This window comes from Opisthocomus hoazin, chromosome 9, assembly GCF_030867145.1.
Source record: "Opisthocomus hoazin isolate bOpiHoa1 chromosome 9, bOpiHoa1.hap1, whole genome shotgun sequence".
NCBI lineage: Eukaryota > Metazoa > Chordata > Aves > Opisthocomiformes > Opisthocomidae > Opisthocomus > Opisthocomus hoazin.
In genome coordinates, this window is record NC_134422.1 from 23,998,480 (window position 1) to 24,256,461 (window position 257,982).

Consider the following 257,982-nt stretch of genomic DNA (forward strand, 5'->3'; position numbering starts at 1 on the left):
GATTCATGGCCTCGCCGAGTTTATTGTAGACGGGAAAGGAGCGGGGGGGGGGGGGGGGGAGAGGGGGGAGGTTGCCGGCTTTGCGGCAAGTTGCGGTGGGGAGGGGGCGGTGGGGCGCAGCGCTCGCCCTCCGGGGAGCCCAGGGTCCGATCGACACCCCCCAACCTCCCCCATCCCCAAAGAAACTCAGCGTGGGCACCATGGAAACAATAATTTATTTAAATAATCTCTGCTTATTGTAAAAGAAACATTAAAGAGTGTTTAAGTTTTCCATAATAAATAACCGAAAATACCCCTTTTCATTTTCTTTTTTTCTTCCCCTTAGACGACTCCAGACAGCACAGGGCGCAGGGGCAGGACCAGCGGCTGGGTAGCTGGCGGCGGGGACGCGGGGGGGGCGGAGGGGAGGGCTCGCCGCTGACCGGCGCCCGCCCCGTCGCGGCACGAAACCGCCCGGACGCACCGCGCGGGCGGCGGCACCCCCCCCGGGCAGGGCAGAGCCGCGCCAGCCCCGCCGCCTGCGACCGGCCCCCCCTCGCCGGGGGGTTTCGTTCACGGCTGAAAAGGGTAACTTAAACACGGGAGGTTCTCGTTTTAAATCTACATATAAAAATTATTAATTTTTTTTGTAACATTTTATTTTTCAATCCCCAGCATCAACGTGAGGTTATCCGCAAAGGCACCTATCAACTTTAAAAAAATAAAAAATAAAGTTAGCCAGAGTTCTGCACCGGCGGTGTGATGGCACAACCGGGACGGCGGCCGACAGACGGGGCGGGGGGGGGGGGGGGCAGGCGGCCGCCCGTCCCGCACCGCGGCTGCTCCGGCGGACCCGCGGGGCCGGGCGCACACGGGGCCCGCCGCCGCGACGGGGCGGGACGCGACGGGATGGGGCCAGGCTTCACCAAAAGATCGGTGCCGCAGCCCGGTGCCCCGCGGGCTCCAGTCTCTGCGGCGCCTAGAAGATCCCGCCGCCGCCGCCGTGCTGGTGCGGGGGCTGCGCGGGATGCGGGAGCGGGGCGGCGGCCGGGAGGTGCGCGGGGCCGCCGGGCGGGTACCACGGGTAGCTGCCGAGGAAGGCGGCGGCGGGGCTGGGGCTGGCGGTGCCGCCGGACGTGCGCGGGTGCGGGACGAAGTCCCAGGCGGGGGGCGAGGCGGGGGGCGGCGGCGGCGAGGCGCTGCGGCGGGGCGGGGGCGGCTCCGCCGGGATCTCGCCGCTCTTCCACATCTTCTTGAACTTGGAGCGGCGGTTCTGAAACCAGATCTTCACCTGGGGGGGGAGGGGGGAGAAGGGGTGTCAGGCGGCCGCAGCAGCCCGCGCTGCTCCGAGCCGTCCCGGCGCTGCCTCGGCGCCGCGGGCCGGGCCCTCTCCTCCGCCCGCGGCCGGCGAGCCCTACCTGCGTCTGGGTGAGGCCGAGGGAGGCCGCCAGCTCCGCCCGCTCGGGCAGGGCGAGGTACTGAGTCTTCTGGAAGCGCCGCTGCAGAGCCGCCAGCTGGAAGCTGGAGTAGATGGTCCGGGGCTTCCGCACCTTCTTCGGCTTCCCGTTCACGATCCTGATCTCCGGCTCGCAGTCTTCCTTCTCTGCTGCGGCAGAAACGGCGGCCCCGGTGAGGAGAGGGGTCCCCGCCGCCCCGGGCCCTGCCCGCGGCGCGCCAGCACCGCCCGCCCCGTCGGGGACGAGCGCCCTCCCAGCCCACCCCCCGCTCCCCAGCCCCGACCGCCTCCTCGCCGGGCCCGGAGGGGCCGCCCGGCTCCCGCCTCCCCCGAGCTCGGACGTACCGGACTCGTTGTTGGCCGGGGAGGCCCTGTTGCCGTAGGGCCCGTAGGAGCCGTAGGCGCCCGCGTAGCCCAGGTCGTAGCCGGCCTTGGCGGAGTAGGGGGAGGCGCCGCCGCCGGCGTAGGGGTAGGAGCCCGCCGGGCCGTAGGGCGGCCCGCCCGCCGCCCCGTGCGGCTGGTTGGTGTAGTAGCTGCTGTCGGTGGCCGTCGAGACGGGCAGCGTCGGGGACTCCTGCGGCTTGTGCAGGCCGCCGTGCGGGTGGTAGCTGCCGGCCGAGATCTGGCTGGCGTGCATGTCCGGCACCAGGCTCTCCAGCACCCCGGTCATCCCGCGCCCCCGCCCGCCGGGGCACGGGCCGCCGCCGCCCCGCGGCCGTCCCCACCGGGGAGAGGGGCGGTCAAGGCCGCGCCGCCATGCTCGCTGCACTCCGCGCCCGCGGGGCCGGGCCGGGCCGGGGCGGGCAGCCGCGCTCCCGCCGCCGCCAGCGGGACGGGCTCTGCGCCGCCGCGCGCCGCCGGGACGGCATTTAACACCGGTCACGTGGCGCGGCGGACGTCACCTAGCAACAGCCAATGGGGCGCCCGGCCGCGCCGTATCCCCGCGGGCTCGCGGGGCCCTGGTCGGGAGCGGCGCCGGCGCGGGCACGAGCGGCCGCGGGGTCGCGCCCTGCGCGGCGTCACGGACCCGGACCGGCACCTTCCCCACCCCTTTCGTTACGGCTCATGCCGCCGCCCCGCCGCTCCGTCGCCGCGGTCTGACGGGGCGGCCCGACTTCTGCCGCGCTGTGCCGGGGGTGCGTTCCCGCCCGGGTTTTCCGCGGCAGTGGCTGGCGGCACCCACGGGACGACCCCCGCGCGGCAGCCGGTGACGGCGCGTGGCTGCGGCCCCGGCACGGGGCACCTCGCCCCGTCCCGTCCCGTCCGGCTGGCGGCTGCACCGGGGGCGGGGCCGGCCCGTCGGGGGCGGGCGCGGCGGCGCTGGGCCCGGCCCCGGCCGCCCTCTGCTGGGGCAGCGCCGCGGGAACCGGCGCGGCGGCCGCGGTGGCGTCTCGGCGGTGCAGGGACACGGCGGCGGAACCGATTTTTCTCTTCACGTTTTATTTTCCTCGCCCGGCGGGGCCGCTTGTCGGGAGCCGCGCTCCTCTCCGCCGGGGTGGGTCGAGGTGCCGGCGGTCCCCGCGCCGCCTCGTCGGAGCGGCCGCGTCCCTGCGCGGGGGAGTGGGGGAATCCCACGCGTGCCCGGCGCGGGCCCCCGCGGAGAGGGCAGGGAGGGGGCGGCGCTGGTGCGGGGCGGCCGCAAATGGGACAAGAAAGGGGAAAAAAAGAGACGCCGGCCGCCGGGGCTTTATTCACGAGGGCGAGCGGCGCACGTGCCCCCTAAGGCCTGTCCTCGCGCTCGCCCCCGCCCGGCGCGGGGTTGGGGGAGGCTGTTCCCTCACGGCGTAGGGGCCGGTGCCGGTGCCGGGCGGCTCCGCCGGGCCTCCCGCTCCCCCCCCCACCCCTGCGGGGCGGCCTCGCCCCCGCCGCGGCCCCGCCGCGGTGGCTTTGAAGCGGAGCGCGGCTGGAGCCTGCCCGTCTGTGCCCGGCGGGGGAAGGTGAGCGGGGCCGGGGCGGGCCCCGGGCCGGCGGCAGGTGGAGGCGGGGTGCGCCGTCGGGCCGGCGCTAAGCCCGGGGTAGGGCCCCCGAAAGGAGCGGCGTGCCGAGAACCCGGGGCGGCGGCGCCGGTCCCTGGCGCCCGGCCCTGCCGGGGCGAGCAGAGCCCGCGGGGTCCCGGGGGCGGGCGGGCGCGGCGGCCGTACCCGGCGGAGAAGCGCCGCCAGTGCCTCGTGCGGAGGAAGGCGGGTTTGTGAAACCCGCGGGCTGAGGGGGCCGCTGTCCCGCGCTACCCCCGCGCACGGCTGTTGCTGTCCGCGCCTCCGTGGGGGGGCAGCAGCCCGGAGCAGCCGCTGGCTGGCACCGGAGAGCAGGGGAGAGGCAGGCAGCGCTGGCGATTGACAGCGGAGGTCAGGGCAGCCAGCTACTCTCCGCTATAGTCACGTTTTCAAGCGTGTCAGATAGTTAAGAAAACCCTACAAAACTGCAGCGGAGAAAGGACTTACCTCATTCTGAGGACTTAAGGAAATTTGTCTTGCTGTGTGGCAAAACCTTTTTATTTTTAATTAAAATAAATATTTTGGTGCTGTATAGCCCCGTGCCTGTACATGGTGATTTGCACAGAAAGTGGAGGGCATGGTTTTGTTTACTTCAGCTTATATATGTACAGTCTTTCTGATGGGAGTTGTTAGTCAGATGGTAGCTGCTCCAGAGTCTGGGGGCTCTGTTCCGGCTGGTTGTTTCGCCTGTGTGGAGGCACAGGCTCCACTGGAATGACCACTGCAGAGTTACTTACGTGTGTATTCACATGGCCGATCTTGTAGGTCTAGTTTTGTTATTCCTCATTTACTTGAACTTTGCTTGTGAGTAAGGCGGTTGTTTTAAACACCACTTTCTATAAATAACGGCATGACTCTCCGGGCCATGAAGGTGAACGGGTTATGATGCAGGGAGGGAAGACGCCGGGCAGCAGGAAGGAGGGAGGAAGGGTTGTGCTAGGTAAGAGACAACTGTCCTACCACGAGTGTTTTAAAACACACTCCTCTGAACCAGTCTTGGTGTTAGCAAGGAGTTTAAAAAAATAAACTCCGTAAACATTAGGCTGGCCTGTGTTTATGTGTTTTTGTGTTCTCGTGTTAAGTTAGTAATTTTAATTCTACCTTTTTTGTCTCTGCTTTGGGAATTGTGAATGTTGGCCGGATTACTAGGAAGGCCTAATTAGGAAGGACCCAGGGAGACTGGGGCATGAGGTGAAAGAGAAGCAGCGTTTTGTGTACCTGCTATCACTGCTCGGCAGTCTTGCTTGGTTTTGGTGTAACAGATCATCTGTTATTATTTATGTTCTGTGAGAAGGAATGTTTGGATGATGCAAAATATGCACCTTATGGAGGTTAGTCATTCAACTGCACATGGGAGACAGATGCTTGCCTGCTCATTGCAGAGCAGTTCAGTGTTCAAAAGTTTTGGTCGTGAGGTTTATGTAAATATATAGCACTTATTGCCAGAGGCTGCAAAACAATTGAGCCGGCTTTGTTGTTGTTGGCTATTTTGTTTTGGAAGCATCCTCATGCTGCTAGGACTGTGGACATATTTTGTTTATCAAGTATACTAAACATACTGTATACAAACACAAGAAAGGATCATCAGTCTTCAAAATCATCATCTCTCCAGCTGATCAGTTTGTATTAATTATTTGGGTATTTTTTAACAAGCCAGTTGTATATGACTCATAGAAAAGGCTACAGTAATTCCTGCCTGGTATGTTTTATTTTTTATTAACAATTATTTCTATGATTCTGTTCCTACAACAGACTTCATCTGAGAAAAATGTGAAAGCACTTAAAGGCTGCCGTCCTCAGTCTTTCTATGTGGTATAGATTTAACCTAGGGATCAACAGAGCAAGTTGTTCCATGATGTTATATCTCAAGTGTGACTCCAAGAGAACCACACTCAGCATTAAGAAAAGAGATTAATTTTTAATCTGCTGTAGTTGTTAATACTGTTTTATCCATTATGATCCACATCTTCTGAACCATTTCACTTATTTCAGTGGGAGTGTGGTGAATCTTGGGAAATGGGCCTGTTATTTCTGATAATGTTGCAAAAAAGTAATTGGACGGTAGTCTCTGCTGTAGTGGCACTTTAACAAGTACAGGTTTCTTTTCATGGCTGTGGGAAATGCCTTCCAGTGGATTTATGGTGATACAATGCACGGTACAGTCCTGAGCGTTTGTCTTCATAACAGAAGGGTCATTTAAATCATCTGCCACGTGAAGCCATGAGGAGGGTTTATGCTTGCATTGTACGTATGAGGTCTGATATTACACTCTGGAGTGATGGCAACAGTTAAGTCTTCCTTTCCCGGGGGATTAACCATACCAGCTTTTAGGAAATCGTGTAAGTCTTTTCAACACCCATCCGGAAGCTTGCTACCTACTGTGCTTAGTTTTAGAATCCAGCGTTATCGTTTTCCTCTCTAAAAACTGTTTATTGTCTCATCCATCTGTGCATCAGATTACTGCATTACAAAAATCACAAAACTCTTCTGAGAAGAATATGCCCCATTCCATGGCTCCCCAAGGTTTTCTTTCTTAGCCCCTTGCTGTAAACAGCTTATACAAGCGTGATAGGAGACACAGGCTCTGTAACATCCTTTCAGAGTTGTTTATTAAGCTGTCTTGGCCTCAGATTATCTTTCTCAGTGAAGATTCACTGGCAGCTCAGCACCTTTCTTCAGTAGAAACCTTTGCAGACAGGAGCACAATCTGTGAGTTTTAATAGTGGATTACTCGGGTGTTACTTCGCCCAGGTGTTTCGCATTTGTTGCCTTGCGCTAGATTGAGGAAGTGCACAGCCTGCTGCATTGGACTGAGTGTCTAGTATCATCAGCACGTTCTTGGGTCTAACTATTGCTGCAGATGCAGGGGGAAAGCAAGGTCTGCATGCGGAATGTGAAGGCAGCAGAGCAGCAATTCTTCATGCGTGGCACGTGGGTTTTGGGAATAAAGCAGAGCAGGCCCAAGCAGTCCCTCTTGCCTCCTTTATGGCTGTGAAATCACAGCCAGTGCCACAGTATGGCCCTTCAGGCTGTTCTGACCTCCTTTTGTGTTTCCAGATTATTTTTTCTTTACCATCTGTGTTGTAAGTAACATCACTAGCAAAAGCTGTGTGCTTTTTTCTGTAGAAGGGAATTGGTAGAACAGCTAGAAAGTAATCTTTTTAATAGTGTTACACATCAATGTTAACCAGCCACAGGCTGGGCAGCCATGGCTGCAGGTACATGTACACTCTGGAGCAGGTGGTTCTGAGCCCGCTTTGTAGTGGATTGGAGCAAGCTCAGGTTCAGCGCAAAGGTAAGTCTTTGAAAGTGTTTTGTGTGTCAATATTTAGATGGAAAAAATCTTTACTGAGAGCATGCATGAAAAATACTTTGAAGATGAATCATTAGATAATTTCTAATATTGCTGTAGATGACAAGTGTGAGAGAAGCTGAGAGGCGTATTTTGTGGGAGCAGATTCAGGCTGAGTTGATCATTTGTGTCGTTATGAACTCTTGTTTTGCATAGGTAGGGGAGAGCAGGTTCTTTATTTTTTGGCTTGATTGTAACATCTTTACAACCTTACCTGTGCAATCTAAGCACAGTTTAAGCAAACTGTTCAACACGGAGAATAACCTAGACTGCTTTGGTTTTAGTTTAAGTGTGATTATTTTAATGGTTCAATTTAGTGGACAACGGTATTTAGAGCTGAGAAATGCTGTATCACTTCAGTGTGCTTGGATGAGTTTAAATTTGTAGTGCCAGCAGCGTGGAGTGCAGTTTCTTCTGCAGTGTGTTGCTTGAGCTGACACCTCTGCTGACTGGCAAATAACAAGGTCTGTTCCTGCTGGAAGGTGTCAGTGTCTTGCTTGGAAGGATGGGATGTTTGCTTTGCTTTAAAGTAGATATACTCAAGAACAGACCTCCTAAGTGGATTATACAGCTGCAACACACTTGGGGCAAGTCCTAGGTGGCTGCATTTCCTTCTGGAATGTCACACTAAAGGGACTTGAATGGTGGGCCATGCAAACTGCAGAGCCTGTTCACGGGGACACTTGGGCATACGCTCATGCTCTGGGATTTGGCACTGGCTATCCCCAGCCTTTGTAGGCAGCTTAAGTAGCCTTAAGGTGAACTGCTTGGAGATGTAAATTTAAAAGAGAATCTTCTTCTTTCCTGTAGTGAGAAAATACAAAGCACAAAAAATAATTCTCCATGAAGTTCATTTGCTTTTTGTGTTTAAAAGTGGTGAAGTCAGTATGATTAGAAGTTGAGATGATCTTGACTTGCGAAGCCACAGCTGTCCCATGAACTGGGGGACCTTTTCCTTGAGCTGTATAGCTGAAACCAGTCATAGAAGTATGAAAATCGAGGGAGTGTTGGGCAGTGAGTTGTCTGTGAGAAGCACTCAACATCATAGTCTGCACCACATCTATCCTGAAATTGCTCCTTCCTTGAAGAGAAGGGGATGAAAAGAACTGTGTGCAGATTCACAAGAGTTACTGGCCTTTCGTTTTCTTGTGGTTGCTTAGCTTACAATATTGGCAGGTGCTTTACACATATATTTCACTTGATAGTATGTTTCCTGTTGGCAGAATGACTAGATCTGAGAGTTACGTGCCTTTTATGTATGAGCACTGCTATAAATCTAAATGAATGAAATTAGGATGTTGCTTTTGACTTGTATGCATGGCTGTCAGGGGTTAGTGTTGCCACCTAGACCCGCTCAGGCTCCCTAAATGTTATCTTTTTTTTTCTTTTTTGACTTGGAAACTATACAACCCAGAAGAAGAGAGGTAACAGAAGACACTGAAAACTAAGGTAGAGCACAGCAACTGCTAAGAAGGGATTAGAGAAAATGGTAGGTGGGAAGTTAGCTAAGCAAATTCTATTGTCTTCAGGCCCTGTTACGTTATTAAGTGACTTTGCATGTAGTTTGCAAAATTGGTTGAACAAATGGATTAAAAATAATAATGGGAATAGTCAAGTGTAAAGAATGTAAGTGGCCACAGGATGTCCCCACTGTTCCATGCTGATGCATCCTGATAGGCCATTTATCCTGCGGTACAAAGCTTGACACTTTTCTTAAGCGGGATGCTTTATATGTTGGAGGTTTAGCATTCTTCTTCATATTCCCAATGTTTATTAATTGACAGGGCAACCAATTAACATCTGGTCTGATGGAGGGAGAAGGGAAAAAGGGGATGCTTTGCTTGCCTTGCTTGCTTTAGGTCTGAGTTCTCTTTTAACTTGCAACAATTGGGAATGGACAAGACTTGATTTTTTTTGAAGTAAGAGTGATTCATTCCACGTGAATGCAGTTTGATCGCTCAAATTAGAATGAGGATTTATTCAGAAAGGTAATTTACTGGCCACTTTTCAAAGCCTGCTACAGTTGGTTTGCACGTTGACTGAGAAAGTGGAGGGGCGTACTTATCTAAGGGCTTGTCTGAACAAGGCTAGTGGCATATAAGCTGAGGTGTGAAAGTAAAAGTAATGTTTTTGGGCTGTTAGGGTAACCTGCTGTGGAAGTGGTTTAATTTAAACAGAACGGAAGCATCCTGCAAAATAAGTGTGTCCAAGCAGGAAGCTGGTGCAGAGAATCTCTGCGATGATAAAATGTACACCCTGGCTTCTGCATAATTTATGTGTCCCAGAACTCTGTACGTACCATATGTGATGCACCAGGTTGTGGCTGATGCTGCAAGGAGGTATTGAGGGAAAAGTGTAGCGCAAAAGGAGCTCTACGTTAGGGCTGGGACTTGATGTCAGAACAGACTCCTGAGTCCAAGACCATACTGTTACATGTAGGCTGTGGCGGCGATGTTTTTCTTAGGAATTCTTTATAGCTAAAGGGACTATATCCAGTTGCTTCAGATTTTCAGCACCTCTGAAAATCACAGCCTGTGTTTTGAAATCAGACAGTGTTTCAGATGAGGATCAGTAACATTTTAGGTAGCCTATTGTGCCTGGAAATCTATGCAGTGAGGCTTTGTATGCTGAGTGCAGACAGACGTATGTCCACATTCATACTTTTTTTAACACGGGTGTGGTCATTCAGCCTTCTGGGAAAGCCTGAAGAGGAAATTCTTCTTCCCCAAGCAACTTGTTGCTTTTGATTGTCCCTTCTGCAGTGCAAGAGCTGTGAATTAATTTTTGTATCAGTGGCACGCTTGCCTTTTCTTACTGAATAGAAGGCTGCAGTACTGGCAACATTCTACAGTCTGGTTTATCTGGATAGCTTCCTGGCTTGGATTGTCTATCCTATTTTAAATAACTCTGTAGACCAGACTTGGCTAAATAACTACAGTATTTATGCTGCAAACAACAGATGACTGGCATTTCACCTAGAGATGTTTCCTTTGGAGCTGGTGAATGTGAGCTTACTTTCTTAAGAAGAACTACTCTAGAAGTAAGCTTGGAGTACAGCACTAAGTTAACATAAAAACTAAGTCTGTTCTTGTCCATGAGGACATACTACCCAAATCTATATGATTATATGTGGTTTGATTATTGAAAGGGCTCGGTGGGAGAAATTATTTCTCTTTTCCAGTAAGCTATGCCTTCTGGGTATTTTATGTAGAAATGTAAGTTAGCTTTTTTGTGTCTATGGTTTTCATGACCAATGTGAAAGGATTGTTATAAAGGAGGCATATGCTATCGTCCGTTTTAGTGTACGCAAGATTACCACCGGACCAGATTCATAGTACTGCTACCACTGCCTGCTTAGTCAGTTGGCTCATTGACATCAGAGGTGGTTCTGAAAGACAAAACTGGGATGGAGTTGTTAGTGAGGCTAGCACTGGTCAAAACAATGGTACTCTTATGTATCCAGAGACTGCAAATCTTGACTAATCTTTCAGCTCTTATGTTGACTGATGTGAAGTGATCCAATGATGAAAGCTGATCACCAAGTAGATAAAACTTTTTACAGTGCTTCTGGAACTGAAAGGCTGGAGCAGCAGTACAGTGTGTGCAAGATACCTGTGAGCTGGGAGGGTGATGCATGGGCAGCCCGGCTGTTGAACTCGGAGTGCTCAGGTTGTGTAAGGAGCCTGCAATGCTGCTAATCGAGAATCCTGTTGTATGGATCTTAGTGCTGTAACAGTAACTGCATTGCTAAGTGCACTGCAGTGAAGGAAAAGGTCACCTTACAGGCAGGGAATTTTTGTGCTCGAACTGAAGAACTGTGAGCAGTTGTTCTTGAACAGTATGAAGCAGCATATATTGGAGGATTAATTGCCATTCAGACATAAACTGTACAGTACGTTGGTTGCATGCTTGCTTCATAGTACTTTTTATGTCACCTTGGCTACTGCCTTCCTTTTTTCTTCCTGCATACTCATAGCCTTCTGGAATGGGGAAAAATTAGTGCAGTTTTTCAGTGAGAGAGCCAGCTGCCCAGAGATTAGGATTTCTTCCCCTTTCTTCATTCCCTAGCGGGAACGAAGCAGGAGATGGCATTCCCATCCTGGGTGGGTCCAGGTCACTTGCTACATCTCATTCTGTATATCTGGCCCTGTAAATGGTTAGGAGAAGCCAGCAATAAGAAGTGTGATTTCAGGCCCTCTACCTGCAATATGGCATTGCTGGCGTGGCTTTTGCGGCTCTGTGTGTGTGTCTGTGTGGCACAGGAATGCAGTGGTGCTGTGGTTGGAGTATAGGCGCTCTCAGCTTGCTGTGAAAACAGGGATTTGGATGTTGCTGTCTCTGACCAGCTTGCTTTGGGCAAAGATAAACAGAGTGGGGAACATTGCCTGTCCAGTTTATTAGCCTCTACGTTAGCTGGTCCAGTCTTGACAAAACCAAGCAGCAGAGACAGATAGAAAGGTGTCTTCGTAGCCATATTGCCAGGAAAAAAGCTTCCTTCCAGGAGGTGGCCCATTTCCACCAGATTTGTGCCAGCACAGCTGTATTGGCAGGGAGACTCCAGCCCCCTGGCAGAGAAGGAAATTCGTGTTTCACCTTTCCTTCATCTGTTGATGAAGCCAGACCTTTCCTGGCAAACTCTGGAAAGGTAAAATAGGTATGAGAGGAAACAATGCTCTAACTGGTAACTAGCTGTGGCTGCCAGTTGGCATACCTGTAAATGTTAAATTCTGTTGTTGTATCAATGGTTGGGGACCTCAGAAGGGGACAAGAAAGCATCGTCGAGTGTGAATTAGCTGGCTCTGAAGTGGGAACGGGAAGGAGAGAGCACTGTCATCACTCAGGTGAGGTGGGGAAACAGTGTGTTTTGCAGTCTAGAGATTTGCTTTTATTTACATAAAACATCAAGCATGAACACTATTAAGTTGAACCAGAGCTTGGTTTACTGTTACTGAACTTCATTTTTGTTATGTGCAAAGAAGGCACTAAATATTTTTGAATTCAAAAGGGTCCTCACTGTTCTGGGGAGGATTGGATAGGGGTAATTTAGCAGTGTGTAAGAGTATCTGTCTTTAAGACAAAAATGTATTTTTGTTGATTCCTGATTTGCATGACCTAGTTAACTGGTTAAGTTACTTAGAGATCTGCAGAGACTTAATAATAATCTTGCATTGTAATTAGCAGTTCTTCAAAGAAATATGAAGCTTCAACAAATGTATTACTGTTTATGATTTGCTCAGTGAATCACAGAATCACAGAATGGTAGGGGTTGGAAGGGACCTCTGTGGGTCATCTAGTCCAACCCCCCTGCTGAAGCAGGGTCACCTACAGCAGGCTGCACAGGACCTTGTCCAGGCGGGTCTTGAATATCTCCAGAGAAGGAGACTCCACAACCTCCCTGGGCAGCCTGTGCCAGTGCTCCGTCACCCTCAGAGGGAAGAAGTTCTTCCTCATGTTCAGACGGAACTTCCTCTGCTTCAGTTTGTGCCCATTGCCCCTTGTCCTGTTGCTGGGCACCACTGAAAAGAGCTTGGCCCCATCCTCCTGACACCCACCCTTGAGATATTTATAAGCATATATTAGGTCCCCTCGCAGCCTTCTCTTCTTCAGGCTGAACAAGCCCAGCTCCCTCAGCCTCTCCTCGTAGGAGAGATGCTCCAGTCCCTTCACCATCCTTGTAGCCCTCTGCTGGACTCTCTCCATTAGCTCCTCATCTTTCTTGAACTGGGGAGCCCAGAACTGGACAGAGGACTCCAGATGAGGCCTCACTAGGGCAGTGTAGAGGGGAAGCAGAACCTCCCTCGACCTGCTGGCCACACTCTTCTTGATGCATGCCAGGATTCCATTTGCTTTCTTGGCAGCCAGGGCACACTGCTGGCTCATGGTTAACCTGTCGTCCACCCCAAGCCTGTACTGGTGCATGGGGTTGTTCCTCCCCAGGTGCAGGACCCTGCACTTGCCCTTGTTGAACCTCATCAGGTTCCTCTCTGCCCAACTTTCCAGCCTGTCCAGGTCACGCTGAATGGCAGCACAGCCTTCCGGTGTGTCTACCACACCTCCCAGTTTGGTGTCATCAGCAAACTTGCTGAGGGTACATTCTAACTGATAGCAAAGGTAAGTAAATAAGCTGCTGTGCCAGTTTCTGTCCTGTTTGTCTGATGTGTTGCCCAGCAGTTACTTAAGCGTATTATAGGGAGGTAAATAAATTTGGTCTTGCTTTTTTCAGGTGATGTGTCTGACAACTAGCTGTTTTCTTGTTGCCTCTCATGCATTTTCTTTTTTGACAGCAGTTCACCTGACAGAGTTGATGTGCTGTCTTTAACACAAGTCTAGTGTCTGTTGTTAAGCCAGGAAGTCAGTGATGCATCATCTCTTGAAATTTTGTTAATCTTAAATTCTCATTGCTGTATCCATTCTTTCTCATACTGTGTGTGGGGTTTTTTTTATTTTTGTTTTGTTTTTTTTTACTGTAACAGTGGGCCACATTCTTAGGGGAGCTGTTAAAAAAGCAGTTAAAGATAGCATGACATTTTAAAAATGAAGGTACATCATATCTGTTGCTTAATTGAACAATGATATATATCTGGTGATGGTATTTGAAGGTGAAAAGTACAGCTTTATATTTATGAAAGCTGGCAGAAATATCTTTTGCGATAATAGTGGCTATATTCTTGCATCCTTACCCCCTCCCATTATGCCCTTTTGAAAATATATGACTGACATAGGAATCAGTGTAAACCACAACAGTCTTAATGAAAAATATGCAAAATAGTTTTAACAGTTTTGCCAAGCAGCTTTAAACTGTGCTTAAGGGGTAACAGCAGGAAATCTCAGGCGATCCTCTACAGAACTTGTAGAGAGAATAGCAACCCTCTTGCAGACTTAATGCAGTTGCTTCAGGAGGTTGCCAAGGTAGTGTTTGGACTTAATCTGCACACAGCATTCATGATGAGAAACATCCCTGGCTAATACCCTGTTCCCTATTTGCATCAGGTATTTGCACTCATTTTGCAAGGGGAAGAGCAACGCCTGAGCTTTCTTCTGCATGAAACTGAAACTTCAAAACCATGTTGTTACCAAGTGTGTCTGGTGTGTTTGTATTTTCTGGCACTGGAGCGTGGCAGTATCTCTGGCACAAACATCACTAATGTGACAAGCTGATTAATTGATAAGTGCTTTCTAAATGTGTCCACTTGGCTGCACTGTAGATTTAGAAATGTTACCTTAAAAATCTTCCTCTCCTGGCTTGTTTCCTAAATTAGTACCTCACCTGAGCTTGAAAAACTTTTAATTTCTTGAGATGTTTCCAAAATTCCAGCCTCAGGTCTTCTGTGAGAACAAGACCTTGGAAAATCATCCTGAATATAGCATAAAGGTCTACAGCTTACATCCTCTGCCAGATTTCTGTATCTGCTCTGATAGAACATGTTGAATACAGAAATTGTGAAGTTAAATGGTTTTGTTGGTCTGCATGTGTGCCATGTTCAGCATAGTTTTTGGGCAAAAGCATTTTTTTGGTGCTAAACCAGCTTTGGAGTTAGAGTAGGGGATATGTGAGCCTGAGTACAGCCATGGGGACTGGCATCACATCCCGCCGGTCCTCACCTCCCTGGGGTGATGCTTCTGGCCCTGTATGTGTGCGTTGGCTGAGCAGGAGCCACGGGAAAGCCTCGCACCGAGCCAAAACAGCTGCAGAGGAGTGCTGTGTGCCACACTCCCTGCTCTCCAGTGGGCCCAGCTGCTCCAGTGTCTACTCTGGCAGGGCACTGGGCCTACAGGGACAAGTGGGGCAAAGCCAGTGGGACTTGTGCACTATGGGGGAACATTAAGGATGGATGAAAGGAAGCAAAAAAACCTACTTGCTTTGTGATGGTTGTGCAGGCTTTCCCTAGTCTCCATCCTTTTCCTCTCCCTTGGTGGTTTTCTGCAAAATCTGCTCTGTTGTGTGAGATGTGGCTGATCTCCAGTAGCTTCTTCTGAGGTACAGGAAGATTAAAACAAGAGCAGTGCACTGTCATGGATCTTTAGTATGATCTCTGAATGTATGTATTCCTTAAGAAGGGTTCCCCTGTTTAGGAAACATTTTTTTTTCCCTTGGTATTTGGGTGAGTTATGTAGTAGCGTTCCAGGCAATGACCTGGACCCCACCTGATTTGGAGGTTGTTTTGATTTGATAGGTGCCAACAGTTCTACTTCTCTCGTATCTCTAGCATTGAATATTGTAAATTGGGAATTACATTTCAGTAGAATCCCTTCTTAGGATGGCAGAGCATAGCTATCAATTTATGGATTACTTCATTCAAACATTATCTGTTATTATTACATATTGCTCCATCAAACACAGTATTAGCTTTAAAGATCATGCATAGAGGAACAGTATTTAGTAATGCCTAGCATTAACGAACAGCATTACTTGGCAGCCTGGCCACCCAGCTTATAATAAAGGCTTTGGCTTTCCCATCAGTGAGATCTTTGTATTGCTGCCAGCATGCTTTCCACAACACTGCTTCATGGTTGTGTAAAACTTCTGAGAGGAGAAGACTTACAGAAATAACAGGCTACACCATTGTGCAGCAAAATTATATGCTGCTTATCATAGATGGAGTGCTAAGTACTGACTGAGTCATCAAAGAGATTGAGATTGATGTGTGTGTGAGTGAATGGCTGCGTGTTTAACTTCTTCCTTGTGTTCCTTGGTGTAATATTGTCTTAGCTGTTGAGCTTGAGTACTTTCACTAATACTTGCTCTGTTTAGCTACTGCCAATTTTTACTAAGCACCAGTCACAACAAGGAGCAGAAACTTTCTAAACTTGTTCTTTCTGAGCTATCTGGGATACATCTGCCGAATTCCTTAAAAGAAGTTTCATCCTTCTTACCTGATTCTTGCAGCTGTCTAGTACGCATAGATTACCTGGATTTATACCTCCAAAATGAGCTTGATTGTGATTTGAGAGTGATGGTTTAAAAAAATATTTTAATTAGAAAATCCTTCTGTAAAATTAAATGGCTTCTTCTCTGTTATGTAGATGTACAGCACTTTTCCCCTTTTTCTTGTGCATATCAATGATGTTTACTTCAAATACGTCTTAGTTATTGCTGTGGAATCAAAGACCTTACAGCATGTGTCTGTACATCTAGGCAAAACAGTGTCTTGACTTAAAGCCAACAATAAAATAATGAATGACTTCAGCTATAAAAACTTAGAACAGTAATTTCTCCAAAATGCTTTCCTCTGTCTGGAAAATCAGGAGTCGGTTTTACAAAGTAATCTGGAACATTCAGGAAACTTACAGGTGAGGCCATTCAAACACTGTAGTGCTACCCTGAGAACAGCCAGAGTCTATGACAACTTTATCTTCCACCCCACAGTTCTTATTATCAGAAAGCACTAACACCTTTTATATTAGACAGAGAACATTAACATCTTAATATTTCAGAGAAAGCTATGCAGCAGGAAATAATAGCTTGCTATTTCCTGTACAGCTTAAAAATAGGTAGTGGTAGCATGTATATTTAGTTATGTGCTGTACAAGCAGTTCAGTTTAACTGTACAAGAGACTTTTTTGGGCATTTGTTTCTTTGTTGAGCCGCTACGACTTCATTGGGATTTTTTTGTTGCTGATTGTCAGTGTTCAAAGTGACAAGCAGTACTCAGTAGGCAATAAGCTTGCTTCGAAGGCTGACTGAGGTGCTGGTAGTTGTGTGTCGGGCAACCACGGCTGTTGTTGCCTGAAATACCGTAGTTTCACATTGTTTTTCAGAAGGCTCCTGGAAGCCTCAGATGAGGTCACTATATGACTATAAAAAAGCAATGAGTGAGAAGCAATAAAGTTCTAGGATCCTAATTTTTGCACTTGAAGGAAATAAGGGAATCTGTAGATCTGCTACAAAAATGTGGAATGAGAGCTGAGAAGAAACAAAGATGCAGCAGTAATCCGAAAACAGCAGCAAGTGTACTAAGAGCTGTCCTCCGGGGTTAGGGGGTTTTCTGACTTTTAGACCTCTGTTTATTAGATCATTAGTGCCTGGCTTCAACCTTTGATCTTGCTGCAATCCTGGAAGCTCTCTTCATTTTTTTCCAACACAAGGCCAAAGCTGTGTGATTACAATGAGGCCATTGTACGAAACATCCCACATATGCATGCAGCATAGAAGACTCAGAGAAGTGGCTTATGTTGCAAGAATGCAACAATCCACATTGTGCAATGTATGTTCATATCAAAACAGCCTTTATTAAGTGAATAAGGCCTGATTGTTTTTCTTTAAACAGAGCTTTTTTTTTTTGCAGGAGGGAAAATGCACCTCAAGATAAGGTAAAGGATGGATAATCTCAGCTCCCCGTGACACATTAGGCAGAGAGGAGGGGGCTGTTTGTCAAACCAGAACTGTTGAAGAGCAAAGCTCTTGGGAGACAATGAGGAGCAGCAACATGAGACTACAAAAACTTGGGGCCAGCAACGCTGAACTGTGTTACAAGTGTAATGAAACTTGGATACCTTTGCTGTAACTCCGAATAATGTTATGCCTGGAAAAACATGAAAGTGTATAAATTCTGCACTAGAGATTAATTAGAAACTTGACTAACTTGAAATTACGGGTATGTCAGGGAGAACTGTGTCCTCTGGGTCAGGATGGGAGATGCTGAATGTATGTATTCCTTAAGAAGGGTTCCCCTGTTTAGGAAACATTTGTTTTTCCCTTGGTATTTGGGTGAGTTACGTAGTAGTGTCTTTAGTGGTTTCTTGTGATTGCCATGCATGACTACCTTGCCTGTTGAGTTTTATGGGCCAGATTCTTGGCCATTTGGGGGTATAGCTGCCCATTCAGGAGCATCACTGTAGATTTGGGAGTACCATGTACAGATTAGAAACACCATGACTTCCCCAGTGTTTTTGGGGTTGTTCTGGTTGGTGGAGTAGGGCCAGCCTGGGAGCTCTAATCTCTTTCCCTAGTCTGTGAAAGAAAAGAAATTGGAAATACCTGTATCGCCTGATTACCCAAGGCTGCTCTCTTCCGTATTTGCTGATGTGTCACCCCCTTCCTACTTCTAAGGAAATGCCTGGTTTTTCTTAGCTTTGCTTTCATTGTACTCCACCACCACTGACAATCTGGATTATGGGACTAGTAAAATAATGGTTCCTAGGAGCACAGCTTTTGAACTATTTACAGCAGTTTCTTTCTTGTTTAATACAGCAGCAGTTACTTACTTTTGGTTAGCAGTTAGCTCTGCTAGTGCTCACCAACTCTGACTGAAGCACAGACATCTTGCTGGTGTTGCAGCACCTCTTTGTCTTCCTCCTCATCTGTATCTACTTTAGATATATCTAGTTTATATCTAGTTTAGTGCTGCTCAGAAAGCCTGCCCAGGAGTGGTGGGTGAAGCACTGAGTCATGGAAACAGGAGCTGCGTGCACTGTGCTGGCATGGTGTTAGAGCACGTTGGGGCTGACTCCAGGACAGACTCATTCGAGCTCACTCTTGCCTCTCAGGCTTAACCACTGGCAGGCTCTGTCTTGTCCCACATACCAGTGCCCAGACTTGCATGGGGTTACAGAGGCGAGTCCCAGGATGTCTGTGCTGTAAACAAAGATGTAACTGTGGAGCCAAATATTGAAATCTTTTGAAGGTCTTGGAGGCTGGAAGGGCTGTGTCGTGAAATACGTTTCAGCCAGTTCAGTTCAGTGACCTTGCATCTCCTTTTTTTTTTTCCCATTTTTTAAGGATAAAAGCCAAAGGGAACCATTAGATCATCTGTCTTGGTCACTATCTGACACTTAGCCTAGCTAACAACTTACTTAGCAAACAAAACTGGCAAAATATGTAATAAGCTGTAATTAGAAGGAATCGTAGGACAAGTGGAGGCATTAATAACAATAGGGAAGCTAGAGAGTCACATTGTAATCGGGGGGTGGTATCTAAAACGCTACCATTTAAAGGAATAACAAAAAAAGAGAAGAATTTTCTTGTTTTCGTTGAGATCATTGCCAGTGATTTATCTGTTTGGAAATTATGTGCTTTTCCATTATTAAAAAAGGAGCATGACAGAATGGCTAGGCTTCCTGTTAAGATTTGGTATCTTCGTACACAGTCAGTAGGCAGAGAGTATTTATCAGGAAATGACTGAAAATCTTTCTGGAATATTGCAGTTACCCTGTCTAGAGCTAACTGTCTCTGACAGTCCTGGTAGCGGTAGACCTCTAATAGAGTCCAGTAATTGGTGATTTATTTTGATTAGTGGCATTCTTCCTTTTGAGTTCTGAGAGCTGGATAAGTAACTTACTGCTGTCAGTCAGAGCATTTAATTTTACATCCCATATCTTGCTGTGTTCAGTCTGAAGAGTGAAAACTATTCGTTTCATGTTGTTATTTAAGCACTATCACTTAAGCAGCACATCACCGTGCCTGACAACATGGCATTAAAAAGTTAAGGTTCTTTAACAAAGTAAGGAACCCGCAGCCCCGTGAATTTGGCTTGTCTCGCTGCAGCATTGCTGTGCAGCTATGCATGCTTATCCTTGGCTACACTAGGTCTGGTCTGTGTGGGTTTGTGGAAATGAATAGCCAGCCCAGAGGGATCAAACTTCTTGTGGAAATTGGCCGCTGTGTTGCACTGACTGCCAGTTTTGTTCAGGAATAGAGGAAGCCTACGGAGCTGGGTACGGTAGGGATCTGGTCTGTTTACTGGCTGGGAATGGTTTTGCATGTGCACGTTGTTAAAAGCTGGTCGTGGTATGCAGAGTCCTCATTAGAGCTCAGTGTGTAAAAACTGCAGTTAGCATGCCTTGCCTGTGCCATTCAGAACGGGTAAAGTGAGGTGGGACACTGGAAACCAAGAGTGGGCGGAATGTTCCCTCTGCAGGAAGAAGCATGCCCGTTGCTCTTAAACCCCAGTAACGCGTGTTTTGGAGCCCAGCTAGTCTGCTGTGTGGGTGGGGAGATGGAGTGATGGAGACACTGGAGGTGGTGTTTCTCTTCCTTTATAATTTTCCACTGCTTAGTGGTGCAAAGGCACTTCCCCATATCCCGAAGCTGGCTGGGATCCCGCAGATGTTGCAGCGCTGTGTTTGTGCTACAAAGGGCAAACCTGCCCAAGCAACCGTAAAGTCATCCTGATCGTTTGAATCAGTAAAGAACCAGTACTGAGGCATTCCTGGGTGGGGTGGGGTGAGGGCACCCTGAGGCAGGGAAAGGCAGGTGGACCTGGGACATGTCCTGGGTGCTCAGCCTGGGCTGTGTGTAGTGACCGATAACCCTCCCACCATCACTGCTGCTCACCCTCGCATGGATGGCAGGCAGCGTCAGTTAGCCCATCTGCTCCTCTGGCCTGGTGTGGCACATTGCTGCCTCATGTCATGCTTCTTGTATCCCTGAGCGCAAGACCCAGGGACAGTGGAGGTCTCTCTCAGGTTGGCTGCAGTCTCATTTTCACCCCTGAACTCTTCCTGGGACCCATGGCTGGGCCTCTGTTGATACCTGAGGCTGCACTACTGGCTCCAGGGCATATTGAGAAAGCTTTAATAAATCTGTAAACGAAGTCAAATTATATGAGGACGTTAGATAATCCAGCTATTTTCTGTTCCTCTCCTGGTCAGGTTTGTCCTTGCACACTAGCACCTCAGGTCTGTGGTCACATTAGCCTGGCAGAGGCTGGCACTGTGGCTGAGAGAGGTGGTCCTGCCACCCCGGTCACTCTCCCCACTGCTGTACTGACCCCTTCGTGTGCTGGCGTAACTGTACTGCCTTGGTGCCCTGAAGTAGTACATTTTCGTGTGCGGTTGGCACATAATGCCTTTTGTAAACTTAAAGGTGTGTCCAAGAAGCAAAGTGAGGCAATTGTGTGTCCTGAGGCGTAGGACTTAGGTTTGAGAAATGTGTTGCAAAATTTTTGAGGGGGAGGCAGGGAAATAGGGAGAATTGGGCTTTCCCCCCCTGCTTTTTCCTGTGACTTGGGAACACAGGTTTGAGCTGTAAGGGTTGTTTTGAAGATTTCAACACTAGGCTCTTTAAATCCCACTCTTTATGCACTTTGTGTCTCTGGAGTGACAGAACTGAGGACGGGTTTTTCTTTCAGTAAGGCAAGTGCAAACTCTTTCCAGACAGGGAAGACATTTTAATACTCAGAAGCATTTTTTAATAACAGAAATGCTGCATCTCTTGCATCTCTGGTATTTGTACCCTTCCCTGGGTTACTTCCAGGGGCATGCAGGAGAGGAGTATTTAACAGCAAGGAGACTGGCATGGACTCAGGAAAGTCTGGAAACAAAACCAGCTATGTAAAAATTTTAATGATCTCTTTCTTTTCCCTGTTTTTTGTTCTCTGTACAAGATGATGGCAGACAGTGGCTTGCTGCGCTTGTGTTTCAGCTGCATGTAATATATTCCAGAGTAGCAGAAGACACAAAAGCCATTATACTGAAGGTGTAAATTAGCTTGTACTCAGGACTGTTGCCAGATCAGAGGACAGTGTGTAAAGCATACCAAATGATAGAGCTGGTTATGCAGCAATGGTAATCAGTCCTGAGAGAGGCTGCCACCTTTTGCTTCAGCAATATAAGAGTTGTCAGGGAGAGAAAGTCCCTCATCTTGGAGCTATTCATGAAGAGGAGAGAAAGGGCATTACATTAGCATTTAGTGTTTCTAGCTGCCAAAGTGTCTCACTTGGGCTGCATGTGACTGCAAGGCCGGGTACGCCCAGCAGCATGTTTCTGGAGCCCAAGGAGGCTGGGGAGGAGCTGTGAAGCACCCACCCAGGTGCACTCCCAGGCTGTGGCAGCGTGTGAAGGCAGGAGGTGGCTGCCAGGTTGTAACTTCTGCTGGATGGTTGAAGCATCTGACCCATCTGTGGAAAGCTGCCTGGGCTGCATATGGAGCTAAAACGAGTGACAGAGTTCTGGTTTGAATTTCAGCTTCCAGCTCTGTACCAAGATTAAAGGAAAGACAAGAAGTACAGGTTGGGAAAGCTTAAATGCAGGGAGGAAAATTGCACTTCAGCTGAGCAATGTCTTCATGTTATCCCAGACAGAAAAACCTGCAAGCTATTGGCACAGAAATGAACCACCTCCAGTCATATACGATCAGCAGCCAGATGAACAAGGCTAAATTGCCTTGTCTAGAGTATGAGTGTTTTTATCCACACTCTGACATTGTACTGGATTAGAAAGTGAGAAACAGAAGCAGCAGAATGGTGTGAAGCACAGCAGTGGGAGCTGCAGCTAAAACAAGGCTCACATAACTACTGTGTTGTCCATGAGCAACTGGCAGGTATTCCCAGGAAGGCTTTATTCTGTGTGTTCTGAAGACAGAAATACCAAGTGTCCGCACTGAGAAAAGTCTGCTTCCCTTTGTAATAATTTAACTTTTAAAAATTGCATTATCCTGACATCAAGGAACCAGTTCGGGACTGTGGCTGCATTGTGCTTGGTGCTGGGCAGACGCAAGGTGCGGATCATCAGTAAATAGCTATTGATGAATACAGGTACTTTAACAGATTTGTAAAGCTGCATTGCCCATTTTGATTTTTTTTTTCCTTTTGCAATAGTTTAGCAGAGGTTTAATATTAAATAGCCAGTTATGTTTATTCTGTTTTCAAAAGCGGCTTGGTGGATCTTGTTTTGGTGCAGGCTGGTCTCATTTAGAATCTGTGTCGATGGATGTGTGTAGCAGTGAGATGCCCTTAAGACGCTGGAGTGTATATTAGCAGATTATTATCCTTAGACTTGTTATGTGGATTTTTAGGTATGCTTTAATCTCTTGCTTGTCTCTTCCCTGGAAGATTGATTTTTAAGTAGCAAAGCTGATTAAAGCTTTTTAAGTTTGGGGTCGTGTTCTTTTTTAAAAAAAGAAAAGGACTGTATGCACTTTTATCTCTTATCCAGTGTTCACCTAAGCTGTAAGTAACTGTTTGCTCTCATAGTTTAAAATAAAGCCTTTGTGATAGTTACTTGTTCCACAATGTTCAGCCGTGACTCTGGTGCTAATTTATTCAGTTAATGATTAAAAGAACAGTATTGCTGACCAGTGACAAAGCAGAGTTTGAGACCGAAACAAAACTGCTGCACAGGCTTAAGGTGGAAACTGATGTAGGAATAATAGCGATAGACCACCAGCTGGGTAAGAGCTGTCTTTTATGTCTGTTTACTTTTGGATGTAGAGGGAGAGAGTGGTTTGGAAACAGGAAGAAAAGTACTTCCTAAATCTCTACACAGTGTGAACTCAGTCCAGCCTTTTTACTGTGATATCTAACAGAATCCATTTAATGTAATGCACTTATTTACCTGCACTTGCTTAAAAATTAAAGTGTTTCTAACACAGGCACATTGTTCTGACCTTCAATATTAACATTAATTGCATTTCCCGGTATCTACACTCTGAATCGCAACTGAAAGACCTTTGATTTATAATGATGTTAAGCATATGCTTCTGTTTTCTGGTTTTTTTTTTCTGTTAATAACTAAAAAGTTATTATAACTAAAAACATCTATCATAGGTACATTTAGTAGTGATAGCATGGGATTCATCCTACTGAACAACAGTGAATACTGCAAGAAACCTCCATCGTAGAAGAAGCATGATTTTGTGGCTAAGGCCATAGTGGGACCTGGTTAGAAGAACTGCGATTGTCCATTTTGCAGCTGAGTTAGGTAAGTATTTAGGGTGGTCTGAAAATAGCCACTTCCTCTTCCTTTGCCTTAAGTCTCCAAAAGCTATATGCGGTGGATCTTATGCTTGACCATTTGTCTATTCAGACTGAGAGTGCTCCAGTCTGGTATTAGCTGGAGTATCATCATGTTCTCCAGCACAATTGAGAGGGATCAGAAACCATTTTGGTACGGACACTAAGGTTGTTCAGAAGCAGCCTATGCAGTACAACAGATGGACTTTTGCAGCCACTTAATCTGATTTAATCTAAGATGGTGACCAGAGGAGAGCACTGGGGACCAGCCTGGGGAATCATAAAACATTCTCTTTTCCTGGGCAGCTCAGCTTTTGTTCCTCGCCTTCCATGTTTAATGCATTTTCCATTATTCAGCAAGCTCAGCATTGAGTGCCAGATTGATGTCTATAGGTAGCCCAGTATTCTATATCCCTTCCCCTGTGTCTGATATCCAGAAGTGTGACTCTGCTTTACAGCAGTTAAAAGTACCTCTTCCTTCACATGCCATCTTTGGATCCTTTTGCCCCGGTTCATTTTGTGTTGCATGTTTATAATGTTTGGCCTGGTGTTACTTGTGAACTTGCTGCATGCTGCTCTGTCTAGAGGCCCCAGCTGATGCAGTGTGCCCAGGCCACCGGCAGCCAGCTCCATCTCATCGCCTGGGTTAGAGTCTGGGTTCGTCATTCCCAACTGACCCATGTCCCAGGCAGTCCATGCAGTTTCTCACAAGTGTTTTGTGGTTGAAGAGTGCAGGTGCTGTGCTTAGCTGTTGATGGGGAAGAAGGCCAGGGGATGTCATGCCTTCTTTTATGACCTGGGTGGAGGAGTTACTGGAGAAGTGCCAAATGCAAATTGAATGCAAGCAATGAATATAGCCCTGTTTCTTGGTACAGCTATTAGTAAGGAAATACTGGCTATCTCAGTCAACAATTAATGTCTGTTTTCTTCATGCTAAGGGCACAGAAGACTTTCAAAATTGCTCTTAAATGATACTTGACATATACGCTGTGTGGATACGGGATAATGAGATTTAGAAAACTTTTAAGTAGCCTCTAAAAATAGAGACATGGATAGCTGCAAGTTTCTATGGATGGTGAAAAGAAAATGTGCTGAAAGGGAGGCTGAACACTAGTATGGGAATGGTCATGGGATGAAAAGGCTTACATGGGTGCTTTCTCCAGCAATTACCAGTGGCAGATTGGGAGAGGCATGTAAAAACCAAGTAAGGGAACTACAGATTGCCCTCCTGTGTTCTCCAGTCTGAAGCAATCAGCAGCTGAAAGAGATCCCAGGGTTAGATGTTCCACATGAACTGGTAAGTTTTACTAGCCACTGGTTGAAACCATTTATACTGTCGACACAGGATACTATGGAAGCTTAAAAGCTTAGAAGTTTAAATATTTTTTATGTGAAAAAAGCCTTTTTGTTTGTTTAAATTCTGCCACCTGATGAGAATTAGTAGTAGTGAGTGAAACCATTTGTGAGAGACCAAATAGTCATTTCCTACACAGCTTATACAGATTGCCATCAAGTCCCTTGGTCATCTTTGGAAGAAGAGTTAAATTTTACTTGTGGTACTACAGGCAGTGATGGCAAGGAGTGAGGAAAAACAGCCCTCAGTTCTGTATGCCGTCAAAAAATTATCTTTCTGTGCACAACATAGAAATGGTAAGTAACTGTTGGAGCATACCAACAATTTGACTTCACTCCAGAAGGTCCTCTGTATGCAAGAGATGTAGGGTCAAGGGACAGCTGACACAAGGTAGTCATAAAGCAGCTGTTTATTGGTGCGCATAAGCATTATTAGGGATAACACTGTATCCTGCGTGTAGGATATATCCTACGTTAGTGATGCCTTGTATTTTCTCAGCCATAAGAATGCCAGCTGTTATGGTCTGTGTTTCACAGTCGTAGACTGATGGGACAATCAGTAGTTTGATCCATTAGGGTGAAGAACCCTAAAGGACTGACAATGCCTGCATCCTAACCATTACAGCTCCTTCATCAATAAACTCATGGAAACAGAATATTCCTTCAGGTATCCACTCTTACAAGGACAGGGATGTTTTTATGTATTTTGTACTACATTGACAAAAATGTTTCAGATACAGACACATCTGCTTTCACTCCTGAAAAAATTGAATGTCTGACTTAGCTGTGATACCATGAGCTCCTAATTACAATTCCAGAAGAACAATCTTATTTAATAAGAGATTTTAAAAAAATATCGCTTGAGGTTAAGTAAAATTTGCACTTGGACTTCTTTTGTGGTACAGGGAAGGAAGGGGTGGTCATATTCTGAGAGCAAGTCTTAAAGCACAGGTTGTCTCATTGCCCTGTATTTTGATTCAGAAAGGAAGGCCAGGATTCTGAAGGAATGGAAGCAGTTATTGGGGAGATATAGGGAAAAGTCTTAATAATTGCCTCAGTGTTTTCCCGTTGTTCATAAATGACATGACCCTGTCTGCACTTAATGAAATATGCCCTTGCAGCCTTACCAGAAGAAAAGCTGGAGGTGAAGTCCTGTGTATGTTTGCCTTCTGGAAGCTGTTTCATATGAAGCAGAACAATTTGCCTCCCTCAGTTATACCATTTATTTGAAGAAAGTGGTGTGTTACTTGCTGAGCAACTTGTTACTCTCAGTAAGATACCTCAGCCCTGCTGTGGCATCTGGGGGCTGGTGCCCCCTCTGCAGGCTGGGATGCAGAACACTTGACTTGCTACAACCTGTACCTTGCACCTTAACAATTTAGATGAAGAAGCCCATGCTTAATTTGTGAGGTTCTTAGTTAGCAACTGCCAGTTGCCTCTTCCCCTCTGGGAAGGGGAAAGTCTTTTGGCCAGCTCTGCAGAGGAGAGAGACAACTGCTTCTGTCTCCTGGCATGGTAAGTGCAAGCAGGAATGGCTTAAAGAAGGAGCAGGCACACTGTAAGGAAATCTGATGCCCTTGCCATAACATAATCTGGCATCAGTATGTAGCTTTGAAAATAGTTCAACAGGGAGGAGAACAATGCTATCACAAAGTAGTTGTTGCAGCATTTCTGCCAAACAGCTTTTCAGCAGCAGAATTAGTTTAAGGAATCCTTTCCTTTCCTTAAACTGCTTTTTTTTTCTGATTTATACTTCAGCCACAATCAAACTTCTCTGTGATTTTATTTAGCTTCTGAGTCAGACTTCTTCTTTCCCTTTTTAAACAACGTTCTCCATCTGAGAATAGCAGTCCTACTGTACCCACCAGTTCCCCTCTTCTGCATGAACTCCTGCTGCCCTGCATTGCGTAGTGCTGCTGCCCTGCAGCGAGGGGTCCAGGTGCAGCTATAGCCTGTGAGGCAATAGCCTGCTGCCACACCTGTCTAAACACAGCTGATTCCTACCTGCTGTGATAACACCTCCAGGTCCTGGAGCACCTTGGGGTAGTTACTGAGAAGGCTGATGGGGGTATCCACCCAAAGCTGACTTTTTTGTTTGAGAGGGGAAAGCAGTCTGGGAGGGTTATGAGGTCTTTTGCTGGTCTGGGTTGCTGCTCTGCAGCACTGTGGGTAAGAGCTGTGCTTTTTCTTTATGTTTCTAGCTGTGGTGCATTCAGGAAGTCTACAAGCGCAGTCTCTGCACTTTGGCTTTGGTCTCTGTGTCAGGACTTCATCTCATCCCGTAGTTGGGCATGCAGGCTGGGAGAGCAGTGCGAGATGAGAAGCTGCTATGCTGGGTGAATGCGGTAGAAATTTATGATAGCTTGAGTGTACCCTAGAATTAAATGAGAGCTTGTTTTTTCCTAAAGATAATACTGTTTTGTTTGTTGCATTTGTGTCATCTGAACCTGGAGAATTGGCAGTAGTTCCTTCAGACCCTTGCTCTTCCTTGCTGGTTAGTCTAACCAAAATAATGTTTTATGAGACAACTATATGACAGTATGGACCTTAGGATAGGATGTAATATGTGAAAATGCTGAGTCCCTTCTATGTATATGAGCATTATAACATTTGGGAGTACTTGATATAAAGTTTTGAGTTTTGTACTTTAATGGTACGGTATATTGATAGGGGATTAATATCTATTTCTTTTGCCTTCATGTAGCCAGGAAGTGGTGCTGTCATATTTGAATGAATCCTGCAGAAATAGAAAATGTTCTAATATGCCTCTTGGAGACTTATGAAAAGCGTACATAGCACTGCATGTCTGGGATTGTGGTCTCATTTGAGCAAAGGCTGGGGTCACTGAGCCAGCCCAGTTAGGTTTATTGGCTAACCATCCAGCTTGCAGAGAAGCTGCTTTTGTTTTTAATGAGAACTATCACATTGTTAGCACTGTTTTGATGCAGAGGAGTCGGAATTGCTGAGCTGGTTTGAAATTTTCTCTTGGTTCTCTTTTTTTTATTGTTAGCTTTTCTTTTTTTTTAATAAAACTGTGATAGGGACTGCATGCTGAAAGTGCTTACTTTAGTCATGGCATAAGAACGCTTTTCCTGTGCTGTGTGTGCATTTTGAATATGATCCAGAGTCCATGAGTGATTCATGATGCCGTTGTAACAGGCACCTGACTCATGTATGTCATGATGAATCAGCTTCGCAGGCTTGGCGGATGCTGGTCTGTGAAAGAAATGTTCTTTGGGCATGGTACACCGTGCAAGCACACGTTCGTAGTCTCTTTCTTTCTGCGTTCATCCTATCAATTATTAAGACTGTAAATCCACTTCTAAATTGTCTTACTGTTAATGTAATTAACATTTCAGAAAACCAGTATTTTGCCTTGGTTCAATTTATTGTATGAATAGAAGTGGTTGGACTGCTTTTACAGAGCCTCAGGACGTCTTATTCTTTCCCTTGTGACACATTACTACTAGCTGCCTCAGTGGTAGCTTTGTCCTTGCATCAGAATGGCTCTGCAAAGGACAAGTTTGCTACCGACAAGTGTTGCAATATAAATAAGACTTTCTAAAGCTTCACCTTCAGCTTGAATACAGTAGGATGAAGTGGAAACAAAACAGGAGAGTTTAGCTTGGGAAAAGCTACCCATATTTTGGAGGGTTTCTTAAGATTAAGCTGACTTGACTCTTAAAATATTTTAATTAACACTTCATTAACCTCAGAGTATTTGGAAGATTGATTTCTCCTCTTTCCCCATTGGTGCAAGGAGAATTTGTGTCTGTTTGCCTTGAGCTATATGCTAGGCATATCCATAATGTCGTTATTGTAAGAATGAAATACATGACAAAGGCTACTTATGAAAAATGGCTGCGGGCAGATGACCTTTTGTGAAATGTGGATTAGACACGATTTTCTGTTTGCAGATGCACTTCTTGAAACTGATAGCGATCATCATAGGATGTGATTTCTGAACAATGAAATATCTTAACATAAAAATAAAATTGCATGATTTTTTTGAAAGTAAACTCATTCATACCTGCCTTTCTGGTGAAGAACAAGTAAATTCTTTAGCTCAGAAGAATTTTGTAGGTGCTTTCTTCATAACAACAAATGTGGTACAGGCATATGTTAACTAATGTTTGTTATGTCACATGCTTTGATTTTGGGTGTCTTTTTGGTTATGAAGCATGAGAACTGCAGTACTAGTCTTCAAAGTGTGTAAAATACAGGAGTGCTACATGCAGTGTATATGCTTAAGTGTTAATAATAGAACTGATTGTATTGCTTGAAATTAAGTTTGTCTGACACTTCTGTGTAAAAGACCGCTTTTCAGATGCTTATAACTTTGTCAAATTTTAATTTTTTTGACTGATATTTTCTGTATTTGAACTGTGCCTGAGGATGAAAATTTATGTGCATAAATTTTAGGAAAATTGTTTTTCTGAACATGGCTTGTGTTGGTTCCATAGAATGGAATTTAGATTTTTTTTTTTTATAAGAGTTAGGAAATCGCATCTGAAGAAATCATGCTACAAGAATGCATATTAAATGCAGAGTGAAGCATATTTAGGAAATACCAGAATTAAATTTTCCTGTGTAACTTGGTTTCAGTAGTTTAGATGGAGTGAGTGACAGAGGCATCAGCTACATACTTACTGTAGAGAATAAAAATAAATACTGAATGCTCAAATACTAAATGAAGGAATGTTATGGACGAAACAATGCTCCAATAATGTAATTAGAAGCTTATAGCCTAATGAGTATGCAAAGAGTATCACCAGAGGTTGCACATACAACTTTTCTTTTAGTGTGTCTGCAGTTTATTCAACGTTTTTTCAGTGAGTCATTTCATTAGACATAATAAACCTAAATGAACATAGATGATTATGTTCTGGTTCAGCTTCTGGGGTTCTGTAGAAATATGAGTAAGGAACAGCTTTCGTTATCACTTTGTACTATGCTATACAATTAGTCCATCCTGGTATAGAATACTGAAACAAGTGCTTGGATATAGTGAAATGTTTTCTATTTCTCTCTTTGTTGCAATGCATACTGAAGCTTTCTAATGTTGTTATATTAATATGTAATTACCAGTAAGGTGTCCTATACTGCATTTCATGTTATACTTCCATAGTGAAAGTAGCTTTTGTATAGTCCATTGTTGTTATACTTGCAACAAAAGAAGAAAGTGATTGACTTGTAGTTAAAAGACTGCGTTTACATTGAAGTATATTCAATGGAATATTCTGTTGACTTATAAATGGGAAAGAATGAGTGGTTTATATACATTTATCAAGTGTATAATAACTTCGAATTCTTGAACATCATAGTATGTTTTCCATACCATGAACATGGTATAAAGAACTGTCTTATACCTGCTGAAGATCTGAATGTGGATATTGTGTTTATAGCTAGGTACTGTTACTACAGCAGTAGTTCAGAAAATACTATGTCTTTGCAACTGCTCGTCATCAGCCACCAGTTTGGAGGCACTTAGTGGTCGAGGAGGCTGCTGCTGCGGATCTGACCACAGCAGACTGGCTGGGGTGTGTGCCTGAGCCTCTGAGCACTGGGAGCAGGAGCGGTACCTGTCTCACCACTGCTGCCTTTTTTTCCTTTCCCAGCCCTGCATTTTTTTACAGGAGAACTGAAATGTGAGAATGTCCAGACTTTTGGTGAACTTGCAAGTTCTAAATCCATGTGAATTTTTAGATATTTGTTTATAAAGTTGTTTAATTGTGAATAAAGAAAAAGTATTGCTAGCAATCATCTGTAGTTGCGCCTGCTGACATGGAAGAAACTCCCCATAAGCAGGGTCAGACTCCCATCAAGAAAATATGATTCAGCAAAAGGCAGCATGAAATAAGCAGGATCAGCTTCTGTGACTGCCAGAAGGAGAAGTTCCTTAAACAGACTTTCAGGTTCATGTGTCTGTGAGTGGACTAAGAGGTGGAGTTAGATTCCCAGTTCTCAATACCTAAAATGTCTCTCTAAGCATGTCACTTCTGTTGATGTGAGAGCATAACTGAGGAGAATATTGGAGGGGGCTGGAATAAGTGTTTTAAGCCACTTTTATGGTTTCCCTCCAGTAACCTCCAGATACAGTGAAATGCAGCAGGGACATCCGCATGAGGTGATTCACCTTGCTTGTAGGGAACTTACTGCTCTACTTGGAACAGCAGCGGTAGGAGTGTTGTACATCTTGTTAATACCCTCCACAGGGCGTGTGATTCTCTCTTCAAACCTTGCAGCTAAATTGAGAACACTTCCAGTGTTGACAGGTGGTGGAGACAGCACAGCACTAATGGCCTTGCAAACATCCAGGACATCTGTGCTACCCCTAAACTTCAACCATATCTGGACAGATGGCTAACAGATCTCTGACAGCATGGGCTGTTGGTTGTCACAGGGTTGCTGAGCTGTTATCAGTCCTCTTCTGATCACTGCTAGTGTAAATGAGGTAAACCCCTTGTAGAGCCTCATGAAAATGTCTTTTCTTATTTGAAAGTTTTGGGCACAGTGCATGTCGCTGTGTCCGTTTGCAGCGTGGTTGCACAAGGACAGCTTGTTTCTGTATCCTCTCTCAGTTGCTCTGAACACAAGCTATATCTCTGTCTTCAGACTAGCATTTGAGGCTCGTCAACCTCACATGGTGGTTGCTTCTGCAGAAGCAAGGAAAAGAAATATTGGCTTCATAAAAAGCAGCAGTGTTTGGTTCTGGTAATTAGGGAGGGTAGGATTGATTTCCCTAACACGTAGCAGTTCATACCATGCAGCTGTTGCATATTGCCAGGAGATGGATTTTGCAGGCCTGGACCATTTCTTCCTACGATTGCAAGACCAAGTGGACAAGTTGTCATGAAACATCCTGTGAGTGTGCTTAGGAGGTAGTGCAGTGCCTTGTGGGGCTACGAAATGGGATATGGCTGCAGTGAGCTGTAGAGCTTAATGCTGATGCCCATAGTGCAGCCCAGCAAGATGAAATGATACTGTACTGGCAAGGGGAAATGCAGGTTCTTATCTTGCGGCTCGTGTGCAGTACTGATGGTGTTAGAAATGCTTTAGGAATTAGAAGTGCTTTTTGTGTGTTTAGGAGATCTTAAAAATAAGACAGAAAGCTTTTCTCTTTCTCCCCAGCCGCTGTGAACTTGCACATTATCTGCAGTGGAGTCTGAAATCCCGCATCCTACTGTATTGTGTTTCCCTATAGACAACCAACTTCCTTCTCTGTCTTGATAAGAGTTAAATAACCTCATGTATTCAAAAGGCACTGTTCACAACTGGCTTCTAATTTCAAAGACAAGATCTTATTTCCTATGAAGGCTATCATGCTACATCAGCTGAAACTATTATTGGAGGACACAGCAGTAATCTGCTTCTACTGAAGATGAAATGTTCCAGCGTGAAATTTTATTTTATATTCCAAAGATGTCAGCCGCATAGCAGGCATTGTAACTTGCAGGAGGAGTTTGAGTGTGACAGCTGATAAATTTTTGAGTCACATACATCCTTTAAAGTTGATAAAATTCTCATTCTAATGACTTACTGCAATAATAGCTTTTTTTTCCCCCGCTGGATGTTGCGTAGACATCACAGCTGCTGTGATAGTCATCACACACTGAGTAATAAATGTGGCGCAGCAAAAGCAGGCCTGGCGCAGATGGTGGCACAGAAAGCTGGAACTCCTCCCATGCAAGTGATGACCGCACCTGGCCCTCCCTGCCTTTCCCGTAAGGATATCTATAGGTTATCAAGGCTTAAGTCATTTCAATTTATGAGTTTATGACACAGATTTGTTGGCTCATGTTTTTTTCAGGGTCTGCCTGGTGTGTATGGTAACATTTTTGCCTCATGAGTGTCAAATATATATAGAATGGTTATGTACTGGGTTTAGGGTTGTGACAAGCTTTCTTAATATGGCTTCATGATTTTGCCTAAAAGAAACCATGCAATTTTATCATAGAAAACAAACAACCTACAGCTGGAAGGATGAAACAGCTGCACTCTATTTCTGCATAGGTCACAGAGGGAGGGTTGTACAAAGCTTCTTGTGTAAACCAGTAAAATTACTTTGATGAATTTAAGTTGTATTCTAAAGAATTGTCTTGGTAATCCACTCCACGTCAGCCTGGCTCTGTGTTGCATGAATGATAATGCTGGACCAGAAGGGAGTGTGGCTGAGTGGTGCGATGATAGCTTTTGGCTGGAAATTGTTGGGGCAGAAGATCTGCTGATGCAGCCGTGGGCAGTGTATTTCACTTTCAGTTTCATCAGTTCCAAATGGAAATGCTGTACCTCCTGGGCTTTTTTTTTTCCTTTTTCCTCTTTGCCTTCAAAACAACAGTTACCAGGACTGCTTCACTACTTTGTTTTACATTTCACAAGCCTACAGCAGAGTTGCTCTGACTTCACCCTGCAACAGCAGAGTGGCAAATCCGGCCTGATGGGTTAGTGGATGATGTCTGAGTGTGGGGCTTTATCCTTATGACTTTCTGAAAACTGAAATGGTGTTATTTTTTCAGGGTTGGGTAGCCAATTTTAGCTTACAGCACATTGACCTGACATGTCAAATGACTTGCAAAATGTGATTATTTCATCTGGCTTGGCTTATTCAGGACTCTAAGTGGCTGATTTGGTAGGTTTTTTTCTCTGGCCTCAGCTTTTTGTGGGTATGGAGAACACTGCTGGAACAGGTCTTGGTAACTCTGTTTCAGGGCAACTTTTCCTATTCATGGCAATTTCTAACTGCTTGGCAAAGGTAACAGGGCTGGACCTGAGTTAGAAAGGATCAGTAGTGAGTTTACTGGTGTGCTGCAAGCCGGCATGTGAGTACAAACCTAGGGAAGCAGTAACAGCTGTCACAGCCTGTCTAGACCAACAGTGACTGTAAGTCGGAGGCAAAGAGTCAAATGTCGATGGCACTGCCTTTCTCTACATCTCCCCTCTTCTTCTGTGGTAGCTTTTCCTCCTCAGACTGTTTTCAGACCAGGGTGGTTTCCTAAGCTTGACGGGCTTTGTGTATTTAGCAGCACGAGGCAGGCTCCCTTTCAGGTATGTGTTTGCTCCTCCACGACACCCCAGGTCTATTTAAATGTCTCCAGGGCGTGGCTTGGCTCAGATTACCACAGCTGTGTGAGGAAATGCTGTGCCTGTTTGTTCTGAACTGGCTTCTGATGGCTTCATTTACCGGACCCTATCTCCAATATCAGAAGAAACCATGAACAGCATTCTCCACCCTCTCCTTCCTCCTTTCAATTTTTTTGCCACGTGCACTTGAAGTCATCACTTTCCTGGGCTGAAGGATCATAACCTGCCCAGCTGACTCATACCTCTGTTCTTATGAATTGTCTCCTCTGAATCTTTCACATGCTGAGATAAGGAGACTAGTCTGAACTATGTTCAGGGTCTGGAAAAAGCATGGATTTATTCAGCAGCATAATGCCTTTTTCATTTGCTCACTGTTCTGTTATTAATAACTCAACGAGGTGTTGGCAGTGAGCAAGCACTGAGCTTGTTTTTCATGAAACTTATCATAACTCCGGGCCATGCTTTAGAGAAGTAATGGCTAGGAGTACTCTCTTCCTCCTCTGAGGTGAGATAATTTGGTCTTTTATACAGTGGGCATACTAGAGTCATACCTATTCTGAAGACAGTTTGCACCAAGTAATGTAAAAACAATCATCTGGACGTTCTGCAGTCTTTTTAAAGTGGCTTGCTCGTAATATTCTTATAAACAATACCATGCAGATCTGCCATTGCTAAGACATCTTGAATATATGTTTATACAGATTTGTTTATAAAACTGCACTTTCAGTTTTATTGCAGTTGTCCAGGTTGTTAGAGACAGTCTAGCAGTTGCATTCAGTTAAGCTATACATTTGAATAACAAAAGAAGTTACTTTTATATATGTCAGCAGATACGATATTTTGCTTATCAGCTCTAGACAATCACCCTTATTCATATGATCCTGGAAATCTATGCTTGACTGAATTTGCTGGAAGTGTCAGAAACCTAGTTTTATATTATGGAGACAGCTACTGTCTAGTAGGCATGAACCTGGGGTTGTGTTTTGTGTAGGCTTACATGATGGGCTTAAACTCTAGGCTGTTTATTTCCATTTATATGTAAACTGCACCTTGATTTGATGGGGGCTAGAAAGAAGCTTCCAGTACTGGCAGACTGTGCTTAGACTGTCATATGTCATGCTGAGGAAGATTCAGTACTTGACATGCTGACAAGTGTTCCCTGAAGCACTTGGCAACTGGGCACGAAGTTGTTCCTGCATTACTGCTGTTCAGTGCAGGTAATGCTGTAGCCATCCGAGTGGTCAGCCTGGCAGGATAACACACATGTAATTACATACAGAATTTGTGGTTGAGCAATGATTAACAGGTATTTCTCTCTCCGTCTAGCTAAAATACATACGTACAAACCTCATGAATCTTATATATATGAATTCCTCTATCTAAAACACTTAAATGTGAAGTTTATTATTATGCCTCTAGCAACTGTAGATTTTTTGTGTGCTTCCACTGTTTGGTTGCTATTTACCTGTTAAGCCTGGTTGAACCAGAAAGAGTTCTTCTAAACAGGGGAAGGAGGGTTTCAAAACAGGGAAAAATAGCAGGGCAAGATTTAGTAAGGATGGGTAGTATTTGTGAGAGTGTAACGAAAACAAAAAGTACACAGGTGGAAAAAAAGTGAAAGTTAGCTAGAGGTATGTAGTGAACCCTGATGACATCTATGCAGCCAAATTTGCAGTGCCAAAGAAACGCAGATATTTGTACTGCGTGTCTATCCAATTCTTTCTCTTTTTCTTCCTTTTAGTCCACTGTAACTCTTGAACCTATTGGCTGCAAAATTTAACAGAGAACGAGATGTCTCAAATGTATTTGAGTACCTACAAATTTAATTAAAATCAGCAGCTGGGTGAAAGAAAACAGCCTGATTAGTGCTCCCCACTGAGAAAAAGCAGCTATGTCTTGGCTCCCAGTCACCTCTGCCAGGCATCAGCCAGCTGGTCGATGAGCACGTGCATGCTGCACCGGCCGGTCAGCCGGCACGCATGTAGCTGTGAAAACATCGTGGCCCATATGTCACTTCTCTGGCTGAACAGAGTTCCAGAGGGATAAATGGGTTAAGAAATCTAGGACATGTCTATAGGAAACCAGGAATCACATTTCCAGTGGCTCATGGAACAACGTGTTGGTTTAGCAGTAACAAAGATGCGGCATTTTATCTCTTGTCAACTAATGTGCACTTAGAAAGCTTCTAGATGTGTAATCTTGAGAACCTCATGGTCAAATCTCATATGATGGGAGAGGCTCTGAAAGGTACCGCTGGAGCTTCTGCTCTGGTTTGAAGGAGGAGGAGCGGTTACTGTGTTGTAGTTGCAATTACATCACCCAATTTATGCATGAGGTGTGTGCATTTCACTTTCCATAAAGGAAAATAATATTTATCTAGACATGAAGTGATATGAAATATTTCTAAATTTTCTCCATCTCTTTGTGGAGATGCTTCCAAAGGAAAGTTGGAGAAATGGAGAAAAATCCAGTAAATACTGCCATTAGCGCTGCTTTTTTTTGTTGGAGAGTGGATTTTCTTCAAATGTTTTTAGTGGATTCTTTTATTAAGATCTCATTTTTTTAACTCTTAATATATGCTAATTAATTTTTACTTGAATGAAGATGTAAAAAATTTGGCCAGAATATTTTTGAGGAAATGCACTTTCCATTTTAGTTATGCTGATGTAACTTTTCCACGTAGCCACTCTTTGTGGCATCAAGGTACTTTCTTACTCTTTATTCAGTTTACCCAGCTAAACTTGTCTCAATAGAACACTATATTGGTGATGGTAAGATGATTTTAATGAGGAGAATGGGGGGCAGAACCCCCTAATAAACCTATAAATTCTTTGAAGACCTGGGTGGGAACCAGAATCTGTGAGGACTTCCAAAGCGATGGCCTCTCTGTCACTGCCACTCTGCTTCAGGGGTGCATGACTGCTCTAGTACAACATGCATGTTCACGCTGTGGTGTTCCCATGTTTGTGCTGAAATGCCAGTTTCTAAAATTGGCATCATGCATGTTCCAGTCCCTGGTGCATGGGTGGAATCTGGGAATCTGTCCTGTGCTGGGCAGAATTTTTCTGGAGAGAGGAAGTGAACCTGGTGGTCACTGCGGAGGGTGTGGGGACTCCAGCCCCCTGCTATGGGGACAGTTCTTGTTGTCTGCTCTCGCTTGGGGCTTCCTTATGGTCACACAGCTGATGGTGATCCTTATTGCCGTGGTCATACAGGTGGTGATGCAATCTGGGAAATGATGCCATTAATGTGAGCTTTTCTCAGCAGTGTTAGGAGATTATTACCAAGCACTTGGGAATATCTATGTAAATACAAGGGAAATTGTTTCTTGACATGTATCTTTAAAACTACTGTGATTCTGAACAAGAGATTACTCTGGCTTTCAGATTTATTCATGATAGTTCCATTGAAATATACATAAGTTTAAGTATTACATGAAATAGAAATGCAGTTGATTTTATGATAATTTGTTTTATGCTGGAAATTGGAATATATGTGTGAACAGGACTAAACATACTGATGATTAACATACTTAACCTGGGTGAGAGGTGGTTTACTCTCGTGTATGTGCCATGTAATGATGTATTTCAAACTACAAAGAACTGCAAAATTAAAAAGATCAGTTTCTGCAGAACATTGGCACTAGCAGGATGTACTGGTTAATGATGGGGCTCGAATATTTTTACAGTAGAAAGACTATCTTTGATACAGCCATATTTGTAGAAGTGCTATAGGTATCTTTTGCAGTCGAGATTGGAGAGTGAAAAATGCCATGTGATAGAAAACAAAAGTCTGAATTTACAAGTGTGGCAGTTGCCTACGTTTGCCCACCATTTTATTGGAAAAAACAGCATGTAGCAAAATGAAGAACTGTTTGTTTAGCAGAATCTTCACATCGTAATTTTCTGTTGTGGTTTTATCCGGCACCACACAGCAGCTACTTGGAGGAAAATAAACTCTGTTCCAGTTGAAAGTGGGACATTTTCAAATTCGTTTAGCAAAGAGATGAAATGAATAAATTGATGGATTGTAGTAGAGTAAAAGTGAACAGAAAATGCCCTCCTATTATTTGGTGATGAACTAGTCTCTATGCGCATCCACCATGAGTGAGTGTCCGGTCTTTCCTTAAGACAAATGAGCAAAAGACAAACCGTATATATAGTGTGTGGTCATCTCTGCACTTCAGGAAGTTTTGGAGATTCACTTGGTAGTACTGTTTTCTGTCTTAATGATAAAGAAAAGTGCTGAGGCATTGAAGATGGGTTTTGGGGGGTGGGGGCTAAGAAGAAACCATAATCTCAAGTTCAAGACAATGTAGCGCTTTTTTCAACAACAGAAGATATGACTTCATGTTGATAATCATGCTCACATTTGGCTAACAGCATTGTACAGTGAAATACCCGTTAGTCTCATTCAGTTACATCTTCTGTATTTGCTTTTTAAATATTTTTGAAGTTTTACACTGTCATTTTTGATCACCACCATAAATCTCATTAACAAATTTCTCATTCACTAAGCCATGAGCCCCGAAACCAGGGTTATGTGATATTGTGCCACTGAATAGGTTTTAAAATCCTTGAAACGTAAGGTTATAGCAATGAGTAGAGGTAAAAGAATATGAATAAAGGTATTCTGGATGGAAGCTGATCTAGGCTGACAGACGTCTTGCTATGTAATTATCCTAATTGGAAACAGTAACAGAAAAACAGCTAGGCAAAGGGCATTACTAGAGAGGGATGTGGAAATGATTGTTTTATGTTAGGCCAGCAGCTGCAAGTTTAACTGAAAGCAACAGAAAATCTGTGTGAGACTGGCAAATGTCTTTGATGTTTGTGATGAGATTTTGAAAGAAGGGCTGGGCTCTGAAATGGTGTTTCTGTTGCTCTGACTCCTGTCTTGACTTACAAGTTTGTCTTTTGTAAAGTGCTGTATTTCTTTGTGCATAGTGGGGAATAGAGTATTAAAATCTCTAACAGTCAATCACAGCCTGGCAAAATTAACTACAAACTATTTAAAATCTGCTTTATCTTTGAAGAATTATGTTGTTAAATAGTAAAGAACAAACACTTTCAGTCAGAAGTTTGAAGCTGGTACTCAAGTCACTGTCAGGTGAAACTATTGGGAAAACTGTGGGCCTCACTAAGGTTTCCTATGAGAAACAGATGGAAGAAATGCATTAGCATCCTCCAGCGCTTCACTGATGTAAAACTAGTAGGGAAGAACAAAGCAGGTACAAACTTTCTAGGCTTCCCTGTGTGGGAAGGCAGAGATCTGTAAACTGATGCTCTGGGAGCTGATGCCTGGGTTACTCTTCGGCAACTTCTTTATGTAAGCTGTTTGATTTGCCTCTGGCACAAATCTGCAAATCAGTTTTTCCTGAAATGCTGTTAGTATATTTAACAACACTGATGACAAGATGGAGGGACATTAGACAGGTGAATACTGTGTATTTGAAAGTGCTTTTCTGAACCTCAGAGAGATTTAGCTTAACACAAGACCAACAGGGGAAGAGCTAGCTACACAGAAAGAGAGATAAATGACAGGAAACTAAAACCAACCAAACCCACGCAGCCACCCCAAACAAAAAAAAACCCCTCACTCTAACCCAGACAACGCCTCTATGAAGGGAAGAAAAAAAATGTGAAGTATGTCTTAAACCTGTGTTTCCTCTGTTTTAAAGGTATTTTACAGATTACATTTTAGACACAGATTTTTTTTCTTTTAACTTTTCTTGACCTGGAAGAAATAAATCTTAGTTGATTATTGCAGTTTGAAGAGGCATATTGTAAACTGGATTGACAATATTTTATCTTCGAAGAGAATGTAATTTTAGGTGAACCTAAGGAATGACAGTCAACCATTTAATTGGTATTGTGCGCAAGGCAGAATGTACACACTAAAGGTTACCTTGAGGTCTGCAGCTATAATTACCATTGGCCAAAACAGACTTTTCATTTAATCAGCCACCTGAGAAATGATGTTGTGAGGTTAAAGGACTACCATTTTTCAAGAAAGATGTCAATAAGGAATGAAGACTGCTTATGGTTTTAGCAGTCTGTCTTGTCTCTGCCGTGCTTGAAATCTGATAGAATTGAACCCTTTAAGTATGAAAAAGAACTGTATTCAATACTCATTCCTACTAAAAACCCCCCAAACCAAAACAAAAACCAACAAAGAGTTTTAAAGGTGGGAAGAGAAGACATTTGAGTATCTTTGAAATACCTTTAAGGCTTGATCACATCCTAGTGAGGTTTTTCTAAAATGTAAATTTCTGAAGAACTGAAGTGGAAAAAAATGCCAGAAGTGCAGGAGTATCCCTTGATGCAGAATTGGATATAGTGGCAGCTGAGATAATTTGAGGTGCTGAATTCACAGCTGTATAAATTTAGGAAGAGACAGGTCATGGCAACTTTTATGTTAATAAACATAACAAAGGCCTCTTAGTGTAAAATGTGCTTCCCTTTCATGGGAGTTCACATTTGGTTACAATGAGAAAATTCTGAGAAGCTGTTTACTAGATACTTTCTAGTGTTGAGTTGAAGGGTTGATTGATAACTTGAGGGTAGGATGCATAGGCTTGAGAAAATACATACTGTGACAAATGTCCTGTGCAGCCTAAGCATAGAAATACAGTTAAAATCATGTACCCAAAGACAGTTACTTCTACCTTTTGAATACAGGGCATTAGGAGGAAAAATGTTGGAGATACTTCCGCCTTTATGTAACTGTGTCTGTAGGCCTTGTGCAAATGGGATCTCTGACAACTTTTGTTGAACTGAAAAGCTTTTAAGTGGCTCCTAGATAATTTTGTGGCATGGCTCAGTTCACATAAAATAGACAAATCTAAATATCATCTAAATTAAGACTGCATCTTCTCTCTGTGGGTTTTTTTTGTTTGTCTTCATGTCTTAGGATAATGAGCGTGATAGTCATCTGAAAGTGGAAAACACAGCAAAGAGGAGGGACATTCACGCTGCTTGCTGAAAACGCTTCCTGCTCCTTCCAGGGAAGCTGCATCACCTGGGTGCTTGAGCAGCAGAGTCGTTTCCGGGCCCTGGTGTCTTCTCACAGTGTTTGGATGCACATCCCCCAGCAGGCAGGGGTCGTGCCGTTCCCCCATGTGAGCAGCACAGGGCCACTGCTGCAAGACTGCGCCCCTCTTCTTTTGCCGCTGGTCAGGAAACCTGCATCTGCCCTGTTGTTGTTGCTGTCACCCTTCCTTTCGTGTCACCTCCTTCCATCTGCAAACGTTGCATGTGGTTTTGTCCACTTTCCATAGCAGGATAATCTGACAGCTAGATATTGTGGGGTAGACATCGGCTCTGCTGTGACTTGTTCATGCAGCCATTAGCACAGTGAGGCCTTAGATTAGTGTAACAACTGCTGTCGTGGTGAAGACCGGATGCTTCGCCCTGGGTCTCCAGAATTAAAAGCACAGCCTCTGGGTGGATCTCGAGAGTTAAGTGCAGTAGCTGTCAGGCTCGCATCCTTGTCATACGGAGGGGCAGTGCAGCTGAGTGAGGGGCTGCATTACTGCAGCGCACACAACAATAGCACTGGCACCTAAGGGGCTACTAAAGGGGTCCGACGAAGGAAATCACAAGTACTACAGGTTTATTTATCTGCAGCATGGGAGAAGTGTGGTTCCTTGCACTTTCACCTCTGGCATTTATATATAGCTCATGCCCAAGCTGTCTCTATCTAATTTGGTTAGCATCTTGGTGATTCTCAAGTTCCTTTCCTTTACCCATCTGATTTTCAAATCAACTGCAAGATTCAGGATGTGATAGGGAAGGATCTTAAATGTTCACAATGAGCTCAGCTTTCCAAATTTCAGCAAGCTAGAAATACGCATTTAAGACAAAACATGGAAGTCCTACAAATCATCAGTGAATGCCCGTGTTCTCTTTTTCAGGAAGTACGCTTTGGCTTACACATCCCTCTCGGTACAGAGTTCCCCAGCAGCCTTGCTGGACAGTTTGAAAGTGATTACCTTGGTAACGCCACTTCCCATGGCTGAAAAAGCTTGAGGCAGCTTGTCTTAGTATTGCCTTTGTGCTCAGTGCTCTTAGGAGTTACAGGGTAAGTCCCTAATTATCCTGCTTCACAACAACTTTCCTTCTCTCCTGCTGGAACGCTTGAAAGGGTGAACAAAGTAGAATAAAGCAAGGATTTACAACTCTGAAACTTGTTCAAAATCAAGTCCTGATGACAACCTAAAACACATTACAAAAGAAAAATGTTTTGACTATCAGTTTCCTGCTGCTACATCCTCCTGTTTAGTGTACACGCACACTCCTTTAAGTCTCAGATGGGAACATGAGTATGATGCCAATGAAGAGTAGAATGCTAGAACTACTAGACCCAAAAAGGGTGTGGCTAAGTGGGAGCAAGACAAAGTGGTCATCTGGTTTTGTTGTCAGAGTTCTTCTCATGGTCTGGTTTTCAGGTGTTGAGCATCCAAAACTGTACAGAGGTCAAAGAAACTGTACCTACTTGATGTTTATGAAAACTGGGCATTAGTTGCTCTGCTGCATCCTATTCCAAATAGTGCTGTCCTGCCTGTGTCATGGCAAGGAATGTCTTGCAGTGAGTCTGACAAATGTCCATTTGTCCCAGGACTGTAAAGCTGCAGGAAAGTTGCAAAGGTGAGGGGATACAGAGTTTGCGATATTTAGCTCAGAGACAGCAGTGGGATGCAATAGGCTGCTGTCTTGCACTATTTCGAGGGTTGACATCGGACACTTTCTTAACTTAGATTTGAGACTGTGGTAATTGCTTTGCAGTTGAATTCAAGGACTTGCCATATTAATAAAGACAAACAAACCCCACATTGCAGTAGCTCTTGCAACTGAGGAAAGTGCTTCTGTGTGTTGTAGACCTTGATGTCCCCTCGCATTTAAATGATTGTAGCAGAACACAGATTTACATTTCGGGATCTACTGGAGACACTCCTTGTGGAGAGAAAGCAGGAACCTTTTGTTAGCATGGGATTGTACTGTTTACATAGGTAAAGTCTAGTATTATGACAAAAAAATCTGTTAGTATTTGCTAGAAAAAGTCCTGATTGTCTTTACATTAGTAGGAAGGCATATGTCTCTGTTAGGGAAGCAAAGTGACTATTAAACACTTCTTTTGTTGTTGATGGAAATTCCATGTTCAATTGTGATGTGTCAAGTATGAATGTAAAAGATCTGCAATTCCACAATGGCTGTCTGCTGTATATCCCGATGACAGTGAAGCCAAATTAATCTGCTGCATGTCGGTCAATATTTGCAATTGTTTAGAGAGTTTCTGTGATGGACGTTTATATAAATAGTGGTTCATTGTCTCTTAAGTGGATGTCACCTCCTGAGAGACATAATCTCCCAGGGGGAAAAAACAATCATGGCAAACCTATCATCAGTCCATAGACTGAGGGGCATTCATTTTCTTTTTGTTTCACTGTGAATACCTAGTCTGTGCGCCCAACGCTGATTTTTTTTTTTCACTTTCTGTAATGTATGATTGCACTTGTCTAGTTTATGCTGTTTCTCAGCAGAATTTGTGATGGTCACATTTCACACATCCAATCCTTCTTACAAAGCAGAAGGACGTGTATATGGATTTTTTTTTTTGCACAATTGTTATTAGAAATTAACAAATCTGTTTTTTTCCCTGTGAAATGCAAAGTCAAATGTTAAAATCAAGACTGTACAGTTAAAATGGTAAGATACTAAACACTTCTGTGAAATTCAAGAACTTACATGGACTAATTCACAATTGTAGTTCACAATGCAGATATGGTATGAAAGGGCCACCAGTATGTTCAGCTTGTCCTTTGCAGCTTCCCCATCTTCCGGGGTGTTCTGCCAAACCCTTCTATAGTGCTGACAAGAGTCATCTGTGCTCTCTCTTCCATAACAGAAGCATCTGTAAATCACCAGGCTGTTCAGTATTGAAACCTGCTTACACAGCACAGCAATAGGTGATACATTTTTGTACGTGAGCATTTATTTAGGAAAGGACCATGTTTGGTTAACAGTGTCTCACTGTGCACTTCAGCAAATTTATCTTTACTCTGCTTCGCTAGATTAGATAGGTTTAACCCTATGCTTGTCGACTACTGTGCTTCACATAAAACAAGTAGTGGCTTCACATTCCCTTAATGTTCCTTTGAAAACTTATCCAAATAAATGCCTTTGCTTCTCAATACCTTTGAGACAAAAAAGTTTTGCTTCTGGCTCTTCTAGTCTTCCATTTTTAAAATTAGTTGTGTTAGGAAACCTCTCAAAGGAGCTTCCATCTACACAAGTGGATTTTATTTATAGAAGAGTGGAGGTGGTTCTCCTGCAGGAAGGACGTATTTCTTCTGTCACAAACAAAGAAATAAGCAAATTAAAACAAGGAAAAGGTCTATTTTGGCTGTGCTGTGCTTACTAACTAAAGAAGAATTTAAAGGCAAAAGATGGGCAAGGGAAGGGAGATCAGAGTTTGATTTGCTGTTTGGCTTCAGTTTGTTTTTCTGGCTCATTGTTAGGAAATCCTCTTCCTATGCCCCTGGTGTCACAAAAGAGCAAGGGGAGAAATCTTGGGGTCACACATGTTTGTGGAAATGGTATTAACTTCAGCCAGTGAAGTGTGGGTTACTTACAATGCTCAAGAGAGGGACTGACCTCTGTTAGCCCAAAAAAACCACAAAGAGGGAAGAACTGTTATGGCAGTGGGTTGCTTGAAAAGCGTCCTGAAACCATCCATTTTCTTTTGTGTTGTGAGTGGTTCAAACTTTAGGAGAATGAATTGTGTCCCAACAGGCTTGCCCGTCAGTCTGTGACACCAGTAGCATCCCGCCCTAAGGCAGCTTGTCCTCAGCCTCCTGTACTTGCCATGCTGGGCTGCAGGCCCTCCTTGCCAGCTTCCAGGCACAATGTGGGGGCAAGGCTCTGGAGAAGCAGGACTGGGTGGTTACCTGTCTCTGCCTGACTCGCCGTGTAACACGTTACAGATTTGTGGGTTGCTGCTTTCACTCTGGCTTATCCTTCCTGCTCAATCTCCAGAACTTCCAGATGCCCGAGTATTTCACAGATAGGCTGTGTGAGGGAAAAATACCTTGTTTGAACTCTCCCGTTGGTAGGAAATTTAGTTCAAAGGTGGGCGTTTTCTGTGCCAGAGGCACGATTTCTGTGTTTCTGTGCCTTGTGATGCTTGGGTTTCTTTTGCAATGATTTTACTTACAAATTTAGTAACTGAAGAGTTCTTTAAAAAAAAAAAAAATTAGGTTTCTTTGTGTATACGTGTCTGTGAGATTAATTTTATTTAAGGCTAGTCAGGAAACAATTGTTAAATTTAAAACAAAGCAAACAAGCTTGTGGCTTGATTATACACAGAAGCCTCTGGAGCACTGTAGAAAGTGGCAGAATAAATAGACAAAAATGAGACTGGATTGATAAATAATTATAGCAGTATTTGAAAGAAGGGCAGTTTACAAATGAGTACTGTGTTGTGCATATTAAAATGCTTTATAAACTACAATAGTAACTTTTTTTCTCCTGCTATTACTGTTTTGTTGAACTCACTATTTACAGTGAGAAATTCACATTGCAACATGTTGATGCATGCCTTGTCCTAGGATGTACTGTCTATTGGTTTGTGACCCTCGATGATGCAGAGAGGTGTCTAGTAAGTGGCTTTTATCAATCAAGTAATTCAAAGGTAATACTCTTACACTTCACTGGAGCTTTTTTGTTTATTTGTTCCATTTGCCCTCCGCCTCTAATATTAAAGGAGATGCCAATGACAAATAATTTTGGGCAGTACCGTGTCTCTGGTATTGCTTGGATGACGATAATATTTCTCTGCAGTGCAGCCTCAGGGATTGTCATATCCCCTACCGAGTGTCTTGCAAGGAATGCATTGGATAATGACAAACTGCAGTGCACTGTGCTCGGAGAGCTAATGAGGTGCTTTGTTCTTCAGCATCAGTACATATTTAATCTATACCTTTCACATACAGAAATGGAGTTTTAACTGACATTATGTGCATCTAAAAGAAAGTGAATTTCTGATACTGGTGTAGGTACTAATATCCTAACTGTAATGATTTCATTATGTCCTCCAAACTCAGCATCAGGCGGTCCTTGGGGGAAATGGGCATTTTGAATGTAAGGTAGGAAATTACCAAAGGGAATTGAGGATGCCCTTCTGAAAGGGTGTCATAAAGACGTTCTGACTTGTTAGAAGGAACTAGGGTGTGATACATGCTCAGGCGTGGCTTTATAAGCCTTTCCTTGACACTAAACACCTCTATTGAATGCTAAGGCTGCATTTCTACAAGGTGAATGTAACCATATGATAATGTGCAGGAAATATAATTTCAATGTTGTCTTTTTTTTTTCTTTTTCTATATATTAAAAAAAAATCTCATTGTACTACTTAAAAGGCTGGTATTTTTCAGACCACAACTCTGGGTGAGAATGAATGGGGAAAATATGCATTTTGACTCTTTAAGAAAATGTGTCTCCTGATAGTATCCAAGTGGCAGATCAGTTATTGGAAAAGTTGAGCGTTGCTATCTGTGTAAAAGGATGCTGTCCTGAGCGCTATAAAATACACCAATTTACTGTAGTTGCCTATTCCGTTGTATAGACTCTTACTGTATGTTCATCACTGCTGTGTCTGATCATCCTGCAGTAGTAAATGAAGTGATGCAACTAATATCTGCTGTGTGCTCTTTCACTGTTCTTTTGCAGGGAGAGAACTGTATGTAGCGAAATATTCTATTTGGGGTTTTTTTGGCTGTATGTATATACAGGCTTGCACATGTTGCTATGCTCTTGTGCTGAGAGGTCAAGATTTAAGAAATAGTGTGGTTTGTGATATTTTGCAACCCAGCTTTTGCCAGAAGAGTAAAACTGTCTGCAGAGTGCTTGAGCTCTGGAGTGATGCCGGGTAGTAGGTAGTGGCCCCGTCGGAAGTTATTTTGACAATGATCTACAACCTCAAAGAAAAATGTCAGCGATGTAAAACTTACTTTCTTTTCATGTCTGAGTCAAACTGCAGCTCTGCTTCCCTCCAGATTGATAAAAATGTCATGGATTTATTTATTTGGGTTAGTGTATGTCCCCATCACCCCGTCCCTTCTCTGTGTGAGTCGCATGGTGGAAATGAAGGGTGCTGCCAGAAGTACAGATACTCTGAAAGAACAGTTGCTGTTTGTGTCTGCTACAACCGCAGGAAAAATTTTAGTGTTTCTTCTTACCCCCTGCACTGTCTATCTCCTCCTGCTCTGCTGTTGCACTGCCACAGACAGCGCGCTCTTACCAGAAAGTAACTTAAATGCAGTGTTAATAACATGAGTAGTACCAGTGCTTAGATGTGAGTGGGAGATGGTATAAAGGGTGGAGGCTAGGGGACATTCTGCCTTCTGGTAAATCTCTGCGCTGAAACTGAGCTGCAGAAGTTGTTACTTGCTTGGAAAATAGCTTCTGTGTCTGCCTGCCTGCCTGTGTTATCAAGATCTTCTGTTGGAAATCAATGCTAATGCTTTTGGAGCAGTATTTCAAGGTGATCTAGAATCCACGTGTAGTCTATGATTTTGCTTCAGCTACGTTGCAGACACATTAGTGGAGATTAAATACAAGAAGATAAAAGGCAAGTTGATGCAGTAATTTTTGCACAACAGTAGACCTGAAAGTGATCAAAGGCAAGCGCATGGCTGGGGCACTTTGCTGGAGTACTCCTGACACATAGCTCTCTTCACTTGAGCTGCTCTTAGCAGTTTTCCAGGCTCTTTGGAGCAGGAGTTGGAAGCACGCCCAAGAAGGGTGTTTTGCCATTATACATGAAGTTTTATTTACTGCTTGACAGCTGAGAACCAAAGAGTAGAGCCCGTTCTTTGATACGTGGCTGACTTATTACACACCTCTTTAAAGTCCTCTCATCATCAGGACTTAGGCTTCAGCCAGCCCTGAGGTCTGAGATACTGACTGCCTCTTTGGTATGTGACAGATCTTTTGAAGCTTTTGAAGCTACTAACGCTGGAAGGACCATCAGACTTCCAAGTTGTTTGTAGGGTGTATAACGGCCTGTTAGAGGAAATAAGAAAGTTAGGGAGTAACAGTAAAATGTCCATGACCTACGACTTGCTCCTTGCTGAACAAATGGTGTTACACTGCAGCACCTCAGTTTTCCTTCCTGCGAAGGAGGAGGTCTTACCCTCATACTTTGAGGCTGACAGCTGAAGGGGACTGTGGAAGTGTTTGGTTAATTACTATTCATCATGGTGTTACTGTTATGGCTACCACTGCTGTGATCTGATGTAGGCTCATTTATATAATTAAACAATTCTCTTGTTAACAAATTTGAGTTGCAGCTTAAATGTGGTGATATATTGAGACAATGTGGAAACTTTCTTGTGACATGCTGTGGCAGAAACCCATTGCTGTCCTGGATTTTAGTGAGGATTACTTAGCAAAGTGATGAGCTCTAATTTTGAATAGCTGATCTGTTTGGTTTTTGAGGAGCACTGTCCTATGAAAGTCTGAATGTACATACGCTTACATGTTTTTGTAACAGCTAAAATGAGTCTGGCTTAATGATGTGTTCCTATAGTCAAGACCAGACCAGCAGGTATAGAACAGACATTGGTAAAAACATTTGAAGGATGAAGTGCCAAATGTTACAACTCAAGAGAGAAGCTCAGGAGAGACCTTGGGGCTAAGAAGGAACTCACTGTTTACTCAGACATTTCCTTACAGAAACTGTGGAAGTCTGTAGCTTTTGCCAGAAGGGAAGGATTGATCGGCAAAGGTGAAATGGCACTGATGAAAGCTGAACTACTGCTTGATTTATGACAGCCACCCGCAGTACACTGAGCACCAAGGGCTGCTGAAGTGTCACGCTGCTGGTTTTAGCCATGGAAAAGGGTGCACGGTCTGGTTTTGAGCCAGACATCTATATTTTCTAAATATGACCCACTCTGTCCAGGGAGAGAGTTTGCTCCAGGAGAAATCTTGTATTATTTTGACTAAAGCCTCTAATGCCCAAAGGGAGAAAAATGACCCATCTTCTCATGCAAGATGTATATTTCATAGTAGATTGGGTGTTTTCCTTAATATTTGGGTTTTTTTATTGCGCTCTCTAGCTATTTTGTATGGTGTTTGGAGATGTTTATTAATCATGGGTGCATGGTCATTTTGCATTGGTTTGGTGAGGTATCCAGCATGTTAGTGCCTGTGAGCTGGCTGCCTCCTGTGCCAGCCAGCCACAGGATCACACCAGTCTGGCATAGAAATGAATAGCTTTACCTTCCCCCATCTTACAAATGTGCTGAGTGGGTCAGTCTGACTTCTTTCTTTCCTTGGCTTTCTTCCTTCCAGCTTTCATCTGCTGTGCCTTTGAAATACACAATAGATGGTATAATACCAGTTTTACAGAACGAAGAGAGAAGTGAAATGACTTATCCACATTCAGGAAATAAGTAAGGCAAAAGACAGAAAATAAACTCCTTAATTCCCAGAGCCTGTCTGGTAGAGCCAGCACAATCCCCATTCTGACAGCTTCTCTCTCTGCTTCTTACCATTTCTTTCCCATACACATTCGAAGAAAGTTTCAGGACTGCGTGCTTCGTAACCAAAGTGGTTTGAGATTCCTAGGTCCTTTCAGCTATAACTGCCTCGTTTTCTCTGTTTAACTACAATTTAAATACCAGCCAAACTGTGTCAGAATTGTTACTTGCCAAGACCACTTCTGACTACCCTTGGCTACTTTCTTGCTTGAGAGCAAAGTCTAGTAATGCATTTTCCTTTCTCAGTAGATTTCATTCCTGCTCTTAACCTGTTCACCTCCTCAATAGCAGTATCTGGGAAGCCATGCTTTCAGTTTAATATTAAACACACTTCAATGACTACTTCCACAGCGTTGGAAGATAATGAAAGAACTTTGGTTGCATAGGTTGCCAAAAGTGTATTTAGCAAATATGCAAATATCCCTTGGCAAACGAAACTCAGTGTGAACAGAAGTGATGGGGGAGAAGGAGGAACAAACCCTGAGCTGAACTGTCCCTGGGACTGTAGATGGCTTCCGGACCGTGGACTGATCACTGTTGTTGTGGTGATGCCGTGAAAACCCGGAGTTGAAGACTCAATAGTTGGTTTGAAGTGTTGTTTGAAGATGGCAAATAGTACTATTTTTTTGTCAATACTGTCCAGAAAATGAACTATATAAGTTCTATCAGAGTAGGTGTGGACTAGATTCGCCAGATTCAGAACTTCAGTCTGTATACACACTTGTTCCACAGTTGCATGTGTTTTGAATATGGAGTGCCTGACACATCCCTGTCTCAAATGAAATGCTACAACATAAGAACTGGGACATGCAGCAGTTAAGAAGACTTAACAGGCTGGAATGCAGCTATCATAACCTCAGAGCGTGTCACTGAGAGCAGAAAATAGGTATCTAAATGTATAAAGTGCCTGATCAACCCTGGGTCTGTGCTCATGCACAAGTGGGTCTCTAAATGTTGCAGTGCGGCATTTTCCAGCCACTCTTTTTGGCGATTTCTGGTTGTCTGAACTTGTTCATGAATTTTTACACTTGGATGTCGGCTATACAATGGGGTAATACACTGATTTTATTTATTTATTAATTTTTGGCTCAGTTAAATATTCTCTTCTGCTTCAGAGTGTACCAACATGAATGTACTTTTTTAATGTATAAAAATGGCTTCACAGTTGAATGTTTTCCTACCATGCCAGTCTATTACTGCACTTGTTGTCTTAGTGTTCTTGTTCTGAGGGCAGGAAAGAAAGATCCGAATGAGGTCTCCATTTTACGCTCAGTTAGTTACCCAAAACCACTTTGCTATGTCTAACAGTTTCATGTTTTTCACTAACAAGATCCCTCAATCATAATTTGATCTTTAGAGATGATTTTGAAGAAATGCTTTACAAGCAACTTTTGCATGTTATTTAAGAGACTTCTGCATCAATCTTAACTGTTGACATTCATAATCTGGGAAAGAAAATTGTGCAACTGAAGAGCTCTTTTACACTTCCACGGTATAAATGTGACATCCCTCATTCTTTCAGTGTTTGTGGTATGGGTTTGTTTTTTTAATCCTTTCTGAAGTTTAGCAGAAAGCAATATAAGCAAGGTTTCTAGGTAGTGTAGTTAAATTCAGTGTTTTTCTGCAGTGATTGAGTGCTCTATCATGTCTGACTGTATCACTCACTGATTTCCTTTCATTCCCAGATGTGAATTCTTATCATACCCTTTGCCTCTTCCACCCACTGCAATTAGCTCAGCTAAAGTAAAGTTTCTAGAATCAACCATATTCCGTTTCATGATTGTTCTAAAGAAAAATCAGAGTCTCTTTCATCACATGTTTGGGGCACCTCAAATAAATAGCAGGTCAAATTACTAATCTATTAGCTCTTTGTCTGCCATGGTATGCGCAGTTAGTCATGAAATATTCATGTAATTCAGAAAAAAGGTTGGGGGGGGGGCGGGAAGGAAGGCAGCTCCTGAAATGAAACCACAGTATCATAAGGTCAATCAGCTTGCTGCTGTTAGATTCAAGTGCAGGTCAGCTCTTTCATCCTGGAAACTTTGCCCAATAATTATTTACTTTCAGCTGTCAAGCTTATTAAATGATTACCTAAGTCAATAGTGTGCATTTTCTTTATGCACTGGAAGATTTTTGTAAATTACTTTTTTCCCTAAAGGACGACAATTTTACAGTACACGGTTCTCTATATGTAAGCTTTTCACTGAAGTCCTAATCCGGCTTCAAATTAAATCGATTGGCAGCTCCTGTTGACTTCAGTCAGAACAGCATAGCACCTGTCTGTCTTCAGCATGTGAAGAAAGTCCATTCAGCAGTAGAAAGCACATTCAGTGGCACATAGTTATAAGATTACTGGGTTTAAAGGAACAGGAAGTTGCATATGTGCATAAATACAAAACTAGATGTACTTTAGTTGGGGTTCCTACCCCATCTCCTCATCCAGCACTGGAGAATGAACAAATGCATGATAGAAGAGGAGATAATCTAAATTTTAAATATAAAGAAAAATAAGAACCTGTGTTTAAACCTATGCTAATATTGTGTTCATTATTATAGTATCAGGATATCTTCTTCTGTGTACTAGTGACATATGCATTTTTTCTGTTCTTGTGCTTCCTCATCAGTGTGAAATATGCGTAAGGGAAGGCTTCCATTTCAGCGGATGATTTTTCCTTTTTAAATGTGTGTATGTATTAGGGGAGGTGGGAAGAATACAACTTGTAATCTGGAGCAAAAGGTCACAAGGTTGGCTTCAAGGTTGGTTGAAGGAAATTTAATTTCACAGATTCAGGCTGATGCTTGTAGGTGCTTGCGTCTTTTTCCATTATGTCAGGTGAACAAAGCATTGCCTGTCATCTTTATTTCGGCACCTCATTTATTTTGATTAATCGGGTTCAGAGTTTTGGAAATTTTGCAGATTAACACCCGATACCCTGATTTTATATTTATTGGCCAGTATGTTGTGCTCTGAGGATGCACACTGCAGTATGTTGTAGCACTTGCAGGTGTCTGAACACATGTGGGTTTTTGGCACAGTCCAAGACAGGAATGACTTTCTAATTCAGGCTGGAGAGTCAGACTAATCAGAAACATTGGCTGAGTGTACATAAAATTGTGGAGTCATAGGGATATTGGCTGGAAAGGACATGTAGTCCAGCATCCCTCTAGAGACAGAATGATTTCCACTGGGCCAACTCTAGTTTTGTCTAGCTGTGTCCTGAAAACCTCAAAGCATGGCCATTTAACCTCTTCCAGGTTCTCCAAGGTGACCTCCTGCTGGAGATTTTTCTACACCCCCACCCCCAATATCCAGTGTGACTCTCACAAGCCCCAGTTTCCAGTTGCAATTTGTTGTCCCATGTTACACTACTTCTTACTAAGGAAAGAGTTTAGCTCCATCATGTTCATAACTGCCCTTGAAATAGCTGTAGGCTGCTCTTATAACCTCCTATTGCCTCTGGCTAAACTGAGACTAAACATGTTAGAAAGAACAAAATATTTCGTAGGCAAATTTTACTGTAGTAGAAAATATATCCTGTGGCACATGCCACATACACACATCACCAGTGGCTGGTGAAGCTGATGAATCACGGTAGAAAAGAAGCGTGATCCATAAAACATTAAACTTCCACTGGCTGCCAGCCAGTGTTTTTCTTGAGCATTTCAGTGCTCCACCCTGTAGCAGGATACCCTGCCCAGCCGCAGAGTCAGGAAGTGATACATGGGGTTGTTTTTTGAGTAAGAGCCCTCACCGGCATAAAAAGAAAATGTGTCTAAATCCAACTGCCTTTGTGCATCCTGCAGCGGAACTGACACATCACATAACCTGTTCCTTTTTAGTAATGGGATGTGCAATCCTTTGGCTTAACACGCTACCGTTAGAGATGGAGGAGTAATGGGGAAAGGGAGCTGGTCTGGCTACAGTGTGTTATTTCTAAGGAATCGTGTAGAGTTAAACACCTTCACATTACCCGTTTCCAGGTAGCACCTGCAGTGTTGTTGCTGCAATATTTATGGCAAAGTATAAGGTAGTTCAACTTCATACTTTCAAAGTATAACGTTTCCAAGACACTGGCTAAAAAAGATTTGCCGCATAACTTACATCAAATCACCAGACCAATGGGAATCTATTGGCCTACCATAAATCCTGAAGAGGTAAATACGATGAAGATTTAGATATTGAAGTGTTACATTTATCTCAAATTACTGCATTGTATTAAAATGCTAAAGCAAACCTATTTACAATGTGATGCTCTTAGGAAACTGTTGCTGATTGAAGAAACGTTTTCTGGGATACGGCTTTTTTTTGTGGGAGAGGAATTGTCCGTTTCTTGTGCCATCCCATGGACTATGCCTTGCAGTAAAGCATTCATGATTTTGTAATACAGAAGTTGGGATTTTTAATGGGAAATACCCTTTTTATTGCCAGCATGGGGAAAAAATACTTGGTACACTTTGAAAAAATGATTTCCTATGTAGTTATACAATCAGGAATTCCTTCAAGAATGGACAGGTTTAGGAGGTTGTGAAAGAGCCTGTTTCGTATCTGTGTCAATTCAAACTGAGGTGCCATTGACTTTGAAAGTGCTGAGCATGCTGTTTCTCTGCACAGTCTTCTGCCGTGACCGTGAAATAAAAATCGGGTGCTGTGCAGCTCACTGAGGTCAAAATGCCAAATGCTGTTCTCAGTTGCACGTGCCACTGGGTAATGGCTGCCTCAGTCGCTGCTGCTGGGGAGGTCGTGGGGACCTGCACGACAGTCCCTGGGGGAGCCTGCGATGCTCACCGCATTGCGGTGTGGGATGCTCCCTCTCTGGGGGCTGCTGCTGGCGCACTGAGCCCCAGGCCCTGGCATACTCTGCCACGCAGGGCTGGGTAGATCCCTGTAGTAAAAGACTGCAGATCAAAAAAATAATTACGCGGTTATGTCACACAGTGAGCTGTAAAACAAGGCCTGTTTTGGATATTGTCTGACAAGCATATCCCACAAAGCCAGAATGAGATGCAGCCGCCTCTCCTGTGCTAGCTTTTATTCCACCTGTACAGGAGGGCATCTCCACTTCTATTCCGGGTTCTGTTTAGATCATTCGGAGATATGCTGCTGTGGGATGCAGACTCTTAACTCCTGTCGGAGGCACTGGGAGAATTGCTGGTGCACCTGCATAGAAAATTTCTGCCCTATTATCATAAAGAAATAGAAACCCACCATGCTTTGTCAGGGATTTCTGTGTTAATTATCACATTTCTCAGTTGGATATGGTCCATGGTGACATATCTATAAGGAAATATTAGGCTTACAGATGGAGAGGAGCACAGCTGATTAATGATTGTCATGATTCTTCTCATTTGCGGTGAGAATCTGGAAAGGGCGCTAACTTGCACACTGGTAGAAAATTTATTTAATACTCCTATACTTCCCTGCTTGTCTTAGATGTTTTTTTTTAATCTGTGTGTCTGATTTTTTAAGGGATGAGAATAGTAAAATATTAAACTTAGCAATATAAACATCTATATTCAGTGTCTGATGTTATTACAGAATATTTAGAAATTGGTCTTTGGTCTGTTCTGTATTGTTCCAAAGGTCAGGTCTAAAATCAAAGCTCTGCGCTGGATATGAGATATGCGCTCCTTTCCCAGCTTTTCCACTGATGTACAGGTTTCTGATATTGCTGAGATCTTCTTAAAGCAAGAATTATACTGATTTTCTTGGCAAAGTGTTTTGACGATAATAAATGTAAAAAGTTGTTAAGCACTGGGTTTTTATTTTCAGAGAAATATTACATTCAAATTATTTTTATTTGTTACTGATTTAACATTTTATTTGTAAATTTTGCAACTTTTCTGATGGAATAATTTTCATTGACAGTTTTCAAAATGTATTTCATTTTAGTCATGAGAACTTTTTTTTGGTTTTGTGGTTTTTTCTTTTTTTTTTTTTTTAATGTGCTCCTGGTGGATTCTAGTCAGTACATGTTTTCTTGTACTTATGTTTTTATTTGAGGAATAACAATAGAGACAGCAGGTGTGGTGATTGATTCTGGTGATTGATTGACTAGTTAAGTGCTGATGTCTGTAAAAGGAGTTAAGGCCATTTTTATAAAATTGAAAATGAAAGAAAATTATAAGGGGGTAGATTTTTGTTTAGTGATTGAGGCAGCTTTTGCTGTGTATTGTTAGGAAATGAATTTCCTGCACAGTAGCAATTAGATTTCTTGAATTATATTATCATTCTATTCAGTTTAATATTATAGTTGTCACTTACATAATGAGCCTTCTGTATGCAGCTCTGATACGCCGAGCCTTACAATTTCACACTGGGAACATTAAAGAAATAAATATCTACATCTGGATTTCCCTGCATGTCCAATAGTCTGCACAGTAAGTTTTCAGATCCAAATGATGGAACCGGCACGATCTCTAAATGGTAAAAGATGTCTTTTCTGCTGACTACCAGTGAGCAGCACCAGCTCTCAGGAGGCACGTTTTCATTTTTGCTGTTTTGTTTCTATTTAGAAATTCCCATGTCCACACCAACTCATATTGGGAAATATCAGTAATTTTATGGTTTTCTTTGCTCAGATATGTCTGTGCATTAGTGTATAATTTTTTTACTCAGATTGTACACAAAATATAAATCGACATGAAAATATATATATAAATCTAGCATGAAAACATATAGTCAGAATAGGAAAAAAGGGCCACGAGACATAGTATTACAAGGTAAATGATAGGGGACGTTTAGCAAGTATCTAGTTAGCATTGTGCTATGTGTGCCTTCTCTTAAAAACAGGTTTAATTACCTTTCATTTAGGGAAGGCCTCAGATTTGTTGCAGTCAGTTTTGTAGCCTCTCAGCCATGTCATGCCAGTGAAGGGAAATAGGTCAGCTCCCAAGGAGCTAAAGGAAGAGGAACTGGTGTGGGCAGGTTGCCCAAAGGTTTCTGCTCAAAGCCGGATGGAGCTGCATGCTGTGACACAGACAAGTTTCCAGGATGGCTGGGATCAGGGAACTGAAACTGCAGTAGCAGGAATGGAAATGTTTTGGAAAGCGCTTTTCTAGAACAGAGCATGTCTAGTGCCAATGAAGAACGCCAGACCCACTTGGAAAACTATGAAGAATGAGTTTGATTAATTTTGCCTGTAGATAGGACCAACCCAAGTCCAGTACCATTCATAAATTGAAGATGAGTATACAAACTAACAGTAAAATGATCCCCAGTTCCATTCTCCAGACAAAAAAAAAAAAACACCCCATGAATGTTAAAGAAAACTTGTGGTCTTTTTGCAGTGTAGTAATTTGGCAGAAGGCCATTAAAGAAGTGAAAATCAAGGTAAGGATGTAGCCCATGCAAGTTAAGTTACAACACCTTCAGCAAGGTATGTGTATCCCCAGTCATATCGCCAGTCAGATTTAAAACAGGTTCATCTGGGGAGAGGTGTGTTTATACTTATTTGTAAATTAAGCCATCCTTTAATGTGGCATGTTACTATTTCTGTCCACTTCAATGGAACACCAGCATATTGTAGGATGTGCGCGCTTAGGATTTACACTGTTTCTGTGCTGCTTCTCTTGACATAAGCAAACCAGTCTCCTTGTTTATTTGTTTTTTGCCAATATGCCATGCTTGCTCAAGGCAGTCAGCAGTATCGGAGCCTCTGAACGCTGGGCTTCTGACAATAGCTCACCTCCCAGCCAGCTCTGATGCAGGCAGGACTCTGGTGTGTTTCCTGTTATGGCAGTGCCTGGCTATTTCCTTTTTGTGCTTATTAGGTCTCGCATGCTTAATGAAATTATGCTCATTAGAGACTCCAAAATGCACACCAGTCTCTATCTGGTATTGTTTCAGATGATCTATGGAGTTTCTCTTGGGTTTGTACCCAAATCAAATTGTGCCAATTTCCACATGTCTGCAGTCGTGCAGGGCCCTGCTGCCTCGTGGGGAGAGAGCGCCTAAAAGACTGGTATGTCCCCGCTCCGCGCTGGGGTTCTGTGGGGAAAACAGGGGCAAGGAGACCTGGTGGATGAGGACACTTGCTGCCTGGCAAATGCCCGGGGGGGTCTGTCTTCCCTGTTCGTGCGGTGGGAGTTTGGAGGAGCACCTAAACCTCAGGAGGGAAGCCATGGATGTGAGCTGAATGGGCTGTACACAGCCGCCGGCTTGTGCCCTGGCAGGCAAGGCTGGTCTCTTGGGGGGAGACACGTTTCCCCCCACCTGTGTCGGGTCGGGTGGTGCATTGCAGACACCCGTTTCGGGCACCCACTTGCCCTCCTGAAGCTTAGCCTGGTTGATTGCCTCCTCATGCACCAGCCAGGCAGCTGGTGCTCGGAGGTGATGGTGACTGATGGGTTCAGCTGCAGCACAAGGGCTTTCAGGAAAATCAGGCACTTCGTCTGAGGCTTGGCTTGGACATTAAAAGTAACGGTGTTTGTGCTTGAGGAAATAGGCTTGTTAGCTTCAAAGGCAGTTACTTAGGCACATTATCTGCAAAATGTTTTCTGTGTTTGTATGAAGAGCACGTGACAGATTGGAAAGAGGGAAGTTGCGATGTTTTTAATAGAGAGAAGGCTAGTGTATAAATAAAAGGAGTAATTGTAAACTCTATGGCTTCCCTGCCAAATCAAATTGGACTTTTTTTCAGCTGTTGTCTAAGAATTATTGGTAGATGTTCTATGCCTGATAGAAGGATGCTGTCCTCACAGACATGAGGACTAGTGACCACAAATCAAAACAAGAGCAAAATGTCTGTCCGTAAGTGTGGTGCAGAACTGATTTTCAAATCAAAGGACCATTTTGTTAAACCAGCTAGTCTGGACTTCAAGTTCCACAGTAACTCCTTGTTTAGCAGCAAATGCTTTTTATGGTAAAATCATTCCTTCATTCATGACTCCTAGCCTTCTATGAATAAACCCTTTCCATTTTACCTACTTGCCTTTCAGCAAAATCACTTCGTTTTAGGCTTTTTAAATAAACGTGGGTTAGTATGAGTGTTTAATTAAATAGTAAGGACCTCTGTTGCTCAGCTGTTACAGAAAGATCAAGCTCCATTTGGCTGCAAAAACTTTTCAGACCTTGCTTAGCAAAACATACCTTATTTTTATAAAGGCTTCTGGTATTTCTGGACACAACATTCTCTGCTAACTCTAACTGCCAGTTTCTTTCAGTGGTGTTTTTATTGTCTTTAAAGACTTGCTATGCTGCTTTCTTGCCTTGATTTATGTCAGTAATGAAAAGTAATGGTTTGAAACAAGGTATAATCAATCAGTTTTTCATGCATCCCATGACTAGCCGTTGTCTATCTTAACTTACCCCCATCATGTATTTCTGAAGGAGTAAGTCTCTCGAAGAGACTCTTTTTGAACAGGTGTTGCCTTATCAATTTTATCCTCATTAACAATTAATCCCTTTTCACAGTTCTTTCTACAGATAACAATAGAGTACGTGTTTCTCTGCCTCACAGTTTTGTGTATGTATGTCCAAGGAAGGAAAAAGGACATGCTTCAATTTTTAAATATGCTGTATGTTCTGCTTTAGCTCATTGTAAACAAGGAGTAATCTCTTAAATTCTACTTCTTGAGTGCGAGGAGCAATGAAAACAAGAAGATTAAAATCACTTTTCTGTAGGATGGTCCTTAGTGATAGATCTTTGCAAGCAGAAGCATATTTATGTTGGTAGCAAGACTGGAGTCTTTTCCTCCTTTGATGTTCATAAAAAAATTAAGAACGTGATGATGAGTCAGTGTTGCATAAATGAAATTATATGGTGGTAAGTAATATTAAGCAAATTGTACTTCAGTGTTTTTTCTACATGCTTGTGAAAATTAAACTCTAGCTCAGGTACTTCTTAATTATTTTAGATTTATATCATTCTTATCTGGAAAATATAGAAGTCCTGCAAGACTTGAGCATTTGTTTAGTTGCCTACACATGAAACATTGCCAACTCTTCGCATTTGGAGTACGTGACTCAACCTTTCAAATCACAAGGTTGGCTTGAAAACCTGCACATTTTAAGAGGTGTTTTTTGGTCACAGCAGTCATAAAGCACCTCCCGAGAGATGTATACCAGATCAGTGCATTGCTGGGTCTGTTGTACGCTCCTAGACTACCCAAGGCTGCTCTTGCTTGTTTGCCTGTGCTTAAGGAGCGGACTTTCAAAGGAGCTTTCTGAATCCTGCTCCACTTCACCACTCTTCATGGGAGTGAATCTTCATGGTCTGACTGTGTGTTACAAGATAGCCCAACACCTTCTGCCTTGGCTCTGAGCCTCCTTGTGTCCTTCCTCTCTCAGAAGTCTTGCCTTACCCTGCAGCCCTCTGGGGACACGTGTAGGCTAAAGCACTTACATGGAGCTTGAAACATTTGCAAAATCTGTTTTCTCCAGTTATTTCAAGAAACAATGATAGACAGAAGAACTCTCATGCAATTCTCTGTTTCAGTATCCTCAGCACTCTTGAGCTTGCTCAGGGCTAAGGTCAGAGTCTGCTCCTATGACCTGGATTTGTTGGTTTTTTTCCGTGGGTGCAATCTGAGTCATGAAGCAAGCCTGTGGACCTTACCTGCTTTCTTGTTTAAGCTTTCTTTAAATTAGCTGGTGAGACTAGTAGACTAAACTTCATGTGATAGCCATCTGTCCAGCATGCCTATAAAATGGCTGAGATACTTCATCAGGACACTGCTTAACTATCACTTACCTGGAATTCACACCAGATAACTTGACTGGCCCTGGATGTCAGTAGATTTGCTAACAGATGATCTGTTTCAACTGACTGGCAAATCTTGGAGTACACTTGTATAAACAGCTTCAGTTGGGCTCAGACCATGCCTTATGTATCATGCCTTTATACACATCCACTACTCCTGCATAGCTGTGAGTTAGATGTTGCATGCAGGTAAGGAAGTGAATTGAAACAGCTGCTAAAGGTACTGTAATCCGAGTTCACTTTTCTGGCTTCTTACTAGAAGTGCACAGAAGCATTTGCTTGGTAAAATGACAGTGGAGAATTAGTTTGAGAAGCTGATGGGCTGCCAGCTGACCCAGGGAGGCTGGACCACACACATTCAGTGTGCACCATTTAGCGTATTAGCAGGCACGTGGTGAATCGTTGGGCAGGGACAGCAAAATCGCCCAGTGGTGAAGCTGCATCCCAATGCTGGGTGGCACGAACTGAAGGAAGTTCCTTTATTAACGCTAGAAGTTACATATTATTGGCTACAAAAGCACACTTAAAAATGAGGTTAAAAATAAACCCATAGAAAATAAAAAGTATTAAGAACAATTTTAATGGTCTTCTTAAAGACTTTGCTTTCTTCTATGTAATTCTCCTTTCTTTCTTGGAACTTGCTGAAGTCCACGGTTTTGTTCTTGAGGGTTTTTTTTTGTGTGTGTTTTGTTTTGTTTTTCTTTGAATAGGTGAAAACTGCCTTCAGAGTCTTTTCTTGTTTATTGAAGTATTTTATCTTTAGAATATTTACAAACTTATGATCAGCAAATTGCAAGGGTTTTCAATCAAGGACAAAGAACTCCCAGAGGCCAGCCTTTTCTGATAAAGAACTTTATCTGTACTTTATCTTTCTCTTTTCCTGCTTAGATGACTCACTGCTGAGCTGAGTCATCTTCCAGTGGCTGATTAACAAGCTTCATCTTGCATAGGACGCTGCCCCTAAATCTCTTCACCAGCCACTTGTTTTCTCAGCAGGGCCAGGACTTGCTTTGGATACAAACTTTCCCTTTCTTTCTCTAAAATTGCATTTTGCATGTGTTTTGTCACTTGAAATCTCATTCAGAGTTAGGAATGTATTTTAAAGTTTACATGAACATCAAAAAGATGACATTATTGGAAACCAAGCCAAATGGGAAGACAGCAACATATTTTCTCACCATTCCCATCTACTCCCTCCAGTTGCAGGAATAAAAGCATGGGTGGGGAGAGGCAAACAAAACCCAGAAATAATTGTCCTGGATCTGGTCCTCTAGGGAAGTGTATCTGCTTTGTCATAAGCTTTATTGAAAATGTAGGGTCATTAATTGATATTGTAGGGAAAAAGTCAGATTTCACCCTTTGGTGGACTGGGAAAATATAATGTTTCTGTTAAGGCTGACTTCCTTGCCCTGCTCCACTAATGCGGTTAGTAAACTTTCAGTACCATGCTGGGAAATAATATTCAACTAAGCATGTGCCAAATAACTTGTAAGATGGTGACATTCAGCATAACCTTGAGATAAATAGCAGGATGTGCAGCACTTTGCTCACAGCAAAGCCTGTTTCACCAACTGCAGAACAAGTTGCTCCTATGTTTTCAGTAGAAACAATTGGTAAGTAGCCTTATTTTTAAATATTTTACAATTTAAAAATCAAAGAACAGTTGAGAGAGTGATGAGCAGTGACCTAAATCTTTGAACTGAAATCTGAACTTAAGTTCTTGTGAAACTTCGACACGCACACCCACCCACTCACCTCTTCCCTCCCGCCCCCCCCCCAAAGGGCTGGCAGGGGCAGATGGAAAGCAGCACAACCTTGAGGAAATTTTAAGTTTGGAGGACTGTTTTTGCTGTTGTTGCTGTTTGTTTTTATTTGAGCACTCGGACAATTGGAAACTATCCCAAAGCTCAGATGTGGATCCAAACCTTCCCATACTTTTAGAATAGTAAGACTGGACTGTCGGTGGTGCCCTTAAGCTGAATATGTTACCTGCTTCACCTTTCTTCTACAAGCCACCTTGCAAAGTGTTTCTTTCACTGGCCTCAGTGCTATAGGGATAGTAGGTGTTGTAGTAAAAAGGTTGTTAGCTTTAAAACAAACTCAGCAAAATGTTGTGAAAGAAAACATAAATACACAGCAGCAGTACTGCCAAAGTATTGATGTATTTAGTGTGCCCAGATTGGGCTTCTCAGTCAGTCTGTCTGGTGTGTGTTTACCAGTTATGAATTTCATTTGTATTCTGCAACAAACACCTTCATTTTGGTAGACTGCTAATGATCCAAGGCTGGCTCTTAACCTAGGGACAACCCACTGATAGCTGTGAGAAAGGAAAACCCATAGGAGAAGCTTGTTAACATACAAAGAAATGAGAGTTTACTCTGAAAGCTGCATAGCTGAAATCTTCTAATGCAGGAGAGCAGTAGATTTTATTTTCATCAAAATGTATACATCTGGCAAAAATACATGCTCTTGGGCATGGCTTTTCTTCTAGCTGGGCAGTATTTCAGGATTGTGACATTGTGAGCATGAAGTGTACACTGCTAGAGTGGTATAAAGCAGCTTTTTATATACTAAGGATCAGGTGTATAATTATTTTTTTATTTACTGGACACAGACGATACTACTAGTTCTAAAAAATGAAGGTGCTGATTCCTTGAGATCAACGTTAAAAATCTTGCTTGACTTTCAGGAGGATTAAGATGTTGCCTCTTGTTTGAGAATGTCCCCAAGGAAAGACCAGTGCTTGACTATGTCTCTCTCCCTCTTTTGATTTTACGATCTGGCATGCATGTCATGGAAGATCTGGCACAAACCTCCTCTTGTTTCTCGCAGCGATGCATCTTCCTTGCAACAAAGCTCTGGGCTTGGTTTGATGTTGCTGTGAATTCTTGCTAATGGTATGTGCCAACATACACAGCAGGGGAGAAAACCAATATTGTAACATGACAGGATTTTCTGTGGGTTCAATACCACAGAGTCCTGTAGGGTCAGACAGCTTCGAATAATATACAACACCCTTAATCTGAAACAGTTCAACAGAAATGTGTGCTTTCTGTTCCTCTGCTCTCCCCAAAATGTGTCCATCTTTTGCTGCTTTAGACAGATTTTGACAGTTTTGTACTCCACTTAAAAACAGCTGTGTTTGGCCTGTTGCTGTTTGCGCTTCAGGTATTTCAGGACATTGCCTTTACTTACAAGTTCTTCACTTAGCCTTCTTATTCAAATAACTTTTCTTGTAGAGCTCTTTGTTTCTAACTTCCAGGTGCATGTATATGTGACAATGGCAAGTTGAATGTGATTTACCGATACCTTAATTTGCTTTGAAATATGGTGAAACAGTGTGTTGACAGTCTTTGCTATTTATACATCCAATGAGATCACAGTTCTATGTACAACTTGTGTCATGACGTTGTATCTAACAATTCCTCTGTAGTTTCAGAGGGCAGAAACCTTGTTCTTCTCTATAACAGTTGGATGGGTTGAGACTTTCTTCTACTTGCAGTATAACATCCCACTGAAAGACTGTTGAGCCCAAGTCCTTTTGTAAAACAGAAGTTGACTTTCTATTTTAGGGAAACAGTCACACAGAGGTTTTTCAGTTGCTGAAAGTAAAGGATGGTTTAATTTTTCATCAAGACAGTTGTTTGTCTAAGAGAAAACATATAGAGCACATCTTTATTTTTTTCTCAACTAGGGCTGTGCAGAATTAAAACCAGATACTGGAAAATCATGGAGAAAGATCTTGCCCTGATAAATGTTCACAAAGAGCAGTTACTAAGCTATGCTGGTTCCTGGGATGCAAGCACCTTTGCATGTGGCCTCATCCCTGGGAACTACATGGGTCAGTGAACACTTCTCAGATGTCTTTTGCTGGTATCTCGGACAACCTCACAGTGGAAAACCCTGTAGTCAGTTAACAGTTCTTCTGAGCCCAGGACGCCGCATGATTTCATGCTCTTGACTTGCTCCGGAATCAGGTTGTACACAAAACATTCAACTAGACATTGATGTGCTGTGAGTAACACCCCGTGGTGCTGGATGTCACAGCAGCTCAGGGGCTTGACGGGGCTCCTGGCACCTGAGCCTCTCATCTGGCTGCTCCTGAACACTTAATGTTGTTTGTGGATCTGCTCTTGAAGTGCCACAACAAAAGCCTCTTGGAGAGAATGGGAAACATTGCAATATGATCAAGCTAAGCCACAAAACCCAAATGCACAAATATGTGTTATTAACGAAATAGATTCTAATGTCTCTAAAGTACCAAACCCTCTTGGGCAACCATTCCTTTTTTTTTTAGTGCATGGATTTTGTGATGTGATAAATTGTGACGGCTCTTGCAGAGCCATTATAGCCTAGTACAAAAACAAATGCTTTTATTACAAAGACTCATGGCACCAAAAGACTTGTGATGGCTTTCTATTAAATGTGGTTGTGGCACATTTAGCTTAAAAATATGACATTTCCTTTGAAACTGCTCTAGTGCATATATACAAGCCACTGTCCTAAATGTGATTATGCAGTCGAGGTATTTTTTCCCATTAGTAGTGCAGTCTGCATTCTGTGAAAATAATAGTTGGTACTTAGAGCCAGTCTTTTCGAAGTATCTTTCAATTTTGAAACTTTTGAGGTGTTCTAAGACGCTTTAGCGTGCATTATACCTGTTTTACAGTTAAGAGAGCTGAGGTACAAACTGAATTATTTGTCTGAGGTCACAGAATGTGTCAGTGATAAATCTAGGAAAAGAGTAACGGTGTTAACACCTGTTGTTTCATAGCTCACTCAACGCACATTCTCCTGGGCTGCTGTGTCTAGAGGTTAAAGTGCAGAAAGCACTTGTTCAGTTTGGAGATGCAGGACTACAGAAACAACATTTAAAACTAATATGTATTTTCACTATTCTGACTTGATTCTGTACTGATGTCAAGCCAAATTGCTTGGTTGTTTTTTGGGGGGGGGAAGTCTCGAGTAAAATGTTGTTGAGGTCAGTCAAAAGAGACACGATAAAGGCTGTTTGGAAATGGGAAAACAGAAAAGTTGAAACAACTAATCCTTTTGTGTAGCATTGCAAATAGAGCCCTCATGAGCTGGGAAGGGATTGTGGGAGTGGGGGAAGGGAGGAGAGCAGCGTTTCACAAAGCAGCTAGCACAGCAGTGTTTCCGCAGAAGATGATTTTGGAGAGCAGCAGCTTGATCAAGTGCTGTTTCACTAGCACCAGAAAAGAAAACACTGCAAACAGGGTGTTCCCATCTGCGTTGCCCTTGCTCCGTTTGCAAATCGCTGCTGTTGTCTGTGCTACATGCCAGCTGCTTTCAGTGCAGCACTTGGCAGTGGCTATGTTCATTACAAAGAATCCATCTCCTACAATAATCAAAACAGTTTGGCACCTCCCCCCACCTTTTTTTTTTAAGAGAGCTTTTACTTACTTTTGAATGTAGGTCACTGGTTTTGGCAAACTTGGACACGGTTTTTATAACTTAAAAAATCTGTGCGGCTTGTTCACCAGGCTGCACCGCGTTCACGTGAGTGCATGGAGGAGTCAGAGGGTCCAGCAGACCGGAGCAGGGGCAGGACAGAGTCTGGTGGTGTGGCAAGCCCGAGGGAAGCGTGGATGGCGTTCCAGCTGGCCTGCTGCTGCTGAAGGCGCCTTACGGCAGCTGAAACGCTGTTCTCTGCTTTTCCAATTGTGTCGAGAAACTGAGACGTTTCTGTTAGTTTTACGTACCTGACAGTGTGTGTGTTCAGCACAGAGTGCTGCTGTGTTAGGGCTACGTTCAGATACGCAGGTTTGCAGCAGTAAATCTCCGTGTGCACGTCTAGTCCTTGCTGCTGACTTTATGCCTGAGATAAGCGCTGTGCATGAGAATGGGAGCTGTCACTCTCTGAATTTCCTGGTCTTTGTGTAATTAAATTGTTTGCCATGATATTGCATTAGATGTGGCAGGCAGGCATGGCCTGGAATGCATAAGGATCTCTGGTCAGGTCACTGCATACTGTAGAGTGCGGGTCTCCAGGCTACCTGTGCCATCAGGATGTAGATTTTTCTGGAGGTACGGTAGAGGACGGGATTAGTAGGTTGGGATCATGCCACCAAACTGGTGCTGAAAAGGCCACTTGTTGTTTTTCCTCCATCCCAAAAGTGTTATGCTTTTCTAATTTAAATCTTTTCTAATTTAATTACTTGTCTAGATTATTTTCCATTTTTTACATCAGACTTTCGCAGAACACCATGTGTTTTTTTTTCCTGTTAGAAGGGTGGTTTCATGCTCACACTGCAACAACAGGATAGAAGTAGGGATGGGTAGGCATGGGCTGTCTATACACATTACACTATACAGCTTTTCAGGAGCCCTGCTGTCTCCCTGGGGGCTGTTTAGCAGTAGCTGTGTCAGCTGCCATCTTAGGCGTACTTGTGAGCCCAGGGCTGTTTCAGCAGACATTGCATAATTCTTGTAAAGCTCTAGAAGTCATGTTTTTGGAATATTAACCGGCAAATAGCTTTTTGCCTGTAACCATGACTACTAACCAATAGCTTTGTGATACAAATTCAGAAAATATCTCCTTCCAAAAGACTTCTTGAAAGCTCATGTAGAAAATTGCATGTTGCAGAAGAGTTTTATTGTGCATTCCAAGATTATCAAACACATTGGCCTCCAGGAGGAAATTTCTGTTCTTCACTTCAACTGCTTGTTTAGCTGCAGTCCCTGTTCTTTTAGGGTCTGACATGAAAGGTGAGTTTCTGCTTTACAGAACATACGTAATGCACGAGGGCACAGCCACAGTAGGGATAGCCTTTGGCTATTAAAAAACCAAAATACACTTAGAACGTTTGTTTGGTTTTGCTTGTATGCTAATAGACAATAGCTTTCTGAGTGCATGTAACCTGAAGGGGCTTTCCTACATAGTGCTGCTACTGTTTTGATTTGGAAGGAATAGAAATGTCAACATGCCTTCTAATTGCTCTGTTTTTTTATATATAATTAGCTTACGAAGCAGTAAAAGACAGTCAAGGTCATTAGCAGCAGCTCCATTCTTTGTCTTGACATGTTAGCTACCCACTTTTCCTTCAAACTTCTAAAAAATGCAGTTCATTTTTAAAGTTTAGTGACTACAGAACACATTCAAATTTGTGTTTTTCTTCCTGGTTTTTGCACTGTGCTGCTTCTGAGTGCAGAGAGGCTCAGGTGGCAACTACTTCTGTGTGAGATATTAGTCTCTAAGACTCGTGATACTGTTCCTTGTGCATAAAGAGGAAAATACAGTGTAGGTTTTTAAAAGAGCTCAGAGGAATGGGAGCAACTGGCTCCATCCAACTCTTAGTCTCATTGAATGAGATGAATGAGTAGGTAATGGCAATATATGAGAAACACCTGGAAATGAACACCTGTGTGATTTGACCCTCTGTTATGTCAAACAGAATTTGTCAAACAAGGGCGAGATTAGTTCATAATTTATATGAAAGTAAGTGCCACTGGGCCCAGTCTTAGCTACATGGCAACTTGATCACAGGAGTAAGCAGGGTCTTTTTTCTACCTGATTTCCCTCCCTGATCGCTGCAACTGCACCCTTCTTTTGGGGGAAAGGATTTTTTTTCCAAGCAGTTTTTCTGTGTATACTTTTCGTTGTTTCTCCTTTCACAAGCAAAAAGTACCCGAAAGATCAGAGAAAAAGTACTGGTTAGGGCTTGTCAAATACCTCTTCCATTGTGTCAGATGTTTTATGAACTGAAATACCTACGTAACTGAATTAATTTTCATTATAAACACAGCAGTTGTGTTTATCTGGGAGATACTGTGGTTAAAAATGACTCATATATACCTTACAGAACTATTCCACAATAAACATTTATTTTGCTTATAAATCCTAAACACAACGTTTTTCAGCTCCACTTCAGTGTCTGGCTAGAATTTCAGACAGATTGTCTATTTTGAAATCAAAACAAACCATTTGAGGCCTCTACATTTTTAGAATACTTTTCTTGATAACAACCACCTTGTAATGGAGTCTCTGGACTGTTTGGCATCATCTGTTCTGTGTAAGGTAGAAATGAACACCTCAAAGTTGATTTATTTCTTTTCTTTTTTTCAAACCAAATAATAGTTGAAACATTTACCTCTTTGATCTATATGACAAACATTTTCTGAAAAATGGCATATTTATGTAATTAAAGTGAGGAGTTCCTTGGCATTGTATATTAGGGGACAAAAGGATGTATTGTATGCCTTTTATATTTAAGGTATTCTGCATAGTGCTGTCTGTATGCTGTAAATGAAAGAACGCCTGCTTGTTTCTTTTGTAGAATTTAAGTGCACATACACTACACAATTCCTCAGAAAAATATATTCTAAAAAGTCAGTGTAAATTGGAAGCTTGGGGTGTGGTATTTTTTTTTTAATTATTTAAATTGAGGCATAACAGTATTATAATTGTCACAAGTAAGGTCTGAACCTAGCTATCTTGCTTCATTGCTCATCACTGACAGAGCAGTCCAGAGTGCCTATAGCTGTGTATTTTGGATGCCTTTTTTTTAGCGTCTAAGGTTTTTATTCTATATTGGGTTTTATTCTGTTACGAAAGAATATATTGCCTTGCATTGAAAACTATGGAGACTGTTGTTAATTTCCTGCTCTTATCTACGCAGAACACTGATTTTATAAGTAATGGTCATTTTGTACATGTAGGAAACACAAGCAGACTCTTGGTAACTATCTTCTTACTTTTTTTTTCCCACGACGAATATAGTGCAGATTTACAGCACTGTTTTACTGACTGATAAAAACAAATGTTTTCCTAGGAATTGTATCTTTTCCTGTCCTTGCGGCTGCTGTCTTTGTTCTTTAATTTCTCTTGACAAATTACAGTAACACTTCAACTTCATTAGACTAATGATAGAATCTGCAAAGCTCCAGAGTTAGAACGACATGCGACTGTGCTGAACTTCTGCAGTACCTTTCACCTAGAACAAGCTCAAGGCTAGGATTTCTGCAAGAGCTTTAACATGATGCTTAAGAAGGCTTTTGCAAAAACCATGATGGGGAATCTCCCTAGGAATTGCAATGTGAGTAAGGAAGAGGCAGGCTGGAAATAATACAAGTAGGTGTCCGTACATATGCTTACTTAGCTAATGGTTAAACAAAGAAAATTGATAACGAGTGATTTAGAAAACATATAGATGTAATTTGCTGTTGATATTTAAGGCATAAATGCAGAAATAGTGCCACTGTGATAGAAACTTGAAGGTCCTTTGACCACATTTCCTTTAGTCTTTGGAAGTTGCCTCCGTGTCTCGCAAAAGCTGAGAGGAGCACTGCTGTTGTGAAGGGGCTGCTGATGAAGCTGAAGGACAGCAGCGTTGTGTGGCGAGGGGAGAGGACTGTACTCTTGGCGTGGGCAGTGTCTGGGTGATCTTTGCCTTAAACACTAAAAGGGCAGCCCTTCCTTCTACAGATCTAGTCAAGATGTTGGTGAATCTCTTGCAAGGAAAAGAGTAGGAGAGACGGACTGTTCACCTCTTCCTGACACGTGTGCAGCAATTGGTGTCAGCTCCAAGTCCATAATGTGGACTCTTGCTATTACAGTTGGGTTTTCCCTGTGAATTATGAAGGGAGACGTAACTGAGATTTTTCCCTCTGTCATATATCTTTTTTTATTAGAACAGTTTTCATGTTTTAACTTTTTTCATCAAAAAATAAATACTTTACTGGAGCATCTGGATATAACTGCTTTTCAGACTCCACAGACACCCTCTAATTTTATTCCAGCAGTAACAAGAGGAAGTATTCTCTTTTTCTTCTTCACAGATTTGCAGAATGTAGATACCAGGCAGATAGATGATAATGAGTTTCAGTAGTCTGACTCCATTGCTGATAGTTTGGTACAATTAAGTCGGGCCTAATCTTAAAATAGGTCTAAATCATGAATAAATATAGCATTAGGGTTGCAACGAGTAATTCCTACTTTTCAAAAACAGTAATTGAATGCACAAATATTAAAGGCAAACCACATTGGGGGCCCGGTACATCAAATTTCTAATCTACTTAACGGGATAATTTTATATGGCTAGATTCAATTAAAAAGATAAATACGTTCAGTTTTCTCAGTGGAGAACCTGTGCATACTTTGTATTTAATCTAACTCATAGAATGTATTTTTAAGCATTCGGTGATCTGAATTTTTTTTAACCCTCCCAAAAATGAATTTATTGCATTAATAAGGGCTCTGGAAGGTCTGGCAAGCTTTGCTGAGGCAGTTTGACACTTCTCTCTCTAGGTGTCTGCTCTCCTCTTTCTTTGCATTCTCTGGCAGGGCAGAAGGGCAATGTGTACTTCTGCCTCCCTCCTCGCGTCCCCAGGCTGCCGCGCCGGCTGAAGCTGCCGGGGAGGGCTGGGCAGGAGGGCTTAGCCATGTCCTGAAGAGCAGCTGTGCCAAAGCCCGCCGGAGCTCCTCTGCTCATGTCCAGAAGCTTGCAGGGAATATTTCCCCATAATGACCTGTCTCTAAGAAATGGCACTTTGGTTAGATCCGAGTAAAGGAGATGGTAAATGATCCCCAAAATCTCTCATACAGAATTAGGCTGAAGGTTATTTGCCTGATCTAGGTTGATGCTCTGCCCTAAACTGGAAACTTGTTCGCAAAGTTTCCACATGATTGCCCATTCAGCTATAATGTATGAGTAGGGTGAGACCATGCTATTAGGTCATCCAGGACTGCAGATACTCAGGCACTGAAGAACTATTTAACATGATGGTATCACTAGACTGTAGCTTTGCCTGGACTGCTTATTAGAATTGGATCAAGTGGTACTGTATTGCTAAAGCCAGAAGCTAGAGCAAAATTTCATCAGAAGGTTGTAACTTGTGCAAGAAACTAACTTGTATACTCTGGTCGATTACCTTATTTTCAATCAGCATAGAAAAAACTGACCAGAAATCTTTGCTGTAAATCTCAGCTTAAATTTTGTGCATGGTTTATAAAAGTCATTGTGCCCAACAATCCTTGTTTTCCACTTAATCAACTACCACTTCCATGGCCCAGTTGCATTTCAGCAAACATCCCTTCAGTGTAACGTGAAACACCCAGTGAATTTGCACAATGTGTGCTTGAAGGAAGCCCTGATCTTTTTACATCTGAGGACAATGGTTCAAGTGTTTAAAATTATCTGAATGTTCTGCATATCAATTCAGCATTGTTGTAATGCCTGGGTCTTTCTAAATGTGAAATTAGTAGATTTAGGACCCAGAGCTCCCCTGGAGTGTCCCCATAGATAAATTGTAGGTCACAATAACATGAGACAACCTAATTACCATAGCTATTGAAGGGAGTGAATGCACAGTAGGCACTGGGTTATGAGTGCTCAGTTCCAAGGAATCCATTCCCTAAATGCTTTGCTGCTGGGTCCTTCGAAGGCATGTAGGGGTTTTTATCTGTTTAGCTGCAAATTTGTTCTACAGCCATTGTGACAATATTGCTACTTAGAAGTAACTGCAAAGCTGTGAAAGGTTTGTCAGCAAATAAAAAATGTGTATGTGCAAATACCTGATTCTTTTTTTCCTTTTCATGCTGAAACTGGGGGGGGGGGGAAGCTAGCTGCTGATTCTCGTTTGGATTGTCATGCATATGATTCCTGTGTCCCTTTTACATTTGTTTTTCCATATGACATTGCAGATGTGGGGATGGTCCCAGTCTGAAGCCCAGAAAAACTTGAGGAGCTTGGATTTTAACTCTGTAGCTGAAGATTTTATTTTTTTTAAGTAATGGTGGTAGCCACAATGCTGTCTCCATCCATATGAAAACTGAGATACTGCTGCAAGCTGGGGTAAAAGCACCTTTCTGCCTTCAGAAAAAGCACCCACGTTCAGTTAGAGCACTGGAGTTAATATGGTTGCTCGCTAGAAGTGTTGCTGTGTTGTGTGTTTATGGTCTATATTATTCATTTCTAAAACTGGATGAAGCAACCATCTTACTTTCCGATGGTAACTGATGTTGCAGTGCTCATTTTTCACCTTAAAAGAAGGTTTAAAAATTCAGACTAAACTCGTGGACAGGTTCTGCATGGCAGCACCCAGGTCAGCCGGTCCACCTCCTTTTGCCAATACGGTCCAGGCTTTACTCTTGTCATAACATGAGCTTGCGTGTGAGCACTTACATCTCAGTTTCAGAAGGATCTGAAACTTGATCCCAGCTTGTGTCATCTGGGAAGGGTTTAAGTGGAAGGAAAATAAAGCAGGTTTTGTGTGGCACTGTATTGTGTGTGTATTACTAGAAAATCACTTCTCATGGAGATAAGGCCCTGAAGAGTGGAAGTGGAAGCACATCTCCATCCACACTTGCCCCCCTATAGCTCCTGGGAGTGAGCTGAGCGGGGCTGATGGTAAATTCTTTATGAAAAATTTGGTACCTTGAAAGCTTTCATCTTAAATTGGTGCCGGTTGCAGAAGTAACTGACATAAGAGGCTGGAAACACTAGTTTTGTTTTGTCATCTGCCACTTTGCCCCTTTCAAGTACTATGCTGAAATACTTACACAGGGGTTGGTATAAGCACTTGCATTTTTGTGGGTCGCAAAATAGCAGCAGCCCTGAACCACAGAATTTGCTTCCAAATATCAACAGTTCAGGGTTGTACCTGGGTTCCTTTCTGCAGCAGGGCAAGGGCAGCCTACCTACAGTGACCAAGTGGAAACTGTTTCCCCTTTGTATTTAGCGCACAGTTTAGGAGCAGAAGTTACACCCAGAAGTGAGGTGAATTGGGAGTGTCACACTTCAGCTAGCTCTCCAAATACTTTTTATGGCAAAGCCTAGAGAATTTTAAAAGGATGGCTTGTACCAACTCTAAAGGAGTTTGCCTAGGAAATATACCTGTGGATTGTTTGGTTTGTTTTTTGATTTTTTTTTTTTTAAATAAGATTTTGCATTTAGAAAACTACATCCTAGTAAATTAAAGAATCTACTCTTCAAGCAGTAAAAAGATACTTTTCAATGCTGTGTGGTGTTTTTTGTTTTTTTTTTTTTTTTTTTTTTTCAAATAATGATTTGATTTATTAGTAGTATGTGAACTTCTGGCATTAATCTTCCTTGTGGTGAGGACACAGTCTTCAGATTTGTGATTTTGGTGCAGTAAGAATTTTATTTTAGCAATACAGTCCACAAGTATAGTGTAGTAACACTGTAGAGATGGTGTCTTCAATATATAGACGTGCTTAAATGTGTAAACAGATACAAAGCACATTTTACAAAGTGCCTGAGTGTTTGGACATCTAACTTTGATTTTATGTTTAGCTTGTTTTCAAATATAATGAAGTTCTTCCCATTTCAGTCACAAAGAACACTTCCAAATAGCGTATCTACCTCTTTAGACACATAAGGATCCTTCAAAATACCATTTTTTCAAAAGACCCATCTTCACAAGGAAGCAAAGCTGTTGCTGTTGGTATATTTAACTATGAGTGTCCTTGAGCAGATTTTTTTAAATGTAGCTTCACAGGTTGTGGCAAGAGTACTAGAAATAATTTTTTTCCATTGCAAAAAGTTTCCCGCACCAACTACACTTAATGTTTCACATCTGTGTGATAAAAATGCCAATCCCTCAAACTAGGTCTTAAAAAATCAGAAATACATATTTCAGGACTTCAAGGGGAATGTAACTATTTCTGAGGATGCTGAGCTATAGTAACTGCATCTGGTCCGTAAGGCTGGGAGGGTATCAGTGGCAGGGAATGGAGTAGGAATATTTTCATCTTGAAGTCACCACTTCAGGTCCTGCCTGGGGCAGGCAGCGGTGCCCCCGCATCAGCAGGCGAGGGCCTGAGCTGGGTGGCTTCAGAACGAGATGGGCCACCCCCTGCTCAGCCCCAGCCCCTGGGACAAAGCTGTCATTATTTAATGGGGATTTAATGGCGCATTACGAAACGAAACTCGCGGAGGCCTGCGTGGCTCTAGTCTTTGCTTTCACTGCGTGTTAACCACGGGGTGAGTAATTGAATGCTCACCCGTGTGTCTGTGCTGCCACAAGCTCATTATCAGCATTAGCGTGCTGAAGTCACCCGAGCCTCCATAATGGTGCTGCATGTGGCCACCGCAAGAAGTGCTGCTGTCTTTGTCCTTGTCCCAAGATGCTAGCCAGCAGTTCCCAGTAGCTGTTGGAAAATCTCAATTTATAGAACTATTACAATTTCTTACTGTACTAGTAAAGCTGTGCGCTAGAATCCAAGCTCTGCCAAGAAATTTGCATGCTTGCATGGCCAAGTGGCTGCCTGCTGGTCAGATGCTGTGCTGTGTTATTTTATTTCAGTATGAGGAATGGGTGCAGCTGGAAAAGCATTGCATACAGTGAGACTGTAGAGAAGGAGCAGAGGAATAAAAAGCTGAGTACTTCAGGTGAGATCTCGGGTCCATGGAAAAGTGGTGCCTGGAGACTTTATGGTGTATTGTGATATCAGTGGGCACCGGGTTACTCCACTTTCTTCAGGGTTTTCCTTGAAGCTCTGAGGGCTGCATCTGCTTTGCCACATTGTACTGGCAAAGGTGTGTAAATGGGGGAACATGCCTAGTATCAACAGTGAAAACCAGTAGCAAGGACAAAATAAGGATGTGGTAAGGTAGGGCTACCATGGGGAGAGGCAGCCTCCCCCTCTTCTGTGAGGACGGGATGTGCAGAAGGTGCCACGGGGAATTAAGAAACACTTTTACTGACGCTTTCCATCACATTATTAATCTCTACGAAATCCAGTCATATCTGCTAACACACCACTCTTGGAGATCAGTGATTGCTGAGAAGAGATCAACTGACCTGTTCTCTGAGCAGTTTCTCAAACATCCCTGTTGCGTGATTCCTGCAACACAAGTTTCCTGCCAGTGGCATTTGCGTCCTCGTGGCCCCAGCCACTCCTGAAAGAGGCTGTTCAGCTCTCCCAGAAGGACCCGTGAGCAAATCCTGCGAAATGCAGCACGGGCAGGGGGGAGCGACTTCACGGTTGGAACATGAATTGGAAATTCAAGACGTGTCCCCTTCTGCTGTCTGGGTGAGCACAGGCTGCTCAAAGTGGATTGATCAGCGTCAAAGGTGAACAAGAGGACAGAGAAGTCAGACTAACTTTTTACATCTGTATTCGGAGTGGAGGGGGAAACGAATGTTAGCAACTATTTCAGGCAGGTTTTTTTGGGTAAATGACAAAGCATTTTGGTATGCAGGAAACAACTGCTTCCCCTCTAGAATTTTTGGGCACTTGAAAGGAAACAAGGCAACTCCAAACCTCTAAAGAGTGAAAGAATTACAAAGACTGAATGTTCTCCCTGTAAAGCTTTTAAAGAGTTTCTCTTGTATTGCATGGAATGATGATTCTTCTACATCCCAGTAATACCATTGTATCTGGTTTGCAAGAGTTTATCTCCGTGTGGCAGTGGACTGCACTGAGTTTTGTAAAATTCATATCTGCTGTCAAGACATTATATGTGGAATATTCCATGTAATTCAGTCCCCAAAATATCTAATAAGGTAGCAAAATAATAAAGAATATTTATTGCAGAGTTTTGTGAGGAGACTTGAAATTCTGGTTGTGCCGCAGAAAACAAGGAAACGTCATTGGTTTTCAGAATGCTGTTTTTCTGTTTTACAAACAATAGTCTTTTCCCCTAAATCGTTATTATGTTGAGGAGTTTGGTTATTTGTCTGTTGGTTTACAAGGACCCGTGCCTTAGCTGCATGTTTAGTGCGTTTCTCAAGTGGTGTTTGTGGTTAAGGGCGGGTTTCCACAGCCAGACTGCTGTGTCCATGCAAACCCTTCCTGACCTCAGAGGTGGTCTGTGCAGACTCGGGGAGGAGGTCTGTTGTTTTGTGCTTTGTAAATCAACAGGTCAGGGGTTTCTGTAATGCAGCGAGGGGGGTCGGCAGGTGGCAGATCTGAAGGTGTATTTATTGAGTAGGACCGGAGGACAGAGAGAGATGCAAAAACCTAAGGGGTGTGTTAGTGGGTAAGGTATTGCTGTGCAAATGCAATTCCCTTCACATGTTACACGATGGGTTGAACAGCAACAAAATACACTTTGTTAAATCCTCAGGCTGCCTCATCCCACGTTTTGCTTGCCAAGCTTGCTAAGTCAGCAGGAATTGTACACCTGGGTGGGGGAGCTCCTGCACTGGAGTCGAGGGTCGGACGGATGGCCAGAAACAGACCCTTTCAGAGGCTGAATCTGGGCTTTTAAAGAAGTGGAAGCAGAGGCGTTTGGTTTCACTCCTGTATTTATTAATAGCTGGCTGGTGGTGTGGGGTGCAGCTCGCCAGTGCAGCCCAGGGCGGCAAGGATTGCCGGCATGCCTTTCCCACCTGTCGGTGCAGCAGCTGGGGGGTCCCGGCCGGGGCGCCCAATTCCTGTGGGTTGCCCCACCCCAGGTCTCCAGCTGGCATAGCTGGGGGGGTCAGGGAGGAGGCATTCCTCTCTTCAGAAGAGACTGCTGTCACCTCTTAGCCACCAGCAGGGCCCCCAGCAATGGGGAGGGGGAATGGAGAAACAGCAGCTTGTAATTTTTCGGGCATCAAGGCTGCTCAGTCTTGTCTGCACTACTCTGCTTTTCTCTTATCCCCTACTCCCCGCTTGGTTTTGCAGACCATGAAGTTGGCCTTTGATTCAGTTCCTGTTCCCCTGCCCTCCTCCTGCCTCCCAGTACTCGGGTACGCAGCAAACAGCCACGGTGCTGGCAGCCCCGGAGGTGCCTCCCTCATGTCGTGTGCTGGGATTAGAGCAGAGCACCAGGCGTTTTGGCTTTTTGCATGCATTGCTCTCGTTTGCGATAAAAGGCGTGCACTGGGCACCCTGACCCAAAGGCACAGGATGGGGAAGGCTGGCAGCGTGCTGTTGGTACGTGCTGATGGTGCTGGGGTGAGCGCTGAGAGAAATTTGGTGGTGCTTGAGGAGCACAGTTATCCTGGGGATTTCTGTACCTGCAGCAATACGGAGCTGGTCCCTGCTCTTCTCCTGGATCCAGTGCACTCGGGGATGAGAGGTGTCGAGTAGCTGCAGGAGGGTCTCCAGCCTGTCTGCCATCCCAGAGAGGCACAGATAAGGAGGAAACCTTCAGTCACACTAGTGAAAGAAGTGAAAAAAACCCAGGAATGACAAGAGTGAAAGAGGGGAAAAGCAAGAGCTGGGGGTCCCCTTTGGCAAGGGGTGTTTGTGTGGGAGGGCAAAGAGCAGCTGCGGGGAAGAGGTTCCTCATACAAGATGGGACATGGATTGGTCGAGGCTGTGAATAGGAGGGGTGAAAACACCTGAAAAACTCGTAGTCTTCTCAGTTTGCTATGGAAAAAGGACAGTGTGTAACCTCCCACTGCCTGCAGTTAGGGGGTGATGACTGTAAATGGATGCTAAGAAGCGCAGAGAAGGAGGAGTGACTGTGTGTAATCTTCCCTCTTGCTTCTCCACTGAGTGCCAACGGGTGCCAGAACTTTGTTTTTCCACCCATCCTTCTTAATTTATTTCACAGGTTTTCTTAGCCAAGCCTGGAGAGTGCTCCTTTTTCAAGCATGCTTATGCAGCTGCTGATGACACCAAACTGGGAGGAGTGGTAGATGCACCAGCAGGCTGTGCTGCCATTCAGCGTGACCTGGACAGGCTGGAAAGTTGGGCAGAGAGGAACCTGATGAGGTTCAACAAAGCCAAATGCAGGGTCCTGCACATGGGGAGAAACAACCCCAGGCATCAGTACAGGCTTGGGGCGCACATGCTGGAGAGCAGCTGTGCGGAGAGGGACCTGGGCGTCCTGGTGGACGACAGGTTAACCATGAGCCAGCAGTGTGCCCTGGCTGCCAAGAAGGCCAATGGCATTCTGGGATGCATCAAGAGGAGTGTGGCCGGCAGGTCGAGGGAGGTTCTCCTTCCCCTTTACACTGCCCTAGTGAGGCCTCATCTGGAGTACTCTGTCCAGTTCTGGGCTCCCCAGTTCAAGAAAGATGAGGAGCTACTGGAGAGAGTCCAGCGGAGGGCTACAAGGATGGTGAGGGGACTGGAACATCTCTGCTATGAGGAGAGGCTGAGGGAGCTGGGCTTGTTCAGCCTGAAGAAGAGAAGGCTGCGAGGGGACCTTACAAATGCTTACAAATATCTGAAGGGTGGGTGTCAGGAGGATGGTGCCAAGCTCTTTTCAGTGGTGCCCAGTGACAGGACAAGGGGCAATGAGCACAAACTGAAGCACAGGAAGTTCCATCTGAATATGAGGAAGATTTTCTTCCCTCTGAGGGTGACGGAGCACTGGAACAGGCTGCCCAGGGAGGTTGTGGAGTCTCCTTCTCTGGAGATATTCAACACCTGCCTGGACAAGGTCCTCTACAACCTACTGTAGATGACCCTGCTTCGGCAGGAGGGTTGGGCTAGATGACCCACAGAGGTCCCTTCCAACCCCTACCATTCTGTGATTCTGTGACTGAGGTGTTCTATGCTTATTCATGGACTGGTGGGCAGCTGGTGTGTTTTCTTTAACTTATATCTGTGATTTTCAGTGTTTTAAATATGAAGTCTGAGAATAAACAGAATGGAAATTAGCTCCAGTGCATTCAAATTAGCTTCTGGAGGGGAAAAAAAAAACATGTATAATTTAAGCCAAATTTTGACCCAGCAAGTATCTTAAAACTTGCTGAGAAATACCTTTGCTGTGACCAGGGAATCTGGGCCTGCCACTCTGATATTTCTGAGATTAAAATGCAGAATAAAATTAAAATAAATATTTCAGACTTTCTCCATATGTCCGAAGGACAACTTTAAAAAGCCTTTTCATGCTGCTACTTGAGCTGTTCAATAACAAAGTCTCTGTGTACTGTCTTAGGAATGGCATAGTCCTACTTCTTTGCCAGAGATGATCTTTGTCAGACGCTTCCAGCCAAATTTTTTGTGCACTCCATAGCACTGTGCAAGCCAGATAAGAAATCATCCCATTCAATCTCAGGAATTTCAGGAAATAAGTGACAAAGGAAAAAAAAATCTGAAATGTTCTGTTGAAAACCATGAAAAGGGTTTTGGGTCTGGGATGGTGGATATCTCCTGGTATGTATTGCTGAGATCTGAGGGCTGTGACAAACTCCAATAAATAATTTTAGTTTACTTTTCCTTACTTTTCTAGCACAGAACAGATATGTTCTCAAACAATACTGTAGCATAGCAACTTCTCATTCAAACTGAAAATTATAGGGCAAGTAGCTTGAAAATTGTACAATAATGGATTTCTTTTCAAAGTAAACTGTAGAGCTCTCCTTTTCAAATTGTGCTTTGGTGAGATTTCCTTCAGGTTTTCTCTACTCTACATTTCATTTACTTAGTTTCTTTTAAAATTAGATCTTGTGATGGATGTGGCATTTCAGTGTACTGCATGTTCTTCACATATTTTCATTCAAAACCTGCCACTATTCCTATGAAACAGATGGGGTGAGCTCATAATAGTACTGAAACAAATCTTTCTTTCTATTAATTCTTCTCATGGATTGCATGATCTGGCTTAGAAATGAGATGCATCATGACCGTTTGTTTCTGCTCTGCGTATGAAATTCAAAGCTTACAAAAGTGCCTAAAAGCTAACCTCAGAGTGCAGAAATATTGTAGAACTAGAGCTATATGTATCACCCTGAAATTGGGTCTTTGGTTTCGTCCTTTTGTGTAGACTTGTTCAAAGTTAAACAGAAGATGAAAGCAATATTAGGCTACATGTAAAGATGATAAAACTTGCCAAGCACTTGCAACTACCACCTGAAAAGCTGAGTTAACAGAATAGTAAGGAGGAAAGGAGGACAAGATGCAAAAGAAAACGTATCCTCCCAGCAGGAACAGGACTGTGGATGCAAAACTGTCTATGCATTTTAATATGGCCCTAAGCAAAGCTCTAGTATGTCAAATACAATAGAAAGAAGAGACTACTGCTGCTTGCTAGAAAGCAAAGTGGGGTTTGTTCCTCTTTTGAGTAGGTTGTGTTTCTGTAGTTCATGATAGGACACGTTATTTGAGGGAAGGAAAAAATCTTTGTCAGGCTGGATGAAGACTGGAGCAGAAGGAGGATGGCTTCTACGGTGCACAAGTGTTACCAAGCAGGTGACCCAGAAGCTTCTGCCTGCTGTATCTCCTAGTTGAAATGCCCCAGGGTTTAACGCACATCATGATACATTTGCGCCAGAGGAGCTAGGCCAGGCACTGGGTACAACTTCTGTAGTTCACTTCTAGTCTCTATCTCATCACCGCTGCTGAGAGGGAGGGTATTATACAGTATTTGGGCTAGTGAGAGTGCTGCACGGGCATGCTCACTGCTCTTGATCTAACCTAGCTATCCCAGCACAATCCTGCAGGAAACACAGATTTGTGTAGGTAAATGTCTGCTGCAGGTTGCCATTGAAATGTAGGTGTATCAGACTGAAGTTGATCCGTTATGACTAAAATTTTATCAGAGCTCAACACTAGACCAATATTTGTTGTTATTGTTGCTAAATAGTGGTGGTCATATGTAGATCTGAGCCCTACAGGCTAAAATCAGTTTGAATGAACATTTTGGTTATTTCAGTACATTTGTATTTCTAAGAAATTGTTAGGGTTTGTTAAGCAATGGTGTAACAGGTTGACCTTTCATGGTGGATTCGAGGGTGAATTCCAGGGGAAAAACCATTCCTTCATTGGAAAGCTAACTCAAGGAAATGGAAAGCTTCAGTCTAAGGGTCAGTTTTTGACTTCCTAACATATGAGGGAAAACTTAATTTAGAACATTTTGTTTCGAAAATAACTTGTAAAATACTCCTGGGAGACTTGCATTTGGACAGTTGTAGCCTAAAAGGCAAAAATAGAAATTAACACAAACTTAAGAAATTGCAGGAGTGCCTCATGTGCAGGCTGATCACAGGCAATGGCTTTCACGATAAGGCTTTAGCGCATGTTCAAAGAAGACAACGTATCACTTCAAAAATAGCCTCAAAGGAATAGTTTACTACAACTAAATGCTTCTGAAGTTGAAACAAAGGACCTAATTTCTTCTTTCTGTTGCTTATGTAAAAGCTGAAAACATATTTAGCCCAAATTCAAAGCAGTCAAAATAGTGTGCCACTTTATACTTTGTGATTCGGTTTTATGACACTTGAAAACTTTGTTCTAATTTCTGCCTTGCAGAATTATAAAAAGGCTTTATTTGTTATATTTCTCATTGTAGCTGCAGGTGAAATAATGCCCCTTAGACTAAGAGCAAAGATGAGATATAATTTTTGAAAAGGTTCTTATTTTACAGTGGCATTTGGAGTATCCACAGTATTTCTGTGTGTTCAGGATAGAAAAGTAAGGAAGGAACAAACCAAGGTCACTTACTTTTTACAGAAAAAGTTTTTAGTATAATGCATGACTTCCTAGCTTTGCCTTCCAAGTCCAAGGCAGATACTTTTAAAAGCTCTTCAGATGCATTGATGTGACTTTCAAATGAAGTTGTGGAACCAAAGGACAGTCATTCAGACACTATTCTAGAGAGCTCAGCTGACAAATAAAAGTGCAAAAATGTTGTACTGTAAATTCAAAGTCAGTCAGACAACAGAATTCAGTAGGGTCAAATTAGAGAGGCAGAAGGATGAACTGGGTCTTGATCAAGTTGTTGTTCCATAATGGGTAAGTATAGGCAGCTGTTCTAATCGTGAAATAACGTGCCATCACTAACAGGTTAACATTTGAGGGGGTTTCATTGTAATGCCTATTTGGCATGACAGTCATTATGATATAATTTTACACTACATTTTCAGAGGCATAAGTATCTGCAGGTGCAGCTGAGCAGTGGAGAACCAGGGCCTTTTCATCCTTAGGTGATAAGAATCTATGGTTCCTGCACTCTTCTGCTCTGAGAAGGAGCCTGCATCGTTCAAATGTCAAAGGGCCAGTGCTCTGCTCTCTTCAGAGGAGGTCATTCTGAGCCTCGCTTTTGTCTAAAGAGTAACAACGGATATTAAGAAAATAAAGATAAATATATATATGTGAGGTGGGCAAAAGAAAGATAGTGGCATAAACCAGAGTCCCAACTGAAGCCCTAATTTCTGTTTTCCTGCTCATCGCCCTGGCCGCAGGCTGCGTCCCACAGTTGCAGAGTGGCAGTTACACAACAGGAGCCACAGAAGGTGACAACAGAGTGCAGTGTTGTTGCGGCTGGGGTGTCCATGTGTGGTGACACTCAGTGCCCACTTCGCATGGTCTTGCACCACATGGTTGTGTTTTGAGAAGGAGCAGGAGGAGGGAAGGGAGATGCAGCCGTATGTTTTCTGTGTGAATGCGTGTACCACTCAAAAGACACGATGGGCACTGGGCAGGAGGTGAGATTGCGTCCGTATCATTCAGCACGTCAAACTATTTCTCTGAAAAGGGCGCTCTGGAATATGTTGTCCAGAATCAGTTGTCAGGCATCCACAGCCCTTGTTTGAGAGCTCTGCAGATCTCATTTTGAACATGTTTGTTTTAAATAAGAAAGTGAGTAAATTCCTATATTTAGCAGCTGACTGGGCCCTCTGTTTTCCATGTATTTATTCATATGCCTAATTATATTCCAATGATTACTTCCTTTACAAATATTGGAAGTACTCATGTAATAAAGTTAGCATATGTGCATCTTCAGGAGTAGGGCTTAAATATCACTAAATTGTTCATTTATCTTCCCAGCTGTTCCCGTGTTGTTCAAGCTAAATAATATGAATGAGCAGAAAAAAAAAATAGCCAAGAAATTAAGTTTTATAACAAGAATCACACCAGTTACTGTTTTATAGAAGAGGAAAAGGAAAGGGGGAGGGGGAAGGAGGAGGAGGGAAACTTAGCTGCTGATCCAAAAACCTATCCCCATAGTGCTGTCACTGCCAGTGTTTCATTCTTTCCACATGTGCCTTTTCTGACTTGGACAAACGCAAATCTTGAAACAGGTTTTAGAAAAACATGGTGGTTGTATTTTCCCTTTAAAGAAAAGGAGATTGTATTATTCTGGAAGTTCTAGAACTGCATTTTTTCAAGAAAATAAATTATTTGCAGCCACTAGTGCACAAAAATGTTTTTGAAGTACTTTCTATTGACTCTGTCCTAGCTTATCTTTCTTGCTATTCCTTAGAAACATGTAAGTGTTCTCTCTGTTTAGATCTCAAAAACCCGTTCAGCTTTTATTTCCCCTGGTAGTTTGTGGAGAAATCTTTCAGGTTTTGTATAGTTAAAAACTACATTTCTGAGCTACACATTTTTAAATGAAGTGTTTATTTAATACCTTTTGAACAATGAGCTTCCATTCTGCATAATGTATTTTTGAGTGTTAGAAAGTTTAAAAAGGTCAAATATGCAGTGTGTGGAAAAGCAGTAAGTTGCAAGTAAGCAGAAATGTGCTGCTTAAAGTACAGATTCATTCTGTTGGATGCAGTTTCTGAATGTTATGGATTAGAACGAAATCCTGTGTTGGATATTATGGATGAGAATGAGAAGTGTGTTGGCTAGATAACAACACAGTGGAACTTCCATCCTTTTTGGTGCAAGGGAAATGCCTGCCTAGTCTGAGAAAAAGCATAGAGCCCTACCTGTTTATGTAGAGATTAACAACCTGTGCCGAGAACCCCCTTCTGTTGTGGTGACAGAGGTTGATCCATTGGAAGGCTATTGCGCAGCCAGGAGTCTGCAGTCATTGACACTGTTCGTAAGTACGATAATACGGAACCGCCAAGAATTTTGTAGCTATGAATGTGCATGCATATAAATAATGCCTGCGGTTATGTCTCTCTAACGAAGGCATGTGGAGACAAGGCACGCAAATATTTAGGTGTTGGCTTACTGTAATCATGCAGCTTCTGTAAGACAAGAGAGACATGTCTTTTCATAAAATATTTTAGAAGTGCTTTTCGTCTGAGGTGCTGTGCGAATAAGGAGTGCACAGGGGCAGCCCAAGTTCTCATAATGAAATAGGAGATGAGAAGACAGTAGCGCTGAGCTATGAAAAACTATGGAGAATTCAGAAAAATGGTGTTATTTGAAAAATGACTCCTTTTTACTGATGTCATTGCTGGAAGATGAGCAGGCGCCCAAATAAATTAAAGGGATGCTGATGGATTCCTGCTTTCTAAGAGGATTTTGATGCTGCCTGTTGAATTGCAACAATGAGGCAGTTGCTACCAGCAGCCTGCTTCAAAAGAGCAGGTGTGTTTGGCATTATATGTACGAGGGAGACTTACAGCCTGGCTGGTAATTTGGAGGGTGAGGGGAGGAGGAGATGTTTGTAACCTTCTGAAGGGCAGACATGACTTCTGGGTTCATGATGCTTCTTCAGTTCCTGAGGTCATGACTTGATAAGACGGAGGATAAGGAACAGATAGCAGCCTGCCGTCTTTAGGCTCCAGTTTGGCAACTGCACATGTTCCAACAGCACATAAGTGCATAATTATGAGCATGGAAGTAAAGATTCTGTGTGTTTGTGTTCATCCTGTTTGCTTAGTGCATCACCGGGTGATTCTGTATTTTCTTAATTGTGAGTTTTGTATGGATTTACTGTCCTTGAGATTTGAAGGAGTACATGTATGAAATTGCTGAACCTCCCCCAAAATGGAGTTTTAACGGTAATTTATCATCATGGTACCAGAGGAATAAACGGGACCACATATGAGAGCAGTTTGAAATAGGGTGCTTGGGAGAATTACAGAAGCTAAGCTGATTTCTAAGCAAGGAACATGATAGGAATTCTAATGACAACAGTATTAGCGGATACATGGAAAATACGGAGTTTGCAAAGGGACATCACGCCTCTTGGAATTTTTTCAAGCAGATAGTGAGCCTGTAGATAAAATGAGTCAGTTGTCACAGCCTCCTTGGATTTTCAAGTTGCTTTGAGCCCTTGACAACTTAAAACTGGTATGCAATAAAGAGAAGATCCTTTTGTAGATTACGAGCTGGCTGAAGAAAAGGAAGAAAATGGGAGGCATACATATTTTTCACAGAGAGAGATCCCAGAGGGATGTATGCTGTTTGCCATGCTTAAAGACATAAGAAGGGATGTGAGTATTAGGGAGATAGTGTTTGCTGCCTCTATAAAATGAGTTGTGGGTCTAACTAAAGCTGGCTCTAAAGAAAAGTTTTGCTATATAAATGACTGAGAAATAAATAACAAGACTAAGGTCCGTACTGTAGAAAGCAACATGCTTGAAATAAAAAATGGACTCTGAATTAATTTGTTCAGGATCTTGGTTTTCTGTGGAAAGTTCGCTGTCATCTCAGTGTTTGGTAGCAGTTAAAAGGGAATTAGAAAATTAGGAATTACAAATGGCATACCATACGAAACAGAGCATGTAACAATGCTGCTGCTGTAAGTCCATGTCTTTGCTGCATCTTGAATGTTGTGTGGTGTTCTGACAATTCTGTCCCAAGAGGCATACAGTGAAGTGATACAACTACAAAGAATGCGTGTTTAGCAATGTATAATGATTCCTATTTGAGATATGAATTGGACAAGGAGTCTTCTGTAGGAAAACAGCTGATTGAAGTGGGGTATGACAGAAGTTTGTAAAATCATGAGTAAGATGACCAAGGAATGTTCGTTTGTTTACAATCATAGAATACAGTGGGCACACAGTGAAGTTATTGGACAGGGGAGTTTGGAGCAGAAAGTCCCTTTTCACACTGTGCACAATTTAATTGCATATCTTGTTTCCACAGTTGCTGTAGAGGCCAATAATATAATTATAAATATAATTGAGATTATATAAATTAGAAACTGTCAATAAATACAGTGGTCTGAATGAACCCATGGAGAAACAAAGTCCATAATCTGCAGGGTACCAGCAGGAAGGAGCAAGACAAGGAGCACTCTTATTACACACCCTTTCAGGTGACTACTACTGACAACTGTTAGGCAGGATATTGGGCTAGCTGAACTTTTTTCTGAGTCAATATGTCTGTTTTTTCATATAATTAAAATTATAATGTTAAAATTGCTGGGGAAGGAGGGGAGTTGCAGTTGGTGAAGCTCTGCCAGAGTCATATTGAGACTTTTCCTCAGTATTGTTCTATTAAGAAAAGTGAGTATTTGCCTCATCCCTTCGATAAATCACAGCTCTAACGTTGACCGTCACAGACTGCAAGATTTGGAGAAGACCAAGAGCCCACCTGTGAGTCCCTAAAACTTTGTGATGCCTCCTGCCATTTCACCTCTGGAGCTGTGTTGCCAGTGAAGCTATTTGCTGTTAATGAGACCTTCCAAGCTGTGGCTACCTCTTGAATACCTCCATGCTGGGAAAAATCCTCACAGAGGGTGATTTGTGGTAAAGGTAATGCGGTCTCTCTCTTTTTGGGGTTAATCAAGAAACCTTCTGTTAGTTTCTTCACAGGCCATGCCCTCTCTTTCTCAACGGATCTTGATCTTTGGGATAAAAATAAAGAACGGTGCAACAGAGATTGCTAACATCTTCCCTCTCTTGTGAATTGGTTGTGGAGGGTGTGTGTGGGCATATGTTCTATTCTTGATTTACTAATCACAGAAAAAATCACACTGCAGCTTTGTTGAAACTTGTCTTGCAAAATACTAAAAGCTGCTGTTGACTTACTAATAGTAATGAAAAAAGAAACAAAGATCTGGCTAGGTATAAACCTCATGTTAACCAGAGTAAAACATTCCTGGTACTTAGAACTGACAGTCTTGTGTTTTGTGATGCCAGAATAATACAGAGATTTAATCCTTTTTTTTTTTTTAAATTTTATTTTTTCCCTGACTCAGGGTGCCTTTAAAGTAAAAATTTACAGATGTTATGGGCTTTACAGTGTGGCTCTATGCAAGGCCAAGGTGAACATATTCTGCAGGAATAAAGATTATTCAGATGTTCCAGAAAGGATGAGGACATGCTGGATAAAGAAAAATGTCAGGAAATGCTGCAAGAGCTGTGGCAGCCTTGTCAGAGCCGCTGTTTCTATGCAGAGCGCAGTCCCATACCATCTGGAGCACACCAGTGACCTGCAGCTGACAGTGCGTTTCCACGCCCCTTAGGAAAGGGCACCTTTGGCCAGCAGAGCAAGGAAAAGCTGCTGAGGCGTTTGCAGAGGGCAGGTCTGTGGCAGGGTGGAGATACTTGACATCCCTTCATGACCTAGCTTGAGGTCCTGGAATGCAGGCTCACCGTGGCATCTGTAGAGAGAGATAGCTAGATAGATAGATAGATATTGCCATGGTTGGACTGTTTTTAGGTACCCAAGTTATTTCAATACATTGCGTGATGTTATCCACAAAAGATGAAAGAACTTGGGTACTTTACAAATCAAGTGTGTGTTAAAATAACTTTCCCAGTGGACTGTGGCATGCCGCTTTCTTTTCTCCTTTGCACCTCAAAGAGCAACAGACTACACGTAGAGAGGGAGCCGGACACTGTAGCTGAAAGCAGCAGATCGCTTTATGATTATGTACACGCAGTAAGAATTTCAAAACAGCAGAATGAATACACTGAAACTATGTAGCATTTCCTATCATAAACTTTAGCAAAAAGCTGCTGTTCAAATTGAAGTAAATCACAAATATGTCTTCTGTTTCCATGAAAGCAAAATTGGAATAAGGCTATGCACCCAGCAATACTAAGCATGTACAAAAAATGTATCGAAGAAGTAGAACTGCTGCTAAGCAATGTGGCAATTTGATACTAAGACTACATAATGCTATAGGACTATTATTTCAAATGTACTTCAATTTTTTTATCTACAGTAGAGTGTTTCTATGTTCCTACTTCACCACAATGTTTTGGCTTCTAGATAGGGTCAGTCTGTTACCTACACATCTAGGGAGGCCTTGTTAACTGACTTAAATATTAATTCCTGTGTTTCATCCGTACTTGTGCTTCTGCATGCAGGCTAATGGTTAATGGTTACCTATATCTGCAAATTGACTGCCTCCTGTAACAGCTTCTTTTCCTGACACCAAACAGATTGTTGAGTGATGCAAACTTTCCCCATAAGATTGATACCCTGTTTCTTCCCTCTCAAAGCAGCTGTCATTTTGGCATCCTGAGGCTGAACTAAAGCTGGCCGGCAATCTCAGGAACACAGGATCCGCCAGGCTTGCAGTCACTGCTGACAGGCACGGGCTTGTGCCATGACCTGATCCCACTGCGCGGTGATTGCCCTGCCATGTGCAGTTGGTCAGCAAGTGCTTGTAACATCTGTTGATTATTGTTGTTTATTGTCTGTAGAACACTCATCTGCTCAGATTTCTTTTCTAGCTGCTGCACACCTGGCAGATCTGGTAGTTGTATTTCCACAAATACAGACAGATCAGTTCCTTCTCCCAACAATGGTTGTCGGCTCCAGGGGTGACAGTAAAGGGCTTTAAAACTGGCATGTTGAAGGTTGGAGTGGAACAGAGAGAACTCCAGGAGTCTTTAAATATTGTGTGAAAATGAAGTGATGAAGTGGAACAGAAGGAATTTTTTGACACTGAACACTTTCATTCTCTGATAAGTACAGCTGCAACCCACAATGTACTGCAAAAATTCCCAGAGAAGGAGAGTCAGAGAGCGTCATGAAGGGTATTACAGTGCTTACCTACAACGGAGCATGCTTTTTACTAACACAGTGTGTTACTCAAAGGGTGGGGACTGTCACCCAAATGTGCATGTGTTCTGGTATCCCAGCTCAGCAGCTGATAGCTGTGCAGCAGCGAACTTGGGGAATTTTCAGATTTAGAGAGGGCTTTTATGGCAAGGCAGAGGAGAAGGGAGAATCCAGAAGCCAGATCTGGCTGTGGGTTCTGCTGCAGCTTTCTGCTGTGATACTGGGGCATTCTCTTGCCCTAAGTAGACCATCAGTCTTTTCCACTGTGAAATGAAGATTATAGTACTGCTGTACCTCGCAGGGGAGAATGAAAATGATTTGAGATTGTCCTTTATGTTCTGCACGGAAAGCACATCATTACTGTAGAATAACTGCACTTTATCTGATTAATGTTACGAACAGATCCACAGTAAAATGGGTCAGTGTACCTTTATTTGCACTCAAGAAGCAAATAATCATGCCTTGATCTAACTGCCAGTTAGGCTGCCGAAGTGGACCTTGATCCTTGGAGGTGCTGATTGACTTTAGAAGAAGTTGAGCAGTAGGAACTGATGCATGCATTTCACTCCAGTTTACTTGCACGTATGCTGGAAAACATACTATTTGTCTGGTATGTACTAAAAACACCCACCCACAAGTAAAGCAAGCAGTGTATTTGTGCCATGCAAGAAATGATAGGAAAGGTGCAGCCCTAGTGAAAACTGAGACACCCTATCCCTGACTGTATGGTCTTACCTTCTTCAGTTGTTTGTGTTCCCAGATGTATGGAATAAGCTCGGGTAGGTTTGGGGTGCTCTCCTTGAGACTGCTGGTGTGAGAGAGAGAAATAAACAAGGCAGAGAACTCCCAGCACGCCCACATGAGGACTGTTAATTGCAGTTGAAGAAAATAGAGGTAGTTGTTATAATGTGTATTTTAGAATAGTTCCCCTTATCACATAAAATAAGAGCGGGCTTGTTTAAGTGTGCATACCATGTGAAAGTTCAAAACTTGATTTTTAGAACTCTCAGAAAGAAAATTTCTCCTGGCAGAATTAATCTGAAGAGAATAACCAAGCAATTGATGCTCTAAAAATAAACATTAGAGTAGTTACAGTGTATAGAACTGTGGAAATATGTTTGTGCTATAAATCTTTTACTAATTTGTGATGTTGCTGGAATGATTGTTTAAAACTCAGTGCCTTAAATCTTGATGCCTACAAGGCACAATTCATTTTGCCTTTTCCTAGGAAGAAGGGCATTTGAAATTTAGATGTATAGAAAGATGGGGGGAAAATAGTGAGAAAACTGAATACACAATGAATACCAAATTCACAACTGCATTTGAAACCTCTCTCCAATACAATATTAAAATTTGCACTTTCATAACTAGTGAATGACCTTTCCTTCCTGGCTCCAGATTTTAGTTGTTTGCAACAAACGAACAAAAGAACAAATCACTTGAAGTCAGTGAAGCCAACACAGCAGCTTCCATAAAACCTTTTGCCAAACTGATTAGATTTGCAATTCACTCACTAAGCCTGCCTGGTCATGGCACCATCATGCAATGAATCTTTTCATTGAATAAAACTGGAATTGCAGAGGAACTCATTTTTTTGGTATGAACACTTCTGCCGTGCTTGTTTAAACATGAAATTGTTCCTGAATAACTCATGTGTGAGCAGTCTTACTCGGGAATAAAAAAAAAAAATCTGCTTCCTGTTAAAATTAACGTAGTTGTTTAATAATTAAACAGAGGCAGTTAGCTGGAAAACATGCATATATAGATAGTTCTCAGTCTTTTTGCTTTGATGGATGTAAATGGTTAGCGGTTGGATAAAGAAGTGGTAGTTTTAAAAAATCCTTGGGTAACAGATTTTCTTAATGTGTTGAGTTTAATTTCTTAATTTGTTGGACTAAATGAGAAGGTGAAAGTATCTGATAGTTTTTGCATGTAAAATAGCAATGCAGGTAGATTGGCATGAAGGTAGAAGAATCCTTTGTTTCTGTGTAATAAATTCTGAAGCTCCAGAAGCTAAAGGCTGCGTTGTTCAGCAGGGAGCTTATGAGAACTCTGCAGTGTGGCCTTAGCGTCCACGTAACTGCTATTCAGATCCAGGCAAAGCAGGGAGAGAGAGCAACCTGATTTTCATTCAGACAGCACCTCAAATGCCGAGTGGACTGGGCCATCACAGACTTTATTTAGTATTTTTTTTTAACAGTCTTTGCATAATTAACATTTTCATCATTGTTAGTGAGCACGTTAACAAGTGAGACTATATCAAAAGATTTCATTTGTTCATTATGGATTGATTTAAGAGACTAAGATTAATTAAAACTAGATATTGTTCAGAAAATAAGGTTTTAAGTGGTGATCCAAATGAAGTAAAAAAGATGACTTGTGCTCGATTCTAGCTTGTCCAGTTTGTTCTTCAGAAATCAGGATGTTAATCTGAAGCAAAAAGTGAATAAACTTGTTAGATTTATTTATATTAAAAAACCCAAAAGATAAATTAGTTCTATTAGCAAAGAAAAAAGTAAAGAAAGTAGAGGGAGCAGCTTTCTGAGGCTGCTAGCTTTAGACCTTATCTGCTGGCTTTGTCTGCAGTGGTCTGAAAGGCATGGTTAAACATGTCTTGAACACAGGTCCTGTTGAATCAGTGGCAGACATGATTTGGTTGGCACATGTGAAGGAGGTGGCTTTAGTACCAAAACTGTCAAATTGTTATAGACAGTGACTATCAAAACACTTAAATAAAAAAGTAGTCAGATTTCTGATCGGGATCCCAAACCTGTGAGATATACCAGCTTGGGTTTTTGGTGTGTGTGGGGGTTTCTTGATTTTTATTTTTTATTTTTTTCTTGTCTTTTTTAGTTTGCATGGTTCTTGTCAATTGCTGGAAACCTCTCTGCAAACTGACCAGGCTTTACCTCCTGCATGGAAGCTGAACAGCAAGCTGGTTGCCCTCACAGCTGGGTCTGATCCAGGACCTGATGGGGGGAGCAGGTGTAACAAGTATGGTAATGACCAAGCAGCTGCTTCCACTAGTTTGCTACAAGGGGCAGCTATGCTGTGCTGTTCTAATAAGCTAGATAGTGACCTAGAGGCCAGATTCCTCAAGTGACTGTAATTCCTGGTCTTGTGGTCAGCAGACTCTGTCCCAGGGCTAGGTCCTGTGTGTCTAGCACCCAGTGCAGCTCTTGGAGGTAGGTGCTACCAAGGTTGTGTGGAGGTGTGCTTTGGGTGATGGCCAAAGACTCTTTAGTCGGAATCTGGGAGCTAGGAGAACAGAAGTGTTTTGTCCTGAACAATGATTATTTATGACTCTTGATGGAGTTAAATGTGTCTCATGAAGGATCATCTTGCTTCCAGAGTTGCTGGTGAGAGTTTCCAGGGAGATCCTATGAATATCTTGCTTGTACACCTTCTCTCTTCCTCCCTGGCTCCCTGCCAGCACCTACCCAAGAAATGCCTTGCTTGCTTTTTTAATCTCCTCTGCTAGCCTAAGAGCAACAGTTGGCTGCTTTGGCCCAAACTGGCTGGAAGATGTGCATGTAGACAGACACTGAGGGACAGTTGGCTCAAATTGCCCAACAGTTTGCATCTGGATGTCTCTCTGCCCTGGCAAGCAATGGTACAAGACAAGCAAGGTTTCACATGCAGGACAGTGTTTTAGATGAAGGAGCATGTATGGTATACGCAAGTCCAGGACACAGCCCTACAAGTTTCACTCATGGTGATGTAGAGAATTGGGGATATGTGTCTTGCTGAGAGCGCCACAAAATGGGGCTGCAAAGGAGTCTGTGATGTGTGTGAGGATGTGTAAGCTTAGGTTGCCTTTACTGGGAAGGGAATCTTACATAGCAGGGTTTGTGGCCAGTGAATTAGAATACAAACGTGTTCAAAATGACTGCAGTTTTATGCCTTAGTTATCAGTAATTCTGAAAGAACATCGTTAATTCCTTCCACAGCAATCCAAACTATGGGTGTTTAGTTCCCGTTTGTCACCAGCATTTCTCTGATCTCTGCCTAGCGATGCTCATAAAGTGCCTCCAAGTATGTTTACAAACATATTTACTCTCCAAACACTCCAGGCTGGTCATTCTGAAACTACTTAAGGAATGTATCTGACAACTTGGGTGCAGTGTTAGCCAAAATTCTGATTCTGGACTGAAATATTTCTTTCAACTCATTTTTATTTGTGTAATATTTTGCATATTGTATAGAAACATTAAGCTAAAGCCTTAACACTAAATGTTAAAAGCTCAAACTTAAAGACTATAAACCAGGAATATCACTTCAAATTCGAAACAGTTTCTCTACACCAGTAAAATATTTTTTACTTTGCAAGCCAGTAAAGAATGGCAGAATGATATCTATAGTTGTTTTAGGCATCAAAGAGAAAAAGAAAAGTTAGAAAAACATGGCAACATCTTCATCTGGAACTGTAGTTAATCTGATTGATTTAAATACAGAAACAAGTAAAAAAGCTGCATCTTAGGAATCTTTCCGAGAAGACAGTAAAGAGAGGTTGAGACATTCTTCATTTAGTTACAAATGATATAAATATGGTGAGTGTCAGTTCTGTATAATTCAGAATACCAAGTGTGTAAAACTAACACTCTGGTTTCTTGACTGTTCAGAGCAAAACATTTTGCTTGCGTGGTATTGAGCAGTTTGTCTTCCTTACCACTGTAAGCACCTTTACCTCCTGTGCTGCTGTTCGCTAGCCGTACCGTCATTGGTAACAGAGAACCAAGAGCAGCCATGGAGGATATACTAGCAAAAATAGTCTGATAGCCTGGCTGCATAAAAATTCAACTGTTTATTGTAGCTGTTGAGATACATCTGCTCAATAAATGTAAATAATTTGGAGAACATGCAGTTCTAAAAATAGTATGTGTGTTGCGTTCAGGAGGAACCATCCAGAAGGTTGATCCAGGCTACGAACACTTAAAACTAGTTTGTGTTTCTGAACTGAAACAACTGTATAGCTTTAGAACTTGCACAGTGAAACAGACCTTTTTGGCCTGTATATATATATTTTTTTTTCATCTGGAATGATGTCAGTTATAAAATCAAGCCCCTTTTTTTTTTTAATGAAATGGGAAGGGGATGTTTACGTATTTTGGCTTTTCAGGACTATTTGATGTGCTGCATTGGAGCTGCACAGTTGAGTACCCACAAGTTGTATATTTCTTTGCATAGTATGTTTTGTTCATGTAAATGATATAAGTTCAGAAATGTAAAGCATTGTGCCTTGCCTTCCTTCTAGGGAAAGCTTAAAATGTCTTGCCAAGTTCTAGCTTTTCCATCCCACCTCTTCTGTTTTCCAGAAATTTTTTTTTTTCCTTTGTAATTAACCACACAGTTGTATGGAGGAGGAAAGTATTGCTGGCACTAAGGCCTGCTCAATATGTAGACACAGCAGGCGAATACCTCATAGCCCTTTGGCCGAGTATCAGCACACCATTAATAAGCAGACAGCTTGAAAACGCGACAACAGGAGAGTGTTTGTTACAAAAAAGAGAGACGGCTTTGATCTGGCCATTGCCTTTCTTGGAATCGCCCCGGCATTATGCATAGCGGAGTGCTCACGTTTAATTGGTCATCATACCGAATCTTGGTCCTCCTTTATACAGGGATGGTACAGAAGAGGAATTCCTGAAGTACGTGTTGGTTATAGATAACCCACAGCGTGTTTGTTTTGGAGGAACAGCAAAGGAAGGAAACTGACATTTTTTTTTTTTTTAAACTTTTTTTTTCCTCTCCACATCTAGAGCAAATGAAAATAGTACAAAATGATGAGACGCCATCCAAGGTAACTCTAAGCTGTTTCTGTGCAGTTCTGCTCCACGTTGTGTATGGTCTGTTTTTGTTGTTCCTACTGTGGTCACTCGAGACAGGTTTTAATATAAGTACGTCTTGGAATGCTTGTTACTGCATCTGGAGATGAGAACACTCTCCCCTCAGCAGCCGCTGTGGGTAACACCAAACGCGTACGACGTGCCCAGGCAGTGCTGGAGGGAGGGAGGGAGAGGGAGAAGTCAGCTGAACCGAACATGCCGGTATCGTTCAGATGGCTCTGGATGAACGCGTTTCCGTGACTGCTCACACGAATTACTGAGTACAAGCGTTACTTAAAAAGTAACTGCAGTTACTATAAGAGCATTACAAACATGCAAGCTGAAACGGTCCCGAAGGGCAAACTGCTAAGACTTTGGTACAGACCTCATGGCTATTTTAAAAGACTTGTTTTCAAATCTTTACTAATTACTGTGAAATACGTGGATTGTAGTAAGCCTGCTTTCTTGTAACTAGTCCAGGACCCTTCCCTCTTCCGGCCCGTTACTGAAACGGTCGGGCGGTGTTTATGCCAGTGCAGTTTTTTGCCGCGACAGTGCCTGTGAAGTGATTGAACACTGGATCAAGACATGGCATGAGCCGGGCATGAAGAGCAAGCAGGGAAGGACTCTACTAGCAATAAATATCTGGGAGACTAATTTGACAAAATGTTTTTGTTTCCACGTTAGATGCACATTTCTGGTGCGTTTTCTCCCCCGTTTTGGTCTTGAGCCAAAGACTTGTCTATACATGGAGTTATCCTAGAATAATTATTCTGGATTAACTCAATGGGAGCCGAGTATGGTTCCAGAACAAGTTATTTGGAGTATCAGCATCCATGGGTGCTCTGCCTCCATTGCTCTTTGTTACGTTTTCTGGAATCTCTTGCGGGAGAAGAGAAGCTTCTCTCTTTGTATCTTGGATAGAGGTAGAAAAGAGCAGCAGAGTTTGGTCATGCTGCATGGCACTCGTGAAGTTCTAAAACCTGGTATCCTCCTCCCTAAACCAGAACCAAGGCTCTGTTACAGACGGAGCCCTCCCGCGCTCCCGGGGGGGTGAAGCTTGCAAACGCCGTTGGGGAGCTACGGGTGAGAGCAGGAGGTAAAATGATCCGGGCTCCAAACCCACTTATTGTTCCCGGACAATAACCAGGCTGGGGGAAGAAACTCTCCCCTCTGTTCAGAGATGGGAGACGCTGGGGGAACGAGGTTTAGGCCGGGCTTGGGTGCAGTCCGGAGCCTCTCCCCTCACCTGAAGACTCTGCCGCACCGAGCCACGCACGCACCCACCCATGTGTTCCTCCCCCTCCCCCCGGCCGGGCTGAGCGGGAGCGGTTGTTACCGTGCCCCGGGTGGGGGTGCTGCCTCTGCCCTTCTCCCCCCGGTGCCGTCCCTGCAGCAGAGCCGGGCGCGGGGGCGGGGTCCCCCTGCGGGCCCGGGGAGGCGGCCGGGTGCTCCCCCCCCCCTCCCCCGGGGGAAGGAAGGGGGCCGGCCCGCTCTGTGCCGCGGCGGGGGCGCGGGGCGGCTCGCGGGGAGCCGGCGCGCGAGGGCCGGGCCGCCCGCGGCGGGGGGCGGGGCGGGGCGGGCTCGGGCAGGGCGCGCGGGGCAGAGCGGGCGCCCTCGGCGCGGGGAGCGGCGGCGGCGCTGGGCAGCGCGTTCGCGGGCCGGCAGGCGCAGATGGCGGCCGCGCTGCTCCTCTGCCTGCCGCTCCTCCGCCTGCCGCTCCTGCCGGGGCTGGCGGGCGCCTTCAACCTGGACGCGGACAACGTGATCGGCCGGCGCGGGGAGCCGGGCAGCCTCTTCGGCTTCTCCCTGGCCATGCACCGGCAGCTGCAGCCGCAGGAGAAACGGCTGTAAGTGCTCCCGCGCCCCCCCGGCCCCGTCCCGGGCCGCCCGCGGGGACTCTGCTCCCGTACCTGGAGGCCGCCCGCGCGCTGGCGGTGGGGAGCGGGGCAGAGCGGGGCCGGGCGGGGCGGAGGCCGGGGGTGGGGGGGCACCTGCCGCGGCCCGCGGGGTGTTGCGGCGCCGCAGGCCGCCCGGAGGCAGCGTGCGGCGGGGACGTGTCGAGGGGCGCGGTGCCGCCCCGCTCTGCCCGGGGGCCTGCGGGGAGCCGAGCCGGGGCGAGAAAGGGGGAGGCGAGCGACGGCCCCCGAGGGGAAGCTTCGCGCCTCAGCCGCGGCGGCGGCGCCCGGGCGGAGCGGGGCGGCGGGAGCCCGGAGCCCGGGGCGGTGCCGATCTGCGCCGCGGGGCCGGCCCCGGCGCTGGTGTTCGCTCTCCCGGTGCGTGCCCGGCTCCGGGGAGCGCAGGGGCCGCCGTTCAGACGGAGCCTGCCCGGGAGCGCGGGTGGGAGGAGGTGCGGGGGGGACGGGAGGAGTAAACCCGTGTGGGTGACAGCTCGGGACTGCTGCCGGCAGTTCGGACAGCCGGGCGGGGCTCCCCTGGGCGCCCGCAGGATCCTCGCCTCTTCGTGAGCGGATCCCAGCAGTGACCCCCCTCCCCGTCCAGCGGTGCTGGATGGAGCGTGTCTTCTGTAACGTATTGGCGTTAAATGAACGTCCCTCACCCAGATATTGAGGTTTAATTCAAGGGAAGACAAGGCCGTAATCCGTGTAGAGTTAATGAGAGAAGGAGGCTGGAAAGAAACCGTATCCTTCATCAAGTTAACTGGTAAACTTACTTAAAAATCCTCTGGGCCCATTTTGCTCACACTCGTGTTCTGTGTGATTTCATGACAGTTGCGGTGTGTAAAGGAATATAAATCACAAATACCCACATTCCGCCTTCCATCTAGCAGACAAAATGACCCATGGTATCCTGAAGAACGAATCAAATCTGTGAGATCCTTTTCAGAGGCCTGTGCCTTAATTCTTGACAGGATTACTCTTGCATTGGTCTCGTTTTTGTTCTACTAAGAAAGCAGTGCCCGAAGCTTGTTAGTTTCCCGTTGTGGTGTCAGTACTGGTGGGATGAGTGTGTCGGAATGTGCAGAGACAAAACTGATTGCTGAGGAGTCGGCAGAAACACAAGAGTGGTCGCAGTGTTCAAGCTAGTCTGTAATACTCAGCTGAAATGCTCCAGGAATTATTGGCGTGGAAGTTTTGTATTGTATGTGTAGCGAGTGCTTCCTCAGGCAGTCCAAATGTGGGGACGGAGCAGAGCCGGATGCTGTCTGCCTCGACAGGGCTTGCTGAATCCAGCTTTCATGAGAAGCAAGGCTCTCTGATAGAGACGAAACCACGTTTTTATGGTGATGTGCACTTCTGAATATGAGGCGTCTTGGCTGTTTTTAAAATGTATTGATGACTTTTAGCATAAAGAATTTTGAGTGCTACCCTGGGTAGCTGCCGGGTAGTACTCTTGGAATGAAACCTTTCACATCACACAGGCACGTTCTAGTCACATAGAGCACCATTTTTGTCTGGCTGCAAGAGGACAAGACGTTAAATGTGCTGAACTAACTGTCTTTCATAGGGACAGAGGTGTGTTTCACTTGCTTTGTGTAAGTTCTGTCTCATGAAACAGGTTGGAGTTTTGGTGAGGAGGCTTGAAATTAGGCTACATGTTTGTATCAGATGAAAATGAGCAATATGGAACTAATACCGAATGATTTGTGTGGCTTGTGCCATGGAAACCATGTGCAGTTTCTGAATAGCTTGACTCTTTGTAGGTGGAACAAATGGCGTCTGCTGTCGGGATACTTGGTGGAGGTGGGAAGTTGTGGGAATGGAGGTCATACTGGGGTCTCCTACTGAGAAACAAGTAGGCCTAATGCCTGTATGCTGCCCGTTATCTGTAACAGCAGGAATTTTAGCAGTTTGTTCTCAGGGGTGCAATACCTCTGCACTCCCAACTGCATTTTGGTCTGTGTCTTATCTCTACTGCAAAAGTGGTTTTATGTGCAGCTATCTCTTAGTCAGATAGAAGTATTTATTTTACCCCTGCTTCTCCAATGGATGCTAACTTCAAAGCTCAGTTACAGTTTGAGTGTGAACACTGTTAAGTAGTTGCCAAAAATACACAAACCCCATTTCATCATTGAAACTTAATTAAGAGCGATGCTTGGGTTCTCATCTGGCAGGGACCCCCATTCCAAAAAAACCTGCCAACCTGAGCACCCCCTTGCCCCTCCAGTTTTACAGTCAGAAGTGGGTTGTAGAAGACGTGCAAGATCAGTCTTGGAAAAACAAGTGAATGTGAGAGGGTGGACTACATGAATTCTGTTCAAGGGCTGTTTTAGTCTGTGGCTTGGAGCAAGTCTTGGTAAAACAAACTAAATGCTGTGTAATTTTTCTCTTGCCTCACTTAAGTGGTTCTCAAGTGAAACGATTCCCTCTTCCTCACACCGGATAATTCAGTGTTAAGCATTATGAAAATCCTCTTTAAGGATGAGGGTGGAGAATGTCTAGGAAGTGTGACAAATAAAGGTACAGCTGAAATAGCCTTTAATTAAACGCGGTATTTGCTTTTGACCACTTTCTTTCTTAGTCATGGGATACTGGATTACGTATTAGCTTTGAATGGCAATCTTTTAATTTATTGGTGTTAGCTACTAATGCCCTGTTTGCTAATGAGGAATTACTTAACTGTAAGCGGTATGGGTAGATGACTGTTGAAGAACGGCTTTGGCTTCAGTTGTCTATGGTACTGGGTATAAGGCTATGGACTGGTAACAGTATTTAGATTTTCTTTGTGAATATCTTTGGGCGAGAAAAGTTGGAAGGTTTGTCAGCTGGAGAGGAGAAAAGCTTTATTAATTCACAGTGACTGAAAATGGACTGCTAATGGCATGTGGGTGTGAAAGACGGCCAAACACAATTTTAATGTGCATCAGGGGAGCATTACCACTGGAGGTACTAAGGGCAGCCTGCCGGGATTGCTGCGTACAGTTCTGGTTCATTTTCAAACACGGTCAGTCAGGTAGCAGGGAAGGCTAATGGAGCTCTAAGGGAGCTGGGCTTGTTGCCCTGTAGAAGATTGTTGTGTTTTTAATCGGTCAGTGTGAGAGAGTGGCACAACAGCAGTGCATTTCGTCGGCAAAACGGAAGAAGGTTTGTAACTTGGAGGGGCCTGAGCCTCGGGGACAGCGTACCTGTAGGAGTAATGTGGTTAAAGTTTAAGTAGTCCTGTGATGGAGAACGTGAGTGTATCTCGCATCTGTAACTGGGGACTATGCTTGCTGTATGTGTTAGGTACTATATATTATAAATATGTTGTTGTTACAATAATAAATGTTGTTACTAGTTACTCGCTATATATATAGTGAGTGTAGTCATGGGTAATTTTATATATATAGAATGTATATAAATGATATATATGTGTACATACTCCAGGTAAGATGTCCAGCAGGTCCACTCCAGTCCTTTTTGGTTGTAATTCACAATGATTTAAGCAAATATCTTGAATTATAACACAAGCCCCAAGAATATCTAAATTTGTGTATAACTTTACTTGCAAGTAATGCTGATATTATTTTCAGCAGAAGTATGGAGCTGAATTAATGCAGGCTTCTTGCTATTGTTTAAGGCAAAAAAGGATGAGATTGTAGTAATCGGCATTTCAAGATCTTCTTACCAGCTGAAAAGCTGTGTGGTTGAAAGCTGTGGATAAACACTTTATGTCAAGACTGCACTGACTGTTAGCAGCCATAAAGTCCTAAAAATTGCAGTGTCTTACTGAAATTTTTACTTGTGACAGGTTTTGCTGATACTGCATATCTCTACTGTGAGCTGTTGTATCAATACATAATAAAGTTGCCTTAGGTCAGCAGGGCTGCTGACGTTGCTGAACTGCTGCAGTGCATCCTCAGTGGCATTTAGCCAGTCCTCCTGTGTTGACTGAGGGCTGTGCTCACAGACACTTTGCTCCAGCAACAAAAGAGCTGGATTATGCTGGTCTGCACTGGAAGATGACAGTTGCTGCTTGCAGAGGTGGCGTAGTGTAATTCAAGCTTCAAGTGGACTGAATTAATAACAGTGTGTATTTACATTTTCAGGATTTAAATAATAATGCTGGTCTTTAGTGCTTCTGCCAGTTAAAAAAAGGATTTATTACTAATTTTCCTTTTTTTTTTAAGACTGTGCCCTTACTGTCTCATTGCATTTAGTGTTTTTTTTTTTCTCGAGCGTGTATGTGTTTTCGTCTATGCAGACGGTTCTTCAATAACCCGCTTAGCATGCTTGATTACTTTCTTAATTTGTTACAGTAGAGAAGTTTGTGTTTGAGATAAATGTCCGGTGGCAAAGGTCGGGATGAAATGAAGTTTGGAAGGAGGAGGGAGGAGCACTTTAAGAGTTTCCCTGTAGTGGTAGGGGGAAGATTTTTAAAAAGAAGATCTATCATACTAATGTCATGGATGAAGAAAGTGAGAAGATGAATTTACATTGTATAAGGGGGAAGAACGTGGAGTTGCTATAGATGGGTTCAAACTGCAGAAGGCAAGATTTTTCCCAGTGCTAAGTTTGAGTTGTGCTGTGGGTTGCCTGTGGCAGAGACACGGCTGCCAGGTTTACAGGTCAGGTACATCAAAAGATTGGAAACTGTCATATAATTATCACTGTCTGACTCCCATTCTTGCAGGCGACAAAGAAGAGGTTGATGTCTCTATTTTGGGGTTTTTTTTGTTGTTTTCCTCAAAGGAACAGTTAAGAATTGTGCTCTTAGTCCTGCAGAACTCTGCTAAGGCAAGAAGGATGAAACGGAGTGCTGAGCTGATGCGCACTAGGAAGTTGCGCTGGTGTAACCACTTCTGCCAGTGCAGAATAAGAGCAGAACCTGCCAGGCACGAGTGGAGTCGCAGGTCACACAGCAAAAACGTGCTTCTACCAGGACAGTTGAGTCCAGGGGACTCTAAAAAGGCTGTGTCAGAAAAGATACGCTGCGGTACAGGCCTTTGCCATTAGCTGTGTGAAGTCACAGGTTCAGCTTCACAGCAGCCTTTACTGGTGTGACAGACATTCGTAGTGTAAAGCGAGCCTTCCCGCAGGGCAAGTGGCAGACCTCTCATCCCAGTCTGCTGTCCCCTTGAGAAACTTGTTTTTCAAGAGGTCATATACTTTTAAGCTAACAGGTTTTTTTCTATGCTTACCTGTAAGTGCATAAGAATCTTAAGTAACCCTGTGGTAGATGTGTTATTTTTCTTATGCTGGTGTTATTAAGCATTAACAAAATTAATTGCTGTGCTGGTGGGAGCCTTCCATGAGTAAGGACTGTAGCAAATGCCTTTTGTCGGCAGCGATGATAAATGGCCTTATGTGCAGACTCTAGCTATGAGAAACAGCCTAGGCTATCAGCTTCAATTACAGCTCATAAAATTGTTATGCTCTTTCTGGAAGATGCGTGTACCTGATACAACTCCTTGCTTTCGTAGCTTTTTGTTTTTACTTACGCTGAGCCTGATCGATGAATCAGTTTCTAATGTAAGAGCTATTGTGTCTTTGGTGGGGTTGCTAAAGCAAAACATTTACAGGGTAGAGGTGATGACAGGTTTAAAAGCATTTTGGCTTACGCTTTCTTATTTTTAAATGTCTCGATAGATGTGAGTGGAAATTTGTGGAGGCGCAAATTCCTCTCTCTTCAAGCTGTGTGTCTGGGCAGAGAAGGGTGTTCTGTAAGCTGTTGCTCTGTGTAAAACACAGACCTGCCAAGCCATTCCAAGAGCATTAAAATGTAAGTGATGGCTCAATTAACCAAAATGGCTTGAAGTTCCTCTGGTCCGAGTCTGTTGTACTCATCCCTTTTGAAAAGGATGGAATTTATACTGGGTAGTTCTTATTAAATAATATTAGGATATAAATCAACCCTGAAGAACACAGCATATGTTAGCCCAGCGAGCTCTGTTGTGGCCAAAGTATTAAACACGTCTCAGATCAAAAACTGAATCCTGCATCCTCTAAAACTAGCAAGGTTAAAATAGTGTGACTGGAACAAAATAACACAATGCAGGCAAGGACAGACCTTGATCTCAGGAAGGAGGAGAAAGGCTTTCTCTTTACTAAAGTGTATGAAAACTAATGAACTGCCAAACATACGAGTTAAGGACAAAGGAAAAGCATTCTTCTTGACAAGTTTTTGTGTTGTTGAGCTGGGGCTGTGGCTCCTGACAACTCTGCTAAATGATGCCCGAAGGCTGGGCAGCAAGTGTGGGGGGAGGGCTCGCAGCTGGAAAGACCAGCAGCTGTGCTCCTGCTGCTCAAACTGAGCTGATGTAGACACATGCAGGTGGGCAAAGTAGACAGGCGTCTCTGACGTAAAGCCTTCAGTGAAACTGTCCGTGAGGTATTCCACTGTGAAAAGGAGCTGTAGTCATTAACGGTGTTTGATTTAAATGTTGTGATGGAGAAGTCATCCCGTACCCTCTCAGTCCCACACAGAGTTCTGTTCAAGAACTGTATTTGTAAGTTGGATGGGCTGGAATGTGTTTGAAGAGCACAACCACTTGTCTTCCAAAACCTGAGGTGGGAGTGTGCTGGAGAAGCACTTTTCCCTTCGTGCGGTGAGAGGTGGGGTGCGGAGGTGCTGCCTGCGTGCTCTGCCCGCTGCTCAGCCACACTGGCCGGAGCTGGGCGAAGAGCCGAGGCTCTCTGTGGCGCTGGCATCCTGGAAGCTTCAGCTGCTCTTTCAAAGTGCGGCCCCATCGGCTACAGAAGGGTAGGAGGCGAAGGGGACAGAGAAATTGTTGGTGGAGATGCGGGGGTGTGGAGTGAGCCATGCAAGTGTCTGACGTACGCAGCACGCACAGCACGAGGCCCGCTTTCCGTCTGCTGCTCTGTAGCAAGGCGGCGGGGTTTGGGATGGGTGTACCAGGGGTCCTTCTGCAACAGGGACATTAAAGGGAGTGCTGTATTGTTACATTATCTGTAAGCTGGAATCTTTAAATTTAGCGTCTTTATTTGAGGACATACTTTTCCTTTGGTTTCTGTTTTCACTTTCCAAATATTCTGAGGTCTTGAGAGCTTCCAGACAGGTGTGCACAGCGAGATGAGGTGTACTGGTAGTGTTGGGCCCCGAGGCGCAGCTGTGTCAGAGTTATTAGCGGAAGATATGCTACAATTTCTGTGTAAATTTCACTCTTGTGCTGGCTACCTTGATGGTGAATAAGACTCTTTTAAGCTAGCATATACTTAGAATAAACCATAAGGCAACCCTGCCATCAGGTATGGATCCATCTTCATCCAGATGTGTTCTGTGTACTGCATTGTCTGCTGTTAAAAATACCATTCACCTGTGTAGAGAGTCCTAATTCATCCCTTTTTTATTACGATCTGGTGGAAAAATGTCTTGCGTTGTGGCAGGAAATAATAAATAGTCTGTGTTGTATCTACTTGAGAAGTACTAGCTAGCCCCATCAGTCTGCATCTAGACTATCTGATGGATCCAATCTGTAACTGTGCAAGACAAATGTAAACCTTTGTAGTATGATTGTCAAATGAAGTGTGCTTATTTAATTAAACAATTTTTATTAATGTTTCTGAGAAGTCTCTTTACTGTTGACTGCCCCTTAATAAATATTCTGCAGTTGTGTAGGCTCTTTCATCCAAAAATCTCAACGTAATTTATAGTGATGTTATTTCTTTAACCATAAATTAGGAATGATGAGGAGCACAAACTCAGCATTATGGTGCTTCCTAAGATGAGTGCAATTTTCTGTGTAGTATATGTTACTAATGCTGCTAATGTGAAGTTGTAAATAACAAAGAAGAACTTACGTGGAAGCAAGACAGGTAGGTTGGCTTCTTATAAACATTTTTTCTTAAAGGGTAGTAAGCAGAGAAGAATGGTTTACTGATCTAATTTGTTGCTGTCTGGATTCTCCACAAAATAGAACATTTCCCAAATTAGTATATTGGGTTGCCTGGCACATTACAGCAGTAAATTGTTCGCCAGTCAGCATGGGCCAGTCTTTTCTCCTCTATTAAACTGTACCCAAACCCCTTTCCACACATGCCAGAGCAACTGTCAGGTTTGTAAGGAGCGCAGTCTGGTAACTTTTCATAGCAGATAGCTCATTCATTTTGGAAGAACTGCTGCTTAAAATCAGCTTTTGTTTAAATGTTTCGGAACCAGCCTGGGGCTGGATGAATCATTCTAGCCATCACTGTAAAAATGCCACATTTTGGGGATGTATTCTGTGGAAAGAACAAGACTGAGATTAGGCTATTGACCAAATGGCTATTTAAAAACAAGTAAGCAAAAATCCATATTATTGAATGAGTAGATGGTGGTCTGTACTGTGAAACGTCAGCTGGAAAATTAACACCTCAAAGCAGTATTTAGCAAGGGTAGGTACAGTAAGAGGCACAGGAATATTTGAAGAAAGAAGTATACAGAATGGTCTGGAAAACATTGAATAATTCATTTGTTAGCATTGGGTATTGTTGATTGAGGTGTATATATATAAGCAAGTTGCTGCTTTGAAAGTAATGGCAGAAGAATTTAGCATAGAAAAGCAAATGTGAACGTGGGAAAAAAGCCTCACTTCCATTTTAAAAGAAATTATTCAGTGTATTAAAAGTAAATGAACTGAACCATAGGTTAATAAAGCTGCTTTTATACCTTTAGCATAAAATGTGTTATATTCTTGGTAAAATGCACTTCCCTTGGGTTTAAGGTATCATGAGTATCACATTTTCTAAGACACTTTTGAGAATTCCTTAACTATTGCTTTGAAGAGAGAATTGCTGTTATGTTGCTTTAGTTTAAAGAACAGGCCGGGTGAGTTCTGCTTTGAAGTGCTAAGATTAGATTGTCTATCGAAATGACAGTAAAGGGCAAAATGTACTGGTTCTTGCATTGTGATTTTTGGGGCGTTTGCTGGTGTGGACTGGCCCGTTTTGGCTCTGTTGGAGTGTTGGCTGTTTTTCTTGTTTCCTCTTACAGAACTGCGTCTAAAAAGATGTAATTTCCTAATACTGATTTCCTATAAGCAGTTGTACTAACGTGTGTGAGGAGGCTTTGACTGTGTTTGGGAGGGAGAAAGTCTGCAGGGTCAAGAACAGAAGCAAGAGGGGCCCATGGGATGCTCGCTCTCTAGGTGCCATCTACAGCATAAGCAGGTACTTGGGTCCCTCCGGGGTGACACATATGGGTCCTGCGCTGGGTTTCCCTGTCAGCTGGCGAGCTGCTAGGCTACTCTTCAGCTGTATTCTCTGCATTTGTTCTCTACTTTCAAGGACTTTGGGATCTTTTAAGGAACAAGGAACAGCAGACAGGAGTGCTCGGGATTGTTGGTGAGTGTGCTGACAGACAGAGTCCGTAGGAATGGCAGGCTTTCCTACGGAGACCGAGTCGTGTTTCCTTCTTAGTGAAGATGATGGACAGCGTTTCAAACGGAGCTAAACGTGCTCAGCTTCTGCCTGTTTCAGCTGGCATTGTTACCCTCCTCAAAAGCAGGTCTATAAAATATGTCTTTTGTTTTTTAAAGCAAAAGAAGATTGCAGATATGCTGGGAGCGACTCAGCCCTGTAGTGCCTGAGGTTGTTTGCTCAGCAGCACATGCGCGGGTCAAAGGTCTGAGGGAGATCCATGTTTATCCTGGAAGTGCTCGAAAGCGGTAACCAGCTGTTGCTGATAGCAAGCACATCATCGTTGCGTGTTCACGTTACCCATGGAAAGGAATTACAAAGGTTGGGTAGCCTCGCACTTGTCAGTGTTGCTGCTGAAGCTGTATAGTGGGTAGATCTGCTGGCTCTTAGGCCTTAGCCGTGTCGAGCAGAGTGTCTGAGGAGAGACCACGGCTTATACTTAATTAATCACATTTGTTTAATGTGAAACAAACCCTAAGTGAAAATCACATGATTTTCATGACCAAAGGTGCTCAGATAAATTAGCTGTATTCTTTCTTGCATAGTCAACTCTTGTAGCTGCTCCTACAAATGTGGCATAATTATGGAAGTCCTGTAAACTTTTAAATCCACTCAACTTATTTTTCTGCTAGAGAAATGGTTGACAATTATGTAGCATGGCCCCAGAATGTTGCTGAAGAGGTAGGTTTCTTCCCTCTTCTCATCCAAGCTGTTATTCCTGCATATATATAGTGGGAGAATACTTTTGTTGTTGTCAGGTCCAGTCCCAGTAACAACTGCAATACTGTTTGAACAACTTTCAGCCTAATGGAACACAGGGTGTTAAAATACTGGGAAACAAATAATTAATTCCAGGTTCTGCTCAAGTGAGAATGTGAGGAGTGGAGAAAGATGGGGGGAAAAAAGTACATGCGAGGGGAGGCATGTAAAAATTAAGCATGTGTGCATGTGGAGGGGGAGCAGTATATAGCGGAAGAGAGTACAGTGGGTTTCTTGGCATAGTCTCAAATATAAGTTATTCTGCAAACAGGTTTTGCAAGCTGGTTGAAATTCTCAGAGTTTGTACATTCCTACTGATGGTAAAATATTATTACTTCTTCCAGAAGGGTGTATATGGAGAAGTTTCTTGTGAGTGCATGATTTGTTTCTGTAGATCTGTTTCATCAGTGTTTCAGTATCTGCATGGAACATAAAGTCTTCTTAAGTGTCCCGACGGCATGGGCATTTGCACGATTTGGTTCGCCTGTGAACCTCCTGCTCCACTCCTTGTTGGAGTGACCTTCTTCCAAAGGATGTGAATGCCTGTGCTTCCAGTTGATTTGAAGGAGTGAGGGGGCTGTGTGCCAGTACATGCACCCGGTGACACATCTGCTTTTGTGACTAAGTTCATGGCCTGAAGAAAAGCCTCACTCAAACTGTGGATCCTGTTACGCATTTAACCCAGGGCTGTGATGGTTTTAAGACTGATGGCATAATTTGAAATCTGTACTTTAGCGTGCAAGTGACTGTTGGCTGTCAGAGTGTCTGCTGACTGCTTGTGCACTCGTTCTCTGAAATGTTTATTCGGGATTATTTACTGGTAAGGTCTGTGTGTTTTCTATGCACGCAGAGCTCTTCGGGCTGCTCCCTGCTGCATGGTGCCTGTCCCCGGTGCTGCGGGTTTACTCGGAATGCCAGTGCTGGTCTGGCCTGGGTGCGCTTCCCACTGCGGCTGGGGCTGGTACGTTTCAGCTGAAGGTGCCGAAGCACTTGTTTTCAGACAGTGAATCTGCCAAAGTCACATACTGCCGTTTCTGTGGTTCTGTACCTAGTGCAAGAGGTTTTTACCTGTCTTGTTTTTACCCCTACAGTTCCAAGGGGGAAAGAAGGAGCAGGAGTCGTCTTAGAAATTGGATGTAAGGGTGAAGGAACCATGGCTTGGGTTAGCTTGGGGGGCAGTCACTCTTCAGGTACTGCGGGGCAGTGGGATTAGTTGCTGTGGCGTGTTATGTTGCCCATTGATTCCAGAGTGAAATATCCGTCCCTCTTACTGCACTTCTTTCTTGCCTTTTAGTGGTTTAATTAGGGTCATAAATGAAATCGATGTACTTCATTCAGTGAGGGAAACAGAGGAATGACATTTCAACCCAAATATTTGTTCTGCACTGTATTCAAATTCCTGCGTGTTTGTTTTTTTTTTTAAATGGCTGTTGGCACATTGAATAGTGTGTGCCTGTTACGGCTGTTACCTTTCTAAGGAGTAGTGCCTTTAAGTACTGACTGGGAGCACCGTGCTTTCAGATTGCTTTTTGGAAGAAAAAGTATGAGCAACTGTTCGCATATTTTGATTACTTCCAAGTTTGTTTTCTAAAACATGTACCTAGTAGATAGTGTGATACTCCTTTCATTTGTCATGGACTTCAAATGGAGATGGCACGTGTAGCGGGAGTACAAAGACAAGCCCTGCAAATATGAGGAGGTTTAAATCTGAATTCTGTGGTTTTCTATGGCATGAATGGCCAGCAGCCCAGGTGCAGGAGACAGTCAGGGCTGATTTCTGTCCTGCACTTGCATACTGGAGCCTGTAGAGTGAGCATGTCCAGAGAACACGGATCACAGCACTAACTCACAGGGTCGTTGTTCTTTCTTTTAAATCTGGTGAGGTCTGTAGCTTGTAAGGGAGAAATTAAAACTGTGAGTATTATACAGGTTGCATTTGCTATTTGACAGTCTGAAAAACATGAGGCCTCGTTGAAGCCAGAGTGGTGTGGAAAACTGTATTTTGAAACATGATTTTGGAGCAGACTGTACCATGTCCAAAGAGAAATGCTTTATACCAATGAAAATGAGATCTGCAAAACCTGTTTCAAATCCTACAGGCTGGACTCTGGACTGTAAGGGGAAAGGGTTTATTTTTCCGTGTGACTTTCAGAAAGTCAATAATAAGTGGCCTTTCCAGAACAACAGGTATCTTTGTAGTTCCAGTTTTGCTTTGTAGTAGCTTGCCCTAGTCCTGTGCTGCTTTTGGCTGCTTTTCCCAGCCTCTATCATAATCCGCTTCCTAAAAAAGGCTGAACAAATAAAATGAAAATGGCAATCCTTCAAATGCCAGGCCTCCAGGCAACAGAGATTAATGGTGTACTTGGCTATGGTTTTGCACTGGTAGTTGGAAAATGTAACTGTGGAATGGCAGATTAGAAGAGTCATCAGTCACTTAAAATAGCTGTTAATAACAGGCTGGCAGTGATGGGTCTGTCTGTAAAAAGCGTCACAAACAAGTTCTCTGCTGACATAGTTACTGGCTGTATTTTCCTGGGAGAGGGTTTTTTTTGGAGAAACCCCGTCTTGTGGTTCTGTTCCAGTTCCCAGGAGCAGCCTGAGTGTGTGGAGGGACGATCTCTCTGTGCTAATTAGTCTGTGGTGCTCCTGTCCTGTGACTTGTTGCAAGAAGCCAAATCCAGGCACAAAGCAGAGCCGGTACCACCAGCATTAAAAACCAGCATCTGTCCCATTGATGGGCTTCAGTTATGTTGAAATGTTGTGAGGGTTAAGATGTTTCCATCCTCCCCTTCCCTGGAGTTTGAAAACTGTGGAGACCAAACCAGTGCAGAGGACTGAAAATTCATCTCCAGTGGAGTGCTTTCTGGGTGTCCAAACTGAGATCAGGTGTCTTTGCCTGGAGGTTTTAAACATCTGATAGGCAGCTATTGACTGTGACTGGTGATTTGATAGTAAAATTTAATTTGAATATGAATTAGTGGCAGTTACTGTAATTTCTTCATTTTGTTCAATCCAGTGAAACTCTGCAAGCAAGTACTGGGAGCATGAGAGGAGAAGGATGCAGGAGTCTATCTGTCTAGCCAGGGATGGAAGAAGTTTCACAGCCTTTAGATTCATCACTTTCCAAATTTACCTCCCTTGTGTGTATGAAGTCTTTCTGAAAACAGAATGAAGTGCAAAGCCTGCAGCAGCAGCATTGTTATCTGAGAACAGCAACCTTAAATTGGACATTTGTGCTCAATGACTGTTTCAAAATTGGCAATTACTTACATCACTGACTATTTTATTCTGCCTATATGTGGAAATGGCTAATGGCTCGTTACCCAGGAGACACTTTTGAGTGATTTCTACTCCAGTCTGTTAAAGCTCAGAGCTGGCACTAGTGATGTGTTGCTGTAACTTTTAAAGAAAGGATGGCAGAGACGTGGTGCCTTGTTTGGGGTAGAAGACACCGTGGAAGACGAAAGAATTTAAGGAACAGAGAAAGCTTTAGGAGATAGCAGAGTATCTGAGCTAAGTGCAGACTGTGGTGTTTTTTGTATTTGTTTAAATCAACGTGTAATTTACTCAATGGAAACCTCTTTCTTTGACAAGCAGGATTTGCTTTGAAGAAATGCTGAAGATACTTTCCCTCCTTTGACTTGATTTCGAGTAATTGTTTATTCCAAAACAGAACTGTGATGATTCACTGATAATTTTTCTTCACTGAAGTATGTTGTGAAAATCCTATGTTGTCCTTAGATAGTTCCAGACTATAAGTGAGAAAAATAATTTCACTGTGGAGTGAGGGAATACTTCCAGGAGCTTGGAGATTTTCTGGATTTCTCTTAGTATGGTTTTCTCATCTTAACTGCAGCTTTCCTTTTGGAAGTGACCAGGGTAGTTTCATGAGCAGTATTGGAGGGAGTTCAGAGAGATGTGAGCAGAAACTGCTCTCACTTCTCACTGTTGTTCTCTTTAGCTGGGAAGGAGCCGCAGCCACCTACTAAACTTCTCAAGAATTGCCAGCTGTCCTGGTTTTGGCTGGGATAGAGTTAATTTTCCTGCCAGTAGCTGCTGTGTTTTGGATTTAGTACAAGAAGAATGTTGATAACACTGATGTTTTCAATTGTTGCTAAGAAATCAAGGACTTTTCCCACTTTCTCATACTCAGCTAAGAGCAGGTGTGCAGGAGCTGGGAGGGAGCACAGCCAGACAGATAGCCCAGCTGGCCAGTGGAAATATTCCATACCGTGGATGTCGTGCTCTGTTTGTGAATGGGGTTGGCCGAAGAGCAGAAATCTTTCTTTCTTTCTTGTTTCTGTGAGTTTGAATCCCCCCTTGTCTGGGAGTTTGAGCTTTTCTGGAAGTTTGGTCTTTTTCTGGGAAGTCTTGTGAAATTCTCAAAATTCGCAAATTTGGGATTTTGTGATTGCTGCTCAGGGTCTGGCTGTGAATTGGTCATCAGGTGGTGAGAAAACAGTACTGTATATAGTTTGTTTTGCATATTTGGTATCATCAGTGTTACCTACTTTGCTGCCTTATTACACTGTCTTTATCTCAGCCCAGGAGTTTCCCCTTGTGTCCATTTCTCCTCCCCATCCCTCTGGGGGGAAGGGAGGGGTGAGCGAGCGGCTGGCTGGTACTGAGTTGCTGGCTGCCGGGTTAAACCACGGCACCAATGAAAATAGGGCGGGTGTTTAAATCTGCACCCCACTGGTTAATAATGCTTTAATTAATCTGTTAAAATGGAAAGCTATTTCTGGTGTATTTTGCTTTGGATTTTACTAACTTTTTTGGGAGACTTTTGGTTAAATTAAGTTACAGCCTTTGTTCTTGGCGTTCACCCGACTGTTCTTGCTGAGTACTGGCGACAGCAGTCGACAGGCTGCAGCCCGGTGTCTGCCTGACTGCAGGCAGTGAGTTCCCACCTCCTTTCGCTTCTCTGAGATGCCTGGGTTGATAAAGGGTGCTTTTGTCCACAGGTGCAGTTCAGCCCTAGGTCAAGTCAGTAAGGCACCTTGAGGCCTTTTCCGAGGCTTGAGCAGAGCTCAACCGAACTGATGGGATGGAGTTTGCGTCCCTGAGTGGTTTGGGTGGAGTACGCTGTTGTGGCGAGGCGGGGCGGCTGTGGCTGGGCCCTCGGGTTCTGCGGTGCTGCGCGGGGCACACGGAGCTGCTCAGGTCCCTCTCCTGCATTGGGCTCGCAGCTGCGCCTCGCCCGCGCAGGTACAGCTCGGGTCACCGGTGGCTGCGCCATGCGGGCACCATCCGCCAGAGCCAAAATTGCCGCTCGGGGAGGTCAGTTAGTTATAAACTGGCATTACGTGCCGATCCCGGAGCTCTAATCCTGTAGGATTATCTCAAGTTTGGCCATGAATCCAGGGTTGTAAGGGAGTAAATCTGTCCCTGGAAGCCAGCAGATGCTCATAATTGGCAGCGAGACTTCAGTCATTATCACATATCTCCAAGAAGTAATTAAGAGAAAGCAATAATTAATCTAATTCTAACCAATAGAGCAACAGGACTGATTTATTTGGTATGGAATTAGAATTTTAGTTTGAAATTGGAAGGCACATGTATTAATTATGGGGTATAACTGGAGCTGAAGAGCATTGTAGCTTTGTGCCAAGGTATGAGAGAATTCTGATCTTTTTTTCCAACATTGTCACTTGATAGACACTTCTTTTAATTTATAGAAATGTAACGTAATGAACTATTAATAGAACTTCATTTAACACCTGTGCAGTCTGATTGGCTCAGGGAAAACCTAATCCCTTTATAATACATATTTCAGCAAGATGAATGGGGAAAATCAGGATTCAAGTAGTATGAAGCATCTGATTCTGTAATTTACATGAGGAGTAGTAATTTTTTTTTTTGTCTGACTTTTAGCTCATACGGTAAGCATTGGATGCTAAGTAATCATAACTAAAAATCATAAAAAGCTAAGGCCTCTACAGGAACTGATGTTTATGTTCAGTATACTGTGAGGCTGAGCTTCTGTTCTCTGCATCGTAATACGGCAAACTGTCTGCGTGTTGGAGTCTCTGGGGTTTCCATCTTGGACTCTGCAGTCCTGACGATTGGGGCGTTATTTTGGTATCTAAATACGGATTCTGGAGCCTGACTTTGGGCATTCAGACCTGAGTTGAAAGCAGTGACCACAGCCCTCGTAACACCTTCAGGGAGAAGTGAATAAAACAAATCATACTGTGATTACGGGTGGAGAGAAATGAAGAACTTAAATTTTGTCAGTCTTCATTTCAGAGGAAGTTCTTTGGTTTTAATCTCAGTGTTTCATCTGCTAATCTAAGGAGGTGGCGGCAGCTGGGAGGGCACCTCCTCTTACCTCTTTCCTTTTGCAGACAGAGGTCTTGCTTGCCACTGAGAAAGCTAAAATGAAACGTGCATAGCTGCAGAAAAACCTAACCCATTTTCAGCATAATGAGCTCAAACTTGATTAAAATTCTTGTAATAAAATGCTGCTGAGGAAGTAGCCATACAGTAATGACTGGAATGTGTCCTCGGTCTGGAGGACTCTGCTGAGCACGTAGCGCAGCGCAGTGTACAGGCCAGTTCATCTGGACGGCGGCAGTCCTGCGGAAATTCAGTGGTGCTTCCTTAGTTTTGTGCGCACTTTTATTTTTAAGTGAACTAATTTGGCTTCTATAATAGAATTCTGATTTTTCAAATGTACCTTTTCAACAGTAGGTAAGGAGAATAGCGGCTCTGCAGATTGCAAGTTGCAGCGCGCTTGACAAGGGATTTTTATGTTTTGCTTGATTTATTCAGCTGAAGATTTGGTGCACGTGACTTTTACTTACATTCCTAATAATGTTGCTAATCCTCACAATGTTTATAACCTCATTATCTTTAGTAACCTGTCTTGGCGAACCTGGAAGCATAGGTTTAATCTTCTCTGCTGTGGTCTTTGGGGCAGATAAGTAGTGAAGCAGTGCAAAGGAGTTACGCCACTTTTTAATGCATCTGGCTGCTACTTGAAACTACATTTCAGTATTTGCCATAGCATCTACCTGAACTGATCTCATCCTTTGCAAGGGCCTGTTCATAGCTTGTGCTGCTGTTGAACTGTGTGGGGAATAAGGACTTGCAGTGATGTACCTAGCAGGATTCAAGATTTTTGTGATTGTTGAGCCTTGAAGATGAGTGACAGGATTCCTGACAAAAGTTCTTTGCAGTCTGGAGGGTTTTAAGTAAGTCTGCTTTGAAATACTTTGCTTACAGTGGAAAATAACTTAAGCGAGATGAGGGGAAAACAACTTGTGCAAGATTTGGACAGAGCGCGTGGGCACTGGGAAGAAGTGAAGGTCGCCTGTTTCCTTTGAGATCATGTTGGATTGATGCACTTTTTTTTTTTTTTTTTTTTTAAAAAAAAGAAGGCTGAATGATTGTGTTCTTCATCTGTTGATCTCGGCAGGTATCTCTTTGAGATGCCATTGAATGTTTGGGGCATCTTATGTCAGGTGGCACATCCTGTCACTGTATCTTCTGTTGGCTACGCCGTTTATGCCTTGGTGCCTCCGTAGGTCTTCCCTCTGGCTGAACTGCTGTCCAGATGGCGGTCACACCGGTCGTATGTTGTACACGGTGCCGTCGAGCTAGCGAGAGGATACAGTCTGGCTATCCCGTAGAAAAGAACAGGGTCATAATTATCTTGATCTAGCATGGCTGCTGTCAGTAGTGTGCAGATGGATGAACTAAACCAAATGAAATATTTCAATTCCAGGAGCTTTTAGTTGTGTTCACGGTGTTGAAACAAAAGGTTTCTGATCAAATTTCTGTAAGTGAAATTCAATACATCATATTTACCCCCCAAGCTTTGAATGAAAAAGTAAAAATAATAAAGATTTATATTTGTTAGGAAATCAGTGACTCTACTTTCCTAAATTTATGGTTGTTAATGTTTAAAAAAAAACCCAAACCAAAACAACAACTCATCTGTCTTTCCCTGGGGGATAACAGAACTGAAGAGAAAATGTATCTATTCCCACATTAGGAATAGCTCAGAAACAGATGCTTTGCAAAATAATTACTGTAAGAGATTAGAGTTAAATGCACTGTTGCCAAAATTAGAAAACGAACTTATTAATGGCCTTTCTAAAAGCATGGTTGTTTAGATTACAAACTGTTGTGATGACTGCTGTGTTTCTGAAAAAATGCTTGAAAAAGATGCCAGGTGTATGTAGGGAGAAAAGAAGGAAACACTTCAAACCAAAACCCACCCACACTCTGAGCCCTGGTTTTATATACCTGTCTGTCAAAAGCAAATATTTTACCTGAAGGCTTCACCATTCAGGGGGTTACCTTCGTGAGGGCAAAGTGAGGATTGCGGGAGAATTTCGTTCTGTGGAAGTGATGAAAACTTGTCTGTTTCACAATATAGATGTAATGTTCTGTTTTTTTAAAAAAGGGTGTTTTCTCATAATACATCGGTTTCATTTTGTGTCCCATTTCTTTAGTGACACTGCATAAACATTTTCTTAATGTAAATTCAGCTGACCAGTGGCACAGGACTGGCGTCAGTCTAGAAGACGACCTGAAAGCACTTGTATTCACTGTTTCGGGGGGTTGTGGTAATTTTTAGTAATGATACTTTTCCTACCCTTACCAAAAATTTCTAGTAAGGCAAAAAATACCCGACGTGACTCCCTGACAGAAGGATGGCTTTTGCAAAACTGCCAGACACCTACTTTTTCAAAATTTCTGTCAACCACTCTCAGTGAACGTTGCAACAATAAGAGCAGTAATAACAATACGTTTACTGGTTTGCAGGTCCAATAATTGCAGAACTATTACGGCTTACAGCCCCCTCTGCCTTTTGTTTTTGTTTAAAGGAACAGTGCTATGATGCGGCTTTTCATCCACCTTCAAATGTTTGCACGGCAAATCTCTAGCAACCCGGTGAAAATGCTGATTCTGTTGCCTTCCTCTTTTCAAATATTCCCTCTACAAATCCCTTGAAACTGTTCTTCTTTCCGTGCAGATTGCTGGTTGGAGCTCCTCGGGAAAAGGCCTTTCCATCCCAACAAGCCAACCGAACAGGAGGGTTGTACAGCTGTGACATCGCCTCTCCCAGTACACGCTGCACACGGGTCATATTTGATCAGGAGAGTAAGTTCCTCAGCACTTTTGGTCTGATTTTTCCTGTTTGACAGTTGCTTCTATGAATTTATACATAACTTTTTTTGTATCAGAGTAAGTTGTAGCTTAGTTGCTAAGATAGCATAAGATGCTTAAATCTTGGTGGATTTGGATGTTCTTACTCTCTCGTAAATTTATGTGACATGAAGTAATACACTTGAAGTGTTTAATAAAATGGGTGTTGTCAGTGATAAAATGTACAGACACTGCCATCTGCAGACTGTCTCCTGTACTGTATGAAGGGCCTGTTCTGAGAGGGACTTCAAAAAAAATAAAAAAAGAGTAGGTAAATGTTAATATTTGAAGCTGTATTGTGATACTCTGCAGCTGACCCGAAGATGGAGAGTAAAGAAGACCAATGGATGGGTGTAACTGTGCAAAGTCAGGGGCCAGGAGGAAATGTGGTGGTAAGTCTAAAGGACTAACTGATAAAAACATTTTGGGTCTATAGTAAATGTTCTGAATGGTCTGCGTTTCTGCGCAGCTTTCTGAGAGGTAACTTTCCTCTATTTACTCTTTTGTTTTCTTGTAAGGACAGGCTTAAATGTCTCCCTAGCAAAGAAAGACACTTGAGATTGTAAAAGCTTTAAATTATTTTTCTGACTGTGAGTTAGCTTTTCTTTATAACCTTTGTAACAACAATCTAGAATGGACAGTTTATTTTCAGAAGCTTTCAGGAGTTACCAGAGAATGCTACATTTTTAGCTCTTTCTCAGTTAAATCAATCTCTCATGGTGCTGCAGGGTACCTGCTATATCGTAAAATGTGTGTGCAGTGAAGCTTCCCCATCTAATTATATTCCTGCAGGTTAATGTCACTGCTTCCAGAACTGGAGGCGGGCAACTTCAGGGTGTGAATCTGCAGTTGTTTAAGGATATCAAGACAGTAATAACTTGCTTCAGTCTGCCTTGGAACCCAAAGGGGGGAAGAGCAGGTGGAAAGAGTCCTGCTCCTTGCATAATTAATCATTAGCTAATGCTGTCTTGTCTTTTCTGAGAAGGAACTTTTCTCTGCAAGTGCGAAGTGGGAAACGCACTGACTAGATGAGGTGTGGGCAGCCTGAAGGCCGCTGTGCAGTAGGGCAGTACTGCCGTGCCCTAGGTGTGGAGCAGCTGGGTGTTTGCTTCATGCTTGAGCCTGGATAGGAACTATAGAAAAGATAACGTTGGCTGAGAAACCCGGCTTGCTTATGCTCTGCTACTGCATCTGCTTCCGCAGAAACCACTGCTGGCAAGGGGCTTTGGTTGTTCCACCTTTTTACAGCAGTTTGTTGGTTACACTGCTTAACCTAGTGGCTATTCATCCTTTGTGTTAAAGATTTGATTGGAATTCTGTTCCCACGTGAACAGTCTAAAAGGTTAAGGAACAGGTTGTGCTCAGTGCTGCTGCTCTGTGCCAGTGATGGTTATCCCGCAAGCGGAACATCCAACGTGAGAAGTTGGATATCCCTCCCCTCCAGTGGAAGAACTTTCAGCCTCCGCTCTGTGGCACTTTTCTGGAAGGAGCGAGTTCTGTATAGTCCCAGGTAGATGGTAGTTGAATTGGTTTGTTGTGTCCTACATAAGTGCGTAAGTCATTTAACTCGTGACAGCTGTGGGGAAACATAGCCACTTCTTTTTTATGTGAGACAGGGTGGTTCTCTCCTCAGTTCTTGAAAGAGAGGGATTAGGTATCAGGAAAGGCTTTAGGGCTGAAACCCCTACATCCCACAGAGAAGAGGGATTTCACCGTGTGGCCTTCCTTGACCACGAAGCTGGTTGCTCTGACTTGTATCCATAGACGCCCAGCTTTTCTCACGTGTTGCCCATAGGGAACAGTGGACTCTCTCTGCGTTGCAACACGGATGTGTCTACAAGGTGACTTACAGCATTGCTAGCATGAAGTATTGCTGAAGGAGACCAGCCTTCGTGGATGACTTGAAAGCATCACTTCTCATTTCTTCTGTCTTGCAGACATGTGCACATCGCTATGAGAAAAGGCAGTATGTAAACACAGTGCAGGAAACCCGGGACATCATTGGAAGGTGCTATGTGCTGAGCCAGGATCTCACTATTAAGGACGATATGGATAATGGAGTATGGAGTTTCTGTGATGGTCGTTTAAGAGGCCATGAGAAGTTTGGTTCCTGTCAGCAAGGTGTTGCTGCTACTTTCACTAGAGACTATCATTACATTGTGTTTGGTGCCCCAGGCACTTACAATTGGAAAGGTACGACCTGGCTTCCTTCCTGCCTGCCCTTCCCACTTGCTCTGAGATGGCTCACAAGGGTTGCATCCCAAGTTCTAATGGTTTTTTTTTTATTTTTGAGAGGGGTGGGGATAATAGGGATCTAACTGTTTCACCCTGTTTTCACAAAATATTATGCTTCTGTATCAGAAGGATTTACTGAAGTTCCTTTACATATCTTTGAGGGAGTACTTATGAATGGATAATGGAACTTTGCACATAGGTATAGCAAATTTTTCCCTTATTAGTCTCAGTCTTATGGTGGGATTGAGTGCTTGCTTTGAGACTGCCATACTGGAACAAATGACTAAATTATTTTAAAGTTACTTGACCACCCTTTTTTCCTGCAGTTGAGCAAATGTTAGATAGCTGCACTGAGATCTTTGTTTGTCCTGCAGTATTCTCCACTTTATGAAGTCTATGGAAAGCAGTACTTCCCAAATTAAATACTGGAGGATTGCAAGAGGATAACTGAACAGAGCAATATGACATGTATTCATATGTAAATCCATGGATATCCATGTAAAATTCCACGGATAATCTAAGAGCCAAGTACTCTGTATCACCTGGGAGATATTCCAAACCTTAAGGGAAAAACTCCATAGATTTTCTCTGTTAGTTTATATTGAGAAGCATCTAAGTGGCCAGCTACGTCTCTTTTTCTTACAGTGATTTTTCCCATCATGCTTCATTACACCAGCAGCTGTAAATAGTTTCCTCTTTAGAACATCTGATCCTTGAGCCATTACACTTTTTCCCCTCGTACACCTGTGCCTGCCATATGAACCGCGTGAAATCTTGGAGTTAAGCTCTGGTGCAAGGTGTACTTTAGTGAAAACTTAATCTTCCACATATCTGTCAACAAAATCTGACCAAGCTGAAACAGCATATTGAGTTCAGACACTGTTTTACTTTAATTGCAGGGAAGTGCTATGACAGTGTATCAGTCATAGAGTACTCTCTTCTATCATGGAAAAATGTGTTTTTGCTTGCCAAAATGTTAAATGTGCCTGTTGATACAAGGGAAGCACGCATTTTATTGAACAATATGTTTTTTTCCCCTTAAATAACACTTGCTAAATATATGACCGGTGTTTGCCATAGCTGAACAGTTTTTGGTATTCCTGCGTACTTACCTCCCTTTTAAGAGAGGCTTTATGAGGTTAAGAGCTGTGCGATGAGGGTGGTTCCTGGCCAAGTTGGTCCCATGTTTTTGTTGAGAAATTTTGTAGTATCCCATGTTTTCCAGATGATTGCGTGGCCTCTCTGTAGAGCAGCGTGAGATTCAGGCACACAGATGGAACGTAGAAAATTCATTGCCTTTTGAAAACACTTTCACCCACTGCACTGTTCTGTGTTTGTCCCATTTAAACAGCAGTCGCTATCTCATTTATCAAAATATTAGTTGGAAACCATTAGCCTGTTATTTTTCTCCCTCACCATTCATTGCTTTTATTTTATCATTTCATTTCCTCAGGAGTGGTTCGTGCAGAGCAAAAGAATCAGACATTTTATGATCTGGGTATATTTGATGATGGGCCTTACGAAGTCGGTGATGAGAGCCGCCAAGATAAGAATCTAGTTCCTGTTCCAGCTAACAGTTACTTAGGTAGGATTACGTACATATGGTAAATCTCTTTAGGCTTCTTAAACATTTGTGATCCCAGCCTGCCTGGTGCAGAGATATCAGATCGGAGCAGAAGAGCCTTCATTTGTGGACCCTGTAACATGTCAGCGATTCGGGATAGTTCACATCTCCCTCCACAGTTATGGGCCAGTTCACAGTGTAAGATGGTAGGGACCTGCTGGGGGACCTGCAAGAGCTGCTCATGTAATGAGAGATTTAAGAGCTGTGGTGGGGACCTATGGATGCTCCAGGAGTGATGACAGTCACTCTCAGGGTGAGTATGCTGTACGGATCCGTAGTCCTTAGTCACAGGGTCTTTGCCGTGTGGTATCAGAGGGTTTGTCAAAATCTGAGTTTCTGCATGTAACTTGTTAAGACTGCATTCTCTCTTCCTGGTAGGTGAGCGCAATTTTTTTTATTCTTCAAGTTTTTAAAACTCCAGTAGCCTTTTTACAGGCCTTTAAAACACTACAATATGAGTAGTGTTTGTATTTTGTGTGTGTGTGTGTTGCAGGAGGTGAGTCTCTTGCCCTTTGTGCAAGTACAAAAGCAGAAATGAGTCCTTAGGCCAGTGGATGTTACTGGACAGCAGTGAGATGTGTTGGTGCAGAGAAAAGGCTTCGCTGCGCTTTTGGAAAGGCCTCAAGCCTGAATCATAAAGAACCTTTCTGTTCTAGCACAGATTTCTGTGGTGTACTGATCCACTGCTTCTGGCATATGCAACAAATACAATTTTGGTAACTTGAAACTGGAATTTCTGTGTGAGTGGTGGAAAGCTGAACAGATGGGAAGGGCATTGCTAATATAAAAAGTAAAAGCAAGTCAAGAAAAGAGCCAGCTTGGAGCTACATACCTGTTAGGAGAAATAGAACAACGTAAACTGCTGTTAAATATGAGCAGTAATGACTGAGTATGTAAAAAAAAAAGGGGGGGGAATCATAAGAGCTTATGTTCGAAAGACAAGCTGATAGCCTCTTCTGGTGAAATAAGAATTGGTGAGGAGTGCTGTGGAAGTGCCTTTTGCTGTGAACAGACTAATACGGACTTTTTGGTGTTTCGTAACAAATGCATTTATCTTGTAAATGTAAACACTGCCTTGTTTGATTTGTCACAGTCAAACCCACTTCCAGGCAAGCCTGCTGTTCCCTCTGTTCAGATGGCAAATAAACATGGTTGGAGCCGCTTTCCTTAACTACTGTTTTTTTCTCTTCAATCTTTCACTCCTGTTCACAGGTCTTCTGTTTCTGACAGCTGTATCTGATACTCATCCAGATCAGTTTGTGTACAAAACATTGCCTCCCGGCACACAGGTGGACAAACCGGTGGATGTAATGATGAATAGCTACTTAGGTTTGTGACCACCTGAGGTGGAGCATCTGGTCAGACACTATCTCCAGACCTTTGACATGAGCCTCTCCCCTCCATCCCCCCTCATCTCCAATACATTGCAAGTAAAAGCATGTAAAAACAGGGAGTCGGATGATGAGTAGCTTGCAAAATGACATGGCTTCAAAGAAACATTGGTTTGTCATGCATTTCTCCAAACCCTCTCATCCCTCCCCTGGGTGGGACTCCCTGAATTCTTCTGAAACTGCCTCATTCTGAATTGCTGTAATTGAGAATTTTCTTAGTGGTGGTGAAGTGTTTCAGAAGGGAGATTTCTATCTGCTGGCTGCTAGCTTTCTTCCTTGCAAGTGCGTAATTTTCTACTTTGGCCTTTACTGGATACATTAGTATATGCAGTATATTCTCTTAACTCAGTTTTTCCTGTTTTTTAAAATGTATTGATTTCCATGAAGAATACTAAGACTAAATTTGTTTGAATATGTCCTTTAGGGGTGCATTAAGTCAAAATTGCCAATTTCACCATTACTGCGTAAAGTGATTCTCAAATACTGTGTACATCATTCATGTAAAACACTGTGCCTGTGCAGTGCCTTTTGTATGTTCGCAGTAGAGCGATGTCAACTTGTACTTGGGCAGTTCTGTAACGGTTTTGCCAGCGGTGAAATGCTCGAGCTATATTCAAGTGGTAAGGTGTGGTCATTTCTAAGCTGGTGCGTTTAAGACTGATCTTGTATTTGGTGTCCGTGAAAAGTAGATCTGAATGAACAATGAAATAATTTGTTTTGTGGGAAAATACTTCAGTGTAATGTATGGAGGAGTGCAGACTTGTAAACATGCATCCACCAGTCCAAAGAGACACGGAGAATTCCCAGGGTATCATACTCGGTTTTACACAAAACTTCTATTCAATATACCACTTTAATATAGTAGGGGAATTTATTTTTCCTGTTAACAATACGAGCCATTAGTTTGCTTGTTTATATTTTCTCTCTTTCTTGGTTAAAGGTTTCTCTTTGGACTCTGGTAAAGGAATTGTCTCCCAGGATGAGATGACTTTTGTGTCTGGTGCCCCAAGAGCCAACCACAGCGGAGCAGTGGTTTTACTGAAAAAAGAGAAGAATCAGAGAGCACTTTCACTGGAACACATGTTTGAAGGAGAAGGGCTGGCTTCTTCTTTTGGCTATGATGTTGCTGTTGTGGATCTCAACAACGACGGGTATGGCCTTCGTTAACTCGTGCTGCTTGTATAATGAAGGATGGCAGTCTGGTTTAGTTCTGCTTTGGTTTTTCACATTAGAAGTACAAGGAATGCCAAGCCTCGCCTTCCATGTCTTGCTGGAGGAAATGGCGACCATCTCGGAGAACCAGTCAGAACACAGTCTACATTTCTAATGATCTAAAGAGTTTTATTTAAACAACTAGTGTAAACAAAGAAAGAAGCAGCAACTCTCATACCCAAAGCAGGCCTTAGAAGATCCTTGTACATCACAAAGGGAATATAATGTGCTTGTAGTATCAGCGGAGTTGTTGCTGCTCAAACAGTTTAACGTACTTTTCAGTCTTTGTTCAGCAGCTCTTTGGCTAGCTGACTGTGAGACCACGGTCTGACCGGTTATTTTTCACAGTTCTTCTGTAAAAGCACCAATTTTTTTTTTTCTTTAAGGTGGCAAGACATTGTTGTTGGAGCCCCGCAGTATTTTGACAGAAGTGGGGATATTGGCGGTGCTGTGTACGTCTACATTAACCGGCAAGGCAAATGGGAAGGAATAAAACCTATTCGCTTAAACGGAACCGCGGACTCCATGTTTGGTCTTGCAGTTGAAAATGTTGGGGATATTAATCAGGATGGATATCCAGGTGAGTGAAAAACGATTGCAGCAAAAAGGTGTGTGGCTTTTTTGCAAATGTCAGACTTGGAACATCTTAACCCTTACCATGATTGCAAGCTGCAGAAAGAGTACGAATGATTATAGATGTTGCAATTTACTTTCAACAGATATTGCAGTAGGGGCTCCATATGATGGTCTTGGCAAAGTATACATTTATCATGGATCCAAGAATGGAATAAATACAAAACCAGCACAGGTAATGAAATAACCTTTACTATATATAATCAGTCTTGCACAAAATTAAAGGAATGAGAGGGCTGTCCATCTTCTCCCTTTCCGTTACTATTAGTGGAGTGGTGGGTATGCAGAAGAGTCACAGGACCCTTCAAAGACTGCACTGCTGACCAGAAAGATTACAAATTCTTGATTTTAATAAATGTTTTTCTTTCTGGGGCAGTCCTTTGGCACCAATAACGTGTAGAGAAGGAAGAAGGCATGTAGGTGTGTAAGCTTTGTTTTTTTTGACAGAAATTTGGGGATTTGAAAACAATTAGTTTCTTCATTTTCTCTTTCTCTACTACTACTTTACTTCCTGTTTCAATAAAAACTGTTTATGCCTTTTTTCTTTTTTTCTTGAGGACCACCGTGTTCCATCTGCAAGGTGAGAATGGAACTTGATTACATGTCCTAGAATACTGTTCTAGGAGTGTTGCATATGCAAAACAGTCATTTCTGGTACTCACTGCTATTGCAAAGTAACTTCTTGGAAGAAAAGCAACTCATTGTGGCACTTCAGTGTCATGATTTACCCGAACACAGAGGTCCTATTTCATTGGATCTCTTATCTTTTTTTTCCCCTGGCCATGAGACAATGATGTTCACTTGCTACTTATCTCACTTTTACAGCTTGTAAATGTCTGAATTCCCTCAATCTGTTTTACTTTTTAGATTCTTGATGGTGAAAAAACCAGCACCAGTTTCTTTGGTTACTCTATTGCTGGAAACATGGACCTGGATAAAAATTCCTACCCTGATATTGCTGTTGGTTCCCTTTCAGATTCTGTATCTGTGTTCAGGTATTGTATACAGAACTGTAACTAATTACACCAGTGTTTTGGTTTTAGTTTTTTAAAAACAAACTGCTTAGAAGTGACAAAAAGCTCTTTGGCCTGGAGTGTTATTTTTCCTTCTAGAAGATGGAAATTTGGGGGGGAGGGTATCCATAAATTGGTTTGTCACTTTATACCCCCTTCTCATTGAGAAGCTGCCTTACAATCAGTACAGGGTAGGAGGGTGAACGTGGACAGTTGCTGTGGAGTGCTGGTGTGCGTAGTGTATCTGTGCCCTAGCTTTGCCCTGTGGTAATTCCTTTGATGGAACTAAGGGAGTGAATTCTTCTCCTTGAAGAAAGGAGAAGTTAACTGACACGTTTGTTGGAGATTTTTTGTGCTGCTCTTGTATAAAAGAACGAAACCAAACCAAACCCCTCTTCAATAGCTGAGGATCCAAAGGCAGTGAGAAATACGGCCTTGCTGAGGTTGCAGTGGGGTCCATAGAACAGCGGTGAGGACGCCCTGCAGACAGGATCCTTTTGGATTTCTGTAGCACGTGCCTTAATTAGGGATGAGGTCACAGTCTTTTGCAGCCCTCTGCTTTTTTTTCCAGTATAATGTACTGTTAAGTTGAATGACTGGTAATGACCAAGAGGACTGTCTCCTCATCTGAGCTGTGAATGCTGCATTAAATTCTGGTCTTTGGTGGTTGCTGTCAGGTCCCAAAGGAGAAAGAGCAGAAGCTCCAAAACTGGTTATCTCCATTTTGGGGATGAAAACAACTCTACCTTTCAGGCAGAACGACCTTTCCTACAATTTTTTGATGATCCTATCTTTAAGGTATATAGTATCTGTGTACATTACACTGAAACAGCACCCACCAAAAGCAACTGGTATTGCTTGTGGAAGAGAACAGAGTAGGTGGAAGGGAAGCTGGTTAGGTTACCAAGTGTTCTGCTTACTCGAAAGGAACTTTAATCATTTGCTGCTAAGGGCAGTACCAAAACTTTCACAAAGGTGAGAACGAAAACCTTTATGGTGACCATCAGCACAAGAGGTGGCCCAGGTAAATGAAATTTGCTAGAACAGGAGGAGGTGGCTTACTGGCTGTTTTAAACCACCCTTAGATGCTTCAGTGAGAGCGGGATCAGCTCATTCATTTGTTGATGTGAACTGTCCTTTCTTGTCCCTTCCAAAAAGGAAGAGAAAGGAGAGGTCAGGCTCAATTATGGTTACAGCCTACATGCAGAGGAGTTGGGAAATGAAAACATTGTTTCCCACAGCCACCCAGGCTCCACATTAAAGCTGTTGTGAACATTAATCTGAATGAACTGTAGTACCTACACTTGGTCACAGGGGATGAATTGCCACTGGGGTTGGAACCATCACTTTGAATTCTCTGGTTTTTATATGTGTATTATAAAATGACAACCACAACATCACATTAATGTACCCTGCTCCCCTGTCAGGCATTTAGTACAACTCTAGCTGGTTTTCGTGACATGCTTTTCTTAGCTTTAAGTAGTTTTATTTTGTTTCTAACCATTACCAAAGCCAAACTGTGTTTCTTGGGGTGTCTTTGTTGCAAGTCAGTGCAGGCATAGAGTGCGTTTGGAATTCATGTGAATTATTGCATTAATCTTAAAAGAAAATGTCCTTCTTGTTTTCCCTTTCTTTTCATTCCCCATTTTTCCCCCAAATGAAGATCTCGGCCTGTGATAAGCATTAGAAGAAGCATTACAGTACAGCCTGACAGAATTGATCTAAAGAAAAAGAACCCTGAGGACCCTAGTGAAATATGGTAATTTTTTAAAAAAACTATTATATCAGAAGCCTTGGTGTATTGAGTTTTCTGTTGTCACAATGTGTTCAGTCAGAGATGGTGTTGAAGTGAAGACACAGGACAGTCATGTGGGTTAAGCAGTGTACCTACATTTGATCGTTTTTGACTTCCTGGATTTGCTGTGACCACTGTGCTAAAGACAAGGTGTGGAATATGTTCTGGTCATAATGTCCATTTTTGAAAATGAATGTCACTTTGCCCCTTCAGACTTTTAACACATAGAATTATCTTAACTTGAACAGCTTTCTCATAAGTAGAGATATAAGAGCAAATGTCAGAAAATATTTTTTCTAGTTGCTTATTAACCATTTTTTGTTGCTTCGTAATTCAGTTTAGTAAGCAGCGAATTACTGTTCTAGCATGAAAACTACAGTCATAAGACTGATAATGTCACTCAATGGACTATTAAAACTTTCCAGTCTGTTAGACCATGCCTTATTGAAGTTAATATTAATTTCATGTCACTTTTTACAGGATGGATGTGAAAGCATGTTTTCAGTATACCGCAAACCCCAGTGATTTAAACCCAAGAATAAGTAAGTTTTGAAGATAAGTATTTTTCATCTGTTTGCCATGTGGTGTTTTTTTTTTTTTTCTTTTAGAGCATATAATGGAAGAACAGCACTCAAATTATAGTGACTCATCTTAGACTGTGACTGTCAAATTTAAAATGTGACTCAATACTAAGGTCAATCAGCTATCACACTGTCTGTATTTAGAGTCATGCTGGTGTGTTAGGAAGTTCTGTGGATGACAGACTGAACTCAAGCTTTCTGGGTAATAAAACTGCCAGTGAGCAAACTGCTGCCATACAGACCAAACACATTTTGCCTCTCTAGGTTACTGCCGCTTTAGGAAATAGTTCCAAAAGCCCTTTTTATATATCATTAGTAAGCATAATTTCTTATTGGAGACTTACCCTATGAATCAGTGTTTTGTGTTCATGAAAATGGTTTTGTGGAAATCAGTAACTGAAATAAAAAATCTTTGTATTAATAGGAGCCCAGAAGACTGCCATAAATGTAGTTAAAAATGTAAAGCATTAGTTTCTCATGCCTCCATTTTTTTCCTCTTGTTACAATGCTGCTGTTACTACACCTCAGAAAACTGTGTAGGATGTTGAGAAGAAATGAGAAGAATTTGAAGCCCAAACCTCCTCCTTCTCCTGTGTTGTCTTGAGTTTCTAAGTTACTTGTAAAATCCTTAAGATGTTCTTGAATAAGGTCCTGTTCCTTCAAGAGGTCAAGTGCTTCCTGCTCCCAGAGGCAGCTCATGGGTGCCCGTCTGCACGCTCCCCAGGCTGGGCATGCTGGGGGCTGTTCCCATCCTTGCAACGCTGAATTAGCTCGGTGAATACAGAGATGATTACAAGATGCACAGAGTTCAGATCTATCAAAACGTGCCTCAGCATAGAGCTAGAAAGCTCTAGTCACACTTCTGCTTTTACCAGTGTACCTTGCTCTCGAAATCCTGCTGGCTGCTTAGGTGCTATCTGGGACAAAACAGGAATCGGGGACAGCGGAGTCAGAGTATTTACACAGGTCTTGAGTCTCAGCCCTCCACCGGCTCCACAGCAGCAATTGCAGCTCCTCCAGCCAGCTCCGCATGCTGGTGAAGTAGTGGGGGGCTTTTGGAATGAAAGGATTTGGTTTGGAAGTTCACTTTAGATACATGCACAGGGCACCTGGTCCTCAACTGGAGAGGAAGAAAACTGACAGATGGAGAAAGCTTTGTAAATAACTGAAAACAGTTTGTGAAGCCCAGCACTGGCTGAAACAGTCTTCTCGAATAATGTTGTAAAATCTACCTGGAGAAATTAAAGTTCTTTTTAATAAGGCGAGGGTTCTTTTTTATAGTGACCTACTTTATTTCTTCATACAGAGATCAACTACACATTTGAAGCAGAAAACGAGCGGAGGCAGTTAGGCCTGCCGTCTAGGGTGCGGTTTAAAGACCACCTGTCTGATCAGTTTACTGCAAGTACAACCCTAAGGGGGCAGAACTCAAAAGAGTGTGTGACAACCAAGCTTGTGCTGCAGGTAAGGCAGAGTATTTTAATTTTATTTCATTTAGATCCATTTAAAACAAAAGCTCTTTTTTAAAACATAAAAGCTCTTTTTTAAAACATAAAGCTCTTTTTGTCAGCTTTATGGTATGTTTGTATATAACTTAAAAGTCACATGCAATATAAAGCTTCAAAACTAGAAAACAACCACAGTTACGTAGTACCTTACTGTTCCCTTCACGTGTGCTTGCTTCCTCCTGTCGCCTTTCTTACAAAGTACGAATGAAGGTTGTAGCCACTGCAGCATGCTCCTGGAGGTCAGTAGAGCTGAACTAATTTAGAATAGTAGGGAGGGAATAAATGCCAAAAATGGAGAACTGTTTCCAACAGAAGTAACTGTTACAGAATTTAACAGTGTGACTGGCTAGGAAAAGAATTCTAGCCCATGGGTTTCGGAGGGGCTGAATGGGCAGGACGGGGAAGGCTGGTATGTGCTCTCTGCCTTGGCTGCTACGCTGGCCCTTGAGGGTGGCGATGCTCCAGGAGCTGAACAAATTCTCTATCGGCTCAGGAGTAACGAGCCAGCCTCCAAAGCTGCTTTGACCACAGCAAATTAACGAGCTTGAACTTACGCTATAGGGAGAAAGTGTGTTATTTTACTGTTGTTGTGTGAGTTTCGGTTGCCTGAGTTACCATCTGTTCCTAGGAATTCTCAACGGTGAGAGACATCACCAGATTGGGAAGCCGGGGGGGGGGCACAGCAGGGCTAGGCTCCTTCTGTTCTTGCACTTTTTTAGACAATGCCGGGTTTCTATATAGTGAATAGTTCTAATGCTGCCAAATGTACCTGAAAAGGTTTTGCTTTACTGCTTGTTCTAAAGTGTATATAAAAAGTCAGTCTTTGTGTTGTTTTAATTCCCTGCACTGTACACTAACTATGACATTTAAAATATGTTAACAGGAAAAAATTAAAGATAAGCTACGCCCCATTCCGATATCAGTCAGTGTTAAAATTGCTGGCCTGGATTCTAGCTCACCGTCCACACGAAAAGAGAGAGCACTTCCGGATCTTATACCAATTCTAAATTCAAATGAATCTGAAACAAAGACCACAAAAGTAAGCTTTTGATATCCCATTTCCCCACAAATCTGCACTTTGATAAATCACTGAACTTTAAAGACTGTAGAAAGCTAAATTATGAATGAAGGAAATAACTGGGGTGGCACTGAACGTGTAACTACTGGCTTATATTTTATATTCTGTTATGAACTTGCTACAAAATGTTATGGACTAGATCTTGTGTTTCTTTTGCAAGAAAGATGAAGTTGGTACAGGTGTTAGGTTTTTTTTTCTCTCCCCAAAAAGTTTAGGAGGAAATGTACTTTTGTTTAAAAATGGGAATCCATTGTCGCCTGCTGTGAACACTTGTCTCACATCACAAAACAATGTACGGTCTCACTCTTCCACGGTTAGGATGCTGTAACAGCATTAGAGCTCTGCAGCAGTGACATAAGAGAGAGTGAGTATCTTGGGTAAAAGATCTCATTTCCTCAACACTCACTGAAGAATCAGACTTAAGGATGTTATTCCTGATTAGAAGTGTACCTCTCAAAATTATCTAACTTGGCCTTTTAGTCACATTTGAAGTTGTAAATTATCAGCATCAGCGCTGTGTCTCTCAAAAACTCTCTTGACAGGCAAGAAGCAAGAGTCAGGTTAAAATCTTGCTCTGTCCAGGAAAGTGTCTCCAAGTTCCCTGTAGATGCTGTGATGAAGTGCACATCAGAAATCTTGTTTTAAGCCAGTATCATGTGGCATGCAGTAAACGTGCTTTGGTTTTATTTAGGTGGAGTTCTTAAAAGAAGGATGTGGAGAAGACAATGAATGTCACAGCAATTTGAAGCTTCAGTACCGGTTTTGTGCTAGAGAGGGAAATGAAGACAGGTTTACTTACTTACCAATGTAAGCCTTGGTTCATGCATCGCTAAAATTCAAATTATTAACAAGTGATTAAAAGAACTTCTAGGAGGGGGTTTTGGGAGATAAAGCAGCTTTGTTCCTGTTAGTCTGGCAGGCACAGCCCGGTGTACAGACCTCTCCGGGTGAGGAAGGTGGGGGGAGTGGGGCTGAGTTTTAGAAGAAAAGAGGTGGCACAGAGTCACATGGATACAAAGTGGCCACAACTGTGCAGGTGTGGGGTAAAAGTTAGGAAAAAAAGTTTCTAACCCCTAGAAAAATTAAATTCTACGCCAGCCTTGCAGTAGTTTCTTGTGTGTGCTACTGTTAACTATTTCTGAGATGAAGTTTGACTGCGAGTATGACAACGTGAGATACTATGGCCTAGTAACCTCAGACAAGCGGTCACAGAGAAGTGAACAGAGAAATCATTTCACTGTAACACGCACCTAACACCCTGCTGCATCCCTCCTCCCTTGAGGGCCAGTGACAGTAGAAAGGAGGTGTAAAACAAGCAGAAGGAGGTATGTTTACTTGCTGTCAACAGTCAACTTCAGCAGCGAGTGCCACGAGCTGACTTGGCAGCCAAAACCACGTGTGCTTCACAAGGTGCAAGTGCTGGTTCAGAAATACTGTGAACTCTTGGCTCCCTGAGGGGTGTATAAGTCTGTTACATCCTGCTAACTGCTGGCCGCTTTCAGAGACAAGTACTGCTCTGGGGAAGAAACCTATGACCATTCAAGTGTTTATGGTCTTACAGGAATTCTTTTCTAATGCAGGGAATTCTATTTGGGTAAACCATAGTTAGAAGAAATGTGTTCGTACACATTTGTTTTCCTAATGCTCAAAGCCCTGTATATTCTGTTTCTGTAGTGAAAATGGCCTGCCAGTGCTTCTTCTGAAAGATCAGAAAGATATTGCCCTGGAAATAACAGTGACAAACAATCCATCTGATGCAAAAAAGCCACAAAAAGACGGTGAAGATGCATATGAAGCTAAACTAATTGCAACTTTTCCAGACAGTCTGACATATTCTGCATTCAGGGAGATGAGGGGTTATCCTGTAAGTATTTTTAAGAAAAAAGATACTCACATTTTAAAATATTTTCAGCATATATTTACTTTTAAATGTATTCTGTTTAATCAGGAAAAACAGCTAACATGTGGTGCTAACCAGAATGGTTCTCAAGCAGAGTGTGAACTTGGAAATCCTTTCAAAAGAAATTCCAACGTAAGTTGCACCTATTTTACTCAAATTATAAAATCTGATTCCTGACTGCAGTCATCCAGTTTCTGTGTGTCATAACTGGAAACTTGATTTGGATCTGTCTTTTTAACTCTAGAACTTGATGGTGTATTTCTGCAATACTGCATATGTTAATATGTTTTATAAAACCTTTACATATTTTATGGATGTTCTTTCTTGTCTAGGTAACCTTTTATCTGATCTTAAGTACCACTAAAGTTAATGTTGATACAACAGACTTGGACATCAATCTGAAGTTGGAAACGTAAGATTTTTTTGTGTGTGTGAGCACTATGTTTTTATATGCAGTTGTAAACATTTTGAATTAATTTGTTTGATTCACAAAAGCAATTTAATAGTAATGTGAAAACCACTAAATTTGTAAAATAAACAGCATTGTTTCCTTTTCATTGTAGAACAAGCACTCAAGTTAATTTGACTCCAATTATAGCTAGTGCTAAAGTGGTTCTTGAATTGCTTTTATCGCTCACTGGGTAAGTGTGATAGCATAACAGATGGGGGAGGGGGCACGGCTGGGGACAACAGTTTTTCTGCAGACTTCATTAAAATCTGATTATTCTATTATTATTGAACAGAGTTGCGAAGCCTTCTCAGGTGTATTTTGGAGGTGACATTGTTGGTGAGAGTGCCATGAAATCGGAAGATAATATTGGAAACCTCATAGAGTATGAATTCAGAGTAAGTAATTTAGATTAATTCCAGCAGCTGCTTTTAATCAAATGAAGAGCTTCTCTCTTTTTGCATTCAAATACTTGGAAAAGTTGCTGGATTTAAAACTGGCGTTTCTTGTCCCAAAGTCCTGCTCGGCCTATGCAGTCTGACTGCAGACTAGAGCTTCTGTAGGCCTCCGCATTTTACAATCATGTTTTGAGGCAGTGGCCTGAGGCTGGCTGTATGCTTATTTCTTCAGAGCAGTTCATGCACATTCAGTTGTACAGCATAAAACCCCATGCAAGCAGGGAACAAAACTTAAACCCAGGCCTCTAACTGTGGCGTGCCCAGGTGTTAGCTGGCGCACGCAGACAGCGAGTATCTGTAGTTACTGCTTGCAGGAGTGAGCAGGCACAGGAAGACGCGGCGGGAGCCACTTTGAACGTGTGGGTCTATTTCACTGTTTTGGTCTTCTGCCTAATTAATAAATCCAGGAGAAAGCTAAGAGAGACGAGTTTGGTTCTGTAAAAACTCTGAGTTGCTTTTTCTACACCATTAATGCAAGCCCCCACTGTCCTGTTTGTCAGGACTGAAGTCCATCTCTGTCAATCTTTAACTTCCTTCTGTACCTGCATGCACGCGTTAAAGTAGAAGCAGTTAGAATATCTGTTTTAGAACTTGCTATTGTGAACAGTAACACTAAAAAAGCAAAAAATAGGTTGGAAAACAACTTCCAGACTTACAAGAGCTGGATATCTCTCTGTGTCAGAGTTCCTTGTAAATTTGCAATTTTAGCCTCAGTTACGTAATGGAATGATTTGTTAACTCTAAACTGGAGTTGTTGCTGTTTCACGTGAAGACAGATTTCTAAAAATGAACTGCTTAAAGTTCACGCTAGGGAATTTTAATCCTTATATGTTTAAACTCTGTATTTACTTGCTATCTAAGTGTGCTAGTTTTAGTATATGCTTTGTCTTCATACTCCGTTTCGACCGTCTTTCATCTGTTTTTACATTTCCTGTTAGCTGCATGCTTAAAACTTGCCCGGGTCAGTAACACTTTCAGTCGAGACCAAAATCCCTTTAAAAAGTATTTCACAGTTTAAAGAATGTTTGTTTTAACAGGTAACTAACTTGGGCAGACCACTGAAAACATTTGGTACTGCTTCCCTGGACATCCAGTGGCCGAAAGAAATCAGTAATGGCAAATGGCTGCTTTATTTGATGAAAATAGATTCCAAAGGCTTGGAAAAAGTCTCCTGTCAACCTGAGAATGAAATCAATAGTTTGCATGTTGCGGTATGTTACCCTGTCTTCTGTTCATGACTTGGCACAACATCAAAGCGGCGCAGCATGTGATAGTGGGGCATAAGAGCTTGCCCCCACAAGGATTTTTTTTGTCTTGAGCAGCTCACCAGCACAATACATGAACACTGTATCAAGGGTTAAGCTTATTCAGAGACTTCATAACAGCTAATGTGGATAACACGCTGAAGGCTAGGTGCTATGTCGTGGTGACTGTTTTTGCAGTGGGCTCTGCTGTCATATGCTCTTACAGGATGAAATTGCCAATTGCTGTAACAAATTTAATCAGCATTATTGAAATCTGATCGAGTTCTTACACAGAAAACAATAAACAACAGTAAACATCTCCCCAGCCTGGGGGAATTCCATGTACTTTTTTAAAGACAAAAGGGCTTTCACTTGAATTTACTTATTTACAACAAATATGATAAAAAGAATTTGTCAGGCGAGTTTCATAGCCTTTCATTGTGCCTATGTAGGAAGATTTTTTTCCCTGAACACTGACCCTTCATTTTAATTTTCTTTTTCATATAATCTTATTTGGGAGGAGTTTTAATTTTCACCATTGAAACTACATGCACATAAACACATTCTTGTCAGACCACTACATTAGTTAATTACACTCACTGAGAGTTTTATTAGTGTACAGTTAAAAAAAAAAAAAAAGCATCTGGTGACCGTAGCACAATCTTATTTTTTTAGCATAGTAACATTAATACCCTTGATATAGAACAAAAATGGAAATAGCATTGAAAGCTTTATAAATCTGAAACCCCATTGACCTATTAAAGAAAGTAATCAGTTGACGTTTCTTTAGGTAATCTCAAATTTGAGTAATTGTCCTGACACTACTATTCGCAATAAATATAGATAAGTAGGGATATATTATGATGTGACTCATGTGCTGATCTTGGAACAAGAAAGCATGCACTGAACTCCTATTTCTTTGCTTGTATGGTGTCAGAATTAAGAGATACTTATAATAACTAAAACTCGTCTCTTTTTTTTTCCTTTTAGGAATCCCATAACTCAAGAAGGAAACGTGAGGTTGCAGAGAAGCAGATTACAGACAGCAGGACATTTTCTTTATTCTCAGAAAGAAAATACAAGACCCTGGTGAGTATATTGCACCAAGTGTAGTCTTGTCACATACTTCCCCCTGCACTTGCAAGAGGGCTTTTCTGAGTTTGGCAGGGTGAAAGAAGGTATCTCTTTGCTTTGTTTTTATCTTAAATACAAGTATCGATGCTTTTAAAATTTGACCATTTAGATTATCTTCTGATGAGAGAGAAATGGGAAAGAATTTCTGCATAGTTTTCTACATTAAAATAAACAGGTAATAGCATCTTCATTGTATTTTCTTATTGCTGTCAGTACAAACAGATTTGGGTTCTTGCACATAAATATGATGCATATAATCCAATTTTTAATCTGGGGGAGGTGTGTTAAACAATTTGTGAGGATGTTTTTATTTACACATAGAAATTTGTAATTGCAGGACTGCCATGTGAATGCACGCTGTGTGGACATAAAATGTCCCCTGAAGGGTTTAGACAGCAAGGCATCTATTGTGCTGCGATCCAGACTGTGGAACAGTACTTTCTTAGAAGTAAGTCCTCTTGCCTGCCACTTTTGGAAGGTCAGAGTTCTTTCCTCTTCTGTGTCTAATGTCCGTATTTTATTTTGAAACAGGAATACTCCAAAATGAACTACCTGGACATTCTTGTTAGGGCTTCGATTAGTGTTCCTGTTGCAGCTAAGAATGTTAAACTCACAAATGAAGTTGCTCAGGTAGGTTCAGCCGTGTAATGCTAACCATACGTTATGGTTGTGATGTTTCCAGCTTATCTCAAAATACTGGGGGGAAAGCCCCCAAACATTTTAAAACAAAAGTAGCTAAGAGTTTAGCTTTTTAACTGAATTTTGAATTACTGATCGGTTTCACCTTTTAATTGGGTTGGAAAAATCCATTACTGTGTTGAATGATACCAATAGCAACTTTTCCTTCAAAAATATTTTGTAAATGAGAGGGGGAAGACATCTTGTTAGAGAAGACATAAGAATGTATAAATTAAAGCTTTATATTAAAACATGGGTGGTTCTGAAATGCTCTTCCCATCTTCACATATTTTCTGTCCTTTAGGTGCGTGTTACTGTCTTTCCTGCAAAACCAGTAGCACTTTATACAGGAGTACCTTGGTGGATCATCTTGGTGGCTATTTTTGCTGGAATACTGATGCTTGCACTGTTGGTATTCTTACTATGGAAGGTAAGTGTTTATTCATCTGATTATTTTACATTTCCTGGTCTACAACTGACAAGACAGCAAACTAATTAAGGAAATGATTAAGTATTTTGATTTGTATTTGGGACTCAAAACAAAGCCAAACTGTGCAAAGCATACATTACCTTTATCAGTTTCTCAGTTTTGCAACATTTGGAATGAAAATAATCACAGTTGTGATGAATTTTTTCTGTTTCCACATCCTCACAAGGAAGTGTTTTGAGCTCTGGGCAAAACTTGAGACAAATGTTCAGAGACCGTAGTTACTTTGATATGGATGGATACAGCTAATTGGGGCTTCTGCAGTTAGGTGTAAAACTTCCTGTGAACTATCTACAGATGTTTTAGCAGGGCTTTGTTCTCATCACACTAGATATACCATTAAACTGAGACTGGATGAAAATAACCAAAAGGTACAGAAATAATACATAGCCAAGTGTGTTGATGAATTTCTGTAGTATTGGCTTTTTATCTTAGAAACCCTCAAGTAAATAAGTGTGTATAACAACAGGTTAACAATTTGCAAAAGCAAAAATCAAGTACCTATTTTTCTAGCTACCTCTGGCATTTTTACAGCTAATTGCGGTTGCAGATATAACAGGGCAGTCCTCTTAATTTTTACAGGCATAGGAAGTTAGTACTTGCTGTTATGTGATAACAGCAGGTTATTAGGAAAGAAGAGGTGAAGAAGAACATCCCATCTGTCACTTTCTTCTGGGGAAACGGCAGCAAGTAGCTTTGCTGTGGAGCTGCTCTTTGCTGCAGGTTACTTCTCACGGGATAGTTCTGACTTCCTTATTTTGTAATAAATGCCCAGGCCCTGCTGCAAATCTTCCTGATGAATTAATACTTTGGGTAGCCTGTTAGGCTGTAACTACGAGTGTTTCACTGCACATGAAAATAAACACATTTTTCACACACAGCATAAAATGCTTCTTTGGATGACAAACACTGTGCCATCTTATGAAGGACAAATGTGGTAGTTCAAAGACAGTTATGACTGGTTTAAGACAAATGCTTGTGCTGTACAGGTCAAAGCAGTACTCGTTGTTCTACCCTGTGTTTTTGTCTGTCCTGTGCACTAGTCCACAAACAGGTTTCTGTGTAGACTTCTTTCTGCTCTTCACAGTCAGCTTTAGTTGCTATGGACATACTTTATAGTAGCTTTTTTAAAAAAAAAAACAAAAAACCCACAAAAAAACCCCAACCACAGATGCATTACAAATTTATCAAAATGCTTCTAAAATAATATTCTTTACCTCAGGTTTTGTGTGTGTGTGTTTTTCTTTTCTTGAGGGGGGTACACTCACACCTATGAAGGGATCATAGGAAGATAGTTCAGAGAGTTAATTTAAGTCAGTTTTAATTGGTTTGACTTCTTCCAGTCCACAAAAATTGACTAAATACCTTGCTTCCTTGTAGTGTGGTTTCTTCAAGAGAAATAAGAAAGATCATTACGATGCCACATATCACAAGGCTGAGATCCATGCTCAGCCATCTGATAAAGAGAGGCTTACTTCTGATGCATAGTATTGATCTACTTCTGTAATTGGTAATTGATGATTTCTTTTTAATTTTTAGCTGTGGCACATGCTATGGTTGCGGTGGCTAACTATGAAGCTTTTACTGCATACGTTCTATTAACTTTTGGATTTCAACTATCATACTTGCTTGCTCATTCTGTTGATAGATTTTCATCTTTTGGTGCACGTGAACAAAAACAGGTGTTTACCTTGGTGTAAAAAGCTTCTTGTTTATTTCTTTAGAAAACACGTTGATCTGTTGCAATGGTTTTTAGTCTTTTGTTTTATTTATGTTGTAACAGTACAAGGAAGTTTTTAAGCTTGAGAGATGGTAATAAACACCGCGGAGTTAAGATTTACAGCTAAGACTACGTGATAGATAAACTTGTTTTACTAACTTTTAGTGCATGCTAAAAGATAGATGTTGCTTATAATTGACGGGGTTTTTATAATGAGAATTTAAATGCTGTGGAAGCATCTGATGTCCTTCAATACTAAGGTATGCTTTCCTAGGAACGCACTTTCCTCTGCTGAAGCTACTAGATGCATGATGATTTATGCTTCTAGCAACCTTTATTCAACTGAAGATATTACATGCATGTACACTATATTAATAAGTGATGCTTGGGATGAAGTGATGGGGAGGAATTCTTAACTAAAATATGTCAAAACAGAGTTTAATGAAATCTTAACTAAGAGATGGCTAAAGATTATGCCTCAATTTAATTTTTTTTAATTCAGCAGTTCCATGTAAGTTCTAATATTGTTCAAAAAAACCCCACCAGCCCTAATGCTATGAACAAAACCTTGCCATTTTAATCTTTTTTTTCCCCTAGCAGTATATAACGACAGCTGGATGGCACGATGTCTCTTAATGTTGACATCAGTGACCCATAAGCATGTAAAGTTGAGTGTCTACCAGTCATCATCTTTGTAACTTTGTAACTGTGGCCATAACTCCATTTGGTTTTGAAAATTAATTTCAGTCCATTCCTCAATATTTAAAATCAGTTTTTTACAGTGGCTTTTAATAAAAAACTGCAGGGCACAAATAAGCTGCACTAGATTTCATCCAGGGAGACTTGCGTCATGGCACATTACAAACCTTTCAAGCTATGTCTGTTTTTTACCCTATGGCAAACTAAGCAAGGCTCACGTTTAATACTGCATATGTGCAGTTAATTCAGGTGACTGTAGTTGAGATGGTGCTTGGAGGAACAAGGCCCTAGTGTAACTTTTCTTGAAAGCTCTGGAAATCTTGCTGTAGGTTTTTAGAAGTAAATCACGTCACCGTACAGGAAAGTACTGAAGTACACAGAGAAGCAAGCTTTCCTGAACTGTATCTACTTCTTTGTGCAGCGTTCTCTCATTGTATGAATGAATAGCTTTATAAGAAGACTTAACATACTCTTAAAACAAACTTAGCAAGTTAGTGGAGGGCTGCTGGAACAACAAATGTAGACCTGCTGGCTCACATTTTTACGGCTACATACGCTACAATTTTGGCCTACATACTTTTGTTTTCAATTTCCTCACCTGTGTATCTGTGCAAAGGAAGAATTTACTGCCTCTATAACTGTAGTACTTTGGCAGCAACTTAAACCTAAACTGTTTTTCTTCACTGTCCCAGTGTGGGTTCTTCCAGCGTTCTAGGTACGAAGACAGTGTCCCCCGATATCATGCTGTAAGAATTCGAAAAGAAGAGCGACAGATCAAAGATGAGAAATGCAAAGACCTTGAGACAAAACAGTGGTTCACAAAATGGAATGAAAATGAAAGTTATTCTTAGGAAAAAACTCTTTTAATCCACAAAGTTCAGATAGAGGTTAAGGTTTTCATTAATGGAATACGGATGGAGTTAGACCTATGAACACTATGGACATTCACCATTTGATTGTAGATATTACTACTTATACTGAGGCTTTTGTTTGCACAGTTAAAATTGCTTCAACAGACTTTATTTGCATTATTTGATTTCCAGACTGCCTCTTTCCTCCTTCAAATCTTGACTCACAGGTTAGAAGATACTGTATTGACCTGGGGTCTTTTCTGCAAAACACGCAAAACCACTACAGCAGACCTTTTGCTGTGATCCTAACCTTCTTCCTAGGTATGCAGGGAATGCGTGGTTAAGGTCAACACAGGTTCTCCATCCTTCCCTCACTGCACAGTCCGTTATAAACACACAGTGGCCTTAACACACTTTGTTCAAGTATAATCTGAAGACCTGCAAATCTACTTTAGTTATAAACTTTGCCTGCTGCAGTAGTTAGGGCTTAACAAAAAGCATCATCTTAAATTACATGTGCAATAGGTCATGTTGCTCAATATTTTTTTTTTTAAGATCAGATTGTGTGATTCTTGCTCACAACAAATATACACAGGTTTTTTTTAAAAGAGAGGCTTGAATATTAGATGTACTTTTTGTATATATATATATTTTAGTCATTTTTGTATTTATTTTTGTTATAAATCATTGTCTTTGACTAACTGTTAGGCCAAAGACTTAACTGAACTTTCAAATTCACTGTGTTTTTGAACTTCAGATTACGAGACCTGATGCTTTCACTGCATTTTAAATAAGTCACTGAAGGTGCCAATGCTTTCTAAAAATGTAAATATTTATTCCAATGATGTGTATGGGGGCTTTTTTTTCCCTGATACTTCTAACTTTATGTAATAGGATTTATCAGGTCTTGTAACATGGTTTGTATATTACTTCAGACTATTTAACAATTTGGACACCAAGCCCAAGTAGGGTTTTTAGATACAGTTCTATACTTACTGCAAGAAAGTGAAGAGGTTCTCTGGAAACAGTTTTCCAGCTTCACAAGGACTTCCTGTTTGGCAAAAGGCATTGACTACTGCAACTGTTCTGTAGCACTTGAAGGAGGCTATAAATGCCTAACTTACCTTAACTATGAGGATCTGAGCTGATCCACGTTGAGACTACTGAATCGTCTTGAATACCTGAATGTTGAAAAAAGTAGAACCACGATGTTGTGATTATTGGTAATCTAGTTATTCTAACATAACTGATAAAACTATTTTAAGAGTTTACTTTTTTACCCATGTTCTAAAGCATTGGTACTATTTAAGAATAAAGATTTAGTTCACAATTGTTTATCCCATGTGAAACAAAATTCTGCTCAAAAAGTATGCACGTTAATTGCTAGTAATTTGGACTATGCAAAAACCTCTTGGTACTTTTTCCCCTCTTAGGGTAAAAACCTGCTAGGAAGGCAGTTGTCAAGTGTCTTATTTTTACTACTAACTTTGAACATACCTTCTTGGAAGGTGTGGTCACCTAAAAATTTGTAATTATAGAAAGTGCAGTAATTTAATAGACTCTTCTTCCACTAAATAATCTCAGTATGTTGTGACCCTGATTTTATGAACACTTACACATGTATTTAGCGATTTACCCAGTTTTTGAGCTTTTAAAACTCTAGCTTATTTGCTGAAATGTTCAGCAACATCAGAAGCCAGGCTAATCAGGGGCTAAGAAGCTTGACAAATAGCCTTGGATTTAAAAGCAGATTGTGGCCCTCGCCTAAGAACATGAATGTCTTAGCAGTGTTAAACTGAAAGTTCTTGAAAAATAAGTCATGTCACTGGTATGCTTTTATCTCAGACTTTTTTTTAATACCAGCTAGCAAGGCTACATCATTCTGTGATTGGAAATTACCTGTGGATATTTGTATAGAAGTGTGAAATAAATTTTTTTTTTAATTAAACATTGTTTTCGTAATAGTGATTTATTATGATTAACCGAGGTAGCCATAGCTGAGTTCACTGGAAGAGTAAGCTGAAAGCTGCAAGCTTTAACAAATTGCCTGGTTCTCCGTGTTGCTGTCTCTCTGTGTTGCTGTCACTCCCCCACAGAGAGGGGCAGCCAAGGCAGTAATGCAGAATCTCGTGCTTGCAGGCTGGCTGTTGCTGCTGGCCGCCTTCTCCAGCACTGCTGTGCATTAGGCACGGAGCCTGGCAGAGCAGGCTTGGGCAAGGGACCAACTGCAGCTCCCGTGGGGCAGAGCTACCCTCCTCTGTAACTAGCGAGAGATGGAGGTGTCCCCCCAAATTAGTCAAGGATGTCACCTACCCATCTGTATTTAGCAGTGGAAGTTTGGTACTGACAGTCAATTACATGATTGCAGGGTGTAGCTGCTCAACCCCACAAAACCCCCCAGAAATGCTAAAAAGATGCGGTGGGGTGTGTGTGTGTGTGTGGGGAACCAACAGAGAAATCCTGTGGTTTATTTCCATTTTTAAGATGTTCACACCCTCACAGGCTGCTTTGCTCGCCTTCGCTGAAAGGAAAGACCTTTTGATGCAGCTAAGCCTGAAGATAAGGGTTAGCTGGATACATGCCAGACCAGTGTTTGTTGTTGCAGCCAAGAAACGTCTAGGACCAGAACCAGAAGATGCTGCTAGATCTTTCAGAGCATGTCAAAGATAATGGACTCAACCTTTTTGAAACAATTATTCTCATTTACATAACTATACCCACAAACGTTTGTCCACGACAAGACAAAATATGGACTGGGGGAACAGTAGCTGATCATTGGAAGTACAGTACAAATGTAGTATATTAGGTTTCATATATACTATACATATATGGTACTACATGTACTATATACTGTATGTACAGTACTATACATAATAGTGTATGCATATAGTATATATGTGCATATATAAAACCTAATGTACTATATTTGCTATAGAGTGTGTGTGTAGTATGTGTATATATATAAAACAGACACACACTCTTTATAGCCTAAGGTACATAAATAGAATGCTGGTAGACTGCAATACCTCACATATGTTTAACTGTAACAGCACAGGAGATGTATCACGAGAGAAGCTTTCAGTATAAGGGACCATCACAGCATAGTTTCAGTAACCACCTGTGCAGGAGTTCTCTGTGGCAGAAGAGATGGAACAGGGCTCTTGGGCACAGTGTTGGGAATTGGCACATAAAGTGAAGGAAAGCTTTTGAAAGTGGCACTAAAACGCCAACCCCCGTTCTGAGCACCCATGTTACAATGCTGACCATCACGGCAGCAGTGTCTTTACTGCATGAAACGGACTACACAGCAGTAGGAAGCCGCTTACGTACAAACAACTGAAACAATAACTTCTCGCCACACAGAGTAGGTGAGCGTGTCAGCAGTTGGTTTGCAAAACCCAGGGGAACAAACTGTGATGAAACAAACGGGCAACAGCAGCCAGTGCTCCGAGCCAGAGGAGGCACACGGACATGCTGTGGCTGGCCAGACAACGCAGAGAACGCCAGCGGTGTATTTCCCTGTGGTGGCCGTGTAAGCACTTCCTTTGGTTTTTTTACCCCAGTCCTCGGACATCTTTAAATGTCCATTTGTCTTCCTACGCCATGGATTCATAATTCATACCATATACCTTTTATAACCTCATAAGCCTTGCTGGAGTCCTAACCATGATCCTCATGAGAAAATCAGCAACTCCCTACCCTGAGAGACCGCCACAGAAATCAGCCTTAAAACCCAGCCGGGGTGCAACAGAGTCACTGTATGGGGTGGGGGACCTGCAGTTTGTGTCTTCCATACTTGAAGACAGACCTGTCTCCTCCTTCATTTTCTAGCTCTGCAAAATGGTTGTTTGCAAAGAGCGCCTTTTTCAGGCCATACCTGCCTCAAATACTTCGAAGACAGAGAACTGAGTTTTCAACAAGGAGAGATGTCCTTGCTGCTGCTTACCTAACCATTGCTGAACAACACCCCCCCCCCCCCCCCCCCCATCGACATACAGTGCTGTTTATTTCTCCCACCTCTCATCTCAGTGTCTTCAGGGGACAGAGGAGGAAGGAACAGAAAAGTCAAATACTTTTGCCAGGCGTGTATGAAATAATGCTAGATTGATTCAAAGAAATGTTCACAGGATATTGCTTGGTTTCTGGAAGTGGAGGGGACCAACAGTTAACGTCACAGAGCTGAGAAGCGTAGCATTGCCAGCCAGCTTACGGACAGCTGTGATGATTGATCCCGGCTTAGCAAGGAGGAACAACAAAAAAAATAGCTGTCCTGGACTAGACCACAGAGCCAACTGAATCAGCATCTCGCCTTTGACAATGGCCCATAGTTAAGCACCACGATGGTGATACTTTCCTGTTCCTGTTCCCACAAACAGTGCTCAGCTTCAGTAGCTATGCAGTATATTTTTTTCCCCATGGAAGAAAAAGCCACCCATGATAAGCCATTCATGATAATCAATTATAAAATTTCTCCAACTGTCTTCTGATCTTGAGGCACAAAGTTGTACATGGCAAAAATTCACAAACTCCAAAGTCTCATTATACACTGGGAAAAAATAAATAAGCCCATCTGCACATTCTTGAAACTGCTACAATTCAATAACTCATACAGAAAGCCCTCCATATTTTTGACCAACTTTGCTGTCATTTTTATAGCTTCTTATTTCTACTCCTGCAAGAAAGAGACCAAAGCCACATCAAACCAATGTAACCCTAAGAAAACTTTCTAGCATAGAAAAAGCACCTGAACTTACTGGTAAAAAAAACCCCTAAGAACGGTACACCTTTGTGCAGAGTAAGTACACAAGCTGAAAAGAGGCACGGACAGATGGATCAGATGACTCTGCGGGCATCAGGGCAAAGCATATAAACCATTGAAAGAAAAGAAAGAGATATTCTAGGGATAGCCATATCTGGCAACTTCAGTATTTTTCTTAATCTATGATGCAGCTATTTTGGAGGAAAGGTAGAAAATGAAAGAGGAAAAAAAAAGGCACACTAGTACATGCAGCAACCAAGAACGGTGACTTCCAGTAAGGGGTTATTTATAGTATGACCTTAAGAAATCAAGAACTCTTTCTATGGAATACCCTGCAAGAATACTATGCTTCCAATTATCTTATTCAACCTTAAATGCAATGTTAAATTTTAAATTGAAAGCAAAAATTAAAATGTAATTCCTTAGGTTAAACTAAATGCTATGTTTTCAATTATCTTGAAGTCTGATGTGTTCTGTCCTGTTTAAATTGTGCATCCAGATGTATTAATTTCAGGAACACCAGTAACCAGCAATATGAGTAGAAAAATGCCAAATTACAAATATAATACACTTCTTTTTGGTTTGCATAAGAATTTACAGAAATTGGCACATCAGAACTCCAGATAGTGTCACCCTGGATCAGTTGAGAGTAAGCCCCCAGAAGATCATCAATAAGAGAAACGGGTTTAAAAAGGGGGAGGGGGAGAGAGAAAGAAAAATATTCTCCAATATTTTAACAGAACATGTTTACATGGATCAGTGTCTGATCAGTCGTTCAAACAAGACCAAGAAAACACCTTTAGGTAAACAGAGAGGATTTGTTCTGCTCTGAACACAGCATTTAAAGAATCACCCACAATTCTTCATCCACAGTTACTTCTGTGACTGCTCATCCCTGCATGATTTTCCCTGAGAGAAGTGCTCACTGTTTACATAATTGAGAATGGGCTCCAGCTTATGAAGCGCAATGATTTATTTAGCCTCTGACAGCCTTTGCCACAGCTTCTGGCTGGGGACTGATGTCCAAAGATAACTTTAGGCAGTAGGCCAGATTTCAAGGCATGCCGTAACTTGAAGCATCAGGCATCAAGGCAGTTACACACAGACATAAAAGATGAAGCCAATCCAGAGCCACCATAAGAAATTGCAACAACTTACAAATATCCAACTTACTGCTTTAAACTAGTCCTGGCTCACAACTGAGAGGCCTTTATAAAATGGTTTTAAGCACAGCAATTTGTAAGTAGGACTCCCAAACTATTACAAACTTGAGTAGCATGAGCTACTGTTTGGTGCTTGTGCGGGTGGCCTACAAGCAGCGCTGAAGCAAAACCTGTCAGTAACCTGTATTTGTAGAAGATCTGCAAAGACAGACAAGCTGCTAGTTTGCCCTATTAGCCACCACTCCCTGGCCCGAACAGAATCAACCATTCACTTTTGGCGCAAGATGGAGGTACAATCTGATTATAAACCAGATGAAGCAGTCTAATCCTGAACTACTGCTTCATTCTTACATATTATTGGTGTGGTTCCTGCTCAGAAAATTGCCTCTGCAGGCAGACTGCATCAATGCTTTCTGTATTTCAATGCAACAGAAAAAAGCAACTCCTTAATTCATTACGATAGCTTCATCTCTGTAACAGAGGCTCCAAGCATTGCAGCAAAGCACTGAACAGAATAATGTGATAGAAATAGCAGACTGATTCCTACTCTAGGGGAGGCCACTGGATATCCATCCCTGCCATCAGGTCAGGGACAAGTTACAGGTACAAGGCATGTTTAACGGAAACCAAGCAATACTTAAGAGTCATTCGTAAGATAAATTTGTGGGGCAAATACAAGTATCCACAATAAAAGATGCAAATGATACAGGGGCAGATCCACTATTGTACTGTATTGTATACAGCTTTGAATTACAGCATTCAATATCTACACTGCAGTAAGTTTATCAGAAATGCTTATAATCACTGTTAACTGCCTTTTTTGTTAATGTTCTAGCCATGCCTACTTGAGTAGGATGAGAAACTATTCAATACCACTGGTACCTCACATGTTGCATTAGTATCGTAACAGCTGGTAAAGCGATTTAGCATGGCATATGGTCCAAGACCTTCGTAACCAATACAGACACATATTGTGTTCATTCCTGACTGCTCGGGAGCATGCCTGCAAAGACAGAACCCTGTATTTTTGCCTCTGTGGTGTCTGTTTGTCCGTTTCTCTTTCCTGGTAACTGAAACAGAAGTTACCCCTTCCCTCGTTCTTCTCATCTGGACACTGTAACCCGGTGCAGGGCGCAAAGGGCTGGAAGAGGCCGTAGTGCCCCTTCCCAGACCGTCCGCAGCCGAGCAGACGTAGGGTGCGCTAGGAAGAAGACAGACAGACACACAGACAGGCACACAGACAGACAGACACGCACACAGAGACACGTACACCCGCACCGCTGCTGAAGGACGGACCAAACCCCTCAGGGGAGGCCGATCACGGCCTGAAGCCCTCAGGCAAGGCCCTGCCCTCAGGCCGGCCGGCAGCGGTGCGAGTAACGCCGGTGCTTCCGTGGGTGCTGCTGCCTCCCTGTTACAGCCCCGCCGGCACCCGACGCCGGGAGCCGAGTCCCCGCCGGACCGGGGCGAGGGGAAGCGGCAGCGCCGTGTCCCGAAGGGGCCAGCCTCCCGGGTGCCGGCACCGGCGGGTGCGCCCCTTCCCGCCTCCCCACGGCAGCACGCCCGCCCAGGGCCCCCGCGGTCCCGGCCCCCGGTCTCCTCACGGCTTCCCGCCCCGCAGCCTTTCGCCGGAGGGCGGCGGCCCCCGCCCCCGCAGTAACGCCACCGTACCTGCCCGAGGCTGCGCTCCGCCAGGCACCGTCCCCTCCCGGCGGGCAGCCGGGGCAGCAGAGGGGCCACCGCAACGGCTGCGACCCTGCGTGCGTGGGCCGGGCTGCTCCCGCGGACCCGCCCCCTACCTCCGCCCCGTCGTCGCCGCGTGGGGCTGGGCCGGGAGGCGACACCCGCCCCTTCGGGCACCTCCTCCCGGCCGCGCGGCGGAGGAGGCCGCGGTCTGGGCAGGGGCCGGGGGAGCTGGCGTGGCGGGAAATGGCGGCCGGGCCGGGCTGAGCCGCGCCGCGCCGGGCCGGGCCGGGCCGAGAGCCGCGCCATGAGGCTGCTGCGCGTCCTGCTGCGCGGCGCCTCCCCGGGCAGCATCCCGCAGCAGGTGGACTTCTACTCGCGCTTCTCCCCCTCGCCGCTCTCCATGAAGCAGTTCTTGGACTTTGGTGAGTGCCCGCCGCTGGCGGTGAGGAGTGGCGCGGGCCGGCTCCGGCACGGCCACGGGCTGCCCCCCCGCTGTTGTTTGTGGCTGGGTAACGCTGTGCGCCTTGGCAGGAGGCGGCTCCGCTTCCCGCCGGGGGACGCCAGCCCGGCTGGCTCCTTCCCCGGAGGCCGGAACTGTGGCGAGGCTGGAATTCAGCTGAAAACTCCAGCTTTTGGCGTCAGAAAAGCAGCTGGCCACGCGCCTCGCCCGCCTGCAGGCCGCGTGAGGGCCGGGCGGTGCGTGAGGGACGGGAGCGGGGCCGGGAGCGGGGCCCGGGCGGTGCTGAGGGCCGGGCGTCTCGCCTCGGCGAGGGGTCGGTCGCTGTCGGGATACTCGGCCTCAGGCGCCGCGCTAAAACCCCAGCGGTCACAGCGTGGTGCCCCCGGGTTTGGCCGGCTGCTTGGAGACGACGGGGAGCCCAGTGGTTGCTCGGTTGCGCTTCAGAGCAGGGGCTGCGCAGGGAAGGGTCCTGCGAATGACGCCCGGGAGCCTTTTCAAAGCCTGGGGATGCAGCCATGCTATGAAACGTTCCGTTTCCGTACCCCAGGCAACGTCGTGTGCATAAATGTTTATATAAATGTTGTATGTAACCATTTAACTAGTTAACAATTGTACTGCTTTTTACGTTTTTGTAAGTAAAACATAACTGAGAACTAATCCCCAGACTTTGTGTAAGTAGGAAGACTTACAAAGAGAAGTTTCTCTTAACTATCCGCTGTCACATCATACATTTACTCAACATCTCATACATTGCCATAAAATGTATCCAATGTTTAAAACTCCAGATTTGTACAGGAACCCCACCATATATTGTTGCTACTATACTTTTAAGCAAAGAATCTTGCAATTCAGAGTTTGCTTTGACCTGTATTATTTTACCGCTAAAATACCAATAAAATAATGCTTACCTTAAAATTGGAGTTTATTTTCAAGGCACAGGATTTCCTCTTGTCAAAAGTTAGGCTACGTTTTTGCTGTTAGTACCTGAACATAAGGTGAAGATAATCTTGAAACCTTGCCCTTGCCCCCCCCTTTTACTTAAGGATTTAATAACAGATAGTAAAAACTAATAGCAGATGCAAAAAAAGAGCAGAATGTAACACTGAGACAGTATTCATCTGTAAGATTTTGTGGGCATTATAATCTGATGGTGTTTTCATTGGGGATTTTTTTGGCTGCTTCCACTAGAGCGAGAGTGGTCAAAGACAAAATCATGAAATCTGGTAATGCTAACGGGAAAAAAAAGAAAAAAGTCTGCTTGTAGTTCCTCCAGGTTTCAATCTAGCAAGTGAAATACTCCATAAGCAGATTTAGGTCTGGATCATACACATCAGTCATGTCTCATCTTCAAAAAGGGCAAGAAGGAGGACCCAGGGAACTACAGGCCGGTCAGCCTCACCTCCATCCCGGGAAAGGTGATGGAGCAGCTTATCCTGGAGGCCATCATGAAGCAAGTGGAAGAAAAGAAGGTTATCAGGAGTAGTCAGCATGGATTCACCAAGGGGAAATCATGCCTGACCAATCTGATAGCTTTCTACGATGACATGACTGACTGGGTAGACGAAGGGAGAGCTGTGGATGTTATCTACCTTGACTTCAGCAAGGCTTTCGACACAGTCTCCCATGATATCCTCCTGGGGAAGCTGAGGAAGTGTGGGCTGGATGAGTGGTCGGTGAAGTGGATAGAGAACTGGCTGAATGGCAGAACTCAGAGGGTTGTCATCAGCGGCGCTGAGTCTAGTTGGAGGCTGGTGACAAGTGGTGTCCCTCAGGGGTCAGTACTGGGCCCAGTCTTGTTTAACTTCTTCATCAACGACCTGGATGAAGAGTTAGAATGTACCCTCAGCAAGTTTGCTGATGACACCAAACTGGGAGGTGTGGTAGATACACCAGAAGGCTGTGCTGCCATTCAGCGTGACCTGGATAGGCTGGAGAGCTGGGCAGAGAGGAACCTGATGAGGTTCAACAAGGGCAAGTGCAGGGTCCTGCACCTGGGGAGGAACAACCTCATGCACCAGTACAGGCTTGGGGTGGACCTGCTGGAGAGCAGCTCTGCGGAGAGGGACCTGGGTGTCCTGGTGGACGACAGGTTAACTATGAGCCAGCAGTGTGCCCTGGCTGCCAAGAAGGCCAATGGGATCCTGGGGTGCATCAAGAAGAGTGTGGCCAGCAGGACAAGGGAGGTTCTCCTTCCCCTCTACACTGCCCTGGTGAGGCCTCATCTGGAGTACTGTGTCCAGTTCTGGGCTCCCCAGTTCAAGAAGGATGAAGAGCTACTGGAGAGAGTCCAGCGGAGGGCTACAAGGATGGTGAGGGGACTGGAGCATCTCCACTACGAGGAGAGGTTGAGGGAACTGGGCTTGTTCAGCCTGAAGAAGAGAAGGCTGCAAGGGGACCTAATAAATGCTTATAAATATCTGAAGGGTGGGTGTCAGGAGGATGGGGCCAAGCTCTTTTCAGTGGTGCCCAGTGACAGGACAAGGGGTAATGGGCACAAACTGAGGCACAGGAAGTTCCGTCTGAACATGAGGAGGAACTTCTTCTCTCTGAGGGTGACGGAGCACTGGAACAGGCTGCCCAGGGAGGTTGTGGAGTCTCCTTCTCTGGAGATATTCAAGACCCGCCTGGACAAGGTCCTGTGCAGCCTGCTGTAGGTGACCCTGCTTCGGCGGGGGGGTTGGACTAGATGACCCACAGAGGTCCCTTCCAACCCCTACTATTCTGTGATTCTGTGATTCAGGTTATAAGTGCACAGTATTTTCTGTAGGAGTCCTATCTGTTCTTTGCCTGGATAGACCACAGCTGCACAGGGAAACAAAGTCACCTGCTTGTTCACTGAAGTCTTGCTTACCCTAGGCTGTCTTCCATGTTTGACCCAGGATTGCAAAGATAACGGCCTCCAGATACAAAACTAATTTGTGGAATGTCATTTGCTGAGTATGTGAGGCATTTGAAGATTATCTTTACATTCTAACACCTTCAGTCTGACTTGTTCATGGAATTTTACCCGAGAAAAGGGAAAGGCCAGTAACAGTCATGCCTGAAATGCAATCTGACTAGGGAGAAGAATGAAAGGTTTCTGGGCAGAGGTCGTTTGTAAACAACGCACAATACTGGTAAGTGTCACTGGGAGGAATTTTTTGTAAGCTATGAACTTTTTTATTAAATTAACTGACATTCTCTCATCAGTGTCATTTATGACCTGAGTCTGGATGCATAAACTGAACTACTGCATTTCCTTTTGGTGAAGATTTTTCCTGTTTAAGACACTCCCAGCTTCCTCTTTTTCCATGTCCCTTCCTTTAATCTTCTTCCCCAACTCTCCTTTGCCAAATGGAAGGAGTAAAGTGAGCAGAAATACTAGAGTTAATTTTTAGGAGTTACCTGTTGTGAAACACCAAGCCCGCAGTGTGCACTTCACTGCAGCAGATGAACAGGTTAGTAAGGTCAGATGCTGTTTACATGAGACTCCTGAAGTCTAGAAAGAAGTCTGGCTGAGAGTAAAGTACGGCATTTCTTAGCCTCTTCCCCACTCCGCGCCCTCCTCTCTCGCTTAGTAAAACAAGTGGTGTGGGAGTAAATTTAGGTCTTGATCTTACTAACCACATTTAGTTGCCACCCACACAGATGACATCTGTCTTTATAAAAGGATGGATGAGTTATCAACAGGTGCAGTAATTTAGGTTCTAGCTTTTAAAAATGTAAAAAATTTAAAAAGTAAATTTATGGGAGAACTGCTATCATAATGACTAAGCATAATAGCTGTCCTACTTTCATTTCTCTCTCAGTATTCATGTGAATTCATTCATCTGTCTTCTGTTCCTATAAGACAGTGAATTTAAACTACAACAGATCTAGCTGAAAATGAGATAATACTACAAAATTCGTGTTCTGAAATTGTTCCCATACGAGTTACAGTAATTCAGAAAGATCTGTGACCAGGCAGGGTGTATGGGACCATGATACTTTCTTAAGCATCCTTCTCATAAATAGTTTATTTTGCTAGTTTCATTGCCTCTCTGACGTGCTCAGAATGACACACTGTTTGATCAGTGCTAGCTACAGTCAATGTCTGCTGCAAATAAAATGAACAATTTACATGGATAGAAGTGATACTTAAAGTTGAGTAGTATGGGTCTGCAACTATTGCACTAGTTGCTTTTTATGTATTGAAGATTGTTGCTACTGCAGCAGGGCTGGTAGGTTTCAGTAGGAGTTTACATTTTTAAATATAAATGGGCTGCTGCCATTAAAGAAACATTCGCTTACTAGACTGGCCCAGTCAACTTTAAAAACAAACCACAGATCTCTTATGCAAGAAAGTAAGAGTTTGCGTAGTTGTCTAGCGTAAGTACTGACTATATTCTAGTGTTCTCATACATTTGTTTTGGTCTTAGGATCTGAAAATGCTTGTGAAAAGACTTCATTTATGTTTCTGCGACAAGAGTTGCCTGTGAGATTGGCAAACATAATGAAGGAAATAAACCTGCTTCCAGACAACCTCCTAAGAACACCTTCTGTTCAGCTGGTGCAGAGCTGGTAAGAACAGCGTTCTCGTACCTTTAAGGGTGACGTTCTGCTTATACACAAGTTGGAGGAAGTAATTCTCTTCTATAGAAAGAACATTTCATGTGCCTGTTACATGAACATCACTTATTTAGACTGAGTAAATATCCCAATGTGACAAAATCGGAAACTAAATTTACAGACTTGGGAAAAAACCTTCAGGAGCAATGGGAGAACTCACAAAGGGATTAAAAATCATGAAGTGTTGCAGGTAGTCATGTATGAGAATTCAGTAAAAACAAAAATCCACCAGAACAGTGTTTAATAGGGGACTTACCTAAAATGATAAAGCTAGTTGAAGAAACCAACAGAAGCAGGCTAATGCAGAAAATACTTGCAAGAGATAGTAGAAACCATTTAAGAGACAGGTTATTGCAGATTGAGAGTAAAGGTGTAGAAAATATGAAGAAAGAGAAGTAGGAAGCTCCCAAAGCCAAAATGTATGAAACAAGAGAAAGAATACGAGGCTATTAAAATAAAAAAAGACATCCTTTGAAAAGTAAAATTTGCTTTCAAGTAAGGAACATACACAGAAGCGTAAACCTTTAGAAGATGAAAGTAAAGCAAAGAGATTGCTTGGCAACTGCTAAAGGCACATGGCTATCTAGAAAGGCTTTTAAAATTAAGAGAACAGAAAATCTGCCACTGAATAAGTGGGATTAATTAGATGGCTGAATATAAAAAGAGCTATCAGTGAAGATGAAGGCTCTTAATGAAACACAAATGCTTAAATTCTCATGATACTAAATGGCATTGATCAAATGGGAAATGAATTCCACTTGGACAAATACAAAGCAGAGCGCAGAGAGGAACCTCTTCTCCCTGTATTCTTGCTTGCTTAGAATGGAAAAAGAAATTTTGATGCTACTGGGGATATTTTTCTGAATATGTCAGTTGATAGGCAAGGCAGCAAATAGTGTTAGGAACTAAGTCAAATAGGGAGGAATATAATTGTACCACTGTGTTAGCCCATTATTCCTCTGAATTGCATGCAGTTTTAGTCCATCCTGAGCAGAAAAGACCAAGAGGGATAACCAGAGGGTTGGAACAATTCCTACGTGAGGAGAAAACAAATGGAATTCTTCAGCTTGGAAAATACACATGTAAGGAAAGAGATGGCAGAACTACTTAAATCATAAACAAGCTGGGAAGATTTTCTAATAACAGGAACTTGCTGGGACTTTAAATAAGTGATCGCCTACTGGGTTTAAAGCACAAGGAAGATCTTCTATGCATTCTAATTAAATTGTGGAATTCATTGCTCTCAAAATTTTGGAAGAAAACATCATGAATAGATTCAAAAGGATCCAACAAAATTCACAGGGACTAGATCAGTGGGATATATCAAATACAATGATTTGGAAACAAGCAACCTTGGAAGACCGTAAATTGCTAACCAGAGGGATCTGGGGAGGCATGCTAGAATTGGTCTTTGTCATGTTTCTTTTGTTTAAAGGTATGTCCAAAGTCTTCAGGAGATCCTTGACTTTAAAGACAAAAGCTCTGAAGATTCAGGTGCTGTTCATAGGTAAGGAGTTGCTGTCACATATGTTAATATTATGTAGAAGGACTGGCAAGAAAATGATAGTTTACGAAAAATTGCAGCTGTCTCCAGTCTTTACACAAGAATTGCAATAACGTCACCCGCTGTCCCTAAAAGGAGAGTACATTAAAACATGAAACAAAGCACTTTTATGTCATATCATTCTGGCCAGGTTTTTTTTTGTTACACCGAAGAAGCTATGAACATGTTAAACTTCACCAAATGTGTACCAGTTCCTTATTTGTAATGTTGGAACTGCTGTATGGAACTTTTCACCTGTAGAGTAGGTTTGCTCATCGTTGGCTGACCGTAACTTCCGTTTGACAGGCGTGGGATGTTCTGCACGAAAATGGTTGGCACAGTTTTTTTCCTGGCAGTAATCAAGATAAATAAATAATAGTTTTATAAGTAATAATGGTTGATTACTGATTGTTTCGATGCTAGTCACATGGAATATGTTGTAAAGACTGATCTGTCTTGTTATTGCAGTAGGCAGACCTGTGATATTTCTGTGCCTAACGGTCTTCATTTTTGTAGGCAGATACTCTGTTTCCCAGAGTATTAAATTAACTTGAAAGTGAAATACTAACAATTTATTAATTTTAGTTTTACAGATACTGTGATAAAGATCCGTAATCGACACAATGATGTAATTCCTACGATGGCTCAAGGAGTAATAGAGTACAAGGAAAGCTTTGGCATTGATCCAGTGACCTCACAGAACGTGCAGTATTTTTTAGACCGTTTCTACATGAGTCGCATTTCAATTAGAATGCTCCTTAATCAACACTGTAAGTGCCGTTGTTGAAAGGAGGGGAAATGATACCTGCACTATGTCAGTATATTTTCCTTTAATTTTCAAGTGTTTCATATGTCCTTAAATGCTTCTGAGGAGCGCACTATTCGCCTTGCTATTTATAAACTCGTTCTTAATACATTCTTAAAATATGTATTAGTAGTAGTCTTTCAAGTATGGTGAAGACTGGAATTATAGATTGCCTATAAATTTCTGTTTAGCAACACTGAAGACAAAACTAAAATGATAAAATTATATTGAGTATTAAATAATATTTTCTTTTTTGGCAGCTTTACTGTTTGGTGGGAAAATTAATCCAGCTCATCCAAAACACATTGGAAGCATTGATCCTAGCTGCAATGTTGTTGAAGTTATTAGAGGTAAATTCAGCAGATAAGAACAAGCATCCTGGAAACTTACATGAATGTCTATACTGTGAGCCAATACACATCTTGATATTCACGTACTGTTTAGTTCTTTCCTGCCTGGAGCAGAAGTTTCATTTACAGTGTAATACAGTTTTGACGCTTTTTCCTATAACCCAGTTTTTCTGAGGAAAATACAAAATCTCCCTGACAGTGCACAGCGTTTTCAATTTTTGTTTGTCTTTTTGGAAAACTACAAAGGAGAAGAAAAAAAAAGTGGAGGGGAAAAGGTAACTTTCTGTGTTTTTATTATAGATGGCTATGAAAGTGCTAAGAGACTTTGTGATTTATATTACATGAGCTCTCCAGAACTCATCCTTGAAGAGCTGAATGGTAAGTCAGTATGGGACGAGGCATTCTCTTGAACACAGTGATGGCTTCTTCTAAAGTAGCTGGTGGTGAAATGTTCTCCTTCCACTTTGCATATAGCTAATGTGTTCTCTGTGTCTACTGTCATAGATAGTTTGGGTTTATTTGTTTTTAATCTGGCAGAGGCTTTCCCTGTTCCTCCCTTTAATTAGAAAACTGAAATCAGTAGAAAAGTTTTTGACACTACAGCTGTTGATGTAACAGATTTTAGCAGCCTCCTTCCCTCCATAAGATTTCTTGTATGTCTTCACCCTACGCTGTCTATTGCATCTCACCCTTTATGCATTTCTTGTGACACTTTTAAGATTTATGGTAAACATTCCATTCTAATTTCTCTTGCTTATTCGGCTGTCGTGTTCTTGTAGTTGTAATTAGATATAGTACACTCAAGTCATGGTAAAATGTATTTGAACCCATTGGCTGTGACTTGAAAAAACAGTTTACAACTGTGTTGCTGTGATCCTGGAGGTCAGCTGTTGTCCTCACAGTCCTGCTGAATGCTAAAGAGCCTTTCTGACACTACTCACTAGAGTACTTTTCAAGATGCTAAATGCCAAGTTCAGACAGACCTACAAAAACAAGCAATCAAAATTGCTTCTGCAAATAATTCTGGAAGCCAAAGCGCAGTCACGGTAACTTGGCCTATGAAGCTAAAGACAAAGACAGGGTGGCCTTGACTACGCATTCCAGATCTCTTCTTCCTATTGTACAAAATGTATCATTCTGTATCTAGGTTAAAGAGTTTACCTCTCTCCATTTTTGGAGCATGATACTAAAAACATTTGGAGGAAACCATCGGTCATGCTAGCTAATTCTCTGCACTGAGGGGTCATTTAATGGTCTATGTGCTCTAGAAGTCAGAACAAATAGTTCAGTTTTTATAAAAGGAGTGACCTTTTGCTCAACGAATTGTGAAGGTGAGTTAAACCTGATCCAGGCCAAATGCACATTCCTTGCCCACAACTGAGAGTGGAGACCATAATTTAAACCTTAGGCATGGAATCTGGGTGTGGAGGCAGGGAGGGAAGCCGACAACTTGAGGACGGGAACCTGACGTATTCCAAAGTGTGATTCCCCCCCCCCTTTATTTTTGCTGGGTACATAATTTGTTCTAGGTCTTTTGTCACAGTAGTCTTCAACATTTATGTTCATAAAGCACTGGTTACTAACACAGTCCGGTGAGAAATTATTAATTTGTTGAACTGAAAGAACGTTGAGTCTCAGGAGAATTTTCTGAGCATTTTCCTTAATTTCCTTAATTCCATTAAGCAAATGCCTTAATTTTTGATATAATGAACATGTTCCCATGATAAATTTTCTAAAATTTATTCTTTAAAAAATGTTTGAAGACAGAATAGTCTATGTAATTTTTATTAAGGTTTCTTGTTAGGAATCAGCCAATTTCTAAGTGAATCCAAGAATAGGCTGTGCTGTAGTTAATATTTGGTGCATCGTAGGATCGTAAGATACTTCAGGTTGGGAGGGACCTCAGGAGGTTTCTAGCCTGCCTCCTGCTCAAAGCAGGGACAACTACAAGGTCAGGCCAGGTTGCTCAGGGCTTTAAGCAGTTTGATCTTGCAGATCCTCCAAGGATGATGACTACATAACATCTCTGGGCAACCTGTTTCAATGCTGAAGTGTCATGGTGAAAAAGTTTTTCTCTATATCCAGTCTGAACCTCTGTTATTTCATTTTACACTGTTTCTTGTTCTCCCACCACCTGAGGAGCCTGACTCTTATCTTCATAACCGCCTCAGGTATTCAAAAGCAACTATTATATGCCCTAACCAGTGATGCCACAGGGGATTTTAAGATTAATTTCTAATGCTGCAAGCACACTTGAAAATCTTGAGTATGACTTTAGATTAACATACAACTTTTTGTAAGATTTCTGTTAAAATTTTCCTTCTCTTGTAAATTCTCTTAACAATACAAATACCCATTTTGAATTACCGCGGGAATGAATAAAAGGTAACTTAGTTTGCTATTCAATGATTTAGACTCTCTTTTCTCCAGGTAAATCACCAGGACAGCCCATGCAAGTGGTGTATGTTCCATCACATCTCTATCACATGGTTTTCGAACTTTTCAAGGTCTGTGTACTTAGCATTACACAGTTCTTTTATACATCTTTGTTGAGTGAGATTGTATTTGTTTGACTTTTTGAACCAATTCTAGATAGCAATGTGATTTTCCAAGTGCAGACCTCTTGCTCTTTGACTGCAGGAAGATATCTGAATTGTACTATTTAGACAAATAGTAACTGCATATAAACTGAACAGATTTGGACAAGCTTAGCCACTGAATACATCTGACGCCTTCTGAGTAGACAGCTTTGTCAAAAAAACTTAAAATGTATAAAGACATTAATTAATAAAGCAAGTGAGAATAAGATACACAATTTTTGGTACATCTTCAAATCTGGTACAATGCATAACAGGTCCTATAGATCTGTCCTCAAGCAGTTCAGTCCTAGACTTTTCTTGATTGTTGTGTCATATTGCATGTACTATGCATTAGAAAGAATTTTACAAATAAAATTTTACTTAAAATACTCAGGCATTTGCTCTAAAAAAATTAAATATTTGAAGTCTGTGTATTCCAATAAACTATATAGATACTGATACTGAATAAACCAGAAATATTAAAAAAAAAAAACTACTCTAAAACCATATACATTTGTCCTGATTTGGAAATATGTGATAAAAGTAACTCTCCTAAATTGATGTTTTAAGATAATATACAAAGTGGTAAGCACAGGATTTAAGCTGTACTTGAAAATTGCAGAATGCAATGAGAGCCACCATGGAACATAATGCTGATCGATGCATTTATCCTCCAATTCACGTACACGTCACATTGGGAAATGAGGATTTAACTGTGAAGGTACCCACTTTTTTATTATTTTGATGGTTATTTTGATTAGTTTTTTTCCCCTGTCATAGGCAGTGTGATCTGGTTCCAACAACAGATTGTATGTGATGATGTAATATGTAAGTAACGACCATTATGGAATTTTACATACTGCATCAGTAGGAAATCTATGAAGAGGTTGCACAGTCACACTAAAGGCTCCGCAATAGAATTCTGTGCTTTTGTCACACTCACGTCTTGCATAGCTTATGAGCAACCATGACTAAAAATGAAGTAGTGTGTTTATACAGTTGTTATATCAGCATTTTGTATGTGACAATGCTCTACAGGTGTGAAACAACTGAGAAAAGGGAGATAAACATGGTGTATTCCATGCAGATCAAACCTCTCCGGAGTATAGTTTGCAGAGCAATTTCTTCTTTTTCTGTACAACATGCGCGTTGGATTTCAAAGACCAGCTGCAAGCACTGTCTTTTTCATAGGTCAAACTAAACTCTAGTAAAACAACTCTTCTGACTTAGTCCTTCAGTAATAGGTTTTAACAGATTGTATTTAACTGGCAGTATTCCTGAGGAATAAAGATAAAAATATACAGAATCTGGCATTTGCTAAAAGGTAGGTACAGATACTGACTTCAGACAAAATAAAGTTATGAACAAGACAAAAGCAGTGCACAATTTACAGTTTTCTTGCTTCCAAAAGATTATAAATGCTTCATACGGTAGTAGTTTATTTAAATGGATTGGATAAGGGATGAAAGTGAAGAATTCGTCTCTCTCTGGTCATTGCTGTAGCTGAGAGATGAAAACCGCCTAATTTAATAGGGATGATTTTATATTACATTCTGCCTGAACTTTCTCTAGGTTGTTGTTTGAAAGAAGCTGTCTTTTGTAAAAATGTATTAAGGGGCATAAGGCTACATGTTCCTCCTTGTTTCAGATGAGTGATCGTGGTGGAGGTGTTGCTGTGAGGAAAATTGACAGACTATTCAACTACATGTATTCAACAGCACCACGTCCACGTGTTGAAACGTCACGAGCTACACCTTTGGTATGCAAATCTTTTATACATTGTCATCTTGGATATGTTGAATTGTCAGAAAAGAAACCATTTAGCCAAAACTATGAAGTACTGATTTTTGTAGATACAATGAGTATCACCATTTGAATGTTATAGCTTAATTCAAATACTTTTCTGAAAATAACTGGGAAATTGTGTAAAATCCTGAAAATTAAACTTGTTCAAGATTCTGTTTTTCTCTACCAAATATAAAGATCAGGTACCTCAGGCAGCCCACTTAGCTATGCTGCATCTACTGCAGTAAGGACAGGACTCTGAATTCTTGCTGTGGCCACTGAATGAAAGGAAAAATAATTATAGCAATGATTTCGGATCAAGTCCATCGTTTCATTTGTACCATGTAGTCAGTTTACCACACCCCAGCAAGGATGAAGGTACGCAGGTGGGACAGGGCGTATGAAGAATCTACTTTGGTCTCGTGTGAACTTAATAGATGCACAAGAAATAAAGCATTAGCTCTCAGTAAGAAGACCTGAACATGTTTCCTGAATTTATTCTCTCACATTGCATCATTCAAAATGTGTTTTTAAAATGTATATAGTGTTCTGCATCTAGATGACTGTGCAACTCATTAAATACTAGATCGTTACAGAGGAGTGTTGGTATGTTCATTGAGAGATTACCTCTAAAATGTAGTAGATAAAAAAATATATATTTAACACTTCAGGGCTATGTTTTGCTACTGCAGACAGGGCTTGATAGAATTTTAGTATAAGCTACAAATTCATAGACATTGCTTCTTGGACCTTTTTTATATATATTGGTGAAATGTATCTGACTGAAGCACTCAGTGTTCTTATGGTTAGCAGCTCTGTGAGGTGTAAGATAGACTCAGTATGATTTTCTCTAATGGTGTCATCTCTTCCTGAAAAAGCTACTGTAATACAAGAAGTGTTATCTAGCATTCCTGTCCGACAAAGGAATAAAACAGTTGTCATAATCACAATCATCCATGCCTGTTTCTGGGGTGTATAATAGTTCTGGGGTACATAATAGTTAACATTTGAACTCCTCTTACTGTCAAACATCATGCTTAGTTTGTCTATTTACGTATTAAAATAAAACAACAGTACCGATTGATGCAATTAATGAAAATTTACTCTTTCTCCTGGATCAGGCTGGATTTGGTTATGGCTTACCCATATCACGTCTGTATGCACAGTACTTCCAAGGAGACCTGAAACTGTATTCCTTAGAAGGCTATGGTACAGATGCAGTTATTTACATAAAGGTATGATGTGAGACATTACCATTTTAAATTTATCAGCAACTTTTAACTGCTAGTGGAACTCCTTGTTCTGTTACTATAAGTTTGATTAAAAAGAATCGTCAGCTACAGTTTTCTCTACTTACAGGCCTTATCAACAGAATCAATTGAAAGACTCCCTGTATATAACAAAGCAGCCTGGAAACACTATAAAGCAAACCATGAAGCAGATGATTGGTGCGTGCCAAGCAGTGAGCCAAAGGACATGACCACTTTTCGCAGTACATAGCTTTTTTCTCGACAGTTCGTAAGAAGTAGGTATGTCTGTAAAGGTTATTTAAAAGACCTGATTTACACCAAGATGCTGAGCCACATTTGATATATGAAAGTAATTTTAAGTGGAGGAACAGAAGGTTTAATGTAATTACTCTTTTCTCTAATTAAAAAACAAATACCAAAACCCAAGAAACCCCCCAAACCTGTACATACTACATACTTCTAAATTTTAAGTGAGAAGGTCATACTTAATTGGTTCAACTTTCTATTTATGTCTACTTTCAGTAGCTAAGTCAAGGGAGCAGTAATTTCAGGTTTTATAGGGACCAATGCAATCTATATCACATATGGTGAGAAATGTATTAATTAATATAATTGCAAAATTATTGTAATAGAAACTTATGAAAAAGCTCACCAGAGCATTTTTCCATTATACAATATTACAGATTAATGAAAAACTCATGTAAGAAATACTGAAGAGCCCACTGCTGTACCTTTGCACCTGTATGGCACTTTCTGTTTTTATCTTAAGCATGCTGAAGCCCAATTTTGCAATGTTGCCTCCACCAAGGTTTTTTTGGAGTTGTAGAAATCACACTTAGGGACTTAGGGATTAAAACCAAAACAAAACAGTTTTAGCTGCTACCACTGGTATAATGTATCTATCTCAGGTATGTGGTATCAGTCATATTTCTTTGGTTGTAATGTGAATATTTAATACACGTGAAAAACTTACCTTGCCACGATCATTGTGAATTAGCAAATAGTGTTGGCTTGTGTACAGTAAAGATACGCGGTCTTGCATTTGCTTAAGTGTCTGTAGGCAACGCCAAAATGCAGTATCAATGTTCTAGCCCTAGTAAGATCTCAGGCTTAGGTATGTCAGGTTACAGCTGTAAATGGGAACTGTTTTAATAAATAGATTTTTAAACTTTGCCCTTAATGGGGCATCTCTATTACTTTGACAATAGAAACTACCTTCTCAGGAGTATTTAAGAAAAAGTGGAATTAACAGTTTTTAAAAATACCTTTGTATTTGTGATGTGCTTCTGGCCTTGTTTATATAGTAACCGCAAGTCATGCTATAACATAAATAACATAGGCAGAATGTGTTTATCAGTCAAAGGCAAACTGTCAAAACATACCAGGGAAGATAAGGATAGGAATGAGTATTACATTTCAGGTACAAAATCCTTCTTCTAATAAAGGATTAAACTTCTTTTAATGCCTGTTGTGCCAGCTTTTTCAATCATACACGTCTATGTTGTACCTTGATCCCTGTCATTCCTGAACATTTTGGAGTGACGCAGTTAAAGACACTGAGAACTGATCCTTTTCTCGGTTAATTCATTGCATGTCATTCTGTGACTCTTGTTTGCAGCAGACATGCATAATCCCTCTCAGAAAGAGTAAGCCTAAATTTTACTAGTTTCCTAGCTCTGCACAGAGCAGAAGGTGAGATGGCACATGTGAAGGGAATAGCTGGTACATTAGAAATTGAAGCCATGCTAAGTCTAGGTGTAGCTGAGCCAGTTTAAAGATTATCACCTGCTACCTCCCTAGCCTAGTTCTGCAGAACAATAAAATTATTTTATACCCTGGTGAAGCTAATGTAAGTCACTTTAGCAGGAGGGATTTACAGAATGGGCTATATACACAGTTAAACTGACACACTGAGGGAGGATTATTCTAGCTTTATTGGCACCAGAACAGTACAGTTACCTGCTCCACTCAAGCTTGTGGGCACTTTGAGAGGTCCCTGTTTTTCTTCTTTACAAGGATGTGAGGTGGTGACTGGCATGCCTTTCAGTCTGCATGGCTACAGGGGAGGACACTCTATAGCTGTTCTCAACGCTGCAAGAGGATGTACATGAGAAATTCCATATATTGTAAAATGGGGGCTGTATGAAAGTTAGAGGGAATCCTCGCAGCTATTGCTTTTGCTAAACTAACTGTACTTGTGTAAAGATAGGCTGTCTTGCATTTGCTTATATTTCTGTCGGTAGTGCCAAAACGCAGTATCAATGTTCTGGTCCTAGTAAGATCTCAGGCTTGGGTATGTCAGGTTACAGCTGTAAATGGAAACTATTTTAAGTTACAGCAAAGGATTTTAAAAACTCTACTCTGAATCTGAACCAGTCTATCTTTTACGCTAAGTTTTAAATGTTCAGCTAATTTAATTGAACTGATTTTAGTAATACCTGAAAAATACAAGAGATGTTTCTGAAGAAAAGCTAACAGTTTTTCTAAAAAGTCTATTAAATGTATTTCATATCGTATTATTGAAATAAAACCTTTCATGCTCTCAGCTAGCTACTGATTGAATTCCAATTATTAGAACAACTTGCTGTGTAATTATATTTGTAGCTATCTATCTCCTCACCCACCACCCCAAATGTTTGTGGTGAAAAATACAAATGTAGTAATATTTTGGTTTGATCTTTGATTATTTTTGATTTAAATAGAAGTTCTGAAAATAATTTGTGTTCAATATTTTCATTACTGTACTGAAGTAATTGCTAGAACACTGGTTAAGTTGAAGTGAATCACTGTAGAAAATTGGTATACTAGCTCAGCTATCAAAATGCTGAGATTAATAGTTTTGTATGGAAATAAGATCAGTCTTGCACTGTAAAATTAATCTTGATCTGTGTTAATTTTTTGAAAGAATCACTACATTTATTCATTAAAACTATTTTAAAAATTAAACTTTCAGTTGGGTGATTTTGTGGCTTGGTACTAAGCTAGTTCTGTGAGGCCAGACTTTTTGCTTAGCATCTGACAGATGCTGTGGTCTGTGATAATCAATGTTCTTATGCTCCGGTGTCAGGTGAGTTTATCATCCCTGCTATGGCCCCTGTTTAACCACAGCAGCTCTGCACACAGGCAAACCTTTGAAACCATTATTTCCAGTGGTCTCCTTCCTGAGAAACAAACAGACTCTTCACAGGGCGCAACATTCAGTTCAGTAGGCTTAAAGGAAAAAGCTAATACATGGTTGTGTCAATATTCTCTGTTCTAGCTGAAACCACTTAACTGAGAAATGAACTTCCTTGACTGAATTAATCAAGGGGTGGTTTTACGTGTGTGATCCTAAGCATTTGATCTAATCCCCTTCTCTTTTATCAGTAAGGCAGCACTCCTCTCTGGCTCAAGGTCTGTAAGTTTGCAACAGAAACTCAAAGCTACTGGAAACAAATAAGTTAAATCTTGATCAAATAGTTGTTTCTTAATGCACGAAACTGAAAACCGAACCTCTTTTTAAAAGTAATTATTACCAAGATTTTCTGACTTTATTTTGGAAATGCAATAGTCTGCTGAAGCATTTCCACACAGTCCTTTTGCTGAAATTCGGAAGACGTTTATACAGAAAAAATAATAACTGTGAAACACTTAACAGTGAAGTTCATTCATTTAATTAAAATGAAAAACAGTCCATAGATTTAAAGGAGAACTTGGTCCACATAATTGAATTATGTAAGTTTTGTTTTAGTCCATTCTATGGTGGAATTGATATTTAAACTAGTCTATGTTTCTGGAATAGTCTAATTAAAGGAAGTGCTGTTGTAGTATCTCTAGAAAATAGTATGCAAATATACAAAACACCAATTCATGTTCTAAACTATTCTGAGAATCAAATCCTCCTTTAAAGAGAAATAATCTGTAGTCTACAATCAAACATTTAAATATAATGCAGAAACCCAGTGCTTCAGTGATAATTTTTCCTACATTTCTTCCCTCAGTATTTTGAGTTTGAAAAACAGTATAGTTTAAAATTAGCAAATATATAAATTTGGTCCGCAAAAATCTTGTAGCAGGTAGAAAAGAGAAATACATGTATTGCAAATTGATCGTCTTCATAGCATAAATCTATAAAACTATGTATTATTTAGGAAAAATAGGTTAAAAAAGATCTAATTTATAGGTTTAAACCTTGTCCCAACACCATGCGGGTAAGTGTACAGAAAATTTAATATGCTTAGTACATGTAGTTTGTGAAAACTACTTAATATTTTTTTGCTATTTTCTCAGTAAACTGCAACATATAATTCAAAAACAATGTGCTACTACAGTGAACTTTGAATGAAAATCCCAGAAATACAAGAATTTAAACAAAATAATCCATAAATTTGAAATACATGCTTTCTTTTTAAATTAATTTGACATTACTGTTTTCTTAAACTTGTATATTACTATACATCTTTAGTGGCAACAGATAAACAGACTGTCACAGACTGAATTTGTTGGCAGGATTCTTCTACTGTCCCTCTATCAGATTAAACTCTATCAAATATTAGTCGACTAACATTGGAATGATTTTTAACACAGTATTCTACTTTTCACAAACATCAATTTCAATGGAAAGGGCATATGAGGTCTTAGAATAACAAGTATTACTTAAGGCAGAAAGTTAAATTATTGTCTATTAGCACAGGCAGAGTCAACTAGGAATAAAAATACTGAAAACATTATTTCATTTTATTGGGTTGTAATGGGGAGGGACCATAATTAAAAAGTAAAAAACCACCTACCATGTTAGACTGTTGCACTTTTCCCTCCTCCCTCAATTGTACAATTATATACAAATCTGCTGAACTTCCTCAAGATGAAGCAAGTCTGCGCTAAAATAAAACAGGGTCATTTTAGCAGCTTGATTCAAGAGTGGCTACGACTCTGCCCGTCTTGCGAACTTCTCTCTCCTTCTTTTGAACCTTTTCCTTCTGCTTTTCCAGTTTTTCTTGTGTTTTTCTAATATCCTTAATTTTTCTCTTTATTGTTGAGCGGTCATTTTGACTGGAAACTCCCAAAGCCTTTGGGGGGAGAAAAAAAGAGAAAAATGCCTAATCATTAATTTTTCCAACAGCGCTGTCAACAGTGCTTGTGCATGAACAGTTTAAGAAAGTGTTACTCACTTCACTGCAAGACAGTCTCTTTGTTTGAAAAATAAGTAAGGAAACAAGGGCCTACTCATGTTTGGTTGTGAAGTAGCAGCTTGTCCTTACATTTTACAAACACAGACACCTGAGAATTTCCAACAAATAGCATAATAGGAAGTAGTCTCAAAATATTTTTCTAGCTCTTTTTATACAAGAGGAATTTATATTCAGTAACTTCTCTTTAATTTTTAATATTAGATTAATATTAAAGATTAAAGTGTATTATTAAAAAGTATTCAGTAGGTAAACGGTACACTTAGATTTTTTGATCAGCAGGTGGCAGTACCCGATTCCAAGTTACAGGCAGCACTCGCTCACACTCTGGAACTCCGAATGGCATTATGTGTAAATTAAGCTTTACGCATTGAGACAGTCATTTGACAGACCAGTAACACTTATTTCCTCTGTGTCCAAGGAAATAGTTATTTAACAAAATAGAAATATTTAACAAAATACAGGACATTTAGTGCTGCATGTCTATTCCAAAATGCAAGTATATTTTGGAGACTGAGGTTAGACACTTTTTTTTCTCCCTAAAGCACTCAAATCCTGCTATTGATAATTAACAATAATTTGCCTTATGCCAGAAAAGACCAATGAACCTCATTTTAGTCACACATCTTGCCTGTCCAAAATGCAGTCTGATAATTTAATAAGAAAGGAAAAGCGAAAGAGTTTACTAGCCCTGTAAGGGATACGTACCATGCAGCTTCCAGAGGTAAAATGACAAGAAGAATGCTCAAAAGAAAGATTTAGAATAGATTTTTTTCAGCAGGAGTAAAAACCAAAAACATTTAAACTGTCACCAGACAGGGTTTTAGCCTTCCCATGTGAAGAGGAGAAGAAGGATTTCTAAAACTGGATCCTGCAGTTCTGTGCAGGTGCATTGGCTGGATCTTGTTTCAATATGTCCTTACACTGAGATTGATAATATATGCATCAAGCCCTTTTGGGGAATTATCCTTACTTTGATTTCCTCAAGATGCAAACAAGGAAGAACTACTTGGTTTTCTTCTGACTGAAAATGGCTTGTCTTTAAGTGTACAATCAATGACTAAATTCTCATCTAACTGTATAGTCTCCCAAGTATTTCAAAAGCAAAACTCTATCCCTTAAAAAGCCACGAAAACAGGAAAATAAACTTTGTAGGTTAAAACATGTCTGAATAAGCAGTGAAATTTATACAATTACAAATCTATTCTGGGATATTCACATACCTTTAACTTCTCACTGTCGAGCTGCATTAACTGCTGTCCATCTATGTTCATGGCTGTGAACTCTGTAATATACTGCTCCATGTTCATTCCCATTAACCAGTGGCACACTTGCTGGGTGGTCCATTCAGAAATAGGTCTACTGTGCCATTGATTTTGCTTTCCTGTTGTAAATTCATCATCTAATGCCTAACCAATTGAGAAAAGTCACTGTAAGCAATGTTTTACTTGATTACACGTTGAATTCCAGTTGCAATTAAGTTAGAGTATGTTTAAAATGCATTTTGTTAATCAATCTCCAAAAGGACTTAAGTTCTTGAGATCACAGTTTATAGTCACTTTCCCTAGGAATTTGCTTATAAACAAAAAGACACTACAACATTCAAAACAATCCAAGACAGAAATGGAGAACATAAATGGGTTTTGCTCAGAAATTATATAGCAAAACTTTCACTTAAATTTTGATGTAACAATGAACAAGCGTCTCCAATCATTTAGTCGGTTAAGGTAGCTCAAGCCTAGTGTTAGATACTGCCTTACACAGCATCAAGAAGAACCAGGTAGCACTTCAACTCTATTATTGATTATTGTTATGTGAAGGAAATCCAGAATAAAAGCAATTCTAGTAGTCAGTAAATCTGGTGACAGTTCCAGATACAGTTTTACTAAATTTGATGCATTACTAAGAGAGGACTGTTTATTCTTTAATCTAATGCCATCACGTCAGCATTTTAAAAGGTCTGCCTAGTAGAAGACCATTTCAGAAACGTAAGAGCTTGTAGCCTTCCACTGAAAATACCCTTTGCCAGCTCACAGAGCTTTTGAAGCTCCCTGCTTCAATTTCAGTTGGCTTCTGAGGGGAAAAAGGTACTGCTGTTCGTCCTGAAGCACTCTATTACTTCATCACAAAAGAAAAGCTACATAAAACAGAGCTCAGTGTCTGTACAGAAGACATTCTAGTGTGATACTTGAATCAGTAACATCAGAGTTACCTGAAGTTTTATTAACTATCCAAAATGATCTCTCACTAGCTCATGATTGAGTATGGGCTGCATTAGACTTGCAGACTGCTCCACTAGGCAGTTTCCACTGCTTATCAAAGATACTTGCAAAACAGCAGAAAGGATGCCTGCTTTTTCCAGCGAGCCTTACACATCAGTTGTAAACAGGAAACATGGAAATAGGCATCTTTCTAGTGATGGATTTGAGACGTGACCCTGTAAATTTCAGGTGAACAACTACAGCTCCCAGCCAGAGGGATTTCACAAAATCCAACTCCCTTGTTGGAAAATTTGGGAGAGTTCATTGAATGTAACAGAATAATTCTGGTGATTGCAAGTGAAAGATAGTGAGACATAGGCCTGCCACGTGATCTGATCATAAAGTAAACTGGATCTGAGAGCGCAACATGGAACATGGCTGAGAACAAACAAATAGCGTTTAAATTTCCAGTGTATCAGAGGACTACACATCATTAGAAACGGTCTTGCTTTCCCTGATCTGTGAAACAAAGGACAGTGGTTACATTAGGAGGTAGTGCAGATAAACAGGAAGAAGTCTGCAGAGCAGAAGTTTGTGCTGAGGCCCTAAAATCCATACTACAAGCATTTCAAAGGATTTTCACTTCCGAATAGCTCTAGTCTGTTCCCAGACTCAATGGCCACTAGCTGCTGGATGGAACGCACCAGGAACACTGTTGGAGCATATCTGATCCAATTTCCAAGAGGAATCAAAGTAAGGCAAGTGGGGACAATTAGGAGATTTACTTCAAAAATGAACTCCTAATCCAAATTAAAATGCATATGTAGATGCAACACGTATGAACACATCCACCTTCCTGATGTGCAAAAGAACAGCAGTTTTCACAAAACAACAGCAATGGGCTCTAGAAGAGGTTTTGCTTGAAGTCCTCTATACAACGTCTGTATGTATCAAGACAACTGGGGCACAGTGAGTTTTCTATCCAAGCTTCAGATGCTTCATACAGAGAAAAAAGGTTCATTGTATAAATTACTAAAGGAATTTCAAAGTGTCTTTAAGTCATTTTAGATAATTATATTCCTCAACATGATATTGTATACAAAATACATGTTGATAACTTAATTTTGTCTCATACTACCAAGTGTTCAGGAATAATACATGAAAAAACGGGAGACACTTTACATTTCAAGTTTGACCTGCATCTCAGAGTCACGTGTGGTCTATCAGCAGCAAGAAATACTGTAATATATATTGCCACAGATATGTATTTTTTGTACATATCTACTTTCATGCTTTAGGGGGTGTTTGTGTTTGTATATATATATGTATATCTATGTATCTGCTTTACACTGAGAAATATGTAAAATGTTTTACTCCAGTTGGAACTCAAAAGTTCTATTTCGTCTGTGCTAGCCATGCAACAGCTTCAATTCTGTAATTTCAGAGTGCAAGTACTTAAAGAGGGTATACTCCTTTCAAAGAGGCTCAGATTCATTCATTTCTCCAGGGGAATGCAGTCCCGTCCCCCCCCCCCCCCCCCCAAATCTTGGGGGCTTTCTGCACCAGTTCCTCCAAGCAGCACGGATTAGAGCAGCTGACGGACTGTGCCATGGAGGAGTCCTCCAGACTGTGCTACTGATTCCAAACTGGGCTTTCAGCATCATCAACTGCTAATAATCTCCTCCTACTTCATATTGGTTAAGACACAAGGCTAAACCCCAAAGAAGTCATACCAAAAGCTGAATCTGCGTTAAAACACCACAGACATCATCTCCTCACAGAAGTGAAGGTGAACAGGAAGATACTTAATCGTGCATAATTTGAAATTTTCACTGCTGCACAAGTGAAAAGCACAGCTTTAGCTATTTTTCAGAATATCAATAGGAAAGTGAAAAGTGTAGAAGAAATGGTGAAAAACACTGATTTCTGAGTAATGCTTATTGGTCATTAAATAACACCTCTACATAATTTTCTTTCCAATTGTTTACCATCCTTCCAGAGGCAGAGGGACTGTCCCAAACTGTTTGTACATCAGAATTACAGGCCCCAAAACAGCCAACACACACACATGGAAGATCAGCTGCAAATTCAGAAAGCAGAACTAACACTACTTAAAACGTATGGAGCATGAGAACATCATGTGCTCCTGCATAAACACATATGTGATTCAGAAAGCAAGTACAGAAATACTGAAGGCTCTAATGATACAAAAATATAAAACCGAAGAAAACACCAATGCCATCACATCATTTAACAGCTTAAAAACTTCAGAAGGGTAGGAGGGATTACCAGCTAGCTTGCTAAGCCACTGTGAGCGGAGGTGCCTTTGCTGTATCTAGCTGGCTACTAACAACCTAACTCTGACCACGCAGTCACTTCCCCAAACTGCCTGGGAGCACCTGCACAGCAGAGACAGACTTCTCAGGGCTGCTCCCATCTAGACGTCCAAGATGTGTTTCCATCCCCTGTCTACTAACAATTCCAGGATTTGTAGGGCAGCATGCAGTAGCCCATTCCTCTGAAAGCAGGCGTTGTTATACTGGCTAGCATGGTCCCTGCTGGATATTTATGAACCCATCCGAACAACAAGAACCAGGCAGAAATTCTACTTGTGAAGGGCTTAAGTTAAGGATTTGTAATATCCAAAATTGCTGTTAAGATTGGTTACTTATTCTTTCCTAGACCTCAATGTATTGTACTACTAATTAGAAACCCCCAAGAACAGAACTACCTATTTTTCGTTACACAGACTCATTTCCAAAAGAGAAACCAGCTCAGAGTTTATGTATCATTACCCTCAGAACAGACCCTGATAATCAATGTAATTACTGAAAAGGTGCAAGCAGCTTCACTGGTCATACACATAAGCAACATATGAACTAGAGAGAACACTAGAATCAGACTCATCTATTTAAAAAAGAGGCTTAAATAATCACTTTACACATGCACAATTACTAATAGACAACTTTCGTCTGAGTTTTAGAACCAGAAGTTTACTGAAAGTTGTAACACTGATCAAAGAACAATATTCGAGAAGGTATTTAGCTTTGTTAAAATCTTATGATTTATACAGCTTGAAAGTTTTAGAAACACATTCGATTCATGAGCCATTCCATTCAAAAAACTGCATGGAGCACTTGCAATGACAGATATTAATTGGAGTGCCTCTGGTTTTCATTAGATCTGTGAGTATCATCTCTGATAAAAATCTGCAAGAAATTAATCCACTACTGAAACCTGTAAACTAGTGACACGATTTTTGAATGCCCCAGCTTTTTATGTTAGTGATTCACATTTATAACATTGTAAGACTGTTCTTCCTTTATACATATTACTGGAATATTTTAAAATTTTCACCAAAGCCTGGTTTAAGATAGCTAGCAACAAACCCCCACATTCATGAACCACCATTTAATTTTTTTTCTTCAAACATTGTAACTACCTGTTTGGCAAACCCTCTAACTCGTTTCTGGAAGACGACTGTGTTCACCTTTTAATGACTTCTCCTAGTCTATAAAGGATTTTATTGATAAAGATGCCCATCAGTCAAACACTGAAGGAGACAGTATCTCAGAATGTTACCAAAGTGTAGGTTTTAGGTTTCAGCTGTCGCCAAAGGAGTTCGTTCTCCAGGGGGATGAACACTGACTTACAGGTATATAGTTTCTACCTATATACAAGAACCACTATACGCTGGCGCTTTCCCCCTCCCCCCTTTTTTTTCCTTTTTTTCTTTTGTTTGTTTTTGTTTAGATGAAATTTTACGTTAAAACAAACCTGCACAGATGTGAAGGCAAGGTCAAAAATGCTGCAGTTTTCATTCACCCAGGAACTTGCTTTAAATTAGTGGAACAGAAAGCTGTTGTATTTAAAATTTAAAACTGCAATTCGATCAGAGAGAGTTCATTCCAATTTTTATGGTATAACTAGGTTCAGAACACAAAGGCTGATACGGCATCAACTAGTCTGTGTCCTTAGCTCAGTAACAGCTTATGATTCTTTACAGTGCTCTTCAACATTCAAATATGGAAACAGCCATCTAGTTTCACATTACACAAATCTGCTTCTATTAAACATGCTGTAGTGCGAACAACAACATCAACAAGACACATATACACACTTTGAAACTCACCTCATTTGAAGAGAAGGTTAAAGTGTGTGAACGACCTGACAGATTTGGTTCTGTCACTAACCCTGAAAGTTCACAACTTGGCTTGCTATGGTATGTATCATCTATGACAATTCTACTCTGCAAACAAGTGGAAATAACGTTTTATTAACTCACTCCTCAGAAAAGCAGGTCATAAGGTGACATTCTAGTAATTATGATTTTTGGTAAAAAAACACCACTATGATGCAGTTATCTTTAGATCACATATGAAATGCACTCACTACATCAAGCATCTGACTTGTTTTTGTTAAGCTTCTGAATTCGAAAACAGAATAACAAATTTAAAGCAGTATCGCCAATAAGAGCACCTTGTGTGGAGAATCGGTCATCACCTGAAATGGTGTTAAAGTACACAAGGAAATACAGGCAGTTACTTTTTCAGCAGGCACACCACATTTGGGGAGAACCAATTTAAGATTCACTTGGCAAAATACTCATGCAGTGTTTGTATTCAGCCGAAACGTACACACACACCACGAATGTGCTTCAGAAGGCGCTGTTCTGCTGGCGAGATAAAAATCAGTTCTAACTGCTCATAGTCATTAAGATTTCCATGGCACAGAAGTGCCCCCATAACTTAATAAAGTTTCTGAAAACAAGGACTAGGTTTAAACTTTGTAGTTGCCTGATGTCAAACCACTGTAGTCAACAGTGAAACAAATAGGCTGTCTTTGCCTGACGTACACTGAGAATCTGAAGAGCGAGGAGTTTTCAGCAGCTTGCAGATCAGGGCTTAAATTAATTCATGAACAGAGAATACAGAACTTGCCTAAGGACAAGCTTTCCCAAAATTTTAAATTCTGATTTAAGATACTGTATTGCTGTTCATTTTATCAGCTTCGATGAGGGTGGTGAAACACTGGCACAGGTTGCCCAGAGAGGTAGTTGATGCCTCATTCCTGGATACGTTCAAGGCCAGGTTGGACAGGGCTCTGAGCAACTAACTTGGTCTAGTTGAAGATGTCCCTGCTCATTGCAGGGGAGTGTGGGCTAGATGGCCTTTAAAGTTCCCTTCCAACCCAAACTATTCTGTAATTCAATTTTGAGGTGGCTACATTTCAAGCACAGAATCATGTCATCTGAAAATTACCTTGATATGAAAAATACCATACAGATGTAAAATATCTTTAGAAAAATTTTTATAAGTGGACTGTATCAAGCTAAGTAAAATCTTCTTTAAAGTACTAAATAGTGTAAAAATACTATAATAAAGCTTAACATTTTAGAAGTTACACAACTGCTTGGAAGTCTTTACAAAAAATGGTTTAACACTGTAAATCTACAGTTATGCAGTTTGACAGCCTGCATAAATTATTTTCAAAATAGAAAATTCTTCTGAAATAATTTCTTCTGACAAATTTATTCTTTTAATAAAATAATAAAGTACTACTATTTAAAAAAAAATATATAAGAAAGTAAAATTCAAGTTAGAAATATGACTAACGTTAAGAACTATAGTATTCAAAGAATGTAAAATCTTCATAGCATTTACTGTTTACATTCAGTTGTTACACTTAGTCTGTGTTTAATGGAAGCTTCTGGATCCATATGCCTGCCTTGGCATCTAAAAGCAGCAGAATGGAGGTTCAAACTTATCCAGCAGCCAGTACTCATACAACCTCAGGCAGATTACCTGAGCAGCCTGTGACTCAAGTTGAAGTTTATGAAAAACACAGATGTATGCATTTCTCAGAATATTTTCTAATTAGTTTACCTCCATTTCCAACTCAGATCCTGACCTCTACATTATTTTTCTTTCGTGAGTGAAAAATAATTCTGCCAAAAGCACGCCTCCTACTTTTCTCTTTCTAGAATTTCTCAGCACTACTCTTCATGGTCTACTAACAGTAAACAAAATTATTTCCCATTATTTTCTCTAATTTTCTCTAAGTCTCTAATCAACTAACCATACTTTGTAAGGATGCCATACCATACCCCTATATGCATAAATAATCTGAGATCCTAAATTAAGATGAAGTTAAAGACATTTTTCTTCAATAACTTCTGCTCCAACAAGAGAAGTATGTTTTTGCAGTTATCTTCATTGAGCACTTGTGTATTTGTGTTCCGATTTCAGTTTAACCTGAACTCCGAATTTTCTAGATTATTCTACTTTTATTTTGGGGGTGGATACCCTTTTACCCTACATTACTGATATGCATTTCCAGTCTTATAAAAAAAAAGAAAGAAAAGAAGAAAAAAGTAAAGAAACCCGAAAAAACCACAGGAAAAAACCCAACCACCACAACCCAACAAACCCAAACCACAACTTGAGTTTTTTTCCTGCTACCTTTTCATGGAGTGTGGTACCACACATGACTGAAAAATGGTGTTCTATTTATCATGTAGATTATTTTGTTAATTATATTTTATTTTAGGGACTTCTTCAGTCTTTCAGATGTAAAAAGTATTACCGGAAACAACAGAATACTTTGTCCATCAACCTATTCTCAAAATAATTTCAACCCAAACTGACAATCTGTTTAGGAGCTTTTATTTTAGCCACCCTCAGTTCACTCTTTCTGCCTTTGCAGAGCAAATTGAGAACAATTCAGAAACAAAACTGTACAAAAAAAAAGACAAAAAAAAAAAGAGACAGGATGATATTTGAGCAAAATACTTAACGAGACCTTCGAAAAAATATGAAAAAAAACATAGCCAAAACTAAAGCATCTCAGCACCAGTTGTAATGTTTTCTCCTCCCCCTGCTCCTCTTCAGTTTAAAGAAGTAGTAATTTCCTTTTAAGGATTCAGAGCCAGTTGCAAAGATTTTTTGATTCTGGAAGAGCACAGAATTTGGACAGAAGAGGTTTTATAGGTATGCTTCCTCAGATTTACGGTACTGGGATATAAATAGTTTACACCACAGTGTTCTTCCTTGTAACAAAAAGGAAACACTGCATACAGGCTTCCAGGAGCTAAATAATACTCTGGAAAAATAATGAATATGAACAGTATGTATGTGTTCGTATTCTATCAGATAATGGGACTAAATGAAGGGGCAGATTATGTAAAGGACTAATTTAAGAACTGTGAAATTTAGAAAACTCATAAGGCTAAACAGTCTGCAAACACTCAGATCACAGGATTTTAGTTCTTGGGTTTCTATTCTTCACAAGCAACAAGAAGTTGATTCATTACTTTACCAAATTATAAGTTTAAGACTAAGTTCAGCATCATTTTAAGAAAAAAAAAATATCCTTCAGGGTGCAGTAATTTTAGGAGGCAAATTTTGCAGAAACAGAAAACAATTTAAATAGTTACATTCCGCATACCATCGATATTAAAACACAACTACAGAAATTATATACAATGTGAAAGACTCAGTACAACAGTTAGAGATTTTTACACAACAAAGTTCTTATTTTAGGGTTTCTGCTTTTAGCTGCTCTCTAAGAAATGCTTTCACCTGATCATATGGGATACTACTGACATAAAAGCAAAAAATATTATGGAGTTAACAACAACAAAAAGGAGTATTCTTTCCTTAACTTCTAGGAAGATGAATTTTTCCTGCTGTTGTTTTAGTAACAAGACTCACTGCTGAGTGGTCAGGCACATTTCCTTCTCGGTTTTAATATCTTTTCATAGCAAGGTTTACCAGCCAAAGCCTTGTTACAGTAGTGCAAACTTCATGATCAACTGCAGGTTAAGATCAACAGAGATTAGTCATTCCAAGCAGTAGCCACTGTGACATTACCATCTTTATAAAAGACCCCAAACATTGCAAAGTGAAAACAGCCTGACTTCAGAGAGGCCAAGTATGATTTTAGGATCAATTAATGTATGAGAATCTGTTCTTTAACAGGGTCAGCTTTCTACCATTTTACAAAGCAGGAATATAGCTGAAGGTTTCTATATTCTTCCAGCTGCTGGTTTGCAACTGGCACTACGGAAAAGAGCAGCACGCAGCAATTAATAGTGGAGCATGAGAAGGAAACAAAAAATAAAACAGTAGGCAAGAAACCAGCAGGAAGGTTAAAGTGATAATCAACTTGGATAAAGTATACAATGATGAGAAGAAAAGGCTATTCTTCCAGGGCAAAGTGGAAAAGAAGAGAGCACTCAGTCTGGTAAGCTCTATACCTTTTTGATTGCCAAGAAAAGTGTCTATATAAACACATTAAAGGGTGCTTAAGCACATTATGGGTGCTTACAGTAGGAATGCAGCAGTGGCACTTTTACTATGCTCAGAAAAAATTATTTGAATCAGACAGAAAGGAGGAATGCGGAGGGGACAAATGGGTTCTTCTGAACCAATGACTTTGAAAGCTAAACTACTGAATGTTTATCTATATGGAAAATATCTCGACAGCTTTGCTATAGCCTATTAAAAGATCAACCATGCACTCCTATTTAATCAAAAATTGTACCCAAGTGTATGGATATCCCCTTCAACATGGATCTTGCAGTCCCAAGATCCTCAGGTTATTTACAGAAACATCTTCTGGCCACTACATGCTTCAACAGAATAAAACACTGCAGGAGCTGTAAATACACAAGACTGACACACACTGGATAGTATTCTGTAAAGCGTCATTCTATGTCAAAGATTAAAAAGCTCCCACTCTGCTTAAGTTCCTGCGTTATAGTAAGGTATTGTGTCATTCTAAAACCAGTTTGTGTATTTTTTACAAACTGTTTATGTAGATGGATTACGCCTGTCACAGGGACTGTAAATTCACACTAAGAAAACAGAAGGTAATTTTAAAAACTGTATTATAACAGCACTTCCGTGCAATCAGCATATGGAAACATAGAAAGCCAACTTGTTATCTGTCATTTATGCAAAATATGAATGACTTCATGGACTACAATCCGGCAAGTTTCTCTTCTACATCTGTAACTCATTTCTCTCTAACAACATACAGGAAAGGAAAAAGTGAACTGGTATTTTAAACAACCAAAGTGAAGAAAAAGTGTCAAACTCAAGAATAAAACTAGCTTATAATATTACTCAAATAGCTACAATTTTGAATCTGACAAAATACAAAGGAAACAAGAAGGTAAGTTAATAAGATTGTTAGTAACAGTCTTACATTGACAGGGATTTTAACAAAATAGTTACACAGCACACACATTAAATTTCTTATTTTTACAGCCATTTCTTTCTAATAGTTTAAACTGTAAAGATGGTAACTTTATGTTTATAGGCTGAACTGTGCAGCCTCACTCAAGATCTAGTTAAAAGGCTTTACATTATTAGAACATTATCAGTTACTCAGAAGCAGTTTCCTAGAGAAAGAGAAGAGAGAGTTCTACAGATGCGTCTCTTGGCTTTCAGTAGTAAATTCGTTAATGAAAACCGGGATGCTATCTTCATCCACCTTTCTGATACTCCACCCCTACATTCCAGTACGGTAAGAACTGGTTGGTCAACAGCCTGGGAAGCTGACCTCTATTTATGTACACTTCCTCCAAGTATCAGACTGTATTAGACAGGCAAACAGATTTTGCTTTTAAAACTATACTATCCTAAAGCTAGTGTTACCTCTAGCGTTACAAACCAGTGCAAAAACATACCCTGTGATTGTTCCTTAGATACTACTTCAGCCTGAATAGCTTCCACTGATGCTTCAACTGAACAGGAAGGAATGGGAACACTCACACAGTTTCTGCTTGTGAAGGCTGTAAAGTCTCAAACTTCTGCAGCAATGTTCGTAAGAGGTGTGGTCAAGGACTGAGTCATCAAGTTTCCACATACTAAGCACTGATGTTTTCAGTTTACCAAGATGCAATGCTTAAATATTCAAAGCACAAATCAGTCATCTTTACCTTGCTTCTGCTCTTCTCTTGACCATATTCACAACTGTCCTGCCCGCTCTGAGTAACATGCAGGCTGCTACTAGAAATCTGAGGCTCTTTGTGGCTGTCTCCAAACCAAGAGAAAGGCATGCAAGTAGGAACAGGGGAATCTGAATCTGATGCAGACAGATTGTTGCCAGAGTCATCCAACAGTTCTCGGGAACCTCTGAAATAAGTAGATTAAATTGTGTTTGAACAACAACAACAACAACAAAAAACCCCAGCCCACCCCCCAAACACTCCCCCCCTCCGAACACAACAAACTCAAAACACACACCACTCACTCGTTTCACAGCATAACTGATATTTGAAATGAAAACTGATACTTGTTTAAATATCCATGCAAAATAATTTGAGTTATTGTACATCACAAATTTAAGAGCTTTTGCAGTAATTCACACAATTTAACAATTTCAAATAATTTGCTAATTTACTCAACATTCATCTTCCTAAATAAAATATAGTTTTGTATATAAGATAGGGTACAATGTGTTAATCTCAAAAGCCACTTTAAAATGCAACCCTGCTTTACTGTTTCCTCTATACTATTCTATGTATTTTTCCTATTTCATGAGATTAGAAGCTCATCTCCACATCATCATATCAATATTCACAGAATTTTGCCACTGTTATACTGGAATGTATTTTCAGGTCAAACAGTAATGATAGTTTTAAATAAATTCTTAAGTTAACAGTTTTAGGAATGCAGTATGTATGTATTAAACAAACAAACCAAAATGACTACCTGCTATCCAGAGAACCTCTTAGATTTTCTTTTTCTGGTTTCTTGCCCTTGCCCCCAGATTTCCGTAATCCACTGAAGTGAAAAAACCACAATTTTCATAAAGCATTTACATTTACACAGTGCAACATTTTTTTAATTAGCAAGCTAGTTTTTACATTGATTTCAACAATTACAAAAAGTCACATTTATGTTGTTAAACAGAGCATGATTTTGCAGATCATGCACGCAATTAGAAAAGTGCTGTGATTCATATTTTATTTCAGAACCATGATACAACTATGAAAGTACCTCTCAAAGACCACGTATAATCAAAATAAACACAGAAAATGCCCAAAGAAACTTAGCATATAGCAAATACAACCAAGAGGAAGAACAGTTTTACTACTATATAAATGTTCACATGCAATGCAGATTGACTTGAACTAAGTCACTAACTACATTCTCTGTGTGTCAAATAAACCATAACATATAACATGAAAATGATAACTTATTTGTTGCAGTACCAGTCTGAGTCTTCGATGTTAGCTGGCTTCAACAAGCTTTATACCTGGCTCCAAAGAAGCAAGGTTATTGCAAAATTTAGCAGCTCTTCTCTCAAATCCCCAGAGTTCAGTTACCACACAGCATTTCCAGATAATATGCAGCTTGCACTTTTGTTTTACCCCTGTTCGCAATCTCATCGTCTCAGTGGAATTCAGAAATCCACTCATCACTGCTGCCTGCCACCAAGCAACACTTCAGTAAGCAGCTACTATAGCCAAACCTTACGTAAAGACACCTCTGCTGGAGAGGGAATTAAGGCAAGACAGGTATCTATTTCAGACTGCAGCACCAGCAGGATGTAACATTAGAGTGTAGGCTCAATTTTTTGGCATAAAACTACACATGGATTTGCAATTTAATTAATAGGGAAATGGTGTATTCAGATAAAAACTGAAGAACCCCAAGAAATTCTTTGAGGGGAAAAAAGTACAGATAAATAAAATCAGTATGTGGTAGAAACACGAATGCAATGTTACAAAATCAAGATGAAAAAGACTGTGTCCAGAAGTGTTGTTATGAAGTAGCATTAATGGATTTCCTCAACATTTTTTTATTTGAAGAACATGATATTCTCCAAAAGTAACACTGAAAACCATTTATTTCCAAATGAACACAAGTAAAATCTCACCCAAAATCTGGAAATCTCCTTTTGGACTTCCCTAAAGATGTTCCTTCATTTGTTTCTACTGTCTTGTCTTCACTTTTCTTTTCTTCTGCTTTTCATAGGTGAAAAACAAAAATGTTGTTCAAAAAATACTTGCAAGTTTCAAATACTTATGATGAAGCTTCTAAGTAAACACGATTCTAAAACCTGAGTAACAGTGTTAAAATTCACATTCACACATGGAGATACTAGCTGAAAATACTACAGCCATATCAACACAAGTTATTCAAGTTATTCTCTATGGCATCTTCCCACCATTCTGGCTGTGCTGTACTACTGAAAAATGGCAACACAACAGTTGCTTACGACTGATCAAAAACACTGCTTTTGATAAACAGCAATGCTGTACTGTCTACAGAAAGATAAAACTTAGCACAGTATTTTGCTTCAATGAATTACAAATAAAAGACAGTTTAAGATAGGTTTAGAAAAAAGTACCTCCTCCTTTTGCAAAATGTCAGCTTCAAAATACACCGAGATAAGCGGTATAAGATGCACGAAAAAACCCTCAGTTTTAAAGCAACAGTTGAGCAAGTACAGCATTTAACTGTCCTTTATTACGCCTGAAGTATTATAAGATGTTCCTTTTGCATTTTTTCTGGTTCAGTAGCTAGTCCAGGCTAGCTACTTGGAACATCGGCTATGTATGCAAGCTGCTAGCTCCAGAAAGCGTGCCTAACCAACACAATAGCCAGTACCTGGAGAGCAGACAGATCTCAGCAAGCTGAGTTTCTTGGAAACAGTATACAAACTGTGAATATTCTAAAGAAATAATAGAGACTTTAAAGCTCCTCCAAGACTGTGGCATTTTAAGAACTGGAATACAACCTGCTAGGATCAAATTTCTCACCAGAGGGAGCATGTTCTATTCCAAATGCTCTATTATTAAGTGAAATTAAGTGACAAATTTAAGCACCACACTAACTCTTTCCACAGATTGTGACAGATTACTGCAAGTCCTGAACACACTTCCTTTTAAAATCTCAGGCTACTAGATTAATTTTTTTAAGTAACTGAAACATGTTTCGCATTGCAAGTCAGGTGTTCCATAACTAAGCTGCCTATGAAAGAGGTGCAGCCTGCTTGTTGTGAGACAACTTAGGTTTTAAGCTCTGCCTTCAAGACAACTCCTGACATTAAGTTGTGTACACAGATGCCTTCAAGGATCACAAGAAAACAAAAATCATGTTTACTACACAAAACTGAGGACAACTCCCCACCAGTCCATCAGCTAATAATCCTTCCTGAAACATGTAATGGTTACCTCAAAGTTTACATGCTGTATAATCAGGGGGTTTTCCTCTTTTATTTTTATTGGCGTATCTGATCAGTAGCTTCTCATGAACATCAGAACATTATCTCATTAGTTAACTGCTCTTTCTAAACATGTAACATCTGATACATAACCACCAGTTAAACTGGTTATTTTTCCTGTCAACTTAAATACAAAGCAGAAGAATTAATTTTGATACTGACATTTGTTTGCACCTCTCTCTCCAGAGGTAATTTCTAAAAAGCAGTACAATAGGTTAAAATACAGACTGATACGTGAATGGATGGGAAGGTAACAGAAAGGATTATTTCAATGACATAATAGGTAGACATTTAAATATGGTTAGAAAGCAACAATCTAGCAGAATGTAGCATTTAGTGTCATTTTGCCTACAAAGAGCAAGTTTTAATTAGCTCTTCCAATGACTGCCAATTTTAAGAAAATGTTTGCAATGCTTCAGCCATCACAAAAAAAATGTAGAAAAGAAAGCAAGATCACTTACATATTAGATACTTGTCTTGATATTTTTTTTAAAAAAAACACCAAACCCAAACAAAACAAACAGAAGGTGGGGTAGAGACTATTTCAGTTTAAGACTTTATAAAAACACACAGGAGGAGAGTATAAAACAAATCCTGTTTTGAGGGTCTTAAAAGAAAGGTTTAGCCCAAGCTGTATAGAAAAGATAGCAAATATAGTCTGCCGTTATATACTGTGTTAGCTGACTAAAGGAAATACCAAGCATTTAAAATGCTTTATCTGATCCCTTTTTCAATTATTCATAAGGAAAAAAGCCAAATACTGCTATCAAATAATGATTAGTAGCGACTAGGCTGATTATAACAGTTTTAACCTTTTCCTAGTGAGAAATATCCTAAGAGAACAAGATGAATAATGTGGTAATTCCCATAACATTCAGAATCAGTATCCTGGATAACGTCTGGAAGCACAAAGCCAATACTGATTTTTTTCTGGGAATCAGGAAATCAAACTTACTCTCTGATATGCTGCTACTTATGAGGCTAGTGTTTTGCAGAAATGTGCTAGGACCTTTACTGATTATCCGCAGTCAATGACTTCGCTCCCCTCTAGCTTATGTCAAGGCAACCATTTAGACTCTTCAGTTTTCTAAGTTTGAGCCTTTACCAAACTCACTTAGACCTATTCCTTTCTGTAACTGTTTAATTGAAACAGCATTTATTCTGCAGGCACCTTTTAGATTCTTGGTGCTATAAATTGTTTTAGGAATGTTGAGTTTTTGTAGAAATTTGGTAACTAACTTGTTGCAGATCAAGGAATTAAAAGACAGATAAGCATATTTCAGGACGTACTACTGTTGTATCAAAATCTAAAATATGCAAAATTCAAATTCTAAAAATAGAATACAATGAACTTGCATACTTTTTGGTAACGTCAAACTTTCGTGAAGAGTTTAAAAGCGGTTTTAGAACAGGTAATTAGTTTTGTAGTCAATTCAATTTCCCTTAAAGTAGTTCATTGTTCAATATTCATTTTTATCTAAAATCTGTAATATTTTAACCCCAAAGGATTAAAATAATAATAAACCCCTAAGCCTTACCCTTCGCTTCTTTCCCTTTCCCTTTTGCTTCTCTTTGCTTAACGTTCTTGGGATACCCTTGAGGAGAATTTAGGGCCATCTCTTCAGGAGGAGATGAATGAGTGGTGGTTGTGCTATTTTCGTTGTTAGGTTTGTGTACTGGAGAAGAGTGCGTGGAAGCAGAAGGACTTGACTCTAGAGGACTTTCTGTGCTTTCTGTTTGTTCAGGCTTTTCATTCTTTCGATCTATGTCATCCAGGCATGGGAGAGTTAATTTTTCACTTGTTTCTAAGGTCTTGGTTAGGCACAGAGTGGAAATTTCTCTGGTGAGAACAGCATCTTCTGAATCCCCATCCTTCAACAAATTCAAAAGTTATTTTGATAAGCGTGACATATAACAATTTACTATCTGATCTTTTACAAACATCTAAAACGTTACACACAAACTTCCTCAGTTCAGAAAAATTTAACTTAATCCCTTCTAGAGATCATCTAAATCATATTAGGCTGATTTTATAGGCCTTCCTTTATCCAACCCTATACAGATCTTTCTGCACACCCCGGATCATCTTTCTCTAGCCAAGTCAGAAATGTTCTGGTACATCTTGGCCATTCCAATTTAATGCAACCACTTTTCAGCCTAACTGAAGTAGTTCAGTCTTCTTCCTCTATGACAGGCTCTCTCATATACCAACTATACACACCTCAATTCTTCCACTGTTTTCCAGAAATGTGCTATAATATTCTACTGGTATACTTTTTGTGGACTTAAATGATTATGGAATAATGAAGCCTTTCATAAGTGTTTAATTTTTGAAGAAATTTGGTAAGTAACTTTTTTCAGATGAAGGAATTATAAGACAGGTAAGTATATTTCACAACATACCACTGTCACTATATCAAAATCTTTCAGGAAGTAGAATACAACAAGCTTGCATACTTCTTTGCTAACTTTAAATTAACTGTGCCACAAAGAACATGTCAGAGATCACATATATGGTATGAATCCGAACAGGGTTTTTCACTTGATATAGCATAAAAATATGATGCTTTGGCACAGTCTGAATGAAGCATGGACAACACTTAAAACCGGAAATACAGATAAAACTGAACATATATTCAGGGTCATGAAGCATAATTATCTACCAATATCGGTACCTGTAGAATTGCAGTCTGTTGTCCAGCCCCAAGAGATTCTTTCAGCTTTGATCGAGAAGGTGGCTGGCGTTTTACTTTCAAGGCAAGCTGAGCTTTTGCTTTGTGGGCACTGGTGTCTAATCTGGGAGTATCCCCAACAAAAGCATCAAAATCTGCAACAAATATGTACTACTTTAAAAAAAAACAAACACAAATCTGGTAGGCAAGTTCTCCAACCCACTGTACAGAAAAATATTCAGAAGCTAAATCAGAATTATTCTACCTGTTAATCATTACTATACAAAAATACTGTTTTATATAATACTACAATATTTTAACATACTGTGATAGCAATTTCTAACTAATTTTAAATATATCTCTACCCAGTTTTTTCAATTAAAAAATAAATAAAATCCATCAGGATATAATTGTATTACGGCTTGAAAACTGAATTTTATTCTCAAATAGATGAGAATTTGTGCCAAAAAATGTACTTTCCTATCCTTGCTCTTTAAGATAGAAACTCTTTACAGAGTACATAAGCATCTACCAAATCTTTTTAAAATACAGTTTTCGTTTGAACTTCTATAATTTTACAATATTCTGGGCATAAAATTACCAGACAAATAAAAACAATCATAGTAAGTTTTGGTGTAAATCATAGTTTAAAAATCAATGGTATTTTAACTGACATATCTTAGTGTTTTAGTCCCACTAATGTTACCGGTTTCACTAATAGAGAATCTGAGGAACAGTGAAGATGGATATCCCTTTATCTATTCTCCTCTTTCCCTCACAATTTAATAAATACATTACCACAATACTGAAAATGTTGGGGCACCTAAACAAACATAGCCACACTGTCTCAGGTCAAACATTTACCCAGTCACTAAGAAAGAGCAAACACTTAATTTCTTTTAACAACAAAAAACCACTACACATAGAACTCCTCCTAATTTTTGTTAAATGTAACTCAAAGAGCCTACAATCTACTTACCAGAAATTAACGTATCTGAGGAATTCAGTCTTTCTTCTATTGATTCTGTTTCTTTTGCATTTTCTTCTCTTATCTTCGACTGTTCATTATATTGACCTGGACTTTGACAGCCATCTTCCAATAAACTGCCACCTCCAAACATATATGGCATTCTCTCATATACTTTTAATTTACTTTCAAGCTCTGAAATCTGCAAGAATTAAAATTCAGAAGTGAGATACAACTCTCCAGGAATGCAGCAGTTTATTTCAAAATATAAGTACCGCTTTACTTTTTCCTGATGTATTTTCAGCTGTTCTGCATATTTCTGGTCTCTCTCTTCAAGTAGCCTTGAATGATCCTCCTCTTTTTTCATAAATTCTGTTTCTCTGGTGAAAGAAATATACACATATATATGAAACAGTTATATACAGAAATGTAGAAAAATACATAAAATAGAAATACGCGCAGTTCCATTTACATGACATGTAATTTACTCTGGGCTGAAAAAAGATGTATTGCAACACCTTTTCTATGAAATTAAAAACCAGCTCTCTACCTTTAAAAGTGGCAAGCAAGTTGCATAAACATTTAAAGCATGAAATATATGCAGGACTCCAATCACTACATCACAGGATCATGGATTAGTATAGGTTGGAAGGGACCTTTAGAGGTCATCTAGTCCAACCCCCCTGCAGTAAGCAGTGACATCTTCAACTAGACCAGGTTGCTCAGAGCCCCGTCCAACCTGACCTTGAATGTCTCCAGGGATGGGGCATCTACCACCTCTCTGGGCAACCTGTTGCCGTGTTTCACCATCCTTGTAAAAAATTTATTCCTTACATCCCGTCTAAATCTACCCTGTTGTAGTTTAAAACCATTACCCTTTGCCCTATTGCTACAGGCCCTGCTGAAAAGTTTGTCCCCATCTTTCTTATAGGAGCCCTTCAGATACTGGAAGGCTGCTGTAAGGTCTCCCCGCAGCCTTCTCTTCTTCAGGCTGAACAATCCTAACTCTCTCAGCCTTCCCTCATAGGAGAGGTGTTCCATTCCTCTGATCATTTTTGTGGCCCTCCTCTGGACCTGCTCCATGTCTTTCCTGTGCTGAGGGCTCCATAGATGGATGCAGGACTCCAGGTGGGGTTTCACCAGAGAGGAGCAGAGTGGCTGAATCCCCTCCCTCAACCTGCTGGCCACGCTGCTTTTGATGCAGTCCAGGATACGACTGGCATTCTGGGCCGTAAGTCCATATTGCTGGCTCATGTCCAGCTTTTCATCCACCAGTACTCCCAAGTCCTTCTCAGCGCTGCTCTCAATCCTTTCATCCCCCAGCCTGTACTGACACTGGGGGTTGCCCCAACCCAGGTGCAGGAGCCTGCACTTGGCCTTGTTGAACAGAATCACAGAATGGTAGGGGTTGGAAGGGACCTCTGTGGGTCATCTAGTCCAACTCCCCTGCCAAAGCAGGGTCACCTACAGCAGGCTGCACAGGACCTTGTCCAGGCATGTCTTGAATATCTCCAGAGAAGGAGACTCCACAACCTCCCTGGGCAGCCTGTTCCAGTGCTCCGTCACCCTCAGAGGGAAGAAATTCTTCCTCATGTTCAGATGGAACTTCCTCTGCTTCAGTTTGTGCCCATTGCCCCTTGTCCTGTCGCTGGGCACTGCTGAAAGAGTCTGGCCCCATCCTCTTGACACCCACCCTTGAGATATTTATAAGCATATATTAGGTCCCCTCGCAGCCTTCTCTTCTCCAGGCTGAACAAGCCCAGCTCCCTCAGCCTCTCCTTGTAGGGAGATGTTCCAGTCCCCTCACCATCCTCATAGCCCGCCGCTGGACTCTCTCCAGTAGCTCTTCATCTTTCTTGAACTGGGGAGCCCAGAACTGGACAGAGTACTCCAGATGAGGCCTCACTAGGGCAGTGTAGAGGGGAAGGAGAACCTCCCTCGACCTGCTGGCCACACTCCTCCTAATGCACCCCAGGATCCCATTGGCTTTCTTGGCAGCCAGGGTACACTGCTGGCTCATGGTTAACCTGTCGTCCACTAGGACACCCAGGTCCCTCTCCACAGAGCTGCTCCCCAGCAGGTCCGGCCCAAGCCTGTACTGATGCATGGGGTTGTTCTTCCCCAGGTGCAGGACCCTGCATTTGCCTTTGTTGAACCTCATCAGGTTCCTCTCTGCCCAACTTAATGAAGATATTAATGAGTACTGGTCCTAATACAGACCCCTGAGGACACCACTTGTCACCAGTCTCTATCTGGACACGAAGGCGTTGACCACTACCCACTAGATGCGACCATCCAGCCAATTCCTCATCCACTAAACAGTCCACTCATCAAATCTGTATTTTTCCAATTTAGAGATAAGGATGTTGTGGGGGACTATATCAAAGGCCTTACAGAAGGCCAGGTAGATTACGTTCGTAGTTTTTCCCTTGCCCACTGATGTAGTCACTCCATCATAGAAGGCCACTAGTTTGGTCAGGTAGGACATGTCCTTGGTGAAGCCATGTTGGCTGTCTTGAATCACCTTCCTGTCCTCCATGAGCCTTGGTATAGCCTCTAGGAGGATCTGTTCCACGATCTTCCCAGGCACAGATGTGAGGCTGACAAGTGGGTAGTTCCCAGGGTCGTCCTTTCTACCCTTTTTAAAAATGGGTCCAATGTTTCCCTTTTTCCAGTCACCAGGGACTTCACCTGACTGCCATGACTTTTCAAGTATCATGGAAAGTGGCTTGGCAACTAAATCAGTCAATTCCCTCAGGACTCTGGGATGCATCTCGTCAGGTCCCATAGACTTATCTATGTTCAGGTTGCTCAGGTGGTCACGAACCCGATCTTCTCTTATAGTAGGAGGGACTTTGCTCTCCCAGCCCCTGCCTTGCGGTCCATCCACTGGAGAGTTGTGGGAGCAAACACTGCCAGTGAAGACTGAGGCAAACCAGTTGCGGAGTACCTCAGCCTTCTCCTTGCCTCTTGTTACCAGTTTGCCGGTCTTGCTCATCAGTGGACATACACTTTCTTTGACCCTACATTTCTGACTGACACACCCGTAGAAGCCCTTGTTATTCTTTGCATCCCTTGCCAAGTTCAGCTCCATCCACGCCTTAGCCTTCCTAACCCCATCCGTACACAATCTTACTCTCTTCCACAAAGATACATGCACACACATTATTCTCCTTCCAAAAGCTATGGCAGAACTCTCTGTAGGAAACTAAATTGCATTTGAAGTTTCTACTTGATTTATCCTACAGAAATTGCAATGGATGGGTTTTACAAAAAGAAGCAATTATTACAAGAAAGAAACAAAAATAAAAGCTGCTTTTTCCCCGCAAGTCAGATGGAATAACACACAAACCCAGAATATAAGTGTAGAACATCTACACAAAATGCAAAAGCTTCAGGGACAGCCAAAGGAGTAATGTGAATTTGCTAAACAGCGAGGAAATGGAAACAAGCACGTTACAAGTCATCTTAATTAGCTTTTGAACTTCCATGCAGATAAGCTTGGGAGGAGAGGGAAAATAAGACCTTTAAAAAGCTCACCAAACAGCAGAAAAATGCACTGTGAAAATGTAACATTTCTGGATGTGGACTGCAGAGCAAAAGATCATGCAAACTGCCTTTAAAAATAAGTAGCAAACAGAGAAACTGGGGACAAAAGAATTATACGCTTACAGTAACTATCAAAAGCAAGACACTTCTAGAAGGATTTTGCAATTAGACCTTGTTTAGCTCAGAGGAAAGAAGGGAGAGCAGAGACACAACTGCACGACAACAGTGTTCAAGTCTTACACATGTGTATCTAACAAGCAGTATTACCTCTACTAAAAAACCCAAACCTGTTAACAGATTGAAGACACCATTTTCATGCAGCCATTTGGATGGACTAGATCCATATCCCAAACTCTTAATTTTTCTCAGAATTCCTTTTACTCCCCCTACAAGACATAACTCTTAACTCAGACTTAATCACATGTATCTGGCTCTTATTATATATCCTTTGGTGCCTACCCTGTCTAGAACATTTAAGTTGGTCAAACCTAAAGGTTTTCTCACAAACAGCAAAAGATATTGCCAAATATCTCATGCCAAATTTCAAGTAGTCCTTCCAAAAGTAGAGACACATTACCATTTCTCAAGTAAGTTGTTTTAAAAATTTGTTATTAAAATATTAAATCTTTTTTCCTAAGCTTAGAATCACAAAAGCAGCAGCAAAATTTTTGGAGAACCTTTCCAGAAGCTGATGACTTAAGGTATGGAAGAATTCAGCACGTATAGCCCACTGTTTCCCTGAACTTTACCAGATGAAAAGAAAGTGTGTTCAACAAATCCTAACCTTAGGTATTGTCTGTTTTCCCCACAATGTACAAAACATACAAGCAAGAAATACAGATTTGGCATTCTGGAGTACTTACTTTTGTTGGTAATCTTTAAGCAATTTCTTGGCCTTGTTGTATTTCTTTTCAAGGGCATCACATTGTTCTTGAGTTTCTTTAAGATGTTCATTTACTGTTTTGCATAAACTCTGTGCCTCTAACCAGTAGGTCTCTAACTTTTTAATTTTCTCTTTGCTTTCGTCCAAGTTTTGCTGAAGTTGGGCTCGACTTAGTTTCCATTCATTTTTTTCTGCTTCAACAATTTTTAACTGAAAAGATTAATACTTAAGGATCAATCTAAACTAAAAGATGAAATAAAAGCCAGGTTTTTTTTACACATGTTTAAGTAGCGAAGAGACAATAACAATTAAATACTTACCAATAATATTAAAACAAGACACTGAACTTGTATCAACTCTTCCAACCCTTGCTAATCCAAGTAAGTTTAGAACTCAAACCCAAGAGTCTTCTACTACTTCCTCATTAGCATTGCTTCTTTTTGAAGAGATAAAATGAGTAAGACCTTTCTTGTTAGCTAATGTTGACTTGTTCAGGAATTCACCATCCCTTAATACCTCTGGAGAGACCTGTTGCGATTACCTTCACAGGCAACTGGAGATATACAGGTTAAGATTCTGTCAGACAAGCTCCCTGTTCTACTGCTTTGTTACCAACACCTTGTTGAATAAAGCCAATGAGACCAGCTGATCTTCCATGGTACTTGATAAGACATTGGTCTTCCTAATAAACCATGATATACCAATGGTTTGCTTTCCTGGGGCTAATGTATAAAAACACCAAACATTCCCTCAACAAAGGAAAGGGATGGGGCGCCTTCAGCTTGACAGCAGCCACATAATAAAAGGGAATGTTAACATATGAAGTTCTCTAGGCCTTGGAGGAGTGAACAGGCAGGATGTAGCTTAGTTTGTCCGTGATGCCTTCTTTGGGGACACCATTTACACTAACAAAATCACTGCTTTTGAGGCCAGTTAACATGACCTGCTGATGGAACAGAGATGTTCAAAAGAACTAAGAATTTCTTGGATCAAAAATGGGGCAGTAAGTTGTATTAACACTAACATTTTAAACAGCATTTTAGCAATCCAGTTGTGCCAAATTTCAAGAATACTGCAAAGAGGAGGAGCAATGTCAGAAATCAAAATCAGAACTCTTGTAAGAACACAAAGAAGTTTTGGCTGCTTGCCTCTTTACATTTGGAGCTCTGAACATTTGTAGAGTGCCACAAAAACCCCAAGAGATACTGTTGTTCAAAATTATTGCTGTCTGAAGCGCTATCCCTTCTCCAATTGTGCTTCCCCAGCAATGTGCTACAACTTGTCCTAAGGTACACATTTCTCAACAAGGCATCACAGAACTACAATCAAATAAAATAAGCTGTTCACCTACAACAACTATTTCCAGAAAAAGGCCATGCACAGATCTCCATCAGTGGAAAAAGCAGCAAAAAGATCAAAAAACCCTTTCTCACAGAAAGCAGAAGTGTTGAACAATCCTCACAAAAAAAAGCTGGAAAAAAATTCTCTCCCAAGAGCAGGTCAGAAATTTGAGGGAAAGTGGGGAAACAAACTAACAGAAATAACTTTCTGGTAACAGAACATCAGCCACTAACCATTATCTGTAAGTGCTAAATCTGTACTCGAACACCTCAACTTCTAGCCACTGAAAATGTTCTCATATTTATATGTTTGGGAGCTTGTTTCATACAGTACTCCACTATATCCAGTTCTACTCTAAGCAGTAATATTGAAGCATCTACTGGAGAGGTGTGTGTTTTTTGTTTTGTGTTGGGTTTTTTTAGTGGTCTTTGGAGTGGTTTTGGGGGGGGTGTTGTGTTTTGGTTTTGTTTTTTTTTTTAATTTGAGCACAGCTGTGCAGCTTAGAAATGCCTGTCTAGCATAACAGAGAGTACATAGAGCCCGAGGCCTGAAACATATTGCTGCCTTCTGCATTCAGCCTTTTCTTGGTAAAATTTGTAGGTAGAAATAAAATAAGAAACCCCTCCCCCAGTAAATAGTAAGATTCTTTGAAAACTTACTTTCTCCTTCAGCTGATTCACTTCAGCTATTGTTACTGCATGTTTTAATTGTAGCTGAAACAAAAAAAAAATTGTATGAGCACACAGAAAAGGACACTTGAAATGCTAGTTTTAAGTATTTGTCCATGATTCCCTTCTTCCTCAAACCTGTTCTTATAGTAGCATAAAGTTAACTTTATTATTTGCAGTTAGAGAAGTGATCATGAGCTTTTATTTTAAAAAAGAGTTAAACTCAAATTAAAACACCCAAAGTTCCACGGTATTCTATTTGCTACAAAAATCAAACCATCTATAGTTAAAAATCGCACATTGTTGTCCATACATTAAGAAAAATGAGAAGGTTAAAATAATGTTTCATTGTGCCAGTACAATGAAAAAGCAGAAATGCACTTATGATGACAACTGGTATATGGAATTAAGTAAAAATTTAACAGTACTAAATATTTTTACTTATCTGCGCTTACAAATGAACGTGCTGGCTTTGCTTTAAAATTAAGCCTTGTACTTTACACCACAAACCTTCACAGGATTATTACAAATGGATGAAGGCTACACCTAAGCCAAATGTAAAGATTATTGTTAACATGTCTTAAGAAAACGGCACACATATGAGCGCAAAAGTACATTTTTTCTGAGATCTATTAGTTACTTCTCGTATCTCACTTCCTATCTATAACCCTGCGGGGATATTTTTTATTTTTTGGCAAGCATAGTGCACCAAACACTTTAAAACAAATGAATCCATGACTATCCTTATTTAGATTATATCAATAACAGCATAGTAACGATTCTAGCTGAGAATGTAATTGTACCCCAAGTAAATATATAGCGCTGATGAAAACATGTTGTAGCCTGCTGCTGTGCTTCCTAACCTAGAAAAACTATAAATGTTCTCTAGTGATCAATAGCCTGAAATTTCAGCTTCCTCAGTGACATCATCGGTTATCAAAAGTGCAAACTTAAGGAGGTCTGCAAAATACTGATCGTTTATAAAAATAAGCTTATGCATGCATAAACGGCATCTGACCAAACAGTTTCTTCACAGTATATTATTCTCCTCCAGAGTGAAAGTGACAGGGACTTAAGTCTACCAAAGAAGCCCAGACCCCTAAATGCCGAAGAGTGCACCGCTTAAATACCCAACTAAATTCCACAGCCCTGAATTAAGCAAATGCCCCTTCATAAGAGCCTTGGGAAAAGGGAACCCAGTTTTCCAATTATGTTAAGTTGGGATTCACAGTCTGGAATGCCCTATTTGGCTTCCAAATTCATTACTTACAAAAAATACACCTGTAAAAAAAAACAACCCAGAAGAGATCACCTGAAAAAACCCTCCAAGCCAAAATCACACCTGTCTAGAGAGTCAACTGCTCTTGGGTACGCCAAGATTTTCCAGAAGACCTCAGGGACTAGAGCAAGAGATTAGATGTGTATTTCTTTTCTTCGTGAAGAATATCTAACCACAACACTCGAGACCATTCAGAATGGGCATACTTGTCCCTCCATGCTCCCCCTCGTAGCTAAACCCATTCTACTATGCAGTAAATAAATGCAAAGTCCAGTGGGCCAAAGAAGAACTAAGAGAAGCATCATATCTATTTAATGCAATGTTCAGACACCATAACAAGGAGGGAGGTGGTGCTGGGTTCTAATACCTGTTTCCAAGGACTTTTAAAAATTTATTTAAATTGAAGGACCATTTAACATAAATATGTATTGGGAAGCTGTGATCAGAAAATTATAGAAGATCTACATTTCAAGGAACATTTACCAGAGAATTTTACTGGCGATGCTGGGAAAAGAAACCCAAAATGAGGGGGACATTAAGGAGATTACAACCAAATCTTACAAGGTTCAGATGCTCCTCAAATAACATTCTTATTAAGAAACTGCTACCACACCTCTTTAAATTTAAGAAGAGACTGCGCTGAATCCATATCCAGAGGTAAACTGATATCTTCGTTTTCAGGAAGATCAAAAACTTCTACAGATTTTCCATGTAGATGTGACTCATATGTATCATCGTCATCATCATAATCATCATCCTGACAAAATGGGAAAATCATGATATTCTGTAACACACGCACTTTGCATTATGGTAGCAGCAATAAAAAAAAGCACACAATCAAGGAATGCAGTTGCAAAATTTTCCTCAACTATTTACTATTAATTTTTAGTTTCTTATACCTATGATAAGTTTCAAAGATGACTTGCAAACACCTTCATCAGAGTCCACAAAACAGAGCTAATAAGTCATGTACAAAACAAGCCACAGCTGATACTTAAAAATATCTTTTGGATTATTGATAAATTGGAAGTATAGCAAGTAGTGATAATCATGTGCTTCGATAATAGTAATGTATGAAGTTAATATTTTCTTTTTTTAACAAATTGCCTCGTTTATCCTTTTTTTGCTTCAGTTCAAAAACCATTTATTCCATGTGTTGAAATTACTGCATGTAGTGTACTCATGTACTTTTCAAAATACGTTAAGTATGGATGACGTTCTACCTGCTCTGTATCATCATGAATGTAGTGCTGCTCATACAAACATCTCTCTTGCTCCAAGGTCTCACTAATGAGGCGGGCTACTTCACTCTGAGTCCCTGGCTTCTCTCTCCCAATCAGAAACCTATGGAAGAAAACCAAATTAGCTTGCAGCAAAAAGCTTAAAGTATGCTTAAGAAATTAGTTTGCGATACTATTGCCTTCAATGTCATATTTGTAATTTCAGATTATGGTTTTGTATTCTCCATTAATGAAAAATTACAAAAAGAAAGTATTATTTCATAGAAAACCTACGTACCTCACTGTGCCTTTGGTGTTTTTTAATACAGTGGCTGCAAAGAACTGAGTAACTCCCACTAGACTTATGCCATCAACCTCAACAATCTGATCATTTACTTGAATTCTGCAAAATAAATAAATGCTTAGCTATCAGTTCAACAAAAATATTTTGGCTTGACAGATTTTTTGACACAAGTATCACTTAAAACTCACTAGTATTTATAATGAGAAATTCTGAGTCCTGAGAAATTCTGAGTCCTGAGAAACTGACTGCTTAAAAACAGTCTCCCGATCCTCAATTACTATGCAGATCGCCAATTAAAATTTACACTGTATTTGCCTTGATATTTTTATACTATTTGCACACTGATTGGTGTCCTGGGGTGTCACCGTGATTTGTGGCACTGCTACACATGGGCATATTCTAAGCTTTTCTCATACATGCTGGAAGCAGACCTACACTTATTTTGCAAAAATGTCCTACATTAAATCAAAAAAATGTTTTTTAAAACATTAATATAAAGCAGGTATGCAATATTTATTCAGCTGCATTCAGCTTTTGTACTTTTATACACAATATTTAGCTTATCCAATGAAAATGACTGGGCTGTTAGAAATTTGTAAAAAGCATAATCAATGAAATGAAAAACTCACCGTCCATCTCTCTGAGCAGCTCCACCATCCGTTATTGTTTTTACAAAAATACCTAGCTTTTCCAGTCCCTGATCAGCACCAACTCCCATTCCGATAATACTGATGCCCAGACCACTGTCACCTAAGGGATTAAAAAAATCTAACATTAGTTGCATAACACAAGATGTAACACTTAGCAGTAGTGAGCTGTTTCAAAGTGTTCCAAGTCCTTCCACACAAAGGATATGAAAATTCACTCAAACAAACAAACAAAACCCAACAACGTATTTTCTATCTAGACACTACTTAAAGCCTTTTTGTTCTGTAGATACGACTGCCTGTTAGATTCAAAGCTTCATGGTATCTGGAGGAGATAACGAGATTTATGAATTGTTCATTTTGGTGCAGATTTGTCACTCAGTAAAGTAGCCTTCCTAATTTCAATAAAGTATGACAAGGTGAACTTAGTAAAGGCCTGTCCAGTTGAAGTTCACTAAATTCAACAGAACTAGCCACAAATGAAAACCTGAACACACATGCAAAAATTTGAGAACTAAATTCAGGGAAAATACAGTTTTAAATTGTTTTATCTTTTGTGCGCATAGTATCTTGCAAATGGTCAAGGTTTGATTTGCACCTTTTTCAATATCCACAGGAAACACCTCCATTTTTTCCACCCTTTTCTCAAGTTCATACTCAGCTGAGGCTGCCACAGGGTCAACTTCTTCATTACGTCTATCATAGTCTTCATTTGAGTAAGTACTGAAAACCTAAGAAAGGTAACAGAAAACTTTTTTTAGTGCCTTCCCATCCCCTTCCAAGCATGACAGAATTGAAAGAAAATCGGCAAGGAAATTAAAGTGGCATTTTTAGAGGTCACGTTTTCTAAACAATCATCAATTTAATAAATACTGCTGCTGTACGACAGTTTCAAACTTGCACAGAAGTAACATTTTAGATGTTTCAAAACAATTCCTTAAACACTTCCTGTGCACCAAATAGTTAAAAGAAATCAGTCCTCTCCTCTTTGATATAGTGTGACTTTTTTTCTAGAACTACATTCCCCTAAATCCTGCTTCCTCTTCTTTCCTCCCCCCACACCATCTGCCAATTGCAGTGCTTCAAACAGAGGCAGTTTTCTGATTTTGCCAGGGAATCACAGTTTCTCAGGAAAAGGAAATGCCTTGTTACATACATTACTATTTTTAGTAATCACTCCAGCTGAATTTCTGAATTGTTAAAAGATGAACAAACAACACGAATTAAGACAGAAGTCTAGAAAGGAAGAATGAACTACATGCAACAGGGTTAATTTTACTTATCAGCATATTCATTAATTGTATTTAAATTCATAGGTTAGGAAAGAAAAAAGAAAAAAATAATACACCACCCCCCATTTATCTGAAAAACAAGGTTTATCTGCTTAAGTTTTTGCAGGCACTGAGTGTTTTACTCAACACCACCATAAGACAAAAACCAGTTACGGATTGAAGCTGCAGCTGCTATCTCCCTAATCAAGAACTCGCAGGGCTGACACAAAGTTAATTTACACTGGCCTGCTAAGTTTTTGCAACTTTTGCATTTTCCCACTAAGACTACCTACACAGGTAGCTGCAACTATGTAAATAAGACAGAATTAACTGTAATTAGCTGCAATTAACTTTTTCCCAGTGAATTTATACCTGCTAGTATATGGTGTTAGCTCTGCATGGCAGTAGCCTCAGACACAGGAAAACAGTTATTGAAACACATTACAAAAAAGCAACTATCAGCAATGAATACAACTCAGTATTTCCCACAGGGAGCTTACTGCTTCACCTCCAGATGACAGCTGGAGGACAGTTTCACAAACTCTTCATCAAATCCTGCAAAACTACTGCTACTGCAGGACCAGGGCATGGCCATATAGCAGTCCAGTAAGCAAGCAAGATTAGATCCACTGGCTGAAAGGGAAGGAAGAAACCCACTCTCAGAAATCTGTTTCCTCCAATAAAAAAACCTTCCTGAAAAGTTGTCCTTCCTGAGTCTTGCATAAAGGTAAATAAACTAATAAACTCCTTTGGACTATCATACAGACACCAGTGGGTAACAACTGGACATGGAAAGACAACAAAGGGTTGCACTTACAGTATCTGCCTTCCATAAACTTTACAGAAAAATCTGCAAAATTGACAAAGAAAACCATCCAAATGGTCTAAAGTATTCTTATTCTATCCCTATCACAAAAAGGTGGCCAAGTTCCTAAATTAATCCCCCTCCTCACCACCCACCCCCCCTAGTTAGTAAATAGGATATGAAATAGAAGGTTTTCATGAAGCACTATTCTCCCTTTGGAGCAAAACCCATCAGGTTTGGTTCCTTTCCATTCCAATAGAAAAATCAATCTCTCAAAAAATATAGTCCAGTTATAATAAAGTGAATTTTAAACTAATAATAAAGTTCATGAGTGGACAAATTACAGCTTTTTAATGAGAATATCTGAGTTCTTGAGAATTAGTCAAATACTGGGGCATGAAAAAAATAAAGTTTGCTTATTTATAAGTGTAGGTATGATCTTGTATTAATAATATGACTAAAATACTGAAGATCATTAACCATCAAATGGCTGAATAAGCAAAATGTGGAGAACAGGCATTGTTCAGACATTGGAACAGGCTGCCCAGGGAGGTGGCTGAGTCCCCGTCCCTGGACGTGTTTAAAAAACGAGTAGATGTGGCAATTCAGGATATGGTTTAGTAGGAAGGGTGGTGTTGGGTGGATGGTTGGACTCCATGATCTTAGCAGTCTTTTCCAGCCCATGATTCTATTATTTTGGAGACGCTGACAACTGTATTTTCTTGACCATTTGTACCTCAGTTGTCTAACTCACAAAGTGGAAGACGATGCAAGTAGTCACTCTCTGCTGAAGAATTACATTAGTAAAGGGATGACCAGTCCCTTACACAACCACTTACAGAGCTCTGGAGATTTTGGGGAAGCAAATCTTAACCATCTTAACACACCGCATTACATATGCTGCAAGTTTTGGGCTGCCAGCACTAAAATATCTCTGGAATTTCTAAAAATTATTAAATATTTTTCCAACTCAAAAGTAATAGTACTTGGGAGTCTCATGGAATTTGCCCATTTTGACACAAAATTGATCATAGGGAGTCATCTGCCAGGAATGGATCATAGAATTAAAAATTAATGGTAGGTTAGATTCCAGTGGCATTTATAATGGCTGTAGATAAAATAACACAAACATACACATGCAAAGGAAGACTACTACTATTTAAGCGTACTAGCTCAGTGAGAAAAAACTATCTGAAATCAATTCTGACTGAGAGAAAGAATTAATATTTTTCCTCTTAAAGTTAATAGATGGGACGTGTATGAGAACATTGAAGGTACTATTTTGAAAACCATAATACCACAGTGGGGACAAGATAAAGCTGTTTGAAAATAGAAAAAATCCATTGACTTCAGAAAAACAATTTTGAGGAAAAATATGAATTTACAAAGAAGAAAGCAAAAGCAAAACTGATATATAACCAGTAGCCAAACATGGCAATAACAAAGAGAAAAGCAAGAGCACACCAAGAAACCTATGGCCCAAAGAGTCAAGGGCAAAAGGCAGAAATTTTTATTGTGTACATGTGGAATCATAACATGGCATTCATCTTTTACGAGACAGAAATGGTAAAATTGTTGATACTAATACAGAAAACACAGAATTGCTCAGCAAGTTTTTCTTGCCAAGTAGCAAAAGTAATATTAAACACTGTTAAAATGTGGATAATAAGTAAGTTACAAGTTACACAGTTTAGAAGATTGATGAGAAAGCTAAACACAGTTCATCTCTGCACTGTGTCTGGAGGGGTTTAGTCAATGAATCAAATGCATTAGGGACAAAAGAAATTCTAATCTTACTATTTAAAAACCAACCACTGCTAGCCAGAGATCGTAAAATTGTTAGTGCACAAGTGCTATTTTTAAAAGATACGCTTCAGCAAACACAAGTCATTGTCTCAACCTAGTAGAAACTAGATGGATTTTACTGTGGAAACCCTGTGAATTTTACAAGCCTTTTACCACAGCTTGTTATATATCCAGAAGGTTAGCCTAACATTAATAACTTCTGGATCTACCCAAGCTAACAAATGACGAAAAACCCCACTATCTGAAAAAGGAATTTCTTTTTATGCTCAAGACCTCTTTTTTTCAGAATGAATAATCTGAATCCAAAAATGTTCTGACAGAGGGCTGAATTTTTAAGGATTATTTTAATTAATTTGTTAAGATACATAACCAGAAATTTTCAAATACATACTTAGTCCTTAGAAAGCAACTATATTTATTTGGAGACAGAACAGACTGCATTCTCCACACCAGGAAAATCAATCACTTTTGAATGTAAAACTCAGTTCACCACCTTCTGTGAAGATGCTAACATCAACATCAACACTCAGAAAACAACAGTGTAGCCTACTGTCCAAAGGAACCTACTGTTCAGTTCCTGTTACCATACGGAACTAAAAATCGCCATTATATCATCTTCGTGCTATCCCAGAAAACAGCATTATCACAAAAAACCAATAATGACATCTCTTAATTCAAACCCTTCACAGCACCTTCACAGCACGTAAAAGGCCCTACTGAAGAACTACGTTAGTTTTAGCACAACGTTAATTTTGTTAGAGGGTAAACTCTTCTGAAGAGAGACACTAATTTACCATGTTTGCATGAAACTGCTATGGAGTCACAAAACACAGCCCAAAGACCTCTGCTCCCATATTCATTTCTAGTAGATAGATTTGTTTGTGCCTGATCAAAAGTAGGACATAAGTAATTAAACAGTAAGATTAAGAAATCAATAACTGCCCAAAAACGCTCCCAACTAATGGGAATGGAAGCAATAACCACACCACTAGAAAATCCTCATGTAACACCACAGTATTTGCTGGAAAGCCTCACCAGGCCTGCACGGGCAGCAGCTGGAGTAACACTTCACAGCCAAGAGGCACGGAAGCCTTACCGACACCCCTGCCCCGACACCTTGCCCAGCAAGGATGGCACCGGGGGGTTGTGTTTCCTCTGAACATAACTCTCATGCTGAACGTTTCAGTCTACTGACACTCAGTAAAGCCGTACGTTCAAGGCATAAGTTACGGCTCAGGGCAAATGATCTAACAGTGAACAGTTTCAGCTTCTCAAAGTGATTGCCTTTGCGATGCCTGGCAAAAAGTGAAGTGCCCAGGCAAACAGGAATAATCATTGCAACAGCAGCACTGAAGTAGGTCTGAAGTATAATGCACACTTTACAGTTTACTCTTATAATCTCCCTCTTCAGTTAAAGTAGACATCTCATTACCACTACCCACTCTTCCCTCCGTTTCCGAAAGCTACACCGTTAATATTTTATTACCACTATTTGTTATAAGTGAAAAGTGGCTATACCTGATTTAACTAAATTCATGCTATCAAATCCTTTAATCACCAAGCAGAAATACCTTGCTTATTTTTTTTGAAGATGAGAAAAAGTGTAAGTGGTTTATTTAAAAAAAAAAAAAAAAAAAAGGTATTGGGAACAGTTGGTAACTGCTGAACAGGTTAATATTATAAGCCGTTACATTCAATATAGCATTTGCTGTTACCAAACAGGCAGACAGCCAGGCTGCACACACCTATGCACTCGATCCTGCAGCTCTGCATGACTTAATAAAAAACCCCAACCAAGTCAGTTTATATAAAGGTGTTAAGTGCAACCTTGCTTCAGATCTACAGTACAGACAATTTAACATAGATAATTTCATCATAAATAAACCAGGTTTTTACCAGTGTCACTATTTTCCACTCAATTCTCAATAGAACCAGTAAAATTCATTCTCTATTTCTGTATTTCACTGCAATAGCAAAGGCACTGGAGCTAGCTAGAGAGCAAGAAAGACAACATGGTATCTGTTTCATTCAGGTTATGCTACCTGCTCTAGAAGGAGAAACACTCTTTCAGGTATTTCATTTTTAAATCCCAGTGAAAGGAATACTGAAGACAGAGCAAAGCATCCGTTCAGATTCGGTGCACTGATTTTATTTAATTTCAAACATTCAGAGCAGAAGTTGAGAGACAATCCATGTTCTCCCTCCACGGAAGTGGAGCTCTGCTGTGAGCCGGTTATACTCCACCACCATCTCACTTGAGATGGCATTGTCCTCAGTCATTGTCTGACTGAAAGGCTCCAGATAAATAGGATATGACCAGAAAAGGCAAAAACTACTCACAACACCACATAAAGAGAAGAGCACCCCCCAAAAACCTTGGCTCCTGAAAGACTTTGTATATAAAGAAAGTGATTCAATTATGAACATCCATAAACTTCACAGGCATCTTGGTACCACCAATTTAAGCCTAGCAATCCAGAAGGATTAGGTATGTGCATTTATTTTGATGCCGTGAAAAGCCGGAATTGAAGACTCAATAGTCGGCAGACTATTAAGCAGGTATTCTTTATTGCGGCGCCGGGCACACGGGGGATCTCTCCTCCAAACGCGTGCACCGAAGAGACACAGTTACTAGGTATTTATGCTATGTTAACATACATATTCATTACATTTCCAAGAAATGTTTATCATAGTAATGGCTTTTCCGAGAATTCATTAATATATGGTAATGTCCATCGCACATGTTTGTTTGGCGCCTCTTGGCAGGGGTCTTCAGATTATCCTGCAGCCTCCTTATCTCTGTAGTTTGCATACCTGTTCTCCCAAGGCCCAGACGCCTAAAGGGATTATTCAGGAGTCCCTTGTCTTGCAACCATCCCAATTATTCACAAAGAACCAAGACTTGTTTCTGACCACCTGAAGTGATAACATCCCCTACATGTTACATTTGTTACATTTACAGTTATCAATTTAGCATCATAAAAACAAAAATCTTGACCTGAGCAAATCTAAATAGCTAGCAAATAGGTAAGAGGAACTTCAAAAGAATAACAACGAACACAAAAATAGTTCACCTGGCTGTTTTCTAAAGGCCTTAAGAAGAAGCAACAAAATAACCCTGCCATACCAGATCAACCCAAGTAACTAATCTGCAGTAATACTTCACTAGCAATGATCAATAGCCCAGGTCTGAAAAGGAGGATCATCTCACTATACACATCTGAGGGTGATGGAGGAAAATGATTGAGAAATAAATCTGAAGAATTTGCATATTGTCTTTTGCAATAATACTTTACTACTCAATAAAAATCCAGGAACCCTGTAAAAAAAAAAACTGCTACACTGCACCTTCATGATCTCAAGATTACAAAAAATGTACTGTGATAACAGAGGCTCACTTCTTTTTACTGATTGTACTGAAGGGACCTTCTCTTTTATGTTAGAATGATACAAAAAGGAGTAATTTATTTTTTTCCATCTCTCAAAAGGTAAACTACAAACAAGTTTCAGCTACTGCCTGTTCATTCTTTCTCAGTCTAGGTTGAGTATTCTCAGGTGCTAATAACAGCAACCATCATTAAAAAGATGCTGAATCTTTCAGCAGCTTAACTGTTGAGCTAACGAACTTGTCTCCTGTAAATTTGCTTATCTTTGCTGACCTTTGCCACCTCCTCAGTATTTCTCCTGACTATATCTCCCATGAAACCCTCAAGTGCCTGCTATTCACCCCCCTTCCTCCCTCCTGTTCCCCAAAGCTATTCTCAGAGCAAAACATAGCACAGGCAGGACACGCATAATGATCTGCTAAGATGAAGTCAAAAAGAACGAGTAACTGTTTTAAAGCTGCAGCCCTGCCATCAGTGAGGGTACGAATCTGCAACTCTGATACAAGTGCTATTTTTCCCCAAACCAAGCAGTATCTTAAAAATACCTTTAAAAATATCTCCCTCTCTATTCCCTGTCAAATCCAGGTGAAACTGCTAGGAAGTTAGAAGTTGAAAGACCTGAAAAAGGAGTGAGGACAGACAGGTGGTAACCTGTGATCCCCACTGTCGCCTCACCTGACATCCATAACCTCAGTGTTCCCTTATTTGTCTACAGTTTTATAGCACCATCAAGTACATCAAACAGGGCAGCTAGTGTGTCATATAACTGCATTCAGGGAGTGACTCAGAAACACATTGAGATACTAATGTTAAGCGTCAAGCTGCTCCAGCAGTGAGCCAGGATGCAAAAAAATTTGCTTTTTCTGTTCTGGTTTAGATTTCTGCTCTACAGCCCCATACTCTGGTACTGGACTCTCATCCAAAAACTCTTGAAATGCCAAATGAATCTACCATTGTAAAACTTACATATCAAGTATTTCCTAAAAATCAAAACAGAAGGCGTATGATTAAAAAAAAAAGAAAGCTTGAGTTGAAAGTGCTTCTTTCTGGAGAGCTGAACAAAGGTCATGGAATCAAAACATAACAAGGACCAGAAAGGCATCAGAAATACTGGATAGGGAACTTTCTAAAACCAGGCAAATCTTTATACATAATTAAATGCATTTAGGCTGAACTTCTATGAAAATTGAAATTTCAGAGTTCAAAAAGTATCTTTCCTCAAAAAAAAAAAACACCCCAGAACAAAGTAATAAAATTTTCACATTTGTATGAAAACATGCATCTTCTTCCTCCAGTTAATATCCTTGTTTTTAACATCTCATGCTGTTAAGTTAGCCAGCAGGACACACCATACTCTCAGATGCGGGCAGAATACAACAGGGTTACTTTTTGTGAAAAGTCACCAAAAAGTACCAGGGAGAGATTAAGTTTCAGATAAAAATATGAGGAAAGGTTGTTACGATGTTAAGTTACAAACATTGTAATGTTGATGCAAGTGATAAACAGAGCTTCAAAACAATTAAAAGCTATGAGTTACAACAAACAAATTGTCATTGCAAAACATCCCAAAAAAGCAGCATGGAAATACACTTACATCGTTTGTGTCAAGAAAAAAAAGCAGATGACTTCCCACATACAAGTCAATTGTGTTTAAATCTACTCTCATATCAAATCTGTTTTCCTTGATCAATATACATCCATGTCACATACTTGTTTCTTGATGCCACAGAAATATTTTACTGAAGTGCTTGACCAATGGCTGACAAACAATTGACCATTTATGCAGTCTCAATTCTCTAATTACTGAAGAAACTCCACGATTTGGGTATCTTCCACCAGTATTTATATGGTACATTGGTGTATGGTGGAATTTATATGGTATATTTTATTTATAAATACCAGTGTATTTTGTATCCCGTTCTGTGTACGACATTGTAAATATAGAAGTTACAGTTCAAAAATCAGAGGATGTATGAAGCTGAAGCACCACTCTGCAACATTTTACTAGTTAGAACACCAGTCAAGAGACTACACGTTGACCTAGAAAAATTGTGAATCTCCTAAAAGTGATAAGCATTTACAGATATGTTGTTATACAGGAAATCTAATTCAAAAGTACCTTCATTTGCTACTTCATTAACTTCCACAGTAAGCAGTTCTGTACTAAAAAGATTGAAGAGTATGCCAGCCTGAACAAGATAACCACTTGTGTCCCAGCTATACATAAATCAACTCTGTTCCAATACGCAAGACAAATGGCAGTATTATGAAGGTTTTCCATATTCTCTCCGAAGCAGCTGATACTTGGCTGGTTAGGACAACACACAAGCTATGAAACTGCTTTCAGTTTCCTTATTTAAGAAATAAGTTTAAACTTCTGCTCAACTGTGACAAATAGAAAAGCAAAGCCTTTACAAAGGGTTGGGTTTTAGTATTTTTAAATTGTGTTCTTGACTTAGTCTTAAAAGAAAGTCTTATTCACAAAAAGCTAGGAAGAGGCACTACCACGCAACATAAACTGGATAGCACTGCTAATTAAACAGACTTACGGAAGCAAATAGCAGCTGTACTATCTTTTCAGTCTACCTGAGCTACAGAATTTCTAAGGATGATAAAGGATTGCAGAAGTTAGTCACAGTCTTATTAAAGGTTTTGAGGACAAAGTTTGACACAGTCAGAGGTAGAAATATCTCAAGACGACAACTGGGAAACCGACATTTGTTTTCCCAGCGGAAAGTTTCAAAATTACAGATGTCAAACAGCACTCAGTCATTACATTTATGTTAATTAAAGCCTTTCAAGGTAATCACATAATTGAAAGCAAGTTTAGTATCTACATTACAAAAGCAAAGTGAAATATAAAGGGATGACAGCACAGTTACCTGATGTTATTTGCACTGTCTGTAATTTTGATTGTTTACACAGTTTATTCAGAAAACTTCAGGATAAAGACAAATTCAGTTCCCTTCCAAACACCTTCGACAGCTGAGTGTGCTTTACATTCCTTGCTGGCTTCTTATGTGGCAACAAGAGACTAAAAATAGCTCATGCACCATAACACAAACCCAGTCTATGAAGTTCTGCTAATAACCGTACAGTATCACTCTCTACTGTAGGAAAAACAAACAAACGAGACACAATGCTTCTTAATGTCTGCAGAGATCAAACAGCAGCAGGACTTAAAGAGTCAGGTCACTCACGGCAAGCAAGAAATTCTCCCACATGTCATTTATCACCAGCTTCTACAGAACTGAAACATTTATTTTAAAAAGTCCCATCTACGCTTATCTTCACAGGCACAGGACAACTCAAAATAACAGAGTACTTACATAATTATATTCCATCTTTCCTGAAATTAGTAGATCAAATTATGTTCTTAAGCCCTGCTACAGAAGTCAGCAATTACGGATCCCTAGCACAGGTCAGATGCAGTGCCAACAGTGTTAGCTGCCTTAGACATCCCCCGGGAGCCCCACAGCCCCCTTGTTTTATTCAAAAGCCTTGCCGATTTTACAACTGACTACAAACTTTGAAACAGAGATATCAATCAAGTTCTCTTTGCTGCTGCAGCATAAATAGCGTTTTTAGGGTGTCTGTGTAGGTTACATCCACAACTTCCCTTTTGGGCATATCAAGAACAATGGTCAGAGCTCCACTGCTCTGCAGAACCTTGATGATCTGAAAACATGCTTTTTCTTGCCCAAACACCTTCTGAATGTTTTGAATTCTCTAACTCTGTCAGACACCTGCTAAACAGCAACTGCAGAAGATAAAGATGGTTCATTCATGATCACTAGAGAGGGGCAGAAGGAAAACAGCAAGAATGCCAAGGCCAGGCTGGCCTCTTCCAGAAGCACTGAAGAGAAGCACAGACCTTCTTCTCTAGTGACTACGGATGTCTGGAATTGTACTCATATTTCAGTCAAACTTCTTAGTCTAAAAAAAGCTGAAAAAATGAAGCTACTAGGATACGTTTCTCACTATGGCACTGCTCTAAACTGTGGTGGGGACCAGGAATAATCTTCTGCTACCACTCAGGATTTTTTTTTCTCTTCCAATTTAAGGTGCACTAAAATCTATGCCTAAAGCAAAACGACAGAGATTTCCTTCTGTGAGGTAAAAGTGCGATTTTCTAAAAAGATAATGAGATATTAAAGACACATTACTAAAAAAATATTTTGGGGAAGTGCAAAAAAAGTCGGAATTCTTTATTTTACCAAGCACAAAAGCTGAAAACCATGTCAGGACTCATTCCCACTAAGTATCATAGAAAATATGAAACAAAAAGGCAGACAAGGAGAAAGGAATCATTGCTTAGGCATGAAGAACAGAGGGGGAAAAAGCTGTTGCAAACAACATACAGAAAGAGATCTCTAGCTCCCTTCCAACCCTCACCATTCTACGATTTTATTATAGGAAAGATACAGTCAAGTTTCACTGAAAAGGGATAAAGGATGGCAAGTATCACAAGCTTCAATTTTAGGGCCTTACAAATGAAGTTCACTGACCATAATGTTATTAAGTAGACTTTATTCCACCAATACAAGTGGGGCATTATGGCAAGAACTATGTTATTCTTAACGGAAAACTGCTAACAGTTGCTACTAACCAGTCATCTCTCGGTTGTGCGACTGATAATCTGGTACAGGTTAGTCCCTGTGGCTTTCAGGGAAGCAGCTGTAATTGAACAGTGCTAGTTACCAAAAACCGAGTTTTGTCCATACAAGAGCTTCCATCACAGTTGGCACAGAGATGTCTACTAATGCTTTGAACTAAGTCTGGCATAGACATAACAGAGAAGGTAGAAAAAGTCTGTCAGAGCCACTGCTTCAGTGGGTTTTCAGCAACGATCAGTAAAACCCTGCCTACAGCAGTCACTCAATGCACACACATTGACAGCAGACTCTACAGGGCACTTTCCTCAGACACTCAGTGCACAAATGCAAGGGGAAATGGACTGATGCCCCTCAGGCGCTCTCACAGCCCTCACCAGACTCATCACACAATTTCCAACAGCAGCACTCTCCCCTTCAGCGCTCCAGATCACCGCTAAAGCAGCATCAGCTACAAGAAAGCCATATAGAGTCAGCCTGTCTATGCAGAGACTATAAAAAACGTACATGCAACAAAACATGCATTTTGCCACACCCAAAACATTTTCTGGGGTACAGCACTGGCGTGCATTCAGCAAACTGGGAAATCACAGCTCTCCACTGCAGGAAGCACAGAAGTCAACACAATTTTTGCATCCCTCTGATCAGTAAAAGTGAGTCCTGACTCTGTATGAACAAAGTGTAAAAATTGTTCATTAAAGATGATCTTTTTCATTCATGTAATAGTAGCAGAAGAGAAGTATGCCTGAGAAAGCTTGGACAGCTTCCCATTCCATCCTGGTCTGCATCTCCCAATTCCCCTCCCAAACTTCAAGAGGGACTAGAATAACTGAAGTCTGCAACGGGACTATGGGTAAACACAGTTTGAGCTGTGGAATGACTTTTTTTGTGGGTATTTCTGGAGTGGGAAGATCAGACACCTAAATCTTTTTAATTTGGTAGCACTGTAACTTACACTACTCTTCATTATCCAGTCTGCCCTGTAACTTCTACTTCCCACAGCTACCTAACCTGAAAATGCTCACGTTAACACTTCTACAGCTTGTTCACCAAGCCAGTATTAAAAAAAACGAACAACATCCACATGGCTATTATTAGATAGAATTCTAAAATCTTAAATAACAGGAACCAGTCATTTGATACTTTCTCACAGTTAATTCTGAAAACAAGTCTGAAGTTGAATCTGAAGGTTTGCTACGGGGGTTCTTGTTGTTTGGCTTTTTTAAAAAAAACTTTTGTACAAAAAGTAAAACTGAAAAAAATCCTTCCTGATGCATTGCCTCAATTTTAAACAAATGAAGGCAAGTATCAAAGGTCATGTGTTTGTATTTGTTTCTAAAAGTTTAGTGTTCCTGAAAGCGTCCAGTAAATAAATTCTCACGTATTTCACTATGCTGACTACCTTATAAAGCTGCTGTGATTCAGAAATCACTTGTGACTAATTCCTAAGTTTGCTGAAGAAGAGAGAAGTTATTCAAAACGGAGTAAGCGAGAAGTTATAAAAGCCATAAACTTACACTTTTTAAGGGTTTTTAGAGCTTTGAAAAAAACCCACCACATAAAAAAAATATTTCCTTGTTATATTTGACTGCAAAACAATACAAAAATAAAGAAAAATTCAAATGTACTTACCTTGATAGGAGCTGTTGAGAACTTCACCTTTCGGTCTGGCTCAGGCTCCTCCTCTTCAGAAAGTCCAGGAAACTCCTCATATTCACTGTCATACATATACTCCTCCTCCTCTGCCTCCAAAATTTCTTTGCCTTCAGGCCCTTGGTTTTCTGGCTCTGTATCCCTGTCTTCATCAAAAGCTGCATTCTCTATTCCAAAAGCACTTAAGTTCTCGCTCTGCTTTTCCACCACTTGCTTCTCTTCCTCAGTATCCCCTTCCTGCTCTAGAACACCCTGAACTCGTGTAACTGGACCATCTCTCACAGACATCCCATCTCTTCCTTCCTCCCGATTGGCCACGCTGCCTTCCATAAACTCTTCTACCACTTCCAAGGAGCGGTCGCTCCTCTTCCCTTCCTGTACTTGACGTCGGAGCACCCGATCCTCTTGAACAACATGATCTTTCTCCAAACCTTCTTTTTCATGCCCTGAGGTTTCATTCTGTGTAACCAGCTCTGTGCAACTCCCCTCCGTGGGGGAAGCCTGTGAGAGAACACTATCTGATCTCTGCTGAGCCTCCTGACCAGGCTTACTGCCCATATCCAACAGGCTTCTCTCAAGTACCAGTTCCTCTCTCTTGTCCTTTCCAAGTGCCTCACTGAGCTCATCTCCAAGGATCACAGGCACTTTGACGGACACAACGTTCTCTGGACATCCTTCAGCAACAGTGGATGAATCCAAACAGTGGTGGCCTCTCAAAGGGTCCTGATTTGGAGGACTATTGTTTCTGGAAATCTCTTTGGATTCTTCAGTATCGCTGTCACCCAGAAAGCTTTCCAGCCTCCTAGAAATGGGCCCTGCGTTCAGAAAGGAGGATCTGGAACCACAGTTGGGATATTGCTGCTTCACCTCCTCATTGCCTTGACTTTCAACTTTCTCCAGCGCAGCTGGAAGACTCGTTTCTGTATTAAAACTGAAGTGGTCCACCACATTGCTGCAATCAGAAGCTGAGCCGTGCCTCCTCTTATCCTCACTTCTTTCACATTTGCTGGGGGAGTATCTGTCCACTGAGCTCCGTTGTTTTATATTTCTCTCAAATAGCTTTCTGGTCTCTGAAAATTTTTCTGCCAGGGCAACTTTGTCCAAGTCTGCCTCATCGTTGCTACGGATGACCTTGTCGGCAGCAGAAGGCACAGACAATGAATCCACAGGACTGCCACAGGGGCTGGTACTTGTATTAAGAAGATTATTTTTTTGGACGATGAGGAAAGACGGGCTACCTGCAGAAGGTCCATACTCTGCTGCTGTGGCCCGGCTGACTAATTTGGTCTCAGCAGGTGGACTGCTTTCACAAGAAGGTGTGGAAGAAGAGCCCCCCATTTGCAGAAACATGTTTTTGATCTTGTGTACTCTATTGCCGTAAGTGGCAGCTCTGCCTCGACTCTGTGGGTCATTTCCCCCTCCACTGGAACAGGTGCTCAGCTTCTGATGCAAGCCTGTCTTGTTAGAAGTGTTTTCGGGATTGTTTATGCCATCAAAAGAGCATTTGATAGCATGGAAATCGGATTTATAGGCATTTCGGTGTGGAGAAGCACTTCTTAAAGTCCTTTCCCCCTTGCCTTCGGTTTTCATCATTGTCAGAGAGACAGCTCGCTAGACTCCAGCAGAAGAATGGGGAGGAAGACTCCCAGGCCCAAAGCTTCCAGCCCCTAACGTCAGGCAGAGCAGACCCCACAGCAGATCCGAAAAGCAGCCTTTCACTCGGCCGGCCTCCTCTCCCGCATTGAAATGGAGCGCAGGGGAAGGACACGCAAAGAGAAAGAAATCACAGCGCGTAAACGGCCCCACCGGGCACCGTCCCCAGCGCGGACCGCGGGATCCAGAGAGCCATCTGCAGAGAGACCGGGAGTTTCCATCAACTCGGCGCCCCGCCGGCGTCTGACACGAAGCCGAAAGTCGGGCCGGGAATCGCCGACCGACCCCCCACCCTCCCCCGGATAAAGCCCATTGTGTCCGCCGGGACGCGCGGACCCAGCTCCCGCCAGCCGCCCGCCCGCTCGGGCACCGACCCGGCGGCTCCGGCGGGGGATGCGGAGGCGGGCGGCCCCCCCCGCCAACGGCCAGGCCGGGCGGCGGGGGAGGGGGCAGCGCCCGGCCCTTCCCGCCGCCCGGGGGAGGCCGGGCCCGGGCCGGACCGGGGAGGGGAAGCCGCAAGTTTCGGCCCCAAGTCGGAGCTTCCCCGTGGCGACGGCTCCGCGCCGCGGGGCCTGCAGCGGAGCCGCCCCGGCACCTCGCCCCAAACTTTCGGAGCCAGCCTACCTGGGGGCGGGGGGTCCCGCCGGCTCCTTTCCCTCAGCGCTCCCGGCCGCCCCGCGGCCGCGCGCTCCACGCCATCATTATCCGCCGGCCGCCCTCCTTCCTTCCTTCCTCCCTCCCCTCACTCCCACCCCCCCGCCCCGCCGGGGCCTCCGCCGCCGCCCCGCGCTCCTCACCCCACCTTCCTCCCGCCCCCGCGGCGGCGCTCCCAACCGCCGCCGCCCCCCTCCCGCCCCGCTCTCACGCTGCCCGCTGTGCTCCTCCGCGCCGTGTCTCGGGCCCGCCCGCGCGCGCTCCCTCGCTCGCACACAAAGAGAGGGAGCGGCGGGCGCGCCCTTGTTCCTCTCAGCGTGAGGGAAGAGAGGGGCTGGGGGTGGCGGCGGGCGCGCCCGGTCCCGGGAAAGCGCCTCCCGCGCCGGGATGTACCACGCCGGAGCGGGATACGGGTCTCGGGTGATACCATGTCGGGGAGGCGAGCGGCCGCGGGGCCGCCGCTGCCCGGTCCTCCCCGGCGGCCGTGAGCGCGGGGCAGCGCGGCGCCGGTGGGTGCGGGCCGAGGGAGGGCGGCAGGCCCCTGAAGGACCAGGCTGCCGGCGGTGGGGAGCTGCGCGCTATTTTCAAAGCCCCGGCTCCAGCGGTGAGCAGCGTAGCTCCCGGCTGGAGGGAAAGTCGGGGCAGCTGCCACGGCCGAGGCTCTGGCCGCCGGAAGACACAGCAATGCCAAATATTCCTTTTTTGCCCCTTTCAGAGCACTAAAGAGCACTGGTAGTCACTAATTATTTGGTAACTGTTACCAAATTGTGTACTTCGCTTTTTGAAAAGAATGGTTTCACCAGTTTGTTACTCAAGTCAAGGGTGACATTGATACATTCCCCCAGGCACCTCAGTTGACTTTGGCTTAACTGGGAATCACAATGTCTGGAGTATTTCACAGCTTGATTGAAAATCTGTGGTACAGTTTCAAATTAGCCTGAGTCACGATTTTGCAATGAAAAGAAAATCTTACTATTGATACGTTTTTCTAACACTTCTTTTGTCTAATACAAAACAGGGACAAAGTTGTTGAGACTTTCTTCTGCGTTTTCAAGTGTCAGAGGAAAAACAGCATTTCATCAAGACACCACTGGTGTCTCAGACACACCATTTTGAACAAAATTTTAATACGGATAGTTTCACTGTAAGAGCAACAAATGTTTCTTGTTTTGAGACTACATAGGTCTTGCCTAGACCAAGTAGCGATGATCTTTCTCCCACACCCTCCCGAGATAGTCCTTTGTAGGGTGTTTGAAGGTTGGGTTGGAATTGTGGGAGTTAACCACCATCTTTCAACAAAGAGGGCAGCAAGAGAATGCTGAGCAGATGTTTCTTTCACAAACCAAAGGTAAGTACAAGGTTGTTCAGCAGTTCGAACACCGTGGCAGAGAACGTTCTGCTCACTGTAGTAGTCGGAGACCATTCAAAAAAAACAAAGGCAGAGCTCAGGAACAATGTGGTAACGCAGCCCAAAGCAGCTCTGAAGCGTGCCCAGGAAAGCCAGGGGCCTTTGTACCCACTGCTGGCTAAGAGAGGCTGAAGCAGGAAGGTGCTCCTGTGTTTTGAATTATCCCATGCTTGAGAAAGCAGGAATTGTAATTATAGATCCTGAAAACAGATTTAATTGCATCAAAGGAGTCTTACTGGATTCTTCTTTCCTTACAATGTCCCATCCTAGCCAGGAAAACATGGAGGTTATTTTGGCTAGCCATGTTGCTTAGGAAGGAGAGTATTTATCAGGGGCGATTGTCTTCTAGTGAGGAAAGGCTCTGAATGGTGTTCTAGGTGAGCCGATGTGAAAGAAATAACAGAATCATAGATAATAGAATTGTTTACAGAAACAATGATTAAAAAGATCAGAAGAATTCAAGATAAAGACCTCTGGAATTTGAGCAAGAAGTCTGGGAAGGTGACGTAGTTTATGATTTCATCATAGTGAATAGCTGCAATAAAACCTGGGAAAAGTATCTTACACATTCAGTTTGTGGTGGTTTCCTTGAAAGATTGTGAAACAACTGTGAGCAAGCAACTGGTTGGCACTGAGCAAGAAGCATCTACATTTTGTCACCCAAGCTTACTAAAAAAATACAAGTTTCAAGGGGGATCTTGGCAGCTTGAAATCTTCTTGGGGAAAAAGGTGATCAGTGTTGCAGTATATGAACTCATTAATCTAAAGACAGACAAAAAGGAAAGTGTTTCCAAGAAAAAAATAAAATTGAGGGCACTTCTGCAAACCCAGTTGTTCAAACTGCCACTGAGGTACAGTTTATTTCAGTATTCACTCTGATTACAGAGGCATATATGTGCAAAAGGAATTCATTTCAGTGGTCATCAGAGAGTGATTAAGCATCTCCTGAACGGAACAATGTTCCTGTAACTACTCTTGGCTTAACTGTTTCAAAATCCCTCTCCTATTGGACACACATGCCTACACTTACGGTTTCAGGGTAATGTTGACAGAGGAACAACAGACATTCCCTATGGGTACATCAAAAGCATGTCTAAAACAAAACTGAGCAAGGAAAAAGACTCTCCAGAGGTCTGGATGAAAGTGATATTCTGTTTTTGTTGTGAAATTATCCAATAAGAAAGATCCAGTAAATATGTAAGTAGATGAGCTTAGATAAAGTGTCATTTCTTAAATGGTTTATATTCTTTCAGCTTGTAATGACTGGCATCCTTTCAGACCTCAGCTGAATGATTGATGTAGCTAAAATAGGGCATGTATTTAGTGGTCTGGGTTAATGTTTCTTGGTACTGGTGGATTCAATTCCTGTGTTCATTCAAGATGAGCATAAGAAACCATTGAGCCAGCAGTGTGCCCAGGTAGCCAAGCAGGCCAACGGCATCCTGGCTTGTATCAGGAAAGTGTGGCCAGGAGGAGTAGGGAGGTGATCGTCCCTCTGTACTCAGCACTGGTGAGGCCACACCTGGAGTGCTGTGTTCAGTTTTGGGCCCCTCACTACAAGAAGGACACTGAGATGCTGGAGCGTGTCCAGAGAAGGGCAACAAGGCTGGTGAGGGGTCAAGTCTTACGAGGAGCGGCTGAGGGAGCTGGGGCTGTTTAGTCTGGAGAAAAGGAGGCTGAGGGGAGACCTTATCGCTCTCTACAACTCTCTGAAAGGAAGTTGTAGTGAGGCAGGTGTTGGTCTCTTCTCCCAAGTAACAGGCAATAGCACAAGAGACAATGGCCTCAGGTTGTATCAGGGGAGGTTTAGATTGGATATCAGGAAAAATTTCTTTACTGAAAGAGTGGTCAGACATTGGAATAGGCTGCCCAGGGAAGTGGTGGAGTCACCATTCCTGGAGGTGTTAAAAAAACGTGTAGATGTGGCACTTCGGGATATAGTTTAGCAGGCATGGTGGTGTTGGGTGTATGGTTGGACTTCATGATCTTAGAGGTCTTTTGCAACCTTAATGATTCTATGATTCTATGATTAAGTACATATTCTACACCAAGCAAGTTTGAAACTGGTATCATCACTCATTAATGTACTTTAATCACCTCATGAAAGTTTTGGTCTTAAGTCTTTTTAGTAACTAAAAAACTTGAGCAAGCAATGTTTTGGCTGAAGGCTGGATGGTAACTGGGCAGGACACAGCCGAGGAGGACTCTGTGCCTCCCTGGGCAAGGAGAGCTCCGCAGCTGGTGGAACAGTTCAACACTGGCTACACCGGTGATGAGCTGAGCTGAAGAAGCCTGCGTGAGAAAAAAATGTGTCTCCAGCATTCACTGCAAAACTTCATTCTCTGAACTTTTACTCTTTAAAAGTTCTCTGCTTTATCCACATTTTAGTTTTATCATATGATTTGAAATGCAGTCTCACCAAATTTGTATTTAATCTGTTTAACGTGAGTTACATCAGCTGTTTTAAGTAGAACAAGTCAGTGGAGTTTTTTATATTTTTGCAAAAAGCCAGGAATAGAAGGAATAATTAAGCATTCAGAGTTCCACAACTACTTCTGTAGATTTTTAAAGTTGTATTTTAAGAAAATATTTTTCTATCATTTAGGAGTAATTAAAATGTTCTGGAAGTATTTCAGTCATACTCAGTATAATTTGAACAGCAATTTTGAATTTGAAATAGAGCACCTTCTATAAGTTTGGCGGGCAATTTTGTGATGTCTATCATTAGAATTAAGAAAGAAATCTGTAATTTTAGAAGACTGCTTATGTTGAATACAAAACTAAAATAATAAAGTAGCTTTTTAAACTCATTACTTTGCAGCGCTTCTTCATAAAAATAAAACATAACTAAAGTAAAAAATGGTATTTCATGGTCAAAAGCATTTGATCAATGAAGGAGAAGCAGAAAGTGTCAGAACAGATGAGGAGACAAGTCATTTGGTAAAAGCAGTGCGGCAATGACTGTGGAGAGATATGGAACAAAAACCTGCAAGAAAAAAGCTCAGGGTCTAAATATGGTCAGATCCATGAAGGACATTTAGAAGGCCTAAGGGCTGGACCAGCCAGGCTGCCATAGAGTACCATGTGAAATTAGGATGTAAAGATATCCTAGCAGAAAGTGACAAACACAAACCGGACCATCACTAGTGCAGGAGTTACAGTATGTAATGGTAAACTAGGACAGATTTTGGAATGGGATTCCCCTAACAGTTTGCATTTTGTGTGGAACATTACAGTTGCTCAGCAGGACCTTAAAGACTACGAGTGCTGTGGGTGAAGAAATGCTGTAAAGACAGAACCTAATTAAATTTGACTCCATTCCATTCAAATTGTGCTGCATAATGTGCAATTACTCTGCTGCATGCCAGCAGCACCACAGAGAGAGCCTGAGACATCAGTGTGTCTGTCTTTGCAATTGTATGTAGTGATATATATGTTCAATATTTATTTTCCTTTCTAAAATTGGAGCCACAGTGTTTTGGGTAAGTTAGTGCCTGCACCAGGTTTTGTTCCTCTTTCCTCAAACTGCTCCCCAGCACACTGAAGACGCAGTTGGTAAAAATACAGTAGTTCAAGTTGAAATGGCTAACGGCAATGCTGTAATCCTGCACCTTTATCTTTGGCTTCTCCTGCTGCTGCCATCTCTGAGCCTTCCCCATTCTCCCATTCCATGGTCAACTGAGCCAAGTTACAAAGAAAAAGCCCTTTGAATAGAGCTGTGTTTACTGGAGGATGACGAATTTTATAGGCCCAATATGAAATACATATCCTAAAACTAGCACTTTGATCAAGAAAAAAATTTACTACTTTCATACAAACCTTAACAAGATTTTTAGTGCAAGTAAGTAAAAAAACCTATACTTTTGCAGGCAAACATTTGTTAGAAAACCATCATACTGAACAGTGCAATTAACAAGGCGTCAATACTCCAGACTCCAGTCCTCAGCTTGCCTGGTTCTCTCTCATTGCAGTAATATTTATGCCACAGCAAACTTTAAATGTGGGATATGAAGCGGAGTTTTAGAAACAGCAGCAGCAGCAGCAAAGGAGGGCTACCCTCTCTTGTTCCCAAACATTTCTCATGCAAAGCTCCAGGGAGGGGCTATTCTGGTGCACAACACATCAGCGTCTATCTTGCTGGATTAACTTTTATAATCAGCATTTTCTTTGCTGCTTGTTCTCCAAGGGATAGGTCCTCCTTCAAGGTTAGGCTGTCTGCAGAAGGGTGAATTTAATTAATGGCTAGTTTCATCACTTCCTTCTACAGCCCACCCAGGATGCTGTTCCCCAGAAATGCTGTGAATTAATACTCTGACCACATATTCTGGCCACAGAACCATAAATGTCAAATGAAGGTTGGTGGTGGAACATCACTGACACCTGCACTGAGCGCAGCTGGCCTGCCAGCACACATTACTAACGATCTTTGTGAACTAAGAAGGGTTTCTTACGTTACAGCTCCAAGGCACGTTGGAGATAAAATCAGAAGAATGTCTTCAGTATTGAGTCTCCAGAACCTTCTAAGCCTCAAGGTAAAATACTGGCAGTTGAATTTCAAAGTTGCATTAAAACAAATAAGTCTTTATTGCCAGGAAAGCTGAACAGAAGGTGCTTGAGACTTTCCTCACCTTACAAGACCCATTCCTCAAGCATCCAAGCCATCAAAGCCACTTGCCACATTGACTAATTAATAAAAGAAAAAGAAGAGGGGAGGAAAGAAATGGCTGTGGTGTAGAACTGAATGAAATGATGGTTCGAGACCATGCCGGGTTTCTTGAGCACAATAAGCGGATGTTGGCGTGACGGGGAGGCAGGGGGTCTTAAGAAGAGCATCTCACCGACAGCTGTTGGAACAGAAAAGAACATCACTGCATTTTTAAGCCTGATAACTGGAGTACTGTTGACACGGCTTTACAGAATGTACAGGATTTTAGGAAATAAAGTTTGTGGCTATTGTTGATTTTACTGATTTCCAGTGCAAGAAAACATTTGCTGTCATACTGTGTCTGTGTGCCTCTGAGTGTCTCCTACTCTGCAAGGACTTTTGAAAACTGGCCAACTGGTTCTACCAGATTTGACAGAGGCCGAGAGTTTTCAACAATAATTATGTTCCTGCCAGTTTTGTAAAAATAGGCAGCTGGAGAGAGAGAGAAGAAAGAAAGACCTTGCAAGATCAGTCAAGGGAAAGGTTACAGCAACAGATCACCCCTTATAAGCCACTAGAGAAACCCGTATAAGCCACACAAGACTGAAACCTGGTGAATGTGTTAGTCACAAGAAAAGCCTTATTTTGAAGTTGCATCTTTTTTAAAGCCAAAGCCAGTCAACCAAGAGACACACATCGGGAGGGTAACTGGCTTCTTTAATTCTGGAGTTCCCAGCACAATTTCTTATTCTCATGTGCTAGTTTCTGTCCGACCAAGCAGTTTTATACAAGCCCTATACAATGGAAGTGCAATCCCGATATGAAATATAATCAGGAACAGTACAAAAATCATATGAAATAAATCCTGTTCACACACTACTATGATCACTTGTTAAAAAAAATTAGATAGCATTATACATCTATGTTGTTTCATAGCATTATTTAAAAAGCCCTCTGTTAAAATGTCTATATCACAGTTCCACCTGTTTATGTACACACAACATACTTATGAATGCATTTTTGAGTTATGAGATAGATAACCTTAAATCCTTTGAAATTAAGTCCTTATAAGGTATCTCAATTTTAATATTCAGATTCCCTAGTCTTTTTAAAAAGCTATAGCTATATAGAAGCAGAGACACGTATACAGAGACTAGAGTTTAGACTACAATATAAAGCTAAACCAACACAGTTTGAAAGCAAACCAGAAGCATTCTAACTGCAAATCATTCATATTGAAGTAGTTATGTTAGAAAAAGCAAGAAGCAGAAGCATGATCTCAAACATAGGTGAGTTATTTCCTTCTATCATCAATAATTTCAAATTAATAAGGCAGTATTTTCAAATTCTGTTAGTCCAAGAATTTTTTGATATCATCCAGGTTTAGAATATATATATATAAATATAAAAATCAATTTTACAAAATCAGAAGAAAAAATATAAAACCAACTGAGCTTCAAAAATCCAGCTATTTTTTAAATAGGTAAATCTGGATGATAATTGTGTCAAATAAAATAAAAACAAAAGGAGAAGATAAAACAGGACATAGAATTTAGGCATATGGTATAAATTACACAACAAAGAGAAAATAATCTGATACCTATCAGGACAGTTTCCATGATGATTCCTTGCAACGTGTTAGAAAATGTGCATTTTGCAAGCCTTATGCAGACAGAAAACAAGAACCAGTCCCCCACTACTAGATGTATCTGCAGTTATGTTGGAAATGTGAGGGAAAGGCATTAAAAAGGCATTTTATGCAAACACTAAATTCACATAATTCACAACATTTTCAGAAAAATAATAATTATTTTCCAAATCTATGAATCTGTAAAAGAGCTTTGAGGGTAAAAATACGTCAAATTTACAGCTTATTTTGACATTTCCAAATCAAAACACTCAGTTTTTATTTTGAAAATAAAGTTCTCATTTAAAAATATTTTAGAGGGCAAAATAATTATAAAGTGAAACATTTAGGCTAAAGAAAATATTTTGCATTAATTGAAAATGATTTTATTTTTTTAAGAAAAACAGAAAAAATGCATTTCACTTGAAGTGAACCTTTTTCCCCCCTCATTTTTAATTCGGCTTTTGAATCCAATAATACATTGTCCAGATGTACCAAGAAATAGCAACCTTGTGACTGAGTTCTTTCCTACCATAGCCCCTTAAAGCAAGTGGAAAAAAGAAACCTGAATTCTCCAAATCCAAGCAGACAAGTGATCTATCAGATACAATCACCAAGTTCCCCGCTACTCTAAGATGACTGAAAAAATTGTGCCTGGTGAATAGAAGGCATTAACTCCATCTTCACTGCAGAAGGCCCTGCCAACCGCCTGCTCAAAAATCTAATCTGATTTAGAAATTGCTGTCGGACCTCTGCCTTCAAGTGTCGCTTTTAGAATAGCTTCAAGAACGTCATTAGCAACTGGTGGATTGTCACTGTTTCAGCAACTACTACTAAGGGGTTCACTTTGACAGTATATTGATTCAATTAGATGTATTTAAGGTGCATATCAGGACCCTCTGGGAAGATCAACAAGTGTCCGTTCCTTTTATTGGTTGGCTGAAGTCTCTAATTTCGCAGGACTTGGAACCAGACTGGCTGATTTCCTCCGCGTCACAGCTGGAGCTATTTCAGAACTTGGTGCCTAGGTTTTCTGACTGCAAAGCTGCTAGCCTGTTTTGCACTTGTTATTTTTGAAACAGAAGGATGAGAGGCTATTCACAGTGACTTTTTAACATACCAAATATCATTGAGAGGTAACTACTAAACTAAGGGACCCTCAACTAAACATGCTTTAGAAACAAACTGCTAAAAAGATCGCTCCTATATCATTCTTAGTGTTATTCTTACAGCAAAAGTCAGTGGGGATGTACCCATATAAGTGATAAAACATTTGTTTCTGTATCTGTATTTCAGTAGTGATGTACTATTGGCCATAAAGCAAGTTACTGCCTTCAAAAGATTCTGTTCCTGCATTTAGTACCTCCTTACACCATGATCCTTAATATTTTCATTAACATTTTAAACAAGAAGAGTGTCTTGGAATTAATCTAAAGTACGCTGAAACAATTGAAAAGCCACCTTGCTTCTGAAATTAATGTGCTTTTGATGAAGTTCAAAAGTAGAGTCCTTAACAACCACCCCCCATACTCACTTGGTTTATCTTTGCCTCCAAGCCAGCACTGAGGCAGTGGTTTACCATCACTGTGATATCATCTACAACACTGAGCTGGAGAGCCCGGAGCCTTCCACCGGTGCTCAGAGGGCAGGTCTCAAATGTCACAGCATGGGAAGCAAACCTGGGCGATTCTCAAGTATGGCTACGCTGAATCATAGGAAATGAAAGAGAGCTTCACTTTCATTGCAGACTTTCTCCATGCTGAGGTTTAAACCTCTAATAGCAGCATTACAGGCTGAGCCTGGAAAGTTGTACTTTAATACGGTCACAACAACTGCAGTTTAGGTTACAGAAAAGCTGATTACAGCAACTTGGTTTAAACATGAAAAGAAAACCACAGAGCTGCTCACATGGATGTCTTATGGGGTGCGCAGATGAGTACAGCAAACATCACAAGACGTAACAGGAAGGACAGTAGCATCAACAGAATAGCTGCCTTGAGGCACAGTCTAGTGCTGATATATTTGTTGTACCTATAGCTCTAGGTGCATATTCACATACCAAACACCAGAGCACTGGAGGTCATAGCCTTGTGGTAAAGCACGCCAGCAAAGTAAATTATGCTGTGTTTGTAATCACATCTTTCCAAACGCTAGTATCCTAATGAGACTTTGGAAGTGTCTGTCTACATCCTTAGACTTACCAGCAAAAAGCGAGTCCTTGTGCACTACTAATCTGTCCCATTTCCAGGTCACATGACAACCTGGCATGCCTTCAGAACGCCTGGTTTGAAAGCGTGGATGTGCACCACAGGATCTGGGCTGTGAATCTTTCCACCAAGTCATTCCCCAGTGCTCCGGCTGACATTCCAAACCGCTGAGCATTTTTAAGCAGCTGCCCACTTCTTAATATCAGAAATAGTCAGAAAATATTTCTTGCTGCCTAGCTTCTGAGTTTCTTCCCAAAATTACTTCTGTCTTGAGATGCAGACTAGGCAACATTCAGCTCTGTGGTAATAAAAGCTTAATAACCTGTCTACTTTTGCTTTAATTGTTTGATAAATAGGCTTTTTTTCTTATTGTTATTTTTCAGCACTTCTTTTCTGACCCCAAAGGCTCCCTAGTACAGCCTAAAGTTAGAATTTTAAATGAATAAAACCTGTGCAGGGTAATTTCTGAGTTCTTTTACTCTTGTTGGTTTGATCTTTCTTCTCTGTTGTGATTGCTTTGCACACAAGGATCTGACTACCCAGATTTTCAGGAAAAGTACAAGAATCAGTTCCATAAACATAGCAAAAGCCTTGAAAACTGTTCCAAAAACAGTGTCTTTCAAGCATGTATGAAATACACAAAAGGCATATGATATGGAAAAGAAGTTGAATTGAAATAAATGGCAATATGCCATGCTCTACTAATAAACTAAGTAGATTTACTTAACATTCAATTCACATTAGACTTTAGAGAGGTTAAAAATATGAGCAAGTTAACTCTACTGGAATTAGACTCTGCAGATTCGGTCTCGCCATGTAGTCATGCTCCTCTACATGCCACAAAGAGCTCACATTCCGCAAACCGAGGCAGAAATGTTGTGCTGGTTAGGCTTGGTGCAGACAGTTTCCTTCACACCCATCTCAGGTGATGGGAGCGAGCACGGCCCTGCCGACACTGCAACCACACTCATAGACATTATGGAGAAATTTGACCCTTCCTTTCTGTGGTATAGGGAAGTTTAGAAAAAGTACAGGGTGGGACGGCAAGAGTTGTATTCTCTTTAAACTTGTTTGATTGGTGTCATAGTGAGATATAAACCCTTTATTAGATGTCACTTGGTGAGAGCTACATAGCTTGTTCATTGTCTTCCTTAGCTTATTCCTAGGCAATAAATGCTTATAGTCATAAAAAAGTTGGTATTGTGCTACATCACAAAGTTTCCTTTGTACTTTAATGCAGACTTATGTAGCCTGCCTATATATAAAAAAAGATTACTTCTTTAAGTCATCTCCTCTTTAAAAGAAGATAGTGTGACTGAAAGCTGCTTCAAATCAGTGCAAAAATACTTCATCACCCATTTGTCATGATGATGTTCACATGAAAAAAAATGTAGTCTATCACAGCCATGTGAAAAAAACGTCATCAATGACAGCCATGGCCTTAGCTACATTTGCTGCATCTTGTAATCTGCCCATTAACCTCCTCTCTCTGTGGGTTGCTTCTCACGCTTTGAGCCCTGAGCTAGGCACTAGGACAAAAACAATCAGAAAAGAGTTTTCTTCTTACTTAAAAATTAATTGAATTAGAGAGACAAAATAAGAAACTTTCAATTCAGAATAAGCCGTATTTTTTGATGATTAACCTTTAAGAAAAACTTTAATCACCAAAACAAAAAAAAATTACCACCTTCTCATGGCAGTAATTTTTATCCATGCTATTGCTACTTAAGGGAAAAACCGTTATGGAAAATAACCCTGCAAAGGAAAGCACTTAGACACAGACTAGATTTAAAGTCAATAGGTACATCTGGCTTGTCTTTGCTGGGTTTATGGACTATGGAGCAGATCCACGGTTTGTGTAGACAGTAAGTCTGAAAATCTATTCAACCCTCTTTTGTACCCTGCAGGTGAAACCATCAAAGTGTCCTCATCAACACCTCAATGAAAACTATCATTCGATGGAACAAAATTAAATTTATTGTGTAAATTTATTATATACCCCATAGCTTCATTGTTTACCTTCACCAAAATCTGTATTTTGTCCTATACTGGAGGCTTCTTTCTGTTACGCAGTCATTTTGTTAGCCTGTCTAGACCACAGCGTGAGGTCATCATTACACCATCTGTCAGACTTGTTGGGGTGTGTGTGTCTGCGACTCAGTTCAGCTCAAATGTTACTAGAACATCCTCAAAAATGAGGGTAAATTGGGCCAAGTCATACTTCCCAAGCATACTACAAGTAATAGATCTACTATTACAGGTAATATAGCTAGTATTTTGTCCTAGGTTTATCATAGAAGTATTTAGAAGCCTGTTGTGGTTTAACCCGGCAGGCAGCAACTCAGCACCAGCCAGCCGCTTGCTCACCCCCCACCCCTTCCCCCCTAGTGGGATGGGGAGGAGAAAGGAAGAAAGGAAGAAAGGAAGAAAGAAAGGAAGAAAGGAAGAAAGGAAGAAAAAGAAAGAAAGAAAGAAAGAAAGAAAGAAAGAAAGAAAGAAAGAAAGAAAGAAAGAAAGAAAGAAAGAAAGAAAGAAAGAAAGAAAGAAAGAAAGAAAGAAAGAAAGAAAGAAAGAAAGAAAGAAAGAAAGAAAGAAAGAAAGAAAAGAAAGAAAGAAAAGAAAAGAAAAGAAAAGAAAAGAAAAGAAAAGAAAAGAAAAGAAAAGAAAAGAAAAGAAAAGAAAAGAAAAGAAAAGAAAAGAAAAGAAAAGAAAAGAAAAGAAAAGAAAAGAAAAGAAAAGAAAAGAAAAGAGAAAAGATTCCTGCCCCCCAGCCAACCCCATTCACAAACAGAGCCCGACGTCCACGGTATGGAATATTTCCACTGGCCAGCTGGGCTATCTGTCTGGCTGTGCTCCCTCCCAGCTCCTGCACACCTGCTGAGTACGAGAAACTAGAAAAAGTCCTTCATTCCACAGCAGCAACTGAAAACATCAGTGTTATCAACATTCTTCTTGTACTAAATCCAAAACACAGTGGCTACTGGGAGGAAAATTAACCCTATCCGGGCTGAAACCAAGACAAAGCCATTTCAAGCTAATCTTCAAATATTTTCATCTGAATATCTGAATTCACATAAAAATTAGCATATTTGAATGTCATGGAATTATTTAATGTATAGTACCGGTACAAATGCGGAAAAAATGCCTGTAATCTGAGGACAGATGTCAGAAGAAAAAGCTAGCTTTTGATATTCTGATGGACATTAAGTAAAACCTTGCACATACCAGCCCATGACCTCAGTCGCATGACGGGGAAGGGAAAGCACCACTTCGTGCATGTTGTAAAGACACCAGCGTGGCCCCTCGGTCTGTGGCTCCACGGTTTCAGGGCATACAGATTCATCAAAGTCAAGACTTGCAAACTTGTTTAGTTGGATGTTAGCAGAAGCAAAACAAAGATTGATAGAGGAATTCCATTTTGACTTATCTTCCAACCAACTGCATTGCCACTCCAGCAACAACAGTTTACATACATGTATTGCAGAAGAAGAAATATACCAAGTGAGGGCTTCTTTATCACCCTGGGAGTCCAACAAGGTGATTAACACCTTATTCTACAGAGAAATAAAACATTTGAATTAAAATACTATTTCTAAACTGTTCTGTCAATGTAGAACACTCTAATTCAAGAACAACAGTGATATCTGTGAATATTACTCTCTCTAAAAGAACATCAGTAAGGAAATATTGGGCAATTTTTAAGCCAAAAAGAGCAGCAGTTTTTCTTTTTGCATTGTTCATTGTATTTAATATTTTTTTAAATTTTTTTTTATACATAGTACATGGAGAAATAATGAGTAGCACTAGATGCAGTGTATGTTGAAGTTCTTATGAAGTTGGTTTTTTTGAAGTGAACGTTTTGCAATCATTGCTGCTGGCTGTATTCCAAGAAAACCTAGGCTTTATTTACTTCAATATTTTTGCTAAACAATGTATTTAGTTCAACATCTCTCACATAAACCATATGCTCCTAAATTAAAAAAACAAAAACAAAAAACCAGAAAAATTTACATAAGTTTTTACCTGAATGTTGAACAAACAGCCTCCAAGTTCATCTGCAGAAAGGAAAATGCATTTCAGAAAGAAAGCTGAAATATTGCAAGCCATTTGCACAGGTACAAGTTAGGTCCTCAGGTTTTTTTAACTCTGTATTTTCTTAAATATTATAATTATGTTGACATGTGTGGAACTCTGTCTTGTTAGGAAACTTATGTTAAAGAAAAAAGTATCTCAAATAGTCTCAAATGTACTTGGTACAATTCACATATAGCTTTCTAAAGGACAGGCTCAATTAAGCAACCGTTTCACGCTTGTTGCAGAACACAGTACGCTCTTAGGAGTTGGAGAGGGAGATAGGAATGACCACAGTGATGTGGCCTTTCATGATACTGGAGCTACCTGGGGATTCCTTGTCTTGGAGGGATGAAGTGCTAGTGCCAGTACAGGCAACGTGGCACGTTGTCTGTGTCTGTCTGAAACACCTGTGTCAGGGCAGCACGAAAACCCTGTGCTTCAGTGCCCCAGGGAGCGGAGAATAACAGTGCTGGGAGCTGCGAGGGAACGGGGGTGGCTCCACGTTGCACGGGGTCTCCTTAGTGAGAAAAGCCATGTTGCTCCGTGCTGAACTTTCTCCACAGGGGTAAGGGTGTAAGCAGGCTTGTTCTTTGGCCACCTCAGTATCGTCGTTATTTTCCCTGCCCTCTGTCTCATCAAACTCAGAAATTATTTCTACACCTTTTAGACCAGCTCACGTAAAGAGAAAGCTGCCGTTTCAGCCAGAATGCTGTAGGACCAGATTATTTTCACATGTTTTCTCAGGGGTGGGAATATACATTGAGCTCTCCACCTTGTCCCTGAAACGTCTTTTTCTTTATGCAAGTTTTGCATTTGAATTGTGTAGAGAGTTGCACATCAGCAGATCTATCCTTATTTAAAGAGGAGAAAATTCCCAGATTTTGCCAAGTAATCTGTTCATTCCTTTTCTAGCAAATCCTATTAGTTCACTTCAAAATACCTTCATCTTCTTAAACTACACTAATGCCACTCTGTTCTGAGGGCCCGTACGAACTGATACCATTTTTGGGAGGCTGTGATTTTCAACTGGCAGGAAATGAATGAAATCAAGGGGAAAAAAAGTTGATTTTGTGCCAGTGCTTGGGATATCAGTTCTGCCAATTGACTGTCATCCACTACTAGCAGATGTGCTATAAAAGGAGATGAAATTCATTGTTAGCATGTTGCTTGGCGGCCAAAGCCAATTAGAGAATGGAGAATTGAGGCTTTATAATAAAAGAATTTGCATATGAAAATTACATGTATTTCCATATAGTGATAAGTATTTTCAAACTGCTTAAAGGAAGGCTTGGCTAAACTCATTTTATGTTAGTATGCTTTAGCATAGCTTCCTATTTCATACACAGTACATAATTTTAGTCTGATACTTTATTTTGTGCTAGTCATATTCCTTACTCTTTATAAATGTTTTCGAAGATGGAATACATTTTGATACCTCACATTAAAAATGTATAATGATTGCTAGGAAAAGAATTTTTTTATTTTTTTAACAGAACATGAGTTAAAAAGGCAGACTGAAATGGGTTGTGAAGTCTGGTGAGGATAGGCTGAATGAAGCCTTAATAAGTATTTTCAAGTATACAACAGTTTGCTAGTTTGAGGAAGGCAATACACTTTTTTTTTTTCCTGCCCTTTTCTTAGCAGATATGGTAATGTGCTTAAAAGAGCAAGGGAGCCTTAGATTACATGCTGTGGAAAGCTTTCCAATAGATACAGACCACGGAATACAGAATAGATTGTCTAGGGAGATTGTGGCATCTTCACTGTTGGAAGTTTTTTAAGAACTTGTAATACAAGCCTCTCTTAAGAGTGTTTTAGACAGAACTGATCCTGTTTGGGACAGGGGATGTAATACGTGACTTCTCTGGGTCTCTACATTCTTAATTTCTATAAACCCTTTGAGTAGTCCCAACAGTTTCCCACTAAATTCATACTGTAAACTATTAACTGTAAACTTGGCATACAGTTGCAGCTACGTTACAAGTAGTAAAGGGCATTATATTGACATTGTAGTACTACTACCACTCTAAAAGTACCTTATACCAAAATTGCTGAGTTGCATGAGATCTGCAGAGCAAGTCTTGTGCTCTGCTTTATTTCTGTGTCATTAGCTGTCCCCCCATGTCTCAACCCCATTTTCTTCACTAAAGAATGACAAATCTAGTTTTTCAGAATAGCAGACAAAATCTTGCCTCTGTCTTGAAGTCTTCTGATCCCTTGTCCAAAAGTCTTAGTAGTAATAAGACAGTGGTATCAGCACCTGGTCATTTTAATGGTGTTGGTGTCACGAAAGATGCAAATTGATATTGCCCACAGCAGATTGCAGATCAGGTCCTGCCTTTCACTTCTTCGCCCATTGCAGCCAGGCAAGCTAGGGAAACTAAAAACTAGATTTCAAAATTTCTGTTATGGCTTCATAATTGGAGGGGAATGAGGAGATGGGGAGACAGAGACAGATATTCATTTAATGACACTACATTGAAACTTCTAGATCTGAAAATAAGTCCTAATTTGTGTCATCGTGCCTTAAAATATTTTACTTAAAGCCTTGAAAGAAATGTTTCAAAACTAATTTATGTATTACATATATGCATATATGCATACCTGTACACAAACAAATCTTTCATTTTAAGTTAACTGTACCAATGGCAATATTTAAGGGCAGCAGCTATTAGAGAGCTATTAGCTTTTAAAACATCCACATAGATGCAGTATCCAAAATACTCTTGCTTTCTATCAATCAAATACATATGATAAATATTTCTATACCAATTTAATTTGCTTCACATTTACAAATATATATCTAACTCTTTTGTATTCATTCCTTTGCAAATTATGCTACTTGGAACATACTTCATTGCTATGGATAGCATGACAGAACCATTTGCATCATTTTTACAACCTAACATGGGATAAATCTTGAAATCTTTTTACTCAAAAAGTCTCACTGACATCCATAGCATGAAAAAAACCCACAACAAAACCCCCCAAAACAACTTGTTCAGATTTTTGATTTGTATGATGCTGGAACAACCCAAACACACAACCTCTGCTCCACAACTAGGTATTTTATCTCTCTTCAAAGTCCTGCTCTGTTCTTTACTCAAATGTTGCATAAAGATTTGCTTTCTGTAATATACACAACCAAGCTGAAGTGTGTTGCAGAACAATAGCAGGGCTGCTTTGGCTGTTTTGTAGCATTCCTGTCATGCAAAAGGTTCATATGTCCAATTTAACCAGGCAGGTGAGCCAAAGTCAGTGCTGTGGCCGTACACTTTTTTTCCAAACAAGTCTAAGATACTCTAAACTGCTTGCTAAAACTCACCAATCAAGTCTGATAACCTCACTTTCCAATCACTGCCAAATCCTGTTCTCCAGCTTCAACAAATGCAGTTTTCCCCCTCTGTACGTACAGAAAGCTGCTGCAAGGGTCATTCTCCCACCCTGTTGCTTTGACCATGGCCCTCATCCACTGGTTCTCCAGGATGTCAGACATATGCTATCTGTTCTCAAGCCTAGCGTCCCAGATTCCCCTCAAATTATAGCCTTTCATTGAAGACATAGTTGATTAATTTGCAAGGAAGCACATTTATACACTGCTAAGCTTCTCAACGCGCTGTGTGAGACCTTCCTGTAGGTATCCACAAAAAAAAGTCTTGTTTTCTGAAATGGCTCCTTCAAACTCACCTGTAACTGTAGTGCTTATAGAAACCGGATAGTAGCTTGGCTATCAAGGCTGACTGACTTTCCCTTCTTTCCTTGTGTATCAACTGTCTTTATCTATTTGTCTACTGGCTCATATTTTATACCCAGGCTATGCCTACGTTGCCTTTCATGGAGAGCTATGAGCACACCTGGGAGGTGCCGTGCGAGCCTGCAGGCAGATGTCCTAGCTCAGGGCTGCTGCTGCGGGAGCACGTGCTGCCTTCCAGCAGGACTTACTGACTCGAGCCAATGATGCTGCTCCCAGCCCGGAGCTGGCACGGCTCTCCAAGGTGCGGAGAGTGGAGGAGCTTGTTTGCTTCAGCCTGCAAAGTCCTGCAAAGATCACAAACCCCGAGGCAGGGATTATCTCTTTATTCTCTGTGTACTTGTCACGTTGGGGTTTTGGGGTGCTGTAATGGAATGTATAATAAGCAAAACCAGAGTGGAATAATAATAGAAGCTAGTGCATATTTTTGGTTTTTTTTTTTTTTTGTTATGGGGAACTGATGCTCACGTGGATAAAGATGTAAAGCTCAAGATCTGTTTTCAAGTAATAAAAACAATTTTTTCAATATTTGCTCAATGTTTCAAATACCTGCTCAATAAATGAGAAATTCACTCCAAATTGATAGAAGAATAAAATAATAAAAAATGAGAATGAAAATTTTTATTAGATAGTCTCTGCCTTCAGGCAGGTTCTTGTGACATACTTTCAACCAGAACTAATTTCTAACAAAGGTTTCTATTTGTTAAGAACTGGCTGTGGAGTGGTAAAAGAGGCGAGGACTATACATGAACAAAAAAGGCCTTTATTTTTGCAAAGAAAATTTTGGATGGTTTTCAGTTTTTACTTCAAACCTTCTATGTGCATAAGAGATTTTTTTTTTAATAATGAAGAGTCAGTTTTCCAAAGATAACAGGTTCATTTTAGAAAAAAACAACCCGAACTTATGAGAGTAGTCTGCCACTTAAGAACAGTTTTGACAGCAAATATTTGACCAGCCTGAACAGGACCCTGCTTTTCAAGGGAAACTAGTTCCATTTTCAACACATATTGCTACTTCTTTCTACTTTGCCTGCTGGCATAGGCAAGAATCACAGATTCCCTCCGGTGCCTGGGAGCCCAGCTGTACCACCCCCAAGGCACCGAGCCCCTGGGGCTCTTTGAGTAGCTTGAAGATTGCAGCATGTCACTGAAATGGCAGCCGTTCAGTTTTTCATTTCTGAGAAAGAAAAAATGTGATTTTGCTCCCTAACCCAAGTATTGTCTCAGTAAAATAAGATATTCCACGAGACTTCAGAAAAAGATATTCTGCTAAATAGACCACCATGAGTTGATTTCCTCTAGGATAACATCATTCTTTGAAGGTTTGGGAGACCTATGTTCATCTCTTGAAGTGAGATCACTCATCTCTCTCCTCTGCTGTCTTTGCAAAGCACCCCATCCTATGGAAAAATATAATTTACAACTTCTCACTGATTTAGCCAGACATATTATGGGTTCAGAGCGAATTGGAGGCCGAATGTAACAGTCGGCTCTAGCTGTTTCGTGATGTCTTGCATGAAACTTGTACTGGGAAGATTAGCCCACGCTGTGAAGCCTGGATGTAGTAGGTAAACTTGCATGTGTTCATGTCATAAACTTGATACAAAGTGGAAGCAAGTGAAAAATAAGGAAAATGGGTGGATATAGTAACTGAAGCAAACAGATTAGTCACTTAGAACGATTACAGTCGATATTTTATTTTCTGCTTCCTGCTTAATCCATGTTGATTTTTAGGGTGTAAATAAAAGCGATATTTGGTCCAAATTGGGAAGGCTGGGCTTAGCTTGTTTTCAGGTTTCTCTACATGTGGAAACGAAAAAGAGTGTGAATTGCTGCAGCTACTTTTTATTTTGGAAAACAAACCGAACAATTCTTGGAAACTGAGGGGTGGAGGGGAAGTATTCCATGTATTCCATTAATCAGATTGCCATTAATAGCTTCCTCCATGAAAAGGCTAGGTTAAAGAACAAGGCGAAAATCTCACAACTGAGCTAACTCCGTTCTAATTCTACTTTTGTTGCTAACTGACAAGGGAAAATGAACCCTGTTCAGAAATCTTATTAAAAAGTCTATTCACTTATTAAATGACAAACAAGCTTGCAAAGTAAGACGGGAGTGGACTTCATTTGTAGGAAGGCCCAGTGAATGCCTTGGGAACGAAAGGTTTTAAAGACCATCAGAATGCCTGGAAGATGGATTTGTTGACCAAAATTTTGAAAATGTTTCTAACAGTAACTTGCACCCTTGGCCACTCAAGTGAAGTTATCCTACTTTTTGGGAGAAAGAAAAATTTATGTTACTAAACAACTAGTAAGTTGCATGATGGATGTGCTTACATAAAACAAATGTTTACATAAAACAATAATTTGTCATTCTTTTTTCACTGGTAAGTCATGTGTAACGTAGTAAATGGGGGGTAAATTCCTCTCCAAACGAGAGCAACTTGTTATAGCATACTGCTTATGGGGTAGCAGATTTTAGAATCAACTGTTTGTGTTAATAATTAAAACAGGATTTAAGACGTCTACAATTTAACATACAGTCAGGCTTTTGTGGCTAACAATGTGGCTATTCAAAGCACACAGAATAAAAGTGTGCATGCCCAATTACGTAAGAGTTAACTTTGCTTTGAATAAAAGTTTCCAAATACAAAACACATTAGCAAAAATATATAATTTTATAATCAATTTCTGACTATGTCACAAAGTTTCATAATGAAAAGGAAATGAGGAGGAAAAAAAGCACAAAACACAGAAGAATGAGTCAGAATCTGATCTTGTGCTGGCAAATATCCAGAGTGTTATAACTGATTTGAGTATAACTGAGATTAGAAGCTCTCCCATGTAGTGCTATAAATTGGCCCAGGAGATGAGAAATATAATTCCAACTCACTTCATGATGAACATGTGATAACTCCATTGAGCTGTGCGAGAAGCTTGGTAAGCATTACGCAATGCATAGCCATACGAAAATAAATCTTTAGTACAGCTGACATTTGATGAGCGAGATTGAATTCAGTTAAATATCTTTACATCTGAGTAGGAGGCAACAGGCACAATCTCTTTTCCAAACAGCTCCACGATGATGAATAATGCTGATGGGATGCAAGGATACTAAGCATGAAAGAAAGATTTCTGCATTCTTTTTATGGAACATGAAGAGTAACCAAGTTAGTCATTATTATCATAAGTCAATGGGTTAATGTCTTTTGAGACATTCATTGGCACTGAAAAATACACTGTGCATGTCTGAGTTGGGTGGTAGGAGGAGCGAGGCTTATTAACATTTAAATAGATTTATCTGAGCACTAAAATGGATATGCTAAGTAAAAAGCTGTGCCAGAGAAACTGATTCTACCAAGTGAGCTAAGAACACAAAGGATCACCTGATCAAGATGATGAAAGCCAGCTTTCAAAAACAATTAGAGATTATGGAAGGAATGTCACTCACCATTTTAAGTAAATTGTAGAGCATCAGTAATTTATATAAGACAGAAGAACAGCAATAATCATAGATGTCAAAAAAGACCCTAATTAGGAGGAAAAGGCACATTCAGGAAGGAGGAATACTAATTTAAACTAAAAAAATGCTCAAGGGTGGCAACAAAACAGGAATGTGGAAATTTAGGATATCTTTTCAGTTATTTCACTGACGTCTACAGGCTTGCTGCACCAGCTAAAGTTTCTGGCATCTGCACTGATTTTGCTGCTATCACGTCGCTGAGAAGTGAAAATAAGAGACGAGCCTGTAAAGAAAGAGATGTGGGAAATCTCTGCTTGCTGATATCTTGAGGAAGGGAGAGGGTGTACATCCTGCAGCTGTGGGTCAGCTACCCTCTGCAGTTCCGTTTCTACGAAGAAGTAGCGGACAGAGTGGCGGGAAGCGTGACAAGATACTAGAGTCCTCTGAGACCAAGGGGAGCACACAGAGCTCTGCCATGCAGAGACCCAGGTGCAGAAGCCCAGGGTGCCTCTGCCAGCAGGCGCTTCACCACGGCGGGGGACAGATGCGCCAGTAAATTTGCAGTTGAGGGCCTTCCCGTCACAGAAAAGCCGTCTAGAAGTCTAGCATCATGCAGTCTAAAGTAAAGACATGCTAGAGTAAAAGTCTTTGTTTCCAAAGGTGTATTTTTGCCCTTTAAGAAATATACAGCAGAGACCTATGAACATAAATAGCATGGACCTGTGAATATAAATAGCATAAGCAACAGGGTAAAGAAAGTAAACCTGGGGAGCTTCAGGGCCAGGCTTAAAGTAGAAATAAAGGGAAGGCAGCATGTCCAATGAAGAGAGATTAGGCAGTTATTCCAGTAGATGTGGAAAACTGCCAAGCTGACATTTGCCACAACAGGCATTGGAAGTCTTCAAATGAAAAGGCCTGGGAAGCACTGCAATTACTGTGACTTGGTTCTTCTCACATGCTGCACATTTTAGAAAGCTAAATGCCTATCACATGTTTCTGAATAGCATCCCTCGCCACAGAGTTCCAGAACTGTTTCTAACAAGGAAGCTCAGAAATAGGCTCATATGCTTCCTAAATCATCAATTCTGCTTGATTAAAAAAGAGGCAAATCAAAAACCCCTTAAGAAACTACATTCATAACATCAGATGGGTTTGTTTATTTTTAGTTCATGAAAATACTGCATAAGCTCTTCAGAAGTCAAAAATAAAGTCCTTGGAAGTAAGCCTAATTTCAGTTTTGTGAAGGTCAATATTTCAAGAAATATATTTTTGAGTACGTTTGGGGCATTTAATAGTATTAATGTTTTTCCTTGGTGATTTTTAGATTTAATTTTAAATAACATACTGACAGCAACATTGAAAGTTTAGCAGTTAAGGACTCAAGCATTCATGTTAGTAGTGTAAGGGTACTTAGCAAAAACAATTCCACAGATTATGATCTGTAGGGTAGATTGTGATACTCAATTAGAACGTCACATAAAGAGATCTCCCTAAGAGCTCTTTCTTTATTAAAAATTGCCCAGCAAATTGCTCAGAAAATAGAAGACTGATTTTCTTTTCCTTTTTAACTTATCATATAGTACTCAATTACAATTTATAGGTAGACACTTAGACTAGGAAAGCTATTCTTTAGTCTTGCAAAGTTGTCTTTGCTCTTTGGAAGATGTTATTTTGTCAACAGAAGACTATTTGAATACTTCTGTAAGGAATTAGAAGAAGGAATAACAGTTTTTGAACATTTGTACCCTGCAAAGCTCTGAGATTTAAATGAATAAATAATAAATAAATTTCTTGAACAGTGACTACACTAAACTATTATGTACTCTAGTGATGATTCACAGAAGACTTAAAAAATGTTTCTCACCAAGCAGTCATCAAGAGGAAACAGTTTAAGAGGTGATTGTGATAGCGTAGCTGGACTGCCATATGAGATCTATCTGTTTCCCCAGGAATCTCACCCAAATTGAGGACTAGCATTGAGTACATTTTTAAACAGGTCATAGACATTCTGTGGACTGCCATTTCAGACAATCCCTTGCTAAATAAACAAACAAATCTCAGAACTGAATTATTGTGCTGTATCATATGCTTACTGATCCTTAGGAAAAGTTGTAAGACCTAGATATTTCAGTATTAGTCACCTACTGTTGTTAAATCTTTCTGATATTCTTTGGTGTCTTTCTAGGTTTGGCTATCCTAAATAATGTTGGTTTTCCTCATGTTTCTCTTTACTGAATCATGAATACACTTAAAAATATTGGTCGTAATATATAGTTATATCTGGAATATCAATATACATTTGCTCTGCTTATTATGTTATTAAAAGAGTCATAAATGGAGAAAAAAATCCCAGTTCCTGACAGGTATTTTGTCAACAGATTACTGTTTGTATACAATAACCTATGATCTAATTTCTAGATAACATTTACTTTTCTGGGCAGATGGAAAAAGAAGAACTGACAGGATTTGTAGTAGGAAGAATGCTAACCAGTCATTCATTTTGTTACAGATGTCAAACACAGAGGTGCTTCTAGGTTACTTCCAGCTTAAAGGCTGCAGGGATTGATTTAAAGTACTGCTATACTTAAAACTAGGAGCTGTTTGACTATGATCTTCATCAAAGAAAAATACCATTCTTTGGCTTTCCATTTACAGAAAGATTTAATTATACTTGCAAGGGTCAGACTTTTTTAGAAGCAGAAAACATTTCTAGCTATGTTCCTGGATTCCTGGCTGTGCTGCAGCTGTTTACACAACTCCACTGTTGCATACCCAGAAGCCAACATAGTTGAACATGGAGGGACTGTCTGTGTGACCAGTACTGGTGTAGGGCTAACTTTCTAAATGCATTGGCCTTGCTTTTACTCCCTAGTCCTCCAATGATTCTGAGATATAGAGAGAACATCTGTCCCGCTCTAGGGATACTAAAGGATCCTGTAATATCTTGCATAGCTGCTTTGAGAAAGTTTTGTGGAAACCATCAAGAAAGCTCTCAGGACCTCCTCTGGGTCGGCACTGTTATCCAGGACCATGGATGAGATCCCTCGGGTGCTTGGCTGAAATACTGGCTACTGACCTCAGCACTGTTCCAAACCAGCAGGACAGATGCATGCTTGGTTGTGCCTGTCTGCTGCATACAGGTACTGCTGAGTAGGAAGCATAGACATAAAGTCATGGTACACCTTTCAAGCAAAGAAAACAACATTAGTAGACAACAAATAGTAGTTGACAGGCCAAGCTACACAAAATCACTTAAGAACTGCCAAGAACAGAGAACAATCTTTTTCCTCAATCTGTATTACTCATTGTTTATTTTGTGAAACTGTTGATACATGAAAATAAAACTTGATTATCTAAATACACTGATAACTGTCATTTCCCTTTGTAGCATGACATAAAATATGGCTAGGAGATGTGTTGATTCTTGCAGGAATCAGAAGTAATTTTATTCCATTTGAAAGAAGCAGAAAATAGTCAGAATTAAGTTTTTACAGTTCATGAGGCATACATGATACCCGTGCTTGTATGGCTTGTTTCATGTCACACCCAAGCACTGAGAAGTTAGTTTTAAATCTCAATAAGGTTCTGAAAGCAATGTATGCTAATTCCTGAGAATAAGCTAAACCTTCTTGATTCTTGTGGTTTGCAGTTCTAGAAACAAAACCAGAAAGGTTTTCTGTTGTGACTGGTTGAGCAGACTAAGGAGTGATGTGGTTTTGTGGTTTCCTTTGTTGTACCAGGAACTAACCAAAATACCCACTGGTCTTCTTGCCGTGTCATTCTCTTAATTACTTTTCTTGAGTCATTACTACACATTACAATATGAAAAGGGAACCTCTTAGGCACTCTAATTTTTTTGTTGTTTCTACTTAGATTATATTTAACTTCTCTTTTACAGTGGACTTCAAGTTTGCACTGTATGGCTAGTTCAAATGTCATAATCCAACATGCATCATAAAAATATAAAATGTTAAAGATTAATCTCAGTGCACAGTGTGACAAGATAAAAGCACTAGTTCTTAAACACTCAGCTTTTACCCTTATGCTATCTTGGTTTGATATGTCTCTTTGTGGCATCTTCCTCATGCAAGTAGGACATCTAAAATAGAGGAAAGGAAACTAAATTAAATTTTGCCTCTGAAAATAATTTTAGTAGAACATATATTTCCAGTTGCATGTGTCAAAATAAACAAGTAAATTGTAGGTGAATTGGAAATTATTTAATGTTCAAAATAATCTTGGTTGATGAGAGGGTAGTCTGGAGAAGCATCACTAAGGTCTTGGGCTGTTCTGTCTTTCTCCAGGCATTTGCTGCTAGTGACAGGATAATAGGCTAACGCAAACTGTTGATCTGAACTAATGTGGCTTCTGGAGAGGTCAAAGAGAACTTTAATGTTAAGCTGAAAGAAACAAAGACTCATGAAGGGTAGACTGAAGTAAATGCAACTCAAACCCAACTACCAATTTCGGAAGCAAAATCACAGATACTTTCGAAAGAAAGACAAATCTATGAACCAATCCAATACTAAAAGAACCTGAGAAAGGGATTTTAGATACAAGGTAAAAAAGGAAGCCAAGACAGAGTGTCTGTGGAGAGCTCATAGATATGGACAAACATTATGGCTAGGCTAAGTTTCTGTAGAATGGATCTCCTCCTTAAAAATAATGAGTGTGAGTTAGCCATATTTGTAGCCAGTTAGAAATCTTAAATAAATTCTGCAAAACCTACTCCTGCAAGATATATATACTGCCATGTCAGATTATGTTTTCAAGAGTAAAATTTCCAGTAACGCAGGGCAAAGAACACAAAGGAGCCAATGAAACTACACGAGGTTCCTAATTGTTCTTGGCCCAAAGTTAGTACAACTCCATCTAAGTTAGGCAGAAAAGGATACCTTGTATCAGTGGAGTGCAGCTTACATGTAGGAGTAGCTGCACTAGCTGCTGAATACTAATATTACCTTGGGAATCAATGTATTGTCACTGGTGGACATGATTTAATATGTTCTGAGAATTCCCAAGTGTCCCATTCTTGCACTTGTATTTCAAGCCCACTACTTCAGAGTCAGTTATGAGGAGTTAATGGAAGGGGCCATACCAACGGCAAATAATTGTTATGGGTTCTATGACATTAAATTAAATGATTTGTTCACAACATTGAAGAAAATAGTCAAATACATGTCACAAAACTTATTAGTATCACCTGCTTGGGACTTTAGTGGGATGAAAGACAAAAATATTCACTGCAAAATTTAACAAGCTCGGTAAGCAAAGAAAATGACCTCTGACTTAAGTTTAGGTGAAGCAAGTAAAGAAAAGGCTACAAGAATGCCAAAAGGCTGACTTCATAGCAAGTGGGAAAGAAAACTTTCCAACAGAAAAAAGCTGGCCGCCTCTAAGGTACAAGATCATACCAGGGCAGTTTGTCATACACAGTTTTTAGAGCCTTTCCTATAATAGTAATAAAAACAATCGAACAAATCCAGAGCAGGCCTTAATTCTCTTGAAGGGAAATTTCTGATGACGAATGTTATGGGCTCGTGAAAAACATCTGATGTAAGAGGCTCCAGCTCATCAGTCCACCTCAAAGACAAAAGAAAATACCTTTCCTAAAAGAGTTCCTTCTGTCCACAGTAGACATGAAAGTCCTAGAGAGAACTGATGCTCAATAAGAGGAAAGCGATTTCCAAATTCTTATAGCCATGTTGTTGAAATGCTGTCTTCCATATTTTGAAGGCAGGTTCAGTAAAGAGGATGAGGACCTCTCTGTCATCTCAAACTCGGAGAAATAACCACTGCTGTCCTTCTATAGATCTGCGTATTTGTGGGTGCCCAGCTGGAGGTTGGTGGTGAAGCTGTCGGAGGGTTCCCTGGCTATGGGGCTGAGGCCAGAGCCAGAGGCTCTAATTTGTCTTCCAACTCAGGACACCTAAGCAGCCTACATGAGCATCAGAAGGCAACTAGACCAGAACACCAAGGAATGAGAAACAGCAGAGTCAGCAGCAGAAGGAGTGGAGGGACTTGGTGGGACAGGCTGTAGACAGGGGCATCTTACAGGATCTGAACAAAGGAACCAGGAGCAGAATGTCACCATTAAAGCAGCCTTACTCCCCAAACTGCACTGTAGGACCCAGCAGATGAATGCTGGGGTTTACAGACACTCTGCAAACAGCTGTGAAACCCACTGGCAAAGTAGGTGGTCTAATCTGGAAAAAATAGCCTTCTCTATCTTTCTGTTGCTCTTTGAACTCAACTAGCAAAGACTTCAAAAAAATAGGTCTAAATGTCTGGTATTCCTGATGACACTTCGCAAGCATGTAAACCATAACCATACTTCCATATGGTGAAAATCTGGTTTTATCCAGCAGATTTTCTTTTTGTAAATGCAGGAAGTTTCATGCAAATACTATACTTTCTGTGCTTGTTAAAATGAAATAAAATTGATTGCAAAGTCAAGCACTTAAAAATTTGAGGCATTCAGAATTAGAGTTGTCTATGCAGCATTAATGTCTTCTATTTTAATATTGCCTTCATCATAATTTAATTTATAATTGCAGGATCGTATATTTTTCCCTTAATTTATTTTACTTGGGATGAATCAAGGCACAAATAAAGATTATTTGTGAACACCATCATCAACCATATATGTACTAAAGCCGTGAATAAGCTGTGCAAAAAAAGCCTGGATTAGAACTAATAAAAATATCTAAAATTATGAATTTAGTTTTAGGGGGACGCTGTCCCTTTCCTTAAGGGTCAGAATCTAGTCTTAGATACATACAAAATTTCATATTATGACAAGTTACTCTGGGATAAGGAACTACCAGTCCAACCTCTTGCTATGCCATCCACTGGGATCTGTTATGGCTGAAATAGCATTTCCTGCCAGTGTGAAAGATTTTGTTTTTAAAGTTCTTGTTGTACTCCTCCTACTTTCTCATATTACTGTACCAGGTATTCCTTTCCAGATACCAGTAGCATGATCTAATATTGGTTGAAATTAAATTCTGTAACAGAAATAGTACCCTTCTGTCCCACCACGGCCTCCTAAATCACCAGCATCAGTGCTTGACCCTTCTCATTGCCCACACAGTCGTGCCGAAAGACTTGAGTGTCCCACTGTCTCTTAGTCCTCTCCACCACCAAGAGAGGTGGTGGAAAGGTGATTTTGTTTACTCATACGGCTTTCACCAGAAATGCACGTGGATTGCAGGTGCCTTTATCGGGAGACTGAGATGGCTGTAGCCCACCGGCAATGAAGGAACAGTCATGTGGCTGGACAAAGCTGGGTCGTGCCATACCCTCCCTAAAATCATAACCTCTGTGAATGACAGAGATTTGGTGAGTTGGTACCACTTCTGTGGATAATACAACACTTCCACGAAAACAATTAGCACCCCTAATATTCTAGCTGATGCACAGCAGCTGAGGCAGAGCACTGGTGCACACTTCTGAAGAGCAGATGATTTGCACCTCACCAGCCTGGACCAGAAGCTGCACGGAACGTGTCTGTCTGCACCGACTCTCCCACACAGACCTTCTGTGACCGTGGCAGCAGTGCTGAGCGCTGCCCACCCCAGCCGCGGTGAGCTGTCCTGGCTTTTTTGAGACTGCACACAACACAAACTACGGTCTGAGTTTTTTGTTCCTGAGGAGGTTTCTGTCTCCTTTTCAGAGAAGGAAAGAAGCAGCATAGTTTCTGCAGCTAGAATTCTTTTCCAGTGGTGTATGAACAATAGTTTTCTTCCTCATGCTGAATGCCTGGTATTGAAACATCACCTTCCTCTAACCTGAGTTAATTTATATTTAAAGTTTTGTTTTGCCTTTTCAGCCCTTAAAACTTTAATTAAAAGTTTTACCTAGTACTCCAAATTATGTTAGCAAACCAGGACAGTGTATTTGTATTCGTTTGTATAAAATCTTTAGTAAATGAACAACAATGAACTTTGTTTCATAAACGAACATCATCTTTTATGAAGTTAATAAGAGTTTGTACCTCTCTGTCCAATAGGAAAATTTGACTGAGTCCAATGGTAAACATTTTCCACTTACTTTTTTTACATATATATGTATGTTACTTATTAAAAATAGCTGCTTCGCAACTTAATGGGATTAATAAACTTTTATTTGTAAAAGTAGTGACTATAATTTCAGGTTTTAACCCTTTCATGTGGCTTTCTCCACCCCAAAAATCCGTGAAACCTTGCTTTTTTAATGGCTGCCCTTTCATCCACTTAAACAATTTTTTAAAAGCTTGTTTCAGCTTCACCTCTGTTTTCATGTCCTTTCAGTAGCTCCTGGGTTCTTCTAATTGGCCGTTCCATCCCAGGTGCACCACCAGGTGCACCACCATGCGCCCAGCCTGGCTCCGACATGTGTGGTTAATTGGCTGTGCAGGCGTACTCACTTGACGTTCCCCACTGCTCCAAGTCAGCAATCCTTGTAGAAAGGTCAAACAAGCCAGTTCAAAGGGAAAATATTTTAGAAGCCCCCACTATAGAAGTATATTTGGGTTGCAAAGCTGAATTATTTAAGTGCTACTTTTGAGTGACTAAATGAAGACTTTGTGATCTGACTCCTGTTCCTTCAAGTGACGAAGCCCTTTGTAGCACTATATCACCTTGAACAAATTTAATTTTATTACTGTTGTGAATGTTTGTGTCAACTGGGTGGCAGGTGACTGGCAACTATGAAACAAAAAAACTGTAACTGAAACTTCCACTTTAACATCACCAGGAATTTGCAAAGGAAAGGTACTATCTGCTCTGGAGAGTCAGGCCAGGTGAAAACTGGGTACTGTACTTCCTATCTTATTTGCATAGTCCTTTGTTCTGTACTTCATATCTTAATTCTTAAAGAAAAAAAAAATCTTGTGTTTCAAACTAAACAAAATTGGAGAGGTATGTACATACAGATCCCTGTTCGTTGTTGCTTTCTCTGGTTAGTTTTTCTTCCTTTGTAAAACAAGTAGAAAAGCAGCAGAAGCACGATCAAGTCAGCAGGCAGCATAACCAAATCAGAAGAATACTTAATTGCTTTGCTTTGCATGGGTCTAACGCCTGGTACACATGCAGTGAAGCACAGAATCCTCTTCTTCTTTCACATAGGGGTCAGACGTGCTGATACATGTTAAGACAGTTCTAAAGTACATACTGCATAAAGGTAAACAGCAAATAAAAAAGTGGGTAGACTTGCTTGTTTGGTATGTGTGAGGATAGCATAAACACCCTATTGCTCACACTAGACATGCTTTAACTCTGCTTAATTGCATTTGCTTTCCACTAGATCACTCTGTGCAGACGTGGCTGAAAACACTGGAGTTAATAAAACCTAAACACAATTATTCAAATACCTCTCTATATCCAAACATCTGAGAAGGCATTTAGTGTATAATACACTTCTGTTTCCTAGAATCATTCCTGTGGCCCAATTTCTTTGCAGAAGTTCAGACTAGTAAAATGCTAAAATAGTTACGGAATTACAGAATCATTCCTCCACTCCTGCCGCCCCTTTCTGAATCAGAAATGGCTGGCTTTGGTTTGAATATATGTGTGGAAATGATGGCCTATAATGAGAACGTGTGAAAGGTTTTGAGTTTGCTGCACTCCAAATGAAACCAAATGCAAGAACTTCAGACGTGGTCCTGAGGTGGAACACCAGCTCTTCAACCCATTCTGCGCTGAGCAAGGCTGGTTTATGCACTCCAGCCGCCATGCCAAGGGCTCACTGCAGCTTGCTCAGAGGAGTGCCCTTGAGCATGCATCCATATAGCCATACCCTAGAGTGGTTTGTGTTTATGTACATGTATTTAAAGATGATGACCATGATTGTAAAATGTATGTGTTCTAGCTTCTGCACTTGTATGGTGTGTTCTACGTAACCAAAAATCTTTACTCAGTCTGGTAATTATCCACTTATATTTTCTGTCTTGATGGACTTCCATCTTAAATATTGTTAAGACTACACTCACTTTGGGCAGTAATTGCTACTGGAATATATTTTACACTGAACATAAGATGCACCTTTCCCTAGGCTTTCCTCCCTAGTACAAGGCCTATCCCTCTTATAGCCTTGTTTTGAATAAATGTGATGTTATTGTTTAACAGACTGAGCACTTTTCACAACACAATACTGATGCAATAAAAAGATGTAGTAGCTAATGTTATCCTAATGATTTAGAACTCTTTAGAGGTAAAGTCTTGATTCCAAATTGATTGAAATCAACAGAAATAAGTAGTTTCAGCTGCCTTTGGATCAAATCATAAAGCTTTAATTTACACACATACACAAATCTGGCAGGACTTGGAGAATGAGACAGTCGTAAGTTCCTCATATATGCTGAGGTCTGTTGGTACTTGTTCCATGGCGTTGCTGAAGAAAGTAGGGTAACCATGAGGATTTTTTTCCCTGATAACTACAAAGAACAAAGAAAGTGCTGGATTGTAAATGATCTCATTTTGACCTTTGTCTGCAACTATATCTCTAACGTGGATGGGTGTTCTATCACTACGTTGCAATAATTAAAGAATGAGATATAGTAATGGTGAATGATACCTAACTACCTCACAGCAATTCTATTACTTTCCTGCTCTCACATCACCTGCAGGAGTTGAAAGATTAACCCAACACCTGCTTCACTTGGGGAAAAAAAAAAAAGAGAAGTATTCTCATTAAATAAACAAGGTAGGAAAATGTTCCATCCATTATCCTGGAAGCTACATACTATAGGAATTGCAGTCAATGCAGTTTTTAATTTCAGTGTTTTATATATAAAAATTCTATACATAAAATCTGTTTGTGTGGCTGAAGTATTCTACTTTTGCTTATTTGTTTCTCCTGAAATATTTAACCAGTTTTTATTTCTTGTTTCTGTGTGTTATACAGGTCTGGGTGATTAAAAAAGTTCTGACAGAATTAAAAATATGTTATTGCACGTTATGTTAAACAGAGTTCCTTAAGCAGAGTTCCTCAAAATTAACTGAATATTCCAGTTCTAGCTAACATATATCTTCAGAGTGAAAAATAAAAACTATCATAACTTTTCTGTCTAACTCAAATGCTAACACCTGATACTACAGAAAGATCACACAAATACCAAAGTACCTACAATTTGGCAAGTGGGACGTGCTGTGGGTTTCCTTCACCCTGAAACTCTGCTATCCATAGAAACACTCATCCAGGATTGCTCCATCTCTGGTAAGAGAAGACCTTAACCTAGAGGGCTCGGCTGGAACAGTGCAGGTGTTGATCTGGAGATTCCTCTTAGCTTCCTTACTCTTTGGTCCTGTGTGATAATGTGTAAGTTGGCAACTACAGAATTGTTGTCCGGTTTTGGACAATTTTTTCCTTTTGTTGATGTTCTAAGCAGCTAAATACACTGTTGAGCCAATGTTTATTGACAGAAAAAGCAAGTCATAATATGAAGAATTACTGTCATCTGCAAGAATCTTGTGATGGGGTAAATAACAGCTTCTAAAAGCTAAGCTCGTAAATGGAGACCTGGTATTGCAGAATAAGGATTGATAGCATTGACACCTTATTTACATCCATGCATACTCTTTAAATTAGTGAATTCAAATGGAAAGGTAGAACAGACTTGGTGTGAAGAGACCTGGGCACAGAGAGGCAATTAACAGAGCCAAACAATGTGAGCTTCATTACAGAAAACAGATATTTATTTAAAAAAAACCCAAACCACAACCCTTACCTCATCAGGTTTTATGAAATTACCTTAATGTTTTTGGACAAGGCTACAAACTTCTGTCATAATATCAATATAATAAGCACAGATTTTGACTTTTTGACTCGAGGCATCTTGATTAACAAAATACAGTAACAAAAGTAAAGTCAACAGGACAAACATCATATGGACTACAACAGTCCCAATGGTAATTTTTAGCATGTCGTTGTGAGCAAACCACAGAGGTACTGGAAAGGGAAGGAAGATTAAGGAATAGAATGGCTTTCCTTCTTCAATAAAGTTCACTCTATTTAGCTCTTAAAGGATGACGTAAATAGCCAGCTTGATCAAAATCTATTAAAAAAATTATGGAAGGCACACAAATTTTAGAATAAGGATCTTCAGCCTACTGCTCAAATACAAAATAGGAAATTGTAGCTAGACCAGAAATGAAAGATATGTTTTTAATGGCTACAGTGGTTAATGAACTGGTAACCAAAGACTGTGGCTACCAGTGGCTCCAGTGATCATTCACTACTCGAAATTACTGAATCAAGAATGGATATTTTAGGAAAGGTGAACTCTCATGCAAGCACAGCTATTGAAACTGAAGCCGGAATTAAACCATTTCAGTCTTCTGTTTACTGACATTGAGACTAGATGAGCACATTTGTCCCTACAGCCTTAATGATGCCCAACATTTCAGGTAGAAGCCACAGAGCTTCCTACAGAGGCATTTAAGGATCATGGGACATGGCTTCTCACCGTGGGATGAGACACATCTGGAATTTAATGAAAATTCAGACATTGTCTGTCATGTGGTGGGTACAAGCCCAGTAACAGGACAGGACATACAAGTAGTCTTGTTGAACAACCCAAAATACTTAAAAATTCCCCTAACATAACAGACATGTCTCTGTTACTGGGCCGAACGACATTATATATCCATCATGTGATGGATGGGTATCATACTATGGAGGGCTGTGGCTTCCTCAGGAAACTGGGCTAGAGGAGGAAATAAGCAACATGCTCTGAGTCATCACCTGCCTGTGTTTGAGATGGCCAAGAAGGGCACAAGGTGCAAGCTGCATTGATTTCACCAGTACTGTGTAGACTGGGAACTCCTGCCTGTATTTATGAGAGTAAGGATTCAGGACTCCCTTCTTAATACCATCACTGATTTATTGCAGAAGAGAGATAATTAGATGCAATTTGAAGAGGCAATTGGAGGTCAGTCCTATAAATAGTTAATGTCTGAAAACTTTTCTGATATATTATTGTATACCAGAAGTATTTACAATCAGTGTGTTTGTAAGTGCTACAGAATGATACTCTGTTCTGGCTTTTTGTTCTGGATTTTTAAAAAAGTTGTTGCTGGGTAATGGCTGATGGACTTTTTGGAAGCCAAAGAGCAATAGTACCTCATAAAGAGCTGGACTGAGGTTTTGTAAGTGAAGTATACTTGGCCCAGAAATATGTTGAAGCAGTCTTGTTTATTTTCACCACATACATTTTTCAGTACAGATTTGCTATTGGGAGACTCAAAGCACTCAAAAAGAAGTAAGCATTTTACAAAATGCTTAAAAGTAAACTGTATTGTCACTATCTAGTTTGTAATTTCTCTGTGATTCATTGTCCTTATTCATCTTACTCACTTGAATCACTTACTAGCTTTTCTGACTCAGTTGTGGGTTTTTTTTCCAGTCTTCCTGGTTCCAGCTTAATTCCCAAATTTCTGGTGCACTGCAAAATCCAGACTGTTCCGTTGCCCACCATATGTAATGGAAGATGTAAGCAGAGGCTATCTATATACAATATTTTAGAAGAAAGTTAGAGCTCTTTGTCAGTGACCCATGTGTTGTGGGACAGGAATAGAACATTAGGTAATGTAGTAGTATGTGATATTTTTGTTGTACGTTATGTTTGTCTTGTATGTTACTCAGAGGAGATAATAATAATAGATGTAGCAGGAAGACACATTTCCTGACATGAGATTAGACCCAGTGAGGCCGGATAGTCCCAAATAGAAAAGGAAGGGATTTGTTATCCTGAATGTCCTGTTGAGACTAAATAGTTCTAATGGCTTTTTATGTGTGAGATCTGAAACCATATGCTTTTATGGTACCCAAATTCTTATACTGTACTTAATATGTAACTAATGTAAAGAAACATGCTATTCTTAGAGAAAAGAGTACACCTGGAGTTATGGATATAAACAGAAGGAAGAGAATTGGAGAGTATATATTTTTATTCAGCTGTGTTTGAGAAGGGTTTGAAAAACTCTTGTTCCTGGAAACAATGAGATACAAACCTGTTTGCATAGTCGATCTCCAGCCAGAAAGGATTCTTGTCAAGTGAATTATTAACCCAAAGGAATGCAGTTTTCTTAGGGCAATGAGCTCTTGGCTTCAAACAAAACTTTAATGCAGAGCTAAAGTGACCATTTAAAAAACATATATGCATCCAGAGGATTGGATGGCTGTCAGACCAGAACAGGATTATCCTATCCTATTAAGCTATAGCTTACCTATTTGTAACCGGCCTGGTTCTGTAGCATTGAAAAGTAATTTCTAGCTGTATAGTGCTATTACTTTGTTTGTGTCATTGCAGCAGGCAGGTGTTTATATTATGCAAACTATCACAGCAGCTGAGAGCTCTATTAGTAATCCTAATGTATCAGGATAGAGAGAGGTCAAGAAATAATTCCTTCAGTTTCTCTGCTCCTGCGGAGCAGTCTCTGCTGGGAGTGATGATCTTCCCAAACAGGGTCAAATTTACACAGGATACATGACATAAGAGGAATAAAAATGCAGCATAAAAAGCTCTGAGCCTGCTGAGGGTGATACGTGTAAGGCCCCAAGCCCCGTTCCTTCACAGCACAATGTGCTAGATCTGGTAGTGAGCGCCGAGTCCAAGCTGCACCCATTGAACTCAGCGGGTAGTTGCGGCTCTGGGAAATGCTTTCTATGCCCCAGGAGGCATTTGTGCTAAAATGCCAAAATACCAACAGAACAACTCGTTCCTCCTGCCAACTGAGAAAGCGCTAAGCCTCTAAGGCACAATCCAGACCATAATGTTCATGGGACACTGGGTGTTTCCCTCATTTTTTCTGTTCACAGAGATCCATGTGCAAAACATCACTTTCTGTCCTTCGGCTGTGATGGACTCTGATGTGCTTTGCTATTCCTATGCACAAATGGGGGAGGAACAAATGCACTGGAAGTCACAACTGTGGAATTATTAAAAAAAATATGTTTCTTGTTTGTTCGTTTCTCTGCAAAGTGCGTTTCTTCCTCTAAGTACCCTTCGCTTCCCAGTGGCTTGGTGGCACTCTGGTTTGCTGCTTTTTGTGGTGAGTTTCAATCCACCCATAGGTTCTTGCAGCTTCCTCAGGACTAGCACTTTCTTGACTAGGAAGTTATCAGGAGGGGACATGGGAGAAGGTAAGCATTATAATCCCAAATCCTACCCACCTGTGACACTGAAATGAGAACTTACTCATGGAAGGTATATGATCTTACAAGAAATATGAAAGGCTTTATTAATAGCAATGTTAAAATTATCATTGCTAGGAAGCTGGGTTAATCCGCTCAGAAGAATGGGGTGGCTCCCTCTGCTGAGCTTTTATTTCCTATTTTTCACAGGCTCATCCCAACATGCATTTCACTTTGGATGACTCTGCAGTCATGGCAGAGAGAAAGGAAATATTTCCTCAAGAGTTTCTTCTCGCATTAAATGTGTGAGTACAGCTTCAGAGAAGGACTGTTACGGACAGTGTCCAGGAAGTGTCTCAGCTCCCATTAAACACAGATCATCAAATGTATTGCATAAAGAGTCACTGTGGCTGTCACGTATAGTTAAGCCATGCTTCTGCTGTTAGCGCTATGCAAAAAGCAAAAGGTTAAGTTTTAGTATCATTACAATTTTGCCCACAAAAAGACAGAGAAAATGAATCAAAGCAGCCATTTTGCTTTCCCTACCTTCTCCTGTTATCTCCTACCTGTTAACATTGACCCATGGAGGGATTTCACTCCTCAGCAAATAACTTGGCCAGTGGCTTACAGGCAGAGTTGGTTGAAAACTCTGGCTACGTGTATTTGTGGGCCCATAGTTTGTGTTGCTTTCAATGATAAGGAAGCAAAGACTTCTAAGGGACTAACTCTTTGAAACATTAATCATTTCTGGCAAGGCCCTTTCAGCAGAAAATGGTGACCTGATCAACTTCCAGAACAAAACTGGGTGAATGTTCTTTTAAAAATAAAAACAAGAGAAAATACAGTCTTAAAGGGGACTTGTAAATGCCTTCCCAACAGGAGGGCCTACTGAACTCTTCTGACAGCATGTAGAGTTTTCATAAGATCATCTTTCTTTTGGAGGTATATGGAAAATATATGGTCTGAAACTGCACTCTCTACAGTCAGTGATACAATTGCCACTAAGTCCATGGACAGAATGGATCCTGATGTGATGGGATAAGTGCTACTATTTTTAGTCTGTGTTTCAATAGCTTTGGAAGTCTTAAAGGAGGTCACATCTTTCCTCTCATCCCTATCCCAGCAATCTGTGTTGCATTGCCTACTACTGTATGTTTGTACAACGCGTATTGCAGCTGGGATGTAGCCTAGTTCAAGCTTACTTCCAAAGTGCTTCTAGTAACACAAGAGCAGAACATTTAGTAATGTGTGATCCAAGTACACCTGGTGGTTAAAGTTATTGCAGCACAATCAGTAAGAAAAGAATAAACTGACTGAGGCAGGGACTATATGTTTGAATGGACAATCTCCTTCCTTAAAAAAAACAAAAGATAGAAATACTCAGTGATTCTATGTTCCATTTAGCTAGTTCTGCTTTTCTGTAAAAAACCAAGACGAAATAAAAACCAACCCCAAACCAAACAAACACACCCCCAACCCACAATTAAGGTGATAAGGTGATAGATAAATTCACTAATTGGTTTTCAACTTTCTCAGATCTATGTGATAACCCAGACTTTGTAACTGGGAGCACTAACTATGTGTAAAATAAAAATTACAAAATCTAAATTTCAAAGACAATCTGTCACCCCAAAATTTATGGAAATGGCATCCTGTTGTTTCGTTTTCATTATGATAGAAGATAAACAGATCATTTTATTTGTGATCCAAATAGCAACATATTGGCATCTGTTCTATGCCAATAATTGCTCTTGCTATGAACATGCTTATATTTTATTGCATTGGGCTGTTTGCCACTTTATGTAAGCTACACCAGCTGCTCTTGCTCTTGCACAACAGATTACTGTATGCAGCACTCTGGTTTTCCCTAAAGAAGATAACGCTTTGTGAAATCCGGATAACCAAGTCTCTAGGAAGTGATTGTAAGTTCTGTTGAAACTGTGATAACTGAGAACAGAAACAGCCATGAAGAACTGTACTAAAAAGCTGCGACTCCAAGGGAAGACTGTGGTTGTGGGTAGCTGTTTTTTTCACTGTTTCTAATGTATGTTCTTACATTCTTTCACTACATTTTTTTCTAGTACTTGCTGCTTTCCTTAAAATCTGATCTGTAGCACACCATGATTAGAAATATTCATAATAAACACTGAGCAAATTTCTATTTTTATGGCAATGAAATACACTGCGCTCAGTTCAAATCTGCTTGAAAATAAAGCCCCCGAATCCTCTTTGCTCCATTTCTGTGACAGGTTTCATGCTCTCTTTTCTTGGCAACCTTCTGCATGAGAAAGTAACATTATGCAAATAAAAATTAAAATGGTAGCCACAGTGGGAAAATATAACACACATTTTCTTGACATCTTGGGTTATATAGGTCAGACCATGCTATCACAGAACTAAAATAAGTTATTTTTCTCAGGTGCAAACTCTTACTCAGCTACATTTTAAAACCAGTTTTCCTATGATTTGGATGCAGCATGGCTGTAAAATCACATTATTTCCAAATTTAGGAATGCCATGCTTAAGTGGTAGTTGAACTTTGCTGTTTTTGACTAGGTGTTGGTGATAAAAGTGCCCATGAGTATAAAGCTGTGTAGGCACTGCTGCTGCAGAAAGAAGTCAAAGCATGATTGGTCTGAGAGTGTGGGGAGCAGCAGCAGGGGATGCTGGTAGGGATCATAAAAGCTCACCAGGGTTACGGAAACCTGCCAAATCTCCATCCTCACTGCAGGGAGCTCCTGCTGCTGCCAGGGAGTAAGGAAAACAGATGGCTGTTCCTTTTGAAGCCACTAACATTAATTTCTGTGCCTGTTGTGTATTTTTGCTCCTTCCCCTCAAGTTTCCCACTCCTGCAGTAGCTCCTGGAGCAACTAGGCATTGGTGGACGTGTTGGATGGCAGCCATGCAGGCGGGTGAGTTTCAGCTGAAGATGATGGTTGCTTTGTTTTGTCTTTCCTTTTCCTCAAGCTTCCTCCACAATTTGGCACAGGGATGTCAGGATTAGAAATAGTGGGATTGGAGAATATGCCAGAATCTATTAGAGGGAAAGAGGCAGAGCTATAGTAAATGGGGAGATGGAGCAGTGCCAGCAGGAGTGTGGGCGTGGGGGTTTGGACACAATTAGCATAGCCAGTCAAACATACCCTAACACGCACACTTCACAGTTATGTGCTGAGTAGTTCTCTTATATTTGTGCTTATTTTCAGTGGGGTAAACTAAAAGCTGTAGATGGGGCCTTGTTTTTTCCTCAAAACCAGCAATGATGGGGATGCTAGTAAGTCTGTAGCATGCATTGGCTATAAGTGGTTTCACAGAATGCTCTAAATCAAATGTCTGTATCTAAACCAGAAGAGCATGAGATGGAAAAAAATCAATGCTTAAGTTCATGTTTCCACTGTATTATTTCTGAAGGATTGTGAGACTTCTAATGCATTTGTATGCTGTTGTGAAAAGTAACAAAGTATCAGTTTGAAGGAAGACAAAAATGTGTAGGATGTTTAATTTTAATTTTAGAATGTCATTAAGAGAGCTCAAAGAAAGATGCAAGCTTGGGCTGACTTAGCAATTCAATGAAATATATGCATAGGTTGACATGCAGAGTAACGATGGCATATGACTGAATTGTCACCTATCTGGGGAGAAAAAATCTGCCCTTGTGCAGGTTTCTGACTGTTGATCTCAACCAATGAGTGATTCATGCCTTTAACAGATGTTTCTAATTTAGGCCAATGAAAGCTTATGGGAGCTTTTTCTATTTCTGAGGAAAGAACACAGCCCAATCAAAAAAGCAAATTTGGAGCTTGGCATCTGAATTGGCTAGCAAAGCTGGATAATTTCCTCTTGCAAAAGCTGTGTGCCATCATTATTCTCTGACACCCTAAAAATTGGATAATTAGTACTGACTTGTTATTTTTGCCATCTCCTGCATTTAATCATTTAGCCACTATTGCCATCTACCAAGAAAGACACTAAAGCCACTTATTCAAAAGGCCTGTCTGGCTTGTCCAAAATAGCACACAATTCCCAAACCAGCAAATAATGATGCATACAGCTGCCCCAGCTACGTGAGTAATTGTAGCAAATATTTCTACATGCACAGCCACAAAACAAACTTCAGATGGCTCTGTGTTAGCTGATATTTGCCTTTTTAAAATTATTGCTATCGTCATTGACATCATAAAAGCAAAGTAATGGGACTTTCGGCACAGGCCAGACATAGCTGAAAGGATGTTAGTCAGTAACATAATGTAATAATAAAACCAAATTCACAGTGTTCGTCATCAGAAACTACACCATGATTTTTGTCAGGTAATAGTTACTACAAATTTTTATCAAACTTCATCTGCATGATGCTCAAGTCCAGTATTTCTTGGATTTTTAGTTCAGCAAGGCATAATGTCTAATTTGTTTCATACCTACCGTGTAAAATAGCCTGAAAATCAGCAACATTTCTGGAAGATGCAAAGTTTCATAATATCAGAAAATATATGCAGTGAATCAGCCTTCTCATTAGAATCTTCAAAAGTGATTTGACAGCAAATTTTTGGCACAGGATTGGTGGCAGTCCCAAGGGACTGTGGTGCCTCTCTCCCCATCATGCTGTATGACAGAGTTGCCAGTTCATGGGATGGGAAAGCAGTTTGTTTCTTTTGCTTCCTCCACGCTGCTGTTGCATCTCACCCTGAATCTGTCACTTAAAGCATTCAGAAACCAAGTCTAAAAATAATTGGTGTCAAAATTTGAAACTATTTAATGAATTTCACTGAAGTCAGGCACTACGTCCATAACAAAGCTTTGTCTGTGTGAATATTTGGAAGCCAAGCTGAAACTAAGTGTAAGGTCTCTAAGGCAGATCAACAAATGAAGGGAGAGAGTTAATGAGGGGATTCTGGAGAACAGTTATTGCCATGGTCAAAGATCTCCAACAGGAGCATCTACATCTTTGCCAGAGATGTGTGTTTAATTTATATTCTTTTACATTTATCTGTGATGGCATGGTTTATCATCATTCTTTTGTCTGCTCTCTGGTTTATGAGCCTCATGTGGGAAAGCTAAATTTAGCATAAAATAGCCATAGTGCATTAAATCACAAAAAGAAAAAAAATCACATTAATAAGTCCTATTGAAATGGGACTTATGACTTAGTGCTAAGACACTTTAGAGCTATAGATCAATATTTTTTATTAGTACTGTAGAACCTGCTCCATCAAACTACCAGTAAGTATATACCAATAGACAATTAAAGCATCCGTAGACATTTATAAGTCTACTTAAACCTGAAATTTTAATTCTGTGAAACACATAACATTTCTCAGTAAAGGCTGTAATATAGGTATAGATCCTTAATTTATGGTTTCTACTTAGGGATGGTCTGTGATTAAAGCACTACATTATTTCTTTGCCTGTAGCCTTGAGTAACCCTGTCTCCCTTGCACTCTTTGAACCTGCAAGTCGCTGAAGGATCTGGTGCAGAATGCAGAACACGAATGAACATTTGAAAATGAGTGGCAAGGGTTTTCTTGGCTCATTAATATTAACATCATTGCCTTGTGGAATTAGAAATAAGAGAGGCGTTGCTTTGTTACTCTCGATTCTCAACAGTCTTGGAATTTTATTTTTTATATGCTGTAGATAGAGGCTTTATTCCCCTGCAGAGAGAATTGACATTTTCTTCAAGCCCTTAGCTTACAGTGTGGCATAGTGGTGTACAGGATAAGAGATACTTGACCTTCTGAAGTGTATCTAGTTCCCTGTCATGATGCTGCTGTTTATTTCATTTCTCTGAGCCTGTATTTTTGGAGATGTACTTGTGAGTTCGGTTCCCATTTTGTGCAAGCCTGTTGATAGGTGCAACTGTGCTCTCATTTTTTGGTGGGGTGAGATGGGCAAACTTGTTCATTACTATCATGTTGTTATAGTATTTGGTGCTGTTTCTGTGCAAGAACATCATTGTCTGTCTGTGGGACTGGTCCTTTAGCTGTCTTGTGTGTCTAAGTGTAATTTATCTATGAATTAATGCTTAATAGAGGGGACAAATTCTAGGGAGCAGTGCTATATAATGCTTTGTCCAGGCAAAGCATTATTAGCTGGGTGGACAGGTAGGCACAAGAAATTTGGGAACTCTAAAATGAGATGAAAAGCCTTAGTTTTTTCTTTCCTGTAGTCGTCTGCTAGTGCCTACAGAGTGTAAAAGGCCCAAGTCATGCATCTTTCACCCAGTAGTTGAAGGAGATGCAAAACCTCATGGTGGTTTGTTTAGGGGTTTGAAGGGAATTAATTTTACCTTATGTGGAGTAAATTACTTGGCTCCAGCCTGAAGAGGGGGCTGGGGGAACTGTGTGCTTTCTCACTGGTTTCACTCTGGGATGGGAAAATTTTCTCACAGCTGGGGGATTTAATAATCTCCTGCAGGCCTTGAACTGAAAACACACACTACTATCAGAGCTAGGTTCCTGGGGCCCTAAAGTGGGATTAAGGTGACAACTGCATGGTTTAATAAAATGTCATAGCTGCGATTTGAGCAGGAGCTGTTCAGAGCATGCCAGCATAAGCGCTGGCCACGACACGGGGATGTGCAGCTCTCGGCACTGCTTAGAGCAGAAGGCAATAGGCCAGCAAACTGGCAAAGCTTCTAACAGCTGCTGAGGTTTGAAAACTTGCAAATGTTTAAACACAGGTTTTTATAAAAGCTGGCATGGTAAAGTCTTGTGGGTTTCTTTACAGGCTGCACTGTATGCAGTAGTGGGGCACTTTGTGTAGACACTGAGACCTATTTCAGTTCCTGGGGGGAGTGAAGAGAAATCAAATGCTTAATCAAGGCACTGTTCAAATTCACAATGTCCGTGAAAGAGGAAAACCTGTTTGAAAATACTTCTAGAGGCAGTGAGTGAAATCCTGTAATGAACACTTCAGGGGAATAGAAACCCTAAAGCATCCAGTAAATCTTCCAAACTTTCTTTCCCTTTAATTCCCGTTCAGAGCTAGAAATGGAGGAGAGAAACGCATCTCGTGGATTCCCCCTGTTGCTCATGTTGTGGTACATAAGGACTGAGAAAGCTCCAAAAGCTTTGATTTGTTTCGATCACAAAGAAATCATTCAAACTGTGATGTCTTCAGGCAGAAATGTGTTCGTACAATACAATGGGACTGCTTTTGTCATCTGAAGCTCCTTCCTGCATTACAGCCCGCTTCTCAGTTACCCAGGCAGTCCCTACTCAAACTGGAACATCCAAGAATGTACCAAAAGCTGCTCAGTGACCAAATGCCCCCGAATTAATTCCAAATGTTGCTTGGAGATGTTTCTTCTTAAATGTTGGAAATATCTTGTGACTATAACAGGAAGCCAATAGTGTCCTGCAAGCATATCCCTCAAGTTTTTGTGCATGTTTATTATTAAAAACAAGCTATTGAGATTCAGAGTAACACCAGCAAGCCTCCCTTCCATGCCACCCTGAAAGGCTTGCTTGCACACTATAATCAAATCATTGGAGTTGGTTCTGTCTGAGGAAAATATAGCAAAAGGACTAAAGTCATTGTATGTATACAGGACTCCATAAGAATATCACCTGTATATCTACTGGTTGCTACTCTCTTGGGCTGAATTTCAACAAATGACAGAAAGATGAAGGGTTCTTGTGCCCTTTGATCTATCCCCCTTTAATAATTCTGCATAACAACATGCATGTAAAGCATGGCTAGAAAATAGCCATTATTAGAATACAAGACACTAGAACTCTTTTTTAAAAACAATATTCATTAAATAACCCATTTCTGGTAACCTCTGTACTACTGCATATCATTTTTAGAGATGATCTGGGACAGTGATGGTGCAGGTTGTTTTCTGTGACCCTCCTATAAATATCAAGAACATTAACATATAATCAATAATCCCATGTAATTCTGTTCACTTTGGCCAAGAATGTCTTTTTCATGTGCATAATCTCTTTTTTCTTTTTTTTTTTTTTGTGTGTGCAGTCCTTACATAATGTTAATGGTCAATTTTTATCCTGCCCTGGCTCCCATTACTGTAATCACGCCTTACTGGTCTTCTTTACATTAAAATTGCTGTTGTCTGTATATGAGTATAACCATGTATGGATTCTTTACTGAGATTATTAGAAAAATCTATTCTTGGGCAGCGATCAAGCTTGCAGTGAAGAGACTATTTTGATTACAAGTTTTTAGCATCTGGATCAACTCCTTACATCTTTTGGGAAGCCTCTCTGCTTACATCTACAATTGGTAGCACAGCTGTTGCTGACCCCTGCAATGGACACATAAAATGACAACAAAGATGGTACACTCTGAGAACCTTTTTCTTTAAGAAAAATACAGATGAATCCCTGTTACAGAACATACTTTATGTTGAACTTTTCTATCTTGTTACCTAGTACTTAAGAATTGTTTAAATTGGTACTGCAAAGAAGTTTAGAGACTGCATGTGGCCAGTGTGGAACTCCTGGTCATTCAGAATAAGGATAACCTTTCGCTATATTATAGCTTTGAAACTCTCTACAATGATATGAATAAATCTTTAAGGTATACATTTATAATTGCCTGACTTATTTTTGAAACCTTAGTGACAGGGAAATGTCATGTGTTTCCATATTTGTATTTCAATAAGCCAGCTAACCAGTTGTCCAGATCTCTCTATGTATTTTCAGTGTGACACAACTAGGACCACAGCCTCAGCTGCCAAGTCTTTCTTTTGCTTCATGTTGGGATGTATCTACATGGGTAGTCAAAAATACTACGAAGAAACGAAATAAGCTTATCCAGCATTAAATTAACATTTCTGGTTCTGGCTGGCTTTTAATTTTGGATCTGCAAACAGTTGGAGATCAAAGGTTGAGACTTCTGTATTTCTTAATCTAATTTTACATCCCATTCTTCAAACAGCAGAAGTGTTCAAATTTTTTACAGATATCAGGACATCCTCCTTCACTGACCTCATCCAGGGGCATAGAGGAAACATTACGAAGTGATGATCACATCTGTTTTCTGGGGTATTCTTTGTTCTTACAGTATAAATCTCACATTTAAACTCCACAAAAAAATAAGACACATGGGCAACTTCTGTTCAAAGAAGATTCATGTTATAATGTCTTTTTGGCATCAATAACTGCTTTTTATTTAAAATGTTTTCATATTGTTTCCTTTTTCACAGCATTACTGGATAGTAGTACCTTGTGGAGTTTTGCAATGATTTACACAAACACCCTGAAACAATGTTTACAGAGACTATGTTTGGCAGCTGAAATTATGTTGGTGACGGTTTGGTAGCACAAACTTCAGTGATATACATCATATAGGCTTTGTTGTCTGGTGAGCTGGTGGAAAGTGAAGAAAGAAGAGGAGTGTGTGGGAAAGGATGGCTACTCTGTAGCTGACTATGATTTCAGAAAGAATATATTTAATTTCATCTAAGGGGGGTCCCTGGATTTACACCTGGGGTTGCTGTAGAAATAAGGATGTCTTGAGTCTGAAATGCTGAAAATTTTAATGGAGTTCCAAGTTTTTCCATACATTTTTTGTGAACCGTAGCTTTCTGGAAACCATTATAACAGGCATGGAAACTTCAGAAATTATGCTAGAATTGAAGCTCCACATGAGTTGCCTACTTTATTTTAGCAGGGTGCAGAGTTTCAAGAAAATTAAGCATCTGATATATGGGTCACATCCCTGGTTGGCCTTAGGGCCAGCTGCCACTCCACACACATGAACGCACATGAGTCATCTTAATGCCTAGGGGAGGAGGTAGCTCCATGGGTTAGGGTAACATGACAGCTTGTTGGAAATTAGAGCAGATAGAGGGGCACTGCAGAAGTTTATAAGCAGAACAGGTGGCAGAAAGTAAGGGGTAATAACACATTTTATATTAAAAAGAAAATAATAATCTCTGGGGACTGCATGGCCCCAAAATCTTCTGCTAGGTGCAGGAAGGCTCCTGTGAGATACAATGCACCAGCCACCTAGCAGCCATCCTTTGGCAGGCTGCTCTGTAGCCAGCAAGCCTACTCACTTAGACTTCTGCAGAGGATTAATACGTTTCACTGAATGTCCACCTGCTGAATGCATATGTCAGCAGCCAGCTCCTGAAGAGCCTATTGCAGGTGCAATGGGGTTTTGGTGCTGTTTTTTTGTCTTTGGGATAGACTTTTGGAATATATGCTGCAATTTCTTGGCTGCATAGGAGGTGCAATGAGAAACGGATAAGAAATTAGCTGGAAGTCTTGGTGCTTCTGATAATACGGGATTTAAGGATGCAGGTCCTCAACTTCTTGGTGCAGTACTCAGATTTTTTTCAATACTGACTGTTAAGTTTTTGTTACTTGAATGTCAAATTGGCCTGGTGAAACAGATACGCGCCCTATGCTGTCGAAATAGCAGTGATCCTGAGCAGCACAGGGAAGTCTAGAAAGCAACAGCCCTTCTATTTCTTACAAGCTGATTATTTGTATAAGGAAAAAGAATGGAAATATGTGAATGGAAAAAACTCATCTTCCTGTATTTGAAGAGTTGCTCCAGGTCTTATCTACAGGATCTCAGTGCGGTAAGACTCCATTATTTCAGAGAAGATTTTATCCTTACATGCAATTTATTTAGCTGTTAAACACAAAAGCGAACCATTTGTCAAAAGCCTTGATTTCATTTATAGTACTTCCTCTTCTTTTCTTGCTTCCAGTTTGCCAGTATTTCAGCTCTGGGAGATGGTGGTCTTTCTACTTGCCTTATCCAAACAGTTGTAAGAATCTTCTCTGTACATTTCAATTTTTCTTCACTTTTCCCCCTTTGTTTTCTTTTGTCCTTCCTGCCCACTGTTCATAGTGACTGACCTTCAACTTTTGAAATATTGCTGGCATTCTTATTCTCCTATTCACTCTCTGCTTCTGAGCACCCAGACGCTGAAAGTAGAAAAGCCAAGGCTTGTGTGGCAGGTGGGCAAATGCTTCTTGTGCAAATATGTCCATTTGCATGTGAATGTGCTCATTTGCACACAAATACTTTCATTCATAGGAATAAAAGGATTCTCTCTGCGTGCACCATTTGTGCAAACAAAAACTGGATTCATGAAACTACTCAGAAAAGTCGGACAGAGGTCAGGTCTCCTGCCATTTTCACTTTGGTAGTATAATATACCTCTGAAAAGATAACGAAAATTCTGTCTTCAAGTACTGTCGATTTTTGAACTTCTTACTGCACATGGTAGGGGTTGTCTTTCCCTGGTGTGCCAGATGGTGTAGATCTAAAGTGGTCTCAATCCAAACTGGGACCACGGGGAAGTACCGTAGCATAACTGAAACAGTAATTATAGACATGAAGAAGGTGAACTATAATTTCTCCTGAGAATAGTTGATGCAGCACAGAAACTCTGAAAGCATTCTACCAGGAAATATGTATTTTTTAGATCTATAGTAGACAAATTTGTACTTCAAGCTGTAGTTTTGTAATACCTTTACTCGAGATCATCAGTAGTATATGTGGTCCTGCTTCCTTACGTGACTCACCATTCTGTATACAGGTCACTTTTGTATTAGTAATTACCAGTCAAATGCAAAGCGTGGTAGGAAACCCAAATAGTATTATGTATCTAAATAATTTAGTTGGTACCATCAGGAAAGAAACAGGCATTGTAAGAGATGAGGTCAGCCAATGCTTGATAACAGACTACCGGCAACTCTTTTTAAGATGGTTTGTATTTTTTGAGTTGGATTTTAGGTGGGATGGGAGGAACTGTTGGAGAAGAGTGCATGTTTAAATTTTGGAAGTTTTCTTTATGTAGTAGATGTTGAGCTGTCCAGTAAAGTCTTCCAAAAAATTCTAATACAACTGCTGCTAATCTCTGTCATGAGAAATCCCAGAGCCTGGAATTGTCCACTATAGAAGCTCCTCTCTGGACACTGAAATATTTCCTTTTTGATTCTGGTTGTCATGGCTCTGCTCAGATCAAAACGATCTGAAGAAGACTTTGAGGTAAGAAGAGGTGGTTTGGTGTTTCTGAAGACATTTCATCCCAAGACCTTGATTTTGTTCCAGTGTTGATTTAGGAGGCTGAATAGGTTATGGAGGGTATAAGTAATTCTGTAGTACCAGTTTATTTCTGTCATGCAGCACTTAAGGCATTGAACTACATTCCTAGGTCAGCAGCCAAAGACAAGCACTGAAGATGCAGATACTACAAGGTTTATTAAGTGGCTCCCTGTATTTTGCAGTGTGTCTGTCTGTAATAACACGTCCTGAAAAGTTCTACTGGTTCACTACTTGTCGTGGTTTTAGAGTAGTCAGTACATTAGAGTAAGAGTGACCATAGCTATGTTACAGTTGCGTCTTTTACATATGTGGATTATAATGGAGTTCAGTAA

At 41.2% G+C, this 257,982-nt stretch overlaps 4 protein-coding genes and 2 long non-coding RNA genes across 16 annotated transcripts; 2 read left to right on the plus strand and 4 right to left on the minus strand.

Annotated features, from left to right (window-relative positions):
- Window positions 1-483: 483 nt before the first annotated feature.
- On the minus strand, window positions 484-2,169 carry DLX2 (distal-less homeobox 2). 2 transcript variants are annotated; one of them, XM_075430490.1, is made up of 3 exons: window positions 1,781-2,169; window positions 1,398-1,582; window positions 484-1,270 (listed from the first exon to the last, which is right to left on the minus strand). In XM_075430490.1, exons 1-3 carry the CDS (start codon window positions 2,103-2,105, stop codon window positions 959-961), a joined length of 822 nt encoding a protein of 273 aa, XP_075286605.1. In that variant the 5' UTR covers window positions 2,106-2,169; the 3' UTR covers window positions 484-958. The 2 variants fall into 2 exon arrangements, with proteins under 2 accessions (XP_075286605.1, XP_075286604.1); XM_075430489.1 differs by having other exon boundaries at window positions 1,398-1,585.
- Window positions 2,170-90,820: 88,651 nt separating this feature from the next.
- On the minus strand, window positions 90,821-95,992 carry LOC142362397 (uncharacterized). Its single transcript, XR_012765030.1, has 3 exons — window positions 95,819-95,992; window positions 94,251-94,653; window positions 90,821-91,084 (listed from the first exon to the last, which is right to left on the minus strand). It is a non-coding gene; the product is annotated as an uncharacterized LOC142362397 (long non-coding RNA).
- Window positions 95,993-96,099: 107 nt separating this feature from the next.
- ITGA6 (integrin subunit alpha 6) lies at window positions 96,100-140,331 on the plus strand. 5 transcript variants are annotated; one of them, XM_075430940.1, is made up of 27 exons: window positions 96,100-96,329; window positions 115,522-115,649; window positions 116,007-116,086; window positions 117,632-117,887; window positions 119,383-119,514; window positions 120,766-120,882; window positions 121,885-122,095; window positions 122,543-122,736; window positions 122,876-122,964; window positions 123,657-123,784; window positions 125,466-125,561; window positions 126,078-126,139; window positions 127,485-127,642; window positions 128,570-128,725; window positions 129,456-129,571; window positions 130,439-130,628; window positions 130,713-130,796; window positions 130,997-131,076; window positions 131,228-131,305; window positions 131,408-131,510; window positions 132,608-132,781; window positions 133,805-133,903; window positions 134,286-134,396; window positions 134,480-134,578; window positions 134,931-135,056; window positions 136,494-136,623; window positions 138,225-138,313. In XM_075430940.1, exons 1-26 carry the CDS (start codon window positions 96,154-96,156, stop codon window positions 136,599-136,601), a joined length of 3,351 nt encoding a protein of 1,116 aa, XP_075287055.1. In that variant the 5' UTR covers window positions 96,100-96,153; the 3' UTR covers window positions 136,602-136,623; window positions 138,225-138,313. The 5 variants fall into 5 exon arrangements, with proteins under 5 accessions (XP_075287055.1, XP_075287054.1, XP_075287058.1 ...); XM_075430939.1 differs by lacking the exon at window positions 136,494-136,623 and having other exon boundaries at window positions 138,225-140,331; XM_075430943.1 differs by lacking the exon at window positions 120,766-120,882.
- On the minus strand, window positions 138,187-146,291 carry LOC142362425 (uncharacterized). The gene is made up of 3 exons (XR_012765073.1): window positions 145,977-146,291; window positions 139,508-139,564; window positions 138,187-138,276 (listed from the first exon to the last, which is right to left on the minus strand). It is a non-coding gene; the product is annotated as an uncharacterized LOC142362425 (long non-coding RNA).
- PDK1 (pyruvate dehydrogenase kinase 1) lies at window positions 146,200-162,296 on the plus strand. The gene is made up of 11 exons (XM_075430948.1): window positions 146,200-146,413; window positions 150,849-150,990; window positions 152,474-152,545; window positions 153,167-153,351; window positions 153,647-153,736; window positions 154,037-154,114; window positions 156,167-156,243; window positions 156,938-157,036; window positions 157,964-158,074; window positions 159,222-159,335; window positions 159,460-162,296. The coding sequence occupies exons 1-11, from the start codon at window positions 146,296-146,298 to the stop codon at window positions 159,598-159,600; spliced, it is 1,227 nt and encodes a 408-aa protein (XP_075287063.1). The 5' UTR covers window positions 146,200-146,295; the 3' UTR covers window positions 159,601-162,296.
- A 684-nt stretch (window positions 162,297-162,980) lies between these two features.
- LOC104328969 (neurabin-2) lies at window positions 162,981-209,593 on the minus strand. 6 transcript variants are annotated; one of them, XM_075430933.1, is made up of 19 exons: window positions 209,544-209,593; window positions 207,005-208,874; window positions 194,090-194,222; window positions 193,474-193,594; window positions 192,839-192,943; window positions 192,544-192,664; window positions 191,934-192,077; window positions 190,033-190,086; window positions 188,013-188,242; window positions 183,884-183,980; window positions 183,613-183,802; window positions 182,637-182,788; window positions 181,500-181,833; window positions 178,612-178,699; window positions 177,441-177,512; window positions 176,666-176,861; window positions 170,852-170,968; window positions 165,742-165,927; window positions 162,981-164,398 (listed from the first exon to the last, which is right to left on the minus strand). In XM_075430933.1, exons 2-19 carry the CDS (start codon window positions 208,616-208,618, stop codon window positions 164,231-164,233), a joined length of 4,122 nt encoding a protein of 1,373 aa, XP_075287048.1. In that variant the 5' UTR covers window positions 208,619-208,874; window positions 209,544-209,593; the 3' UTR covers window positions 162,981-164,230. The 6 variants fall into 6 exon arrangements, with proteins under 6 accessions (XP_075287048.1, XP_075287049.1, XP_075287047.1 ...); XM_075430934.1 differs by lacking the exon at window positions 209,544-209,593 and adding an exon at window positions 209,303-209,401 and having other exon boundaries at window positions 178,612-178,696; XM_075430932.1 differs by lacking the exon at window positions 209,544-209,593 and adding an exon at window positions 209,303-209,401.
- Between the last annotated feature and the right edge of the window lie 48,389 nt (window positions 209,594-257,982).

What these genes read in the sequence shown, in the direction of transcription:
- PDK1 (XM_075430948.1), top strand. Translation starts at nt 146,296, where the DNA reads ATGAGGCTGCTGCGCGTCCTGCTGCGCGGCGCCTCCCCGGGCAGCATC. An exon ending in TGGTTTTCGAACTTTTCAAG is followed by an intron (nt 156,244 to 156,937) that starts GTCTGTGTACTT and finishes TGAAAATTGCAG; the next exon opens with AATGCAATGAGAGCCACCAT. An exon ending in ATGAGGATTTAACTGTGAAG is followed by an intron (nt 157,037 to 157,963) that starts GTACCCACTTTT and finishes TCCTTGTTTCAG; the next exon opens with ATGAGTGATCGTGGTGGAGG.
- LOC104328969 (XM_075430933.1), bottom strand. Translation starts at nt 208,618, where the DNA reads ATGATGAAAACCGAAGGCAAGGGGGAAAGGACTTTAAGAAGTGCTTCT. An exon ending in TCTCAACAGCTCCTATCAAG is followed by an intron (nt 194,223 to 207,004) that starts GTAAGTACATTT and finishes TACCTTTCTTAG; the next exon opens with GTTTTCAGTACTTACTCAAA. An exon ending in AACACCAAAGGCACAGTGAG is followed by an intron (nt 192,665 to 192,838) that starts GTACGTAGGTTT and finishes TTTCTTCCATAG; the next exon opens with GTTTCTGATTGGGAGAGAGA.
- ITGA6 (XM_075430939.1), top strand. Translation starts at nt 96,154, where the DNA reads ATGGCGGCCGCGCTGCTCCTCTGCCTGCCGCTCCTCCGCCTGCCGCTC. An exon ending in TAATCAGGATGGATATCCAG is followed by an intron (nt 122,737 to 122,875) that starts GTGAGTGAAAAA and finishes TACTTTCAACAG; the next exon opens with ATATTGCAGTAGGGGCTCCA. An exon ending in TAAATACAAAACCAGCACAG is followed by an intron (nt 122,965 to 123,656) that starts GTAATGAAATAA and finishes TTTACTTTTTAG; the next exon opens with ATTCTTGATGGTGAAAAAAC.
- DLX2 (XM_075430489.1), bottom strand. Translation starts at nt 2,105, where the DNA reads ATGACCGGGGTGCTGGAGAGCCTGGTGCCGGACATGCACGCCAGCCAG. An exon ending in CCCGGCCAACAACGAGTCCG is followed by an intron (nt 1,586 to 1,780) that starts GTACGTCCGAGC and finishes TTTCTGCCGCAG; the next exon opens with CAGAGAAGGAAGACTGCGAG. An exon ending in TCGGCCTCACCCAGACGCAG is followed by an intron (nt 1,271 to 1,397) that starts GTAGGGCTCGCC and finishes CTCCCCCCCCAG; the next exon opens with GTGAAGATCTGGTTTCAGAA.